General features: G+C 42.9%; 1 protein-coding gene and 1 long non-coding RNA gene across 9 annotated transcripts; one reads left to right on the forward strand and one right to left on the reverse strand.

The window, feature by feature from the left end:
• The first annotated feature begins 47,638 nt into the window (after positions 1 to 47,638).
• LOC137320965 (uncharacterized) lies at positions 47,639 to 51,299 on the forward strand. Its single transcript, XR_010962687.1, has 3 exons — positions 47,639 to 47,906; positions 49,904 to 49,935; positions 50,584 to 51,299. It is a non-coding gene; the product is annotated as an uncharacterized lncRNA (long non-coding RNA).
• A 1,859-nt stretch (positions 51,300 to 53,158) lies between these two features.
• sema6a (sema domain, transmembrane domain (TM), and cytoplasmic domain, (semaphorin) 6A) lies at positions 53,159 to 205,838 on the reverse strand. Of its 8 annotated transcripts, none has more exons than XM_067982996.1 (20): positions 205,761 to 205,838; positions 123,727 to 123,866; positions 123,269 to 123,386; positions 111,422 to 111,482; positions 109,480 to 109,542; positions 109,056 to 109,157; positions 99,458 to 99,551; positions 94,975 to 95,094; positions 92,279 to 92,367; positions 86,191 to 86,408; positions 85,268 to 85,399; positions 83,058 to 83,213; positions 81,802 to 81,975; positions 79,734 to 79,874; positions 78,888 to 78,965; positions 76,860 to 76,918; positions 75,779 to 75,799; positions 75,532 to 75,582; positions 73,306 to 73,467; positions 53,159 to 56,963 (listed from the first exon to the last, which is right to left on the reverse strand). In XM_067982996.1, the coding sequence occupies exons 2-20, from the start codon at positions 123,824 to 123,826 to the stop codon at positions 55,798 to 55,800; spliced, it is 3,105 nt and encodes a 1,034-aa protein (XP_067839097.1). In that variant the 5' UTR covers positions 123,827 to 123,866; positions 205,761 to 205,838; the 3' UTR covers positions 53,159 to 55,797. The 8 variants fall into 8 exon arrangements, with proteins under 8 accessions (XP_067839097.1, XP_067839098.1, XP_067839095.1 ...); XM_067982997.1 differs by lacking the exon at positions 205,761 to 205,838 and adding an exon at positions 160,124 to 160,612 and having other exon boundaries at positions 73,306 to 73,425; XM_067982994.1 differs by lacking the exon at positions 205,761 to 205,838 and adding an exon at positions 160,124 to 160,612.
• Positions 205,839 to 288,358: the final 82,520 nt, after the last annotated feature.

Here is a 288,358-nt window from a genome sequence, read left to right on the forward strand (position 1 = left end):
ACCATTGCAGTTAAGCTGAGATCTTCTTGGTTTACATGACTCAGCTGCATTCAGTGAACCATTAGTGGAGCTGTGGCTTAGTTTGTAATTAATGTCTTCAGTTCTGACTTGTGTCAGAAAGTTTGAACTATTGGAGTTGAGTATAGCAGAGCTTACCTGCTCCACCAGTCATCTGACATTATGTGCCCATGAAATAAAGGGGGTTAAAAGGAGAACAAATAATCAGAATTAGAGGGGATAGTCACTAAATTGCTGGAGAAACAATACTATTGATTGAATTAGTCCTGTTAATGCTCATCAGTCAGTATTGATTCTGTTTCACTGTGCAGTGAAAAAGAGGGATAGCATTGTTACTTACATCAGGAGTTAAGATTTTTGTGTCTCGTATTTGTAAATCGCTATTGCCTGTTTTTAAAAATACTTATTCCTATTGGTTTTAGAGTCCGATGCACAACTGTTGAAAAGGATTTAAATTGGTGAGAATATTTTTGAAGTGCCACAGTAAACAATCACTTGGGTTCTCAGAAGGTTACTGTAATAGTTTGAGAGCTCCTTCGTTAGCTTGGCTGCTGTTTCATCTTGATAAAATATCACTTTCTCCGTTTAATAGCCTAATGACATGTAAGACTTTGTGCTACAACATTCTTGGATTGTTCAAGCTATTTCCATGCAATAAAATAAGTTGTGAATGTGTATCTTTATCTTTAACAGTATCAAGATTGCAATTTTGAACATTAACCTGAAAACAAACACGTTTTCTGCGGGGGCTAGACCACTCTTGTACGATTATCATTAGTGAAAAACATAAGTGGATTTTTTTAAATGAAAAATTAATATTTATTGGAACACTTTGATTAGGTTTTCAGTGGCTTGCTGTTCTGTAACAGGAAAGGAGCAGGTTTGCTGTAACTTTGTGATAATTCATCATTATTTAAAGTGGAGTAAGGAGGCCTAGTAGCACAGCATGTTGTACATATCCACAACCATGTCTTTTATTCTCTACACAAACAAACTTCCTGATCTTAGGCCATGTGATATGGTTGTTCCACATTAGAACCAGTTGATCTTGAAGCAACAGATTGAAAAACTTCAGCATCAGCCATATCACTTCTATTACTAACCTGTTGATATGCTAAATTTCCTGGGAAAGTGGCCAAGTACTGCTATCAAATACCAAACTTGAAAGAGAGATATTGGTCATGATGGTCACCTATGTAGGTAGAAGATTATAACTGAACTATCACATATTCTTTCAAAAAGCTTCTGCTAAATTTAGGCCTAGTGGTGCAGAGATGAATGTTTTGTTCACAACTGTTCCAGTATGTTCAGTTAAGAGATACAAGAGTCTCAAGTAGGGACAAGAAGTGTAGCCACCACTCATCACTTCCAGGGTTCAGTCTGAAAGCTTAAAGTTGGCTTTCAAAGTTCTGACACCTGTTAACTCAAAGCAGGACAATTTCTTGCTGTGTGGAACTTGGCTCTAACTAATGTTATTTTTCAGTGAGACTGAGCCTCTCGTAGCTATCCTTGAACCCTGTTGAGGTTTTCTCCACCCAAATTCCAAATGGTTGGCTCATAATCAGTACAGTAATTCTCTGTTAACACCAAGGCCAGATTGTTAGTGAGCTATCCAAATACACATCCAGCTATGCTAGCATAAGGATATTGCCCTGAGGGTGAATAAAATGATAATGTCATTATCAGTTGATGCCTCTTGTTACAGCTACCTGAATAACATACATAATATGGTGTCTAAGTCGCAATCGCTGACATTGCACATTCATTGCAACCGTCATATCTAGATATATAATGTGCCAGGTAGTTGGCAAGGATACAATTTAAATAAACAGTGTGCTGTACTTTGCATATATACTACCCAAAATCTTTCCTGCTTTGCCTGAGGTCAGCAGTTTGTTGGAGTCTAGTAAGATGTTTTCCACATAGTAGTGTACAGATTAAAATCCTGCTACCACAAAAAAAATCCTGGTGTTATGTAGGACTAACGGATAACACTGCATATCTTCAGGCCTCATGTCAGTCCTAGCTGAACTATGTCATTTTAAACTTCACGCTCCCTGGAAATACAAGTCAGGGCTGACTTTAGGGGGGAATTTTAATCCCCGAGAACGGATGTGTTGGGGCAGGTGGGTAGTTAAAATAATTGATTTTTTTTTTGAGCGCAACTGTAACCCTGCTCCAAAGCACCCACTTCCGGGTTTAATGGAGTCACGTTTGGATGCGTGTGAGTAACCTGCTCGCCACAGTCGGGTCCCTAAATAGTGCAGGCGGGGGGTAATTCTAGGACCAATTAACGTCCTTTGAGACATTTATTAGGTCTTTTTAAATTGAATTTCACGAACCTTTAAATTTAACGCATCCAGTACGGCTCATGAACCTCGCCAGTGAAAAGGAGGCGAGAAGGGCTGTATCATGAGGTAAGTGTCATTATTGCATTGTTTGTGGGTCAGGAGGAGCAGGAGTGTTTCCTCCAGGCCCAACGCGATCAGACCCCCGCGATTGGATTAAAAGGGAAAGAAAAAGAGACAATCTTTCTTTCCCGCTCTTTATTTCGCTTTCACTACCTGATTTGACATTGAATTCAATAGTCTAACTTACATTTCTTTCTCAGTCCTTGCGCTGTTCGTTAACAGTGCTTCAATCTCATTGGTTAAGGAGACACACAGTTGTTTGCCCTCATCACGCAGATCCCAGATGCCCTGTAGAGGGCATCGTGCTGTTTCCATCTCCCATTTACAGCAACTTCCAGTGCAAAAGCTCATGAAAATTAAATGGGCAAAGGCAAGTCGAACTAATGGCAAGTACCGTTTGTTTGCCGGCTATAGTAAATTCTGACCCATTGTATCTAAAGCTAAGATTCTGGTTGCTAGAGCAACCAGAACTAATCCCACTGCCCATACTTTCCCTATATTTTCCTCCGCTTCACATATTTATCCAATTTTCTTTAAAAGGCACCATGGTTTCTATCTGAGCCATTCCCTGTGGGAAAGCATTCCGTGCTTCAACAGCCCTTGGCATGAAGAAATTTTTCCTAACCTCCTAACAAAGGTATGCTCTAGAAACCATGCACATACCTTCCTACTCTTCAAACCTAACAATAATAAAGGTTTCTCTTTCCTTTCCCTAACTCAAATTTAGCCCAATGGATCTCCTGCGGAATTGTTCACAGGAACTGGGGGGTATGGTTTTGATGTTTGCCGTGTTTCTGCTGCAGCCTAAACATTGAAATCATTTGCCCATCACTCTCATTTAGCAAATTTACTGCAGCAACATATCAAATGATCGACAAGGTAAAAATATTAGGTAATCAATTAGTGGTTTTCAAACTTTTCTTTGTGTGAGACCCCTGCAAATATTGACACACACCTCTTGTCCTAACTTCTAAAATTGCAAAATAGTATATACAGGCAGCTACATTTTGGACTTGATGGTGTTCTAACGAATCACTGGGATAGAGTTTCTGCTCTGGGCGCAATTGGGACTTTGCGCCCAAAATGCATCCAAAATTGCGATGGTTAAGTTACAGTTAAAGTTTCTGCTAAAGTGCATTTCTATGATCACAAATGTAAAATCATCCATGAACCACGCAATCAGGCGGCGTAATGAACGTAATTGTTTCTTTTTTGTCTTTTGCATTAAAAAAAATTCATTGATGAATTTAAGAGTGGTAACCTGGTGCAGTTTCATTAATACAGCTGAAAATGGGTTTATTACAAAAAAATAAGCATTTTTAATAAGAATGTACAGTCCTCCACCTGTGACTAACCTGATTTTAAATCACTGAAATGACTTTTTAAAAAAAAGTGCTATTCTGAACCATTTACTACTTTCATTGGTGTACACTGGACTGTTTCCTAGTAAATTAAATATTTTTTGATATGTTTAAAAACTTTTAAAACGTGCCTACTAATGCCTATGCACCTAAGAAAATGAGCTCACTGTGAAGACCCTTCCCTAACCAGTGTAATCGGCGAAATCTCGCAATGTCGACCTGGGGTGTGGGCAGGGTCTGATCCAAGCGAATTGAATCTTAACCTAGCGTAAAAGATTGAGGAAAACCCTAAAGTAAATGGTTTTGGCCGTAACTCACCTTTAAAATTCCCTGATCTTTTGCACTAGTTCAGCCAATTGCGCTGGACTCTGGGCGCAAAACTGGTTGCAACAAGCGGAAACTCTATCACAACATCTTTTTTCACGTCTTTGTATTTGTATTACTTCACATCAGGCAGCATCCTAGGGAGTCTGCACTGTACCCTCTCTATTGCCTCAACATAATTTCTATAGCATAGAACCGAAATTGCACACAGTACTCCAACTGTGGTCTTACATGGGTTTTATATAGATTCACCATTTAGTGAAAACTGAGATTATTTCCTCTTGTTGGGGAGTCAGTCAGTGTTGTGGTGGTGGATGGGGTGTGCTGGTTATCAATTTAAAATAGTCACTAAGAGTGAGGAACGAGGTTAGGAGAAATTTCTTTATGCCGAGGGTTGTTGGAGCACAAAGCTCGGGGAGTGGCTGAGGTAGAAACCATTGCGCCTTTTAAGGAAAATTGGATAAATATTTGAAGCAAAGAAAGGCATAGGGAGAGAATGTGGCAGTGGGATTAGTTCTGGTTGCTCGAGCAAAGGCTTGGCACAGACACGATGGGAAATGAAAATTGGACGTTTCTATAACGGGCAGCCATTCTACAATGCTGGCTTTACATCTCAGCAGCAAGTTCAAAATCTACCCCATTGAGTTCAATGGTCTCCTTCTGTACTGTAAATTTCTATGGTTTCATATGCCTGAACTTCCATCCCACCTTGAGTCTGAACTTTTCTCGCTCCATGTCTGAACTTCTCTCTAACCCTCCCCCATCTAAATCTCTCTCTCTCTCTCTCTCTCTCTCTCTCTCTCTCACATATCCCCACCCCACCCTAGAATCACAGAAAATAGGAGCAACAGTAGGCCATTCGACCCTTCGGGCCTGCTGCACCATTCAAAATGATCATGGCTGATCGTCTAATTCAGGGTACCTGTTCCTGCTTTTTTTCCCCATATCCCTTTAGCATTAAGAAATATATCTATCTCCTTCTTGAATATATTTAATGACTTGGCCTCTACTGCCTTCTGTGGTAGAGAATTCCACAGGTTCACCACGCTCTCAGTGAAGAAATTTCTCCTCATCTCTGATATAAATGGCATACCCTGTATCCTGAGACTGTGACCCCTGGTTATGGATTCCCCATCTATCGGGAACATCCTGCGTCTAGTCCCGTTAGAATTTTATATGTTTCGATGAGATCACCTCTATTCTTCTAAACTCTAGTGAATATAGGCTTAGTCGACCCAATCTCTCCTCATACGTCAGTCCTGCCATCCCAGGAATCAGTCTGGTAAACCTTCGTTGCACTCCCTCCATGGCAAGGACATCCTTCCTCAGATAAGGAGACCAAAACTGCACACAATATTCTAGATGTGGTCTCACCAAGGCCTTGTATAACTGCAGTGAGACATCCCTGTTCCTGTACTCAAATCCTCTTGCAATGAAGGCCAACATACCATTCGCCTTCCTAAATGCTTGCTGCACCTGAATGCTCGCTTTCAGCGACTAGTATACAAGGACACCCAGGTCTCGTTGCACCTCCCCTTTTCCCAATCTATCACCATTCAGATAATAATCTGTCTTTTTGTTTTTACAACCAAAGTGGATAACCTCACATTTATCCACGTTATACTGCATCTGCCATGTTCTTGCCCACTCACCCAACTTGTCTAAATCACATTGGAGCCTCTTTGCATCCTCCTCACAGCTCACATTCCACCCCAGCTTTGTGTCGTCTGAAAACTTGGAAATGTTACATTCAGTTCCCTCATCCAAATCATTGATATATATTGTGAATAGCTGGGGCCCAAGCACTGATCCCTGCGGTACCCCACGAGTCACTGCCTGCCACCCAGAAAAAGACCCGTTTGTTCCTACTCTTTGTTTCCTGTCTGTCAACCAATTCTCAATCCATGCCAATATATTCCCCCCAATCCCATGTGCTTTAATTTTACACACTAACTTCTTGTGTGGGGCCTTATCAAAAGCCTTCTGAAAATCCAAATACACCATATCCACTGGTTCGCCCCTATCTATTCTACTAGTTACATCCTCAAAAAACTCCAGTAGATTTGTTAAGCATGATTTCCCTTTCATAAACCCATGCTGACTTTGTCCAATCCCGTTAATGCCTTCCAAGTGTTCTGTTATCACATCCTTTATAATAGACTCTAGCATTTTCCCCACTACTGATGTTAGGCTAACTGGTCTGTAATTCCCTGCTTTTTCTCTCCCTCCTTTTTTAAATAGTAGGGTTACATTTGCCACCCTCCATTCTGTAGGAACTGTTCCAGAGTCTATAGAATTTTGGAAGATGACCACCAATGCATCCACTATTTCCAGGGCCACTTCCTTTAGTACTCTGGGATGTAGATTATCAGGCCCTGGGGATTTGTCAGCCTTTAGCCCCATTAATTTCCCTAGCACTTTTTTTTACTAATACTGATTTCCTTCAGTTCCTCCCTCTCAATAGACCCTTGGTTCCCTAACATTTCCGGGAGGTTATTTGTGTCCTCCTTTGTGAAGACAGAACCAAAGTATGTGTTTAATTGTTCTGCCATTTCTTTGTTCCCCATTATAATTTCCCCCATTTCTGACTGTAAGGGACCTACATTTGTCTTCACTGATCTTTTTCTCTTGACATATTTATAGAAGCTTTTACAGTCAGTTTCTATGTTCCCTGCTAGTTTACTCTCATACTCTCTTTTTCCCCTCTGAATCAATCTCTTTGTCCTCCTTTGTTGAATTCCGAACTGCTCCCAATCCTCGCGCTTGCCGCTTTTTCTAGCAATTTTATATGTCTCCTCTTTGGATCTAATACTATCCCTAATTTCTTTTGTAAGCCACGGTTGAGCCACCTTTCTTGTTTTATTTTTGCGCACCTTCTTTAAATATTAGCCATTGCCTATCCCTTTTGGTAAAGTTCCCCAATCTATCCTTGACAACTCACACCTCATACTTTCATAATTTCCTTTCCTGTTGTCTGAACTTGTTTTTTGCTCTTGCTCACCCATGTCTGATCACCAAAAAGTGCACAAGATCAATATTTCTTAAACACTGGCCAGGAATTTCTTCAAAGCCACCATAACTTTGCCAGAGGTGTGGCAGAAACCCCAATGACGTGCGTAAACAGGGTTTCTGCCACACTTCTAGCGGCAGAGTTGGAGCAGCTCCAAGGAACTTCCTGGGCAATAGATCTTTCTTAAATCCACCGGTACCAGTACAGGGAACACCCCCCAAGCCTAAACCTGCCCCGTGGGAATTCAAACTGGTTTTTAAAAAAGTTTAATAAGAGCAGCATGGGACAAATGTGCAATTTTTAGTTGGAAAATTCACAAAAAAATTGTGAATTTACTCCAGGATGCATCTCTGGAGCATTGGCTAGTTTGATACTTGTCTCTGGTGATGTCTTGGAAGGATCTAGAGCGTGTAAAACTTTAACATGTACCCATAGGAAGAGGCATTGCTGTGGTACAAGTTATTTGCAGATCAACTACCAGAAGACTGCATTGCTTGTGAAGCAGAGATGCGAAAGATAGGTGTCCTCCAGAAAGCCCTTCTCGGGTAAGGACTGGTGTGTATATAACTCATGAGGTAAAGTTGCACCTTTCTCCTTCCTCCAAATCTAGGAGTGCCTTTGAACCCCCCCCCACCCCGGCCCCAAGCAATTACCATCCAGCCCACTATGATTGATATAAGTAAAACAGCAGTTGGAAGCAAGACAGCTGTAAGAAACCCAGTTACAAATAAGAAACATAATTGCAATGAAAAAATATCAGGCCGAAACAGCAACAAAGATGCATGAACTGACAAAGCAAACTAAAACAACAAAAAAGTTGCCAACTAAAAATGTAAGTGTTATACTCACCTTTAAAAAGCCTTCTCTTACATGCCATTCACACACTGCAGCATCCATTTCAAATGGGCAAACAATGCTGCCGACCAGAAGTCAGATAAAAAGCAACAACTGCAGCAAGGAACCTATTTCTGGAATCTCAATGAGGCTTGCACTGGATGTTTTACCTGGCTACAAAATGCCTCCTTCTGTAAATTGGGTGTACTAGCCAGGGTGCCAAGTTTTGTGACCTGAGCTTAGTGAGGCTCAATAACTCCAGCAGAGCTACATAAAATTTGACCCTTATATGATTGATTACGTGATTCTGACATGAAAGTATTTAAAAGAAACATGGATTTTTCCATGGGAAAAGTGACCCACCCATGGCTAACTAAAGAAGCTAAGGATAGTATTAGATTAAAAGAAGATGCCTATAATGTTGCCAAGAAGAGTAGTAAGCCTGAGGATTGGGAGAATTTTAGAAACCAGCAAAGGATGACCAAAAAATTGATGATAAGAGAGAAAATAGAATATGAAAGTAAACTTGCAAGAAATATAAACATGGATTGTAAGAGCTTCTACGAGTGTGTAAAAAGGAAGAGAGTAGGAAAAATAAATGTTGGTCCCTTAGAGGTTGAGACGAGAAAAATTATAACGGGGAATCAGGAAATGGTAGATGCGTTAAACAAATATTTTGTACCTGTCTTCACAGTAGAAGACACAAAAAACATACCAGAAATAATGGGAAACCAAGGGTCTAATGAGAGTGAGGAACTTAAAGTAATTAATATCAGTAGAGAAAAAGATTTTGAGAAACTAATGAGACTAAAAGCCGATAAATCCCCTGGACCTGATGGCCTACATCTGAGAGTTCTAAAAGAGGAGGCTGCAGAGGTAGTGGATGCATTGGTTATGATCATCCAGAATTCCCTAGATTCTAGAACGGTCCCAGCGGATTGGAAGATAGAAAATGTGATGCCACTATTCAGGAAAGGAGGGAGGGAGAAAACAGGGAACTACAGGCCAGTTAGCCTGATATCAGTCGTTGGGAAAATGCTGGAATCCATTATTAAGGAAGTGGTAACAGGACACTTAGAAAATCATAATACGATTAGGCAGAGTTGACATGGTTTTATGAAAGGGAAATAGTGTTTGACAAATTTATTAGAGGTTTTTGAGGATTTAACTAGCAGGGTAGATAAAGGGGAACCAGTGGATGTAGTATATTTGGATTTTCAAAAGGCATTTGATAAGGTGCCACATAAAAGGTTGTTACACAACATAAGGGCTCATCGGGTTGGCATTAACATATCAGCATAGATAGAGGATTGGTTAACGGACAGAAAATAGAGAGCAGGGATAAACAGGTAATTTTCAGTTTGGCAGGCTGTAACTAGTGGGGTGCCACAGGGATCGGTGGTTGGGCCTCAGCTATTTACAATCTATATTAATGACTTAGATGAAGGGACTGAATATAATGTATCCAAGTTTGCTGACGATACAAAGCTAGGTGGGAAATTAAGCTGTGAGGAGGGCACAAAGAGACTGCAAAGGGATATAGACAGGTTAAGTGAGTGGGCAAGAAGGTGGCAGATGGAGTATAATGTGGGGAAATGTGAGGTTATTCACTTTGGTAGGAAGGATAGAAAAACAGAATATTTTTTAAATGGTGAAAAGCTATTAAATGTTGGCGTTCAGAGATACTTAGGTGTCCTCGTACAAGAAACACAGAAAGTTCGCATGCAGGTACAGCAAGGAATTTTGGAAAGCAAATGGCATGTTGGCCTTTATTGGAAGGGTGTTAGAGTACAAGAGTAAGGAAGTCTTACGACAATTGTATAGGGCTTTGGTGAGACCTCATCTGGAGTACTGCGTACAGTTTTAGTCTCCTTATCTAAGGAAGGATATACTTGCCTTTGAGGCAGTGCAACAAAGATTCACTGGATTAATTCCTGGGTTGAGAGTGTTGTCCAATGAGGAGAGGTTGAGTAGAATGGGCCGATACTCTCTGGAGTTTTGAAGAATGAGAGGTGATCTCATTGAAACATATAAGATCATGAGGGGGCTTGACAGGGTTGAGAGGCTGTTTCCCATGGCTGGAGAGTCTAGAATTGGGGGGCATAGTCGCAGGATGAGGGGTCAGCCATATAAGTCTGAGATGAGGAGGAATTTCTTCACTCAGAGGGTTGTGAATCTTTAGAATTCTCTGCCCCAGAGGGCTGTGGATGCTGAGTCATTGAATATATTCAAGGCTGAGATAGATAAATTTTTGGATTCTAAGGGAATCAAGGGATATGAGGATCAGACAGGAAAGTGGAGCTGAGGTCGATGATCAGCTATGATTTGATTGAATGGCGGAGCAGGCTCGACAGGCCGTGTGGCCTACCCCTGCTCCTATTTCTTATGTTCTTATGTTCTTTACACGCCAGAAACACATATCGAGAATTTGGGCACAAGAGTTCAGAGGGGTCCACAGGATATTCTGTCCATTAAAATTATTGATAGAAACCCTGCAGAGCCCACTGACTTCTGCATCCAAATTCCAAAAATATACCCTGGATGCATGAGGCCCTGTGCCAGGGTCACAAATTTGTAAAACCTGCCCTTTGCAAATTTAATGCTTGTTAACATTTTATTTTTAAAGTATTCAGACTTCCATTTTTTAATGAAATGCACAACTCTTGGTTGGTTGGTATTTTGTTTGTTGCTAACAAAATATGGGCAGAAATGCTTTCAAATTGTCTAGCTTTAAAAATAGAAGACAGCCTTGAACAAGGCTATTAAGCCCATCAAACTCTCCTTACCTGACCACATATAATCCCCCCAAACATATCCTCTCCTAAACACATTTAATGCCCTGCTGAAAATGTTCTGCAAAGTTTCTATCTGTTCCTTAAAGGTAAATCAACCAAAACTCTAAAGTATTTAACTAACCTTAATTCCTACATTGTATACCCCAAGACTGGTTATATTTTCACCGTTCCAGCAGCATAGGAATCATGTTCTGCTCAGTAGTTGATATCTAATGCACTTATTCTTATACATTCGCTTCCACTCATTCTCATATATTTACCAAGTCCTTTTAAAGCTTTTAATCAACACTGCATGACATCTCTATTTGGAACTGTGTTCTATGTATCATGACCCGGTGGTGGGGGGAGGGTGCGAAATTGCTTCTAACCTTAATCTTGCTTGAGGTTTTTAAGAGTTGGCTAATTGGTTATGGACATTAGATTGCCAGCTGACATTGATCCACTGCACTCTGAGGGATGTCTTTGAGATGTTAATTTTGCCAGTACACAAATCATTGCATGTAACAGGATGATGTTTGAGGTGAGAGAGATCTGGTGACATGTTCTTAAATGTTGCTCTGACATTATTAAGTAAACTCATTTATTGAATAGTTGATGTAAAGCTCAAGGCAAAGATTATATTAAGGACCTTATTTATACAGACATGGATATACTTTTAGTTGATGCAGTATTTGAAGTGCCTGTGTCTTGTTCCCTTACGTGTCCTTGCTGGTGGGCATCAGTTGCAAAATCCCTAGCAGCATGAAGCTACATTTAATTGTTGACCCTACATTAAAAATGATTGATCATAAGCTAACTTATTAATATAAATGCCATGAATAGATGTCATTTTCAAACATTTCCCACTAAAAGTGGCATATGTAGGAGTTCTAAAAAAAACTATAAGCTATATAAGTCTACATGTTATCACCACCCGTGTGCTACTTTGATACATTTCAGCAATTAATTTAATAAAACCAAATAATAGGTTCTTATTCTCAATGAGACTTCAGGATACAGGATTTCAGTATGGATATTCAAAATGTGCTACTACCTTCTCCTCCGTGAAATAAATAGCTTGATCTACTTGTTCTTACAGAGTTTAAAGGAGTAGATGGGCAGACTGTGGGAAGCATCATTGCCTTCTGTTAGCATCCACATGCATGCAGTTTCTAGCAAAGGTCACAAGATAGCAATAAGGAGCAGGGACCGTGGCTGATTTTTTTTTCCCTTCCCTAGCGCATGCTCGTTGAGGCCAATGGTGGCATCCCAACTGCCGCACTGATTGAGATCAGTTAACTCGGCATGGACCACGAACCAAGCCTGGGATCTACTGGTTTGTATGGCTTAATGCTACACTAATTTACCCACAAGGCAATTGGGGGAGAGCAGGCTACTCTATGGTGGTCTGCAACTTTCTTTCTTTGTGGATTACCTATTGCATGAATTGTGTCCTCTCATTTGTGTGTGTGGTAATGACAAGCTATGCTATCTCTAACTTGTGGAATTGGTTTATCCAAAATAGTTTACCTCTTATATTTTCCATCTTTTCTTATTATTCTTTTCTTATTATCCCATTACTTCTCCTTTTCCATTTACTGGGACAGCTGAGTTCATATTTCCTGTTGTCCATGTTTGGTTATATGCTCAATCCTGAAACCAGCTTCAAATTCCACATCCAGTCTATCACCAAAATCACCTGCTTTCAACTATGAAACTATCTGCATCTCCCCCTACCACATCACCACCACCACCAAAATCTTCATTTGTTAGAACTTCTTGACCTTGTTTCCATTACCAGGTATTTTTGTTTATTGGTGTTAAGAAAATATACATCAGTTTGCTATACCGCAGTTCTTAACACATGCCTAATGTTAGTATTGTTTTCAGGTCAAGACCTAACTCAACAGCCTCAATTCTTTAGTCATGTTTTATGATTTCTTTTTAAATGTGTCATATACACCTATATTATAACTTCAACTTGCATTTATATAGCACCTTTAACGTAGTAAAAACATCCTAAGGCGCTTCACAGGAGCGTCATCAGTCAAAATTTGACACCAAGACAGGTGACACGTAGGTTTTAAGGAGCGACTTAAAGGAGGAAAGAGAGGCAGAGAGGATTAGGGAGAGAATTCCAGAGCTTAGGGTCAAGCAGCTGAAGGCACGGCCACCAATGGTGCAGCGATGAAAATCAGGGATGCGCAAGAGGCCAGAATTGGAGGATCGCCAAAACCCCATTCATGTGAGTAAAAACAGAGTTTCCACTAAAGCTAAGTCTGCGGAGCGGAAAAAGCCCGAAGGAAATTCACCCCCATTGTACAATGTATAATTCCTCTAAGCATAAAATCCATATAGTTCCAACAACATCCGACACGTGCTTCCTTGCAACTCAGCTGAACATTTTAATGCTAAAAGTATTCAGAAGTTCAAAGAGGTATATATGTTTATGCTGAATTCAAGTTGCACCAATTCAAAGTTTGTTTGTTACTTGCTGTAATTCAAAGTTGATTTGTTCTTTTATTTTACTGTTGAACAATGGAGATCTAGAGGTGATCACAAAGAACTGAGTTGTAGAATGTCGTGGAAGTTCCTTTCTTGTGCTTGTAAGAGGGTAACATCATCATGTATGTGGATAATGGGGGTAATTTCAGGTGTTTCTGAAAAGATTTAAAGGGGCAAGCACACAAATCATCTATATGGAATTCCATTGGTCAGGGCTATGATCCATTCAATGTGGAGGAGACCTTTATTCAAAGCAAAAAACACCCAGCAATGTATCTTGTGACATTAAGGATAAGATTAAAAATTCACTCTATTATTGATTAGTCTTATGACCAAAGGCTGGCCAAGTTCCTATTTTGGCAAAAGCCACATTGTTCATAAAAGGCCTTTGATCCCGCACTAAAATGTTGCTCTTCACTCTGTGACACAAAGTTAATTAAAATATTTTTCTGACTTAACCCTCTAGCTTCTCTAGTCCCAATTCTTTGGCCTAGTCTTTGGTATTTCTGACAGTGCCGTTCATCAGCCAGATAAATAAGTACTCAGACGTTTAATTAGAAAATGGCATGAAATTGGAATTTTGTTTACCCCCGGGTGTAATATAGATGATAGGCTTTTCACGTTTCTAGAAGCATCTGCAAGCACTCGTAGTCATTAATTTCACGATGCCTCACTAGTAGGAAACCTGTCACGGTGTTCTCCAGCTGCACCTTGTTATTGCTCAAAAGCACTTAACGCAGTGCTCTTTCTATCAATCAGTACTGGTGTCTAAGACAATTCTGTTGCATTTTTTATGTCCATCCTGTGACTGTTATTACATTCTATTGAAGATGGAGCTCTCCAGCCCTTTAATTGTCTTATAGCCTTAATTTCATAAATGTTAATTTTGACAATTTACCCCCTAATTTCCATCAGTTCTTGGCACATCTACAAAGAAGAATATTCCAGCAGAATGAATTCCATGGTCAAAACAGATGATTAAAAAGTACAGAGTTTGTAAAAGAAAATATGAAAGGGAAGGAATAGTCTATCGGCAACTTCCAGTTAACATTTTCTCAGTAAATACCTAACATTCCATCTTTATCCTTTTCCTTAAGGTCTATAATTTATGATGTTAGAAAAGAATCCTTGGTATACATAATAAACAGTTATACTGGTAAAATGTAATCAAAATAAGATTTGTGAACAAAAGATTTCACCTGAAATAATTCTGTCTGCATGTGAGACATATTTTTCCAGCTATTTTTTTAAAATTTCTGTAGTTAAATGGCAGGAATGAATGATGTTATTGCAGAAACCAACCAGAGTATGTGTAGGATTTGAACCAAGCAATTAGATGGGAGATTAATCTACTTTAATGGGAATTTTGCCATAATGGAATCTAAACAAGATGGTGATCCAAGATTTCATTGCAATTTGTTTTCTAAGGGTCCAGGTAAGAAAAAATGGTAATAAGACAAATAGGGCCATACTTCAAAAAAATGTTAAAATGTCTAAAAATGTTAAAAAGACAGATCTAAAGGCACTGCATCTGAATGCACGAAGCATTTGTAATAAGGTAGACAAATTAACAGCGCAAATAGATGTAAATGGATACGATATAATTGTGATTACGGAGACATGGCTGCATGGTGACCAAGGCTGGGAGCTGAATATCCAAGGGTAGTTGATATTTAGGAAGGTCAGGCAAAAACGAAAAGGAGGTGGGGTGGCGTTGTTAGTAAAGGATGAAATCAGAGCAATAATGAGAAAGGATATTGGCTCAGAAAATCAAGATGTAGAATCAGTCTGGGTGGAGTTAAGAAGCACCAAGGGGCAGGAAACACTGGTGGGAGTTGTCTATAGGCTTCCAAACAGTAGTGGTAATATAGGGGACGGCATCAAACAGGAAATTAGAGATGCATGTAACAAGGGTACTGCAGTAATCATGGGTGACTTAAAACTACATAAAGACTGGCCAAACCAAATTAGCAATAATACTGTGGAGGATGAATTCCTGGAGTGTGTACGAGACTTTTTTTAGACCAGTATGTTGAGGAGCCAACTAGGGAACAGGCTATCCTAGATTGGGTATTGAGCAATGAGAAGGGGTTAATTAATAATCTTGTTGTGCGGGGTCCTTTAGGGAAGAGTGACCATAACATGATAGAATTCTTCATTAAGATGGAAAGTGAAGTAGTCCAAACCGAAACTAGGATCCTAAATCTAAACAAAGGAAACTACGAAGGTATGAGGAGTCAGTTGGCTATGATAGATTGGGAAGCTTCAGTAAAAGCATGATGGTGGATAGGCTAATGTTTAATGAACGAATGCATGAATTGCAACATTCCTTTCTGAAGCAAAAACACAAAAGGAAAAGCGGCCCAACCATGGCTAACAAAAGAAATTAAGGATTGTATTAGATCCAAAGAGGAGCCATATAAAGTTGCCAGAAAAAGTAGCAAGCCTGAGGATTGGAAGCAGTTTAGAATTCAGCAAAAAAGGACCAAGAGATTGATTAAGAGGGGAAAAATAGAGTATGAGAGTAAACTTGCAAGGAATATAAAAGTGGACTGTAAAAACTTCTATGTAAAAAGAAAAAGATTAGTGAAGACAAATGTGGGTCCCTTACAGTCAGAAACGAGAGAATTTATAATAGGGAACAAGGAAATAGCAGAGCAATTAAACAAATACTTTGGTTCTGTCTTCACAAAAGAGGACACAAATAACTTCCAAGAAATGCTAGGGGACCAAGGGACTAGTGAGAAGGAGGAATTAAAGGAAATTAGTATTAATAAAAAAAATACTGCTGGAGAAATTAATGGGACTGAAAGCCAATAAATCCCCAGGGCCTGATAATCTGCATCCCTGAGTACTAAAAGAGGTAGCCATGGAAATAGTGGATGCATTTGTTGTCATCTTCCAAAATTCTATAGATCATGGAACAGTTCCTGCAGTTTGGAGGGTGGCAAATGCAACCCCACTATTTAAAAAAGAAGGGAGAGAGAAAACAGGGAACCACAGACCGGTTAGCCTAACATCCGTAGTAGGGAAAATGCTAGAGTCTATTATAAAGGATGTGATAACAGGACACTTAGAAAATATCAACGGGATTAGACAAAGTCAACATGGATTTATGAAAGGGAAATCATGTTTGACAAACCTACTGGAGTTTTTTGAGGATGTAACTGGTAGAATGATAAGGGAGAACCAGTGGATGTGGTTTATTTGGATTTTCAGAAGGCCTTTGATGAAGTCCCACATAAGAGGTTAGTGTGCAAAATTAAAGCACATGGGATTGGGGGTAATATAGTGGCATGGATTGAAAATTGGTTAACAGACAAGAAACAGGGAGTAGGAATAAATGGGTCTTTTTCGGGGTGGAAGGCAGTGACTAGTGGGGTACCACAGGGATCAGTGCTTGGGCCCCAGCTATTCACAATATATATCAATGATTTGGATGAGGGAACCAAATGTAATATTTCCAAGTTTGCTGACGACACTAAACTAGTTGGGATCGTGAGATGTGAGGAGGATGCAAAGAGGCTTCAAGGCGATTTAGACAAGTTGAGTGAGTGGGCAAATACATGGCAGATGCAGTATAATGTGGATAAACGTGAAGTTATCCACTTCAGAAGGAAAAACAAAAAGGCAGATTATTATTTAAACGGTGGTAAATTGGGAAATGTTGATGTACAAAGGGACCTGGGTGACCTTGTAGACCAGTCACTGAAAGCAAACATGCAAGTGCAGCAAGCAGTTAGGAAGGCAAATGGTATGTTGGCCTTCATTGCAAGAGGATTTGAGTATGGAGCAAGGATGTCTTACTGCAGTTATACAGGGCCTTGGTGAGACCACACCTGGAGTATTGTGTGCAGTGTTGGTCTCCTTACCTAAGATAGGATGTACTTGCCATAGAGGGAGTGCAGCGAAGGTTCACCAGACTGATTCCTGGGATGGCAGGACTGTCGTATGAGGAGATATTGGGTCGACTTGGCCTGTATTCACTCGAGTTTAGAAGAATGAGAGGGGATCTCATTGAAACATATAAAATTCTGACAGGGCTAGACAGACTGGATGCAGGGAGAATGTTTCCCCTGGCTGGGGGGTCCAGAACGAGGGGTAACAGTCTCAGGATACAGGGTATGACATTTAGGACTGAGATGAGGAGAAATTTCTTCACTCTGAGGGTAGTGAGCCTATGGAATTCTCTACCACAGAAGGCTGTGGAGGCCAAGTCACTGAATATATTTAATAAGGAGCTAGATAGATTTCTAGACACAAAAGGCATCAAGGGGTTTGGGGGAGAGAGCGGGAATATGGTATTGAGATAGAGGATCAGCCATGATCATATTGAATGCGGAGCAGGCTCGAAGGGCCGAATGGCCTATTCCTGCTCCTATTTTCTATTCTTCATGTTTAAGTATTGTGCACATATAACAGTGTGGGCTTTAAGAACATAAGAAATAGGAACAGGAGTACATCATACAGCCCCATGAGCCTGCTCCGCCATTCAATCAGATCATGGCTGATCTTCGACCTCAACTCCACTTTCCCGCCCGATGCTCATATCCCTTGATTCCCTTAGCGTCCCAAAATTTATTGATCTCAGCCTTGAGGGGGAAGCACATGGAAAGTGATAAAGGAAATGGTAGTTCATGCTGTGGTTTATAAGGAAGGCCAGTGGTTACAAGATGTATTAACGGAAAACTGGTCTTTGACCTACAAGTATTAAATTACATTGTTTTAGTATTCTTATGGGAAGTTAATTCAGCAAAGAATCTTCATTGTGCCAACTCTTGCAACAATGGTTTAAACAGTAGTTTAAAAATGGTGCAGGAAAAAATGATTTATATTTTTTCTTCCTTCCGTGCCTCAAACTTTCCCCCCTCTTCTAGCTGGGATACAATTCTGCAGGTACCTACAACCCTCTAGTACATCAAACAAATAGCCATTTTTCACGCAGGAGCCTAGGCAGTTAATGTCAGGTGGATGTTCAATCATGGAGGGTATCACAGACAAGTCCACTCCTATTCTCACTTGATACTCACATGCTTTCCAACAAGCTACTGGTTTTTGGCTGATTTTCCCCACCCCTAGCTCAGGGACACTGAGACCAACTTGACACCCCAGTTGCTGAGATCATGATGTAGAGATGCCGTTGATGGACTGGGGTGGACAAATGTAAGGAATCTTACAACACCAGGTTATAGTCCAACAGTTTTATTTGAAAATCACAAGCTTTCGGAGGCTTTCTCCTTCGTCAGGTGAGTCAGTTAACTCAGCACACACCGGGCAGCAAACCAATGATTTTCTGGTCCAAGTGACTTAGTACTTTACCAACCTATGCCTTTACCCACTAGACCAGCTATGGGATTCTGTAGTGTGTTTTTTAGCATCTTAATTTACTTTTACTACCAAAGAAATGGCACTTTGATTGTAGCTTTTAATTTTGTCAATGTATTGAGAGAAAATCAGTTTTTTTTTTGGAATGTTAAGTCTCTTTCATAGCTTTAAAAAAATCCTTGGTACACTTAATAAACAGGTATACTGCTATTAATGTAATTAAAATGCAATTTGTGAACAAAGGGTCTCACCTGAAATACTTCTCCGCATGCGAGACATAACGGCCCAGAAATTGCTCCGAGCAGCAAAACAACAGTGCTCGCCGCACAATAGATTTATACTAACCCACTAACTTACCGCGCGGTCTTTACTGGGTGCACTTCCTCTAATAGAAAGTGGAGAAGAGCCCAGCGTTAGCTCCAGTGAAGCTAGGACCCATGGGAGAAGTGAGAGGATCACTCTCTCCCCTCGACCAATCAGATTGTAGTATTTTTGACGAGCCGTGACAAGTATCTGCAGTAAAAGTAAAATCCAGGAAATGAAAGGTACAACATTAAAATCTTTTATAAAAACAGTTATAGGCAGTGAAAAAAGAGAGGGTATGAAATAATCAAATTAAATACAAGAGACAGAAGGAAAAAGTAAAAAAAAATTTCTTTTTAATGACAAAAAACTATTAAAATAAGAAGTAATGAGACTCCACATTTTTATAAGTTAATTTTTAGTTGTTTGGCAGTCATTAAGACTTACCGCAATGTTAAAACTTAGTTTAGAGCTGGTATTTTTAAGCGTACCCACTTTGTGGCGATATGAGTTACTTTCTAGCTGGGCAGAAGAGCAAGTTGGCACTGGTCCAATGATTCCACTGATTCTAGCTGGCACTATCCCTTTAATTCAAAGCTGTCATATCGCTGGCGAACCAGAGGGAGCAAGTTCTGGATTTCGGGTTTCACTGAGCATGTGCGAACGCCGAAACTTGCTCTTCCATTTTGCCACTAACAACAGTGAGCGCTGTTGAGCTCACCGTTCTTTATTAAGTAATTTCCAGCCCAACATTTTTCCATTTTTTACTTTTCTCTAGTTCAATGTCAGAGATGTATGGTACTGTTGCAGAAACTCAAGATCTGTAAAATTATTTCCTGTATATTTTTTTAAAGGTTTTTATGGTGAACTTTTGTGCTCGCCACAGGGAGAGATATCAGTACTAAGTAATGGAATACTCTTTTGTTTTAGGCACACAGCGCCAGCAGCAAGGACACCCAAATCAGGTATAACTTGGTCAGATAATGAGAATGATAGTGCATTGACTTTGCAGTGACAATCTACCATTGACATGACTTCCAGAATGCCTTTTCCCGCACCTTCAAATAAATGACAAATCCTCAATCCAGTATCCATCCTACAAAATCATATCACATCAGATTTCATTGGCCTACATTACCATGCGAGTCTTAATCATCTGATTGAATAACTCAGCAGAACATAAGTGCAGCTTTTCCTATCACAGAATCATAGAATGATACAGCACAGAAGGAGGCCATTCAGTCCATCGTGCATGTGCTGGCTCTTTGAAAGTGCTATCCAATTAGTCCCACTTCCCTGCTGTTTCCCCATAGCCCTGCAAATATTTCCACTTCAAGTATTTATCCAATTCCCTTTTGAAAGATATTATTGAATCTGCTTGCACCACCCTTTCAGGCAGTGCACTCCAGATCATAACAACTTGCTGCATAAATAGATGTTTCCTCATGTCGCCTCTGGTGCTTTTGCCAATTACCTTATATCTGTGTCCTCTGGTTACCGACCCTTCTGACAATGAAACAGTTTCTCCTTATTTACTTTATCAAAACCCTTCATGATTTTGAACACCTTTATCAAATCACCTCTTAACCTTCTCTGCTCTGAAGAGAACAACCCCAGCTTCTCCAGTCTCTCCACGTAACTGAAGCCCCTCATCCCTGGTACCATTCTAGTAAATCTCTTCTGCACCCTCTCTAAGGCCTTGACATCCTTCCTAAAGTGTGGTACCCAGAATTGGATACAATACTCCAGCTGGGGCCTAACCAGTGTTTTATAAAGGTTTAGCATAATTTCCTTGCTTTTGTACTCTATGCATCTATTTCTAAAGCCCAGGATCCCATATGCCTTTTTAACAGCCTTCTCAACTTGTCCTGTGACCTTCAAAGACTTGCTTGAAGACACCCCAGGTCTCTCTGTTCCTGCAGCCCTTTAAAATTGTACCATTTAGTTTATATTGGCTCTCCTGATTCTTCCTAACAAAATGAATCACTTCACACTTCTCTGCAATACATTTCATCTGCCATGTGTCTGCCCATTTCAACAGTCTGTCTATGTCCTCCTGAAGTCTGTCACTATCCTCCTTACTGTTTACTACATTTCCGAGTTTCGTGTCATCTGCAAACTTTGAAATTATACCCTGTATATCCAAGTCCAGGTCATTAATATATATCAAGAAGAGCAGTGGGCCTAATACCAACCCCTGGGGAACACCACTGTATACTTCCCTCCAGTCTGAAAAACAACTGTTCACCACTACTCCCTGCTTTCTGTCCCTTGGCCAATTTCATATCAACGCAGCAACTGCCCCTTTAATCCCATGGGCTTCAATTTTGCCTTTTGAAAGTCCATACACAGCATCAACCACACTACCCTCATCGCCTCTATCCATTACTTCATCAAAGAACTCAATCAAGTTGGTCAAACACGATTTGCCTTTAACAAATCCGTGCTGGCTTTCATTTACCAACTCCTATTTTTCCAAGTGTCAATTCATTTTGTTGATGATTATTGTCTCTAAAAGCTTTCCTACCACCAACGTTAGGCTAACTGGCCTGTAGTTGCAGGGTTAATCCTGCTTTTTTGAACAGGGATGTAACATTTGCAATCCTCCAGTCTTCTGGCACCACTCTCATATCTAAGGAGGATTGGAAGATTGTGGCCAGAACCTCCGCAGTTTCCACCCTTATTTCCCTCAGCAACCTAGGATGCATCCCATCTGGACCGAGTGACTTTTCTACTTTGAGCGCTGCCAACCTTTTTAGTACTTCCTCTTTATTTTTATCATATCCAATTTCTCGACTGCCTTCTCCTTTACTGTGATATTGGCAGCATCTTCTTCTTTAGTAAAGACAGATACAAAGTATTCATTTAGTACCTCAGCCATGCCCTCTGCCTCCATAAGAAGATCTCCTTTTTGGTCCCTAATCAGCCCCATCCTTCCTTTGATTACACTTCTACTATTTACATGTTTATAAAACACTTTTGGGTTCCCTTTTATGTTTCCTGCTAATCTATTTTCGTATACTCTCTTTCCCCCTCTTATTTCCTTTCTCAGTTCACCCCTGTACTTTTTGTGTTTAGCTTGGTTCTCTACTGAATTATGAACCTGACATTTATCATAAGCCTCCTTTTTCTCTTTCATTTTAATCTCTATCTCTTTAATCTTCCGGGGAGCTCTAGCTTTGGATGCCCTCCCTTTCCCCCTCATAGGAATGTATCTAGTCTCTACCTGAACTATCTCCTCTTTGAAGGCCTCCCATTGCTCATTTACTGTTCAACCTGCCAATCTTTGATTCCAGTCTACCTGGGCCAGATCCCTGTTCAGCTCACTGAAATTAGCCCTCCTCCAGTTGAGTATTTTCACGTTTGATTGTTCCTTGTCCTTTTCCATAACTACACTAAACCTAATGATATCGTGATCATTGTTTCCCAAATGCTCTCCCACTGAAACATGCTCCACTTGCCCCACTTCATTCTCCAGAACTAGATCCAGCGCTGCTTCCTTCCTCATTGGGCTGGAAACCTACTGATCAAGAAAGTTCTCTTACACACATTTCAGGAATTCCTCCCGCTCTTTGCTCTTTACACTGTTACTTTCCCTGTCTATATTAGGATAATTGAAGTCCTCCATTATCACTATTCTAAAGTTCTTGTATCTCTCTGCAATTTGCCTGCAACTTTGCTCCTCTATCTCCTTCCCACTGTTTGGTGGCCTATAGTATACACTCAGTAGCATAATAGCTCCTCTATTGTTCTTTAATTCGAACCATATAGATTCTGTCTTTGACCCCTCAACAACATGATCCCTTTCTAGTGCTGTAACAGTATCTTTGATCAATACTACCACCCCCACCCCCCTCTCATATAGTCCTATATGACTATAATCTCCATGAATGCAGAGCATGACGTAAGTGCACATTCTCCTTTAATACAAGGAGCTCAAAAAAGTGACGATAGCCAATCTACTCTTTCTACACATCACATTTCCCCAGGGTAACTAAATGTGCCCTTCCTTCTCCTATTCTGCAGCTTCGCCTAGGTACAACTTGAAAACCAGTATTGTGAGAGATAGTTGGCTGCTCCTGTGGCACATAAGACTTATGGGACTGAAATGGCTCTCCTCTCATAGTGTCTTGCTGTTGGGAGGGAAATGCTGGTATCACTCTGTTAAAGTGGAGGAAAAAGTGAAGGAACGGGTTATAAGATTCTGCATGCAAGTAATTGCTGTTAGGGGAGAAGGCAACACATACCGTAAAATTTTGAGTTAGTGCTTCCCTTAACCACGGTACAGTGTAATGCGTGACTTATGCTGCTAGTCATTTTAGAAGGTGAATTGTGCTGTTGCCCAAGGAAGAAAAGGGACAGTGGCCTGTCTGTTACCTTGCCTGCCCTTATCAGGCCATTGAACTTTTCGGGCACCCGTTTGCAGTTCTTGGCATAGAATCATGGAAATTAACGGCACAGAAGGAGGCCATTCGGCCCATCGTGTCTGTACCGGGATGAAAGGGGTGCCACCCCCATCTCTGTCCACGTAGTTTATGAGACACTTTTCTCTGGTTTCCTCCCATGGGCATCCAGATGCCTTTCCTATGCTGCATCTCATCCAGGAGCATCTGTAGGTAGGGCCCATTGAAATTATGTACTCTTCTGCCCTCTAACAATGCCCTGCTCCCTTCTTTGGGTGCCTCTGCCAAAATGCTTCCATTACAACTAACTGACAGTCAACTCATTGTACCAAATATCCTCTAACTTACCTGCTGCTCCTTGAATCTGCTATTGCAATCTTCAGCCATTCTTGGCATTTTAAAAGCTGCCCTTCTTATTTCTAGCCCCTTCCCCCAGCACAATACTCCTGTGTTAAACAGGAGTTGAGCTACAGAGCCACCATATGAGATTTAAATGAGCTGAGCTTGCAGTTTACAGTGGACTTAGCATTGAACAGCCGATGTCCTGGCTCAGGAGTGCAATTGGCATAAAGGACCCCATGGAATTTTGGGGCTTCGGTATTATAAGCAATGGTTTTCCTAAACTTTAATTTTTACGTATTTTTTTTCAGATTCAAAGATTTGTTCCAAGTTAAATCCTGAATGATTCCAGTTGCATAAATTTGGGAAACAACTTTTTCCTGTTTCAATCATGTGAGAGAATAAGCAGAGAGACACAAATAGAAAGAAGAGTTGTTTATGTTTGGGAGCCAAAGGCAGTTGGAAATATTTTTCTACAGCAAAGCTTAAACTTGAAAGTCTTGTCTGCGCTCCAAATCCTTATGTAGAGTGGGAGTCCTGATGACATGATCCCTTCACATCTGCTGAACAAACCACGGTATTGTTTTGAGTTTCACACCCATAATTATCAACTCAACAGTTATAATAAAATGACCCAGTTTCATGAACTGGAGACAAATTAACCTTGGACGAAATATCTTTTTTCTCTGTAGAGTACAATATTTATTAATCTAGACACCTGCACAGATAGTTGCTATTTCTCTATCTGCTTGTTGGGGCGGTGGGGGATGGGGGGGAAGAGTTGGCAGCAGACAGATCAAGGGTAACCTTGTCAGCAACTTGTTAAACATGCAAAACTGGTAAAAGGTGAACACTTTTGCAGAACTATACAGACATTTTTTTTCTGTGAAAAGATCACAAGCTCAGTAGTTGCTTCAAGGCGGCTCACAATTAAGGGCAGATCACAAGACTTTATAATTACAATGCAACACGTACCTCAGTATATCTGATATCTGAGGTTCTCATTTGATGAAGGTCTAGAACAGAAAGTTGTGTAATTAATGTGTTAGCATTTTGATTCTGTTTGAGAGTTTAACAAGAAAATAAGCTTTGTAGTATATAATATTTGTATTTGTTTCAAAGTGCAATTTTAATGCCCATTTCTGCAGTTCTGCTTTGTATATCTAGGGGTGCATTTGCACTGTAACTGGTGGTTTGAATATTACCGGTGTGAAATGGTTTCACTTTGCACCAAAGCTGCAGATGTAATTGAGCCTTATTCCAGTGCAAAGGCCTGCCATAACACAAGAAAAAAGCAGAGCAAGACTCCATGGAGGAGGGAGTGTTGTTCCACTTTGATTTGGAGCTGGTTCAGGCCTTCACATCTGAGTTACACTCCAAGTTTAGTATCAGTATGAAGCAGTTTCAGCTCCTCACTGACGGGCGAATGCACTGTAACGCAATAGTTTTCCACTCTCTTCAAGGGATGAAGAACCTGTAAGGGGTTTCCTATAATTGCCATCATTTTCAAAGGATTCTTAGTCTCCCTATTACCTCCTCTGATATTGTGCTTTTGAAATAAAAATGATGAAAACTCATAACTGTTAAATATGTGCATTAATCTCCATTTTCCCCTACTCCCTCCTTTGCACTCCCGTGACAATAATGGATGGTCTTCAATCCTATTATTCTACAGTGGTCCCTGATTAAACAATTGTACTTCAGGGCATGGGGGAGTTGAGATAATTCCAACCTGACAGACAGCCAATAATATTTATCAGCCTCTGAGTAATTGTGCGACAATGATGCATAATCTCTTCTGTCTCTTTTCCTTCTCTCTCCTCGCTGTAGTACTTTTAAATAGTGGGATAATCCAAAGACAGTCACTTGTCAGCCAAAGTTTATATTTCAGTAACTGAAGCAATATTTCATAATCCTGATGCTCTGAAATTATAATGATACTTGCATTTGTATAGCATTTTATCACTTGAAATGCAGTGTCTGTTCTTATGTGGGCAAATTGCAGTGTGGATTTCAGAGCACTGGTAACTGCTCATGTACAATTGTTGCAAAGTTACAATCACAACTTTAATTTTCTTGCTGTGGACCTTCACTAATGCAGGGGCAGTAATCACATTGAAAGCATAAATGGTCAAGCTAGGAGTTCAGCCTCCTCTATTTGTGTTTGGCACTGACTGTTGCATTTTCAGGCACATATGGAGAAATTATCTTAGTGTCACCAGGGACACTAGTGCTGCCTTACTTATATTACAATGCTGACACTGAAGGCAAGACTGCTCCCCTTGATAACACTATGCAGTAGGAGGATCTTAACCCTCACATTAAACTGGATCTTCCTGTTAAATTGTCAACTGCTATCAATTCTCTCTCCAGGTATACTGAATTTATCTGGTAGCTTTCAAAACATAGGTGGTTTAGATGGAGTGTCCAAGAATTTGTCTTCAAGGGCCACATAGGTTCATGCCATGAAGCCTCGGGGTCACATATGGGGGTTTAAATTGGATAACTCCCGCAAACATGTGTTAAATTTGTGCTGCCTGCTGTTTTACATGATTGCTGCGTGCAGCCAACGCTAGCTAGACTGTTCATTGGCTGCACACATCAGCAGGGGGCCCGATATCGCGAGTGGTTAGCGCTATTAAAGGCAGCCTGCACCTCTTAAAGGGGAGGTGCACTGTGGCTGATGGAATTGGTGTTAGGAAGTGGATTGCTTTAGAAGACGTTTTGTGAAGATGTCACAACCTGCGAGAGAGCGTGCACCAAGGTTTTCTGATAATGCACTGGAGGCCTTGGTGCAAGAAGTGGAGAGAAGGAGGGACATCCTGTATCCAAAGGGGGGCAAGAAGCCCCCCAGACATTTGCTCAAGAGGCAGTGGGAGGAAGTAGTGGCAGAGGTCAATGCCAGGAACATAGCTCCAAGAACATGGATGTAGTGCAGGAAGAAGTTCAGTGATTTAACATGAATTGTCAAGTTAAGTGAGTTCAAGCTTCAAATGGCATATCCTACCCACTGCACCACTAGCCTCATCCACTGCTCAATTCACTACACCCCCATCACCCACCTACCAACAATCTCTATCAATCAGTACTCAACCCTTCAATTCACAGTGTTTACCTCACCCACACACATTTAGCACTGTTGCAAGCCTTACCCCTACAACTCACAGTTCACACACACTGGCAGCGATACAATCATGACAGACATCACCCAAACATCTTGCAGGACACTCACTAACACACTTCCCTCTTTGTTGTAGGAGAAGGTGGCGCATAACAGGAGGCAGCAACAAAAAACTGGAGGAGGACAAGCTCGACTGCATGTTTTAACCCCCATGGAGGAGTCAGTGCTGGCCATCATGGGAAGGGGCATCGCTGAGGCCATGGCCAATGGCGGCGCTGGAGGGATCGATGATGAGGGTCTCTGCATACCCAATCTTCCTTCTCTCTTCCCACTTCTCCCTCATCCCACAATCTTTTCTGACTCACAAGCTGCCTCTCCCCTCACCACAACCCAATCCTTGTTCCTTTATCATTTCAGATACCCAAGAACTGGAACCTTCCCAGTCAGAGGAAGAAGAGGAAGAATGAGTGATGATGAAGAGACACCGTCACTTGATCTTACACTCGCAGCCACCAGCTCAGATACTGACATTGCATGTACTTTAGAGGCTGGGATAGAGGAGGGATCTGCACGTGGTGAGACACCAGCAACAAGTGCGCAGGAACCAGAGCGGGGAGAACGGATACCGCAGGTGCCAGCTCGCCAGAGGGTGAGGCCACACACTAGTTCTGCTGCAGAGGATTCAGATGAGGACTTCGATGGTGCAGGCTGCAGGAGAAGGTTGATGGGCGTACACAACCAAATGCTTGGTGCACAGGAAAGCCTGCCAGAAAGCCTACGCACAATATCAAGGAGCATAGAGGAGTCCAGCTCCAATTTGGCACAGGGCTTTGAGCGAAGCTTGGAGCCCATTCTTTCCAACATAGAACTGGTGGTCACCTCCATCAGCACACCCGCAGAACCCACCATGATGCAGTGTCTGATGATGGATCTCACAGTTTCCAAGCTCAGACTGCTGCCTTGGAAGCTCAGACTGCTGCCATTGTGGCTCTGGATATCACTGTTGAAAGGGGCTTCCAGGGGTCACAGCAGTCCAACAATCTACTCTCCAGGATTGCAGAGGCGCCACCCCGGGAAAGTGGTTGTGTCTCTATGGAAGAGGATGACGGCATTCCTGCTCCCACCCCTGCCACTCTGCCATTGCCCTTGCTGTTATCTGTTGGCCAGCCAGGCCAGACTGATGCAGCCCAGGCAGAGATGGTGCAGCCTGAAGCCGAGCACTCTCAGCCCAGAGCTGCTCGAGGTCGTCCTCCAAGGCCATCTGCACACTCCTCTGTTGAAGGCCTTCCACTTCCCATGCTCCAGCCACTGGGGAAGCACCTCGTAGGAGCACTAGAAAAGGTAATGGCAAACGAAAGACAGGCACTAAGGGATTGCACAAGGGTGAATAGTTTTATTTTGTAGGCGTTATTTAATGAGTGAATTGAAATCTGGTTTTGAATTTGCATTTGGTGGCAGTTTTTCTGCAGTGAACTGAGGGAGGAACCAGGGTGTAATCATAAAGAGGACGATGGGTTGGGCAGTGAGAGAGGAAAGGTAAGGAGTGTGGGACTGTTGGTGAATGGGGAGGTGTAGTTGAACTCATGAATAATCTGATTATGTAGCGCCATGGCAGAAAGGGACAGTCTACATTGTAGCCTCCCCTTCCTCTTCCTCCACTTCTCCTTTTGCTCCTCAGGTTCTTGCCTGATAGGCGGTGGCAAGGGCTGTTCCCTCATAATGGCGAGATTGTGTAGCATGCAGCATATTACCACAAATCTCGATATCCACTCAGCCGAATACCGCAGGGTTCCACCAGAGCGGTCCAGACAGCGGAAGCGTTACTTGAGGACACTGATGGTGTGTTCTATAATGTTCCTTGTGGCAGCATGGCTCTCATTGCAGACCTGCTGTGCACATGTGCGTTGGTTCCTGAATCACGTCTATGGGGATAACCCTTGACGCCCAGTAGCCAGCCTTTGACTGGCTGTGCTGGTTCAAATACAGGTGGAACAGAGGACTGCCGCAGAATGAAAGAATCATGATAGAGGGCATTCACGTGTAACATACACTGCCTGTGGTCGCACATCAGCTGCATATTGAGGGAGTGGAATCCCTTTCTGTTGATGAATATGTCCGAGTTCAGATGAGGAGCATGCAAGGCAATGTGCATCCAGTCAGTGGCACCATGGGGAAGCCTGCAATCATTTTAAATCCTCTTGCTCGCTCCTCCTGCTTGTTTCTGGCAAAAGGTAATGAGATGAATGTGTTTCGTATTGTTTAGAGAGCCTCAATGACCTTCCCTATATTGCAGTGCACTTCAAACTATTGTTTATATCTCCAGTAGCAGCCTAAAAGGAGCCAAATGAATAAAAATTAAGAACCACAGACACTTTGACAACACAGGCAATACTGTCCTTGCCCTGATTTGTGGCTGCAGCAGTTGACAGATTTCACTCACGACCTCTTTTGTGAACCGAAGATAACTGATGCACTGGTCATCACTGAATTTGAGGTATAAGAATTGCTCCCTGACGATCCTCCATGGATATGGCCTCCTGCTGAGTGCCCTGCTCCTCCCTCTTCTAGCAGCTTGTCTTGCTCTGCGTGGCCTCTCTTCATTCTCCCAGTCATATTCAATTCCCAGGAGGAAGCTCTACCAGGCCACCCATGTCTGGAAGCAACTTCTTTCAGCACAATATTTTAAATGACACAAAAAGTCTGCGGCCAGCTAGTCTACTCCCTGTAGAGTATTGAAACTTTAGCTAAGTATAGGGAACCTCCAAAAATGTGTACAATTGCACCAGCAGCCAGAATAAATAATCCAGCAACTAACCTGTAAGAACATATGAACATAAGAAATAGGAGCAGGAGTAGGCCATCCGGCCCCTCGAGCCTGCTCCGCCATTCAACAAGATCATGGCTGATCTACATCAACGCCATTTTCCTGCACCATCACCATATCCCTTGATGCCTTTAATATCTAGAAATCTATCGATCTCTGTTTTGAATATACTCAATGACTGAGCCTCCACAGCCCTCTGGGGTAGAGAATTCCAAAGATTCACCACACTGTGAGTGAAGAAATTTCTCCTCATCTCAGTCCTAAATGGCCTACCCTTTATTCTGAGACTGTGACCCCTGGTTCTAGATTCCCCAGCCAGGGGAAACATCCTCCTTGCATCTACCTTGTCAAGCCCTGTAAGAATATTGTGTGTTTCAATGAGATCACCTCTCATTCTTCTAAACTCGAGAGAATACAGGCCTAGTCTACTCAATCTCTCCTCATACGACAATGCCGCCGTCCCAGGGATCAGTCTGGTGAACCTTCGTTGCACTCCCACTATGGTAAGTATTTCATGATTCCTTTAAATAACGCTGATGGAGGGGTCCTTCATGCCGTTTAATGTTGTGTTCAGCTGTGCGAGGTTAAGTCAGGGCGTTGGCTGGAGTGTGTAGTTGCAAAATAGCTGCAGTGCCTTCAAATCAACATTGCACACTGATTCGCGTCATGATTTCCCTGCACTGCATGCTGTCAGCGGTCGTGAGGCCGCAAACCTCTTTACCAAGATGGTGTCCTGCGCACTTCCCATCGGAAGTGTGCGTGCGCATCTCGGACCACATTTTGCGAGTCTTAGGTGGCTGCTTAAAAAACAGGCCCTACACGGCCCAATTTAACCCCCAGGATGTTTGAGTCGATGTTTCCATATATCTTAGGCTGCTGATACTAGCAGATCTTAGGATTTATCCACCAATAAGACAACAATCCTAACCACAGTCCTTTCCAGACCTTGAGGCTCATAAAATTCAAACAGGGTAAACCATCTATGTTTGAGATGTTTTGAGATTTCAAACTGTGCTGCCACAAAGTGGTGCTGGGTGGTGGGGTCTTGGCTTAAAAATGCTATTATTGAGTTAAACTTTACTCTCGCACAGGATAGCAGTGGTAGGACATATATATGGGGCCAGAAATTACTCACCTGAGGACGCCTCTCCATAATGGCGTCCTCTCCAACCACCAGCGAATCGATTGTGTAAGTTCACGAATGCACACATGCACAGTAAAACCCTGAAATCGCAAATTTGCTCCCATTGGTTCATCGGTGGTCACGAATTAAAGGGCCATCAACGCTACAATCAATAAAATTCGGAAACATTTGTAAATTTACCCACCTGCCCAACTGGAACGAAGATAACGCCACCAAAAGGTACGCTGGAAAATACCAGCCCTACGCTACTTTTTAAAGGCGCGGTGACTGTTAATGACAGTGAAACAACAACAAATTAAATTTTAAAAATGTAGAATGTCAAATTACTCTTATTTTAATATTTTTTGATCATTAAAAACATTTTTAAATTAAAAATGTTAATTTTTTTTTACTTTTAACTTCTGTAAGTTTCATTAAATTAAATCATTTGCTTGGCTTTTTATAATAAGGTACGTTAATTTTTTATTTACACTAACATGGACAAGTTCACTTTAAATGAATGAATTTTACTTGCCTGCTTGTGGGCGTGATTTCTCTTCTTGACAGATTTTGTGGGCGTGGCTTCCATTCCTACAGAGTCAATCTTTACGAAGGAAGGTGCGTTGATATCACAGCACTGAACTGAGAAAAAACTTAAAAGTGGAGCAAGTGGACGTCGGAGACCACGAGGTAAGTATTCTCGCTGCCTTTGTCCGCAGGATGTGCGGACAGCCTTGCCGTGCCAGTCGGAGCAAGTTCGGGCCCATTAGGTTTCAGATGAGCATCTGAACTAGTAAGCTGGAGACAATGATAGATAGATAGACTAGTCAAGCAACAGCCTGACATAGCCATACTTACAGAATCATATCTTTCAGCCAACGTCCCAGACTCTTCCATCACCATCCCTGGGTATGTCCTGTCCCACCGGCAGGACAGACCCACCAGAGGTGGCGGTACAGTGATATACAGTCAGGAGGGAGTGGCCCTGGGAGTCCTCAACATTGACTCTGGACCCCATGAAATCTCATGGCATCAGGTCAAACATGGGCAAGGAAACCTCCTGCTGATTACCACCTACCGTCCTCCCTCAGCTGATGAATCAGTCCTCCTCCATGTTGAACACCACTTGGAGGAAGCACTGAGGGTAGCAAGGGCACAAAATGTACTCTGGGTGGGGGACTTCAATGTCCATCACCAAGAGTGGCTCGGTAGCACCACTACTGACCGAGCTGGCCGAGTCCTGAAGGACATAGCTGCTAGACTGGGCCTGCGGCAGGTGGTGAGCGAACCAACACGAGGGAAAACTTACTTGACCTCGTCCTCACCAATCTACCTGTCGCAAATGCATCTGTCCATGACAGTATTGGTAGGAGTGACCACCGCACAGTCCTCGTGGAGATGAAGTCCCGTCTTCGCACTGAGGACACCATCCAACGTGTTGTGTGGCACTACCACCGTGCTAAATGGGATAGATTCAGAACAGATCTAGCAGCTCGAAACTGGGCATCCATGAGGCGCAGCAGAATTGTATTCCAGCACAATCTGTAACCTCATGGCCCGGCATATTCCTCACTCTACCATTACCAACAAGCCAGGGGATCAACCCTGGTTCAATGAGGAGTGTAGAAGAGCATGCCAGGAGCAGCACCAGGCGTACCGAAAAATGAGGTGCCAACCTGGTGAAGCTACAAGTCAGGACTAAACAGCGGAAGCAACATGCTATAGACAGAGCTAAGCGATTCCACAACCAACGGATCAGATCAAAGCTCTGCAGTCCTGCCACATCCAGTCGTGAATGGTGGTGGACAATTAAACAACTAACGGGAGGAGGCGGCTCTGCAAACATCCCCATTCTCAATGATGGCGGAGTCCAGCACGTGAGTGCAAAAGACAAGGCTGAAGCGTTTGCAACCATCTTCAGCCAGAAGTGCCGAGTGGATAATCCATCTCAGCCTCCTCCCGATATCCCCACCATCACGGAAGCCAGTCTTCGGCCAATTCGATTCACTCCACGTGATATCAAGAAACGGCTGAGTGCACTGGATACAGCAAAGGCTATGGGCCCCGACAACATCCCAGCTGTAGTGCTGAAGACTTGTGCTCCAGAACTAGCTGCGCCTCTAGCCAAGCTGTTCCAGTACAGCTACAACACTGGCATCCACCCGACAATGTGGAAAATTGCCCAGGTATGTCCTGTCCACAAAAAGCAGGACAAATCCAATCCGGCCAATTACCGCCCCATCAGTCTACTCTCAATCATCAGCAAAGTGATGGAAGGTGTCGTCGACAGTGCTATCAAGCGGCACTTACTCACCAATAACCTGCTCACCGATGCTCAGTTTGGGTTCCGCCAGGACCACTCGGCTCCAGACCTCATTACAGCCTTGGTCCAAACATGGACAAAAGAGCTGAATTCCAGAGGTGAGGTGAGAGTGACTGCCCTTGACATCAAGGCAGCATTTGACCGAGTGTGGCACCAAGGAGCCCAAGTAAAATTGAAGTCCATGGGAATCAGGGGGAAAACTCTCCAGTGGCTGGAGTCATACCTAGCACAAAGGAAGATGGTCGTGGTTGTTGGAGGCCAATCATCTCAGCCCCAGGGCATTGCTGCAGGAGTTCCTCAGGGCAGTGTCCTAGGCCCAACCATCTTCAGCTGCTTCATCAATGACCTTCCCTCCATCATAAGGTCAGAAATGGGGATGTTCGCTGATGACTGCACAGTGTTCAGTTCCATTCGCAACCCCTCAGATAATGAAGCAGTCCGAGCCTGCATGCAGCAAGACCTGGACAACATCCAGGCTTGGGCTTATAAGTGGCAAGTAACATTCGCGCCAGATAAGTGCCAGGCAATGACCATCTCCAACAAGAGAGAGTCTAACCACCTCCCCTTGACATTCAACGGCATTACCATTGCCGAATCCCCCACCATCAACATCCTGGGGGTCACCATTGACCAGAAACTTAACTGGACCAGCCATATAAATACTGTGGCTACGAGAGCAGGTCAGAGGCTGGGTATTCTGCGGCGAGTGACTCACCTCCTGACTCCCCAAAGCCTTTCCACCATCTACAAGGCACAAGTCAGGAGTGTGATGGAATACTCTCCACTTGCCTGGATGAGTGCAGCTCCAACAACACTCAAGAAGCTCGACACCATCCAAGATAAAGCAGCCCGCTTGATTGGCACCCCATCCACCACCCTAAACATTCACTCCCTTCACCACCGGCGCACTGTGGCTGCAGTGTGCACCATCCACAGGATGCACTGCAGCAACTCGCCAAGGCTTCTTCGACAGCACCTCCCAAACCCGCGACCTCTACCACCTCGAAGGACAAGGGCAGCAGGCGCATGGGAACAACACCACCTGCACGTTCCCCTCCAAGTCACACACCATCCCGACTTGGAAATATATCGCCGTTCCTTCATTGTCGCTGGGTCAAAATCCTGGAACTCCCTTCCTAACAGCACAGTGGGAGAACCGTCACCACACGGACTGCAGCGGTTCAAGAAGGCGGCTCACCAGCACCTTCTCGAGGGCAATTAGGGATGGGCAATAAATGCCGGCCTTGCCAGCGACGCCCACATCCCGTGAACGAATAAAAAAAAAATAAAAAAAATTTGACATTTCAGTGATCATTGACACTCATTGCTGCTGCATCAGCTTTATTCATTTGAACTCAGCAGGGTTCATTACCAAGTTAGGCTGCTGGGGCGCTAATTTGGTCCGTGTAGCGCCCATTGTTTTGGCGCTACATGGCCTGTCCGACATCCAAGATGTTGTTTCCATTGTGACGTGTGGCAGACGCCATCTTGGAATAGGAGTTAGCGCAGGCGCAGATAACGAACGCTGGAATCATGTAAAGTAGGGAGAAAATGGCTTCAATCAGTGTGCAGCGCTGGTTTAAAGTGATAGACACCATTTTGGGACTTAATGCTCAACTCAACGCACAGTCTTAACCCCAACCATCTGAACGTGTCTTAGAGTGCGTGGAGGACCCCCCACCAGCGCTATTTAAAGGGACCATGCAGGATTTGGTGGCTAGATTATTGCTTCTGGCTGCCGAGACATTTGTAACTGTTTTTGGAGGTCTCCTAGACTTGAATACTAGGACGCGGGGACATAGCCTAACATTTAGAGCTAGGATGTGCAGGAGTGAAGTGAGGAAATGCTTCTACACGCAAAGCATGGGAGACGTTTGGAACGCTGTTCTACAGACGGCAGTTGATGCCAGCTCACTTGTGAATGTTAAATCTGAGATTGATAGATTTCTGTGAACTAAGGGTATTAAGGGATATGGGGCTAAGGTATATGGAGTGAGGTCGCAGGTCCACCATGATCTCATTGAAGGGTGGAACAGACTCGAGGGTCTAAATGCCATTGCCACTTGCTGCCGCCTGATATGCGCCACCTTCTCCTGCAAGAAAGTGGGACATGTGTCTGGGTGATGTGCCTGTCATGGTTGAATAGCTGCTAGTGTGTGTGGCCTGTGAGTTGTGGGTGGGCAGCTTGAAACAGTGGTAATGTGTAAGGGTGAGAGGAAGCATCTGGTTGGAAGAGTTGAGTACTGATGGAAAGAGTGAGTTTGTTGGTATGTGGGTGATGGGGGGGTGTAGTGCATGGAGCAGTTGGTAGGAGATGCCACTTGACAGTTGACCTCACTCACCTTGACCACTCATGTCAAAGCATTGAACTTCTTCCTGCACTGAATCCATGTTCATGATGCTGTGCACCTGGCATTGACTTCGTCCCTCGCTGCCTCCCACTGCCTTCTGGATATATGTCTGGAGGGCCTCTTGCGCTCCCCACCCCCCCTCCCCCCTGCGGATATAGGATGTCCCTCCTTCTGTCCACCTCTTGCACCAAGGTCTCTAGTACATCAGCAGAGAACCTTGGTGCATGCACTCTCGCTGGCCTGGTACCAACTCAGATCAGCAGATTGATGAGGTCTGGTGTGCAGTTTGGAGGATGTAGGATTTAGTAGTGCGCAACCTTTATTCAATGTTTTAACAAAACTCATCAGTGTGTAAACATTGGGATGGAACCTACATCTGTGTTTTACGTGTGCGATGTCTGATTTCCATTCAGACTACGTGCAGACAGTAGACTCTTATTTTCAGCAAGTAATAGGTACCAGCTACCTATAAGAGATTTCTAAGAAACATTCTCCCTTTAAGAGATTGAGCTCCCCTGGTGGTGGAAAGTGCAAATTGCACTGATTCCACATGCAAGGCCTGGAAAGGAATGCTGATTGCAGGTGAGTCCTCGGGTGGGCCGAAACTTGGGTCCTGCCTGCGCAGGGACCATTGGGCGCGAGGTAATAGCACATTACGCTACCTAAGCCCAAAAACGGCCCCTATCCAATTTTCCCCCCTAGATTCCATTCTTGTGGGGTGTAGTCAGTTTGACTAAAAGCTGATACGATTCAGGCTTTTAAGAAAAAGAGTTACATAGGCGAGAGGCTATCAGGCAACAAAGAGCTGCCAGAACGATGGAATACAGGAAGGAATATTTAGAAAATTAGCTTTAAGTCACGCAAAAGAACCCACTGAAGTAGGGTAGCATTGCATATTCATTATTTTTATATTATTCTAGGATGTCGTATTGATGGAGATAAGTAAATCCCACCGTAACTGTGGTTCTGCATGTTAACCTTACATAGAATTACTTAAAATGTATAGCACAGAAACAGGCCATTCAGCCCAACTGGTCCATGTCAGTGTTTATGCTCCACACGAGCCTCCTGCCTCCCTACTTCATCTAAACCTATCAGCCTGATGGGAAATAAGGTCTCGTCTCACCCGATGTTTACTCAGTCCACCTTCGGAGAGATTGAAGAAAAACACATGAATATTCAGTCCAGATTATAGCGGATGCTACTATTACATCCCAGATTATATTTTCCTACAAATAGATACAGGCATTTGTGAGCTCAGATCACTTAAAGGAGCGACTGACACCAAGAAGGCATCTATGACAGACCCGAATTTGTAACACAGTGAATTAGAAATGTTACAGCAAATGGGATTGTGTTGCCTGAGCTTTGTGAGGAGGATTGCCAGGACTCCGAGGTTGCAGGATGGACACTCTTGGTTTAAATTAGAAAAATTTATAAAAGGTAAATTTTGGTTATTGTAATCTGTAACTAAAGAAATATGAAAATATAGAGCCTTTCTGTGTTCATAACATTCTCAGTAAACTCAAAACATTGCTGTTGCATTTTTATTTTATGTTGATTCTCTCACTGGAATATAGCAGCCATTTTGGGTTAACACCTCTGGTAAAACAACAGACAAAGGAATTTGATACAAATATTAGTATCATAAGCTATTATGACATAGTATCATTTCCAAGTTATTGAGAACTTGATCAAACCGTTTCTTAGTACCAAATTGTATTCACTAAAGTGGACACTGTCAGTACAGGCAGAATTTAAACCAACAGCCTGATGAAAGGAAATAAGTTGTCAAACTTATTGAAAATCTAATGATAGCTTTTTATATTACTGAGGTGACAAGTATACATTTATGGGCAAACAGATAAATGGTACTTCCCAATTAAAAAGATGTTTTTCCTTGCTGTGGCACCATGACTCAGGTGGGAATCTAATAGCTATAGATGCCAATTCCTGACCCTGAATAAAGAGCTCAGGAAATCAATGGACAATGTGGAAACAACCTGCTTGCACCATGGCCCCAAGGAAAGTGGCCAGAAATCTGTCAAATCCCCCAGGTCCTTGGCTGGGACCCAAGAAACCTTGATCCAGCTCCCCCAACCCCCATCACTTTGTCCAAGGCCCACTCCTGCCCTCAAACCTGTTAGGCACGAGCACTCCAAAACTCCTCCAACAGCTCTGTACAAGAAGAGCTGAATCTCAGTCACCCTTTCACGCAAGCTGGCAACATCAGTGAGCACTGCTACAGCTAATCTGCTGGCATCTGGCCATTTAAACTTGCTGCTGGAAATACTGGTAATGTTCTTGGTGGGGTCGGCAGGAGCGCTGTCTGAAGCACTAACTCCCTAACCATAGCTGTACCCTGTACCAAACTATAACCCAGAAAGGGAGCCTCCCATTTAAGATTGAGTACTAGCACTGAAATGTGCTCACGTCAGAGGATATGACCAGCAGCCCAGGGAACCCCTTCAAAATGAAACCCATGAATTATTCCTTCATGAATACCAGGGGCCCTGTCTGACGAGGCACCCCCATACCCAAAGGAAAGGAGTTCAATGGCTGCTCCCAGCAAATGTAACTGCTTCTGCCAGAGACAGCATAGAACCCTAACACAAGGCCCTGCAGTCCAACTCAAAAAGTGCATCCCACTCCACCATGGACTACCCATACTCCACTCTGATGACTTGAACCAAAGCCCCCCTTCCTTGCAACCAGCCAGCATCAGCACTCATGATTCCCAATGTTCACACTAGGAATCACAGCAGCACAAAGCCCAATGCCACCCGCAGATGACCAAGTCCTAACATTTCCAAGCACACCAAACCCCGAGACAAGCTGAACCAACACAACATGGTCCCCACCACAGAAAACACCCAGGACCAAAATACAGTACCAACAGAAGATGTCCTGTACCTAAGGGCAGAAGTCAGGAAACTCCACATGATCTTCCTGACAGCCATCCTGGCAATGAACTAGAGCTCGTCAAGTTCTGCAACACAAACTCCCAACCAGAACAGAAAACCATGGAACTGAAGACTTGGGTCCTCGAAGATGATAACATAATGGCAATATTGATCTACTAGAGAGTGACCAGGAGAAAGCAATAAGAATGGACCTTAACAACTAGGTACATAGCAATAACATCCAGTATTCCAGAAGGCCTGCAGAGGAGTAGACCAATCCCTTTCATTCAAGAGACCCTCTGATCCCTTCTAGATCTGAATAAGCAGGTGGAGTTGATGCTGGATTGTGCCCACAGAATGCTAGCCTAATGCACACAAGCCCACGATGCCTTAAGGTAGTTGTAGTTTGAGTCGCTAACTTGCTGACCAAAGAGATGACAATATTCCAAGCCAAGGACTAAGGTGAAATATGCTTCCAAGGCCAATGCATCTCAATCTTCTCAGTTCTGCTCTCTGAGCTCTAGAAAGCAACACCATAGCATTTCCACTGCCCAGGGACCATCACCCCCCCACCATCCTACAAACACATGACAAACCCAAGAGGGAGCATCCAGGATCCTCCATCCCACCTCCTCCAGTTTGATGCAGAGACTCCAACAATCCCATAGTGTGGCGAAGTACAACTCTTCCCACAAAAAACGTGATGATGAAAAATTTGTGGGATTGCTTATACCAATCAGAGTGAGTAATGTATGGACTCGAGGTGGAAGTTGAGGGGTACCAGGTGGTCTGAAGTCCTTTCATGCTAACCTCACACACCTCAGACCATCTCACAAGGTCAGATAGAAACTACAAACTAATAATCCCTCTAAGTGCCCCACAAAGAGCTGTAACCCTATCCAGTATGCACATAGGAACCTTGATATCACCAATCCAGCAATCCCCCAGGAATTTGCCAAATTACCCCAACTCCCAAACACACAGTTCCCAACATGCCCACAGCCATAACAACAATCTTAAATGTGCAAATGTATTCTGTGTACCAGGTGACAAAACTGTACAGTGACTTTACAAAAATATGTATGCTTTTTTCTTTAAAAAAATCCTCAGTACCCGAGGTTATAAATTTCAGGTCTGCCTTAGGTATATTCTTGGGTCCAGGCCACTCCTGCGCCTCAAGTTTAGGAGTATGCCTGTACTGTCCAATATCTAATTATACAAAGCCCTTTGTGATCTGAACTGGATATCATGTCTTTCGCATATACCCTCACATGCACATTTCCAATTATTCAGCAGGTGGATTAAAAACACTTTAGTGAGACAATGCCAGATATGAATTGTTAAGCTACTTTATTTTACAGACAGCATGTGAATGTTCAGAAGAGCAACAGTTATAATCAAAACTCATTACTTCATTTGACTTCAAACCCCACATGAAGAAAAGTAATAAACCACTCCACCCTATCCTATGTTAGTGGTTAACCTAATTTTCCTGGTTAGCTTTCTGGTTCTGATCAGCTCTGAGCTTAAGATGAGCAATTTTTCCCTCACTAAGCCAAGCTTCCTTCCCAGTCCTAATTGGACTGGTTTAGCCTATGTGTTTCTTGCTTTGTTTTGTCTAGGAAGTCAGAGGGCTTGGCTTCTGAATGCTCCCTTGTCCAGATGTTGGTTAGTAAAACTGCCGATTACACCAGCACTGTCCTCCCCACAGTAGACACCTGCCAGACAACCCCCTGCTGAGCTTATGGCAAAGCGAAGATTTCGACATAATGTGCAAATACAGGCTGGAATCCTCTGAATGTGTTAACAGCTTATCTATTCGTCTCAATCTGATAAAGATAATGTTTTCGATAGCTAGCCTATTCTTTCCAACAGAACCCATTCTGGCCCCCTAATATTCAAATGACTCCAGCCGTTTCCTTGGTTTAAAATAATATGTAACGCTTTGTACATTAAAATCTTAGAATATTGGATTTGACTTCATATGGAGACTATATCACAGCTTGAACCAAAGAAAACTTCCTGGACAGAATAGACAGCAATCCAAAACACAACACGCGAGAATCTGGTTTTACTTGAAGAAATATTACAGGCAATTGTTTGTTTTTGTAAAGTCTGACATTTGACATCAGTAGTGAAGATGTTAAGAACTCTATTAGACCAGTAGCATCTGTTCTCAAGAGGGGTCAGGATACCCAGGCCTGTCTGGGTAATATCCTCACTGCAGCATAGATTTTACATGCTTTATCATTTCTTCACTGAAGCACTCAATCTCCATCCTTCTCTGCTGCTCTGGATAATGTAAAGATTGGAACATGATGCCATATGAGGAAAATTCTGTTCCGTACATCCCATTAACTCCAGAAACTTATCAGAACAGAGAACATGTTTATACAAATGGAAACATTCTTGTCGGTTTTGATCACAAAACCCCTTTACTTAATCCAAGTAGATAAGAAACTGGCTCGTGGTGCTCTGACAGCTGCATTTATACATCAATATGAATTGACACACCTTCAAAAGTGTCTTAAAGATGAATTATTTATAAGGATCAGATATTGTATCATTGATATAGAATATACTACACTCGTCTTACCTAATGGCATCCCAGGATTTAGTGATGACCAATAAATGAGAGTCTTAACAGGTCTGCCTGGCCCCTCATTAGCAGCGAAAAATATTTTTACAATGTCTGAGTAATTGTTTTGCTGAGCTCCAGAAGCTGGTTTAAGATGACGCCTATTGATTTATTTAAACAAGCTCCCAGGGGAAAATGTGTGTAATGTTTATTTGTAGCAAATTACTGCACATTTAATTGGGTTTCACGAAACCTATGCAGAAGGTTTTGAGTACCAGATGTAATCATTAGGGCACACCGTGTTTCACGCGGTTTTATGGTACTACTTTAAATCTGTTGAAAATGCTATGCAGTATGTGGGGCTTTAAATCAGTGTAACTGTTGTACTGATATAAACATCTGCACAGCAGGTAGTTATGGTTCTAAACTCATGCAGCATGAATGTATGTATGTTAAAATCACCAGGAGAAAGTATTGATGATTTTAGAATGATGGCTTAGTGGAACAATTCCACAAGTTTGAAGAAGTGTATAGGTTTACATTTAATTCACAGGGGGCTCATGACGCACTTTCATGATGCACAAACCCAAGCAGATCTTAAATATTTTATTCCATTTAGTAGATTAAGGATGTCTGAATGTCATCCCTTCTGGCTTGTGCTAAACTTTCTTGTGTGCGGAGTCATTTCAATGTGTGCAAAATTCCCTTTTAATTAGATCACAAGATAAATATAGATGAGGAAGGCTATTCACCCCATCTTAGTTTATCCATCTAGAAAAAGATGGTCCCTCATCACAGAATCCAACTGCCTCTTAAGGTGCTTTTATACAATATGAATGCAGTCAACACAAGGTGACCCAGTCTCTCTCCATCACCTGCATTCCATAGTGTAAACAAGCCTGGCTAGATACCTGCATCACAGACCCATGAAACTGGGGTAGTGTAGTGATTATGTTACTGAACTAGTAATTCAGAGGCCTGTACTTGAAAATATGAATTCAAATCCTACCACAACAGTGTGAGAATTTGAATTCAGTTTAAAAAAATTGGAAATACAAAGCTGATATTAGTAAAAGTGACCATAAAGTTATCTGATTGATGTAAAACCCAACTAGTTCATTAATACCCTTTGGAGAAATAAACCTGCTCTCCTTCCCTGAACTGGCCCATATATGACTCCAATCTCACACCAACATGGTTGATTCTTAAGTGGCCTAGCAGGCTACTCAGTTGTATCAGGACAACTAGGGGTGGGCAATAAATGCTGGGCCTTGTCAATAATGCCCACATCCTGAGAATTAACATTTTAATAAGGGAGGGGATTTAGCAATATAAACACAGAACCAATCCATTACATTTGCTTTCTGTGGGGCTCTGTATAAAAACAAAGCTCAGTGCACTTACAGAGACCATCTCCCCAGTGCAAATTTTTAAAAAGTGCCAAAACTACATAGCATTTAAGAAAAAAGTGCCTTCACCACCTTTCCAAATGTAGTCATGATGTGGAGATGCCGGTGATGGACTGGGGTTGACAATTGTAAACAATTTTACAACACCAAGTTATAGTCCAGCAATTTTATTTTAAATTCACAAGCTTTCGGAGATTTTCTCCTTCCTCAGGCAAATGTTTCAAGAGCTCCTTGAAGCCTACGCATTTATACATATTGAACAATACATGGTGTTTACAGACTGCCCCTGCAACTGCCCGTTGCCAAGGCAATCACCGTGTTCAGACAGAGAGGTGTCACCTGCAGAACCCCCGAATACACATTCAACAAAAAAACAAACAGGGAAAAAAAACAGAGAAAAAAAAACACAGAGAGAGGCAGAAACATCCGGAAGGCAGAGAGAGCCAGCAAATGACCCATTATATTAAAAACAGATAACATTTGTTCGCTGGTGGGGTAACATGTAGTGTGACATGAACCGGGATCTTGGGTTCATGTCACGCTACACGTTACCCCACCAGCGAACAAATGTTATCTGTTTTTAATATAATGGGTCATTTGCTGGCTCTCTCTGCCTTCCGGATGTTTCTGCCTCTCTCTGTGTTTTTTTTTCTCTGTTTTTTTTCCCTGTTTGTTTTTTTGTTGAATGTGTATTCGGGGGTTCTGCAGGTGACACCTCTCTGTCTGAACACGGTGATTGCCTTGGCAACGGGCAGTTGCAGGGGCAGTCTGTAAACACCATGTATTGTTCAATATGTATAAATGCGTAGGCTTCAAGGAGCTCTTGAAACATTTGCCTGAGGAAGGAGAAAATCTCCGAAAGCTTGTGAATTTAAAATAAAATTGCTGGACTATAACTTGGTGTTGTAAAATTGTTTACAATTTCCAAATGTAGATCACTATTTGTGTGATGAGACATATCCTGGCATTAGTCCTCTTTATGACTCTCACTTTTCTGAATCATGCTCTTCTTTCATGTTCTATATCAAGTAGTTTTTCTGTACTATTTACAAACGTCATACTCCTCCACATGATCCCGTCGCAGTTACCTTAGGGGCAATTTTAACTCCTAGGCGGTAAGCTAGCAGCATACGTGGAATGTCCACCCAGGCGGCTCGGTCCATTTTAACATCCCACTGGCCAGCTACCCACCCAAAACAGGCAACCAGAGGCAGCTTGCCAGCTTTGGGCCTACAAAGACTGGGTGGCTCTGAGGCTGGCAGGCGGTGGGGGGGGAGTTGGCGGGGCTTTGTGGGTAGGAAATAGGGCAAACCCAAGTTAGCTGCGTCCCAAATTTTCTTTGTGCGGCCTGGGGCAGCACTTCTGCTCTTTCTAGCCCCACAAAGACAAGTTTTACACTTAGCGTACGGGACCTCCGCTGGATATCAGCCAGGTTTTACTGAGTGGAGCAACCGCAACAGGCACCCTACTCAGTAGGCAGTTAAAATAGCCACAGGGCCCTATCTAAGTGATAAGACCCCAATGTACATATATTTATGAGGCTCCCACCTGATTAAGTAGTGGCGTTAAAATAGCCGCGGGGTGGGAAACGAACAATAAGCGTACCACTTGCATTCTAACTCCAGTTCCCGCTGGGTGGAACAGGAGTTAAAATTCTCCCTCTTGGTTCAAGGATGACGAGCCTAAATTTCTTCAGTCTTCATAAAGTAATTTTTTTAAAAATTTATTCATGGGATGTGGGCGTCGCTGGCGAGGCCGGCATTTATTGCCCATCCCTAATTGCCCTTGAGAAGGTGGTGGTGAGCCCCATTCTTGAACCGCTGCAGTCTGTGTGCTGAACGTACTCTAGCAATGCTGTTAGGTAGGAGTTCCAGGATTTTGACCTAGCAACGATGAAGAAACGGCGATATATTTCCAATTCAGGATGGTGTGTGATTTGGAGGGCACCGTGCAGGTGGTGGTGTTCCCATGCGCCTGCTGCTCTTGTCCTTCTAGGTGGTACAGGTTGCAGGTTTGGGAGGTGCTGTCAAAGAAGCCTTGGCGAGTTGCTGCAGTACATCCTGTGGATGGTACACGCTGCAGCCACAGTGCACCGGTGGCGGAGGGAATGAATGTTTAAGGTGGTGGATGGGGTGCCAATCAAGTGGACTGCTTTGTCCTGGATGGTGTCGAACTTCTTGAGTGTTGTTGGAACTGCACTCATCCAGGCAAGTGAAGAGTATTCCATCACACCCCTGACTTGTGCCTTGTAGATGGTGGAAAGGCTTTGGGGAGTTAGGAGATGAGTTACTCGGCGCAGAATACCCAGCCTTTGACCTGCTGTTGTAGCCAAAGTGTTTATGTGGCTGGTCCAGTTAAGATTCTGGTCAATGGTGACCCCCAGGATGTTGATGTGGGGGATTTGGCAATGTCAAGTGGAAGTGGTTAGTCTCTCTCTTGTTGGAGATGGTCATTGCCTGGCACTTGTATGGTGCGTATGTTACTTGCCACTTATCAGCCCAAGTCTGAATATTGTCCAGGTGTTGCTGCATGTGGGCACGGACTGCTTCATTATCTGAGGGATTGTGAATGGAGCTGAACACTGTGCAATCATCAGCAAACATCCCCACTTCTGCCCTTATGATGGAGGGAAGGTCATTGATGAAACAGCTGAAGATGGTTGGGCCAAGGACACTGCTCTGAGGAACTCCTGCAGTGATGTCCTGGGGCTGAGATGATTGGCCTCCAACAGCCACTACCACCTTCCTTTGTGTTAGGTATGGCTCCAGCCAATGGAGAATTTTCCCCCTAATTCCCATTGACTTCAATTTTACTAGGACCCCTTGATGCCACATTCGGTCAAATGCTGCCTTGATGTCAAGGGCAGTCACTCTCACCTCTGGAATTCAGCTCTTTTGTCTATGTTTGGACCAAGGCTGTAATGAGGTCTGGAGCTGAGTGGTCCTGGCAGAACCCAAACTGAGCATCGGTGAGCAGGTTATTGGTGAGTAAATGCCGCTTGATAGCATTGTCGACGACATCTTCCATCACTTTGCTGATGATTGAGAGTAGACTGATGGTGCGGTAATTGGCCGGATTGGATTTGTCCTGCTTTTTGTGGACAAGCATACCTGGGCAATTTTCCACTTTGTCGGGTAGATGCCAATGTTGTAGCTGTACTGGAACAGCTTGGCTAGTAGTTCTGGAGCACAAGTCTTCAGCACTACAGCCGGGATGTTGTCGAGGCCCATAGCCTTTGCTGTATCCAGTGCACTCAGACATTTCTTCTTACAACGTGGAGTGAATCGAATTGGCTGAAGGCTGGCTTCTGTGATGGTGGGGACCTCAGGAGGAGGCCGAGATGGATCATCCACTCAGCATTTCTGGCTGAAGATGGTTGCAAACGCTTCAGCCTTGTCTTTTGCACTCACATGTTGGGCTCTGCTATCATTGAGGTTGGGGATGTTTACAGAGCCTCCTCCTCCCGTTAGTTGTTTAATTGTCCACCATCATTCACAACTGGATGTGGCAGGACTGCAGAGCTTTGATCTGATCCGTTGGTTGTGGGATCGCTTAGCTCTGTCTTTAGCATGTTGCTTCCGCTGTTTAGCATGCATGTAGTCCTGTGTTGTAGCTTCACCAGATTGGCACCTCATTTTTAGGTACGCCTGGTGCTACTCCTGGTATGGTCTTCTACACCCGTCATTGAAGTAGGGTTGAACCTCTGGCTTGTTGGTAATGGTAGAGTGAGGGATATGTCAGGCCATGAGGTTACAGATTGTGCTGGAATACAATTCTGTTGCTGCTGATGGCCCACAGTGCCTCATGGATGATCAGTTTTGAACTGCTAGATCTGTTCTGAATCTATCCCATTTAGCACGGTGGTAGTGCCACACAACACAATGGACGGTGTCCTCAGTGTGAAGACGGGACTTCGTCTCCAAAAGGACTGTGCGGTGCTCACTCCGACCAATACTGTCATGGACAGATGCATCTGTGGCAGGTAGATTGGTGAGGACGGCGTCAAGTAGGTTTTTCCCTTGTGTTGGTTCTCTCATCACCTGCCACAGGCCCAGTCTGGCAGCTATGTCCTTCAGGACTTGGCCAGCTCGGTCAGTGGTGGTGCTATCGAGCCACTCTTGGTGATGGACATTGAAGTCTCCCATCCAAAGTACATTCTGTGCCCTTGCTACCCTCAGTGTTTCCTCCAAGTGATGCTCAACATGGAGGAGGACTGATTGATCAGCTGAAGGAGGGCAGTAGGTGGTAATCAGCAGGTTTCCTTGCCCATGATTGACCTGATGCCATGAGATTTCATGGGGTCCAGATTCAATTTTGAGGACTCCCAGGGCCACTCCCTCCTGACTGTATATCATTGTACCGCCACCTCTGGTGGGTCTGTCCTGCCGGTGGGACAGGATATACCCAGGGATGGTGATGGAGGAATCTGGGACGTTGGCTGAAAGGTATAATTCTGTGAGTATGGCTATGTCAGGTTGTTGCTTGACTGGTCTGTGGGACAGTTTTCCCAATTTTGGCACAAGTTGTTAGTGAGGAGGACTGTGCAGGGTTGACTGGGCTTGGTTTGCCTTTGTCGTGCCCAGTGCCGGTTTTATTCTTATTATGACTTTTGTAGGCCATTTCAGAGGGCAGTTAAGAATCAACCACATTACTGTGGGTCTGGTGTTACACATAGGCCAGACCGGGTAAGGACGACAGGTTTCCTTCCCTAAAGAACATTAGTGAACCAGATGGGTTTTTACAACAATCCAGTAGTTTCATGGTCACCATTACTAATGCTAGCTTTTTAATCCAGATTTTTTATTTAATTAACTGAATTTAAATTCCCCAGCTGCCGTGGCAGGATTTGAACTCATGTCTCCAGATTATTATTCTGGGCCGTCTGGATAACTAGTCCATTAACATAACCACTATGCTACCGTACCCAGTACTGATGAATATTATAAATATTCAACAAAATGATTTAAATTCTGCTCCAAGTTTCTGAATGATAAATTTTGGTGTCCGGTCTATTTAGAATTGCTACAATTTTGACTTTAAACTTAGGGCCTTTGGGGACTTAAATCATAACTCTCGAGATGAAGGGTTTTATACCATTAAGGCAGCCAACAAGTTGGGTTTAATTTGCTTATGGGCAAAGTAATTTGATGGAGAAATTTAGCAGCACACTTTGTGCATCATTTCCACCAGCTGGGTCTCCTCACCAGAAGTCCGGTGAGGTTTGTTCATGTATGCAGGTTTTGTTTGACAGAAAAGACATTCAGTGAAATACACCAAACTAAGACTTGTAAGCTGCTTAAAATGTCTAACTTGTGCTCTGCAATAGTGTGTTTCACTAAGTGAACTTTCACAGTAGGTTATTTTATATTGTTTTTTTTATCTTTCAGATCTTTTGTTAATCTTGTCCATTTTTAAGAGTCTCTCTTCTCCCTTCCCTCCCGCACTAGCCACAGAGTGAATGCTAGCTCAGTTGAAGTATTTGAAAAGAAATGGAATCATTCTGGATTCTGCAGTGACGAGAGTGATATGGGTTTGGAATAGTTTATAAGGATGAAAAATAGATTGGATCCTAATACAGTGCTTGGATAACAGTGAGCCGGAAGGGCTAGATAGCCTGTTTCCATTTTGCGATCTGGTTCATAAATCTTATTTTGAAACAATATACAGGTAAAGGGATTATAAACAGAAAATCTACTTTATAAGATTCTCAATAGCTTTCTGTGCTATAAACTTCTACGGTTTTATCCACTATTATAGCCCAATATTTGTCTTGCCTCCACTTAACAATATTACTCTTCATTTATAATAATATTTTCCAATCTAAAGTATAAGTTTATTATCATACATTTCTCAATATTAGATTCTAGTTACTACATTTGGTGGACATCTAAATTTTATCCCTTTCATGTGCATATCCTACATTACAACACAACTTTATTAGCATTGGAAAATCTACTTTTAATAGGTTCATCAATATTACTTAGAAATACTATGAACCGCAGAGGTCCTTAGGCTTGCAGAATGGATAGCAAGCTGGCTACAAAACAGAAAACAGAAAGTAGGGGTTAAGGGTAGTTACTCAGATTGCCAAAAGATGAGAAGTGGTGTTCCACAAGGATTGGTGCTGGGACCACTGTTGTTCACCATTTACATAAACGATTTGGACTCGGAAATCTGAAGTACAATTTCAAAATTTGCAAATGACACCAAATTGGGGGGTATAGTTAATACCGAGGAGGACTGCGACAAAATACAGGAAGACATTAATAAACTTGCGGAATAGGCATGTAATTGGCAAATGAATTTCAATATAGATAAGTGTGAGGTATTACATTTTGATAGGAAGAATAAGGGGGCACCATACACTGCTTGGATAATAAGAGTCTAAATGGGGTAGAGGAGCAGAGGGATCTGGGGGTACAGATACACAAATCACGAAAAGTAGTGACGCAGGTTATTAAGGCCTTAAAAAAAGCAAACCAAAAACTGGGATTCTTTTCTAGAGAAATAGAATTGAAAAGCAGAGAAGTTATGTTAAACTTGTATAGAACCTTGGTTAGACCACACCTGAACAGTTCTGGTCTCCATATTATAAAAAGGCACTGGAGAAGGTGCAAAGATTTACTAGGATGATACCTGAATTGAGAGGTTATACCTATCAGGAAAGATTGAGCAGGCTAGGGCTTTTTTCTCTAGAAAAGACGGAGGAGTGACCTGATAGAGGTCTTTAAGATTATGAAAGGGTTTGATGGGGTAGATGTGGAGAAGATGTTTCCACTTGTGGGGGAGACCAAAACTAGGGGCCATAAATATAAGATAGTCACTAATAAATCCAATAGGGAATTCAGGAGAAACTTGTTTACCCAAAGAGTGGTTAGAATGTGGAACTTTCTACCACAAGGAGTAGTTGAGGCGACTAGCAGAAATACATTTAAGGGGAAGCTAGATAAACACATGAGGGAGAAAGGAATAGAAGGATATGCAGATAGGGTTGATGAAATAGGGAGAGAGGAAGTTTGCGTGGAGCATAAACATCGGCATGGACCTGTTGGGCTGAATGGCCTGTTTCTGTGCTGTACGTTCTGTGTAATTCTATGTAGGACTGATCCCAGGGCATTCGAGATGCTGCCCAATTAGAACTACTGCCATTGATCATCACCCTTTCCTATTATTGTTTCTGTTTTATCACAAGGCTTGCGAGGCTCATTAACAAATGACTTCTAAAAGTCAAAGATATGCAGCATTGACAATATTACTAATTATGTTATATCCTCAAAGAATTCCAATAAATTCATTAAAAATGACCTGCCATTCATAAATCCATATTGCTTTAAAATTATTGGCATTGCTTTTGAATTGCTCTTTTGTAATAGATTAGCTTTCCTATTCCTTTATAATAGACTAATATCTTTTCAACTGTAGATGTTGGGCTAAATGCCCTATAACTCCCAGGATTGGGCTTCAGATGTTTTTTTAATTAGAATATTTCCAGCTTTCTGGTGATATACCTATGTTTAACAAACTTCAAAAAAGTTTCTCCCACTTCTATTCTTATTTCCTTCAGTATGCCTGGGTTCATTCCATTTACTCCTGTTGCTCTGTGAATATTCATTCCTTTTAAATGGCCATTTTGTTACTAATCTCTATTTTCTTTGTGAACTCAGAGGCATCACCTGCCCATCTTACTACTGCAAAGGTAATTCCATCATTCTCTGATCATTGAGCAGCCTCACTTGTTTTGTATTCTCCATTCTGGATTATGAATTTTTACATTGCTTTTGGTTTTAAGTTTATAGTTTCACACATTTCTATCTCCCTATTTTTCATTTTTAAAAAATTGTATTTTTTATTTATATATTTTAACTTCCCTTTTTGGATTCAGGTTTAACTGTTAATCTTCTTGCTATAAAATAGATCGAGTACATGTAATCAGTACCCTTTTCAACATATCTTCAAATATACACTAAAAATCTTGTGCATTTCTGTGCTTCCTGTCCACAACTTTCACTTCTTGTTATCACGATTTTGTCACACTTTTATGTCAGCACTTAACATTGAAATACCTTCATTAAAGGTTTTACTTCACGGCCTCAGCCTCTCTCAAAAGCCTAGGGTTCAACTGGATATTATTACCTCACAGCAGTTAGAGAGGTCTTTCAGCCACATCTGTGCATTTTGAGTGCTGTTTGCATTAGGGTTGCCAACCCTCCAGGATTGTCCTGGAGCTTCCACAAATTAAAGATTAAACTCTCGGACACTGTTACAGGCAACCTGGGAGAAAATCATAGGGGCATTAAAAATAATTGTGTGTTTTGTTCATTTCCCTTGAATACTTGTTTATTAGCTATGAAAATATTGCCATGAGGATGGACATCCCAGGCAACCAATGGAGGGAGCATGGGCGTGGGATGAAACCTCCAGGAATACGTCCAACCAGAGTTGGCAACTGTAGTCTGCATGAACTTCCCAGCATGCAATACGTGCATCAACGAGCTCTGAAGAAGTATAGAAGGGCGTATCTTATGAGGATTTGAGAGTCGTTTTAGTTTCTCTCAAAGCTTTTTAGAAAAAGCAAAGCTTAAAGTGTCAAAGCTTCATTTAAGTATAACAAAGAACAGCTGTAAACAGGAACATGTGCGATCATAGTTTCTTTGTTGACAGAAAAGAAAACAAAGAAATTATTTGTGGATAATGGATTGCTGTTCATCATAGTTGAAAATTCAGTTAAAAAATCTCCTCTGACCCATTTTTGAGGCTTATGGATGTACAAAAACAATATAAATGACAAACTTTTGAGTGTTTTATGAGGTCATTTTTGTTTATGGAAAGTTATGCTTATTAAAGACAGTATCAATTGGAAAACTCAGTGCACTCTATTTTCTGTTTCTGCGCTCCTGGTGAGTGCTGAGATGCAGATCAGGAAATTGTACATGCAGCTTTTGATATTCTGCCCATTCATTTTAAACAGAAAATTTACACATAAAAACTTTAAGGCAAGAACATAAAAACAGGAATGGGGTATCTTGAGGGTGTAAAAGTGACTGTGGAGGAGAAGACTGATGGACAGGAACCTGGTGGGAAGTTGGAGCCCAACGGTTCAAAAAGGGTCTTCAGTTTCTTGTGTCCCATTCTCCTAATCCACCCGCCCATCCCCACAAGGATGTTATACCCTTAATACTTCTAAAACCCAGCCATACCCAGTACTGCCATACCGCCCACCTCGTGCTCCAAACCCCCTCCTTAGTCTTGCTGGACCCTGGATGCACCTCCCCAGAAATATTCCCTCTCAGATCCCAGGACCCAGGGGAGTGGGATTAATTGGATAACTCTTTCAAAGAGTCAGCACAGGCATGATGGGCCAAATGGCCTTCTGTGCTGTATGCTTCTATGACCCCAACTCCATGCTCACACACCTTTAGACCTCATTTCCAGAGCTCCAAGAACCACATTAATGCTCACAGACCCCAAGACCTCCTTTCCCAATGCTCCTTGGATCCCAAATCCCAGGATTAGCTCCAGTGTTCCTAGAGCCTTCCACTCCATTGTTCTCTGCATCCTACGACCTCTTCCATTAGACCCTCCTTAATACTGCTAAACCCTGAGACGCCATCATAATACTGTCAGACACTGGGCGCTTCCCCAATGCCAATTAGTTATTGTCCCTGGTTCTACTACTTGATATAATAACCCTATTCTTGTAACGTCTCCAACTCACCATGAGCAATGCTACAGGAGATCAGATAGCGTCTTTAAAAGCATTCTACTTTCGATTGTGATGTTTTTTCCATCGAGTAATTTTTCTTCCCCAATGTTGTCTCTCTTTTCTTTACATAGAGTGATCAGCAACTGGATCAGATTGCCAGGGAGGGTGGTTGAGGACGGGACTCCAGACTAATTTAAGAAACAGCTACTTGTGGCAATGGGAAGGTGGTGGATTTGGTATTCTGGAAGGACGAGATCAAATAGGCCTGCTTCATCTAAACCCTTGTGACCTTAAATGCTTTCATACAAACCGTATATTATATTTCAAAATTAGTAGATGACCCACTGGTCCTCCAGATAACCTGAATTGACAGAGCCGTAATGACCATGTCTGTCACTGACAATGGTCTGGGTGCAGAGGAGTAGGAACAAGGTATTGCAGTCTGTTCAGCACATCCACATTCCACATGGTGTCTCTTGTACTAGTTGTGTACTCAACTTGTAGATTATTGATGGCAGAAACACAATATTAGTAATTCCACCTCCAACTCCAATTGATGCATGCCACTCCTTTAAGGCAGTGTATATTTCATCAAAGGAAAACAAGATGAAATGTATTACCACATGCTGCAGTGAACATGTAGTCCTGTTTATAAGTATACAAAACCGGTATTGAAGTTACTCGAATGAACCTTGCTGATATGAATAAAACAATATTGGGGGAAGGAGGAGGGATGAAAGGGCCTTAAGAGAGCTAGAACTCTTGTCTGTTTACCTTGGATTTAGGTTTGATTCCAGCTCAGGCTTACAGAATAGCTGCAAATAGTGCAATATATAACTCCCCACAATTCAACACAAATTGGTAATTTTACTCAGAAGTCACAAAGATAAAGGAACCGTTGTGAGAAATGGAAAAATTCACAGTAGTGCAGTACTGTGTGAACTTTTGAGGTCGTGTTTAAGGCATATCATTGTTCCTGTTTAAAGGATTTTACTCTGCATCTGGATCAAAGTGCTCAAAGTTGATACAGGAAAGGCAAAATGGTGCAGAATGGAGCATTGTTCTATCATCTCACACAGTAATTCAATGTAAATGGGTTACAGATGTGTTGTAACAGATTAAGTGCACTCCAAACATGAAATCAATCAGAAGTTAATGTTACATTCTAGTAACCTTCAGGGCTCTGGAAGAATCACGACACTCAAACCAATAAAACTACAGCAGAACAGTCTGTTTTATTACATTATGTAATAATTAAAGAGTTTTTTTTACAACATACATTTGAGTTGTGAATTGGATGTTAGGGATGTGGAGCTGAGGGAAAGAGATTGTGTCAACATCACAATATTTTACATATTACACAACCAGTATTTGACTGTTGTATCTAAGAGTGTATATCAAGGGTGAGCTTCAAAGGCACGCATAGGGGCAAAGAGGGGTCCACAAAGACACTGCCAGAAAAGAAAAGGCAGCAAACAGCATTCTACTATTCATTTATCTCACGGCATTACATTTTGAATCAAATCAATGCTTGTGAATACCATATTGGCCTTTCAATATGAACTTATCAGGGCTCTTTTTGCATAAAAAGTATTGTGATGAATTTCTCAAGTTAAATCCTAAGAACGTATTAAAATTGCACTCCAAGTTAACTTATAAACAATCACACAGCATGAACATAAAGAAGGCATGAAAACAGCAAACATATCATTTGCCTGAAACATACAGAGTTAAATTTTAAAAAACTGTCTTGAAGGAATGCATCAACACTAGCCAACATAATGAAGTAATGCAAATGGAGGACACAGAAGTAGAATGTGTATGCACCCTTGTTACACACTTTGGTCTAGTTCCTTCTGGAATTATCTAGCTACCATTCTAAACACTAGCCAACTTGCAAGTAAGTGTCCAATTGAGGAAAAGAAAACTGCAAAAGCAAGTAAGTACAAAAATAAAAAAGAAAAGAAAATTCATACAGCTCAATAGATAAAAACCTTATTTCTACAACATGTTGACAATTATTTAACAGATAAAAACACTCTATTCAGCGTGCATGACAAACTGAAAAATGTAAAACAAAAACAATAATTAGAAACAGTTGTGCCAAAAGGTTTTCACTATCCTTCTGGCTACACTTATTATAGCAGTGTTACACCAGCAGGAACCCGCCTGCTTTAAGACTGCCTTGCCAATTCACTAACATTTACAATGTAGGTTTTGTGGTGCCTTCAACTGAGGCACTAGCCAATTGGATAATTTATCACATCATAGCGATTGCCCACCTGTCACAAGTAAAAACATTATTAAAGCACATCCGTCTTTCTGAATTAGCCAGTGGGAATACATCATATTACAGTGCTGAAAGAAAGTAAAAATGAAAGGAAACACACCCAGAGAAATGTGGATGAGTTTCAAATTTTCTGCAATTTACAGGTTTTCGGGAGGGCAAGATTGGCACAACAATAGGATGATCAATCAAATGTGATAGAGCCCAGATTTCTCTAGGAATTGAGGAATCAGAACGTATATATTCTTTCAGAGAGCATTCGTTCCAAATGGGCAGAAAATATTCAGCAGAAATATGCTTTTTTAAAAAGGGGGGAAATGTTTGCAGATTACTACCTAGAACTGTACACAATTGATGTTGTAAGGCACAAATTTACACATGGAAGAAAAGAAGCTTGTCACACAGATGTATTCCCAGTTAGAACCAGCATGATAGAAGTATGATTTATGTATGGTAACAGCTTGCCTTTCAGCATGCTCCATCTATTGCTATCATTTGCTGTGCCACGTGCAAAATTGAGTTGGCTAGCACATGATGTGCCAGTGCCTGCATTGCAAATATCAATTACTGACAAAACCAACAGGACTATTAAATCCTCATACCTCCTCTTCATAATAGATGGTGACTCCACCTGTGTGCATGGTATCAGAGTTCCTTTCCCTCCCTCTCCTAGTCCTCAGGGGAACAAACCTGGACATTTTCATTGATGCACTCCCCCATTCAGTTTGCCATGGACCATGAAATGAACCTGTCACAATAAAATAAATATCCCCCTTTTCTTCTCCCCTCCCCAAGCACTTCGATAACCCTGTCAGCAGCTGAGTAGAAACACTGAGCTCAGTTTTCCACCTCCATATTGTTAGTGGACGGTTACTTTAAAAAAGCATTGAATGTCTCCAGTTAATTGACTTGACTTAAATAATTACAAACATTACATTTTAGACTTTCTGATTTTTTTTTAAAGAGATATCCATAAATTCATTTGAAGGAGTCAGTCATATTTTGAAATAGCACTTAAATAATAAATACCAGGAGCTATTAGTGTTAATAGTCACATTAATCATTACAAGAAGGACAATAGCAGAGATGTAGGCCAAAGCCTTGCCTAAATGGCAGATATCTGCTGTGACCAAGCGGATGTAACACTGAGAGGCATTTCACAGTATCTGCAAACAGTAAACTTCAGCTATTGTTAAGCCTGAGTCAACTTCTTCAGTGCTTTGTTTTTAAAACTCATCTCCCTAGAGAGTAATATGTTGTAGAGTCAAGGAGACATTACACGTTTGCCACAGTTTTGTGCTTTTGGCTCATCATTCCATCATCCTGTTCGTGTGCATCAATCATTAACCCCCTCAGACAGAAGTCCAACAGCTGCTAACCCCACCTTTCAAATGCTGAGTTCAGTAGCTGTAGCAGTCGTAAGAAAATATTCCACTTTTCCCAGGGAGAAGGGATAAACATCCTCAGCTTAACAACAGCTTTTTTAAAAAAACACAAAACTAGTGTTGCAGTTGCAAAACACTGACTCAGAAAGCAGGGTCCATATCATTTTCTACCTCCCACTGTGATTATGTACACGTATCATTTGGCTTGATGGAAGCTGAAAGGGGAACAAATGTGGGTTTTGGTGGAACATCTGGTTTTATGGAGGGTGTGCGTTTGACCCCCGATCTTGGCAGAGAGTTGTATGGTGCAGTGATGCTAGATCTCCTAGATACGGTTACAGCTTGTGTCTGAGACTGACCTGCATTCACTAGCATAGAGTCTACTCTTTGTGGTGCAGGAGGGGGATTCTCTCCTCTGTTAAAACTCTGGTTCCTTGAAAGGTGAGAGGAATTGGAAGAGTTAGTATTGTGGTTTCTTTTGAATGCGGATGTTTGAGGATTTCTTTGCAATGAATTGCTGGGATAGTTTCTCTTATATTCAATTGCATAAGAAGGAGAAGGAACATCCAGTCGCTTGCCCAGAGCATTCTGAGGCAACCCAGAATTGGTGGATCCAAGCGAGGCTTCTCTCTGAGGAACTTTAGGTGGCACGTGATCTAGGTTTGCAACTAATCCATGACAGGGACTTTTCATACTTCTATATTCCAGTGTGGCATTCTGATCTTCAATAGTAATTTGCGCCATTTCTGATCTATCTCCATATTCATGCTGGAAACTCTGCTGAGTGGTTGGGAGGACCACAACACTTGGAATGTGGTTGGGAGAAGCATGGAGAGGAAGATCCATGGGGATCACTGGCGATCCCATGGAAGCCAGATCTTTCGTGCAGGCATTGATTAGATTCTGGTTCCTTTCCCACTGGCTGCTCCCACGGCTGAGCTTTCGTTTCTGCTGCAAGGTTGGTGTTGACTCTGGAGTGGGAAGAGCTGTCAGGTCCAAATGATGCTGGTCAGCTTTTATCAGCATCTTAGTTGTGCCATTTGGCGTTACTATTTTACCATTATGCATCAGAGGAGTCAGCAGAGCTTCAGGTTTTGGTTCCTTTGTTTGAGCATCAAACAGACCACCGAGTTTTGTGACACTGGCCATGGAACCCCTGCGAGAACGAGGCAAGTCTTTCTCTTTCCTTTGGCCTACATTAATGTCTCTGCGCCGGTGATCACATATGCAGTAAACGATTATTCCTGAGAAAACTGCCCCCATGACAAAGGCGAGAATAACTGCAATAGCCAAAAGGGTGACTGGAACAAGCTGATCGTGACCTTTGAGGTAACTTTCACGGATTACTCCTGAAATATTAGATAGTAGACAGAATTTAGTTTACAGGAAAGCCATTTCTATTCTCTTATAAACATAAACGCCATCATTAACTTCAAAATATACACTATGATTTTGTAACCTATGAATCAAAGCATTGTCTTCACCTTCTAGGATAACTGCTGACTGTAAAATAATGAGTTTCAATATGACAGACATACATACCATACTAAATGACTACTTTCCAATCCATCAAAGCCAAGTATTTGATAGGGCAATGAAAAACCTCCAATGTCCTAGAAAGCTTTTTATGCAATTGAGTAAAGTACACAGAACAGAATTTTTTTAAAAATCTGAATAGAATGGTGACCAGCTCCGTGTTGACATGACCCATGGTGGTATAGTCAAACAGCATTGGCATTATTCTACAGACCAGGAAAGCCCAGATCCAAGTCCTAGTATGTGCTGAGTTAGCAGATCACAACTGGGGCAACAGTAGAGATGTTACAATTGGCTTTGTTGCTCCTGGACTTGTGAAGGAGAAGAAATAAATCCACTAGAGATTCATCACTGATAGCTATTTAATGACTTGTGCTGTAAAGTGGGTGTGGACCTGGACAGGATGGGCTTGGCTGCTATGACCCCAATTGAATCAGAGTGTCTACTGACACCACTGTGTCAGCCAATCAGTTGGAGGCGGGCCAGGACTTACAGCAGACAAAGTTTATTTACTCAGCAAACAGAGTCCATTTAAAAAGAGTCTCTACCAACTGGAGGAAACAGAACTCGTGACCGAAATTACAGCAACTCCTCCCGATAAAAGGAGGGTAATTTCTCCAGCAAAATGCAATGAGTGCAAATTACATGCATAAAATCAGTCCCAGTCACTTATAGCAGTGCGGGCTCCAGGCATGATTTTTTAAAATTCAATTGTGGGATGTGGGCGTCGCTGGCAAGGCCAGCATTTATTGCCCATCCCTAATTGCCCCTGAGAAGGTGGTGGTGAGCCGCCTTCTTGAATCGCTGCAGTCTGTGTGGTGAAGGTTCTCCCACAGTGCTGTTAGGAAGGGAGCTCCAGGATTTTGACCCAGCGACGATGAAGGATCGGCGATATATTTCCAAGTCGGGATGGTGTGTGACTTGGAGGGGAACGTGCAGGTGGGGTTGTTCCCATGTGCCTGCTGCCCTTGTCCGTCTAGGTGGTAGAGGTCGCGGGTTTGGGAGGTGCTGTCGAAGAAGCCTTGGCGAGTTGCTGCAGTGCATCCTGTGGATGGTACACACTGCAGCCACGGTGATGTCAGGCTGTTGTTTGACTCATCTGTGGGACAGCTCTCCCAATTTTGGCACAAGTCCCCAGATGTTAGTGAGGAGGACTTTGCAGGTCAACTGGGATTGGTTTGCCTTTGTCGTGTCTGGTGCCTAATGGTCCGATGCCAGGTGGTCCGTCCGGTTTTATTCTTATTATGACTTTTTGTAGTGAGATTGTACAACTAAGTGGCTTGCTAGGCCATTTCAGAGGTCGATTAAGGATCAACCACATTGCTGTGGGTCTGGAGTCACATATACGCTAGACCGGGTAAGGACGGCAGGTTTCCTTCCCTAAAGGACACTGGTGAACCAGATGGGTTTTCACGACAATCTGGTAGTTTCATGGCCACTGACGGGGGAATTCCCCAATCATCTCCATCCTGGCCGGGAATAGTTATGTCACTATATGCAGCCCAATTGAAGAGCCAGTTGATACTCACTGTCTAGGCTCACACCTGAAGTTGGGTCACTTGGATAATGTGTCGGATAACCACTTATATTTGTGGAACCAATAGTTTAGTATGAATCGTCCCTTCAGGAAAGGAAGACAGAAACTCTGTCCTTCTCCATCGACCACTGGCTGCTTTGTTGCAGAGAGACTCAGCTTATAACATTGCAATTTCACAGTGTGCAGAGAAAATACAATTCAATGACAACCAGAGCTTCTGATCCCACATCTGCCTACTTCCAATTCTGGAGTATTACCTCACTTCCACTGAAACCGTCATCCAAGTTTTGTTACTTCAAGGTTAATTTCTCCAGTGCTCTCCTTGCTAGCCTCCTAAGTTCTACCCTACACAAATTCCCAACTCATCCAGATTTAAGTGGCCCATACCCTATTCCACACACCTGTCCTCATTAATGCCCACTGACTCCCTGTACTTCCATGTATCGATTTCAAAATCTTTACCCTGGTCTTTTCATCTCTCTGTGGCCTTATCACACCCTAGCGCTACAATTTTCTCTTGTCCCATGTCTCTTTTTGTAACCTCAACTCCAACTATTGTATACTGTACATTGCTCTTGCTGTCTCTTCCCTCTATTAGTGACATATCCTTCAGTAACTACCCTCTGACCACTGGAACCCTCTTCCTAAACCGCTTTGCCTTGCTGCCTCATTCCCAACTTTTAAAAGCCTCAAAACATTCGCTCAGGCCATGCCTTGTCTCCTCTCCCTAACTTATTTCCTACTTCCTGATTAATATCCACTAATCACCTTGTAAATTGCCTTGGAGCATTTAGTTGGAGATGCTTTCCAGAGGACAAGATTCTAGTGACAATATACTGCTGCAATATTTTGATGTGCAAAGTGAATTAGTGTAGTTACGAAAAACAGCAAACATGTAGGTGCACCATGATAAGGATTGTGCCAGTGAGGGATAGACTCAGTCATCTAATCTGGCAGTGTTCCACAAGCAGCCTGTCGGCCAAATCCAGCCTACGCTTCTCACATTAAACACACAAAGCTGGTTTCAACAACAGTTAGTTGGAAGCGTTAATTGGCTTTGTACAATTAAGATGAAAAGGGGTGGAACTGCTCAGAACTGTGACCCTTTAAATTTCCTGGGGCTGGGGGACTAGAAAAGACTGCTCCCCAATTGGTGGACTTAGCCCAATTAGGGAGTAGCGCAGTCTTTTTGCACTAATCAATCCTCCAGGAAGTGTAAAGAGGTAAATCTTCCCAGTTTTCAAGCTTCAGAGGAGGGAGAGTTTTAGGGGGAAAGTGAGGCCGGGATGGGGGAAGAGTGAGAGAAGAATGGCAGTCAGGATAGAGAGAGGGGAGAAACTGGTGACAAAAGGAAAGGCCTTGAATGTCGTGTGTTTGGGAGTATCTGGTTTTTTTGTGTGTATTGGAGATCTGGGGTTTTTCTGTGTATAGGGGAGTCTGATCTCTTCTATTTATGGGCGGTCTTAGTTTATGGGGATTTTAATTTTTGTTTTTGGAATTTTGCATGCATCAGGACTTGCATTTCTGTAAAATCATGCTGCTCATTCATTGGAATTGGAGTGAATATCTGGCCCCAAGGTCCAAAAGATTGGAGATCCCTGATCTAAGCCACAAAGTTGTTTGTCACAGCATGGCAACCTGAGATCAGCAATCATTGTCAATTCAAAATATTTAAATCCAAATGTCTACCATTGTCAACTTCTTTCAATGGAATGTACCATTAATGTTATGGACTGATTCCTGTTCAGGTCATTTGTGCAACTCATCCTGTCAAACAGTTCATGTGAACAGAGGGAAGCAATATAATTTTTGCAATAAAGGTATAGTTTCAGGGTTCTCAACTGTTGAATAAAGGAGTCATAAGAATGTTAAAACAATGTTTTTAAGTGAGGAATTTATCCTTTCTTTAAGCAACACCACAGTTGGAGCTTGGAAAACTGGATGTCTTTAAGGTTTTCACAACAAGCATATTTTGTAATGCGAATTACATTAAAATTAATGCTGACTAACACAAAATGGAATTAGAGTATTATATGAAAACCACTGAATGCGTTTCAATTTAGACATTAGTAAATAATTGTTCATAATTTTTAAAGGGGGTATGAATATTCAGTGTGAGGTACTCATCTCCATTTTACATGTCTGCAACCTAGCTTGTGTTTACATGGTGTTGAATAATTTCCATGAACTATGGTAATGTCGATCCTGAATTGCATTGCAAGATGCCTTTTTTTTAAAAAGGAAACATTAGTAAAAATAAACTTTCTCTGCTAGTGTTTCAGGCCACACCCCAACTGGCAGTGAAGATGGGCAGGTGACCTCCTCCCAATTCCAATAGCCAAATGTGGAAAAACATCTTGAAGTTAACCAGAAATTCTTAGTAAATGCTTGTTTTTTAAAGAAGGTATTATGGGCACTCCGTTTAATGGCTTGTGTAACTGCACCACTTTTTTTCAAACCAACCTCTTACCTTTAAAAAGTATCTACTGCCATGGGCTCCTCTGCGGGCAAGATGGGCTCTGCCATTCAGCTATGGTCAACTAACTCAGCACAAAATGGGGGATGAACCTCGGACCTTCCTGGCCTGTATGGCTCAGCTGGCCACTGGCTTGACCAGCTGAGCCATCAGGGCAGCTAAAGTTACAGCTTTAATCTGCAGAGCTCCCCATCTCAGCCACGTTAATGCAGGAATGTATGAATTAGAGGCTAGGCACTTCCCCAAAAATGAAGGGAGGGAAATAAGAGTATTCTTTGAGTTGCTTTCCCACCTCCAAGCACGGAATTTCATATAGCTTTGGAAGAGGCTTGAGAGGAGGTCAGTGCCCATCTTTGTAGCCAGTTACTGAGTTGCCTTGGAAGAATAGTAGAGAAAAGTACAAAAATCACCTACATTTATATAGTGCCTTTCACATGGGAAAAACTTCCCAAGACATTTCACAGTCAGCTAGGCTCGAGTGAATTAGAGAAGGTTGTTGAAGATATAAACAAAGTTTGAGATTTTAAGGAGGCTTTTTGAAGAAGGACAAGGATGAAGCAAGGAGGAAGGATTTGGGAGAGAGTTCGAGGTATGAAGGCTCTACGACCAGTGGTAGAGCACAGGAGAGGGCCAGGAATGCACTGTAGACTAGAGTTGGATGAGCGGATGGTATGAGTAAGCATGGAGAGAGGGAGGAGATAAACAGTGAGGGAATTTGTAGATGAGCGTGAGCAATTGTGATGTTGATGTATTGAGGGACAGAAAGCCAGTGAGGGCCAGCAAAGATTGAGGCAATAGGTAAACAGGATTTTGTTTAGGGTAGGATGGGTGCATTGGAGATATGGATAAGTTGGAGCCTACGATAGTAGAGCTCAGGAAGTCAGCAAAAAAAGCAGAGCCTGGAGAAGGCAAAGGCACGAATGAGGGTTTGAGAGGCAGTGAGCTTAAGTTGGATCTCAACCCCTTCATCCAGTCTGTCACTAAATACCTCCACATCTGAAATATGAGTTGGATATGGAGTTTGAAATGTAGCCAGGATACTGAGGTTGTACACAGTTTGGTTTAGGGAAACAAATTGTCCTTTAGAAGGTAAATATCTTTTCCTTTAAATTATTTTGCAATGCAGTTGCAGAGTCAGGATCATACTTCAATTATACTGTGTAAACACAAACTAGGCCATGGGATTAGTTGCAACAAGGAATATTCCAATGTGTGTGGACCTCCCAATGAGGATATTCATATAGAAAAGTGTGATTAGTAGTAGATGTTTCTTTTTGGTACATGACTTGTTCTTGCAGGTCTTGTGACGGACTGACCCGCAAGTGACTTGTTTGTACTTCATTGCTGTTTAAGAAATTCTGCAACCCACAAAGAGCTGAAGAATAGACAATTATAGGGTCTGGATATGCCTGCAGTTATCTGGTAACCTTTGTGGTTCAGGGTTTTACTGCTTAATTGTTAATTGGTTTTGGGTGGATTAAATGATGGGACTTCTGGCTTCATACAAGTATTATCATGGAATTCTGAAATGAAGCAACATTCTTACTTCAATTTGCAATTGGACAAAATCAGTATTTGTGAATGTGGCAGTTAAAAATTAATATTTATAATTTAAAATGAATGTTGGTCTCCACTGCTATTCCTCTAAGACAATCAATTAACAAATTTTCACACTGTGGAATTCTGTGGGGACAAATTTCAATTTTCGGCACAAAATGGGCGCCACGATCCAAACCTACACCCAGAGATGTTGGCGAGAGGCCGGAGCCAAATTGGACATTTGGCCTCATTTTAATTAAGCTGGTGAGATGTGGACACCAATCGGACATCCTGATACAGCTCGCTGGTCGGGGCCATAAGAATTTCAGTCGGCTCCGACGCCGAGCCAACCCTCAGGTTGTTGAGAGGAGGAGCGGAGATAACGAAGTGGAGGGGGGCGAACCCTGGCCAGTAGCGGCCCGCAGTATTTTTTGTGGAGCCAGGAGGAGCACTCCTGCTCCTCCTGACTCCACAGAAATTAATCTATAAAGAAAGTTTTCTTACCTTTTGGGGGCAGCCACCAGTGGTCCCTGTAAGGACCACTGGGTAAGCTGCTGAAGTCCCAGAACAATTGGGCAGAGCAGGCATGGTGCAAGCTCCGCCCATTTGATAACCAATTTTCCATTGGGGTAGTACAATTGGAGGAAGTTAAAAAGCAGAACCTCAAAAGGAAGTAATCGCTGGATTACTCCCAATGTCACGCACTAATGAGTATAGGAATAGTAGAATAATTCAGGTTAATGTGTGGCTGGAGAAATGGTGCTGGGGGGAGGTCTTCAGATTCCTGGGGCACTGGGACCGGTTCTGGGCAGGACGGGATGCACCTCCACAGAGCTGGTACCAAAGTCCTTGCAGGGAGGTTAACTAGTGCTATGGGGGAGGGTTTAAACTAATTTGGCAGGAGGATGGGCACCAGAATGAAACATTAGAAAGGAGAAACACAGAGGAGTAGGAGAGACAAATAGTACTTCAGTAAAGAATAGTTCAGAAGTAGGAGAGATCAAACAGGCAAGGCTATCTAAGATGAGATTGGAGTGCATGTGCGTAAACACACGTAGCCTGGTCAATAAGGTTGGTGAGCTGCAGGCTCAAGTCGCCACATGGGACTATGATACAATGGCAATAACAGAGATCAAAGAAGGGGAGGATTGGGTACTTAATATTCCTGGCTACAAAGGTATTCAGGAAAGATAGGGAAGGAAAGAAAGGATGGGGGATGGCAGGATTGATTAAAGAAACTATTATAGCACTGGAAAGGAATGATGTAGTTGAGGGGTCAAAGACAGAATCTATTTGGTTAGAATTAAGGAACAATAGAGGAGCTATTACTCCACTGGATGTATATTACAGGCCACCAAATAGTGGGAAGAAGATGAAGGAGCAAATTTGCAAGCAAATTAGAGAAAGATGAAAGAACTATAGAATAGTGATAATGGGGGACTTCAATTATCCCAATATAGACTGAGATAGTAACAGTGTAAAGGGCAAAGAGGGGGAGGAATTCCTGAAATGTTTACAAGAGAACTTTCTTGGTCAGTGTGTTTCCAGCCCAATGAGGAAGGAAGCAGTGCTGGATCTAGTTCCGGGGAATGAAGTGGGGGAGGTGGAGCATGTTTCACTGGGGATTATTTGAGGACACCAAGTTATAGTCCAACAAATTTATTTTAAATTCCACAAGCTTTCGGAGGCTTCCTCTTTCGTCAGGTGAACGGTGTGGAAAATTTCCACACCGTTCACCTGACGAAGGAGGAAGCCTCCGAAAGCTTGTGGAATTTAAAATAAATTTGTTGGACTATAACTTGGTGTTGTAAAATTGTTTACAATTGTCAACCCCAGTCCATCACCGGCATCTCCACATCATGATTATTTGAGGAACAGTGATCATAATATCATTAGGTTTAGAATAGTTATGGAAAAGGGCAACAAACAATCAAATGTGAAAATACTTAACTGGAGGAGGGCTAATTTTAGTAAGTTAAAAAGGGATCTTGCCCAGGTGGATTGGAATCATAAATTGGTAGGCAAAAGAGAAATTGAACAAGGGAGGCCTTCAAGGAGGAGATGGTTCGGGTACAGAGTAGACACATTCCCCCGAGGGGGAAAGGAAGGACACCCAAATGGGGGATGGCAGGATTGATTAAAGAAACTATTATAGCACTGGAAAGGGATGATGGATGATTAAAGATATAGAGATTAATGTGAAACAGAAAAAGGAGGCTTACGACAAGTATAAGGTTCATAATACAGTAGAGAACCAGGCTGAATACAGAGGAGATCTAAAAAGGGGTAAGAGGGGCAAAGAGAGAGTATGAGAATAGATTAGTGGCTAACATAAAAGGGAACCCAAAAGTCTTCTATAAACATATAAATAGTAAAAGAGTAGTCAAAAGAAGGGTGGGGGCAATTAGGGGCCAGAAAGATCATCTTGTGGAGGCAGAGGGCATGGCTGAAGTACTAAATGAATACTTCAAATTGGTCTTCACTAGAGAAGAGGATGCTGCCAATGTAGCAGTAAAGGAGGAGGTAGAAGCAATATTGGATAGGATAAAAATAAAAAGGAAGGACGTAAAAGGTTGGCAGTACTCAAAGTAGAAAAGTCACCCGGTCCAGGTGGGATGCATCCTACGTTGCTGAGGGAAGAAAGGGAAGAAAGGGTAGAAATTGCAGATGCTCTGGCCACAATCTTCCAATCCTCCTTTGTTATGGGGATGGTGCCAAAGGACTGGAGGATTGCAAATGTTGCAACCCTGTTCAAAAAAGGGGAGAGGGATAAACCCGGCAATTATAGGTCAGTCAGTCTAACGTCAATGGTGGGGAAACTCTTAGAGGCAATAATCCGGAACAAAATTATTTGGCACTTGGAAAAGTATGGGCTAATAAATGAAAGTCAGTCTGGATTTTGAAAGGGAAATTGTGTTTGACTAACTGGATTGAGTTCTTTGATGAAGTAACGGAGAGACGTGATGAGGGTAGTGTGATTGATGTTGTGTATATGGACTTTCAAAAGGCATTTGATAAAGTACCACATAATAGACTTGTAAGCAAAATTAAAGCCCGTGGGATTAAAGGTACAGTGGCCGCGTGGATACAAAATTGACTAAGGGACAGAAAGCAGAGAGTAGTGATGAACAGTTGTTTTTCAAATTGGAGGGAAGTATACAGTGGTGTTCCCCAGGAGTTGATATTTGGACCATTGCTCCTTTTGATATATATTAACAACCTGGACTTAGGTGTATACAAATATTTTGTATCTGTCTTCACAGTAGAAGACACAAAAAACATACTGGAAATAATGGGGAACCAGGGGTCTAATGAGAGTGAGGAACTTAAAGTAATTAAGATTAGCAAAGAAAAAGTACTGGAGAAATTAATGGAACTAAAAGTCGACAAATCCCCTGGACCTGATGGTCTACATGCTAGGGTTTTACAACAGGTGGCTGCAGAGATAGTGGATGCATTGGTTGTGATCTTCCAGAATTTCTTAGATTCTAGAATGGTCCCCGTGGATTGGAAGGTAGCAAATGCAACCCTGCTATTCAAGAAAGGAGGGAAAGAGATAACAGGGAATTATAGTTGTAAACAATTTTACAACACCAAGTTATAGTCCAGCAATTTTATTTTAAATTCACAAGCTTTCGGAGACTTCCTCCTTCCTCAGGTAAATGTTTCAGCCTGAAACATTTACCTGAGGAAGGAGGAAGTCTCCGAAAGCTTGTGAATTTAAAATAAAATTGCTGGACTATAACTTGGTGTTGTAAAATTGTTTACAATTGTCAACCCCAGTCCATCACCGGCATCTCCACATCAGGGAATTATAGGCCAGTTAGCCTGACATCAATAGTAGGGAAAATGCTAGAATCTATTGTTAAGGACGTAGTAACAGGGCACTTAGAAAATCATAATATGATTAGGCAGAGTCAACACAATTTTATGAAAGGGCATAACTTCAAAGTTTGCAGATGACATGGAACTCGAAATGTAGCAAACAATGTGGACGATAGTAGCAGACTTCAGAAGGACATAGATAGACTGCTGAAATGGGCAGACACAAGGCAGATGAAATTTAACGCAGAGTAGTGTGAAGTGATACATTTTGGCAGGAAGAATGAGGAGAGCCAATATACACTAAATGTTACAATTTTAAAGGGGGTGCAGGAACAGAGAGACCTGGGGTTGTATGTACACAATTTCAGATGGTTGTTAAAATAGCATATGGGATCCTGGGCTTTATTAATAGATGTAAGGAATCTTACAACACCAGGTTATAGTCCAACAAATTTATTTTAAAATCACAAGCTTTCGGAGATTATCCCCTTCGTCAGGTGAATGAGTGAAAAGGTTCTCAAATCGCATATCTTATACTAGGCTGGGACAGCATCACACCAATCAAAAGGGGGAAAAAAAGTTATGTTTTTAATATTCTCTCTCTCTCTCTCTGCCATTTGGGTTTCTTTCTGTCTGTCTGTGTAATTGACACAATGTATATCCAGTGTACTGGGACGTGCTGTTCTCCGTGACTGGCCTGTTTGAATAACAATGACACCTTTTGATTGGTGTGATGCTGTCCCAGCCTAGTATAAGAAATGCGATTTGAGAACCTTTTCACTCATTCACCTGACGAAGGGGATAATCTCCGAAAGCTTGTGATTTTAAAATAAAATTGTTGGACTATAACCTGGTGTTGTAAGATTCCTTACATTTGTCCACCCCAGTCCATCACCGGCATCTCCACATCATCTTTATTAATAGAGGCATAGAGTACAAAAGCAAGGAAGTTAAGCTAAACCTTTATAAAACACTGGTTACGCCTCAGCTGGAGCATTGTGTTCAATTCTGGGCACCACACTTTAGGAAGGATGTCAAGGCCTTAGAGAGGGTGCAGAAGAGATTTACGAGAACAGTACCAGGGATGAGGGACTTCAGTTATGTGGAGAGACTGGAGAAGCTGGGGTTGTTCTCCTTAGAACAGAGAAGATTAAGGGGAGGTTTGATAGAGGTGTTCAAAATCATGAATGGTTTTGATAGAGTAAATAAGGAGAAACTGTTTCCAGTGGCAGATGGCAGAGGACACAGATTTAAGGTGAATGGCAAAAGAATCAGAGGCGACATGAGGAAACATTTTTTTATGCAGAGAGTTGTAATAATCTGGAATGCGCTGCCTGAAAGGGTGGTGGAAGCAGATTCAATAACTTTCAAAAGGGATTTAGATAAATATTCAAAGGGAAAGAATTTACAGGGGGAAAAAGCAGGGGAATGGGACTAATTGGATAGCTCTTTCAAAGAGCCGGCACAGGCACAATGGGCCCAATGGCCTCCTTCTGTGCTGTAACATACTATGATCGGCATTAAGGCCCTGATTTGCATATGCAAGGTGTATACATGCCTGTTTCAGGCAGGCGTCCTACACAACGAGAAGTCGCTGGCTTCTAATTTGGCAGCTGACACACTGCCGGGGAATATCGTGCATGGGAGATTGTAACCCAAAATTCTTCCCCCTTACGCTGGTCTATTGTCCAAAAAACAGGCACGACGATGTTCAATTTCTCCTCAAGACGTGAACTAACGTTTCCTCCACCCTTACAGCTAAAATTCAAACTCGTACAATTAATTCATCTGTAATTTACAGTTTGCTGAAGTATTATCTAATAACTGCTAGTTTTATTTAATCAAAATCTGCAATCCATTAAACACCAACTTGTTAGATGATGAACAGGATGATGTTGATTATACTGAGTGAAGGTCGAACAGATCTGGAGAAATATGGCCCTGCTCCACCTTGGTGTCAGCCACCGAGCAGAGATTATTTGTCAGGCATTAAGTCACAATTTTTAAAACAACACAGTACAAGAAAAGGCACTTAGCAGAGTAAATTACTTCCTGAGGAGGCAGGAAGCCAGGTTACCCCCTGTCATACTGCTAATATAGACTGGGTGCCACCCTATATACATCCGCATAGTTTCCATTTACTTATTCCAAATATTCCATATTGCAAATAAAATAAATCAAAGCAGAAAAGCAGAGTTGTCACTCTAGTGTTTCCTAGCAAATTACATTTGAATCATAGATAAACACATTGACTCATGAAGCAGTGCTCTTGTGACAACCTGTAATAATTGTAATGAATAATCCAAGACTATAAAACAATAATGCACTTGAGTTACACTTCTTCACATTAATGGAGGCTGACAGCCTTGACTAATATTTGTCACCTTAAGTTGTACACAAAATGATTTAGCATGTGGCTTAAACAACACACAAATCCAGTGAACAGAAATGTATTAAATTTGACAGTTGTAAGGTTAAAAACCCCAAATAGATCAAAAAGGCCTCTTACTTTACAGTTTGCTGAATACAACATAAGAGAGGACAAACAAATTTTGGCAAGGTGTCCTGCAAAAAAACATTTCTGTCACGCAGCAACAGTCCAGACTGTAAACTGTACACTAGACCTTTGTTTGTGAGAGCACAGCCCTCAATCTTGAGGCCAGAGAGGTTTTAATCTTTGCCCAGACTTCAGCCTCTCTTTTCACCAGCCTCCTAATCAGTGAGGAGATATTAACATCAGGCACAAGATGATGGAACGTCTGTGGCAAGAAGCACAGTTTCTCATGTCTGCCTCAATAATAAAGTACAAATGGCTTAGTAATGCAGTCCCGAATGCAGATATGACAGAATTCAAACTGTAATAAGATGAAAATACTATAGTACTTTGCAGTTGGGAAGTTTATCTGGAAACTTTATGATTATGAAGGGACATATAGATAAAAATTGCACGTGTGAAAGAAATTCTCTAGAGTTAATGTGGCAAACCAGCAATTCTGAGCCATTGCCTGTATGAGCTATAATATTCGTATTATCTAGACAGAGACTATACAGGCTCCAAACATCTGGCAACTAAGATAAGAGGGGAGAAAAGAGGGGCTATCCTTGACTCAGGCAATTGAGAGATATCAGAAACTACTAAACAAAGTTCACAAGGACATGCAGACATAAATCACAAGGAGGAAAGACGGAAGGGTCAACTTTTAAAGGAAAAAAGGAGAGCTGGTTTTATGTTCTACAGTACTGTTGAGAGATTTTTTCCTCCTCTATTTCTGTTGTTAGTAATGAATCATACTACATCCTGTAAGGCCTTGGAACATTTCATACAAGGAGATGAAATGTTCAGTGGGAGGGAGGTCCTCAATACAATGGCAGCAGAAGGGAAGGTTAGACTGGAGGGTGAAATTCATTTTTCGCTAAGGTGAGTCATACAGTTAGTTTACCACACAAAAATACAGCAGAAGAAAGCATACTCTGAAAGATTTTTATGTAAACAAAAATGTCCAGCCAATGTGGTTGTATTTGAAGAAATAAAAGCGATTGATATTTTGTAGCCGCTTTGAAAAAGTTCCAGAGTATATTTAATATAAGAAGCCGTTGCACACACACAATATCTCACCCACATGAATTGGCCTGTCAGCTCATTCCATAAATCTTGCAAGAAGAGGAATCTGTTTTCTTTAAAAATATCACAACTCAAAAGAGGCTGATCATGTGGGTGCGACATCTCCAAGGAGCCAATGTGTAACATAGACAGCAAGTGGTCAAAAAGAGTAATATTTAGCAAAACAGCTGAGGCGCAGACACAACAGTGGATACAGCACGTGCTCATTTTTTAAAAAATTGTGACAGGAAGCAAATCAGCAAAGTAAGAAACGTGAAGTTCTAACACTGAAGAACCCCATGCAGCAGTGTGCAAAATAAACTGAACAGAATTCTTAAGTGCCAACAGAAAAATCACACCACAATAACAATAAAAAATAAACTAAGAAACAAACATACCAACCCATTTTCCAATAAAACCATCAAATGCAGTCGACACCAAGCCTTACAGATAATTTAGTGTATTAAAAGCACACCCGCACACCAGAATGTCAGATCCATGCAGTCACCTCTGCTACCATTGTTGTTCACAAGGAGGTAAACTGCTTCCAGCTCTTGTCAGTACTAATCATAATGACGCCCCACAGTGCACCAAAAATTAAAATGACCTTGTTAGGTGCTAATAAGGCTTTTGGGTCACTGCCATTCTCTGTAATAATAACAACTGAGCATAAAGAGAATTAAAATCAAGTGAACACAAAGCTTTGAGAGGAAATCCAGTTGGATTAGGGCCAGTTCATAGTGAGGCCTGTCTGTGGGTCAACTTTGTCTCCCTTCATAATGAAGACACTTTTATTATGCAAATTTTCTTCTATTTCCACCCCCACTGAAGGCAATCTTACTGAGTTTTAGCCCAAATGGCCACTTTTCATGTATAAGCCAAGATATCAAGTGTCAGTAAGGAATAATCCATGGAGGGCATCAAAGAGCAGCCAAATCCTTTTCCCACCCAAGGTCCACACACATGCACTTTACACAGCGGATAGTAATCAAGAGCCGAGCCAATTTTTGCCCTCCTTAGCCCAGGGGCGCCGGGGTCAATCGAAGCATCCCAAGTGTTGCCCTGACTGAGATCGGTTACTGCTGTATAGACCAGGAATCAAACCCGGGACTTCCTGGTCAGGTAGGCAACTAGGGATCTTCTTTCTCTCTCTTTCCTTCTCTCGATCAATGCTCACTCCCCCTTTTACTCATCCTTCTTATTGTGCATCAGTTTTACTCTTTTTTTGAGGCAGTCCCTGTGCCAACTCACTAAAGCAGACACGTGCAGATACTGGTCTAGCCATCCCTACAAGCTATTATTTATAGCTTTTAAGCTTTGCCTTTCCTATTGTACATGTGCTAAAATGACTAACAGCTGTCTAAATCAATACCAAAACTCTGCATTGTGTTACTTACCCTGAGGTTAGTTTCAAACTAACTAACTAGTTCAGGCCTCATTATAATCCAGAAGGACATTTTTTATTTCATTGGGCCAGAAATCGCGCAGAGCTGGCGAGACAACGCTCACAGCAGCTCCTGCGAATTTAATTAACGAAAATACGTATTGCGGGCTCTGTGTCGTCCAATTGCTTGAATTTGAACTTTAAACAAAATGTGCACTATCAACCCAGCCTCTGAGCAGCGTGAGTTGCCGTGTGGCTGGAAACTTCTGTGAGCAGAAGACACGCCCACAAAATCTGTCAGGAAGAGAAGTCACGCCCACTGATTCAGGCTGCATTGCTCAAGCAGGCGAGCAGACTTCATTCATTTAAAGTTAGCATTCTGTATGTCATTGTAAATAAAAAGTTGTTTTTTTTTATATAATAAAAAGCCAAAGAAATAACTGAATTAAATTAAAGAAATAGAGGAGAAAAGTAAAAATAAAATTATTTTTAATGACCAAAAACTATTAAAATAAGGAGTAATATGAGACTCCACATTTTTAAAAAATAATTTTTAGTTGTTTGGCAATCATTAAGACTAACCGCGCTGTTAAAACTTAATTAGATTTGGTATTTTTAAGCATACCTGTTTTGTGACGTAATTAGTTACTTTTCAGCTGGGCTGATAAGCAAGTTGCCGCTTTTTCAATGATTTTTCTGATTGCAGCATGCAATCAGAAAAATCAGGCCCTTTAATTCGAAGCTGTCATATCGCTGGCGAACCATTAGGAGTGAGTTCACGATTTCCGCGTTTTGCTGTACATGTTCAAACGCGGGAACTTGCTCCTTCAGTTCACCACCAAAAACAGAGAGTGCTGTTGAGCCCCTCTGTTAATCTGGGAGCAATTTCTGGCCCAATATGATTTAAAGATGCTTGGTTTAATTCACTTTTATCACCACTCTGTTTATGCTCAATTTGAACATTTTGATGAAACCACAAGATTATTACAGGCACATAATTAGTTTTAATGTGTATCGCAGACTATTTCTAAGTAATGTAATAAATAGTCCTATCACAAAAAAATTGTGCTTTTTAAAGAAACAAGTGTGCTTGTCAAGGTGCTGAGCGTCAGCACTAAGGAATGCAACACTTATCCTACTTTGGTCACCCAGGGTCAATATCAAGTGCTGCCAGGTCAAATATGGGATAACTGCTGTATGAATGTGAATGTTTTCATTTCCTAGGTTAGCCATCCTTGGGAAAGGGTGGGGAGCAAAGAAGAAAAAAAAAATCAGAAGTGCACGTCACTCCAGTCCGTGCATGTTCAACAGCCTAGAAACAAGTGACCTGCCCTTAGCTGTAAAATGGCATATTTTGGGGTGGGGGGGGGGAGGCAAGAGGGAAAGGAGAACTGGGAACAAATTTAAAAAACAATATTTTTTAAAAGTTCAGTAAATTTCCATTTCCTTTTTAAAATATTTTAATAGTTGACTGAAAATGCCAGATCATGAATAAGCAGGTTTAATAAAAGGAAAAGCCAGATGAAATATTTGTCAGTGGAAACATTAAGGGTGCTAAACCTTTACTGATAAGAGTTCTGGGATATATGAAAGTGATTTATAAAATACTGTTCTTGAAAAGAAACGATCTTATGCATGAACTGCCCGGTTATAATACTTGGAAGTGACACCAAGAGCCAATTAAATCCCTATATTGTTTTTTAAAATGAGATGCCAATTGGTTAAATCCAGCTGGAAGCAGCTACACTGCCATTTACCCCCACCACAGGAAATAAGTGCTTCCAAGGCCTTACCGTTGGTATCATGGTGATTGTGTGGAGGATGGGCCATGTACGGGTCTATGTTTTCTGAGGACGCAACAACATTCTTCCGATCCAGCATCCGCCCATGGGCATCATAAACCTCCTTAATTGCTGTAGGAGGGGTGGTGGTGGAAAAGGCAGAACTGAAGTGGCCTGTCATTATTGTAAACACAGTCACGGTCATTCTATTCTACTCAGACTAAGAATCTGAACTTTTTATTAAGTCAGGAAAAAAGAAACATCTGCTCTAGCACAACTTAATTGTCTTTTTATTTTACATTAAATAAACTCAATCTTCTTTTCCTCTGCAATCTGCAATGAAATACACAGGCAAAAGTGACAACTTATACCCAGCCCACGGCACATCACATCTGTGTGACAGAAGCTCTGAGTAACTATGACAGCAAAAAAGTTCTCTGCAAGAGACTGATGAAGTTTGGGGGGGGGGGGGGGAGGGGGAGGGGGAGGTCGTGGGGGGTTTCGGGAGGTCGTGGGGTTACTTTAGGGATTGTTAACTATGATTTTGCCACAGGATTGTCCTTCAGTCTGTAGGACCTAATCATTAAAAAGGATTAATTTTGCTTGACGCTACAGGCTGAAAGATCTCTCTGACAGGAGCATTTCATTACTCACCATCAACTGTGACAGGAAGTATTGCTTTAGCAGCTGACATTAATAGTGCAACCCGAGGGTGTGTTTATATTACAGACAGAAATAAATCAGGGTGGGGGGGGGGGGGGGAGAAACAGCCGGCACTGTTAATGCCTCATTTTACAGAAGAAAACTATTTCCAGGGCAATAAATGACTGGAACACTGCACATCTGGTTAAAAGACAATTGTTTAAAATGTCATCTTAATACCAGCGCACGATAATTATCTGTAATGATATATTGCACAATACAACATTTAAGCAAGCATAAATTCTACTTTGTCACAGCATAAAACTATCACTTGAGGTCAAGGGCGATATGGTTATCTATTATAGTTACCCTGCCTTTAACACTGTTGCTTAATATTTTCCCCTCCTAGAATTTAATTCTCCAACATTATATGAGAATTTGTCTGTAGTTGACTTCTCTCCATCCTCTTTCACCCCCTCCAATTATATAAAATAAAAGGTTCGCAAAGCCCAAGATATTCACAAAGGGAGACTTATAAAATACAACCGGCTGATTTGCATCTACGCAGAAACTTGTATACAATCTAAAGGATGCTCCAGAAATGAAAAGAATAGGTAAGAAAGCCATATGGTATTGAAATTGTCACGCCCTGAACTTCTTTGATGAGCAAATGCGTATGATCTTGAGCCCTACTGATCAGGGAAGTCCAGGTACAATCCTTGTCGTATGCTGAGTTAATGTATATCGGCTATAATTTGCCTTATTGCCATTGGTATGGGGAGGGTAGAAGATCAAAGAAAAGAAGGCAAGATTCCTGCTCCTGATAACTATTCAGCAACCCCTCCTAGACAGTACAATGTGTGTGAATGTCAGGGGAGGACAGGATTGGATTGTCTTTGCTGTACTCCATGAATGAACACCTTGTCAACTGTCTCGATTCACACGTGAAGGATGGGCGTTTGAGTTGGAATCAAAGCCTAGCAAGAATCTGTGCTTTCAGGAGAGGTGGGAGGAGAAAAAAGGAAGAAACGATTGGACGAAGGAGGTGTAACGAAGCTTAGTCCCTTAATATATCTCAATCTCTACTGCAATGAAAAAAACAAAACTCATGGCTTCACTTCTAATTCTTCCACTCATTTCTGGAACAATCCGAATGTAAGACCTTTCCCACGACTCTCTTTGTGTTAAGTTTTTACTTAGACAAATCTCTGTTTAAGGCTCAAATATTTTCCAAAGTTTGGGAGTGGAGTCACACAGAAGGAAGGGTTCAGAATTGTGGAATACAGGAAATCAGATAATCAGCAGGTCTATAAATGTATGTAGTGTATTAGACATAATGGTCCTGTTTATCTTCAATCAAGGACAGCTACTATGATTGGGCACTGCTATTGCTCTAATCATCAAAACCTTGGGCCATATATCATGCTAGTGTCTACAAAAGGCTAATTAGAAATGTTGAATACGAAAGACAGATAAATAAACCAGGTAAAGAACAGCTAAATGATCTACATTGGTAGATGGATTGATTTAAGGTTAAAATAAGTGCATACTAGAGTAAAGTAAAGTCAATAAAACTGGGTTAAAAAAAACACTGACCATGTATTGTATCACGAGACAGTTCATGACCTTGTGGAGTGGTTGAAAAGTCTAAGAAGAAAACAATGGTGGAAATGAAAAAAAAATGATACTTCAAAAGAAGGAAGGGGAATAAAGGATAACAGTAATAAAACATCTTGAATGTGAATACCAATGAAAAAATGTAGTTGGGAGTTGGGATAGGTGCATCATTAATTGAATGCTTATGCCACCAATTGATCAAACAGTAGAATCACGGCAGGCTTACCATTCAGTGCCACAAAGGAGTCTGCAAAAAAGGAAAAAGTATAAAAATGGCAATTTCTACACATTAAGCTGATCCAGGGATACATAATATTTGCTAACAGTTTGTGAGGATTCTTTTCCAAATTAAAAGCTGTGGAATTATTAGATAGGATCTTCAAAGAAATTTATGAATAGTATTGTGTTACAAGAGGCATTTAAAAAACAACAGGGAATATAACAATTCAGAACTAGCAACGGGAAGAGGCAACACCATTGTACTAAATGCAAAGAGGACTTTGCTTATAGTCTACTCCATATATAACATGCCTTTCTGAAACTGCACCATCCCCATTCATTTCAACATGAGCCATTCTGCTCAGTGAATAGTAATAATCTTATTGTAAAGTCTAAGATATTGTCATCTATTTCGACTCTCATTATTGTAAATGTTAATCCTTTATCTACATTCCAGAGACTGGTTAGACAAATATCAGAGTCTGAGGATTACAAAAGAAGGGAATTCTTTCTACATCAAGTACTCTGCCATACCTAGATATTTAGAAAAAATGGAAAAAATATCTCCCATTTGCTACAAGAATTTTAATCATTTTTTCTGGGATAGACTATTTATAGTGAAGATATTCCCAAACTATCTCCTTTAATCTGGCATAATATTTACAATAATAGGAAAGATTAACATTATTTCTGCACTTTTTTTGCCATGTGTATTTTACTTTTACTCTTAGGTTTACCCTTCAGACAAATGTTTAATAAATTGCAAAAAATGGGTTATTCCCTTGAAGGAGTGCTCTTATTCAGAATTAACAATACGCTTTCCTGTGTTGTCCATGGATGGCAAAGCCAGCAGTTAAATGTGTACTTGGCACCCAATGATAATGTGGCAAGTGCCAATTACTAGGCTTGTGTAGATGAGTGAGCCATAGATCTTCAAAGATTGCAACTTGCACATCAAGATATTTCTCTTATTGTGCTTTCACACCATTAGAAATCATCTGTAGCATAAACACTAGCCTTTTGAAATAATATTGCTGCTGGGACATCAAAAAAGTATTTTAACCCAAGAAAAATACAGGTTTGCTCACTTTGGCAGTCTCCCAGACCATCTGTGTTGCCATGCTCGATGTCTTGCTCAAATGCCGATCTACATAAAAGGGAGAGGCACATCCAATGGTTACGAACAGTAAAATGATACATATTAGCACATGAAGCTCTGAAATGTAGAGCTCACCTAATGGTTCGATGGGATTGACACAGTCCAGCATGGAGCACCTACAGACCAGAAAAATCCCAGGGGCGAATACTGATCTTTGCTTGTTGACTAATCTCAGCTGATGCAGAGGTAAGAGTAGAATTCTTCTCCCAGCCTCTAGGCTAGAGAGGAGAGGGAGGAAAAAAGCAGATCGGACCCCTGCTTGTGATTGGACCTTAATGGCCTCCTACCTCCTAGCATTGAAGTGGGGTTAGCAAGGGGATGCATTGATACAATGCTGCATTATAGATTTATACCACATCTGTGACTCATACAGCCCTTAAATAAAAAATGCAACATCGCTGGCTAGGATCAGTGTGCGTGATCACTTCACTAGAGTTTGTTGGGCATTGGCTCATCTCCAGAGTAGACTATGAACAGCGATTTCTACAACCTAAATACTAGAACCTGCCACAACTTCCACAATAATAATAGAAAATACACCAATGTCATAGAGAGCAGGAAAAATATTCAACCAGGATGACCCATTCAAGCTTTGGATTGTGGTCAAGGCTATAACAGGGCCACTGATGTGTGGTTTTCATGGGAAAATGGTTAGAATTGGGAAACATGACAGAAAAATCCTGGAATCTCAGATAATAAAAATGAAATTGGACTTATTTAGTCATCGGAAACCAGTGGCCCCAGTTATGTGGGATATTTTCTGTAAGCTGAATCCCTATTGTATCTTTTCCACAGCCCATTATTCTGAAAATTTGGCTGCACAGCGCCTCCTAAGCCTGTAATGTGGCGGGCTGGAATTGCACGGTCATTACGAACCGGAAGTGCGCCATCCGCCATATTGGTAAAGGCGTGCAGTGCCTACCTGAAACAGGCGATAGGCTCTTTGTTTATGCGAGCTGCTTGTTGCTCCTGGCAGCTCGCCAGCTCAATGTACATGAGGCCTGAGGCCCAATATCGGGCTTTACCATTCAGGTGCAGGGACCGGTGCCTGCGCCACCCGTGCGCCCAAAAATGGGTGCGCCTGAATTTCTAGGCCTATATGTTGTACTTCTCCCCTTCTAATATGAGGTTGAGAAGTATAATCCATTTAGAATAAAAGATTGCTGATTTTACAATAGCATTGAATAGAGAGAATAAGGAATGGGACACTTGCTGCTGCACCTCACTGTTTCAAGATACTGGGGCTTTTACGACACATTTACATATTAACATGCAAAAATTTGCCCCTCATTTGATTCTGCATAGTTGGGGCAATTCCGTGGTCAGATGTGGATTTGTGCCTGTGAGCTGCCACTCTGCCAAGCTTCCGATTTCAACTGTATTCTAAATAGAGCTCGTGCGCTTCCCCACTGATGGATGCAAAAAGCAGGCAGCAAATTGCCACCGGACTACCTCCTAGCAACTGTTTCAGCAGCAGCTGTGCTATGACCTGGCACTATGTGTCTTACCTACCCTGCTGCTGCAGGTGGTGTGTAGCCTGAGGAAAACTGAGGAGATAAAGGAAAAACTGGGGGAAGAAAGGATATGCGCCCACAATAAACAAACAAAAACACAATTTTTTTTTATTGGTCTATATTACTATAAACAAATGTATGCTATAATTTTAACAAAATCATCGCCTCTTCAGTTTGAGTTCTAACCTCAAGACCACCAAGAAGTGAGTTTCCCATTAGAATAAAAGAGGGCAACCAGCCAATTTGCCTGCTATTAGCAGATGACATTCAACACTCCAGAGAACTCTGGGGAACATGCAACAAACAATTTAGCAGTATTCACTTTGACAGTGAACATTTGCCAAAAAGGCTCGGCCCTTGTGCTTGTTTTGGTCACCCTCACTGTTACTTGCTTAACTTCTCAGGTCACAGATTCACCTCTTTATTTAAAAGGCACCACTTACTTAGTTGCAGATGACAGCTGCGCACATGATCCCTCTTTCAGCCAACCACAGTAGGGGTCACGAGAAGCAACACAAGTCCTGGGGAAAAGACAAAAAAACTTCTAATGCATATTCTGGACGTCATCCATGTAAATCATGAAAGAGAAATACTGCCACACCACCCTCCACCATTCCCAAATCACTTCACTAAGATTTGTTTTACCTGGCCTTCATACCGCTTCAAAAGTTAATGGTCTGCAAAATGCTGTTGAAAATTAATTTTTATATACAATTTTTATAAAACACTGGTTCCGCCACAGCTGGAGTATTGTGTTAGGAAAGATGCGAAGGTTTTAGACAGGGTGCAGAAGAGGTTTACTAGAATGATTCCAGCGATGAGGGACTTTAGTTATATGGATAGATTGGAGAAGCTGGGGTTGTTCTCCTTTGAACAGAGATGGTTGCAAGGAGATTTGATAGAGGATTCAAGATCATGAGGGGTTTAGACAAAATAGATAGAGAGAAACCGTTCCCATTGGCAGAAGGGTCAAGAACCAAAGGACATAGATTTAAGGTGATTGGCAAAAGAACCACATGAGGAAAATCTTTCTTACACAGCAAGTGGTTAGAATTTGGAATGCACTGCCGGGGTGGGTGATGGAGGCAGATTCAATCATGGCCTTCAAAAAGGAACTGGATAAGTACTTGAAGGGAAAAAATTTGCAGGGCTACGGGGATAGGTCGGGGGAGTGGGACTAGCTGGATTGCTCTTGCATAGAGCCGGCACGGACTTGATGGGCCGAATGGCCTCCTTCTAGGCCACCTTTCTATGATTCTAAATGTGCCTGTGGAACACCCTCAACTCACTTTTTACACTTGCTGTGACGTTCACATCGAGCAAGTGGCACCCTCACAACACAAGTGGAGAACGCCACAAAGAGAGAGTTGCTGGGCTTATCGAGCTGCAGACCCACAATTCTTCTGTCTTCCACACCATCAATGCTGCACCTAACACAAAAGGGCAAAAGTTACATTAGGAGAGTTACACCCTACACACAGAGATTGTGATTTAATATATCATTCATCAATCTACTTTTTCACAAAATATCTCTGAAGTAGCTTTGTTCTAATGAGGGCGAAGTGTTACAAGCATTCGTAAGCACACAGTTACGTTTATCTACGGAAGTATTCCAGGGTATAAAACTTGATTTGCCACAATTTTTTCCCCTTCTCTCTCGAAGTACACACTTAGGAGTGATGTGCACAATTCTGGTCTCCGTGTTATAAGAGAAGGTGCAAAAAAGTTTCACAAGGATGATACCAGAACTGAGCGGATCTACTTATCAGGAAAGACTTAACAGGCTGGGGCTCTTTTCTCTAGAAAGAGGTCTTTAAGATAATGAAGGGTTTGATCGGTTGACATAGAGAAAATGTTTCCACTTGTGGGGGAGTCCAAAACTAGATGTCATAAATGTAAGATAGTCACTAATAAATCCAATAGGGAATTCAGGAGAGACTTCTTTACCCAAAAAGTGGTAAGAATGTGGAACGTGCTATCACAAGGAGTAGTTGAGACAAATAGCTAAGATGCATTTAAGGGGAAACTAGATAAGCACATGAAGGAGAAAGGAATAGAAGGGAATGCTGTTAGGGTTTGATGAAGAGGGGTGGGAGAAGGCTCTTGTGGAGCATAAACGTCGGCATAGATCAGTTGGGCCGAGTGGCCTATTTCTGTGCTGTAGACTCGATGTAACTCAATAATGTGTGCTTGATTACATTTCCATAGGTGTCAGCGGCTCTCCAGTTCCCTGCCCTATGGGACTATTCAGTCACGTGTTTGCCTGGACAATGAGTGTCACTGCCTATTCCAGCTCAGGAGGGAATCACAGCTAAGCCTGATCCTATCTTCACCCAATATTCACACTCATACACGTTCCACCAGAAGCAGGACTCTTGGCCGATGGTCACCTGCCAAGTCAAAAATTGCTGAGGTCAACTGTAACCTATGGTCTCATCTGGGATCAGTTACCTTAGCACTGATCAGGGACTGAACTTGGGATCTTATTGATCTGTATAGCTGAGCACCACACCAGGCAAAATGGTCCCAGTCAATGAGGAAATGATGTGTAAAACTTCAAAACATTTTTCTCAATTTGATACAACAGTTAAGGTAGAGTAGTGTTTGATTTCTTGTTTTGATTATAAAAACAATCTCTGTCTTTTGCAATTTAGTACTGATGTGACCATCTATCCTATTTTGATTCAAAGACCAAAGCCCCGATTTTAGCTCAGGGCATGAGTTCAGCAAGGGGGTGGCAGGGCGGGCACCGAACTTGCATGGCCCTGCTGGTTGTGAGGCCCGAACCATTTTACCTGCCGGGCCTCATCTTCATCTCGCTGGTGAGTCCCCTGCCCCGATCAGTCACTGGCCAGCGGACAGGAGTGGGATGGCAGGCGGCAGGCGGCTGCTGCGAGAGACTCACGGGAACGGTCGCCGGCAACTAGGTAAATGCGCTGGCGGGTTTGGTGGCAATCGCAGTCTGGGGGAAGTTAGGAAGCTTGGGCTCTTCCCAGCCCACAAGGAAACAAAAAATAAATAAATTCGCTTCTCGGCCCGCTCCTGCTTGGTGCCAGATTTTACTGAAGAGGCCGACTCTGAGCACCAAATGCGCGACTGCACATCAAAATCGCATCGGGGTCCTATTTACGTCATAGGACTCCGACTTTTGCATATTTATGAGTCCCTCTCCGGCCTGCGGAGAGGGCCTCAGATGCTGCCCAAAATGCACCCGTTAAAATGGTGCAGCGCGAATAAGGTGAGTACCACGCTGCGCCAATCTTAACCGCCTCGCACATCCTGCTCGCGTCGGGCGCAGGGTTTTAACATCGGTATCTTTCTGCTGAAATCGCAACTGTGAAATAACAATGCACCTACTTTTCTACATTGTAGATATTAATCTCCTCCAGGAAGATGCTGTCAATGATGGTGTCTGTGTTTGCCTTGGCCAGAAACTTTAAGATGATTCCTTTTTCTGACCCTAGAAACACCACAGTGTAATTCTGGTAGGGCCCAGCAGCATTGTCCACAGCAATTTTGGTTAATCGATACCTATTAAAAAAAAGCAAATGAGCAGGTTTCATTTAGTTTATTATAAAACCCAGCTATATTGGGAATCTAATAGAACTGGACATAAAGAGGGAACTATTTTAGAAAGGTACACTTCAATACCGTCCCAAAAGAGAACCAAACGACCGTCGACCTACCCAGAATGCATTCGAAAAAGGATAAGCAATGGCAGGCTCCAGATGGTGAAACCAAAGTGCAATGGATTTCTTCACAATGTAACAGAGGGCTTTTGCTTATATGTAAACTATCAAGTTCACTCTTTTAACCAGAGTTCGTTCCCATTTAACAGTATATGCAGACTGCTTCATGAACAGACAAGCTCTCTTTTGTTCACCTACACTGGCACACCAACAGAACTTAAAAAGAAAGCTTTTCTTTAAAAATTCTAAATACATCTATACCAAGGGCTGCATTGTTCAACTCATGAAATATGATTTTTATACAACTGTTCTTTTCAATATATGTGCATAACAGTGCGCTCACTGTTTAAACTCTTAACAGCTGTGCTGACTTCAACCGAACGCTACAGAAAATCACACACTAAACAAACATTTCCCCAGCAACCACACTGCTACCAATGAACAGGAGCTCGCACAAACCAATTGAAACCAGTATCTGTGCTCACAGCCAGAACAACAGAACCCCATTTTTAAAAAAAATTATAAACTGTAAGCATCAGAAACGTATAGCAGATCAATCAGCTTATGTATGGAAAGAGAAAGACAGGTTAATGTTTCACATGAGCCCCTTCATAATGTTAACCCCTTTTTCTTTAAGATGCTGCCTGTTCTTTTTCTGTTTTTAAATTTCAGATTTCCAGCACCTGCAGTTTTACTATTTTTGCTCTGAAAGCTGTCATTTCTTTTATGATTGCATGACATCACCATAATCCACAACAAATCTATTCATTTAGTACATTTAAAATCAATCAAAAAACTGCAGACAATATAAAATTGTTCTCTAGCTCTGAAACGTTTTTTTTTCTTTGGGAATAATGCCAGAACAGGCTTACAAAAAGGGATGATAGTACTTCAAATTAAGACCAAACAAAGGGGACCACTAACCTGACCATCGTCCTCAAAAACCACGGCCTATTGTCAATTGAAGGTACAGCTTCGTCCAGGAGAGGATGCATTTTAATGAAGTTGAGGGTATCATCTGGGAATCCATTAGAGGTCCCGTATCTTTCCAGTAATACTGAACCTGCACAACAGCCAGGCCTGTGCAAGAGAACAAAGATGAGGATTGTTAGAGGGAAAAAGCAGCTAGAAGCACCAGCTTTGAAAAATTGGTGCTTGGAAAACTTTTGAGGATTATGGTTACATTCTCAGCTGAGGTGGCAAAGGAAGTTAAACACTGCGTCTTGCCCATTAAACTATTGATGCACTTCCTTTGGGTGTTTTAATTTTTCAATGGGACTTGAAGACTGCTTTCTTCTATAGCACTTGGATCCCTACCAACTGCTCAGCTAATCCACACTGGGGTGGCTGTGCTGCAAAATAAAACATACAGCCCAGGGATTTTCTCATGAACAGTCATAGAATTTCCATCCACTACGTAAACCATGTTCTTCTTTTTTAAGTATTTTATCCATGCTCCAGTTTCTAGCATTAATTATCAAATAAACTGGATTGTTCCCATTGTGAATCATACTGGTGTCCTTTTTTATATATGAAGTTGAAAAGGAAGCATCTGATTCCTTGACAAACACTGTGGGACACTACTGCACAAACACAGTGCAATTGTATCAATCCCTTTCTCTGCTATTCAACAGGAGGCATTAACCTTTTTTGAGTTAAATAGGGTAACACCTCTGTTAAAATAGCAGAGAGGAATTTCAGACAAATGCACTGAGCATTTGCACACAAGTTTCCCAGTGTACTTTTACAGCCTAATTACCACTCAGGTGTATTTAGGGGTTTCTGTACTTCAGATATACAGCAAATCGGAACTGGCTAATATACTTTGTATTGTCAAAATGCTACTAACACTCTCAAAATGTTGTTCTGCCGTGCTTAAAGAAGGTGTCCTGGCCAATATTTATCCCTCAATCAACATCACTAAAAACAGATAATCTGGTCATTTATCTCATTATTGTTTGTGGGATCTTGCTGTGCGCAAATTGGCTGCCACGTTTTCTATATTACAACAGTGACTAAACGTCAAAAATATTTCAATGGCTGAAAAGCGCCTTGGCACACCCTAAGGTCATGAAAGGCGCTATATAAATGCAAGTTCTTTCTGTTCTTTATACTGTTACAGATGTAATGGTAGGCGTTACTAGGAGTCTGGTGGTAGTGCAGTGAACCTGGATCGAACCTTCGTTTTGGCTCCCATTCTTTCACATGGGCAGGGTTCTACAATTTTCAGCCGTTAGCAGATACAGTACTGCACAACAGCCAAGAACCTCATTTCAAGCAAGAAGACAAATTGGAAGAACCAGGTTCACACTTTCGATCAATAGTCTATGGAGCAGTATCAACAGGGGCCATAGAGCCTACAATCTGGCCTATCTCAGCTAAAAAGCAGCATTGACAAGTGGAAATAACAAATCTTTTTATACACAATTTTAATTCATATTGTTACAGGTCAAAGATCCAGGGAAATTTTATCTCTCTGTACTCTTGGTTTTCTTTTATGCTGGAAAAATGTATGGAGAAAAAAAGCTGTCGTACTTATGCAGCAATGCGCTAATCAAATGCTGTGTAGGAATGTCCTCAAATTTAACTTTGCAAATCAGATCAATCTGGCCAATGTGGGCCAGTCATTAATGGAATAAACAGACTCAAGTCACAAGAGCAACTGAGTTCTGCATATAAACAGAGTCCATGAAAGTTGATCATTTGTACTTTGATTGGTGCAGGAGTCCAATGGAAAAGAACCCAGATAAAATTAACTATCTATAAACCTTGGTTCAAGTAACAAAGCTGTGAACTAATCTGCAGACCCTTTCTTTAAATTTCATGTCGTGTCTTTTGCATGATAAAATGTTGTCCTTTAAACTATTTTAAGGTAAGGGTGGGGCCATGTTAGTTCAAAAATTGTGTTGCGGGGGGTGGAATTGTGAATACGTTGCTTACTGAATTAAGGACAAAATCTTGTATCCTTTCTTCAAACCACATACTTACTATCATCTCATCTATTCATTCTAGTGGAAAATGAGAAAACTTTCAGGGTCACTGCCAAGAGGCTTTTATACTATAATGTTTGAACATTTCTGGCTGCTTTTTAAAAAGAATTCTTTGAAAAGATTTTTGAAAGACAGCCGGCGTACCTTGGTTTAGGAATTCGGTCTTCAGGGACTGGGGTCCATGTGGAATCAGAGGACTTCTGCTCTTTGAATCGACCGGTAAAAACAATGGCAATGTCCCCCATATCGTATGCACAGACTGCTGAGCCAGGGATGCTGCAATGTGACATTTACCAGAAAAGCACTGTTCACTTAAGAGCCATGCAGCAAATCAATCCTTAACACATTCTCCAAAGTTGGCTTCCTGTTCTACTAACAAACTACTCAATAATGAGCTTTCACACAGCATGAGGGTTTTCTTTCCCTCCCCCCAACCTACCACCCCCGTGAACACAGCCCCATGCAGAGGACATTGGAGTATGGTACTAGTACATACACTGTGACAAGCTATGCTAGTCCCACAAACTTTTCCAGCCTTTTCAGCTTTTAGTTTACCCTTGCTTCAGTCAGAAAATAACGACCAATTAATCAACAGAAAAAAATTAACAAGATAAACTACTGCTAGTTCTATGAACAAAATAAAACAAAGCAGCAATAAAAAGGCTAAACATTACAGATTCTAGTCACGCTCGGAAAGAGATGCTGTGCTTTTGTTCATTGTAGCAGCTAATGCAACCCAGGAAAAAGCCTCGGAGATATAACACTATCGACATATTCATAAATATTAGCCATTTCGTAGAGTGAAAATGCAAGTGCATGCAATTAAATTTTCATTTAAAATAACAAGTCCCTAAAAGGAAAGAAATTGCACATAATTATCATGTGTGTTCCGGAAATTTTATTATGGAACCCCAGCAAAATTACTTTTGACCTCCACTTAATAGCAGCCATCAGCTGACAGAGTGTTCTGCGATGGTAGTTTAAACAAGCAATGTGATTTCAAGAATAGGCTGTTCATTCTAATATTTTTAGTCTTGTCTCTCAAAGGCTCTCTACAACACATTTACCTGTTATAAGGGGTAGAAAACGTTGCTAGAATGACATCACGGCCGTTAATATGGACAACATCCGTCACTGACTGCAGGATGTTGAAGTAAAAATGTGAGTCCCCTGGTACAGAACAGTTGAGACGAGCCTTCACGAAGGATGTCCATTGCTTCTCCAATACTCTTTGAGAACCTCCCATGTCATTCTTACAGACTCGGGCAACTCTCGGGAAAAGCACCTGAAGGAATATACGCAAGAGTTTTAAAATCCCTTCAGCTCCTAAGCAACCATTTTAGAACCTCGCTACACTGTTCCCCCCCCCAACCCCCCAACCCTACTTAAAACTGAAGTCTATACAATAACAATGTTATACAAATTGAATCAGGTCTCCAGTAGAACAGCATGATTACATGAATGTGCTTAGCCAGAGAGTGCCTTATATGAGTTCAGCCCCTGAGGTCTCCCGGATATTGAATTAACAATTTCTGTTACTGCTATCTGAAGGAAGTGATAACTGAAGATTAGTTACTTTTCCTGGCTTTTCTATTTAATTAACACATGCATGTAGGCTCCCTTCCCCCCACCCTAATTCCAATCAGCTGGCAGAGGCCTCGGAATGAGTTGATTACCCCCCTTCACAGTTGGGAAATAGAGCAAGGACACATATCATGTGGAGAAAATGAGTCATTAATAAGGAATGTTTTTTAAAATAAGACAGGAAGTAATATACAACTTGAAGTTAAGATCCCTGTAGTTAATACCGAGTGATTAATGGGCTGTGCCAGATACTGTGGCTTTATAGCAAAGTCCAAACATTATTCAGGTTAGTCACTTAATGAAAAATGCAGGTCTACCACCACACGTAACAGTTGAGACAACATACTGTAATATCACAATGAAAATGAATTTAACTTTAGGTCGGTACTTTGTTCAAAGAGCAAAAATTGAACTTTGTGTCACTTTTCCATCATTCTGTTTGTTTTGACTCTGACCAATTCTAAAGCTCACAGGAGTAGTGCTGCAGAGCATTCATTAACAGAGACACTGGAGATTATCTAATGTTTTAATAGGGAAAGCAAAATTGTGGATGGGTACTGGGAAGGAAGAGGGAACACCGTTTATATTAAAAGTACACCCAGCTTTTATAGAAGAAAATGACAAACTCATCTGAAGTTTAACCTTTTTTGTTGAAAATGTCATATTTTCCTGCCAACCCTGAGTGGTGTGTGTCTCTCTCTCTCTCTCTTTCTCCACTAGACTGCTTCAGTGACATTATTTATAGGAAGCATCCTGGAATGGCTCAATTGAAAGCAGCAAAGAGGGACAATTTCAAAACAGCCTGAAAACTGCTTTGGAGCCACCCAGCCTGGAAAATGTAAGTTTCCAACCTGTAGTGTGGTTTAGTGAGGTCAGGTGGCTCCAGAGCAGCCCTTGGGCCTTATGGAATGGTGCTCCACACTGTATATGATGGAGCCCCTCTGCAACATTCCCCATAACTGATCTCACTGAAGTAGACTAGCAGTGAAGGAGAACGTACTTGAGACTTCTTGCTAGCAAGGAAAACCAGTGTTTTCAAAAAAAAAGTTAAATAAATTTCAGGTGAGTTTATCGTTTTCTTCAACCATACACTAAGTAACAGAAAGGGTAGACAAGGATAATGAAGTAAATGTAATATATTTGGATTTTTAAGAGACCTTCAATAAGGTACCACATAGTAGACTCATGACTAAGGTCAGAGCATATGGAGTCAGGGGACAAGTAGTAGAATGGATAGCAAGTTGGCTACAGAACAGAAAACAGAGTAGGGGTTACTCAGACTGCCAAAAGGTGAGAAGTGGTGTTCCACAAGGATCGGTGCTGGGACCACTGTTGTTGACTATTTACATAAACAATTTGGACTTGGGAATCGGAAGTACAATTTCAAAATTTGCGGATGACGCCAAATTGGGGGGTATAGTTAATACTGAGGAGGACTGCGACAAAATACAGGAAGACATTAATAAACTTGTAGAATGGGCGTGTATTGGCAAATGAATTTCAATATAGATAAGTGTGAGGTATTACATTTTGGTAGAAAGAATAAGGGGGCCACATACTATTTGGATAATAAGAGTCTAAATGGGTAAGAGGAGCAGAGGGATCTGGAGGTACAGATACACAAATCACTAAAAGTAGTGACGCAGGTTAATAAGGCCATAAAAAGCAAACCAAGCACTAGGGTTCATTTCTAGAGGGATAGAATTGAAAAACAGAGAAATTATGTTAAAAAGTGTATTGAACCTTGGTTAGACCACACCTGGAGTACTGTGCACATTTCTAGTCTCCATATTATAAAAGGGATATAGAGGCACTGGAGAAGGTGCAAAAAAGATTTACTAGAAAAGAGAAGACTGAGGGGTGACCTGATAGAGTTCTTTAAGATTATGAAAGGGTTTGATAGGGTAGACGTAAAGGGAGACCAGATATAGGGGCCATAAATATAAGATAGTCATTAATAAATCCAATACGAAATACAGGAGAAACTTCTTTACCCAGAGAATGGTTAGAATGTGGAACTCGCTACCACAAGGAGTAGTTGAGGCAAATAGCATAGATGCATTTAAGGGGAAGCTAGATAAAGACATGAGGGAGAAAGGAATAGAAGGATATGCTGATAGGGTTAGATGAAGTTGGGAGAGAGGAGCATCAACACCGGCATGGGCCTATTGGGCCAAATGGCTTGTTTCTGTGCTGTACATTCTATGTAATTCTAACCAGCAAAAAGAAAACCATATTTTTTTTAATTGGAAAAAGAAAAAAAACGTAATAAGTTGTCAATTGGGAAAAGTTAATTCCTGCTCCTATGTAGGGTAGGATGAAACGCCTCACACACAAAGTTATTTTTTGTAAACATAAACTCCATCTAAGAATACCAGATGCCATTTGTATTTTTGTTTCAACAGTGACTACACTTCAAAAGTACTTCATAGGCTGTAAAGCACTTTGGGACATCCAGAGGTTGTGAAAGGCACTATATAAATGCAAGTTCTTTCTTTTACCTTGGTAAAAATCTAAGTGTGCATTTATTATACTAGTGATTCAGTTTTAATGTAGAACAAAAAACATACGCTATAAGCTTTTTTCCCCATAGTGGCTTATTTTCTGCTCTTCCATAGTTTACATTCCCCTACACTGGCAGGTTAACTTTGAAGTAAACGTAAGTCCTTCACATGGCATCGTATAGTTCTTACAGGCCCCGGTAATATTTTAAAATGAGTTGTAGTGGAGTGCACAAAAATCTTCTCTGGATTCTAGAATTAAATCCAGAATTCTTTCATTGATGATTAAAGGCCAATCTTGTCTTGCCAACTCAGCCTTGTTCATGAAAATGTAACCACACAGATTATCCCAGTGTCATCCCCTCATTTGGATATCTCAGCTTCATAGGGAAGGTGGTGAAGGTGAAGAAATCCCCACTGATGGGTCAGTGTGCCACCTGGTATGGTAATGAGTCATACAGACAAGGTTTGAATTTCTGGTATGCCTGGAGTAAGCTGATCTCCATCAGGGCAGTAGTAGGGGTATTGTTCCAGTTCAGGGTGCTGGTCCCAATTCCCTGTGAAGAATAGCTACTTGGATGGGATATTGGTAACTGCTAGTACCTACGAAATCTTGCCCAAGAATCAGGAGGAGAATACAATTGGAATAGGGTGGGGTCATCTTCTCCAGTTTGGGTTTAGGCATAATGCAGAATCATCATGGGGAGCACCTTTTTTTAAAAGAATGGATTTAAATTCTGTTGTTACAAATAATACTAATATTCAATCCTAATGCAATACTGTGTTAACTGTGCCTCACCTATATATTTCTGATTTTGTATGGGAATTCAAAGATGTTTTCATGCTTTGGGTAGCACAGGGTTAACATATAACAAAATATACTGATGTGGATATAAGCATCAGACATAGTACAGTGAGCATGGCATTCTCTTAACTTGTCTCTAATGAATTAGAAGTTCTTACTGCCCTTTCTCAGGGCAAAAACTAATGATGTTTTTGTGTTCAGTAATGTCATCCCTTGCTTTAATGAACGTAGAAGTTGTACATCATCATCCTTTCATTTGCCCATTAATTATATTACAAATCTGTTCCTTTGAGTTTCATATTTACATACAAGAAAAACAAGTCTTCAAGTTACTCAATCCACTGTTTTTTTGAGAGCTGACAAAAATTAACAGTTTCAATAAAAGAAGGAACCGCCTTCTGCTTCATTACAGAGGCCCACGAGGGCTGATGCTGCAACTCCTCAAGGCTGGCATTTTAGTACAACCATTTAAATCCCTTTGGAGCTCCATAAACAGTAATTGCCTTGTTTCAAATGATGGAAACTCATTTCCAAGTAGATTGCTTAGCTTTCAATATGTGTCCTCCCCAACCCAAACCCTGCCCACCATGTACGATTTGACAAATAAACACACTGAGAAACAAAAGCAATATCACATTCGCAATCTCAGTGACCCTCTTTGCCTGCGCTGGATTTTTGCTGTTACCATCACTTCCTAAATAAATACACAAGCTATTACATTCTTGTGTTATTGTACTTTGTCCTCTGCTCACCGTCAGTGTTCTTCCTGTTTATTCAGAAGCTTTGCACGCCTGTCAGCATATTTCAATACAATACTCTTCTGTGATATGGTAATATTATTTTAGGACTCTTGGGAATAAATGAGGTCTTCCCTTTCAGTTATTTGGGCACTGGTGCATAGCTATTAATTACTAGCCAGTGACACTGCCTCGCTGTACAAACTACCAATTGTTCTTTTGTCATCTTTGTGAATTAGTTAGAAGCTCCTTTTTAACAACAATTATTTTTGTTTTTTAAAAATGCACTAAGCTTTGCTCAGTGGTAGCACTCTTGCGTCCTGAGTCAGAAGGTTGTGGGTTCAGGCCTTGCTCCAGAATTTGTAGCATATAACCTAGGCTGACACTTCAATGTAGTACTGAGGCAGTGCTGCATTGCTGGAAATGCCGTCTTTCCGATGAGACATTAAATTGAGGCCCCGTCTGCCTGTTCAGATGGATGTAAAATATCCCATGACACTATTTGAAGAAGAGCAGGGGAGTTCTCCCAGTGCTCTGGCCAGCATTTATCCCTCAACCAGCACCACCAAAAACAGATTAACTGGTCATTTACCTCATTGCTGTTTGTGGGACCTTGCTGTGTGAAAATAGTCTGCTACATTTGCCTCAAATCAACAGTGACTACACTTCAAAAGTAGTTGATTGGTTGTGAAGCACTTTGGGATGCTCTAACAGCATGAAAGGCAATATATAAATGCAAGTTATTTCTTTAAAATACTTTAAATGTAAACAATACAATTCTATGCAGCACGAGGAATGCACCATTTTCTATAAAGAATGCTTTCACAAAGTCCTTATAAAGGGTGAGCCTATAATTTATTTGGGGATTGTATAAAGCATCTCAAGAACGACAATATAAAGTGAATACAGGATATTTAGAATTGTGATGTCAGAGCTTCCTGTGGGTAAAAACAATACCTTCTGTACTAAGTCCTCCAAATTTGTAAGTTGTAGATTTAATTGCCAGTCTGCTGATTGGGACAGGAGTCAGGGAGGCTTCAGCACACTTGGGTTGAGAAAGAGGAAAAAAAATGATAGCCAAGATTTCTGTTCCTGATCACTATTAAGTGACTCCTGCTGGACATAGGGGTCAGATTGGGCTCAGCTCTGATACCCTCCATGATTACATCACCTGCTGACACTATTCACGCTCACACACCAAAGGTAACCACTTAGCCCACGGAGCTATACCCGAACAAGAGTCAGCATCTTCAGCAGAGATGGGGAAATGGAAGATTATCAGATCAATACATGTATAGTAACAGTCCCCTTTTAGGGATGAACCTTTGTGAGCTGTACAGATGCCATGCCAGGTAGACTGGTGATTGATAAAAAGAATATTTTATATACTTCTCTGTTGGTTAAAAAAAACATAAACAAACAGCAGTCATGATACATCAAGAGAGTCTTACAATGGGTAAGACTACGAAAGATCTATGCCTTTTACTGATCATAATCCCGAGCAATTCAAGTAAGTTTTGATTCTTACCTTTCCCATGGTGTTGTACTCTACAGCTATTTCTCGAAAGAAGAAGTAGATATAATCACCGTAATCCACAGCCTGGACAAAATAAGGTTCTGTAACAGAATAAGGTAGCACAGATTAAATACTTCAGCTATAAACATAGTTCAAACACCGAGTCTGATAGCGTGACAGGTTACACAGGAGAAACAAATGTCTCTATTTAATACTCACACACAGCCCTATTTAAACTGTGCATGTGGTACACAGAGGGCCCGATTTTACCAGGGGTGCGGGTTCCCGGCGGATGGGCAAGCGGGCGCGTTAGTGAAATTAGTGGGTTTCCCGTGCGATCGCAGCAGGCAACGCACTAATTGGATCCACTTACCTGGTCCTCCGGGTTCCCCGCTGTTGATCTGCGCGTCGGGCGGGCTGCGCATGCGCAGTAAGATCTGTCAGCTGGAGGCGCTCTATTTAAAGGGGCAGTCCTCCACTGACAGATGCTGCAAGAAATAGCAAAGATGACTGCATGGAGCAGCCCAGGGGGACGGCTGCTCCCAGTTTAATGATCCCTCACCCCAGGTATCAATACATGGGGTGAGGAGGAGGGGGAGGACAGAGATCTTCCACCCGGCGGGCGGGAGGAAGCGGCCTGCCTCTGCCACCAGGAAGGCCTGGCTCGAGGTGGCAGAGGGGGTCACCCGCGCCACCAACATATCGCCCACCTGCACACAGTGCAGGAGGCGGTCCAATGACCTCAGTAGGTCAGCCACAGTGAGTACACATAGTCTTTCCCCTACACTCCGTCTGCAACATCACTGCCCCCACTCCACATCTCCTTCAGCACTGCCAACACTACTCTGTCACATCACCCCTCATACCCACTCAAACCCCATCCTCATCTTACCTCCACCTACTCACCTCGCGAGTACTCACACCGCCACTAACACGTGACCCAATCCTTATACAATCTCATGGCTCTATCCCATACTCACCCTCTCATGCATCTCTCTCACGGCCAGCCTCACTCAACCTGCCACCACCTGTGCTGCAGCCACAGGGCATGCATCACATGTGTGCAGTAGGCAGCGTAAGGCAAACGTGTCGTGAGCATGAAGGGGATGCACAAGGGTGTTTGAGGGTTTGTCATGGTTCTTACTTATATTGAATTAAAGAACAACTCACATCACACATTCTATTGGCTCCACTACTGCCATGTCTTTGCGAATCCTGTCCGGTTTGTGCAATAATGCCCGCTCCTGGGTATCACTATGAGGACCCACCACTGATGCCACCCATTGTGTCACTACAGAGTGGGTGTAGGTGTATTTGCAGGGCTCTTCTGCGCAGACGACTGAGAGACATCGGGGATGTCCACGGTGGCACCCTGGAAGGATGCGGAGGAGAAGTTCGGGAGGGCAGTGGTGACTTTGACAGCGACAGGTAGGAAGATGGTGCACGGGCCAGCCAGGAGCAGCTCGGCATGAAAGAGGCTGCAGATGTCCACGGCTACATGTCGAGTGACTCTGAGCCTCCATGTGCACTGCTGCTCAGAGAGGTCCAGGAGGCTGCGCCTCGGTCTGTGGACCCTGTGGCGAGGGTAGTGCCCTCTGCGACGCATCTCTCTCTGCGGTAGCCCTCCCTCCTGCTGTACAGGTGGATGTGTCACAGCATTCTGTTGTGGAGCTCCACGTGTCAGAGGTGGACTGCGTGGATGGCGAGGCTGGTGATGCTGTTCGCCCTCCGAGGAGGTCATGATTGCAGCTACGGCGGCCCCCATCCGCAAGATGTACATCTGAGGGGGTCCGCAAGGTAGGTACATGTCTCCGGACCCCGGGGTAAGTGTGCAGGTTGGTGACTTTGACCATCAGGAGGAGGGTGGTGGAGGCCAAACTTTGTCCCAAGTGACAGAGTGGCCTCCTGCAATGAGTGAGGGTCTCCCCCCCAACCTGTCAAATGGACCTTTGCAGCTGCCACAGGCTGACAGCTGCAACACGTCCATTCCAGCTGGGAGTGTTTCCCCCAGTACGGGAAACAGTCCCATGTTGCTCAAAAATCACACACAGTCCCTTAATCAGGTCAGTTAATGACCTGAAATAGCAAAATAAATACTGTCAAGTGGCATCCCGCTGGCTTTAATTGCCTGCGGGATTCCCACCAGCGGGGACTGCGCGCGCATGCCGGCGCGTCAGCGGGGAACCCGGAAGTGGGCGGGATCGAGGCGCGATCCGGTCCCGCTCCTGGATTTCGCAATTGTCGAGGCCCCCCCGCCGAGAACGCACCCGAGAGCGGGTGCTAAAATCGGGCCCAGAGTGTGGGATGACAGCCCTAGAATAACTGACGGAGTTAGTTCCCGTTCCTACAGGTGCAGAGCTTGGCAGTTAATGTCAGATGATACCGTGTGTGCAATATCATCACCATCTTCTGCAAGTGCTTTTGTGCTAAAGAATGGATTTTAAAAAATCAAATCTGTAAGATGGGTATATGAAAAACATTCCACAAGGAGCTCTGACCTGTGGAGTATTTCTATATCCCATGACATCCGGAGGTGTGCCTTACTAATATTCAGTGACACCAATTGGAGTTCACACAAATCAAACCACAAAAGATAAAACTCTGCCTTGTTCAAAGAAAATAAAAACCACAAGAAGTTAGAAGTTAGAGATAATGACTTTTTGGAATCTTGACAACACAGTCATCAAACACCATCTCTGTTTACTCACCTTTCAACCATTTTGAGTCATGCTTTACTGTCCGCAGTGTTGGACTTTCGCCAAGGCTCCGATAAATAACAGCATCAATTGCAAGGAAGTCTGTTACAGTTGCTGAATAAAGCTTACCTTCTGGAAAAAGTCCAAAAAAGAGACATTCTGCATTAGCCAATTTAATTTTGATGGGAAATATGTTGCAAGAACTTTAGAATTCACTCAAATCAAACCACGAAAGATAAAACTGGAAAAGGACACCAGTTACTTCACTGAATCACAGTTGTTTCATATACATCTCAAGTATGTTGTCCAGGCAATAGTCAACTTTGATCAACAGGTTAGGCCACAGATAAGCTCTACTTTATTCATCTAAGGTGGCAGTCACACTACCAATTAATAGTGCCTGCAAATCAACAGTGACTACTAACCAATTAGCCTCAAAAGAAGCAACAATACTGTTACCATACAGATATCCCAAGAATGCCAGGACGTAAGGTAAGTGTTACAAGTTTTAAATCTGATTTTAATATTTTTTCAGGTACAACGGTAATCCTGTAAGCAGCCTGAACTTCTTACATTCAGGAGTATGCCAGTATTGCCCAATATCAAATTATATGATGCCATAATCTAGGGGTGTAATAATGGGACCCCCTTCTGCTCTGAACTGGATAGTGTATGAGTAACAGATCTAATCAAATTTCACCTTGATTCAACTAACTATAGAACCCCCCTCAAAAGCAAGAAAAATAATAAAAAATGCACATTATCACCATTAGCAAGTTTGCTTAACTTTTCGTGGTCAACTTTCTGATTCTGACCAGCTCTGGACTAGAGATGAGTGAGTTTCCCCTCACTAGGCCAGACGTCCTCTCCAGTTATCTGGCTGGCTGCCTGTCCCATATCTTTTTTTCTGCACTCTTGAGTATTTACACAAAATGGAAGGGTGGGGCATCAGACTCCTTCCCCATCCAGGGATTCACTAGTAGGTCTATCAACCAAACCGAATAGCCCCTCTTCCAACAGCAGACATCTCATGCTGGGCTAACACAATTAGAAACCCTTCCCCTCCCCCCTCAATAGGTGTGGATGTTCACAAAATTTCTAATTTTCATTGTCTAAAGCCTTGTGATTCGTCTGAACCCTATTCTAGATTGTCCAGCTCTGCTATTATGTAAATTTAACTTCTTTCTAGCTACATTTAACTTAATAGTAGCATTTTTAACATAAATTACACCATAGAATCATAGAATGGTTACAGCACAGAAGAAGACCATTCAGCCCGTCGAGCCTGTGCCAGCTCTCTGCAAGAGCAATCCAGCTATTCCCACTCCCTCGCCCTTTCCCTATAGCCCTGCAATTTTTTTTGCTTCAAATACTTGTCCAATTCCCTTTTGAAAGCCACAATCGAGTCTGCCTCCACCACTCCCCCAGGCAGTGCGTTCCAGATCATAACCACTCGCTGTGTAAAAAGGTTTTTCCTCATGTCGCCCTTCTTTCACCAATCACCTTAAATCTACGTCCTCTGGTTCACAACCCTTCCGCCAATGGGAACAGTTTCTCTCTTCTACTCTGTCTAGTCCCTTCATGATGTCTGTCAAATCTCCTCTCAAACTTATCTGCTCTTAAGGAGAACAACTCCAGCTTCTCCAGTCTATCCACGTAACTGAAGTCCTTCACCCCTGGAACCATTCTAGTAAATCTTTTCTGCATCCTCTCTAAGGCCTTCACATCCTTCCTAAAGTGCGGTGTCCAGAATTGGACACAATACTTCAGCTGTGGCCGAACCAGTGTTTTATAAAGGTTCATCATAACCTCTTTGCTTTTGTACTCTATGCCTCTATTTATAAAGCCCAGGATCCTGTATTCCTTTTTAGCCGATTTCTCAAACTGTCCTACCACCTTCAACGATTTGTGCACATATACCCCCAGGTCTCTCTGTTCCTGCACCCCCTTTAGAATTGAACCCTTTAGTTTATAATTCCTCTCCTCATTCTTCCTACCAAAATGTATCAATTCACACTTCTCTGCGTTAAATTTCATCTGCCACGTGTCCGCCCATTCCACCAGCCTGTCTATATCCTCTTGAAGTCTATCACTATCCTCCTCACTGTTCACTACACTTCCAAGTTTTGTGTCATCTGCACATTTTGAAATTGTGCCCTGTACACCCAAGTCCAAGTCATTAATATATATCAAAAACAGCAGTGGTCCGAGTACCGACCCGTGGGGAACCACTGTATACCTTCCTCCAGTCCGATAAACAACCATTCACCACCACTCTCTGTTTCCTGCCACTTAGCCAATTTTGTGTCCATGCTGCCACTGCCCCTTTTATTCCATAGGCTTCAACTTTGATGACAGGCCTATTATGTGGCACTTTATCAAACACCTTTTGGAAGTGCATACACACCACATCAACCACATTGCCCTCATCAACCCCCTCTTTCACCTCACCAAAAAAACTCAAGTTAGTTAAACACGATTTGCCTTTAACAATGCCGTGCTGGCTTTCATTAATTAATCCATACTTGTCCAAGTAACTGTTAATTTTGTCCCAGATTATTGTTTCCAAAAGTTTCCCCACCACTTATGTTAAACTGACTGGCCTGTAGTTACTGAGTTTATCTTTACACCCTTTTTTAAACAAGGGTGTCACATTTGCAATTCTCCAGTCCACTGGCACCACTCCCGTATCTAAGTACCTCTGCAATTTCCACCGTTACTTCCCTCAGCAACCTCGGATTAATCCCATCTGAACTGGGTGACTTATCTGCTTTAAGTGCAGCCAGCCTTTCTAGTACCTCCACTTCATCAATTTTTTGCCCATCCAGTATCTCAACTATCTCTTGTTTTACTGTGACTTTGGCAGTATCTTCTAAAGTCCCCCCATGGTGGCGAAGTCAAAAATCCCAAAATGTTGAGTCAGTAAAGGTCACAAGAAAAACAACGTTAGATAGAAATACAAAATTGTAGTGGTTGTTGGAGGCCAATCAACTCAGCCCCAGGACATCACTGCAGGAGTTCCTCAGGGCAGTGTCCTAGATCCAATCATTTTCAGCTGCTTCATCAATGACCTTCCCTCCATCATAAGGTCAGAAATGGGGATGTTCACTGATGATTGCACAGTGTTCAGTTCCATTCGCAACTCCTCAGATAATGAAGCAGTCCGTGCCCGCATGCAGCAAGACCTGGACAACATCCAGGCTTAGGCTGATAAGTGGCAAGTAACATTCACACCAGACAAGTGCCAGGCAATGACCATCTCCAAAAAGAGAGAGTCTAACCACTTCCCCTTGACATTCAACGGCATTACCATCGCCGAATCCCCCACTATCAACATCCTGGGGGTCACCATTGACCAGAAACTTAACTGGACCAGCCACATAAATACTGTGGCTACATGAGCAGGTCAGAGGCTGGGCATTCTGTGGCGAGTGATCCACCTCCTGACTCCCCAAAGCCTTTCCACCAACCACAAGGCACAAGTCAGGAGTGTGATGGAATACTCTCCACTTGCCTGGATGAGTGCAGCTCCAACAACACTCAAGAAGCTCGACACCATCCAGGACAAATCAGCCCGCTTGATTGGCGCTCACATCCCATGAGTGAATTAAAAAAAAGCTCCCCCCATGGTGGCAAAGTCAGAAATCCCAAAATGTTGAGTCAGTAAAGGTCACAAGAAAAACAATGTTAGATAGAAATACAAAATGTTATGCCCTTCAATCCATGGATGTAAACAACAACTTGCATTTATATTGAACTCTGAATATAAATAATTTCCAAAGGCGTTTCACAGATGAGTATCTGGAAAAGGTGGGGGAGGGGGTGGGGGGAGAGAAGATATAGGGTTTGAAGTGGTTGCAGATACAGTGGAGTGAGACAGATTTAAAGATGAGAATGAGAATTTTGAATTTTAGGTGTTGGGGTCAGGTAACCAGTGCTCCGTTAAACCCAGAAGTGGGCACATTGTAGCCGGGTTATGATCAAGCTCGAAAAATCAATTATTTTAACTAACCACCCACCCCAACCCACCCTTTCTTCGGGGTTTAAATTACCCCTCTTTAGCATGGGATAGGATACAAATGGCAAAGGTTTGGATAAGCTGGAGTTTAATTGGTGGGGAGGCGGGGGGGGGGTCAGCAAGGAGAGCACTGGAGTAATAAAATTTGGCAATGGGTTGATGGTTTGCTGTATAATAAAGGCTGGAATATTCTGTTTAAATCTAAAGGTGTCTTCCGCTTTGACCCCCAGTGATTGATATAATGACCAATATTTGCCATTTCCCATTGTGAATCTTCATAATTACGTGCTGTTATAGTGGTGACAGTGTGTTACTGGGACACTGCACTGCTTCAGATTCAGAAAATACTCCATTCTTTCTGTAAGATGTATATTTCATGGGGAAAAAAATCTAAAATATAAATGCTTTTTGACTGAATATTTTAATGAATTATATTGTGTCCATTGAACCCATCACAGAGTCTAGATAAATGCTTACCAGCAAAAAGTGCAACATTTGCATGTTTTGGATCATAAGGGCACCTTGCCATTCCACTGATGTTGTCGTCTCCAAGGACGTCCAGGGTGTCCAACTGAAACAGACAGGGAAAATTCATGAGCAAGTTCTTGAGCAAGTGGCCAGTAATATTATTTAAGAACAGTATCATTAACTTTTCACAATACATTGTACTAACTAAGGGAATCAACCACTGAAATGGCCTCCATCTCAGTTTAAGACAATATATAAAGGAGTGATTCCGCAATCCACTGCTCTCAGTGGGAAGTGAAACACAGGGAGCACATCACGGGAAAATATGGTGCATGGCCTTTGATTTTCCCATCATTAAAATTAACAGATAGAAAAATGGAGGCTGTGCACCCACAATGTTGCCAAGATCCACTTCCTATGAACACTGTTCCACAATAGAAACAATGTGGATCTTGGAATGACCCTTACAGACTTCTCACATCACTCATTTTATACAGTTGAAGGAAAGAATTAATTTAACAACAGAAAATTTTAGACCTAACACAACAGCAATGGAAGAAATAAGATATTAAGATATTTGTAGCATATGAATGAATATCAAAACTGGAAAATATTGAATTAGAATAACAGCAATATATGAATAGTTCAGGAACTGTGATTCCCCAAATGAGTTCACAAAGAAGGGAGGACTTTAGAGAGTGATCCAACACAGTGTGCTCATCTACAAACATAATAAAAGGCTTGAGATCAGGCTCATTGACCACACTCTTTTTGGAGGAAATTGTGCAAACTACAGGGAGTGGGGAAGAGTTTTACTAATCCAAAAATAAGTAAAATTACTTTAAAAAGCTAGTAATTTGCCCTAATATATTGCATAGATTGTGTCTTTAAAGCAGCCTGTGAGATTGTGCTTTTCTTGCTTTAACAGTTGGGTTATGGTAGGAAAGAATATTATCTGGAAGTGTGGCCAACATTCAAAAATGCTTCTATTTCTACTGATCTTCCACCAGTAGCTGGAATATTCTATCCACCATTGCTCTCTTTGTAGCTTTTGAAATGTACTTTTTTTCCCTTAAAATTACTGGTGCCTATAACTTTCCCAGTGGTTTATGAATAAATGTTCTGTTCATGTCATATTAAACCATATAAATTAGGAAGGTCCCAGGTTTGATGCCTGAGCTGTGGTGAGTTAGGTGACTTCAGCTGGTGCAACAGTAGAACTGCTACAATTGACGTCTGTACCTCTGGGCAGGGGAGAAAATCAGCCATGGTTTTTGCTTCAATCCTATCCAGTGACCCCTGTTGGGGCCTGGTCTGTCATGCTCTCACCGATCAAAATAGCCTGTTGGCACTCATTGGCTAGGTTCACACATAAAGAATGGCCACTTGGGGTGAAGTACTATATCTGTGGAACCTTGTTCCAACAAGAAGCCTCAACCAGCACCACCAAAAACAGATTATCTTGTCATTCATCTCATTGTCATTAGTGGGATCTTGCTGTGTGCAAATTGGCTGCCACTGTTTCACTAGATTACAACAGTGACTACACTTCAAAAGTACGTAATTGGCTGTGAAAATTTGGATGTGCTGAGGTGGAAGGTGCTATATAAAATGCAAGTCCTTTCTTATAATTTCATTTTGAAAATATGGGTATATGGAAAGAGTTAATATGGGATTAAGTTAATTAGCATACCAAAGTGTTTAAATATTCCAATTCCTATACAGTTCTTACTCATGTAAAAAGTATTTTTTTCTCCATAATGTCCCTCGTGGTCAACTATAAACTTGGTTATGTATCTTGCTGCCCTTATGTAAGTGAGAATACAGACAAGTTACGAAAGAGCAGGCAGATACAATTACAGTCTGTTGGCAACTCTGAGACATTTCTAAGATATTAGTAATGGTGGAAAACAAAAATAAGTATTAGAACATGCATTACAGGTACATTATAGACCAATGAGCTTTTGCCAGGGTCTGCACTATTCCCATATGTGGAATGGTAAATCAACAGGTGTGGTAATCAATATCCCTCACACATTAGACATGAAGCAGATGGACAAAGCATTAAAAAAATGGATAACTGTCAGTAGCAAACTGGTCCCAAATCGTTGTGACGCTGAAAATGTGCAGTCTACTGGAGTCATTTTTGTGACAAGTTTCTAAACTCCAATACGTCTGTTGAAGATAAAGCAATGTTTGAAAGGAAAATGTTGGGATGAAATTGGATCGGAATCACCAGGAACAGGGCAGTTAGTGCGGGAGGCTCGTCTGAAGAGCAGTTGTACTGACTTTCATTCCACTAGATCAGGTAACTCTGATTAATGTGAAACCAGCCTGTCTGTGAAACAGAAAACCCATTTGAGTATACTGAAAACAAAATTCAAGCCAAGTTGAAGAGACCATGTGCTGGAGCTGCTTCCAGGTATTAAGACTCAACAGCTGGTAAACCAATGAGATTAAAAAGATTGTCTGTTGCTCTCTTGATCTGAAGATGACATTGACTGCAGATGTCTCTTTTTCTGAGGTAATCTTGGGAAATTAAACCAGCAATGGTAATTGAATTACCATGGCTTCACTCCAGGTATCTCTGCAACATTGCTACGCTTCTGTACGGTTAGATTCTGCAGTTTGAGCTCCATAGAGTGCAGCAATGTCAAGTCTGCAAGCTGACATTTTGACCCCGATTTTAGAATGGAGGCAAGATGGCAGCGGGTTGGGGGGGGGGGGGGTGAATGGGCACGTGGGTAATCCAAGTAATAAAATATGCCCGTTTTGCAAGTGAATTGGTGCCACTGAACATGGCTTCCGGGTTTGCTGTCCAAAAGCTGTGCACTGGGTGGACTGTGCACAGATACTCTCACCTTGGTGGGTCCTAGTAGTCAGTTAGTTGGATTGGCACCTGGTGAGTTGCCACACACATGTGAGCACGAGCAGACACTGGTGCACCCGGACTGGAGCAGCTCTATTTAAAGGGCCATTGCTCCAGAGGCTTTTGCTGCAGGAAAGACCAGAAAACACGCAATATGGAGCAATACAGGGGCAAGGCTGTTCCGAGATTTAGCGATGCCTCACTGCAGCAGCTACTGGATGGGGTGAGAGGGGGAGGGATCTCTTTTACCCGGTGGATGGGAGGAAGTGCCCTGCCTCTGCCACCAAGAAGGCCTGGCACAAGGTGGCAGACGAGGTGACCAGCAGCAGCAACATCTCCCGTACCTGGATACAATGCAGGAAGCGTTTCAATGACCTAACTAGGTCAGCCAAAGTGAATACACTTATTGATTCTCCTACATTCTATGTTTCACATCACCACCCCGCCCCCCCAACTCATTCTGCACTGCCAAGACTACTCCATCACATCACTCCTCACACCCACTTAAGGCTCATCCTCAACTTACCTGCAGTTCCTCAGCATTTCTTCACTTCCCCATTAGTCACCCCACCACTACCACTCACCCCAATCCTCATCCAAGGAGATGTCTCTGTCTCAAACTCACCCTCTGATGTAACACTTTCACGGTCAGCCTCACCCAAAGCCATGCATTCATTGGTTGACCACTTCACCATCACTCATTCACATGTCTGTTCTTTGTCCCCTTCTAGAAGAGAGCGCAAAATGCACGAGAGAGGGCGAGGACTGGAGGGGGGCCACAACAAATGGTGGTCCTCACAGAGGCAGAGAAGGAGGCCCTGGAGATCAGCCGCACCCTCGAGTTCCTGTCCGTCGGGGACGCCAAGACTGGCACCCCACAAACGTCTGGTGACACAACTTTAACATTCATCACATACAAAATGAATTGAAGTTAACAATGCTTGCCATCTTCAACACTTCAGTATGCTCATCGCAACATGACACATCTGTGATGATGCTTAATATTGCCTTCTGTTCTCTTACAGGCGCTTCAACGACCGCAGTAACGGCAGAGGGCGATTCCTCAGAGGACCTGCCGGTCTCTGAGGGTGCACCGTCACATCATAGTGAGCCATCCACCAGCACAGATACTCTCACCTTGGTGGGTCCTAGTAGTCAGTTAGTTGGATTGGCACCTGGTGAGTTGCCACACACATGTGAGCACGAGCAGACACTGGCGGCAGGGGCAGCTGTGGAGAGTCCGCGTCGGTGGGCGCACTCCTCTCCAGGCTCTGCTCAGCTGGACGCAGATGTTGAACCCTGGGGGCCATCCTTTAAAAGGAGAATGATTGAGGGACAGCAGCACATTTGCGAGGTACTGGAACAGGTGCCACGCGCACTCTCCACAATAGCGCACAGAATGGAGGCGTCCAACCTCCTCGTGTGTGTGCGTGAGCTGCTGTTGCATGCTTTGTTTTTCTTTCCTCTGAATTAAATGAAGTGCTTTTCACTTTATCAAGAATTACAGCCACGAATAATCCCATTAGTTATATTGGACCAAACTTGTATATTCGGACACCTATTGCAGTGATGTGGGATATGGGAAGAGACCTTGTAACTTGTATTGTCTAATGTTCTGAAGTACTTTTTTCTGAACGTAAGTCTTTTGAAGTGCAGACGCATGAGTGGAATGGCGGCACAGGTACATGAGGGAATCTTTGAGATAGTGTCGCAGGGACGTGAGCAACTGTCTGAGATAGTGTCGCAAGTAAGTGCGGGAATGTCTGCGATGGAGAGAAGGCTAGCCTCCACTGAGCTTCAAGCACGGCTCACAAATTAGTCCATTCAGACCCAAACGATGGTCGTTCGGACTCAGGGTGAACAACATTCTGCCACCTTAAATAGACAGACAGATACTTTGCAGCTGGGCTTCCAAGGTATCACACATGTCCTTCAAACTGTTGTCCAGCAGGGTGGTAGGAGTGATGTGGGCCTGGTCCAGGAGAGAGATGATGGTGAAAGGGGACATGGAGGTGTGGACACCACTCAAAGCGCTCCCACCTCTCACCCGTTGCCTGCCTCTCAACCAGTACCCGCAAGGCAGCCTCCTCTTCGGGTGGCCGAGTCTGCCCCTGCAGAGGTGCAGGTGGAGCAGTCTTTGGAGGGTCCCTCATGGGCTCCAAAACTCAGAGGGCATATTCATGACTGGCTTTTGTGATAGGGCCCTTTCATGTGCTTCACCGTGAACAGCGACACTTGATGCCTCCCATTGGGTCACTTTACAGTGGGTGTATGTGTTGTAGGCCTGTTTTGTGCAGGGAGGGGTGGGGGGGCGGGGGTGCTGGTGTGGGTGCTGTTTTATCCAGGTGGTGTGAGGACTGGACTCTTCACACTGTCTGATGTTAGGAGAACCGTTCACATATCAGTGACTCCCTAGCCTCACGAGCAGCCAGGTGAGCTGCTAGTCTGCCCATGGGTTCCTCCTCCTCCTCCTCCTCAATGTAGATGGCAGATGTGGATGGGGCCTCCTCAAGTGGCACCCCTCTCAGTTGTGCCATGTTGTGCAGGGCACAACACACGACTATAATGCGTCCCACTCTGTCTGGTGTTTATTGAAGCGCTCCCCCAGAACGATCAAGGGACCTAAATCTTGAGCAGCCCTATAGCATGCTCAATTGTAGACCCGGTGGTGATGTTGCTCGGTGATGGGGTTCCTCAGAGGTGTCATGAGCCATGTTTGCAGGGAGTATCCCTCATCCCCGAGGAGCCAGCCTTTAAGGGTGTTCGGTGCGTGGAAGAGGGGCGGGATGTTGGATTCCCTCAGAATGAAGGAATCGTGGCAGCCGCCAGGGAATCTGGCGCACACGTGAAGGAATCTTTTGAGGTGGTCACAAACGAGCTGAGTGTTGATGGAGTGATACCCCTTCCTGTTGATGAACAGTCCTGGCTCGTGTGGAGGTGCTCGTATTGCTATATGGGTGCAACTGACTGCACCCTGCACCCATGGGAAGCCAGCCACAGAGTGGATTCCCACTGCCCTCTCCGTCTGGCTAAAGTCGTCCATGGGGAAGTTGACGTACTGCAAGGCCCTGCGAAACAAGCCGTCGGTGACCTGCCTTATGCACTTGTGTGCAGACGACTGAGAGACCCTGGCGATTTCCCCGGTGGCACCCTGGAACGATCCGGAGGCGTAGAAGTTGAGGGCTGTGGTGGCTTTAACTGTGATGGGTAATGAGATGCCACTCGGCCCGGTCTGGAGCTGCTTGGGCATGAAGAAGGCTGCAGATGCCGGCGACCACCTGCTGACTCACTCTGAGCCTCTGTATGCACTACTCCTCAGAGAGGTCCAGGAAGCTGAGCCTCGGTTTGTAGACCCTATGGCGAGGGTAGTGCCTCCTTCGATGTCGCTCTCTCTGTTGTTGCCCTCTGTGCTTTTGTGCAGGTGCCTGTGGTGCAGCGTTGTGTTGTGGAGCTGCAAGTGGCGGAGGTGCACGCTGTGCCTGGCGAGGATGGTGATGTTGCTCGTCCTCGGATGTAGTGGTGAATGCAGCCATGGCGCCCTCCTTGCTGATGGTGTCAGTTTGAGGGGATCCGAAAAGTTGGTAAATATGTGTGAACAGAAGAATTCTGAGTGGAAACCAAGAATTTTCAGTGAAAACACAAAGATCTCCCAGCCAAAAGTTTGTCTGAAAGAACAGAGTGCTCTGCTGCAATAACTCACCTTTTATCCCCATCTGTCAAACAAGCATTTGAATGTCCAACTGGCTGCTGGCTGAAACACATCTCTTGCAACATGGTGTATTTCCCACAGCACGGGAAACACGCTGAGGATGTTTGAAAATCAGACCTCTGCCTCAAAGTGCATAAAATTAAGTACTTCAAGTACTTCAACTCTCTAAATAACTCTCTTAAGTATCATCCCACCGGCTTTAATTGCCGATGGGATTTCCGTATTCGGGAGACGCGCGCGCACCCAGATGCGTCAGTGGGGAACCCGGAAGTCTGCGGGTTGGAGCCCGGTTCCAAACCCGCTCGGGATTTCCTCGATTTTCAGAGCCCCCCTGCCCCCAACGCACCCGCTACTTCATTCTAAAAATCGGAGCTTTTCTATTCCTTGGAGACATGTGCCACAGATCAACGGCAGAGCTGAGCGTCGCACTGGGTCAGTGATGTACCAACGCAAGCCCTGCACGATAGTTCCCCCTCCCCAGATAACTTCCTATAACCATACTAGTCTCATCATGATTGCAAGATGTTTTGCCAAGTGCAGCTCTCAAGCAATGCAGGAAGAAAAGGGCCACATTTGACAGTTTCTTTTCCCTCCCACCTGACCTGGCAAATTCTCCTCTATGGGAAGTCTGAATCAGTATTATTTGAGATTGGGGTTTGACTTTAGGCTTCCTCATCTCGGGTCCAACACTCTAGCATGTTAGCTGTCCATGGGCTGACTTCAGCTTTAACTACAAGGTATATTTTACTCCATTCATTAATGTGAGTGGAAAAATTGGTGGAAACTCTTTTGTACTTTCATTGATTTTTTTGCTCATGGTGCAACGCGAAGGATTACATTATTAGTCTCATCATAAACCAGGTTCACAATTGTTTCTGGCAGAGGAAGAAATGAACGTAAACTGTTAAAGAGCTGCAGTGAAGGCCTTTTCCTTTAGGACAACCAAGGATCTAATCACATGCTTAATTAGTTCAATTTTAACTTGTTTCCAAGAAACTTGAACAGGAAGCTCATGTTACACTAGAATAGGTAAACAAGGCGCTTAACATTACCTACTGCCTTAATCAGGATCATTGATCAGCCATTATGAAGTTAGGGTTTTCCATTACACCAAATGAACACAAAAAGCATGGATCCTGGTGTATATTGTGTGAAGATTTTAAAGAAAAGCTCGCTATTGTAATTATTCCTGCATCAACAACCTTTTGGTTAACATAAGAATGTCGCTGTTTGCTCCATTTTTTCCTATCTGTTCTCTTTGTTAATGGTTACAGTATCCAGTTAGCATCACTCATGGCTATACTCATTGGTCTACACCTCAGGCTCGTCAGATCACTGGGATCCTATTGGAAAACAATCCTTACAAAAATTCCCAAAACTTTGACATTGAACCATGTTCTTATTTACACTCCCACCACATAAAGTTGAATGTTTTAAAAAGAAAGCTTGATTTTTTTAAAGTGTGAAGGAAAGCATTGAATCCAGGTGGAAGAATCAACTGTTCAGAATGTATTCTCTCTCCAGTTTCCATATTGCTAAATGGCAGCAGCTGCACAAACACTTAAGTAATCCGTGCCTCTAGAAATCATGTCAAAGGAGATCCTTCTAATTTCATACCTGATGGTAGCCCTACACTTTCTCCAGAATATCCACATTCCTTTGGGAAATCAATCAGGGAAAAATATTACAGGGATCAAAATTTGGTGAAGGTCATATGTACTCAAAAACTGGAGATTCTATCTGGAAAATGTTCTTCAAAGCCACTTAATGCAAAATCTTGCTTCTACCAGGTATAGTCAAATATAAGATGTAGTCAGTCTTTTTGACATCAGCTCACCTTCTACAAAGGGCACATATTTTGTGGTACTTTTAAACCTTCTTGTCCTAAATTATTTTGTATCTCCTTAGATCATTCTCATGGACGAATCTCAACTCCTCAAATCTTTGAGAGTGTCTACCGTTGCCTCAAGATCTAGGTAAGCTTTTGATAGCATCCCTGACAGAATAAACAGCAAATCTTGTTTGGTAATTCCTTTTAAGTGCTGGACTGTCTTATGCCTCCATAATGATCTCCTTTTTTAAATACACACACTGCAAATTTCCTCATGGATCCTCCTAATTGGCTGCCATAACTTTGATGGAAAGCACGGATAGATCCATTAACAGGGTCTCCGCTGATCTTCCGCTGAAGTTACTGTGGCTGATTGGGAGAACCTCTGAGGGAGTTCCCGGTGTATGTTAGACTTCATCTCTTGACAAACTAAATTTTCAAATATATACAGAATTTGTGACTGGTTCAGTTTGTATTTGATCATTCCTTTTCGAATTTGAGTGGCTATTCATTCAAAATTCCAGGAAGTACCAATAACTCTCTATCACTGCAATCAAGTATATCACAGGCACAAAATGACAAATTGACCACCTTGCTCTAATGGAACCTGGATGAGAATTACAACCTTCAAACTATCTCTGGCACTTTTATACCTCCTCCATTCATTTATGACACCATTAATATTGTGTTCGACAGTACTCTCACTTTGTATAGTTCTCAAAAACTTGTGCGAGTTTGGATTGATTACTTTGTTACTAACATCCCCTCACCACTGCCATCCTGTCACTCCATGGCACAAGGCCTGGATGGAATCACTTAAATACTGCATCTTTTAGTTGGTACCTGGAGAGACCTGTATTAAAGACACTATAAATAAGCTGCAACCCTGCTAAAAATTTCAGGCAATACATTGTCCCTTTTAAACACTACACAAACCAAAGCTGTAAATCTTGGACAGCGTATGAGTTCAGCTTGATTTGGATCCGTTTTATTGTCATGTTTTGTATGATCAAAAGACTTCTATGTACAGTATGTAGTATTCTTCGAAACAAATTATTCAGGCAACATACAACTGATTTTAAAAAGTGAAATTCGAACAATGAATCACAGTAAGGTTATGATCACCTGATGTTGTCACCAAGCATATTAATGAGAATGCTGATTTATCCTGCTCAGAAAGGCATTTCAAGAAACATACCTTATAGTTTCTGCACGATGGGTTGAAAGCATTTGTCCCACAGACAAATAAGGTGTCATCATTTCTTTTCAGAAGCAACTTAATGAAATTGTGACATTCATCCTAAACCAGCAAAAAAGATCTCAATGTTATAGTCATCTTACAATATAGGTATGTTTCATTACACAATTATTATTGTAAGCCGTGCCTCAAAACCTTATATCTATGCACAGCTGAACAGCAAGATGTTATTTTCCTCCTCCAAGGATTCACGATTGTAACGAATAAAGCCATCAACAGGGAAAACCATTAGGAGGTAACTGATAAAGCCAATGAATCACATTAATGACAGAATCAGAGGTCGATCAGCGATCATGTTATACGATAACAGACACAGAGAATCTGCACTGAAGTGGCATCTATTAGGGAAATAGTGCTCACTTACCTTATGCTTTCCTTTCATCCTGCATATGTCTATGTCAGCTTGTTTAGATCGCCATGTTAACTTCTATGATGAGGAAAAGAACCAGCTCGTTAAAACCAGGTAGTGTCTTACGCATCTTATTTGTTATCAATAAAGAATACATAGCGTCGTATTCAACTTTATACCTGCTGTGTTAGAAAGGTAGCATGGTACTTTTAACATACAGCAATATGTAAAGACACAGCCAAATGGCTTTTTTTAGTACTAACTGACAGTCTATGTTGACTCATGGTTAACAATGTGGTTTGACATTGCTATAGATGACTAAATTACTACACAATATTCTATCGTAGTGAGATTTAATTTCCACTGGATTATTTGTTTTACAAACAATGCAAAATAATCTGAAGGTGAGAGACTTAAATTTTGTGCAAACTAAATGTTTACTTAACTGAACAAATGTGAAATAAATATGGCTGTGCCTTATAAACAAAGAATTACAAAGAATGTACAGCACAGAAACAGGCCATTCAGCCCAACAGGTCCATGCCGGTGTTTATGCTCCATGTGAGCCTCCTCCCACACTTCTTGATCTACCTTATCAACATAGCCTTCCATTTCCTTCTCCCTCATGTGTCTATCTAGCTTCCCTTTAAATGCATCTATTATGCTAGTCACCTCAATTACTCTGTGTGGTAGCAAGTTCCACATTCTAACCACTCTGGGTGAAGAAGTTTCTCCTGAATTTCCTATTGGATTTATTAGTGACTATCTTATATTTATGGCCCCTAGTTCTGGTCACCCCTGCAAGTGGAAAAATCTTCTCTACGTCTACCCTATCAAACCCTTTCATAATCTTAAAGACTTCTATCAGGTCACCCCTCAGTCTTCTCTTATCTAGAGGAAAGAGCCTCAGCCTGCTCAATCTTTCCTGATAGGTATAACCTCTCATTTCTGGTATCATCCTAGTAAACCTTTTTTGCACCTTCTCCAGTGCCTCTTTTTCATTTTTATAGTGTGGAGACCAGAATTGATTGCAGTTCTCCAAGTGTGGTCTGCGGTCTAACCAAGGTTCTGCACAAATTTAGCACAACTTCTCTGCTTTTCAATTCTATCCCTTTAGAAATGATCCCTAGTGCTTGGTTTGCTTTTTTTATGGTCTTATTAATCTGCGTTTCTACTTTTAGTGATTTGTATATCTGTACCCTTAAATCCCTCTGCTCCTCTACCCCATTTAGACTCTTATTTTCCAAGCAGTATGTGGCCTCCTTATTCTTCCTACCAAAATGTACCACCTCACACTTATCTATATTGAAATTCATTTGCTAATTACACACCCATTCTGTAAGTTTGTTAATGTCTTCTTGTATTTTGTCACAGTCCTCCTCAGTATTAACTATACCCCCCAAACTTGGTGTCCTCTGCAAATTTTGAGATTGTACTTCCGATTCCCGAGTCCAAATCGTTTATGAAAAGGTGAACAACAGTGGTCCCAGCACCGATCCTTGTGGAACACCACTTCCCACATTTTGCCAGTTTGAATAACTACCTTTAACCCCCCACTCTCCGTTTTCGGTTTTGTAGCCAGCTTGCTATCCATTCTGCTAATTATCCCCTGACTCCACATACTCCATGTAAACAGAGCATTAAGTGCTGGGATACATGGGGTCAGTCCAACTCAGTCCAATTTGCAAATGCATAGCTTGTTTGCCAAGATGTGTTCCACTCGAATAAAGTCTTCCCATAATGGCAGCTAATGGGACTGGTGCTTTGAAATTTAATGTCTGGATTTATCTAAAACTTGCTTATACTAAAGATTTTAGTTGTCTCCGTCTAGCCCACACTTTACTAGCAGTTGTTTTAATTTACAGTAGTCGAGTCTTATCTGGGTTCTGCATATGGGGCCTCATGTTTAAACTGTGACAGCGTAGTCACAGAAACAAAGAAAACACACGCTACTTACTTTGTTAAAATTAATCTGCTCTGTGAAGGATGTATCCATTTCAACAGTGTAAATATGGTCTCTATAAATAGAACAAAGAATCTACATGTTCATTTCAGGCTTTAACCACAGTCTGCAGAATCTTATCGCACTAAACAGACAGCAAGTCAGGAGGAGCAAATCATTCCATTTTAAATGCTCCACAACATAATAATACAACTATTACAAATGGATTAGAAAAGACTTTAGTCAATGGATTATTCATAAAAAAAGCAAATTGATTTCCCAATAGCTCAGTTTACCCAGTGAGTAGTTGAGCCATACAGAACTTGAGGGAGCCTAGATTTGATCCCTGATCTGTGCTGGAGGTTCCTGGTCCTGCTCGCAGCCCAGCAATCCCTGTCAGATGTGCACGTGTGGCTATCAGATGAGGGTAGGATCAGTTTCTGCTGTAATACCCCCATCCCCCTGCTCTCCCCATGGTCAAAATGCCTGCCACTGCTTACCATCCAGGCTCACAAATGAATAATGAGCATATGGGGTGAGGTAGTTAAGGGCACCCATAATGTGTAAAACCCTATCACAGCAAGGATTCACGCCTTCAGAAGAGGACGGTAAAAAAACATTGATAAGAAAATTTTCTTTTAACAAAAAATTAAATGTTAAAACAATTTCATATTTATGACAATAAATGCATCAATTGTGAACCATAAAGTGTGCAGTTTCTTATACTCCCATTTTATAAGTAAAATAACAATTAAAGATCTTTGTGGTCATTAATGGTTTCATTGAAGCTGTGTGTCTTTCATCTCATTAGTGTCAGATTTACAGCAGAATTTCAGTTTTACGATGTGTTCCGCATTTCTTTCCAACCACTTTTTCCAATCTACAACGAGTGGAAACAAGCGATCTGTATGTTCTTAACAAGCAAATTAAAAACTCTAAATACCGTTGGAAAGTTCCTGAAGGTTTTGATATTAACCTCTAAAGGTTAAACACAGCCTCTGCTGATAAGATCATTTCTACCAACGTAATAGTAGAAAAGGAGAGTCAGTGTACAGCTGTACATCATATAGAGAACGGCCAGAGATGCAATTTCTAGCACCTACAACACAACGACTCTTTCCAATACAGAACACTGACAAGTACAATTAGATCTCCATAAAGTAATTGTATATGGAGAGGTGGACATAGGACACCAATCTGAAAGGAAGACCAACAGCGAATTTGAAACCCTTGGCTGGGCATTTTTAAAATTCACCCTTGCATATACCCTTAACTTGAAACCTTTCCCGAGGTGGTATCATCTGACTTTAAGCAATAAACAAAACACTGTTTATACTTGACAAGGACATGCTCAAAGTGGCACGTTTCTTTATTCTAAATGTTAAAATTAAATTGCAACAACCACAATCGCAAAACATTTTAAATCATGCTTTGAGCCTAATGCATTTCATCCACTCATTCAAAACTAAACACAGACAAGTGGTCCATTGTGTTTGTTAAATTTTCCTTTATGAAATGTCAAATTGCTTACATATTGCTGAGAACTGCACTTTCTTTACAAATACCCACCAATCTTCCTACAGGGGAAAACCATTAGCACATCAGGTGCAGGGCTATTTTTAAATTCTTCTGCATACATTCCCACTGTGAGAGCAGAATAGGCAGCAGGTTTGCCTGGGAGGGGAAAATGTAGTTATCTGGAGCAATTCAACACATTTCCTTACTTTCTTTTTGGGTGTCATTAAATATGTGTAAACTCTTGACTGATAAATGTATTTCACACAGGATGGTTACAATTTAGAAATGCAGTTGGTTTCAGGCACAGAGTAGCACACGGTAATTTGTTGCTCTCTCATCGTCCCCTCTGTACAGTACTGTGGCAGACCTATTCAATATATAGCCAATTAATAAAATGGTCAGTTCTATGTAGCACAGGCAATTAATTAAATGTGTAATCTCAACAAAAATAGACCTTTATTACTGTTACATGGAACTATTAATGGAAAATGCTTAAAAGGGCACCATCTTCACGAGACAGGTTTTTTTACAAAGCAATAAAAAGGTTTGTTATATATACACATGATGATGAGAATAAGATCAAAAAGACCTGGTTCTGCTATCAGCCAGGGCAGTGACAAGGCTGCTAAAATTGCTGGCAGCATCCTTGGGCCGGGGTGGGGGAGGGCGCAGGGTGCAGGAGAAAGAGAAAATTGCTAGGATTCCTATCCCTGCTCACAAATGAAGAATTCCCACTTAAATGAGATACTGGAAGGGAACCAGTACTCATAGAATGGTACCTCAGCCAGTCCCTTCAGTGGAGGTGGGAAGGGGAAAATAGGCAGAGTGGATCATGTCACTGGTTTGTGATTTCATGTTAGAAGAAAATGACACATGGCTCTTCTCTCCAAAAGGCAAACCAAACAAACACTTTATTTTTCATCAAAAACTTTGTAGATGAAACACAAATAAACTTCAAAAGATAACTCAAAGCCCGCCTGTGCTTTTAAAACTGATAATTGAAGAAGATTAACCTGCTTCTTTATATGTTCCAATAAGCAGTCCACAGGAGATTAAGGCAAATTTGATTTCCTTTCATTTGTGCACTGCCATTATATACCTGCTATTGGTATTCTCAGGTAACTAAAATCACAGAACTTAAAAAGATACTGGGGTAGATTTTAATGTCAAGCCAGGAAGGGAGCGGGGTGGAAGATTTCCGGGTGTGAAACCCAGAAGGTAAGTGGGCTGGTCGCAATTTCGGGCCAATCAACGCTTCCGGGTTTCGTGCCCAGCAGCCAGCCTGATTGGGGGGCAGAGGAACAGATCGAAGGGCAGAGGAACAGATCGAATGGCAGAGGAATAGATCGAAGGGCAGAGGAACAGATCGAAGAGCAGAGGAATAGATCGAAGAGCAGAGGAACAGATCGAAGGGCAGAGGAACAGATCGAAGGGCAGAGGAACAGATCGAAGAGCAGAGGAATAGATCGAAGGGCAGAGGAATAGATCGAAGGGCAGAGGAATAGATCGAAGGGCAGAGGACCAGATCGAAGGGCAGAGGACCAGATCGAAGGGCAGAGGAACAGATCGAAGGGCAGAAGATCAGATCGAAGGGCAGAGGAACAGATCGAAGGGCAGAGGACCAGATCGAAGGGCAGAGGAACAGATCGAAGGGCAGAGGAATAGATCGAAGGGCAGAGGAATAGATCGAAGGGCAGAGGACCAGATCGAAGGGCAGAGGACCAGATCGAAGAGCAGAGGAATAGATCGAAGGGCAGAGGAATAGATCGAAGGGCAGAGGACCAGATCGAAGGGCAGAGGAACAGATCGAAGAGCAGAGGAATAGATCGAAGGGCAGAGGAATAGATCGAAGAGCAGAGGAATAGATCGAAGGGCAGAGGAATAGATCGAAGGGCAGAGGAATAGATCGAAGGGCAGAGGACCAGATCGAAGGGCAGAGGACCAGATCGAAGGGCAGAGGAACAGATCGAAGGGCAGAGGAACAGATCGAAGAGCAGAGGAATAGATCGAAGAGCAGAGGAACAGATCGAAGGGCCGAGGAACAGATCGAAGGGCAGAAGATCAGATCGAAGGGCAGAGGAACAGATCGAAGGGCAGAGGACCAGATCGAAGGGCAGAGGAACAGATCGAAGAGCAGAGGAATAGATCGAAGGGCAGAGGAATAGATCGAAGGGCAGAGGAACAGATCGAAGGGCAGAGGAACAGATCGAAGGACAGAGGAATAGATCGAAGGGCAGAGGAATAGATCGAAGGGCAGAGGAATAGATCGAAGGGCAGAGGACCAGATCGAAGGGCAGAGGAACCGATCGAAGGGCAGAGGAACCGATCGAAGGGCAGAGGAATAGATCGAAGGGCAGAGGAATAGATCGAAGAGCAGAGGAATAGATCGAAGGGCAGAAGATCAGATCGAAGGGCAGAGGAATAGATCGAAGGGCAGAGGAATAGATCGAAGGGCAGAGGAACAGATCGAAGGGCAGAGGAATAGATCGAAGGGCAGAGGAACAGATCGAAGGGCAGAGGAATAGATCGAAGGGCAGAGGAACAGATCGAAGGGCAGAGGAATAGATCGAAGAGCAGAGGAATAGATCGAAGGGCAGAGGACCAGATCGAAGGGCAGAAGAACCGATCGAAGGGCAGAGGAATAGATCGAAGGGCAGAGGAATAGATCGAAGAGCAGAGGAATAGATCGAAGGGCAGAAGATCAGATCGAAGGGCAGAGGAATAGATCGAAGGGCAGAGGAATAGATCGAAGGGCAGAGGAATAGATCGAAGGGCAGAGGAATAGATCGAAGGGCAGAGGACCAGATCGAAGGGCAGAGGAATAGATCGAAGGGCAGAGGAATAGATCGAAGGGCAGAGGAATAGATCGAAGGGCAGAGGAATAGATCGAAGGGCAGAGGAATAGATCGAAGGGCAGAGGAATAGATCGAAGAGCAGAGGACCAGATCGAAGGGCAGAGGAATAGATCGAAGAGCAGAGGTCCAGATCGAAGGGCAGAAGATCAGATCGAAGGGCAGAGGAACAGATCGAAGGGCAGAGGAACAGATCGAAGGGCAGAGGAACAGATCGAAGAGCAGAGGAATAGATCGAAGGGCAGAGGACCAGATCGAAGGGCAGAGGACCAGATCGAAGGGTAGAGGAATAGATCGAAGGGCAGAGGAATAGATCGAAGGGCAGAGGACCAGATCGAAGGGCAGAGGACCAGATCGAAGGGCAGAGGAATAGATCGAAGAGCAGAGGAATAGATCGAAGGGCAGAGGAATAGATCGAAGGGCAGAGGAATAGATCGAAGGGCAGAGGAATAGATCGAAGGGCAGAGGAACAGATCGAAGGGCAGAGGAACAGATCGAAGGGCAGAGGAATAGATCGAAGGGCAGAGGAACAGATCGAAGGGCAGAGGATCAGATCGAAGGGCAGAGGAACCGATCGAAGGGCAGAGGAATAGATCGAAGGGCAGAGGAATAGATCGAAGGGCAGAGGAATAGATCGAAGGGCAGAGGAACAGATCGAAGGGCAGAGGACCAGATCGAAGAGCAGAGGAATAGATCGAAGGGCAGAGGAATAGATCGAAGGGCAGAGGAACAGATCGAAGGGCAGAGGAATAGATCGAAGGGCAGAGGAATAGATCGAAGGGCAGAGGAATAGATCGAAGGGCAGAGGAACAGATCGAAGGGCAGAGGAATAGATCGAAGAGCAGAGGACCAGATCGAAGGGCAGAGGAATAGATCGAAGGGCAGAGGAATAGATCGAAGGGCAGAGGAATAGATCGAAGGGCAGAGGAATAGATCGAAGGGCAGAAGATCAGATCGAAGGGCAGAGTAATAGATCGAAGGGCAGAAGATCAGATCGAAGGGCAGAGGAACAGATCGAAGGGCAGAGGACCAGATCGAAGGGCAGAGGAATAGATCGAAGGGCAGAGGAACAGATCGAAGGGCAGAGGACCAGATCGAAGGGCAGAGGAACAGATCGAAGGGCAGAGGAACAGATCGAAGGGCAGAGGAATAGATCGAAGAGCAGAGGAATAGATCGAAGAGCAGAGGAATAGATCGAAGGGCAGAGGACCAGATCGAAGGGCAGAGGACCAGATCGAAGGGCAGAGGACCAGATCGAAGGGCAGAGGATCAGATCGAAGGGCAGAGGAACAGATCGAAGGGCAGAGGACCAGATCGAAGGGCAGAGGAATAGATCGAAGGGCAGAGGAATAGATCGAAGGGCAGAGGATCAGATCGAAGGGCAGAGGACCAGATCGAAGGGCAGAGGAATAGATCGAAGGGCAGAGGAATAGATCGAAGGGCAGAGGAATAGATCGAAGGGCAGAGGACCAGATCGAAGGGCAGAGGAACAGATCGAAGAGCAGAGGAATAGATCGAAGGGCAGAGGAATAGATCGAAGGGCAGAGGAACAGATCGAAGGGCAGAGGAATAGATCGAAGGGCAGAGGAACAGATCGAAGGGCAGAGGAATAGATCGAAGGGCAGAGGAACAGATCGAAGGGCAGAGGAATAGATCGAAGAGCAGAGGAATAGATCGAAGGGCAGAGGAATAGATCGAAGGGCAGAGGACCAGATCGAAGGGCAGAGGAACCGATCGAAGGGCAGAGGAACCGATCGAAGGGCAGAGGAATAGATCGAAGGGCAGAGGAATAGATCGAAGAGCAGAGGAATAGATCGAAGGGCAGAAGATCAGATCGAAGGGCAGAGGAATAGATCGAAGGGCAGAGGAATAGATCGAAGGGCAGAGGAACAGATCGAAGGGCAGAGGAATAGATCGAAGGGCAGAGGAACAGATCGAAGGGCAGAGGAATAGATCGAAGGGCAGAGGAACAGATCGAAGGGCAGAGGAATAGATCGAAGAGCAGAGGAATAGATCGAAGGGCAGAGGACCAGATCGAAGGGCAGAAGAACCGATCGAAGGGCAGAGGAATAGATCGAAGGGCAGAGGAATAGATCGAAGAGCAGAGGAATAGATCGAAGGGCAGAAGATCAGATCGAAGGGCAGAGGAATAGATCGAAGGGCAGAGGAATAGATCGAAGGGCAGAGGAATAGATCGAAGGGCAGAGGAATAGATCGAAGGGCAGAGGACCAGATCGAAGGGCAGAGGAATAGATCGAAGGGCAGAGGAATAGATCGAAGGGCAGAGGAATAGATCGAAGGGCAGAGGAATAGATCGAAGGGCAGAGGAATAGATCGAAGGGCAGAGGAATAGATCGAAGAGCAGAGGACCAGATCGAAGGGCAGAGGAATAGATCGAAGAGCAGAGGTCCAGATCGAAGGGCAGAAGATCAGATCGAAGGGCAGAGGAACAGATCGAAGGGCAGAGGAACAGATCGAAGGGCAGAGGAACAGATCGAAGGGCAGAGGAACAGATCGAAGAGCAGAGGAATAGATCGAAGGGCAGAGGACCAGATCGAAGGGCAGAGGACCAGATCGAAGGGTAGAGGAATAGATCGAAGGGCAGAGGAATAGATCGAAGGGCAGAGGACCAGATCGAAGGGCAGAGGACCAGATCGAAGGGCAGAGGAATAGATCGAAGAGCAGAGGAATAGATCGAAGGGCAGAGGAATAGATCGAAGGGCAGAGGAATAGATCGAAGGGCAGAGGAATAGATCGAAGGGCAGAGGAACAGATCGAAGGGCAGAGGAACAGATCGAAGGGCAGAGGAATAGATCGAAGGGCAGAGGAACAGATCGAAGGGCAGAGGATCAGATCGAAGGGCAGAGGAACCGATCGAAGGGCAGAGGAATAGATCGAAGGGCAGAGGAATAGATCGAAGGGCAGAGGAATAGATCGAAGGGCAGAGGAACAGATCGAAGGGCAGAGGACCAGATCGAAGAGCAGAGGAATAGATCGAAGGGCAGAGGAATAGATCGAAGGGCAGAGGAACAGATCGAAGGGCAGAGGAATAGATCGAAGGGCAGAGGAATAGATCGAAGGGCAGAGGAATAGATCGAAGGGCAGAGGAACAGATCGAAGGGCAGAGGAATAGATCGAAGAGCAGAGGACCAGATCGAAGGGCAGAGGAATAGATCGAAGGGCAGAGGAATAGATCGAAGGGCAGAGGAATAGATCGAAGGGCAGAGGAATAGATCGAAGGGCAGAAGATCAGATCGAAGGGCAGAGTAATAGATCGAAGGGCAGAAGATCAGATCGAAGGGCAGAGGAACAGATCGAAGGGCAGAGGACCAGATCGAAGGGCAGAGGAATAGATCGAAGGGCAGAGGAACAGATCGAAGGGCAGAGGACCAGATCGAAGGGCAGAGGAACAGATCGAAGGGCAGAGGAACAGATCGAAGGGCAGAGGAATAGATCGAAGAGCAGAGGAATAGATCGAAGAGCAGAGGAATAGATCGAAGGGCAGAGGACCAGATCGAAGGGCAGAGGACCAGATCGAAGGGCAGAGGACCAGATCGAAGGGCAGAGGATCAGATCGAAGGGCAGAGGAACAGATCGAAGGGCAGAGGACCAGATCGAAGGGCAGAGGAATAGATCGAACGGCAGAGGAATAGATCGAAGGGCAGAGGATCAGATCGAAGGGCAGAGGACCAGATCGAAGGGCAGAGGAATAGATCGAAGGGCAGAGGAATAGATCGAAGGGCAGAGGAATAGATCGAAGGGCAGAGGACCAGATCGAAGGGCAGAGGAACAGATCGAAGAGCAGAGGAATAGATCGAAGGGCAGAGGAATAGATCGAAGGGCAGAGGACCAGATCGAAGGGCAGAGGACCAGATCGAAGGGCAGAGGAATAGATCGAAGGGCAGAGGAATAGATCGAAGGGCAGAAGATCAGATCGAAGGGCAGAGGAACAGATCGAAGGGCAGAGGACCAGATCGAAGGGCAGAGGAATAGATCGAAGGGCAGAAGATCAGATCGAAGGGCAGAGGAACAGATCGAAGGGCAGAGGACCAGATCGAAGAGCAGAGGAATAGATCGAAGGGCAGAGGAATAGATCGAAGGGCAGAGGAATAGATCGAAGGGCAGAGGACCAGATCGAAGAGCAGAGGAATAGATCGAAGGGCAGAGGAATAGATCGAAGGGCAGAGGGATAGATCGAAGGGCAGAGGACCAGATCGAAGGGCAGAGGACCAGATCGAAGGGCAGTGGATCAGATCGAAGGGCAGAGGACCAGATCGAAGGGCAGAGGAACAGATCGAAGGGCAGAGGAACAGATCGAAGGGCAGAGGAACAGATCGAAGAGCAGAGGAATAGATCGAAGGGCAGAGGAATAGATCGAAGAGCAGAGGAATAGATCGAAGGGCAGAGGACCAGATCGAAGGGCAGAGGAACAGATCGAAGGGCAGAGGAACAGATCGAAGGGCAGAGGAACAGATCGAAGGGCAGAGGAACAGATCGAAGGGCAGAGGAATAGATCGAAGAGCAGAGGACCAGATCGAAGGGCAGAGGAATAGATCGAAGGGCAGAGGAACCAATCGAAGGGCAGAGGAACAGATCGAAGGGCAGAGGAACAGATCGAAGGGCAGAGGAACAGATCGAAGGGCAGAGGACCAGATCGAAGGGCAGAGGAACAGATCGAAGGGCAGAGGAACAGATCGAAGGGCAGAGGACCAGATCGAAGGGCAGAAGATCAGATCGAAGGGCAGAGGACCAGATCGAAGGGCAGAGGAACAGATCGAAGGGCAGAGGAACAGATCGAAGGGCAGAGGAACAGATCGAAGGGCAGAGGAATAGATCGAAGGGCAGAGGAATAGATCGAAGGGCAGAGGACCAGATCGAAGGGCAGAGGAACAGATCGAATGGCAGAGGAATAGATCGAAGGGCAGAGGAATAGATCGAAGGGCAGAGGATCAGATCGAAGGGCAGAGGAACAGATCGAAGGGCAGAGGAATAGATCGAAGGGCAGAGGAATAGATCGAAGGGCAGAGAAACAGATCGAAGGGCAGAGGACCAGATCGAAGGGCAGAGGACCAGATCGAAGGGCAGAGGAACAGATCGAAGAGCAGAGGAACTGATCGAAGGGCAGAGGAATAGATCGAAGGGCAGAGGACCAGATCGAAGGGCAGAGGAACAGATCGAAGGGCAGAGGAACCGATCGAAGGGCAGAGGAACCGATCGAAGGGCAGAGGAACCGATCGAAGGGCAGAGGAATAGATCGAAGGGCAGAGGAACCGATCGAAGGGCAGAGGAATAGATTAGGGGGCTGGGAAGAAGAGCGGAGATGGCTGGAGGTCAGATGAAGAGTCAAGAGGTAGGTGGGGATCCACCATGGGGGGGGGTGTCCACCATCGGGGGGCGGGGTCCTGTTGGCCAAGTGAGCTTGTTGGGCCTGGATGAATCGCCCCTGCTCCTCCGGACCCAAAAGCAGTGCATTAAAGGCACTCACCTCATCGATCCAGCCCTTCCCGCCTGCTTTCACCTGACGTGAATGGGAAACGATGGGAAATCCAAACAGGTAAGGTTAAATTTGTTTTATTATTCCAATACACAAAATATTAAATATCTCAAGTATCTCAATGGGTACATTTCCCTTTTAAGTATCGGCCCACCGGCTTTAAGTGGGGGCGGGATTTCCTGGTGTCTGCTCCCCACATGCAGACAAACTTGCCTGGGTTAAATCCAGAAGTGGGCATGTTGGGGAGCTGGGATGTGGTCCCACTTTAAAAACGGAGTACTTTTACTCCCTACCCGCCCTCAACCCACCCATTCCTGGGGGTTAAAATTTACCCCACTAACTTCATAAATGTTTGTTTGGAAAGCATGGTTTGCCAACACAGTGCAATGCTGTAAATTATGCTGACCAGCATCAAGAAGTCACGTGTGGGTGGCATCATTGTGATGAAAGTGAGATGGCTTACTTTCCTCCTAGAACAAAATGAAAGCTTGCTCCTTTTTTCATGATGACAGTGCCCATTTTAAGTTTTGTAGAAAACACTTATCATCTCCATAAGATGGTTTCCCTTAAATCTACCTTTACTAAAAATTAAGAAAACCAAACAGATATTAACTTTAATATAAAAAAAATTAAAACACCTTTTCATACTATTACAGAATGGTGCATAAACCTGGTTACCATCCTGCCGAGAGAAAGATGAATTACTTGTCTTCTTTCCTTCCATTTTCTTTTTAATATTCTTTTTAGCTGTCCAACACTAATTGAGTTATGGGATCTCCCACAGTCCAAATAACTTTTCTTTTCCAGTCTCCAGCTTCAAAATTGAATTTAGCTTCCATAGTTTTATCTCAGGCAATAAATTAATGCCATTGTGCAAAAATAATCTTCTAAGACCTACTCTAACATGTACAGTACATACTCCCCCGTCATCTGTGTAAGTTTACAAATTGCATTTCATCCTTATTTAAAGGCCAATGTCTTTATGAAACTTGAATTTTCGTTTCGGGGGGAAGGAGTACAACATGATGGCATCCCATGCAGTGATACAATTACATGGTTCATGGCATCACCTGGGGTTGTGAACAAATGGGGGGAAAAAACACTTTCATGAAAATAGTGATTATTTATCTCAGATTGCAATCTCATTTCTTACAAAGGCAAACTGAAAAATTTGTCTAGACATGCATTTTTATATTCCGATTTGTAATGGTAGCAGGCTACTGACTGATATGTATATATTAATATTTTAGATCACAAGCTTTGGAATAAAAACAATCAACACTCATTGCGGGTAATTTTGACTTTGTGCGATAGCGTAAAATGGGCGATAGCTAATCGGCCGCCCAGTTTACATCGCTCCCGATTTTTAGTTCCATTGACTTCAATAGAAATAAAAATCGGGAGAGATGTAAAACGGGCTGCCAATTTGCTAACACCTGCTTTATGCTATCGCACAAAGTTAAAAGTACCCCTACTGTCCTTTATTACAAATATAGGGATAACAAGCAGCTATTCAAAGTTCAACATCCTGTCAGCAACACTTAGCTTTGGCGGCATCTATAATCCAGAGGGTGTTCAGGTGACCTTGTGTCAGACCTCTGCCAATACTAATCTGTATGGAGTTGAGGTGCAGATCAGCCACGATCTAATTGAATGACAGAACAGGCTCGAGGGGCTGAATGGCCTTCTCCTGTTCCTATGTATGCGTGTGTGTATATATATATATATATATATATATGAAACAACACTGTAATGTGCCTGCTGAGATCAAAGACTTATCCTGTAAGGTATAACAGGTGCAAAACCATTTCCTACTACTGCACGGCATAGTGCTAGTACAAACCCACTGTCTATAACTGCCAACCAAGAGCTGTGCTTAAAGCATTCTCTTTATATAACATAAGCAGCTAGAGCCACTTTCTTTGAATTGGGAGACTTCAGAACATTGGTCAGTAATTCAAGCCCAAGAGTTTGACAAGTTAATGAAATAATACTGACCTAGCAGCAATGTAGAGTGTTCGATTCATTTTCACAATCAGCTGGATGTCCAGCTTGTGTCTTTGTGTGTTATTGCGTCCTGGTTTGTGACCCAAAAATATCGGATATTGTTTTGTATCTGTTAAGGGAGAAAGAATGTAACCACATTAACCCAATCAGTCTGAATTACAATTCCCACACTCAGCCCATCACTCTTTGTACCCCAAGGCAGTGAAGTAATATCACAGCAGATTTCACAAGCACTCATTCCTGTAATCCTTGTTACAAGTCAGCAGGGACACTAATTCCATCACAAGGTAAAAATTCTTACTTGGGAGGAAATTACATTTTTTTACACTGTGCTGTGTTAGAGGCATTTAACTAGCTCCAGACAGATGCATCATTTTTCAAAGTTCTCTCATTTATTTTTTGGGTCTACACTTAAGTCAGCAAATTACAACATTTATTTCATAACTTACAGTTGCCATGTGCAATACTGATAGGCTCAGAGTCTTCGGGGAAACCAGCCCCAGCAAAATGTAGTAGCGAAAAATATAGCAACAAGGCCTCAGACTTCATAGTAGCACAGCTAGCTTGCGTCTTATATTTTCACTTAAGCCTGAAGAAAAAGGGGAAAAAAGCAGATGTCAGCTTTGTGTCCATTGGTAGGTTTTAATATTACTGTGAAAGACTCGCAACAACAAATAATAGTATTTTGCACTCTCCATACATACATCCATTGTTCAGATATTAATGGAGATATATATATATTTAGAGAGAGAGAGAGTGAAAGAGAAAGTGAGAGAAAAAGAGATAATGCTGAGCCTGTGTTCCAAAATTCAAGTAGATATCTGGGAAAAGAAATCCCAACTGTTTTAAAAGCATAGAAACTGGGAAAATGTTTGCCCTTGAATGCCAAATGCTTTTCAGATGCACACAGTTGTTTTTATATCAAACAATTCACACTACTGCAAAATAAACCAAACAAGAATGAGTAAGAAAAAATGAGAATGGAGTAAGATGGACTAGAGGCTTCAAACCTAGTGCCATTGTTTTGCTGGTGCCAGCTAACCAGCCCTGAAGAAAGCTTAATGAAACACTCTTTTGTACCAACTTTTAATTACCAAATCAGAAACAGTATTTAATTTATATTCTTCTGGGCCCTGTAAGGTAGCATAACCTGCACATACCTAAAACCAACACTGCAACGTATTCAACAATTAATTCATTATGTATTCAAATCTTGAGCAATGGTGTGAACAGCGCAGTCCAGAATGATGTCTGCATATGAACTTACCTCTCTGCCTTGGGATGACTATAGAGTCAGCACAAGAGACTGTCCAAATGTTACTCTGGCAGAGACTGTAACCTCCATGGTTTGATAATAAAAGGTGCTAACGAGGCAGTGACGTCTGATGTCACTGCAATTCCATTATCTTAAAGCAACATAGGTAAGTACGGCTCAATAGCTGTCATTTAAGCTGAGTTCATTGCAAGAATTATTGTAAAGAGGGCAGATCTGATACTTATTGCAAATGACACCCATAGTAGACCTCAGTCCAGCAGAGTCAGTGGTTAATAATGTAAACAAGGCCTCCTGAATTCATTACATACCCCGTTTAGAGTTGCAAAAGGACATCAGGATTTGCACGCCAATTTAATCAAATCTGACCTTGACTTGGAATGCTGCATGATCTAACCTCTGTGACCCTACCAAAACTGAGTTGGCACAGATCCACCTTAGGCCCTGCTCTCACTCCCAAATCTGCTCTGATTCCTGGTGAATCCTGGTCACTAAGAAGGTGCTTGAGCTCCTCTCTCAAATCCCACAAATATGCAAACACACTCTCTGCCTCCAATGACTGCTCCTGCCCTCACACATAGATAGCTTGTCTCCTGCTTAATGATGTCTCCCCTTCTTATCATGGCCCTGTACAGGGAGCACAAGAGGAAATATGGATTTATAAAGAATTAAACAGGACAAAATAGTAGGTGCATGTAGATAGCGCTCGTGTGTGCCCGTATTTTTGAAATATTGCATTTTTAATTCTGTATTTCTTTTGCTGCTCCCCATGCAGCAGGCAAATGAAACAGGGGAATGATTACAGTGCATGGAGCTGATAGCAAGAATTGTCAGGAAAGCGGTGGCCATTTTCTCATAGAATCATTGAAATTTACGGCACAGAAAGAGGCCATTCAGCCCATCGTGTCCGTGCCGGCCGAAAAACAGCCATCCAGCTTAATCCCACTTTCCAGCTCTTGGTCCGTAGCCTTGTAGCTTGCGGCACTTCAAGTGCATATCCAAGTACTTTTTTAAATGTGATGAGGGTTTCTGCCTCTACCACCCTTTCAGTCAGTGAGTTCCAGACCCCCACCACCCTCTGGGTGAAAACATTTTTCCTCAACTCCCCTCTAATCCTTCCACCAATTACTTTAAATCTATGCCCCCTGGCTTTTGACCTCTCTGCTAAGGGAAATAGGTATTTCCTATCCACTCTATCTAGGCTCCTCATAATTTTATACGCCACAGTAGATCTCCCCTCAGCCTCCTCTGTTCCAAAGAAAACAACCCCAGCCTATCCAATCTTTCCTCATGGCTAAAATTCTCCAGTCCTGGCAACATCCTCGTAAATCTCCTCTGTACCCTCTCCAGTGCAATCATATTGTTCCTGTAATGTGGTGACCAGAACGGTATGCAGTATTCTAGCTGTGGCCTAACTAATGTTTTATACAGCTGAAGCATAACCTCCCTGCTCTTATATTCTGTGCCTCGGCTATTAAAGGAAAGTATCCCGTATGCCTTCTTAACCACCTTATCTACCTGTCCTGCCACCTTCAGAGATCTGTGAACATGCACTCCAAGGTCCCTCTGTTCCTCTAGATTTGTCAGTATCCTACCATTTATTGTGTACTCCCTTGCCTTGTTTGCCCTCCCCAAATGCATTACCTCACACTTAGCACCAGCTGGCTCCAACAACCCAGCTATTTAAGGGGCAATCTCCCAAAGCTGGCAGATATACAAATAACAGACTCTTATGCAAATTCCTCTGAATCCACTTAGCATTAGTATATCAATGGAGTATCAATATTTCAACGCAGATCATTTTCAAACCTGAATTAAGAAAAACTGAGTGGGAGAAAGCTCCAAAAGTGTGTGTTTTTGTTTAAATGAAGCTGCTCCCTAGGTAGCATGGTGTTCTGTGCCCCAGACTACTATGTCATGCAGTTGGAATTTTGCATCCATTGGGAGTTCTCAATGTCAGCTATGCCATCTGGGAAGAAACTGACAAAGGCGACAAGGAATAAGGCAAGCCTGAGCAATGAAAGGTGCTTTCCTGGAAGGGTGGAAGGATTATTCCAGGCCACACTTGCATGCTTCTTAGAGCCGTGTTGAAAGCAGCATAGGCAAACTTCTGGATGGAGATGCTGAGTCAGAAATTGGTTTGTGCTCTGAGGAGATCCAAAAAGACAAGAAATCAAAATCATCCCAAGATTTGGATACCAAATTTTCGTGAGCTCATAGAACAGGGCAACTCCTGACTTTATTATTTCCTGATTTTAAAAAAATGAATAAAGTGTACAGATAAAGGGAATGTGGTGGATATTTAAAAGGCTTTTGATAAAATACCAAATTAAAAGCTTGTTATGGAAAAGGCTAAGGGAAAGATCTAAGAGAAGTTTTCAAAACTATGAAATGATTTGAAGGTAAATAGTGAAAGATTATTTCCATTGGTTGGTGAATTGGTAACAAATGGGTATAGACTGAAGATTAACACTAGAAGATTAAAGGGGAAAGTAGGAAGGAATGTTTTCATACAGAGGGATATTGGGCCATGGAATGCTTTATCACAAGAGGCTACCGAGATAAAGACTATAAAATTATTTAGAAGAAAATCAGATAGGTATTTGAAAAGGAAGAATATAAAAAGGATATAGGCAAAGGATGGGAAATAGGAATATAGATATAGAAATAGATAGATTCTAGTTAAAGAACTAACACCAGCACAAGTGCGACGGGCCAAATGAGCTCCTTCTGTCCAATAATTTTTATAATTCTATGAATGAATCCTAAATGAATATTTCACATCGGTATTTACGGTTGAGAAAGGCATGGATGTTAGGGAACTTGGGGAAATAAATAGTGTTGTCTTGAGGAGTGTACATATTACAGAGAGGGAGGTGCTGGAAGTCTTAACACGCACCAAGGTAGATAAATCTCCAGGACCTGATGAAATGTATCCCAGGACATTATGGGAGGTTAGGGAGGAAATTGCGGGTCCCCTAGCAGAGATATTTGAATCATCGACAGCTACAGGTGAGGTGCCTGAAGATTGGAGGGTAGCAAATGTTGTGCCTTTGTTTAAGAAGGGCGGCAGGGAAAAGCCTGGGAACTACAGACCGGTGAGCCTGACATCTGAAGTGGGTAAGTTGTTAGAGGGTATTCTGAGAGACAGGATCTACAGGCATTTGGAGAGGCAGGGACTAATTAGGAACAGTCAGCATGGTTTTGAGAGGAAAATCATGTCTCACGAATTTGATTGAGTTTTTTGAAGGGGTAACCAAGAAGATAGATGAGGGCTGTGCAGTAGACGTGGTCTACATGGACTTTAGCAAAGCCTTTGACAAGGTACCGCATGGTAGGTTGTTACATAAGGTTAAATCTCACATGATCCAAGGTGAGGTAGCCAATTGGATACAAAATTGGATTGACGACAGAAGACAGAGGGTGGTTGTAGAGGGTTGTGTTTCAAACTGGAGGCCTGTGACCAGCGGTGTGCCTCAGGGATCGGTGCTGGGTCCGCTGTTATTTGTTATTTATATTAATGATTTGGATGAGAATTTAGGAGGCATGGTTAGTAAGTTTGCAGATGACACCAAGATTGGTGGCATTGTGGACAGTGAAGAAGGTTATCTAGGATTGCAACGGGATCTTGATAAATTGGGCCAGTGGGCCGATGACTGGCAGATGGAGTTTAATTTAGATAAATGTGAGGTGATGCATTTTGGTAGATCGAATCGGGCCAGGACCTACTCCGTTAATGGTAGGGCGTTGGGGAGAGTTATAGAACAAAGAGATCTAGGAGTACAGGTTCATAGCTCCTTGAAAGTGGAGTCACAGGTGGATAGGGTGGTGAAGAAGGCATTCAGCATGCTTGGTTTCATTGGTCAGAACAATGAATACAGGAGTTGGGATGTCTTATTGAAGTTGTACAAGACATTAGTAAGGCCACACTTGGAATACTGTGTACAGTTCTGGTCACCCTATTATAGAAAGGATATTATTAAACTAGAAAGATTGCAGAAAAGATTTATTAGGATGCTACCAGGACTTGATGGTTTGACTTATAGGGAGAGGTTGGATAGGCTGAGACTTTTTTCCCTGGAGTGTAGGAGGTTTAGTGGTGATCTTATAGAAGTCTATAAAATAATGAGGGGCATAGATAAGGTAGATAGTCAAAATCTTTTCCCAAATGTAGGGGAGTCTATAACGAGGGGGCATAGATTTAAGGTGAGAGGGGAGAGATACAAAAGGGTCCAGAGGGGCAATTTTTTCACTCAAAGGGTGGTGAGTGTCTGGAACGAGCTGCCAGAGGCAGTAGTAGAGGCGGGTACAATTTTGTCTTTTAAAAAGCATTTGGACAGTTACATGGGTAAGATGAGTATAGAAGGATATGGGCCAAGTGCAGGCAATTGGGACTAGCTTAGTGGTATAAACTGGGCGACATGGACATGTTGGGCCGAAGGGCCTGCTTCCATGTTGTAAACTTCTATGATTCTATGAATCTAGCTCCTCCATACACACATTTGAACTACTTGTATTGAGAGCAATCGTTATACTAACATTAACAAATTTTATACCACATTATTAATACTGAAAATAGTAATGACACATGGTTACACTCTGAAGCACAAACACTGAATTAATTAATACAAATATAATTAGTATGTTTATGAGTTTGTTTATACTTAAAACTAGAGACTTGCACATAAAAAAGGATCAGAAAGATCAAATACTGATAAGGCCTTTTTATACTGCAGCCAGGGTCTTGAGAGTAGCCTAAGAGTACCACTGCCCTGAATTATACTGCAGGTGTGCTACTGATTTCCCTCCGAACTGATGGCAAAGTGCATTTAGAGAGGGGATTGACAAGCGCAGTGAGGCCACAACAAATTAGTCACTCTGCATATGCAACATTATTGAGTTATGATAATGATGCACTAAAATTCCATGTGTTCTTCAGCTTGTCGTCATGAGGAAAGAAAGAAAGAACTTGCACTTATATAGCATTTTCATGACCTCAAGCACTTTACAGTCATATCCTTAGATCTTTTTGAAATAGCGTATAGTCACTGTTGTAATGTAGGAAACGCAACCCACCAATTTGCGCAAAGCAAGGTCTCACAAACAGAAATGAGATAAATAACATGTTTTATTTATATTGGTTGAGGGATTAATATTGGCCAGGACACTGGGAGAACTACCCTGCTCTTCTTTGAATAGTTCCATGGGGATTTTTTATATCCAGCTGAGAAGACAGCTTGGTTTAACATCTCAACATTGTATTACTCCCTCAATAATGCACTGAAGTATCAGCATAGATTATGTGCTCAAGTGGGTCTTTTGCTGTCCATCATTTTCATATGTTTGTAAGTCTCTGGAGTGAGGCTTGAACCCACGACCTTCTGACTCAAAGGTGAGAGCGCTACCACTGAGCCACGACTGGACATCCATTACATCACAAGGGGCCTTCTGAAAATCCCTGCAAGTTGCACTGCTGCTAGTTCAGTGCTTTAGTGGCCAGAGATAGACTGACAGCAAGCACTGAGACACAGTGAAAAATGGTCTTCCTCACCACCAGTCTAATAAAATCTGGTAGTCTTATGTTCACCTGCGGGAGGCCCGGGTTACGGGAACTTGATGACTGAAGATCAACATAAAGTAGTCATAGTTGACTTGTGCAAGCGCTGTACACTATCAGGCTGGATAAATGTATTTATATCCTTAGAGCTGCTGTTACATGACAGGACATGGTGCAATTCAGTTTAAAGAAGTAATCAGGTAAATAATAAACATTCCATCACACCTTATATTGGAATAGGGATAAGGAACAAAGGAGTGTTTTAGGCTGTTCAAGGTCTCCTAATATTACCATTCACTGATTGTTAAGATTCAAATTGTGATGCATTACTGTCACTAGGCTTATTTAGCATAATGGTAGCAATGCATAATGAAAAAAAATGTTCTTTAATGTCATACCAATATGCTTCTCAATGTTGTCACTAGGCTTATGTAGCAGATTGCTAGCAATATGTTATAGGAACCACATAAGCCAGTACTCTTTAACATTGTATAATACTCTGAATTAAACATCTTAAATTACTCCCACCACTTATTACCAGTGGTAGTCCTGTAACATCAGTAATTCACCTTAATGTTCTATAGTGCAAAATCCTTTTCCAGGCACAAACAAAGTTTGACAGGATGAAAATCAATCTATAACATTGTACTGTTTGGTACTTTTCAGAGTACACATGCCTAAATGCTAAGAAAATTTCACATGCTCAAATTACACTTTATTGAAATCCTTGTGACAACACTGATGAGCTTGTTCAAAAAAAATGGAGTTTTTTACTATGTATTTAGAGCTACTGTCTCAGCCATAAGTAGATTATTCTCAATGTACAACCTGTTAATGCACTTGTCCATTTTGATACAACAACTAACTAGAGCAGCATTCACTACAGCAGAAAAGATTAAGGGAGTACAGGGGTTTGGATGGGCATTGAAAGATTATTTCTGCTGGTCAATGAATTGCTAACAAATGGGCATAAATTTAAGATGAATATTAACAGCATAAAGAGCTAATTTAAAAGAATGTTTTCCTTCACAAGTAATTATTGGGATCTGCCACACCACAAGCGACTACTGGAACTGAGTCAATCACAGTGTTTAAGGAAGTATTAGACATGAAGAGGAAAAATATTTTTTTAAAGTACAAGGAAAGAGAAGAGAAATGGGATTAGGTTAGATAGCTTCATTGTAGAGCTAGCACTGACATAGCAGGATGGGCTGAATTACCTCCTTCTGTGCTAAAATTTCTAAATAGCAATTGCCTCAGTTTGGATACGTGAATGATTATCTTATCCAATTTTGTAATCGTCCTTCATTTAATAGAGCATTGTATTAATTACAAATGAATTCTACACTCAAAAACTTAATTATTAACTGTAATATATTATACTCCACTGTTATTTCTTAGTTTAATTAGTTAAAAGCTAAGACTATCTTCCTGGTTACAGTCAGTATTAAATGGGCGACATAATATTTGCTTTCCTCTGATGAAACTTGCTTGATCCCCAGGCCTTTTTTTAAAATCACTGCTTGAGTACAGAATCATTACTAGAAAATTAAAAAAGAAATTCTAAACTTTTAATTAGTAATATTTCTAATATTAGATGGATTATGGCATCTAAAACAATTATTCCCACTGCTTTTTAAAAAGTTTTTAAGGTGAATCCTTTGACAGTATCAGCACCATTATGTAGAGGCATGTAATCAGTTTCCACATGTATGCTACAACACTGACTTTCCTATTTCACCTCCAGCCTTGACTCCATGACCATCTCCTATTGTCAAATGCTTTGCCTGACCACGTTGCGAATGAGCCAGAGCTTCCTACAAATGAATACTGGGAAGACTGAAGACATCTTCAGGATAAACCCAGCAACTACAGGCCAGTTAGTTTAACCTCGGTGGTGGGGAAACTTTTAGAATCGATAATCCAGGACAGAATTAGCAGTCACTTGTGGTTGATGTGATGTATATGGACTTTCAAAAGACGTTTCATAAAGTGCCGCATGATAGGCTTGTCATCAAGATTGAAGCCCATGGAATAAAGGGGGCAGTAGCAGCATGGATACAAAATTGGCTAAGCAACTGGAAACAGAGAGTAGTAGTGAACGGTTGTTTTTCGGATTGGAGGGAGGTGTACAGTGGTGTTCCCCAGGGATCAGTACTAGGACCATTGCTTTTCTTGATATATATTAATGACTTGGACTCGGGTGTATAGGGCACAATTTCCAAATTTAAACTTGACACAAAACTTGGAAGTGTAGTGAACAGTGAGGAGGATAGACTTCAAGAGGTTATTGGCAGACTGGTAGAATGGGCAGACACATGGCAGATGAAATTTAACGGAGAAAAATGCGAAGTGAAACATTTCAGTAAGAAGAACGAGGAGAGGCAATATAAACTAGAGGGCACAATTCCAAAAAGGGCACAGGAACAGAAAGATCTGGCGGTATATGTGCACAAATCGTTGAAAGTGGCAGGGCAGGTTGAGAAAGCGGTTAAAAAAGCATACGGGATCCTGGGCTTTATAAATAGAGGCAAAGAGTACAAAAGCAAGGAAGTCATGATGAAACTTTATAAAACACTGGTTCGACCACAACTGGAGAATTGTGTCCAGTTCTGGGAACCGCACTTTAGAAAAGATGTGAAGGCCTTAGAGAGGGTGCATAAAAGATTTACTAGAATGAGTCCAGGGATGAGGGACTTTAGTTATGTGGATAGACTGGAGAAGCTGGGGTTGTTCTCCTTGGAACAGAGAAGGTTGAGAGGAGGTTTGATAGAGGTATTTAAAATCATGAAGAGTCTAGACAGAATAGATAGAGAGAAACTGTTCCTATTGGCGGAAGGTTCAACAACCAGAAGACATAGACTTAAGGTGTTTGGCAAAAGAACCAATTGCGACATGAGGAAAAACTTTTTTACGCAGCGAGTGGTCAGGATCTGGAATGCACTCCCTGAGGTGGTGGTGGAGACAGATTCAATCGTGGCTTTCAAAAGGAAACTGAATAAGTACTTGAAAGGAAAAAATTTGCAGGGCTCCAGGGATAGGGTGGGGGAGTGGGACTAGCTGAATTGGTCTTGCATAGAGCCGGCACGGACTCGATGGGCCGAATGGCCTTTTTCCAAGCTGTAACGATTCTATGATTCTATCTTATTAGACCCCTGCCAAAACCTCTGTACCTGTGCCTGATGCCATCCTCTTTCCAATTGCTTGCTCAAGCTGGAGCAAACTTCTGTGTTCTGCTCATCGCTGAGCTGAGTTTCAAACTCTATATTCTATCCATCAATGACACTGTTTATTTCCTCTGCCGCCCTCATCTCACCTGCAGTATCACAAACTCTTGTCCGCACTTTTGTTACCTCCAGACTCGAATTTTCCAATGCCCTCCTCACCAGCCTACTGAGCTCCGCCAGAAATAAACTGTAACTCATCCAAAACTTTTCTGCCTGCATCCCATCTTGCACTAAGTCCTGCTCGCCCATCACTTCTGTTCCCACCAATCACCCAAAATTATTGAATTCAAAATCCTCATCCTCATTTACAAATCAGTCCACAGCCTCACTCCATCCCTATCTCTTCAACCTCCTCCAGCCCTTTTGCCGGTGTTCTTCGATCCTTCAACTCTGGCCTCCTGTGCATCCCTACCTCTCCCTACTCCACCACTGGTGGCAGAACCTTCAGTAGTATCGGGCCTACTCTGTTGTCTGCCTAAACCCACCTCCGCCTTGCCACTTCTTTTCAAATGTGCTTTTCGTCATCTCTCCTCTACTCTTCTACTATTGTTCAGTGTCTGTTTCTCCTCTGTAAAATGCCTTGGGACATTTACTACGTAAAAAGGTGTTACATAATTGCAAGTTGTTATATACACTCAAACAGCAGTAATTACACTGAGACAGCTAACAGGAGAGAGCTTTACACTCAGTTTCTCCCCACATGTGCGTCAGATATCATCTCTCCTTTTGAGGTGCCTAAGCATCAAAATGAACATCCATCATAAATCATTTCATAAGGTGAAATAGATTGTTATTACTCTATTTCCACTTTATCTCACCCCAACCCCACCCTCTTCCCGTCCAATTATGTTAACAACCCTGTATTCTCTTTTCAAGTATCTCTGCAGCTCCTATGTAATTCCTCTCCTCATCCTATACTCACAGGATCCATCTTCTTTCAAACCTTCTCAGCAAGTAAACCCCTTGCTGTATTTAAAGGGAAGTGGAAGGAAGGTTGCTGCTAGTCCTCCTCCTATGTTGTAACTCCAACTTTAAATTGCCCCCAAAAAAGTGTTAAAATATGGCTTTCAGTGCAAGGACAGTAGGAAATACTGTTAGCAGCTTGAGAAAAGTGAAGGGGAAAAAATAATCTGCAGAAGGAGCTTAAGTGCCTATCACTTGTGCAAGAGCAGCTGAAGTTAATGGAGGGAGTAGGGCTGAAACAGACCTCAAAGGAGATGCCACAGAATAAGTTACACAACAGAGGCAGAGGTCACTGTCTAGACTTCACAGTTAAGAATTACACCCATTAAAATTCCACTGTCATATGTGGTATTTTAAACCTTTATTCCACAGTGTGATTATGGTTTAACAGTCCTCTAAAAGTGTGATGGAGTCTATTACTTCTCCCCTCCCCATAATTTACAGCCCTGAAGTCATTGACTTATGCAAAGGTAAAGTTCTACAGGTGAAGCCAGCCCTGGATTACGTCATCCAACTGGCTATTCTTCATGTTCAAGTGTAGACAGCGAATGGTGATGGGCAATTAACTATGGGGGCATCACAATCAAACTTGATGTTGTCCTAATCCAACAGTTACACACACACGTATTTTTCAGCAGGAGCTACAGAATAATGATCGATTGCAGAAACTCTGATCCAGAGATACAGAAGACAACTAAAGTTCCAGAACAGAGATTGGCTAACAGCATAAACCATGGAGAGAAGCTGGGACCTACCTGTCCTGTTTGGTTCAATTCTCATTTAACAACCAAGCATTCAATTATGTAGTTCTAAACCAGCGCTCAAGACTGTTTATACCAGTATTTATAGCCGTCCCATTTCAAGCTGCTGCAAGTACCAGGCAGAATAACTTCATGTTGCTTCCACTGATTCACTCTTCACTTTATACTGATAATCCACCGGCAGTGAAACTGGTATAGGGTCCAGAGCGTTGGGCTTTTACACTTGTTTTGAATTGTATAAGCTACTCTTCAGTGTTTATACATGTGCAAACAGAGCTAACACCTCTCCTCTCAATATAAGCAAGCACTGTACCAATCTGTCACCACACGAACCATTCAAAAGCAGCAAGAAAAACAAAACCAATCACACAAGAGTTAATCCTCAAAAGAACTATATTACACAGACAAAGCCTTCTTTGTCACCATCTTTTGGCTGGATGAGGCTTTCTACACAGTATGTTCTTATCTCAATCTTTTCAGAAAGTTCAAAGAATTTGAAACAAATTAAGTCAAAGCAGATGACAGCTGCACTTTGGCAATTATTAAAATGTTTTTTAGAAAGTGAATCTTTAAAGAATTAAAAAAGCAATCATTTATAGTTTGATCTCCGACATTTTTGAATTACACCATCAGTGGTGCAGAGATGTTTTCCTCTTTAACATAACAGTAAGCTTCAGAGAGATCTTTTGTTAGAAATGATAAGCTAGTGCAGTTGAGAGGGAAATCTGACAGGGTCTAATGTCCTATCTGGAGGGTAAAAGCATTACAATACAATACTGTAAACCTGTCACACACATCAGCATCATCCACTGGGCCAGCATTGCTCCAGGGGTTAGCACAACTTTGAAGCACAAATGAATGTTTAAATTGAACCAACCCTCTCCTGACCTACACAAGGCTTTTAATAACTACGCCCTAAATAGGAAACCGTCTGTTATGGCATGGTCTGTTAGATTGAAGTCCAATATCCCTGCTGTACCAGAGAGGCTCAGAGAGCCAATCAATTCTGTTTGTAACCTTTACTGCAAATGGTCCCCTGGGATCTCACAGGACACCTGTTCAGTTCTGCCTGCATTAGTAAACAGGCTGAGGCAGACAGACGACCATGAAGAAACTAAGTGTCAAGGATCCTCCTGCTTTACCTGTCTTAGCACATTTCTTCCTACTTCTACCATTTTCTTATTTCTTACCAATCACTGTCTATTCTCTACTTCAAGGGCACAGAATGATCATTTCAAAAAAATTTCCAAGATGTAAAGTCAATAGTGGTGCTGGGAATGGATATTTTGTACCCACGAGTTCTCCCGCCTCAATTTTCCTCTCTCAAAATCTTCCTTGGCCAGTAGGATGGGATATCCTACCTCACCAACATCGTCACAGATGTTATGCTCCTTTGTTAACTTCATTCCCCCCAATTAACAATGGGACTCCTTCCCACAGACAACCCATGCCAAGCTCAGGAATCAAGCAGACATTTCCCAGCAAATTTTCTATTGCTGAAACTAGCAGGGATGTGTGGAAACAGTTCCTTTGCCTGCTTACTTCCCAACAAATTTCATTTTGAGATTTACCTTGTGGTCAAAATGTACAAAGAACTCTTTAAATGCAAACAAGAATGAGACTTGTTGAAAAAAAATCAGTCCTCCTGCACTGGAAGGTACACCTGCTCAATTCAGTTCAAGAGACCTCACAGAACATAGGCCCCAAGGGTGTCCCTGCGATCTGCGTGGACTTCTTGTGTTTTTCATTAATATATAAATTATTTGCACGCAGGTACAAAGAAGAATGATAGTGAAGTCAGATATAGGTAGATAGTTCCTGTTGGAAAACTAGTACCAGTACAGCTGCAATGGGCTGAATGGCCTCCTTCAGAGCTGTCATTTCAATGGTGAGCGGAATGGACAGAAGATGCAAGTTAATGTGGAGAAATGGATATAGTACATAGTGGGAAAAATAATAATGAAAGGGAATATAACCTAAAATGGTGAGGTTCTCAGAGTGGAAAAGGAAAAAGAAAAAACTGTAGTCACTGTTGTTATGTAAGCAAATGTAGAAGCCAATTTGCATTCAGCAAGGTCTGATAAATAACAAGATAAATGACTCACTAATCTGTTTTGCTGTTGGTTTTCCAGGCATCAGGAAAAGTCCCTGCTCTTCGTCAAAAAAGTGGCATGGGATCATTTATAGCTACCTGAACAGGCAAACACGGCCTCCATTTAAAATCACATCTGGAAGACAGCACCTCTGGCAATGCAGCACACCGTCATTACCCCCGTCAGCATAGAGCATATGCTCAAGTCCTGGAGTGAGACTTGAAAAAAAATCTAAAGGTGTAGATACATTACTCTTTAAAAGGTGGGAGTGTAGGTAAAAGAGGCCACAAAAGTGTGGCTGGAGTCATACCTAGCACAAAGGAAGATGGTAGTGGTTGTTGGAGGCCAATCATCTCAGCCCCAGGACATTGCTGCAGGAGTTCCTCAGGGCAGTGTCCTAGGCCCAACCATCTTCAGCTGCTTCATCAATGACCTTCCCTCCATCATAAGGTCAGAAATGGGGATGTTCGCTGATGATTGCAGTGTTCAGTTCCATTCGCAACCCCTCAAATAATGAAGCAGTCCAAGCCCGCATGCAGCAAGACCTGGACAACATCCAGGCTTGGGCTCATAAGTGGCAAGTAACATTCGTGCCAGATAAGTGCCAGGCAATGACCATCTCCAACAAGAGAGAGTCTAACCACCTCCCCTTGACATTCAACGGCATTACCATCGCCGAATCCCCCACCATCAACATCCTGGGGGTCACCATTGACCAGAAACTTAACTGGACCAGCCATATAAATACTGTGGCTACGAGAGCAGATCAGAGGCTGGGTATTCTGCGGCAAGTGACTCACCTCCTGACTCCCCAAAGCCTTTCCACCATCTACAAGGCACAAGTCAGGAGTGTAATGGAATACTCTCCACTTGCTTGGATGAGTGCAGCTCCAACAACACTCAAAAAGCTCGACACCATCCAAGATAAAGCAGCCCGCTTGATTGGCACCCCATCCACCACCCTAAACATTCACTCCCTTCACCACCGGCGCACTGGGCTGCAGTGTGTACCATCCACAGGATGCACTGCAGCAACTCGCCAAGGCTTCTTCGACAGCACCTCCCAAACCCGCGACCTCTACCACTTAGAAGGACAAGAGCAGCAGGTGCATGGGAACAACACCACCTGCACGTTCCCCTCCAAGTCACACACCATCCCGACTTGGAAATATATCGCCGTTCCTTCATCGTTGCTGGGTCAAAATCCTGGAACTCCCTTCCTAACAGCACTGTGGGAGAACCGTCACCACATGGACTGCAGCAGTTCAAGAAGGCGGCTCACCACCACCTTCTCAAGGGCAATTAGGGATGGGCAATAAATGCCGGCCTCGCCAGCAACGCCCACATCCCATGAACAAATTTTTAAAAAAGGCAAATGGAATTCTGAGTTTTATACCTGGGGCATTGAATTTAAAAGAAAGGAAAGTATGTTACATTTATAAAAGACATTAGTTAGGGCTGTTGGGATTGATTTTGTGCGGTTCTGGACATTCCATTATAGGAAGATTGTTAGAGTCATGGAAAGGATACACCAAAGATTCACTAGAATGACACCAGGAATGAGAAGTTATTGTTATGAGGAAATGCTTGAAAAACTGAAGCTTTTTCACTGGAACAATTAAGTTTAAATGCTGATTGGAAAATCAGTAGCAAGGTGGTATGGACTCAGAATCGCAAGAAGAATGAATGGGGAAGATAGAAAAAAAATTTCCCACATGCAGAGTTATTAGACCATGGAATGCTTTGTCACAAGTGGCTATTGAGACGGAGACTATATAATCATCTCACAAGGGAATTGGATCAGTATTTGAAAAAGAAGAATATAAAAAGGTTATGGGGAAAGGGCAGGGAAATAGAATTAGAGTAGAATTCTGCAGTTGAACAACTTGCACTAGCACAGGCATGATGGGACAAATAGTCTCTTTTCTTCTGTGTTGTATTTTCTATGATTCTGTTCTATAGGCCAGGGAAAATAAAAAGTAATATAATTTAAAAAGGGCATTGCCTTTAACAAAAAGTGTTTGGCAATACTTTTAGTTAAGGGAGGGAGATGTACATTCTTTCATCATGACATCATCACACATAGTTGATGCATTTCAATGTTATTCCATTCTGTGTTTGTAAGTTAAAAAATTGTCAAAAGAAAGCGCAAAGGGAATTTGCTCATTGATTAGAATTTTTCATTTAATTTCTAAGTAGGTTGAACATTAAGAGCAAGAGCACTGCTAATTCCAGTATGAACTGAAAGAGTCATTAAAAAGCACAAACACTGTGGAGCGATCTAAAATAAGGGACTTTACATTTGTAAAACAGTTCAACTCTGCCTCAGTCATTTAAGATGTGGAGATGCCGGTGATGGATTTTCCAACAACGTTCACCTGAGGAAGGAGGAAGCCTCCGAAAGCTTGTGAATTTAAAATAAAATTGCTGGACTATAACTTGGTGTTGTAAAATTGTTTACAATCAGTCATTTAACAGGAATATGCTGTTTTTACAGATTTAAGACCTCACGTAAGGGCCAGAGCCACCAGAAGGATGACTTATTATAAAGCGTTTTATCATTGCATCCCATTTTGAGAAAGCAACCTGCATGCATCATAGTTCTGTTTCACTATTTCAAGTGGGGAACCAGTCTCCTAAGGTGTGTTGGGCTTTAGTACAAAAAAACAGGACCGGCTTCCCGTAGAAACTGGCAGCCATATTCTACTAGATCTTCAAGGACACTGGTTCCTTGAACCTGGTCTGGTTTACACTGTTCAGTAGACCGTCAGAAGAAGATCTTCTGTACATCTGTACTCCTGTACCGTTATAGTGTTGCACTGTGCAAGAGCAGAATAACCAAAGGAGCAATGTGTTAGCTGTGGGATAACAGAACAATCCAAGGCAACCTCTAAACAACATTAGCTTTACCATAATGCTGTCCGGAGTCCGGCATAGGAACATAGGAACAGGAGTAGGCCATTCAGCCCCTCGTGCCTTCTCCGCCATTTGATAAGATCATGGCTGATCTGTGATCTAACTCCATATACCTGCCTTTGGCCCATATCCCTTAATACCTTTGGTTGCCAAAAAGCTATCTATCTCAGATTTAAATTTAGCAATTGAGCTAGTATCAATTGCCATTTGCGGAAGAGAGTTCCAAATTTCTACAACCCTTTGTGTGTAGAAATGTTTTCTAATCTCGCTCCTGAAAGGTCTGGCTCTAATTTTTAGACTGTGCCCCCTACTCCTAGAATCCCCAACCAGCGGAAATAGTTTCTCTCTATCCACCCTATCTGTTCCCCTTAATATCTTATAAACTTCGATCAGATCACCCCTTAACCTTCGAAACTCCAGAGAATACAACCCCAATTTGTGTAATCTCTCCTCGTAACTTAACCCATGAAGTCCGGGTATCATTCTAGTAAACCTACGCTGCACTCCCTCCAAGGCCAATATGTCCTTCCGTAGGTGCGATGCCCAGAACTGCTCACAGTACTCCAGGTGCAGTCTAACCATGGTTTTGTATAGCTGCAGCATAACTTCTGCCGCCTTGTACTCTAGTCCTCTAGATAAAAGGGCCAGCATTCCATTAGCCTTCTTGATGATTTTCTGCACATGTTCATGACACTTCAATGATCTATGTACCTGAACCCCAAGGTCCCTTTGGACATCCACTGTTTTTAACTTTTTACCATTTAGAAAGTACCCTGTTCTATCCTTTTTTGATCCAAAGTGGATGACCTCACATTTGTCTACATTGAATTCCATTTGCCACAGTTTTGCCCATTCACCTAATCTATCAATATTGCTTTGTAATTTTATGTTTTCATCTACACTGCTTACAATCCCACCAATCTTTGTGTCATCGGCAAACTTAGATATGAGACTTTCTATGCCTTCATCTAAGTCGTTAATAAATATTGTGAATAATTGAGGCCCCAAGACAGATCCCTGCGGGACTCCACTAGTCACATCCTGCCAATGTGAGTACCTTCCCATTATCCCAACTCTCTGTCGCCTTTCGCTCAGCCAACTTCCTAACTAAGTCCGTACTTTTCCCTCGATTCCATGGACATATTTCCCTAATCTACAATATGTGGTATATTCCTAAAGTACTGCTTTTCAGACTGAATCAGGGATATGCCAACACACATTGCTGTGTATCCATAATAAAAGCCTCAGCAGCCTGTAGGAAACAGTGCTGACATTATGTCCTCATTACTGAAACATGGCATTTCTGGACTGTCTGCAATTCATTATCATAATTGCAACTGACCTGGTTTTTGCTACACTGAGGAGTGGAGTAATGCCACCCATGGAACACAAGAATTCTGATCTGATCTTCTGTTCTCTACTTGTGCACTCAGCATTATCACCATGATCTCCATGAAACTGCATTGTTAGAGTGCACCAGGAAAACACATCACAGTAATTCCATATAAACATATACCTGATCCATGCACAGAATCAAAATGCACCAACCCATCTCCTAGTCCCTCTCATCATGTCAAATTTCTGATCCAGCCAAGTATTTAAATATATTAATCCCCCTGAACAGAAATGTTTTTTCACAATTAATTGCGTTTTGTGATTTTTCACACTGAGGACTGTCAGTGCAGCAATTCAAATAATTAAGTGTTTAAAGATCAGGTTTGAGAGATATGTGTTTAATTCATATGTGTTTGCAACAATTACACAAATCAATGTACTAATACTGAAAAATGGACTTTTATTTGAAAGGTAGTACCTACAAATCTGCCCAAAGATGACTTGTTTGATCGGTATTTATGAGCCGTCTGTACATTCATATTTGATGTCAGTTTCTAACAAATTAAACATTTTATAACAATTTTACGCACTAACCATATTTATTACAGTCAGAAAGAACCTTTTGGAATGAATCATTTATGCTATCTTAGTTGACTTAAACTTTGTCACACTCTCCATTCCAATTATTTAAAGAGGTAAACGTGAAGTATTTGAGGATTGTGGTGATCTTTCTTGTATTTATATTTCAGCTCAGTCACAGAAGCTGATACGTTCCCTTCTCACACAGCACAGCTATAAATTTCCATAAACAGCTAAATACAAAGAACCCATGACGTACATCCCTTACAAACCTGAATGTTAATGTCTTCTACTTGAGAAAAGGTTGACTTCTAAAATTCAGAATCCTTGATAATCTACCATAGTTTTACACAGAAAGCAAAATACTGCAGATGTTGGATCTCTGAAAGCAAAAACTGAAAAGTAAATGTTTTGTTAAAATAAACTTCAAAAAGCGAAAATAAAGAAACAGAAAAGGCTGGACATACTCAGGAGGTTATGCAGTATCTATGACTACTAACTAGTCGATCAGCCAATGTTTCACATCTAAGACCCTCTGAAGAAGGGTCTTAGACCTGAAACATCGACCGACTGACTTCTATTTCTCCACAGATGCTGCCTGACCTGCTAAGTATTTCTAGTTTTTCTGTATTTGTTTATAATTTTACACTGTTCTGTCAAATTTGTTTTACTTAATCCATAGGACTTGCTTCTGGTAGTTGTAGATTTTATTTATTTATTGCAGAACAAGTGAATTCATTTAAGACATATCATGGATTGGTTGTGCCAGTCACCAAGCTTTGAATGCAAACTTTCCAGAAAAAAGCAAAGTTACAAAAAGTCCATTAATGTTACAGGGAAAACGTTCTTTTCCCGACCAGATGGCAGTGGGTCAATCCCCAGGGTTGCCCGTCATTCCAATTTGCCTGCTGTAGTTGGGACAAGCATTGGCAGCTGTTGGTCAGACTAGCAGGTGAAGAACATACAGAGACTGACTAGTCCCACCAAAAATGTGGTTGTTGTCAAGAGGATGATAAAACAGAACTGGTAGCAGTTGAGTGGGGGGAGGGTCCATTGCCTGGACAAAGCCACTCTTCTCCTAAAAGAGCCTGCATAGAGAAAGAAGCTTTGAATCCAAAAATTTCAACTTTGAAAATGTCATTTGCAGGTCAGAGTTTTTATTCAAGAAATTTGCTGGATTTCACCAGACATTAGTAGTTTGGCCAATTCAAAACTCTAGTCCGGTTTTCAAATAAGGAGATAAAGTTGGCCATTTCCACCAGTAATTTTCTCTTGTTAAAAAACATTGTTTGAGAGTCTTCAACATCTCTAAAAATGGCATACAAAACTATAATGTCTTCAAATAGTGACTATCTATCTATATAAAATATCTATATTGTAAAGTTACACATATAAAACAATTTGCGAACCATTGTAAGTACAATATTTACTGAGGTGTATCATTACATTGCAGTGCCTATACAGATAAACTGTGGCAATAAATGGGAATATCAGAGGGATATAATCCAGGCTGAAACTGACAAACCAGATGGGGCCATCAAATAAGCCACGGGTGCTCAGCTTGATTCAGCAGCGTCTGTATGACCTGCTCCACACCAGACTGGCGTGATCACATAAAATTCAGTGTACTGTGACAAGCCTCTAGCACAGTAATGAGAATATACTCAAGCAAAAGCCAGCTTTTTAAAAAAAAAACATTAAACAGCACTGAATCCAGCAAAGAGCCTGACAAGAATCAATCAAAAGTTCTTAACCGTTAAAGCAGTCAACAACACTCACAGGAGATTGTCAGCCATGACTTATTCTGGCCATTCAAAGTAACCTAACTGGAAAAAAGGGCGCTTCTTTCATGGCTTCATTCTAGTTATTGGGCTCATGTATCGACTTGGTTAATAGCTATAGCAATACCTTAACAGCTGTTGAATGCCGTGTTGTAGAAAGCATGACAGCAGCCCTTCACATGGTTCTCTGGTTTGAAATATGTCCCTCAAGCCATCACCAGAATAACAGGCAGGCTTCCAACAGCACTGTTACCAAATATCAGCAGCAGTTAACAGCTTGGGCCAGTCTACCAACCCCATCATGGCAGTAAATTCTCCATGTACTTCCAGTCCTGAAGGCACAAAGAACATAAGCCCTCTTGTCCCCGGCTTCAGATCACGCAAACCTCTGTGATGGGAACTTATTCAAAATGATGACGTTGTGCAACTTGCATGGACTGCACCCAATCAAAGTTCATCATGATCTCAATGAAGACAGTGAGTGAGAGAGTGTGCCAACATACTGTTGCTGAAACTGTAATAAAATACTGAATAACTTTTTATTTCTCTCTCTGGCATGAGGACAAGCATTGTAACTGATCCAGTTTATAGCCACAACACTACTCAATGAATGGAACAGGCTACCAAAACCATTTGCATTCACAAATGCTGTTACAGAAAAGTTCTGTTGATATTTACTATGAGGCAACATGAGACACAAATTTGAGGTCTTCCAGGTGGTAAATAAGCATGGAAATAGTAAGAAATCATCATGGTAAACTTGGAAGAGACAAGAACCTTTCCCCATCTTGCCAGTCTCATTTCACAAAAGTTAAAAGACAGGTTTCCAAAATCCATACTGTGCATTTCAAAATCAGTTTGACTGCTTAAGAAAAATGAACATTGTTTGCAATGAACAAAATAACAAAGTATTTGGCAAGATTTGGGTTTGGGGGAGACTAAAAAGCTAGAACAGCCGTGCATGGTTTTTTTTGCACAAATCATGCATTTAGAATTGAATGATATCACATTGTGTGTTTGTAAACAAAAATGAGAAAAGGATTTGTCCTTTCATGTTCCTTGGAAATGTCAGCTTGGCTTCAAGCCCCACTCCAAAATTTGAGCACAGAATCTAGACTAGCACTAGCACAGTAATGAGGGAATGCTGCACCGCTGGAGGGATCATCTTTCAGATGAAACTCAGATCCTGTCCGCCTGTTCAGCTGGACTCAAAAGATCCCATTGCACTATTCGAAGAGCAGCTTGTTCGCCCAGTGTGCAGGGCGACTTTCCTCTCTTGTCCAACACCATAAAAAAACACCCAGGGCACAGGTCTTTTACCTCATTCGCTGTTTGAGACCTTGCTGCTGTATTTACCTACATAAGTGGCTGCATTTCAATAAATTTCAATAAATAATTTACTGGTTGTAAAGCACTTTTGAGACGTCCTGGCACTTTATCAGATCACATGCTTGTAAATGAATGAAAAAAGGACAGTCAACCTCTTTCATGATGGTATCTCTTTAACTGATATTTTGTACAGGAGCTCCAGTAATTAGAATTTCAATTCTGATCTGTCAATCTTATGACTGGAGAGAGAAACCAAAAGAGAAAACAAAATCTACTGGCGCTTAATTTGTAACATTATTTTTTAGTTATCAACAGCAGAAATACTTGAATTCATGGCCATCTAGTAACTACACTAAGTACAGCGCTATAAATAAAGTCAGGTAGAACTTACACATGAATGAGTATCTAGGTCACGAATACCTAACACTTCAGAATTAAAGCCTTTTCTTTACTCAGCTGGAGGCCTCTGATAGGTGGGGGAGGGGTTGCAATAGATGCACTTTAATATAGACTACCTGCACGGTAGTCAGCGCGGTGTACCCCCTTGTTGGTTTATCCTTTACTGTTCTGGTCTTCCACATCTGTGACAACCTTAAACTTACAAAATGCACTTAGCTGTCAGGCAGATGTGCTAATTATTAATGGTAAAGTCAAGTAGGAGTCCTACAGAGATGCATAATATGTTACTGTGACTGACAATGGTACTGTCTTTCAGACGTTTGGTATTGTTCCTATCGTAAACCGATCGAGGCAACTGCAAGTTGTCTAGTTACAATCTTGCTTGTTACAAACAAGTGATCGGGGCTCCAAAGAAAATACAAAGAACAGACGTTTTAAAGAGCCCGTAAAAAAAGTCCACGCGCACTCTCTTTCGAGGGTCGCTTCGTTTGGTATGTATTGTAGTGTATTGTAAATTTTGTATTCACGTTACAAAAAATATTGCACATCCAAATCCAGTTCCCAATCTAGAAATCGATATTACTACAACGCAATTCAGTCTCTCATTGCATAGTGGCTTTAATGATTTAACAGGGTTCCAAATTAGTTGCCTTGCTAGCAACAGCCTTAAGTGTTAATAGATGTTTTCGAAACATGTTGCATCAACTGAAAGCAGATGAACCTCTAAACCTGTACTTATCTCAAGCAACTCAGACTTTTGTATACACCTTAACCGATATTAAATTTTGTATTAACAGCAGATACAAGAAGTCAATCTAGTTTGATCCAGAAGGGTAGAATCCTCAGTTATAGGCTGCATTTCCCCAAGAGCAGGTAGAGTTGGGACCAAGATGGTTTAATGTTTACATTGTCTTTTCCCCGATTCGATTCGTGTGGTAACCAGTACAGGGTTAAACAAACTGTCGGATGCAAGGACCGACAGAATGTTTGGTTGAGTAATCTGTTGAAGCTCAGTATCCATCGGTACAAGTTTATTTTAGTCCAGATAAAGACCAGAGTAAATGAGAGCACACAAAATTAAACGTGTTAACTCGGGATTTTGCAGCAATAGTGTAAATGGGACTGTTGATCGATTTATCACAGTTCTGTTCTTCTCTCCCCTCCTCCCGTGGGTACTTCGTCAGTTTCAAATCAGTTTCACAAGTTCAAATAGTGCTCCAATGACTTTAAAGTATAGATAATATTTAGAATTGGAAACCTTTTAAAATCAACTCCGAAGAACTTGGGAAAAAAGGCTGACGAAATAAATCTAGAAATGTCAACAAAAACCCTGTAATCGTTTTTTAAAACACAAGAAAGGGATAGTACAGCTGTCAATTTTTCCTCCACCACCCTCCGAGTTGCAGCTTCACCAGATGAAGCCGATTCAAATTAATATAAATAGTATTTGAAAAAAGAGACACAGCTTAGGTCATTTTGTCGGTTTAACTGTTGTTGACACCATCCCAGCCACTGTGATTTTTAATGAGGCAATCCTGTAAAGGATGCTTTTTGTGGACAGTGAAAGGGGATGGGGACGCAGTGGAGCTGAAGCGTGCACTGAGTATCCTGGTTGTTTTACTGTTTGGACTATACTGATGAATGAAGAGTATCAAGGTTTACGAAACATAATTATTTATTTAGTTTCCTTATTGTGAAAAAACAATGTGTAAACCGGATTAAGGTGACGTACTGTCGTTCTTATTTCGGATGACAAGCAGGCCTAAAACACACACAGTTGTTTTTGTCCCCTCCGTTCTCAATAATTAATCAGTGAACCACTCACATCAGCTATTTTTTTGTTCTTGGTGTCTAACTGCGACCTTCCGCCGCTGCCTTCAGTCTTGGGCGGTTTGGGACTTTCGTGCTATTCACGTTCAGAAAAAGCCTCCCAGCAAAGCAGCAAACAAAGGAAGCGGCAGCGCCCAGTGCTGCAAACCAAGCACGTTTACCGCCTCTAACGAGTGCTGCCTTCCCAGAGAGGCCCTCCCATTGCAAATGCTATCACATTCCATCCAGCACTGCACCGAGAGTGACAACTTGGACCAGATGAAACATATTGAAAGATGGTGTTGGTTTGTAAGCAATCAAAAATTAACATATGAAAAGGGCCTTCAGAAACATTTCCTACTCAAATAAATTCTGCTCAGCACACAGGCGCCTTGAGAAAACAACGACTGGGTTTCAGCGATGCGGCAGAATGTGGTGTAAAGCGGAATAAGACTATTATTATGTGAAACACTTATTAGCCGTTACGAGTTGCGACCTGAGGATCGCCCATCTAGGGTGTGGGCAACTCAGAAATACCCCCTCCTCCCGGGAATAGTTCACAGAGCTTAAGTGTAGATAGTGTGAGTAGGATAAAGAGCCCATACAGGACATGGCACGGGTGGCGAGGTGTTACACTAGAGTCCGTCCTTTCATGAGTTTGGAAGACCTTAGAATCCTCAAATCTTACAACACTGTATGAGTTCTGCAAGCCTGTGGAGGCTGGGGTTGGGGTTCAGTTTTAGATGGGTAGTACTTTCTCTTCCCTCCTCAACGCCAATTATTCAAGAACCACCGACCCGTTGTATTACAGAATTGCTTCCATTTGTGTTTATGAATCGCAATGCGGTGTAATTTGCCCAGTTATGCTGTAGGGTAGATTCCGGAGCACCAATGGCAACTGAAATAACTGCATGTGTGTAGTGATTAATAAATCGTGAGCAAGACTTTCACATTCAGGTCTTAGACATTTTGTTGCCAGCATTATGGAAGCTGTATTGTTGTCCTGAATCGGTAAGGTGAACACTTGCCAGCCTATAACCGTGTAAAGGAGGACATTTGCAGCCAGCGGCAACGTGAATCCGCTCCTGCATCGAAAAACCAACCTTTGAAGTATTTAAGGGGCAGCTATATAAGCCTGAGGGAGAAAGGAATCGAAGGATATGCTGATAGGGTGAGATAAAGTAGGGCTCGTGTGGAGCATAAACACCAACACAGACCAGTTGGGCCGAATGGCCTGTTTCTGTGCCGTATATTCGATGTAATTCTATGAAATGGTATTCTGGAGGTACCAGAACCGCCGCCTCGTTTACATTGCAGAGCTGCTGCTGGCGGTAATGACGAAGCATCCCAGCAAATGATTTTTTAAATTTTTCACCAGTGTGATGTGATTTCCTTCAGGCAATGACAATACGAATAGTACCCAAGTAAAGCTGCTTTGATGTTGGCCTTGTTTTTAATTTGGATCCTGGGAGGCGGGCACTTGGTGAGCTTGCTCCCGTTTTTTACGCTGTTAAATGACTCATAGACGTGGCAGATCTCTAAGGCAGATCTCTAAGCTTGCTGTTCGGATAAGGGGACCTGGTTTAGTCATGTCAATTGCTGGTAACCAGTGTTGGTAGATACCGGACTGACTCCTAGAAGCCGAATTGAAACAGGGCAGATATAAAAGCTTAAATCCTTCACAAAAAAACTAATTTATTAACTTGTAGCTATGGGAGCTACTTCCTGTCCTATACACATATGGCTTCCTAAACAGGTATTTTAACTTATCCTCAAACATATTTACATGATAACCACACGTGTGATAAATAATTAATTAAGCAATGGAAATCCCAGATTATACTTTGATCAATATCTGTTTACATAATCTTAATATCCAATTAGGATGCCAAAAGGCACTTTAGAATGGAGACACAAGGAGGATCTACGTGACCCAGAAGACATCAGACCAAAAACATCTCATATTACACTGGTCACTGTAAATGTGGACACATTAATCCATAGTAACCAATTCATCCAGTAACTATGCTGTGAGCCCCAAGTTCAATGTCTGGTATAAATGACTCAACTGATCTCAGCCAGCAAGGTGATCAGGAAGAGATAGTTATCCTCTGTGTGTACCTGACTGAAGTGGTCATCTAGCGTTCCCACTCTAGATAACTATCCAGTGACATCTGCTGAAAGTGCACCTGGACATCAAGTGGACAGGGTCAGGCTTGGTTGTACTGCCAATGTAGTCAAATAGCTTGCCATTTGACTCACCATTAATGCTCACACACGAGCAATGGACACCTGAGCAAGGTATCAGAGGGCAACTGGTGCCTCTAGTACAATATTCCAGCAAGGAGTTAACAATTTCATGAGAAGAAGAGAAAGATTTTTTAAAAATATTGCAGCAACTGATTGTGCAGAGCTACATTGCTTCTAGTCCACAAACATAAAGCAAGTCTACGAGTATTTCCCTAGTTACAGCAGGGGGAGGTTTCCTCTGTGCATCAATTGTAGCAAAATCAAAAGCATTTACAAAGAACACTTTACAATTTTGCTACAGCTAGCGCACAAAGGAAATCTCCCAGTATCCACATTCAGATGGCTGTATCAACAGAAAGTGAAATTTTGCACAAAACATAAATAAAGCTTTGACAACCAATGCAGACTGTATCAAGTTGAGTATAAGGTAAAGCAGACTTCAAGCAGTCACTTCATGTTTCATATTTCCTTACACTGCTAACATTTGGTCTGTCTCTACACTTTCCAGCTATAAAAACCTGTCTTCTGCCAGGGTAATTAAAGGATGCTTTGTGAGCTGGCTCTCGGGATGCCTTTAGATCCCAAGTGGTTCTAGGAATAAAGGTTAGAAGTTTTGATTAATTTAAAATTCAAGTCATACTCAGCCTCACTCCTCAGAAATTCAGATTACCTGATGTGCAAATCCTGACACTCCACCCAACAAAAACGCAGCCAGTGCACAAAGGGCTAGTGAGAAGAGCCTTTCTAGAGAAAATCATCGCAAAATAGTACCAGCTTCAAGACTACAAAGGATGTAGTTGATAGATTTCTCCCACCCCCAGACACGACACAACCACTGAAACCACAACACTGTACCAACATTAGAAGCCTGAGAAATATGGAAGTACACAAGCAAGCATTTCGTGCTTCAGTGGCAATATGGTGGGTGTCCTTTATGTGAACAATAGACCAAAAATGGCTAACTGCCCCAGTGCACATGCATGAGGGGCTGCTATCAATGGATTAAGGGACACATCTATCTTAATCTAAATCCTCTCTAACGTTTGAATTTTTCTGAGTAAGTCCAATTCAGATTGATTACTAATCAAAATTCAGATCAGCACTTAAAACCAAAATCCACTATAGCAGGGGTAAAACGTCACCTCAGAAACCACAGATTATGTGCAGATTGGATTATTAATTACAGGTTCCTCTCGCCTCTTCACTAACTTTTGTGTCACTCAGTAATTGATGGATTTATGATGGAGTGGAGGTTCTAGCTCCTAGCAACCATGACAACCTTTTAACTCTATAATTGCCACACTTCAGAGGCTGCACCAATTCTCCCGATGAACTTGCTTCAATCTAGTCAGATTGTGGATCTGACATATTTCCAGAGGTCAGGCAGAGAGAATTAGTGTCATCTCCAACTCGTAAAGCAGAATGATTTTAATGAACACAGGGATACTTGTCTGTAATATTAGATGCTGACACCTAGGACATAGATTTTCTGATTGGTGTTAACTCATTCATTTTAAACTGCTGTTATAACACTGATCAGAAAATGTAGGGTCCAGTGTCTGGATGAAGCAATCAAATTGTGCTTATCATAGCATTGTGGATGTTGCAAATCGGAAATGAGCTGAAGCCTAGCTGAGACAGATGGACTAGATCTGAACTTTTAAAAATGTAAACGTAAATGTCAGGACCAACTTACATGTACCAACAAAAGCATATCCTGAAAGAATCAAAATAAATCCTACGATTTCAATGCTGGACATTTTCAAATTATCAAAAGGCAATTGTTTTATTTTTCTGTTCCCTGCAAGTTCTTACCTTTCTTAAAACTCCATGGGGTCCATCCCAATTTGTTTCGCCCAGCGTTAATGCGGCCGGGCGACCAAAGCACCTGTTTGTTTCAGGTGACAGGCCCCTTTTAATATGCAAATAGGATGCCTAGGATCCTGACTGCCATTTTAGGTTGAAAGTGGTCGGAGTGTGCGTCAAACTCACTTCGATCAGTTCCACGGGCGATAAGAGCCGAAGAGGCACAATAAAGGTAAGTTTTAAATTATTTTTGTAGGAGTCGGAGGAGCAGATTGCTTTTCCAGTCCCCACAAAAATAATCTGGGCCGCTGCCACCCTGGAACCCACCTTCATGATCACAACCACCTTCCCCCCCCCCCACCACCACACTTATCTTGCTGGTGGCTGGGGCAGCCCGATATTGGCTAGCATAATCTGGCAAGTTGCATCAGGACCCCAATGGGGGTGAAATTGGTCTTTGGTGAAAGCGCAAAATTGGTGATAACAAATCGGCAGCCCATTTTGAAAAGAAGTTGGAATAACTGGACTCCTCTGATAGTTTCATGGAGAGTCACTGCATGGTGTGCTACTGAGCAATAGAGATCAGGACTGTCCCATGTTCAGAACCTGATATGTGTTTAATTACCTGATCTAGTCAAAGTGGTGATTGTAGTGCTTCAACTGGCATCGGTCTGTTGGCAGCAGCAAGGAAGGGTGGGGGGGGAGAGTAAATTCAGCCAAGGTTCCACACAAGATCATCAACATGCTGGCAAGTCCTCATGTGTGGCCAATAGGCGAGAGTGTGATTGGTGTCAGCTGTGATGGCTCCCCCGTCCCCCAACATTCATTGTCTGGGATCACACATCAATAGCCCTTTGGGCAAAGTATAAGAGGGCTGATGATGCCTGTGGAATTCTAGCCAGCAAAGGTAGAATGGGAAGAAAATTGGGAGGATGAGGCAAGAATGGAAATATTAGAAATCAAACTTGGTCGACTATTCCAATACTTTCCTGGCTGGCCTCCCATCTTCCATCCTCCATAAACTTGAGCTCATCCAAAACTCTGCTGCCCATATCCTAACTCGCACCAAGTCCCGTTCTCCCATCACTCCTGTGCTCGCTGACCTACATCGGCTCCCGGTCCGGGAACACTTCAATTTTAAAATTCTCATCCTTGTTTTCAAATCCCTCCATGGCCTCACCCCTCCCTATCTCTGTAACCTCCTCCAGCTCTACAACCCTCCGAGATCTCTGCTCCTCTAATTTTTGCCTCTTCGCATCCCCGATTTTAATTGCTCCACCATTGGTTGCCGTGCCTTAAGCTCTGGAATTCCCTCCCTAACCCTCTCCACCTCTCTACCTCTCTCCTCCTTTAAGACGCTCCTTAAAACCTACCTCTTTGACCAAGCTTTTGGTCACCTGTCCTAATATCTCCTTATGTGCTCGATGTCAAATTTTGTTTAATAATGCTCCTATGAAGCGCCTTGGGATGTCTTACTACGTTAAAGGTGCTATATAAATGCATGTTTTTGTTGTACGATAACCATTTTCAGGCAACATGCATTTTGGTAAGTGCTAATATTTAAAGAAATGATAACAAATAATGTTCATGATTGGAGTCAGGTTCATATCAGTCCTTTCAAAGTATCAAGTGTTCATTGATAATACTGCATTTACCTTTATATAGCACCTTTCACAGTGAAACTATCAGAGTTTTTTGAGGGTGTAACTAGCAGGGTAGATAAGGGGGAACCAGTGGATGTAGTATATTTGTGTTTTCATAAGGCATTCGATAAAGTGCCACACAACAGGTTGATACACAAGATTAGTGCTCATGTGATTGGGGGTAATTTATTAGCATGGATTGAGGATTAGTTAGCGGACAGAAAACAGAGAGTAGGAGTAAACAGGTCATTTTCAGGTTGCAGGTTGTGACTAGTGGGGTGCCGCAAGGATCGGTGCTTGGGCCTCAGCTGTTTACAATAGATATCAATGACTTAGATGAGGAGTGTATCTCCTTGTAATGTATCCAAGTTTGCTGACAATACAAAGCTAGGTGAGAAAGTAAGCTGTGAGGAGGATGCAAAGATGTTGCAAAGGGACCGGTTAAGTGAGTGGGCGAGAAGGTAGTAAATGGAGCATAATGTGGAGAAATGTGAAATTATCCACTTTGGTAGGAAGAATAGAATATTTTTTAAAAGGTGAGAGACTAAGAAATGTTAGTATTCAGAGGGATTTGGGTGTCCTTGCACACGAATCACTGAAAGTTAACATGCAGCAACAGCAAGCAATTAGGAAGGTAAATGGAATGTTAGCCTTTATTGCAAGGGGGTTGTAATGTAAGGGTAAGGAGGTCTTGCTGCAATTATATAGGGCTCTGGTGAGACCACACCTGGAATACTGTGTACAGTTTTGGTCTCCTTACCTAAGGAAGGATATACTTACCTTAGAGGGGGTGCAACAAAGGTTCACTAGATTGATTCCTGGGTTGAGAGGGTTGTCCTATGAGGAGATTGAGTAAAATGGGCCTATATTCTCTGGAGTTTATAAGAATGAGAGGTGATCTCATTGAAACGTATAAAATTCTTAGAGGGCTTGACATGGTAGATACTGAGTGGCTGTTTCCCCGGGCTGGAGAGTCTAGAACTAGGGGTCATAGTCTCAAGATAAGAGGTCGGCCATTTCGGACCGAGATGAGAAAAAATGTCTTCACCCAGAGGGTTATGAATCTTTGGAATTCTCTACCCCAGGGAGCTGTGGATGCTCAGTGGTTGAGTCTACTCAAGATTGAGACTGACAGATTTTTGGACACTTAGGGAATCAAGGGATATGGGGAGAGGGCAAGAAAGTAGGGTTGAGGTAGAGGATCAGCCATGATCTGATTGAATGGTTGCAGGCTCAAGGGGCCGTATAGCCTACTCCTGCTCCTACTTCTTATGTTCCTATGATACATTGTACAACAAATTACTTTTCTGAATTTCAGTGATTTAGGTAGGAAAACACGACAGCCATTCTGCAGCTCGTGTACAACAAATTTCTAGTTATTGTTGTGGAATCTATCAACATTTCTAGTTTTTTAATCTAAAAAGTTAGGAATCGACATCTTCAACATCTGTTATAGCACTGTGCGTTTCAGAGCCAAGTTGCCTTCCAGCACCTGTAGTACATAGGCTCAAACATTAGAGGGCAGTGTGTCCGCTAGCAGAGTCTCACCAAAGTGTTACAATCCCTTCCCCCTCTATTCGTTTACTGCTTCCAATTCTCAAGGTCTACCTTTTATTAACAGCTACAAGTGTAACTAGCATTTGTCTGACATCTTTATTGTGAATAGCACCAATTGAGAAATTTCCTGTTTCACTAGTAACCTGCAAACCATTAAAACACATCCTTGACAGGTGTACTCTTTACAGCGATCTGGGGTATTATGTTTTTGCAGAAAGCTATAAAGCATTGTCTTTATAATTAAGAGAACCTACTCCAATATTTATACTGCACAGCATTCTGTCAAGTTTGCAATTTTTAACCAGAACTGTACTGATTAGGCAGACATATAAGACAGAGCAGACTACTGAAGATTCAACGCTGTACTGCCTAATGTCTGTTCTCTTTCCCCTGTGCCCAAAGGCATTAGATTCTTGTACCAGTACAGATTCACGGGTGCCAGTTATCCTGTGGCCATTAATCACATGCACACCCTGACACCAAGCATTGGTATGGTTTTTGAACAAGGGAGGCATCACAACTGAGCCCAATCCAGTTGTTTAAAAGAATATAGGTGATATAACTAAATGCAGCCAATGGCAACAATAACAAGGGAATAGTCGATAAATGGGTGGCCACTAAGATCAGTTGTTAGCAGCTTTTTTACTTGTCTTTTTTTAAAAATTCAGCCAAGTGAATCCATTAATAAAACTGCATTACATAGACAGGTTCTTATTCTGATTTCGTTTAAGCACGGTGAAGTTCAGATTACCTGGGTTAATCAAAATGGAAGATACTCAAGTAGCAATCCAATAACAGAAGTATAAACTTCCTTTTAAAGTTAGGATTTTCATGGCAAAGTAAAAGTGTAGTAGTTCAGAAGACAGAATTTAGTTTGAACAATGCAAAGCCCATACAGTTTTCTTAATAAATTACGGTCATATATTAAGACTCCAAACTATTCCTTGTGACTTACAGGATCAGTGGCAGGTATATGTCTTGCTTTCATACACCCAAAGCCATGGTGAGTTTATCCAGTGCGTGGCTGAGCCATACACACCTGGAAGATGTGAAGGTTAATCCCTCGTTGATGCTAAGTTAACTGATCTCAGATGAGGTGGTAGTAGGGGTGCTACAATTGGCTTCAATGCCCCCAAGTTAGGAAGAGGAAAATCTGAAAGGGTTCCATGTGTATGGTCATGGGGTAAGGACTGGATTGGGCTCAGTTGTAATGCCTCCATGGTGAAAAATCATGCCAATGCTTGGTATCAGGGTGATTAATGGCCATAGGGTAACCGGCACCTGTGAATCTGTACTGGTACAAGAATCCAATGTCTTTGGGCACATGGGGAAAAAGAAAGAGAACAGCCATTAGGCAGTACAGCATTGAATCTTCCGTAGTCTGCTCTGTCTGATATGTCTGCCTAATCAGTACAGTTCTGGTTAAAAATTGCAAAGTTGACAGAATGCTACACAGTATAAATGCTGGAGTAGGGTCTCTTAATTATAAAGACAATGTTTTCATAAAGATTGATTTTATAATTTGTAGGAAAACTAGTGATTTTTCTTTCAGCTATACAATGCTACCAACGTTGTGTGACCTATATTTTACACCTACTGTGCTGGACAGGAACTACATTAGTTACAGCATTTGCAATCCCAACTCAAGTGCATAACACTTAAAAAAATGTGTTTAAAGATTTCTTTTGCCGTGACTTTGCAGCAGCTCACACACAGATGGGGTGAATTCTTTCATCTTGCTAGTGAATTGAATATGTGATTAAAATTCTCACTCAGTGGGATGTTAAAAAGCTTTGCTCTGTTGCTGAGGATTCTGCCTGTTGATGTTTAGTAAATCTGATTTAGTGATGCTTGCATTTGATTAAAAGTGATCTAGTGCCAAAATTTAACATTTAACAAATGAACAAAGTGCAGACAGAGTCACAGAAGCTTTGACTAAATCTCATCCTGCTTGGAAGAGAAGCCAAAAGCAAACTTATTCAAAGACAGGGCACATAATAGGGTAAATTAATCACACTGCCGCTTGTCAAAGAAACGAAGTTCTAATATTAGACCATATGCTGCAATGTCATCCTATTTTGTTATTACTAGTAAATGAAGCATCAAAGAAAAAAACCTCAACAAAACAGAACATATGTTGACATTAGCCATTCATTTTCACACATGCAGTCCTGTTTTCAGAGATGGTGCAATCAGATTTTCCTGCCATCTCTCGGCTGAGGAACCAGTTTTTGCAGCCGTACTGAAATGTTTACAGATGGCACATTCTCCAGTGCTGTATTTCAGGAGAGGGGGCTAGGGAATGGGGTGCAATACCGACACTCAGCAGTGCTCTTGCAATGTTATGTAACAAGCAAACAAAACTAACAAGTTTCCTGTAACTAATAATTAAAAGGGAAGGCACTTTCCACTGAAGATGTTAAGGCCGGGGTGGGGGTGCGGTGGCGGAGAATCCCACAGGAAAGCACGGAGGAAAGCTGTTTCTCAAAACAATGTAAAATATCACAGACGTCAAGTTCTTCGTAAAAAAGATTTATTTTTTAAAAGTACCCGTGAAGCACATAGAAATTTTAAAAACCTGTATCACCTGTATTTAACAAGTCATAAGAAAGTCAAACAGTCTGAAGGTAAAGCTGATGGCTTCAGACACCTCATTCACTGCAGCAAAGTGTCACTGCAAGGATCAGAACACAGATCTGAAAAAAGTGCCTTACAGCCAAGTGCAGAATAAAGCAATGATGTATCCAGCAATCATTAATTAAGCTTAGCAAACAGTTGTAAGCTTCAAATGAAGAAAGCATTCAATACAACTATCAGCTACACAAAAGCCCAACTTACTTTTTGATGATACAGCAGCAATGTTTTGGCTGCCCTGCTACATTCCAACAAGAGCTCAAGTCTATGTAATGCAGGCTCACGAGCATTAGACAATCAGATTTGTGTAAGCAACCCTTATGAGCATAACCAACCTTTGATCCAGTAATGTTTCACTCATATCGGATCACAACATTACAGTTTCTCTCCAAGCAGATCACAATGAAAGGATTACAAGGACACATTTTATTACACCACTGCAACCCAATACATTAGCACGATGCTCGGGTTGGTGAACACATTTCTCTGTTAGGTAATGTGATATCTCAAGCAGCACAGTGCAAGAGCCCCACGACCAGAGGGTCCCATCTTTGAATCCTTGTCTCGACTGACATTTGAACTCGGCTAGCCTTATTGATTGCGCCAATTCCTGGTCAGGCCACCAGATGGAGCACTGGACAAAAAGAGAGCAAGGGAGGGAAATCTGGTACGACCAGTGAGCCCCATCCTTTCGGCAGAGCATGGGGAGGGGACTGGGTGCTGACGGCAGCTCATACTGTCACACAATCCTTTTCTGAAGGAGGAATCATGATTCCCGGATCAGCATTGTGACAAGAATGTAAACGTGTAGAAAATATAAACACCCTCTCATGTACACAAACATCAACATACTCATACACACCTACGTTGCTCTGCTTAGCAAAATTAGACAGTCTGTCACTCAGTAGTGGCCTATGGAAAAGCCACAGAATACAGTTTGATCAAAAAGCTGGGTTAAAACACTTCTAAGTGCCAGACACATTCATATGGAATATCTGTTTCCGGCATAAGGTTGCAATGAGAATACAGAGCATCTGCTAATGAATAATCATGAAATCATGACTGCCATTTGCAAATGCTCAATGCTGACTGGAAAGACCATCATTTGACTTTAGGTGTGTCATTTGATAAATAAAAAGCTTTTGCTGCCCAAACTAACCATTACCCGTAACATTTAGCAAATGAGAATCAAGGCTCTGTACCCAAAGTTCACATAAGAAGCAGGAACAGAAGGAGCTAGGCTTCCTGAAGCACTGAAGCTTTTTTTTAAAAAAAAAGTTCCATATTGCTGCCAGAAAGGCTGGTGAGCATGTGGCCCTACTGTATTTCGAGCCATTCCCAAGACACTAAAACACTATCAGAGGCTTTGAAACTATGGAAACTGAATAAGTAAGTAGCTTCCATGATTAATAGATGAAGATCCCTAGCTGAGCCATAACTCAAGACTGTAGGATTCACACGCACACAAAGCCAATTTGAAAGTGCAGATTTTCCTCATTCAGTGATTGAAAGCTTTTTTGTGGTTCAACAGTCCCGACCACTATATCCATTTAACCTTCCCCTACGCAAAAAGATAAAGCTGTGCTCGACTGTACAAACAACAATCAGGGATATATACCAGCTCAGGTCAATTTAATTCTGACACCAGTTCTGTGAAGGATGGGAGCTGGTCTCTGGAGATTACTTCCATTCCAGTCAAGGTATCCCGCCTGCCACACACACTTAAAATGCAGATTTCACCAACCTATTGCATAATGAATATCTCTTAAAACGTGGTTCATCTCCTCTTCCCAACAGATAGGCGATGGAAGCCAAAGAAGCATTCCATCCTCCCCCCACCACGCTGCATTAAATTTGCTCGGTGCCTGTGATGTTATTCCAAATCGCATTTTCTCTGCTAAAGCAGCTGTTGGACACTAACCCCTGGCCTGACCCCATGCTCCACGCTTCAGATCACCCACCCCCCAACTCCGAGAAGGACACTCCCGGACTCCTGTCATGCAGGACGCGTAGAACAAGTCCTACACATTGCACAGCAGCTGGGCAACCAAACTTCTCTCTCTCCTTCCCCCTCACACAGGGGACCCTCCTCTGTTTCCAGGTGTTTAATGTACCAACTAGACTGCTGTCAAACCAGACAATAAAACACCACGTGGGGAATTTGCAGACTTACGGTCTCGTTTTTGTAGATTACTTTCAACTGATTTGTTTTTAATATTGGTCGGAGGAAAATCTCTTTTATACAGCGTAGCAAAGAGGGTCGCTGCAGCCCCTTCCCCGAGCCAGTTGTAAATCAGCACTCCACACAAAACACAAATCTGAACGCTTGCTCTACGAAACCCTGGATCCTCAGAAATTCCGTCCGTCCAAAGCTCTTTGTAAATACACTCCGGCTGCTGACTAGTTCCACTAAGTCTTTACGAGAAGGAAAGCTTCTTTGTACGCCCCAGCGTTTAAAGCAACACACAACTGTTAAAAGCGAGCGAAAATGAAAGAATTTTGAATGCAACTTTAGCAAATGATAAAAGCCATCATCGGAACACCTTTATAAATATGTGCAGATGGTGTGGTTTGTGCACGATCGTTATCTGCGAGATAGAAAATGGATTTATTTTGAGGCGTCTAAAATTAAAACCCGACTCAACATTTAACAAAAAAAAAGAAATCCAGAAGCGATATTTAATACCAGCAGACAGTTAGCACCAATCCTCAGGAGCCTAATGCAATGAGCTAAGAAATAGAATCCAAACACCCAGTTCTAGCCGCGGCTACATTCAAGCGACTCCCTGTAGATATGATCACTGTCGAGGGTGAACAATTAGCAGAATAAATATCAAAGACACATGCAAAAAAAAAACAAAGAACCTGTTCTCGCCACTTACAGAAAAAAATGCAAACCCCTGTTTCACCAGAATAAACAGAAAAGCACTCTACCTTCTGGGTTTGCAAAGGCAAACGAGGGAGTCGAACCAGCGGCACCGATGTCTCATTAGTAATCCATTTAAGACTATCTCTGGCCAACTTGACCCACACACAGTGGTTGTCAGCCCCTATGAGGGCAACACATGTGCCTTGTCTTGACAAGGGGGAGTGTAACACGGCCGTCCCCCAACCAGCCCAACAGCATGTGGAACTTTTGCTGCTCAAGAAACCTTTTTCACGAAAATCCACCAGAAATCCACTCAGGAAACCCTCGCCGATCGGACACGGCTGTCAAGGCGGGGGGAGACTTGGCTCAAGTAATAGGCGCTCTGTTCTCCTACAACCGGCCGTGTAACGTTGTAAGCCTACAGCCCCTGTCCGGTGTCCTGTCACAGCAGGCAGACACGGCGTTGGCTACACGAGCTCCCAGTCATCTTATTTGAAGATCTGCAGGGCGAGCAGCCTGTCTTACGAGCGAGTGCCCCAGTACTACCCCCATCCTTGCCTTCAAACTCCAGCTGTCACTGGCTATCCGCTTTGGAAGAGACGGGACTTAAAACCTGGACTGGATCTTTTTCATGGAACGGATCTGGCGCCTTTACACGCACCGCTCGCTGCATTCCAGTCGCATCCAAATCAGATTCAAGATACATCCGCTAAACATTTATGCAGGCATTTTAAGAATTAAGTTCCCACTTCATGCCAAGCGAATAAACAGAGACCCTTGATAGTCCGTACACCCACTGACATTTTGAGAATGACTCCTTGCTTGGGTTTAGTTTAAGAGCCAATCCATTTTGAATGCTCAGGACCACAGAGATATATCCTATTAATTTGCTGCTAACAGTTTCAAGGTGTCCTTAAATAATTATAAAAAGCTTCTTATTTAACTTTTTGATTTATTAAAAACAAAGCTTTTGTCTTTTCATTCACTCCAGAGAACAGAAACACATTCACATGTATTCCCAGTTCCAATCTCCCCTTTCTTTCAATTTGATTTACATGTTTGTCCAGTACTGGTTGAGCAAAAAATTCCTCCAACTAAATATTGGAAAGACCGAAGCCATTGTCTTCGGTTCCTAGCCACCGACTCCATCCCTCTCCCTGGCCACTGTCTGAGGCCAAACCAGACCGTTCGCAACCTTGGCATCCTATTTGACCCTGAGATGAGCTTCTGACCACATATTTGCTCCATCACCACCTACTTCCACCTCCGTAACATCACGCTGAACCAGACCGTTTCCAACCTTGCATTCCTATTTGATCCTGAAATGAGCTTCCGACCACATATCCTCATCCTTGATTTCAAATCCCTCAGGGCCTCGCCCTTCCCTATCCCTGTAACCTCATCCAGCCCTACAACCCTCTGCGATCTGTGTGCTCCTCCATTTCTTGCCTCTTGCACATCCCCGATTTTAATTGCTGCAGAATTGGCGGCTGTGCCTTCAGCTACCTAGGCCCTAAGCTCTGGAATTCCCTCCCTAAACCTCTCCCCCTCCCTACTTCTCTCTCCTCCTTTAAGACGCTCCTTAAAACCTACCCCTTTGACCAAGCTTTTGGTCCCCTGTCCTAATATCTCCTTATGTGACTTGGTGGGAAAAAAACTTGCAGGGCCACGGGGAAAGAGCGGGGGAATGGGACTAACTGGATTGCACTTACAAAGAGCTGGCACGGGCTCAATGGGCCGAATGGCCTCCTTCTCTGCTGTAACCATTCTATGATTCAATTCTATGTGTCAAATTTTGTTTGATAATGCTCCTGTGAAGTGCCTTGGGACATTTTACTACGTTAAAGGCGCTATATAAATGTAAGTTGTTGTTATTGTTATTGTTGTTGTTGTGCTACCTGAGCTTTTTTCAATTGCTGAACTAAAATTAAAACTTTATACTGGTGTCCAGACAGAACAACTCTTCTGTAAAATGAAAAGAAAAAAGCTGCAAATGTTGGAAATCTGAAATAAAAACAGAAAACGCTGAAAATATACAGCGGGTTGGTCAGCATCTGTATGTAGAAAAAGAGGTTATTAACTGGTTTGTGTCTGTTTTTGTTTTAATTGATATTTTGGGTGTATAACTCTTCATTAGAACTGAAGACTAAAACATAAACAAGCATTTCAGTAAGGTTTAAAGATTAGCGAGGGGGAAGGGGAGGATCAACAGATAGGCTGAAGTCAGAAAGGTGGTAAATTAGTGAATGACCTGCAAACTGCAAACTGCTAGTAAGAACGGGATATGACGCTCGACTCATCGATCGACAGTTCCGACGGGCCACAGCAAAAAATCGCATAGACCTCCTCAGGAGACTAACACGGGACGCAACCAACAGAGTACCCTTTGTCGTCCAGTACTTCCCCGGAGCGGAGAAACTACGCCATGTTCTCCGCAGCCTTCAACATGTCATCAATGAGGACAAACACCTCGCTATGGCCATCCCCACACCTCCACTACTCGCCTTTAAACAGCCACCCAACCTCAAACAGACCATCGTTCGCAGCAAACTACCTAGCTTTCAAGAGAACAGCGTCCACGACGCCACACAACCCTGCCACGGTAACCTCTGCAAGACATGCCAGATCATCGACACAGATACCACCATCACACGAGAGGACACCACCCACCAGGTGCATGGTTCATACTCCTGTGACTCAGCCAACGTTGTCTACCTCATACGTTGCAGGAAAGGATGCCCCAGAGCATGGTACATTGGCGAGACCATGCAGACGCTGCGACAACGGATGAACGGACACCGCGCAACAATCGCCAAACAGGAGGGTTCCCTCCCAGTCGGGGAACACTTCAGCAGTCATGGACATTCATCCACCGACCTTCGGGTAAGCGTACTCCAAGGCGGCCTTCGAGACACACGACAACGCAAAATCGTCGAGCAGAAATTGATAGCCAAGTTCCGCACCCATGAGGACGGCCTCAACCGGGATCTTGGGTTCATGTCACGCTACACGTTACCCCACCAGCGAACAAATGTTATCTGTTTTTAATATAATGGGTCATTTGCTGGCTCTCTCTGCCTTCCGGATGTTTCTGCCTCTCTCTGTGTTTTTTTTTCTCTGTTTTTTTTTCCCTGTTTGTTTTTTTATTGAATGTGTATTCGGAGGTTCTGCAGGTAACACCTCTCTGTCTGAACACGGTGATTGCCTTGGCAACGGGCAGTTGCAGGGGCAGTCTGTAAACACCATTTATTATTGTTCAATATGTATAAATGCGTAGGCTTCAAGGAGATCTTGAAACATTTGCCTGAGGAAGGAGAAAATCTCCGAAAGCTTGTGAATTTAAAATAAAATTGCTGGACTATAACTTGGTGTTGTAAAATTGTTTACAATTGCTTGATAAAAGACTGCGAGGTGATCCACAGACATAAAAAAGACAAAAGAATGTGCAAATAGTGGAAGGTGAACAGACAAGGAGGAGGCACAAACAAAAGGAAAATAAAATTGAAAAAAATAAAGAGAGCAAAAAAGGCAAATTGCAAATTCAGCAGATCCAAAATTAAATTCTTATGTAAAGTTTTACTTTGACACCATTTACAATGAAGAGGAGTCCTTCTTTTTACATGCACAATGTTTTTTAACAGCCTCGCCTTCCTGTTCACATTCATTCTCTGCAAACCAATTATACTGGTACCTGCTGCTCATCTGTTACAAATCGCTGCCGGTACCTCACCTGGTTTTTCCATTGTAGCACAAAGCAGGATAGCTGGCAAAGTTATTGGCTGCAGAAATATACCTCAATATGCCCCAAAACATTACTAATAAAGACCACTTAAAAAGATCACATTCTTAAAATTGTGTGCATCTGTTTGCCCCCCAAATAATTCATTTGACCTCCCTGGATCTCTTCATCTGTTAAATACTGGAGTTACATTCTCATTGTCATTTGATACTTCATTTGGGGCAGTTTAAAAATGTCAAGAATACAAATAAATCCTATCCATATACAGATACCAAACAATGCATTACCAGCTTCCTTTCAGAAATTTCAGGGATTTCTATTACTTTCAATAGGAATCCATAGCTCTTTTTGTTTGCTTTGAGTAGGAGTGAAACATTCAATGTATATACATGCAATAAATAATAAATATTTGCATAGAAGACATAATTCAATTATGCATATACGTGGGTAACTACATAACGAAGAATGCATACATGCATTCATTATGCTTCAATACTTGCTGACAAAAATCAGTGCAGATCAGAACCTCTCAGCTCCTCAAGTCCTGCTGCTAATGATTCTGTCCATTGCAAATTGTAGGCAGAAATTCTCACTTACAGCATGAATTGGGGAGCAAAGGAGTGTCTGGAATTAGTTCCTTTAGCAGCAGGACTCAGGCAGCAGTGGCACAGGAGGGAGAGAGAAAATGAATGGCAATGAGGAGAAGAAAGAAGGGGAGAATGGATGGCAATGAAAGGTAAAGAGAAAGGGGTAGAACCTGGAGCACTCCCTCAGTACTGCATTGAAGTGTCAACCTAGATTATATGCTCAAATCTCTGGAGTGGGGCTTGAACACACGACTTTCTGACTCAGAGGCAAGAGTACCACAAGAGGGGATGGAGTGCCTTTGTGAACTGGGGTAGGGGGTTTGGATGTCGAGAGCGACTGTTGAGGTAACTTTAGGGAAAGTTATGTTTTAGCTGGTCGGTTGAAAATCCAAACGCCACTTTGATTTTCCTTTTGTAAAATTAATAGTCTCATAAATTTTGTTATATAAAAGTGTTTAAAAAGAACTCAAATGTATCATTTTTAAAGTAAAAATTCAAAATTTGCTGCCCCTGTATTTACCTAGAAATGCACCACTGATTTTGTACCTTCAGCATTTGGATTTCCCTTTCAAGCTTTCACTTCCTTATGTTTGTTTTCCTTCAGTACAAGTGAAGGAATGTTGGATATACCTACAGTTTAACTTACAGAGCTCATGTAAACTATTTGTTTCCACATGTCATAGGCTTACTATCAGGGCCATTGTTGAATTGTTGGCTTTTTGGAGACTGTATTAGCTCTTTGAAGCTATTGAAACTTTGAAGCTACCAACTAGAAGGACAAGGGCAGCAGGCACATGGGAACAACACCACCTGCACGTTCCCCTCCTAGTCACACACCATCCCGACTTGGAAATATATCGCTGTTCCTTCATCATCGCTGGGTCATAATCCTGGAACTCCCTACCTAACAGCATTGTGGGAGAACCTTCACCACACGGACTGCAGCGGTTCAAGAAGGCGGCTCACCACCACCTTCTCAAGGGCAATTAGGGATGGGCAATAAATGCCGGCCTTGCCAGTGATGCCCACATCCCATGAACGAATAAAAAAAAAGCTATTGGTCAACTTTTCTAGGTTGGCCTGTATGGGGATGACATTGAAGATATTCTGGTTTTAAAATGGCAATTCTGTGGGCTGAGCTGTTTTTTCCTTTGGTCACATCAGTGCCATGCCTGATTTCACTATACTAAATCTATGTGGTCATATAAATGGAGCTGCTGAGTTTTTTTTTCAGACATTATCCCTTTAATTTTCTCTTTCTTTCCTTAGGCAATGGCTCACGCTGGGATGTAGTTCTGTGGGTGCCTTGCCCAAGTGTTCATTTTTACATCGCTTTTTCACTGGTACTGTTTAATTTGAATTCCAGGCAGCTGGCATCTGTGAGCTGGCACCCAGCATTTACATTGTTAAATCTGGCTCCCTCATCCCAGCTGCAGAATTACAGACCCATAAAAAACTGGACCTATGAGTCTGCTGAATTAACTTGCAGGGCTATGGGGAAAGAGCAGGGGAATGGGACTAACTGGATTGCTTTTACAAAGAGCTGGCATGGGCTCGATGGGCTGAATGGCCTCCTTCTGTGCTGTAACTATTCTATGATTTTATTCTATGATTCTATTCTATTCTATTCTAAGCTGGATTTAGTAATTCAAGGATGATGGTCTCCTGGAATCTGAACTAAAACAGCAGCAGTATAAAAGTGGCTTTAATCTGTGATAATAGACAGCGCATGTCAGCAGGCTTGGCAGGACAGCCCAGCTCACTTACTTCTTTGCCCACTGTCCACTGATATGCACTTTGCAGCAGGGGCATCACTGGACTGATTTCCCCCTCCCTAGCCTAAGGATTCTGCAATGATTGTAGTGTCCCTATTGCCACCTTGGCTAAAAACAGCCAACTCAGCATAGAGCAGGAATGATCTAATCTAAATGGCTTTAATTCCACCCTGTTCAGTTTCTTCAACAACAGAACAATCAGAGGTAGGAGATGCCCCAGTTATGCTAGTGGGGTCAATCCACTGACTAGTTGCTCATTCGTTATTTTTGCAAAGGTGAAATTAAGGCAGGGCAACTCCTAATGTGGGTGCAGAACACACACTCTGAGTAGAGGTACTAAGAGAGAAAAAGGGGAGATCTGATGGGTGCTGTCAACCCTGCTCCCATGGTATAGTGGCATTTGTTCAAATCAGACCAGGCATGAACTCACTGACGAGGTGGGTATAGTTTTGCACTGGCACATATTAGAGTGCATTAATGAGACCGAATGGACCACATTTTGAAGGTCAGATTTCATGCAATTTCAGATCTGATTGATCTCTAAAGCACAGTATAACCAATGTTAGCATCAGTATAGTTTAGCAATGACAATTTACACAGGAGACTTTAAAAAACAGGCCACATTTACAAAATGGTACAGACGCTAATGTAAAAACACGGCTTGTAATGTTTCAAGGCATCATTCTATGCTTCAGGGAATAGAGTTTGAAAAAAGGAATCTGACTAAAATAATTACAGTTTAATAAACAAATCATAGAACTCTGCCAATGATTAAGGTGGGTTTGAAATAATAAGTAAACAGCAGAGTATAGATTTGGCATTGTACAAAGTAAAGGAAGATCTTAGAGAGCTTAACATATTCAAAGGATGAAGAAAAAATTACAAAAAATGACACATGACTGTTTATATTGTACAAAAGGAGTTCTGTTTGTATTGGCTACTTGTAATCTGCATGTCACCCTGTTAACATTGTGCAGTAGGTTCTGAAGTAGTGGCAGAACCACAAAATCAAGGGTGCATGTGCATGCAGAGTTGTTACAAAGACACAATCATAACTTTCATTTTCTGGCCAAGCATCTGCCCCAAAGTCACAGGTAAGATTCACACCGGCCAGCAATGTGAAAACCTAGGCTCAATACTTCTGAGGCAATAAAAGTTGTCCGCTAGTAGGAACAGTAAGTTGTGTAGATGGGAGCAGGAAGTTACAAAGGACAGAGACAGATTAAGTGAGTGGGCAAAACTGTGGCAGGTGGAGTTCAATGTGGGGAATTGTGAGGTCATCCACTTTGGATCCAAGAAAGACAAGACGGTGAGAGTCAAGAAATTGTGGAGGAGGAAAGGGATTTGGGTGTCCAGGTACATAAATCATTAAAAGCTAGTGCACAGGTAGAAAAAGTAACCAAAAAGGCTAATGGAATGTCAGCCTTTATCTCAATGGGGCTAGAATACAAAAGGGGAAGAAGTAATGCTTCAGTTGTACAGATCCTTGAGCAGACCTCTTGTGGAGTTCTGTGTTCAGTTCTGGGCACCAAATCTCAGGAAGGATATATTGGCCTTGGAAGAGGTACAGTGCAGATTCACCAGAATTATACCGGGGATTAATGGGTTAAATTAAGAAGGCAGATTGCATAAACTTGCCTTTATTCCTTTGAGTTTAGAAGATTAAGGGGTGATCTAATTGAGGTGTTTGAAGTGATAAAAGGACTCGATATTGTAGATGTAGAGAAGCTATTTCCTCTGGTGGGGGAATCCAGAACAAATGGCCACAATCTTAAAATTAGAGCTAGGCCAGTGAGAAGTGAAATCAGGAAGCACCTTTTCACACAAGGGGTAGTGGAAGTGTGGAATTCTCTCCCCAAAAAGGCTGTGGATGCTGGGTCAACTGGAATTTTCAAGACTGAGATCGATCAAATTTTGTTAGGTAAGGGTATCAAGGGATATGGATCAAAGGCTGGTAAATGGAGTTCAGGTTCAGATCAACCATGATCTAATTGAATGGTGGAACAGGCTCAAGGAGCTGAATAGCCAACTCCTGTTCCTATGTTCCTAGCAGTATCCAGTGTCATTGATGGCAGCCATTTATATTTGTCATTAGGAGTGCTGTGCTTCTGGCAACATGAGGAAAAAACATCTCTTGAGGTGGTCACTCTGTGCTGCCAGAAACTGGTGATGCCTTATATTACAGCGTTACCGCCGAAGTCACCAGCAGTGTTGTAATATAAATGCAGCATTGGATTTTCAAATGGTACTGAACAAAGGACTGAGCAACAGATTCTCTGCAAAACATTTTGAAATGGTAAAATCAGTGTTTCTCTTTCATCCTGAATGCACGTTACTCTTTGACTTGATTGATGTTTCCCCCTGACAAATACAAATCACAACATTTCACAATAGCTGCTTTTAAGGCTGCTTAAATCTAGGAAAAATATATTTAATTGTACGAGCAGTTCTGTGATAAAATAATCTGTATGTTCTTAGTACTTCAGCCCTTTGGGGGCTGCACTCAAAATCCAGCCTTTAACAACGGGACATTATGTGGGACTTCATTCTCGTGGGTCAGTTGGTGAATTCTTGGGCCCTGAAATTCCAATTCCCATGATCTGCTGCCAGAAGTGTTGTGGGGCAAGACTTACGCCTGCTCAACGGGCCCGACACTGACCTTGGCAGAATTTACGGGGTCAGCTCATTACAATATTGATGCCTGGGACAAAGACACGAGTCCCACCATCAATTGGTGCACTGCGCCTGGGATGCTTGGAAAATATGTGAAGGGGCGGGGGATTGCGAGGAAGTCCTTGTGAGGACATAGCTGCAGCATTTAAAGCTGGACTGCACTTGAAGCAAAACCAACATGCAGGAAAATAAAGACATGGCTCTAACAGGAGCAAGGATAGAATGACAGGCAGTTTCTTCTTACTGAAAATTGACATAGGGAGGGGGGAATGCAACAATGGGAATGGGAGGCTTATCAGTTCCATGTGGAAGGAAGCGGTACAGGTGGCAACTTCCCAACCCCTAGAATGAAGTTTAATGACTCCACAAGGTCAGTAAAGGCAAGTGTAATGGCTGCAAGCTGTTATTAATGTACATTTTGAATCTTTCAGACAGTAGACCTATATTTATCCTGAAATTGCATTCACTAATCTAAGGGTATCATCCTGTGCACTAAACAATCTGTAGTGACACCTGCACAAGGAAGATTTCAATGAAATGGATACAGCATCTTGCATTGCCTATTGAAACCTTTGGGAGTTTTGTAAGAGAAGTGATGAGAATTCTCAGATAGTTGTCAAATTCAACAGCGTGTTCTGACAATAACAAGCATTCTTTTCTCATGCAGGAAAAGATTGCATACAATTTTCAAGAAGGACAGATTACAGAAAGAATGGAGACGTGGGAGGGCCTAAACCCACAGATGGTTTGTACTGATTAAATAATAATGGTCAAAGATCAGAAATGGTTTCTCTTTTTTTTTGAGGCTCATACTTTGAGGAGACCCTTGAGCATAATAGGAAGGAAAAAATGGGTTTCAGGAAACTCATTGCATTTCTCATTCTTTTTATCTCCACAGAAGCTGGAAGCAAGAAAGACGCTGCAGAGAGAGAGATGGAACCAATGCCAGAACCTTCAACTTCCAGTAGTGCCTGTGGAACTTGCCCCACTCCGCAATGAGCCCTGTCACTTGCACTCACCAGCCCAGGTAAGTTAACTCAGGGTGATACAGATAATCCAGATGAGAATTTTAAAAAAAATTGACATAAAGTGATTCACTACTCACAAGGACGCCAGAGGATGGAGGTATTGGAGGTAGAATTGATATACCTGTGGGGGAGTGGGCGCGGAGGACATTACGGGGGTGCCATGGAGGACATGAGGTGGGGGGGGCCTTTGCAAAGATCAGGTAAGGGGTCCACCATCAGGGGGATTGGCTGATCACTGTGGGGGGGGAATCCACCATCTGGGGATGGGGGGGAGCGGAGGTCGGCTGACCGTAGGGGTTCAATCGTGCCAGGTGAGCTTGTTGGACCTGGACAAAGCACTCCTGCTCCTCCTGGCCCACAAGCAGTGCAACAAATGCAACTCATGGATCTGGCCCTTCTCGCCTGCTTTCACCTGAAGTGATGGGAAACCCGTGTAGGTACGGTTAAATTCATTTTACCTTTTTAAATACACAAAACATTAAGTGCCTCGACTATTGCAACGAGGTAAATTGCCCCTTTAATAATCCGCCCGCCATCATTAAGTGTGGACGGGAATTCTGGGTTTTGGATGCGCATGTGCATCCAAACACGCCTGGGTTAAACCTAGAAGTGGGCTTGTTGGAGCGGGGTTGCAGACCCACTTCAAAAAACGATAATTTTTACCTCCCTCCCGCCCCCAACCCACCTGCTCTTTGGGGTTCAGTTAGCTGATCTCAGTTGGTATGGTGACTGAGGTGCTACAGTTACCTCAGCACCTCACATCTAGGATGGAAAAGAATTGTCTAGGATTCCTACACCCGATCGCTACTCAGTGACCCTGATTGAAAGCATGTTTGTGTAGATGCCAAATATGGACGAGATTAGGCTTGGCTATGACATTCTAATCCCTGCCATGATCAACTTGCCAACACTTGCAGTCTGGGCTGACACATGTAATCATACCCCAGCAAGAGTCTGCACCTTCAGGACAAGGTGAGAGATAATTGATGGGATTAAAAAATGCTAAATTAATTTTAAAATACATTCTTTGGCAGATTAAATTGAAATAATAAACACAAAAATAGCAAATCTTTTATCTTCTTTAAATGAAACATTCCATTAACAACTCTGAACACTTTATTTCAACTTTTTAACAAAGAACATCCAATTGTACTTTAGGAACCTATCAATGCCAGACTAAATAGAAGTCTTAACAAGTAATTATGGGCAGCAATAGATTAGGAATTACTGATGGAAATGAGCCTTTTATTCATTGCTGCATAACACTGCAGGGCACCATGACCCTGTGAAAAATGATAAAACATTTGGTTAATAGTTAACAGTTTTCTATTAAGTCTGCAGGTGACACTTTGCATCACTTCCAGGAGAGACTCTGTTAAAGTTAAAAATGACCAGTCAAACTGGAAGATATCCTCAATGGAGCCATAATGATACAGCATTCCTGTAAAAGAGGATAAACTTCCCACTCTATGATTCCCACAGTTGAGCTGAATATTATTGACAAAGCTTGAGATGGGAGAAATCTTTACATCTGAAGCAATGTTCTTCAAAGACCACTGAGTCAGCCATTAAAAGCTTTAAAAAGATGACATCATCAGCCCACACTGCACTATCTCTAATTTCCCATTCCTGGTGGTAATGACGATAATGAATTATCTTTTGAAGTTTTAGACCGCCAAAGGGTCCACCCACAAACCTCTCTAAATGAAAAACAGGAGATTGCATGTGTTTGGGCCATCAAGCATGTGATATTCTCTTTATTCTGTAGTCTTGGTTTTGGTGTGTCTTTCAGGTTAGGGAGTTGTTTAATGGATTGTGTTTAAAGTATGAAGTCAAACTGGCTTGTATCATTGTTTCATGGGGGGCTAGAAGCATGGACGTCAGCTTGGTTTGATTAGCATTGTACACTTGTGGCTGTGTTTGGTTGGGTGTTGATTCACAGTGTGATACCATCTTGTAGTGAAATAACATGGCATATTCTTAAAATAACAATAATTACAGAATAAATAGTATTTCTCTCTGCTCCAAATTGAACCTCATAAACATCCATCAAAAAGAATAATTTTTACTTTTTTTATTCTCAACATGCTTTGTAAGATAAACCTTCCAAATCTCTAGTCCTCCATAACATGCGTTGTATGCTATACCACTAACCAGGCAGGGCTCAGGTCCAATCCTTGGTCTTTACTGAGTTAGTTGATCTTAGTTAAGGCAGTAATGATGGGTACTCGAACTGGAGAAAAGCAACCCCATTTCTGTAATGATCACCACCAGAAATCTGTGTGTGGATATCGGACATGATTAGGCTTGGTTGTGATGCCTGCCCCTCCCCCAGTCAAATAGCCAGCCTACACTAATTGCCTGGGCTTACACAGTGAAGAACGGGTATTTGGATAAACGACCATGGACTACCAGTGCTTGTGGAGCACTGTCCCTAGGTAAGGAGAGAAAATTGGAAAATAAACAAAACTATTCCAAATCCTTTTGAAGTTGTGTTTATTACAAATTCACAGTGATTGTTATTTGCCCTTGCATTCCTATCTGTTCTGTTGCTAGCTATATTCTGCTGTATAATTGAGCAGACTAAATGGAACTTGACTCAAATGTAAGGACTTGCACAACACCAGGTTATAGTCCAACATAGTCCAACAGGAGCTGACGAAGGAGGAAAGCTCCGAAAGCATGTGATTTAAAATAAAACTGTTGGACTATAACCTGATGTTGTGCAAGTCCTTACATTTGTCCACCCCAGTCCATCACCTGCATCTCCACATCAGAACTTTACTCAGCATTTGACCACGCTTGATGGTGACACTGGGTGACAGCACCGATATCCCTCACCTGGAAAAAAGTAATGCTGTCTGATATTCAACAATTGCTGATATAATATACATTAGGATAAATGTGATGATTTAATACTCCCAGTGCAGAGCTTCACATGATGGGGGTATATATCAGGAATTTGAGCATTGAGGTCAGTGCACCTGATTTGTAGGCACATGATTTTCAGTCCATTAATGAACAAAAAGTCATGCAGGCTGCCCTTTGTGTGCACTGAAGCTCTGCTGTTGAAGTTCTGTGCTGGAACAGTAAATCTTAAAATTTACCCTCATCACAGATAGCTCTGTTAGACACAGAGAAACCATGTATAAAATCCCTTTATAAGGCCCCTCCTGAACCCACTCCCACTTTGTGCTATTTGTTTGGCTCCCAAAGGCAGCAATAATATTTATAATTTACAGAAATTTAGGTCCAATTACTGGATATTGGAATACAAATGTACCAGACAAAAGCCAAACTGGGGAATGTTGTGACTCGTCATTACTTAAATAAACAAGACTTTAATAATATATAAGTTTGAAAAAAAGAACACATACTAGGAAATTGAAAGAGGTCCTTGTTTTCTCCTTGAAAGTTCTGTAGTGAAGGATTAAGTGGGACAGAAATTTATCAAACTCTCCTCCCATAATCCCTCAAGCTGTCAACCCAAAGATATCACATGCAAACAGAAATAGTGATAGTGGCTCACTCTCAGGGTCTTCCAGGGCACTCGTGGGCCTCAATTATCTGTGACACTTTTAAAATACTGTTTGCATTGTTTGCAAAAATCACACATTGATTTATTTTCTCACATAAAACTGTTCTATTTGGATATTTAATAGGCAGCAAGGCCCACTTAAAACTCCATCAATACTGACTTCTCAGTATCTCTATGCGTGCTACTCCTAGTAATTTCTTCACTGTTTCCATGTGATAACATGGAAGAATTACTGGTGTGCCCCGTTGTAAGTGGGAAGATTTGGTGTAGTTCTTTTTAGTTGAAGAACTGTAATAATTAGAGCACCAGGAAAGAGGAGAGTGAGAGTAAGCATCTTGAAACAGCCTCATCTGCTGCTTATTTACAACACCCGTTCATGTGGAAAGGAAATTACAGCTTGCCACACAAGTGAAATGGTCTCCTTGATTGTCTTTTTCCTCTAACTATGTGAAATGCTGAGACACAACCCCTCAGGAACCCAGTGTAGCTTACAAGCCTCATGATTACACTGCCTTCTCCTCAAATCCTGCCCCACCCCCCCGCAAACGTTTTCCTTCTTTTTTTAAGTACCTTGGTACTAGGGAGAAGTGCCATATTTACAGAACTAATCTCAATTAGCCAGTTCTGACGAAAGGTCATCGACCTGAAACATTGGGCTCGATTTTTGGACGTCCGAGCGGGTGGGTTCGTGGCAGGGGGGGGCTCCGAAAATTGGGGATTCCTGGGGCGGGTCTGGAGCCCGGCTCCAACCCGCTCACGTCCGGGTTCCCCAGTGACGAGCTTAGATGCAATTAAAGCCAGCAGGATCCCACTTAAGGCAATTAATGTGATAGTTCAGGTCGTTAGCTGACCTGATTTGTAGGATATTTTCGGAGGGGTGGGATTTTCATCTAAATTGAGAGTGTTTCCCCTACTGGGGGAAACACTCCAAGTTGAAATGGACGTGTTGCAGCCACCAGCCTGTGGGAGCTGCAAAGGTCCATTTGACAGGTAAGGGGGAGACCCTCACTCATTGCAGGAGGCCACTCTGTCACTTTGGACAAAGTTTGGCCTCCACCACCCTCCTCCTAACAATAAAATTCACAAACTTGCAACCTCAACCCCAGTGTGCAGATACATTTACCTACCCTGCGGACCCCCTCAAACATACATCTTCCGGATGGGGGCCGCCGTAGCTGCAGTCATGACCTCCTCGGAGGACAAACAGCATCACCAGCCTCGCCGGCCACGCCGTCCACCTCTGACACGTGGAGCTCCACAACACAGTGCTGTGACACATCCACCTGCACAGCAGGAGGGAGGGCAACCGCAGAGAGAGATGCATCGCAGAAGGCACTACCCTCGCCACAGGGTCCACAGACCGAGGCTCAGCTTCCTGGATCTCTCTGAGCAGCAGTGCACACGGAGGCTCAGAGTCACTCAACATGTAGTAGTACACATCTGCAGCCTCTTTTATGCTGAGCTGCTCCCGGCTGGCCCGAGCATCATCTTCTTACCTGTCGCTGTCAAAGTCACCACAGCCCTCAATAACCTCTCCTTCACATCCTTCCAGTGTGCCACTGGGGACATCGCCGGCGTCTCTCAGTTGTCTGCACAAAAGAGCCCTGCAAATACACCTACACCCACTCTGCAGTGACACAATGGGTGGTATCAGTTGTGGGTCTTCATGGTGATCCTCAGGAAAGGGCATTATTGCACAAACCAGATAAGATTTGCAAAGACATGGCATTAGTGGTGACAATATAATATGTAATGTGAGTCGATCAGAAATCAAATATAAGTAAAAACCATGACAAACCCTCAAACACCCTTGTGCATCCCCTTCATGCTCGCGACATGTTTGCCTTACGCTTCCTACTACACATGGCTGATCTTCTATCTCAACTCCACTTTCCTGCCCTATCCCTGTATCTCTCAGTGTCCAAATATTCATCGATCTCAGTCTTGAATATACTCAATGACTGAGCATCCACAGCCCTCTGGGGTAGAGAATTCCAAAGATTCACAATCCTCTGAGTAAAGAAATTTTTCCTCATCTTGGTCCTAAATGCCTGACCCCTTATCTTGAGACTATGCCCCCTGATTCTAGACTTTCCAGCCAGGGGAAACAGCCTCTCAGCATTTAACCTGTCAAGTCCTCTAAGAATTTTATACGTTTCAGTGGGATCACCTCTCATTCTTCTAAGCTCCAGAGAGTATAGGCCCATTCTACTCAATCTCTCCTCATAGGATAACCCTCTTATCCCAGGAATCGATCTATCGAGTGATATCAGGTGCCAGCAGGCTACCTAACAGCGAAAGGTATCACAGCCAAGGCTAATCCTGTCCTCGCCTAATATCCACATACATGAACACGCAGCAGTAGTTGCTGGTTTCTAATTTCCCCTTCTCTAACCTGGGAATCACACCCAAGCCCGAATCTGTCCTCACCCTATGACCACATACATGCACTTTCCAGCAGGAATCACTGTCGAGCAATTAAGAGCATTATTCCTGATTGCTTTCTTCCCCCCCTTTTACTAGGCCAGGGAAGTGAGGTCACTTGTAACACCCTGACTGCCATCCTGGCTGACAACAGCTAACTGAACAGAGACTGCTGGTCAAATTTAGGACCTTGCAGGTCTGTATATTCAGTATTTACACACTCAATCATTGGGGAAAGTATCATTCATTTTGAACAAACACATTAGAGGCGTTCCACTTTATAATCCTCAGATTGCTTGTCACAGAATCACTTGTGAACAATGGTAATCAGTTTCTTGTTTTCTTTAGTGAGGTAAGGGTTAAACATTATTTCTAAAATATTATCTTTCCCTTGATTCCAGGTAAGTATTAAGGTCAAACCTTTATGGTCATCCAAGGAATCGTTGTCATCAATGTTAGAGATAAGAAAAATAAAACAAAGGCAATGATAAAACTTCACTAATTGTAAGTTGCATGTTCTTCAGGATAACTGTGCAAAAATATTAGGTAAAACAAAGCCCTCATTATTATTCAGTGGGAATAGTAATTAAAGTTAATCTTTGACTTAAATATAATGGAAATATATGGAGTTTCTTTATCTCAGTGATTCCTTAGACCCACTGCATCATGTGTCCATCTTGGCTTGGTGATATTACTCTCACCTCTGAGTCAGCAAGATATGGGTTCGAGCCCCACCCCAGAGACTTGAGCACATACAGCAGGTTGGCACTTCAATGCAGTTCTGAGGGAGTGCTGCACTCTTGGTTTTTCAGATGAGACATTAAACTGAGGCCCTCTCCGCCCTCGTAGGTGGATGTAAAAGATCCCATGGCATTATTTCGAAGAGGAGCAGGGGACGACTCCGGGGTTCCTGACCAACATTTATCCTTCAATTAGCACTTAATAAAACAGGTGACCTGGTTATCTATTTCATTGCCATTTGTGGGATCTTGCTGTGTGCAAATTGGCTGCTGCGTTGCCTACATTACAGCAGTGACTACACTTCAAAAGTGCTTCATTAGCTGTAAAACACTTTGGGACAGCCTGAGGTTGTGAAATGTGCTATATAAATGCACATTCTTTCTTTCTACCATGTATTTGTAAATAGATGAGGAAAGACTTGTCAAACACTGTTTCAAGTTAACGTGCTGAACAAACAACATTACAAAAATGCTTCAAGCCCTGCTCCAGCTTTCCACCGATCAACCATAAAGTTCTAACATTGATTTATTTATTGTTGCAGGTAAAGAATAATGAATTGGCTACGTTTCAGTTCGTTAGTTCAGCAAAAATTCCACTGTATTCAGTTCCAGAAATGGATTACTAAAAGTCCATCCCTCACTACTGCTATTAAATGTGCTTATATTAGGTGTACCAATATAAAACACATTGAGATATTTCATCTACACCCTAAGCTTTAACACAGCATTCTCCCTCCCCGTCACACCAGGTCAAATGGGATCTTGAATCCATATTTAGGTATTGAACTTAAAGGATTGTGTTAGATTAAAACAAATCTGGTGGTTTCTTAATTTTGAACTGAGGTAAGAAAAAGCTAGACAGAACTGTGTTGTCTAATTATTTAAGATATGGGTTATCAGCATTAAGGAAGACCTTCAGTATGAAAAGCTAATGTTGGTGCTGATATGGATTTTCAAATTCAGTATAATGTAATGATATGTTTAGAAATTAGTACCAGGGTTAATTCTGCAACCAGTTATTAAGACATGGGAACAGGCGTAGGTCATTCAGCGCCTCAAGCCTGTTCTGCCATTAAGTTAGATCATACCTGATCTGTATCTCAACTCCATTTACTTGTCTCTTCTCTATATCCCTTGATACCTTTACCTGACAAAAATCTATCAATCTCAATTTTACGAATTTCAATTGACCCAGCATCTACAGCCTTTTGGGGGAGACAATTCCCTATTTTCACTACCCTACATGTGAAAAAGTACTTCCTGATTTCACTCCTAAATGGCCTAGCTTTAATTTTCAGAATATGTCCCCTTGTTTTGGATTCCCATTAGAGGAAATAGTTTCTCTAAATCTACCCTAACGAGTCCTTTTAACATTTTAAACCCCTCAATTAAATCACACCTCAACCATTTAAACAAATACAAACCAAATTTATGCAATCTGTCCTCATAATTCAACCTTTTAAACTCTTTGGGCTCGATTTTACAATGGTGGCGGGTTGGCAGCGGTGGGGGGCGCGGTGAAGGTGGGGGGCGCGGTGAAGGTGGGGGGCGCGGTGAAGGTGGGGGGCGCGGTGAAGGTGGGGGGCGCGGTGAAGGTGGGGGGCGCGGTGAAGGTGGGGGGCGCGGTGAAGGTGGGGGGCGCGGTGAAGGTGGGGGGCGCGGTGAAGGTGGGAGGCGCGGTGAAGGTGGGCGTGGCAAATCCGCATGAATAAAACTTACCGTTTCCGACGCGATCACATGCTGATTGATGATGATTAACGTCCTCTCCGGGTTTTGCACCCAGCAGCCAGCTTGATTGACAGGCAGACTGCCGTCAAGAGCTGCAACGCAAGGCGGGGGGGTGGGGGGGGCGGTGCGGGGGTGGTAAGAAAGAAAGAGAGTGAGACTTCATCCGGAAGTTTTGGGAAGTTCCAGAACGGAAGATCGGGGGGCAGAGTGGAAGATTGTGGGGGGGGGGGGGGGGGCGGGGAGAAGAATGTAGTAAAATGTTCCAAGGCGCTTTGCAGGAGCATTATCAAACAAAATTTCACACCAAGCCAAATAAGGAGGTTTTAGAACAGGTGACCAAAAGCTTGGTCAAAGAGGTAGGTTTTAAAGAGTGTCTTAAAGGAGGAGAGCGAGGTAGAAAGGTGAAGAGGTTTAGGGAGGGAATTCCAGAACTTAGGGCCTAGGCAGCTGAAGGCACGGCAGCCAATGGTGCAGCGATTAAAATTGGGAATGCACAGGAGGCAAGAATTGGAGGAGTGCAGAGATCTCAAAGGGTTGTAGGGCTGGAGGAGGTTACAGAAATAGGGAGGGGCGAGGCCATGGAGGGATTTGAAAACAAGGATAAGAATTTTAAAATTGAGGCGTTCCCGGATTGGGAGCCAATGGAAACATTGCTTCCTTCTCTTTGTATTCCAACCCCTTGAGGTAAAGGTCAACATTCCATGGGCCTTTTTGATTACTTTTGTACCTGTGCACTAGCTTCTAGTGACTTGTGCACCTGGGCACATCAATCCCTTTGCTGTTCCACAGCTCCTAGTCTTTCACCATGAAGAAAATATTCAAATTTGTCTTTCTTGGATCCAAAGTGGATGACCTCACTTTTCCACGCATTGTACTCCATCAGCCACAGTTTCACCTACTCACTATGTCCCTTTGCAACTTTGTGCTCCCATCTACACAGTTTACTGTGCCTCCTAACTGAGTATCAACTGCATACTTGTATATACAACTCTTTATTCCTTCATCCAGGCCATTAATATATATGGTGAAAAGCTGAAGCTTGGGAAACACCACTTGTCACATCCTGCCAATCAGAGTACATTCCCTTTATCACTACTCCTCTACCTCCCAACCAATTACCAATCCATGTCACAAGATTACCTCCAATTCTGTACTCTTTCATTTTTGCTAATGGTCCCTTGCGTAGAACCTTATCAAAAGTTTTCTGGAAGCCCATGTAGACAACATTCCCCTTTCCAACATGTTAGTGACCTCCTCAAATAATTCAACTAGATTAGTCAGACATGACTCAGTGTCAAATACATCAAAATCAGATTGAGATAAAATTTTATCTTTTGTTAAGTAGCATTTTTGGTCTGATCTTCACAAATTCATGCTGACACTTTTTGATCAGCACATAGGTGTCCAAATGCTTAGTCACTTTGGCCTAATTTTTAACCCAGAAGAATGGGTGGGTTAGGGGTGGGGTGGTGGGGGAGGGGAGGGGGGGGAGGCAGTAAAAATTATATAGGTTTGGAGCAGGAATGAATCCTGTCTCCAACCCACCAAATAACGCGTTTCACCCAGACTCATCTGGGTGCATGCGCGCTTCAGAAACCCAGAAGTCCCGGTGGCAATTAAAGCCAGCGGGATGACATTTAAAGGGGCAATTAAGATAGTTGAAGTAGTTAATTGAATTAAATTTTGTGGATTGAGGCAGACATATGATTTTAACTCTACCTGAACGTGTCTCCCATGGTCTCTGAAACACACCATGGAAACGGAGGCAAGTTGCAGCCGGCAGCCATTTGGACATTTAAACCAGTGATTGACACATGAATAGAAGGTGAGTTCTTGCAGCAGGGCAATCAGTTCTCTCAGACCAACCTATGGCTGGGAGTTCTTTGTGTTTAGACTGAGATTTCTTTGTTCACACTCAGAACTCCTGTGTTCAGGCATATTTACCTATATTTTGGACCCCCTTAAACTGACAACATCAGGATGGGGGGCGCAATGGATTTATTCAACAGTACATCTGAGGAGAAGGCACATCACCACCCGCGGCAGGCACAGCGTGCCGTTCTGGGAGTTGCAGCTCCACAAGACAGAGGTGCACCACAAGGACCTGCAGAAGAGCAGAGAGGGGAACAACGGAGGGGCCGACGTCACAGGAGGCACTACCCTCGTGAGAAGGACTACAGATAGAGACTGAGCTTCCTAGACCTCTCTGAGGAGCAGTGCCTACGAAGGCTCAGATTGAGTCGCCAGGTGGTCACAGACATCTGCATCCTCCTTCACGCAGAGCTGCTCCCGACTGGGTCTGGTGGGTACGCATTGCCCATCACAGTTAAAGTCACCACTGCCCTCAATTTCTTCACCTCCGGATCCTTCCAGGGCATCACCGGTGATACCAGGATCTCTTGCCGGGATCTTTGCACATAAGTCTGTACGACAGGTCACAGATGGCTTGTTTGCCAGGGCATCCCACTACGTCAACGTCCCCATTGACGACATCAGCCAGACTGAGAGGGCAGTGGTTTTCCACTCTCTGGCTGGCTTCCCACAGGTACAGGATGCAATTGATTGCACACATGTAGCAATCTGAGCACCTCCACATGAGCCAGGACTGTTCATCAACCATCAATGCGCAGCTGGTTAGCAACCACGGGAGAGGTTTCTGCAGGTGTGTGCCAAATTCCCTGGCAGTAGCCATGATTCCTTCATTCTGCGCGAATCCAACATCCTGGCCCTCTTCCATGCACAAAACTGAGTTAAGGGCTGACTCCTTGGAGATAAGGGATACCCCTGCAGATGTGGCTCATGACAACTCTGAGAAACCCCACCAGCGAGGCACAGCTGCAGTAAAACGACAGTCACATCACGACCAGGCCTGTCATTGAGCAAGCCATAGATACGCTAAAGATGCACTTCAGATGCCTGGATCGATCTGGGGGAGCCCTTCAGTACTCACCGCCGAGGGTCTGTAGAATAATAGTTGTGTGTTGCATTCTGCACAACAGTGCTCAACAGAGAGGGTTACAGGTGGATGAGGTCCCATGCACTCAAGAAGCAGCCGCACCCACCATCAACATTGAAGAAGAGGAGGAGGAGGAGGAGCAGGACAATGGGCGAGCCATCGGCAGTGCAGCGTCTCACCTGGCTGCTCGTCATGCCAGGGAGTCATTCATATTTGATAGATTCTCATAGGGAGATCTGCAAAGTGACTAGAGTCAAGCACTCTGACCACCTGTAACGACCACCAACACCACTGCCCTCCCCCCCACAGGTTGCACAAAACTGTCCCGCAACTACACATACATCCATTGTAAACGCACCCAATGGGTGGGATCCAGTCTCACCATTCACGATGAAGAACATGAAAAGGTGCTTCCACAAAAGGGACTCAAGAATGAGCAAGACGTGGCAGTGGTGGTGAGAATTATAATATTTAATGTGAATTTAACAAAAACCAAATATACATGAAAAACATGACAGTCTGTCAGACATCCTTGTGCATACCCTTGGTGATTACAAAACCTTCGACTTCCTCTTCCTACAGCTTCTACGTGGTGCATCCTCTGTAGCTGCAGCAGAAGTAGTGACACGTTGTTCAGATTCATGCCCAGATGGCTTAGATGCTTTTGGCCTATGACCTCTGGGTTTTGGAGCCAGTGAGGGCCCCTCCATAGACTGCTCCACCCGTACCTGTCCAGGGGCAGACTCGACCATTTGAAGACGAGGCAGCATTGCGGGTACTGGTTGGGGTGGGGGGCAACAGGTGAGACGTAGGAGCGCTTTGAGTGGCGTCTCCACTTCCATGTCCCCTTTCACCATCATCCCTCTCCTGCGCCAGGGCCACATCGCTCCTGCTACTCTGCTGGACAACAACTTGGAGCAGATCTGTGGTGCATTCTAAGGCCACGGCTAAAGTATCTGTCTGCCTGTTTAAGGCGGCAGACATGTTGGCATCCAAAGTCCGCACGGCCGTCGTCAGGGCCTGAATGGACTCATTTGTGATCCATGCTTGAAGCTCAATGGAGGCTTCCATTCTCTCCATCGCAGACATTTCCGCACTTACCTGCACCACCAGTCCACTAATGCTGAAGGTGGACTCCTCCATCCTCTCCGCTATTGTGGAGACTGAGCGTGGCAAGTCTTCCAATATGTCGCAAAGGTCCGTCTGTACCTCTATCATTCTCCTTTTCAAGGATGGCCTCCGGGGTTCAGCATCTGTGTCCAGCTGAGCAGAGCTTGGAGAGGAGTGCGCCTACTGACGCAGACTCTCCACCACTGCCCCTGCCATCAGTATCTGCTCGTGCTCACTTGTGAGTGGTGAATCACCAGGTGACAACCCAACTACCTCTCTAATAGGACCCACCGAGGTGTGAGTGTCTGCACTGTTGGATGACTCACTAAGATGTGACGGTGCGCCCTCAGAGGCAGGGAGCTCCTCTGAGGAATTGTCCTCGTCCACGTCTTCAGTCCGTGACACCCTTGGAAGAGAACATACAGCAATATTAAGAATCATCTCAGAAGTAATGTTGTGATGAGCATACTGAGGTGTACAACAGGTCAATTATTGATAATATCAATCCATGTGAGGGATGTTAAAGTTCTGTCACCAGATGTTTGCGGGGTGCCAGTCTCGGCATCCCCGATGGCTTGGCATCCACCGTACGGCTTATCTCCAAGGCTTCCTCCTCCACCTCTGTGAAGGCCACTATTTGTATTGGCCCCTCTCCAGTTCTTGCCCTCTCCCTTGCATTTTGCGCTCTCTTCTACAAGGGAAGAAAGTACAGATGTGTGAGTGAGTGAGGGTGAAGAGGTCACCCGATGGATGCATTGCTTTGGGTCAGGGTGACAATGAAGCAGATGCATCAAAGAGTGACTATCAGACAGATTGCTCACATTACATCAGGATTGGGGTGAGTGGGAGAGGTGGGTACACAAATGAGGCGGTGGGGGGGGGGGTTAAAAAGTGTACAGAAAGTGAAGGCAACTTGACACTGAGCCTTAAGAGGAGTGATGTGATGGAGTAGGCTTCGCAGGGCAGTGTGAGGGAGGGTAATGTTCACCACAGAATGCAGGTGAATCAGTAACTGTAATCACTTTTCCTGACCTGGTTAGGTCATTAAATCGCTTCTTGCAATGCAGCTATGACCGGGGCACCGCGCTCCTGCTGCTTACCTGGTCTGCTACCTGCAGCTACACCTTATTTGTGGCAGAACTAGGTTTCTTCCTCCTGTCCGGTGGGTATAGCACCACCCTCCTGATTCTGACAACACCCAGTAGTGTCTCCAGGATGGTGTCTGAGAACCTGGGTGCAGGCTTTGCTCTAGGGATTTCCATAATCATTTTTCCTGCTTTCTCCTTCAAAATGCATTGTTGGAATGGCCCTTTAAATAGTGGGCTTTAAATGTGTCATGTGGGTGCGCAGTACTCCCGCTGCGCAGATTGAGGACGCGAAACCCAGAAGTTCAGTTAAGTGGCTTCAATTGAGTTGCGTTCGCTTGGGAACACGCATGAAATTTTTTTCTGGGTTTCCCACCCGCTTATTGACCTCCTCGTTGAGGTCCCGCCTCTTTATTAAAATGTAGGCCTTTGTCTCTGATGGTCGATCCATGTAACTTCCTCACAATGTTAAATGACAAGTCTGTAGTCACCTGGTTTTCCTTTCCCTCCCTTCAGTGAGATATCATCACTTGTTAATTAATTGTACGGTGTGCACTAGCCATTGATAACACTATGACACCCACCCCTGGCAAAAACAATAACAGCAAAGAGTCAATGCATTTAGAAGAGGAGAAAGGAAGAAAACGGATGGAAAAATAAGAGGAAATGCAAGGGAATTTTCAGTTTGTTTGATGGATGTAAATCATTCAACTTTACTCTTATGGGTTGTAGAGTAATCTGGACTCCCTGCTGAATTTGCTGCCTTTAATCTCTCTCAGGTTTTCACTGTTATCCACATTATTCCTATCTTTTAGCATATCACCAGGCTCCTTTCTATGTCTATACTGTAAATTTCATCTGGCACCGCAATATGTAACAATTAAAGAAATTATTGCAGCCTGTTGCACAAACAATTGTATTTTTGATCATTGACAGTGTTATGTCCAAAGTATTCAAATCTCTGAAAGGTATCTAGGAGTATTCATAGTTAACATTATATGGCAACAGTGCATATAATACTTGGATAGATTAGGGTGGCCAGCAGCTCTCTCAGCAGAAAGGAGAAAACTTGAATTCATTGTTCAGTATTTAGTGACCTGCCTGGTACTGCACAATTCTCTTTCTTTCTCTCTGTTTCAGCAGTTTGATAGAATCTCAGAGACGAGCCATCGCTGGCTGATTTTTAACAGGAAACAAGCACAATAAAGGCACTGAAGATTAATGTGAGAAGTATGTGTCTCTGTATGGGAGCATCAACAACATGACATGAAAAACGATATTGTCTCCAATCACTTGTTATTGCCACGTTATTTTCAATACTGAATGTCTGGCAGATTTTTCATACTTCCTGAGAAGGGCAAAGTAAATGTATTTGGATCTCTCATCAACAGTCAGTGACTGTTCTATCACAGATTTAATGGCTTAAGACTGGTGACAATTCAGCATCATTTTTATGCATTTAAGAGGGTAGAGTGCAAAATGCTCGGTAGGTATTGGGCTATGCTGCCTAAGGAAGTGTTTCATCAGTCCTGCAACAGATATGGAATGCAAAGCACTGACGTAAGAGAAGCACAAAGGAACCTGTCCAAGTGATTAAAGTCAGGCATTTGAGGGCCTCTGTGAATTACAAATGCAAGAGCCGTGTTTACTCTCTGCGCATGTAACAGTGACCATTGTATCGCCAGGCAGCTGGCCAGCTACACGTATACTGCCAAAGGTACTTCAGCATGAGTCAACACATTAGATGAGATGAGTAAGGAAAGCATATTAGAAAAGGGAAGTAGTTAAACAATAAGGAGATAAAATAACTGCGCACATTCCATTTAATCTGTTGCTACATGTACAAAGTTCAGAGAATAACATTGTGCAAGTGTTGTCTAAAACTTTATTCTGAGCCATTTATTCTTTCTTAAGAAGCATTTAGTCATCAGGCTAAAGTTTGATAAAGTTTGATAAAGGCTGATGGTTCAGTGACTAAGTATACCAGTTGGTGTGGATTGTGCCATACAGACCAGGGAAGTCTCAAGTTTTATTCCTGGTCTGTGCTGACCTCAATCAGGACAGCGATGGGCACATTACATTTGGTCTCTGTGGCCCTGGAAAGGGAAGGGAGAATTGTTGAGGCTTCCCACTTCTAACTACAATCCAGTAACCCCTGCTTGATGTCAGGTAAGGGCAGGATCAAGCTGAACAAAGTGAAATAAGGACTAAACAACTGATATTAAATTAATAAACTAAACCTTTTTTGCCATGTTTCTCCTTTTCTCCCATGAAGGCACTTACTTGGGCTGGGGTATGGATCCACAGCCAATACCTGACCATTCTTTATATGTGAGCCTAGACATTTCCCTGCTGGATTCCCACTGACAAATGAATGCCTGCCAGCATCACTGAGGAACATTGGCTTATGCTGCAGCATTGTAGGCTTTGGTAGAGACAGAGGCCTTGGGCCAGATTGGAGGGTGAGGAGGTCTTAACTAGCCCCCTCCCTCCTCTTGTGGACATCAGGGCCATTACTGCTGCTGCCTTGGGCCTAACCTCACCTTCCATCAGGAAGACCCCAGGAACAGTAGTAAGAGGACCGGATGGCAGAGAAATAGTTTGGGAGGCCAGGCCCCATAGCCCCTTCCTCCGACATTTACACATGGCAGGTGGGGAAGTGGCAGCTGGTGGTGGCCCTGGCATGGCTGACGGGAGAGGCACTTAGCCAAGGGTGGGAACGCAGTGCCTGGATTTACTGCCCAGTCTTGCCTCTTTTTCTGCCACTATGCTACCTGACAGCGGAGGAAAAGCCAACTCTGAATATTAGCAGGCTATTTGACTGTTGAAGTCCAAATTTGTCTGGCTCACATCCACACACACTTTCCAAATGAGAAACTGGAATCTGAACTTTTACCCTCCCATTCCAGGTATACCGAGACCAACTGCAGTTCCTGAACCACTGCCCAGGTTCAGATCAGCTATCTCAGCAAAGATCAGAGATCGAATCTGGGACCTTCTGATAGGTATCAGTCCTGCATCATATATTTACCCATTCAGCCTTCAAGATAGCTCATTAAATATTTGTACATTAGAAGAATGATGTAATCATTTTGAAACAACAGGTTAGAAACACTGCCATGAACGACAGGCAAAATTGTCAGCTCCCTCACCTGTACTGCACATTGAGTGTTTAGCAGACATTTTTTAGTTTAAGAAAGAAGAATCATCATTTGTCATATCTGTCTGACAATGACGTATTTTGGTCAGATTTACATCACTGCGCTTGTGTTTCTAAATAAATGCAAACAAATAAAAGGTGCCAGTTTTCTTCCTGTCACCCTTCCCATTTTCTCTCCTTGACCCCTGAAGGCATTGACTCTGTGGTGCTGGGGCATGGCTCCACAGGTACTGGCTGTCCATCAGTATCTCATCCAAGTGGCCATTCTTCCTTTATGAACTTAGACACTGAATATTAGCAGACTATTCAACTGTGTGGGCATCATAGCCAACTCTTACCCTGTCCTGCCTGACATCCATATGTTTTGTTCACCTAGTAGGTGACGCCATACAGCAATTAGGAGCGAAAACCTAAGCTGATTTTCCCTGTCCTAAGCCAGAGGCACTGAGGCCAATTGTAGCATCTGGCATTGTGGGTGAGATCAGTCTACTCCACACAGACCTGTGATTGAGTCTGGGACCTTCCTGGTCTGTATAGCTCATCCCTGGGAAGTGAGTTTACCAACTGAGCCATCCTGGGAGCCTTGCCAAACAATTCAATTTTTATGTAGACATTATCCTTTTAATCACTATTTTCTAGCCCTAAAATAATGGCAATTTTGACTGAATTGCATTTATTTTTCTAGTCAAGCTTTTATATATGACTTCAATTAATTCATGTCAAGTTTATTGCATCATTAGCTCTTAGCAGAAGCATTAGAATTTAATGCACATTATAAAACAATACTGCAAATTCAAAAACTGAATGCAATTATAAGACATGCTTTTCTCATTTTAATGTTATTTCATTGAATCCATGATGGCTGGTTATAAACAATAAAGCTATCCATTATGTAAAACTATTAATAGCCAGATAGACACATTGTTTTAAAGTTTGATAGAAAGTAGACATGGACATCAATCTAAATACCATCCTTTGATACCTCCAAAAAAGCAAGATTCTGATAGGGCTATGTTGTATTTAGCACTTAACAACCAAATAATGATATTTAATATTGCACCTAACTCACCACATAAGCATTAACAACTGTAGACAATTAACTATTGAGAATGAAATGATTGCTGGAAATCCCAATGATAGCTTTCTGTTTCATGCCACTAAGCACTTCACCTGAGTATAACAAAAGGAACATGCCTACTGAATTTACATGGAGCACCCTCCTCATCTGACAGATACTAACAGCTGCCCTGACACTCCTTGCCAATACCCATTCAACCACAAGATTTGCACACATTCAATGCAAGCACAGCTAAAGCTGTCTATAAAAAATGCTAAATATAGGTTTTTTAAAAATTGTGGTGTCTGATCTTTATTACTTGTTCCTCTAACAGAGGATTTTGATTGTGTAGCCATTAAAAGATCACAAACTGGTTAGTGATTATAAAATTAATCTTTTCTTATCAAGATGAACATAATTTTTTGATATTTATAGCTTCCTATCACAGCAAGGGCCAACAATCAGATTATTCAAATTGAATTTATAATAACTACAAAGCACCAGCTAGTCAGTCAGATTTATGTTGGTGCAAATCTGTTTATAATGAATGGGATTAAATGTGCATTTAATCCCATAAATGTTCAAGGTCTTAGCACAGTGAAAGTCCAATGCTCGATCTTTCACTTAGCTGATTGGTCAATGGAGCTATTGTTGATGTCACAGAGCTATCACTGACAACTGTGAAGATGAATACAGCACACGGGTTACAGTTTTTCAGCAATGGCAACTAATGCTTTCTTCACTGCTGGCAGCTCCATTGCTCTTCACTGGCAGTAACTGCTGCTTTCCTTTGGTACTAACTACACCGTTGCGCTCTGGTTGCAGCATAGTTGGTCACATTCCATTCCATGTTTTGTGATGGATGGAGCCAGCTAGGTTATTGATACCAGAAAATGTTTAGAGTAGGATGTGAGCTAGCATGTGCCAGAGAATGATGGTTTAATGAACAAATGCATAATATAACTTAGGCTGCTTTCAGCAGAAATGCATTCTATATCGTTTTTCAGTGCAGTTACTGTGCAGTTATTCACTGGTAGCCACTATCCTGTCATTCCCTATATCACTATCCTGTCATTCCCTATATCACTATCTTGTCATTACCTGTATCACTGTCATGTCATTGCCAATATCACTATACTAGCATTCATTGTATCACAATCCTCTCTCCAAATCCTCCCTCAGTGCTCTGGCTATGCCTGCACTATTTTCTTCTCACCAAGCCCTTGCCTCAAGTTTTCCAGACCCAGCTCTCTTTTTTCCCAGGCCATCCCGGAGTGCTCCAATTCGAGCTTTGCTCTTCCCACCCACTGAGCCCTACTGCAAGTACTCCCATCTCATTCTTTTGTACTTGTCACCAGAAAAGGTAGGTAGCATAGAGTATGCTGACGAGCCTATAGTTCCATGTCTCTGGGCTTCCATACATTGATTCCTATTAGAAGCTTTATATGGAAATCAACTATCTGACAATTGATTCAGTGAGGCCAATCTCAAGAAAAGTATCAAGTGTTGTAAGGTTCAGTTGGGGATCCATTACTGAAGAATAATATAATCTATGGGAAGATTGGATCTTCCCCTTAGGTTTAATGGTTCTGATTTTGTCATGTTCTAGAATAGAATAGTATGTACAATATTGAGATTGGTAACCATTAAATGTGATAGTCTAAGTAAGATATTTAATAATGCTTGTTAAATACTGAAGCATAATTTTCCGATGAAGAGAAATGGAAGGAGTAATTGTTAAGTACTAGAGGTTCATTTATATAACTGTGACACGAGTGATATCATTTATCTATTTACTTAATCCATTTTTCTAACTCTGGAATGCAATAGGCAATACATTTCTTTCTTTCTCTACCTGTAATGGGTGAGGAGCACACTATTTATTTATGGACTCAATTTATTGAAATGTTTTTTAAAATCTGAAAGCATCATCGCAGGAGATCCATTTGTTTACATTAAAATCTCCATGTTATTTACATAAATAACTATTATTTACACTCATAAGCATCCACCATTTACATTAACAACTTTCCATCATTTACATATGTAACTATTATTTACATTAATAAATGCATGTTTTTTGACATTATTAATTCTGCTGTTAATGAGCAGGAGATTTGCATCAGATAAAAATGAGCAGCTGTGGTGAAAGGGGGGCTTCTCCCTCAGTAATTCGGGGGGTTGACTCTTTAGAAATATAAGATTTAAGAGGTTTTGGCAGCAAGGCTTCCAATAGAAGCCTTTTTCCTTTTAGCACGCCACCATCTGTGATTGTTTTGTCTGACGTTTCACTCACAATATTCTGAGCCACTTCAGAGACTGAGATTTGAAGCTGGTTTTCATTCTTTTGAAGATGGCAGTCTGGCCCTGAATGAAATGAAATTTGCCGCTGTTCCAGAGTATATGCTGTGTGTGTCTGAGGACAAATAGTACTGTAGTCCTCAAAGGGAAAAAAGAGTCCCTTTTAAAATCTAAATCTTCAGAACAGAAATTTGAAATCCAGCAAATGAATAAAAATATTATTTTCTTATTTTTTGATCTCCTAATATTGCTGATTGTTGCTGGGATATAGTTCCATTACCTCACCAATCTTAGTGGCCCTCTTGTTACACTGGCTGAGATGAAAATATAATTTTAAGGTCATTTTATGTACAAGGGACAGGACAACACTCTTTCAAGGTTCAAATGTTGATGGAATTGACAAATCACTTAGGACACCTTTATATTGCAGGGTTGACTCCTATGGCAACAGCACAGCTGATAGCCACCTGCAGTATAAGTGGTCTGATGTGCTGCATTGGAGGCAGTAGACATCTCTTGCAACATAGGAACATAGGAACAGGAGTAGGCCATTCAGCCCCTCGTGCCTGCTCCGCCATTTGATAAGATCATGGCTGATCTGTGATCTAACTCCATATACCCGCCTTTGGCCCATATCCCTTAATACCTTTGGTTGCCAAAAAGCTATCTATCTCAGATTTAAATTTAGCAATTGAGCTAGTATCAATTGCCGTTTCCGGAAGAGAGTTCCAAACTTCTACCACCCTTTGTGTGTAGAAATGTTTTCTAATCTTGCTCCTGAAATGTCTGGCTCTAATTTTTAGACTGTGCCCCCTACTCCTAGAATCCCCAACCAGCGGAAATAGTTTCTCTCTATCCACCCTATCCGTTCCCCTTAATATCTTATAAACTTCGATCAGATCACCCCTTAACCTTTGAAACTCCAGAGAATACAACCCCAATTTGTGTAATCTCTCCTCGTAACTTAACCCTTGAAGTCCGGGTATCATTCTAGTAAACCTACGCTGCACTCCCTCCAAGGCCAATATGTCCTTCCGAAGGTGCGGTGCCCAGAACTGCTCACAGTACTCCAGGTGCGGTCTAACAAAGGTTTTGTATAGCTGCAGCATAACTTCTGCCCCCTGTACTCCAGTCCTCTAGATATAAAGGTCAGCATTCCATTAGCCTTATTGATGATTTTCTGCACATGTTCATGACACTTCAATGATCTATGTACCTGAACCCCTAGGTCCCTTTGGACATCCACTGTTTTTAACTTTTTACCATTTAGAAAGTACCCTGTTCTATCCTTTTTTGATCCAAAGTGGATGACCTCACATTTGTCTACAATGAATTCCATTTGCCACAGTTTTGCCCATTCACCTATTCTATCAATATCGCTTTGTAATTTTATGTTTTCATCCACACTGCTTACAATGCCACCAATCTTTGTGTCATCAGCAAACTTAGATATGAGACTTTCTATGCCTTCATCTAAGTCATTAATAAATGGTTTTCCTTCCTGCCTCTGACTGAAAGTGCAGTTGGTGACAGCAATAAATGGTTTGCGCCGATGCCATTTGCTAATTTGCGTCCAGCTGCACAGGCCCGGGATGCAATTTCAGTATTACTGATTCGTACGTAAGAATATAAGAAATACAGGCCTTCCCCCTGACAGCAGGGAAGGTTCTGTGGCCAAAACAAGAAAGTGGCTAACTGCGCATCAAAGTTGTGTTTGCTACTTCAGGTAGCCCTGCAGGTTTAGTGTCTGTGCAGTTCTATGTTGTTGCCGAATCCGTCTTGCCATATAAACAGGGCACATTCATCAAAATGGAAACTGGCATGATTACTGAGCCACTTCCAAAAAAAGGGCATTTTGTTCATCTTTGTTCCTTTGTTAGTAGCAAAACTAGACAGCCTCTCCGCTATCTCACTGGGTAACTGCATCACCCAGTGTGTGGTACGGAGCCAACAGACCAGAGAATTACCAGATTCAATCCCCAATTTGTGCTGAGTTAGTTATAGCCTTGATCCAAACATGGACAAAAGAGCTGAATTCCAGAGGTGAGGTGAGAGTGACTGCCCTTGACATCAAGGCAGCATTTGACCGAGTGTGGCACCAAGGAGCCCTAGTAAAATTGAAATCAATGGGAATCAGGGGGAAAACTCTCCAGTGGCTGGAGTCATACCTAACACAAAGGAAGATGGTAGTGGTTGTTGGAGACCAATCATCTCAGCCCCAGGACATCACTGCAGGAGTTCCTCAGGGCAGTGTCCTAGGCCCAACCATCTTCAGCTGCTTCAACAATGAACTTCTCTCCATCATAAGGTCAGAAGTGGGGATGTTGGCTGATGATTGCACAATGTGCAGTTCCATTCGCAACCCCTCAGATAGTGAAGCAGTCCGTGCCCGCATGCAGCAAGACCTGGACAACATCCAGGTTTGGGCTGATAAGTGGCAAGTAACATTCGTGCCAGACAAGTGCCAGGCAATGACCATCTCCAACAAGAGAGAGTCTAACCACCTGCCCTTGACATTCAACGGCATTACCATCGCCGAATCCCCCACCATCAACATCCTAGGGTTTACCATTGACCAGAAACTTAACTGGACCAGCCATATAAATACTGTGGCTACAAGAGCAGGTCAGAGGCTGGGTGTTCTGTGCGATTGACCCACCTCCTGACTCCCAAAGCCTTTCCAGCATCTACAAGGCATAGGTCAGGATTGTGATGGAATACTCTCCACTTGCCTGGATGAGTGCAGCTCAAACAACATTCAAGAAGCTCGACACCATCCAGGACAAAGCAGCCCACTTGATTGGCACCCCATCCACCACCTTAAGCATTCACTTCCTCCACCACCGGCGCACTGTGGCTGCAGTGTGTACCATCCACAGGATGCACTGCAGCAACTCGCCAAGGCTTCTTTGAAAGCACCTCCCAAACCCGCGACTTCTACCACCTAGAAGGACAGGGGCAGCAGGCGCATGGGAACAACACCACCTGCACGTTCCCCTCCAAGTCACACACCATCCCGAGTTGGAAATATATCGCTGTTCCTTCATTGTCACTGGGTCTAAATCCTGGAACTCCCCACCTAACAGCACTGTGGGAGAACCTTCACCGCATGGACTGCAGCAGTTCAAGAAGGCAGCTCACCACCACCTTCTCAAGGGCAATTAGGGATGGGCAATAAATGCTGGACTTGCCAGTGACGCTCACATCCCATGAATGAATTTAAAAAAAGTTGATGTGTCGTAGGCAGCATTTAGGGCACTACAAGTGGATTCAGCAGATTTAGGATAGAAAGGAGAACAATAAGCCAGGGTGCTGGATAGTGCATGCGGGGAACAGAATTAGACCTGCCTATTGCCCATTGAATACTCTACCAATACGCTCACGTGTAAATTTTCATTTTTACCACATGGGTGATGATCTGGCGGAGCTAATTGGCCACCTGTTGGTGAATGTGTATCGTTTTCATTCCACCCAAAATCAAAGATTAGTCTCTGCTCACACAAGATGAATGGTCTCTTTGGCAAGACACCACAGCATTGATGATGACCATGAAATTGCATTCCAGTATGTGTCAGTGATTTCCAGGAGACGACGAGAGAAAATTGGGAAAACTAATGGAGCTGGTGAGGATTTAGGGATTTAAATGTTTATTCCCAAAGTAATTATCAATTAAGTCATGATATAAGGGGAGATTCCATGGGCTCGATTTTCCCGGGAAATTGTATTGGAGGCGGGGAGGCTCTGAAAATCAGGGAAATCCCTTTCAGGTTCGGAAGCTGGCTCCAACCCGCCGACTTGGGCGTCCCGAATCCGGAAGTCCCACCGGCAATTAAAGCCGGCAGGATGATAGTTAAAGAGCCAAATGTACCTCATTGAGATACTTACGGCACTTTACTTGTGACATATTAGGTAGTTGGAACGATTTTTAACTTACCTGGGCGGCTTGCCCACCGCTTCTGCTTCATGCCTGGTGATCAGGCAAAAAGAAACAAAATAAATTTAATAAAAAACCATTGCACAAAGTTAAAACACAAAATCAACCTACCTTTCCACCCTGCTCCGATGCCCGATGTCTCCATCTCCAATCTTCCCCTCTTATTCACCCTTTCCCCCCCGATCTCCTCCTCTTCACCCCTGATCTTCCACTCTCCCCTCCGATCTTCCCCTCTCCCCTTGATCTTCCCCTCTCACCCCCCCCATCTTCCCCTCACACCCCCTGATCTTCCACTCCCCCCCACCCCGATCTTCCACTCTCCCCCCCACCCCGATCTTCCACTCTCCCCTCCACCCCGATCTTCCACTCTCCCCTCCACCCCGATCTTCCACTCTCCCCTCCACCCCGATCTTCCACTCTCCCCCCCACCCCGATCTTCCACTCTCCCCCCCACCCCGATCTTCCACTCTCCCCTCCACCCCGATCTTCCACTCTCCCCCCCACCCCGATCTTCCACTCTCCCCTCCACCCCGATCTTCCACTCTCCCCCCCACCCCGATCTTCCACTCTCCCCCCCACCCCGATCTTCCACTCTCCCCCCCACCCCGATCTTCCACTCTCCCCTCCACCCCGATCTTCCACTCTCCCCCCCACCCCGATCTTCCACTCTCCCCTCCACCCCGATCTTCCACTCTCCCCCCCACCCCGATCTTCCACTCTCCCCTCCACCCCGATCTTCCACTCTCCCCCCCACCCCGATCTTCCACTCTCCCCTCCACCCCGATCTTCCACTCTCCCCCCCACCCCGATCTTCCACTCTCCCCCCCCACCCCGATCTTCCACTCTCCCCTCCACCCCGATCTTCCACTCTCCCCCCCACCCCGATCTTCCACTCTCCCCTCCACCCCAATCTTCCACTCTCCCCTCCACCCCGATCTTCCACTCTCCCCCCCACCCCGATCTTCCGTTCCAGCACCGGATGACGTCTTGCTCTCTCTCTTTCCCTCTACCCCCCTCACGTTGCAGCTCCTGACTGCAGCCAGCCTGTCAATCAGGCTGGCTGCCGAGCACGAAACCCGGAGAGCACATTAATCACCATCAATCACGATGCGATTGCTTCGGAAACGTTAAGTTTTGTTTATGTGGGTTTGCCACGTGCACCTTCACCCACCCCCCCCACCGCTGCCAACCTGCCACCTGCCCCATGATCCTTCTCCCAGTGGGGAAGCAAGGAGCCTGGATCAGAGGCAGGCCTACAGAATTGTTACCCTGATTTTCCGATCCAAACATTTCTGCAGGTTTGGCTCCCTCCTGGCAGAGTGTGATCACAGAAACGCCATGATATTACAATCACATTGTGGGATCACAGAAACGCCATGATATTACAATCACATTGTGGGATCACAGAATCACCTCCATATTACAATCACAGTGTGGAATCACAGAATCACCTCCATATTACAATCACAGTGTGGGATCACAGAATCACCTCCATATTACAATCACAGTGTGGAATCACAGAATCACCTCCATATTACAATCACAGTGTGCAATCACAAAAACAAAACCATATTACAATCACAGTTTGGAATCACAGAATCACCTCCATATTACAATCACAGTGAGGGATCAAATAAACAAGTCCATATTACAATCAGGGTATGGGATCACAGAAATACCGTCAGATGATAATCACAGTGTGGGATCACAGAATCACCTCCATATTACAATCACAGTGTGAACTTTGGCTGTACAAGTGGTTCTGTGACCAATCTTTAGTTCTGCCTTGTGTCCTTTGCTGCTAAAACTCTTGAAATCTGGGTTTCTTTATTTTTGTATATCTTGTTGTTTAAAGCATTCACTTTTCAGGTTCAATTAAAAGCATTTCCTGTTGTTTCCAAAAGGAGGCAGATATCTCTTTTTTTTCACCAATTTTCTGCACTCAGTACCTCTCCTGAAGGTAATAATGCCTTGCTAGGGTATTGTTCCATAGGCTCCAGTATCTTGGCCAAATATTTATGTGTGAACTTTGACGGTGAATATGAACAGGAAAGCCCAATCCTGTCCTCCCCTGGTGAATAAATACACTTCTATCTGGAGTCGTTGAATAATTGGCTAAATTTCCTCTCCCTAACCTATGGCATAGATTTTCAACTTCACTGCCTGGGCAGTGATCTGGTGGGGTAGATCGCACAGTCTTTGCAGAACATGCCTGATTTTCACTCCTTGATTTCAATAGAACGAAAATCAGGCAAATTGTGTAAAGAGTGTGTAATCAACCCCGCCAGATTACTGACCGGGCAGTGGAGACGGAAATCTACTCCCATGAGAGAGCAATTGTAGCACCACTTCCAGTGCCCCAGCAGAGATTAGCAGGGATTAAATCTAGGATCTGACCTGGACTGCGTGGTTTAGCTAGTCACTGATTAAACTCCAAGTGGAGCAGGGACAGACATCTTCAATTAAATAGTGGAGGAGGGTGCAAGAGCTAAGATCTGCTCTGAGTCTCTCAGAGGATGATATGGTTGAGGATTTGCAGACTCTTGTTTTTTTAAGCCTTTAGGCACATATTACACAGAGCAGGTGCAAGTGTGTGTAACCATAGAATTACATAGAATGTACAGCACAGAAACAGGCCATTCGGCCCAACAGGTCCATGCCGATGTTTATGCTCCACATGAGCCTCCTCCTTGCCTACTTCATCTAACACTATCCTTCTAACCAGAACAGAAAAACAAAATATTATACCAATTCTTTTAGCAAAAATACCTGACAATTTTCACATTGTTACACCGGACAGATTTTCTAAGCTCTTCTCACTTCACCAACAATTGGTTGAGATTTATTTTAATGCTTGTGCTAATCTTAGAAGAACTAATGTTACAGTAGCGTATTCCTTTAGTACTCCAACACTGCGGTACTAAGTGTCATTGGGCCCATTACACAGAGTAGGTCAACAGGGGGTCTTTTAACTTTTACACCAGCACTTCCTGAAAATGATTGCAATTTACTTCCTGTAAATAAGAACTTTTCCGTTTTAGTTAGACAAAGTATGAATTATAACCTGGATATCAGCTTGGTGCTGGCACATTGTGTGTGCATGGAATTGGAATAGTCAGCATCAGTGACACTCTATATTGCTTTGCTTTGGACGACACAGTACAGCAGTTCTCAACTCCCTTTTGCAAAACAAGCAATTTTCTTGACCCTCTTTCCCCATAAATGTAAGGTATCTGTGACTAACAAAATGATTTAAAAAAAGTTACCCTGCTCCCTGAGGCACTCTCCAATCCCCTTTAGGTACTCCTCCCTATCATTCTGCTCTCTCCTACTAAGGTGATCCTGGCTGTTACTCTTCCCCGAGAGGCACTGTTCAATTCTCCTCCAGTGCTCCTCCATGTTGCTTTGCTTCTAGAAGCGCTGGTGTTCCCAGATCTCTGATAGCTCCATGCTGCAGCTCCTGTCTCCCTAATGAATCCTCAGTGACATTCTGGCTCCTCCCCCACCTGAAACGATCAATCAGGGTCTTTGCCACACATCAGAAGACAGAATTCCTGATCTAGCAAAAATTATTGTGAAATCGCAAATCCTCACTAGTAGGGTGCAGCAGAAAGTCCACAGTTGGAACAAGTGAGAGCTCCAGCTGAGATAGAATTCAGATTCAGTAAATAATTGAGTTTTCAAACCTTTAAATCAGGTTCCAAGCCTTGTGTAAAAGTTTCTTGAATTACTTATGATTTTGATCTACAACCGTACAAGTACAGCTTGCAAACTAGTATATTCATGTGAAAAAGCAGTGCCAACAAGGTTTATTTTCAATATTTTATTACCTATTAAGATATTACTGACCTAAACCATTCAATTGTAGATGAAATAGAACCAAATTGAATGATTTATAATATCTCATACCCCGTGTGAACCTGAACCTGAAGCTATTAGTTAAATTGAAGAATTAAAGTGTAGCTTCCCAATTAGCTTGTGGGTAAAGTCACTGCTCATTGTGACCTAAGGGTGGGCCTACCAGGAGTTCCCAGGTTTGTCCTGTGGCACTGAGCTACCTGTGGCAGCAGTTGTGGCAGTGCCACTGGCCTCAGTGCCCCTGGATTAGGGAAGGAAAAAAATTAGACAGAATCCTTCTTTGGAGAATAGAGGAAAGCCATTGTATGAGATCTGAAGATATAACTACACAGAGGAGCTGTGAACTGGTACATTCCAGGAACTGAGCTGTTTTACACTTTCAACTTCAAGTCACTAATTCCAATTGGATGGAGCAATTGCTTATTTTGCAGAAATTAAAGCAGGTGCAGACCAAACACTTTTAAAAATCCAAATGACCTAAGACATTTTTGGGGAGAAATTCAACGTGGTTGTGCCCGTTTTTTGGGCGTAAAATCAACTTTTGGGGGAACCAATTTTGGGTGGCGATCTCCCGTGCCCAATCTCCCCCCAGAATTATGCCGGCTGACAAATTGGAAGGGGGTGACTTCTAGGTGTGCAGGGCGTCCACCTGAAACAGGCATTAGGCATTTGAAAATCGGGGTCCTAATGCCAGTTGTAGGATCCCGATTGAAATGAGTCTGTGAATGGGCGAAGCTTGCATTGTGCATACCCCACATAGTTACTCCAGGTCCTGAGGAGCCTAACCAGTGGCCCTTAAAGGGATCATTGGAAGCCACTCAAAGAACAACCAGCAAACAGCCCCCTCTGCTTCGATTTCCCCCCCCTCCCACCCCCCTAGAAACCACCCTTGGCCGCAATTTCTAAGACCTCAACTGGCGAGCTGCATTGAGATGCTTGATTGGCGTATGCAGCTCGCCTGTTTTGTTCAAATAAGGCTTGATAGCAAATTTGGCTGGGGCATCTCGGCAACGTCTTTGGGAGTGTGTTCAGATCGTATCACCCATTTACGACAGAGACTGGCGTGATGTGAATTTCTCCTGCTTTATCTCACTCAATGGTAAAATCCTTAATGTTTGACCAGAATGCTTGAATTTCAATGTTTTCACTTTAGATGAGGTCTGTTGAGAACCTATTTTACTGCAGTCAGCAGAAATACGCAGAAAATGCTTTGAAACATAATATTTGTTCACCACATATTGTACAGAGTTCATTTTTGGACAGTTTTTCGCCTCTCGTGTAATTGGTTTTTATAAACTACTGAATTATTTTAGGCTGCAGTTAATAATTGTATGGTGCATTTTAATATGAAAAACACATCTTGAGTGTCTCACTTATAATATTAAAAATGTACTGCTGCACAACTTTGCCAATTGAAGCTTTACATTAATAGCATACAAATCAAAGATTACAATGAAAGAGCAAAAAGAAAACTTTTCTAGGTTTGTCGGTTTAGGGTTGAGTTGTTTCATTGAGGGTTAAAAAATTAGCTCACAGTTTCTCTTAAATTCCAGGTGGCCTCCATTTTTCCTCCCACATTATCCCTCAGATGCCATCACTGAGATTAGCTGAGCTTCTGCTCAACCTCCCACACACACACACACACACACACACACAATCACACACACTTTCCATGAACACTGCATGTCATCATGCCGAGCCCTCTTTCATACCAAGACAATAGCGACCGTAACTAAATGCTGCCATATGTCCTGAACTCTTCGATCCCATTGTCCTTCAGGTTGTATTCAGTATTCTTACTAAAGGCTTTGGTCGATGTACTTACCTCTGTCCAGCTGAGAGAGACAGTAGAGGAAACATTAAAAAAAAGCCCCCAGTCAATCCCCATTCTAGTGATCAGAAAAGCCACATCTGTTGTATTGTTACTGTACAGTAGTCCCGGTCTAAAGGTATTGTCAGCCTCTTCTTTTGGTTATGGATTTCATTCAGAAATGTGCTACAATCATTACTGACTAAACCCAAAGTCTTTGGTAGAACAAAAATGACTGAATTCCCAATGAAGCCATCTGACTAGTGGCTTTAAGTATTTATAATTTCTAAGTAATTATTACAAACATTAATAACTTTGAATGCTTTATCCTTTAACCAGAAGCATCTGTCACCATTGACCACAAAAGTGTCCTGTGACTCTGCTTTAAAAAAGCTGGTATTGCATTGTAAGCAAATCACAATTTTATGAAGAAATTGTTTCAAGTGTGGAAGAATGTTTTTTCTGTTGCTAATTTTGTCCCCTCTTTCTTTACTGAAGAAGTTGATTTCTTGCTGCGATGTAGTTCCATAAGGATCAGGCACCCTCTAGTACTTCATGCTACTACCTATTTTTCATGTGTGAACCCTTAGCAATCAATCTCAGTAGGTTATTTAAGCTAAAAGTGAAAGAGGCATCACATCTGAACATTTTCCATCCTCACCCATGTCCACACATATCCATTTCGGGAGGAGTCTGATTCCTATCCATTCACACCTGCTGGAAAGTGTTTGGGAGTCATTTTAATCTAACCCGTCTAACAGGAAACTAACAGGATTGGACCAGCTGCCCGTTTTACACCCTGTCCCATTTACTTTCCACTGAGGTCAATGGAAAGTAAAATCAGGCGGGAGTTAAAACAATCAGCTGATCGGATCCCGTTAACTTCCCGCTGGGCGGATTAGATTAAAATTATCCGTGTGTGTTTGCACACGTGCACACATATGTGGTTGAATGTTGAATATGGACAACATTGGACTTCAATGAGTTGCTCTCCATGGCCCCGATATTACCAGGGAGAAAGGATGGCAGCGGGGGGCGGGGGCGACTGGACGTGTGGGTAACCCACCCAGTGATAGTGTCGTGGGTAATTGCGGTATCTGCTAGCCTCCATCGAGCTTCAAGCACGGCTCACCAATGAGTCCATTGAGGCCCTGACAACGGCCCTTTGGACTCAGATTGAGCAACATTCTGCCGCCTTAAACAGGCAGGCAGATACACTAGCACTGGCCTTACAAGGCTTCACACATGTCCTCCAAACTGTTATCCAGCAGGGTGGTAGGAGTGATGTGGGCTTGGCACAGGAAAGGGATGATGGTGAAAGGGGACATGGAAGTGGGGACACCACTCAAAGCGTTCCCACGTCTCACCCATTGCCCCCCTCTCAACCAGTACCCGCAATGCTGTCTCCTCTCCAGGTGGTCGAGTCTGCCCCTGCGCAGGTGCAGGTGGAGCAGTCTTTGGAGGGGCCCTCACGGGCACTGAAACCCAGAGGGCATCCGCCCAAAGCATCTAATCGGTCAGGGCATGACCAAGAGCAACCTGCTACTACCTCTGCTGCAGCCATAGGGGAAGCACCACGTAGGAGTAGTCGGAAGCGTAAGTCAAAGGTTTTGTGAGCACAAAGGGGATGTAGAAGGGTGTTTGGCGGTTTGTCATGTTTTTTATTTATATTTGATTTTTGTTAATGGCACATTAAATATTATTATTGTCACCACTACTGCCAAGTATTGGCCATTCTTGACTGGCTTGTGTAATAAGTCCCTTTCATGAGATTCACCATGAGCACCCACACTTGATACCACCCATTGGGTCACCCTACAGTGGGTGTATGTGTAGTTGCACGACTATTTTGTGCAGGTGCCTGTGGCACAGCACTGTGTTGTGGAGCTCCACGTAGCGGAGGTGGACGGCGTGCCTGGCAAGGCCGGTGATGTTGCTTGTCCTCGGATGAAGTGATGAATGCAGCTATGGCCCTCACCCCATCCTGATGGTGTGAGTTTGAGGGGGTCCGCAAAGTAGGTAAATGTGTTTGCACAGCAGAGCTTAGGGTATAAATTAATAATTTTGAGTGGAAAGACAAAGGTGTTGCAGCCAAATCTTTGTCTGAAGTGACGGAGTGCCCTGCTGCAATAAATGAGGTTTTCCCCCTGACTGTCAAATAATCCTTTGCATCTCCCACTGGCTGCTGGCTGAAACACGTCTGCTCCAACAGGGAGTGTTTCCCACAGCACGGGAAACACGCTGAGGATCCTTCAAAATTGCACCCCTGCCAAAATCTCCTGTCAATGAGGTCTGTCAAGTACCTCAACTAGCTAAATAACGATCTAAATTATCATCCCGCCGACTTTAATTGCCAGTGGGAGTCCCGCATGCGGGAGCTGTGCGCGCGCCCGAACGCATCACTGGGGAACCCGGAAGTGAGCGGGTTGGAGCCAGGCTCCGAACCCGCTCCGGGATTCCGCCATTTTCGGAGCCCCCCACCCCCAACACACCCGCTTGGCCATCCGAAAATTGGCCCCCATGTGTTGAACAACCGGCCAATGCGCTCGCTCCCTAGACTTACACTGGGAGAATTGCACTTGAGTGGGATATCTGAGTTTTGTTGGCTTCTTAGGATTTGAACTCCAGCATAGCAGTACTTTCAGGAGAGGAGGGGAGAAGATTTTGGGGTGGGGGGGGGGTGGGTGGAGATTATATTAAACTGATTTTTTTCAAACTACTTCCCCCCAAACAAACATATTGGGGGAAATGTTTCCTTTGTGTCCTGTATCTAACAAAATTGTAAACCCGGTCTTTTATAAAGAGCTTTACAATTTCATTACACAGAATGCACTGAGGAAATCTTCATCCAGTGTGTTTACCTGCCCTTTTTCCGATCAACACTATTTTATTTGGCATGCTTCTGCAGGTTTTGTGGACCCTGTCGCTGGCATTAGTACGTAGCACTTTCAGGAAATTAAAAAAAAATTCTTCCCTCCCCTCACAGCCCAAAGTAAAACATTTTTAATGGTGCTGATTGGTCTGGGGTTTATTTAGTTACAGAGTCCTGAAGAGAATTTGAAGCTAAAGTTGGTGTGCAAATTCTGGACTGCTTTTCCCACCACAGGTAATTGGGTTCCAGGACACTTCACTGCACAGATGGTCGAAGCTCTCCGTAACACAACATTTCGATAGATTTTTTTTGTCGCTTTCAAGATAAATGGGTCTTGAAAGTGAAATTTCCTCACAAAGGAAGCACGTTTCGCAAACTTTTTCAGAATTCGCAAAAAGACAGCTCATTGCTGGAGGAGATCGTCCGGTTGAATGCGTTGGCTTGAAGGCAAAGTCCTGTCAGCCACTTGCATTAATAATCAAAAAGGTGTGTAACTGAAACCAAGTGGTGCAGTAAAAAAATTATCAAGGCTCAACTCTGTGCTTTCTGTTTACAAACAGTAGTTTCCCCAGTGAAACCACTCAGCAAAAAAAAACCATAAATATTGTTGGCTGTGTCGACAACCAACAAATTATTTGCTGCCTAAGTGTTAGCAAAAATGTTCGAACATATTCCAATGGATGGGTAAGAGAGTGTTTTAACGGAATGAACTTTTTTTAGGTCATGGTCTTCAGAATTTTGAAATTATAGTATTTATATCAAATTCAGTGGAGGAATAATCCAAATAGTGCTAATTAATCAATAAAATAATATATTCTGCAAGTATAAAGCAAATTGTTCTGTTCTTGTCTCAAACCTTATGACTTCACTTTCAGGAAAGACTGTTACTGTAGTGAAAGTACTAAACGTACTAAACAGAACAGATTAATAAATGTTCACAAGATAAATAGACGAGGAAATCCATTCAAATTGTCTTAGCTAGTCTCTCTAGAAAAATGTAGTCACCCCCATCAACCATCCAACTGTCTCTTAAATAACATAAAGGTTTTTTTCCACTATCCTAGCCAGAAGTCCATCCTAAGTGTTAATCACTCTATGTGTGAAGACAAATTTACTGACATTGGTCCTAAATTTTCATCAGTTTGAACCTGTGTCCCTTATTTTACTTTCATAACAACCACAAATTAGTGTTCTGGATTTACTTTTTCTATACCATTTAATATATTGTATAGCTTTATAATCTCCCCTATCAGTCACCTCTTCACAAGACTGAAGAGCCTAAATTTCTCCAGTCTTTCCTCATACTTCAAAGCTCCGACACCAGAAGTCAGCCTTGTGGCTCTTCTATATATCAACTCCAGGGTTGGAATATTTCTCCTGAGTCTTGATGAGCAAAACGGTTAACAGTCACTTTCTTTTTGAGATGTAGTCTTCTCACCTGCCAACGGATCCCTCGAATGACTTCCTCATTCAAAGGTATTTGATCGAAGAAACAGCAATCATTTACTATCTTAGCAGCCATTTTATTTTAACTCAGCGCTCAACTCGAGAGCACACTGACATTCCTCTTTAATGATTTTTCCTACTTGTCACTGTTGCATTGTAAGCCAGCTATTCCCATTTCATTTTTCACAGTGCATAATGCACTTATTCAAAATGAGAAATCTGCACGATTCATTACAATGAGAGAACTCTGTGTAATGATAACTTAAACATCTCCACTGAAATCTATCTGAGCCTGCACCTGTTAGTCACGCACAGCAGGACTGTCCATCAGCCAGGCTGATGGCCTCAATTTCAGGAGAGAAATTACCATCCCACCAGGATATGGTAAATTAGAAAATTCTACCAGTGTTTGCTCAGCAGGTCCACCTTGCACATATTGTATGTCTCTCAGATGATTAATGACAGAAAGCAGTGCTCAAGTATCTTCAGAAACTACAAGATAAACAAAAGATTTAACTCTTTTATTTCTAATATTGAGTGAATACATTGCTGCCTGATAATAATGAAAAAGTACCTAAAGCAACTCCGGCAGCTCAGTTTTGCCACAGAGGAAGAAGGATGCAAAGGCCATTTGTGAATCTACAGCCGGTAAACCTCACATCACCTGGTATAAATAGCATGGGTTTCTTTACAATCACACCTCTGAAGCAAAATCTCCCACCTCTGACTCTGGTGCAGCTTCAGGTTGTGAATCGGAGCTTTCATAAATAACCACCCTGCAAATCTTCTACTGGTTTTAACCAAATATGTCACAGCATGCTGCAAGTAGTTAATTTAATATCTCCTGGAGCACACTCTGCTGGGTCAGAGTTAGGCCCCAAAATGAATCATAGAATCATAGAAAGGTTACAGCATGGAAGGAGGCCATTCAGCCCATTGAGTCCGCGCTGGCTCTAAGCAAGAGCAATCCAGCTAGTCCCACTCCCCCGCCTTTTCCCCGTAACCCTGCAAAGTTTTTCCTTTCAGGAATCCTGAGGGACTGCATTCACCTCAGCTCACCTGACCTAAACCAAGTACAACCCTTGTGAGAAACTATACAAATGGGGCATAGGAAAAATATGGTCATCCCAGATAACGTTTTCTTTCTCCCTGTCATTTTATTTTTGAAGTGCAATGTATTTTTAGATTGAATAATGGAACCTGCTTATGGCATATGAGCATTTTAGTGAAAAGCAGAATAATGTTGAGAAAGCACCAAAGAAAAAGAGAGTGAAATCTTTTCCAAGAAATCTTACCTACTGTTGTTTTCTTTAAGATTTTATCAGATCCTACGAGACAGCAAATATCCTGCACGATTTACAATGGGTCCAAAATAATTATAGGGACTACTTTGAAAACAATCAGATTATCCCACTGGATATTCTGCTAGTTATTTTAGTTTGACTAAAATCTGTCGTACAGCAATACGTTGAACGGTACACTTTAAAAAACACAGCCAATGTTGGGGATCATAAACACAGAGTCACATTACAACACCTAACTCACAATGCTTTTTGATAAACACTGGATATATAGCTCAACTTCCCCAGAACAAGTGGTTTGAAATCATTTCTAGTCTATTTTAAACTTTTAAAATTTAGATTCTGTTAAAATAATAAAAGATAATTTTTATCCAGAGATGCAGCTGCTAATACTTTCTCCAAAACAATATTCTTTTCCAGTTTGGTTACATCATTGCACACATCACAACATCATTATGTTTCCTTACTTCACTTTATTTTTGATTTTGTCTTTTTATATATATATTTATATATATGTGCCAAGTTTGATCTTAAAAAAACATGATTTGTTTCAGGTATATGTTACAGAAAATGAACATACCTTATTTTCTTGTCCTAAAAGCCTTACGTTGAACCCAGTTCAACAATGTAGCAGTCTACTATTCCTGATAGTAACCCACTGACTTACTGATGAAAGATTGACCACGTGCTGGAATATACAAAGGAACTACGCACAGGATGGGTGACATGGGGAGGGCTCTTCATACGGCCAATGGTTCCACAGGATTCTATGTACGTTCTGTGCATTATTAAAGGAAAATTAGGTGCTATCAGCTGAAATCAGCCATCCTGGAAAAGGAAGCATGGAATTTGCAGCAGGAAGGGATCTCCCATCCTGCGGAAGAATGATTAGGATCAGCTCTGCATGTAACAGCTTCCCAAATTTGCCAAGTTTTCTCAATTTAGAAATGGTGAGAAGCAGTTACTGGTAAGCAGTGTACTGTATACCAAACATATTAAGCAGTGTTATTAATTAACTTAATGTTTGAAAAATAATTATATATTGTAACACAGGTGTATGTTAATATCTTAGAATCAGTTTCGTTTTAAGGATTTTGCTTTCCTGTACCTTATTGTTTGAACTGTTCAAAATAAGTTTTGAGGCAAGGGTTGGTCATGTGAAGTGCTTATTTTTAATGTAGGTGATGTTGACAATGAAGGTTATCTTTTTAACTAAAAGTGTGACTGCCTTTACTTTGATTTAATCTCACCCCTATGTCCAATTCCCTTGGGATCTTCTTGCAGATTCCTATGGACCGGATTCTTCTCTAGTTTCAAGAGGTTAGAAGGCTGATAGGCTAAACAATAGTCTTTATCCTAAATGTTAAAATATTCAAACCAAACTTACTCTCCAGGGTTACCTCCGATGGCAATAGCAGCATCTGTGTCAACCCTGGAAACCAAACAGAACAACACTAATCAAACACACCAAACTTACAAATTGGGAAAGGTTTTTATGTGGTGCTACTGACCACTTAGTACTGACAAATATGAACTGCTGCTGCCTGTGGCACTCAGAATGGATCTGCTATTTTGGCTCTGGCCATGGCCAGGCTGACCTCTCTTGACATGACTATTGTGGGTAGACCCTGAAAGCCAGAGTAGAAGCAAAGGGCTGAGACCAGGCATGGAGGCATTTCTGTGCTGAGATTGGAAGGAGAGGTGTTCCTGGACTGAGGATGGGAGTGGAGTTATTCCTGGGCATCAAGATGTGAGCAGAGGCACAGGCCCCAAGATGCTTTTGCTCATCTCAAACCCTTGGCCTTTTTGCTGCCAGTTGCCAGATAACTGAAAAGTGACCATGTTGCATCCGGGCATCAGCTAGGACCTTGTATCCTGTTCCAGGTCACATTTCGTCCAACTACTCCATGGGTGCCCCATTCTCCACTTGACTGCTCCACTCTCTCATGTCCAGGGATACTCATGAGCAATGCCAAGGGAGTTTTAGCAGTATTTGAGTCATTTGGATGCATCATACGATCACAGTGAAACATCCTGAATTTGTAATAAAAAGGCAACACGCAACAATTGTTTGAATCAGATGGGTAGCTCTGCAAGGACAAATCAATGATTATCAGTTGTAGCATACTCTGTGAGATGAAAGGAAACACTTCTAATTATTTTTCACCAAGTGATTTACGACGCCCAGTTTGTGCTTCCTATAATACAATGGGAAAGTAAACATGCTTGGAAAAAGCAGCTTTCATCATATCCTGGACACTTTGGTTCATACGTTTGCACTAATGGATTATTTCTCAATGCTGAGTGCAAACTCAGAGCACTGGAAAAGAAGCTTCTTTTGGGCTCTTCCTCTGTCAGGACTGCAGTAGCAATTCTGTATCAAAAATATATTAGAAAATCTAGCAAAATAATTTTTACTATATTTATTTACAACTAATTGCAGTTCTTCCACTTCTCTCCTGAAGGTGCTGATTCATGTCAGAATATAGTTCCATATATGCCAGTAAGGTTCAGTACCTCATCCAAGTAGCACTCTTTATGTGTGAGTCTTGACAGTAAGTAACACAAGGGTTTTGATTCGGTCAGGGGGTTAGGAGTGGTGGGGGGAGCGGTTGGGGGAAACGATCATTCCTGAGCCCAATCCTATTCTCACCTGATATCCACACATATTTGTAATGTAAACAGGGTTCAGTGGTGTCAGTCGCTCCTGTAAGTGGTCTGAGTGTCTTAGTTTTATGGGAGTTGACTCACACTTGTACAGTAGCCTTACCCAAGGATGTAACAGTAGTGCTTCTTTATTACCCGGATCGGATAGTCGTGTGTACTTCACATGTGTACCACTACAATTTCTCCAAGGGTAGACCGAGTGAACATTTGGTGAGACGAGACTTAACTCAAATTGTTAAACTGCTTTATTTCACAGCATATGAACATAAAGAGAACCAGTTATAATCAAAACTCACTTATTCAACTCAACTTCATTTTGCTTCTTGTACCTAAAGAAAATAACGACCTTGCCACGCCATTCTATATTGGTGGACTGTCTTACTCTTATTTTCAGATATATTTTACTTTCTGTAAAACTACTGGCTATAAACTCAATCCTTCAATTTTTGATCTTGAGCCCTGGACAGAACCTAATCTTCCTGCCGTCTGTTATTTTTCTCCAATCATTCTGCCTCCCATGTCAGTTCTTAATCTGTCTCTTTTTATCTCCCTCTATTCACAGGCAGATATTTCCGTCGCAGCCGGGGCTAAGAAGCACCAATTTCATGGTGCTATCTCCTGCACCCCAAGGGCACCTGAAATACATCCAACTCCACGTTGGGTTGGTTGATTTTTCAAGTGCCCCTGGCGGACGCCTACAACAGGCGTAAGGCCCCTTACATATGTAAATGAGGGTATTGACACATATATGTATATTAAAAAGGACAGGATTTCATCTGGTACCTCTGACCTCTGAGTGCCAATGGTGGCAAAAATAACCAGCTGCTGTCGGTGAGATTTAGATCCAGTCCTCATTATGGGGGTGATTTTAAACCCCAAGAACGGGTGGGTTGGGGGCAGGAGGGAGTTGAAAATAGTTACTTTTTGGGTCGTGACTGCAACCCGGCTTTATTTCCGGGTTTAATGTCGGCGTGTAAAAGTACAGGCTTCTCACTGGGAATGCAAAGTTCGAAAATTTTGCGGTTGCGACCCAAAAAAACAACTATTTTCAACTCCCACTCGCCCCCAACCCACCCGTTCTTGGGGTTTAAAATCACCCCCAATGGCTCTGGCTGACTCTAACAGATCAATACATGTAAGGCATGCACTTTCTAACAAGGACCACTGGATAGTGATCAGGAGCAGAAACCCAAGCTGAGTTAGTTTTCCTTCCCTAATTCAGGGGTGCTGAGACCAGTTGTAGAGGCCCTCCAGCCCCTCCCCAGCTGAGATCTGCACCACTGCCAAAATGATAGAAAATTATATCGCTGAGCATCACAAGACAGAAAACAAAATGTTTTATGTTTTGAAAGCTGTAAAGAAGGACATTCAGCACTCAAAGATAAAACCAGTTCCAAAGAGTCTTGACAACACAGCAGGATCCTATTCCCAAAGGTTCTGTTCATCAATATTATGGTGAATTTGACAAATTGAGATTCTATCAACTAGCAACCGTTAAGTACCTTTTCTTAAGCAGAGAGATAATTAATTAGATTACTGAAATGACATTCAATGGAAAGTGCTTCAAAGCAGAAAATGATCAGAGGAAAGTCATTAAGGGAATAGCTGGTAAACATTTTTTTTTGGTTTCCACTGTGGGTTTGATGTGGATGGTATTTCTCAGCTCTGGTTGGATCTCCTTGAACATTGTTACCGCAGAGAGCAGAGTTACATCTCCTCCTTCCAATATGTGCAAGTCATTAAGAACAGCTGGCAAAGTAATTGGCATATTAATCTGCACACATTTTAAACACTGCCCAGATTTTCATCTGTTCACTTAGATAACACTTTGGCAAAGTATCCTCACAAACAATGGCTGCAGATATGTGCTTCTCTGAAATTGAGGTTTGTAGTAAAGGTTTTTGTATCAGATTTTCATTTAATAAAGGTGAATACACTGTGCTACTAGATGAAGCACTTTTGAGTTATTCAGCATCCCATCAGTTGGGATATGGAGTCAGGTGACAGTAAACAGGAGCAGACCAGTTTCACAAAAAACAGTCCAAGATCCAAACAGGTCATCCCACCCTCCTGGATGAAGGAAGACTGTGACAGTAATAGAAGGTTAAATAGGGGAAAAGTCAAAGAAAACAGAACTGTGGCTAAATGCATCACAAGATGTGAAACTAACCCAGCGACCAGGAAGCTCCTAATTTGATCTCTGACCTGCGCTGAATTATATGATCTCGGCCTGGTGTCCCCAGGCCAAGAATGGAAAAGTCAAACAGAGTTCCTGCTCCCAATCACTATCTGGGAGCACCTGCTGGAAAAATGTGGATATTTGCTGAACACAAGATCCGACTCAGTTGTGATAATGTACACGGTCAAATAGTCTGACAACACTCACTGCCGGGGCTCCTATATGAGGATTGTCTACTTGGCAAAATGCCAGATGGCTGTGACGCCTCAGCAGGAGTCACGTAAGTCAATGAAGGGAGAAAAGAGGAAAAAAAAATTGAGGGATAACCAGACGACCAGCTGTCCCATCACCAAACAAACAATTTTCACAAGGTTCTGTGTTTGGCTATCAGAGTTACAGGGGTGGTATAAGGTACATAGAATCATAGAAATTTATGGCACAGAAGAAGGCCATTCAGCCAATCATGTCTGTGCCGGCCAGAAAGGAGCTATCCAGCCTAATCCCACTTTCCAACTCTTGGTCTGTAGCCTTGTAGGTTATGGAACTTCAACTGCACATCCAAGTACTTTTTAAATACGATGAGGGTTTCTGCCTCTACCACCCTCTCAGGCAGTGAGTTCCAGACCCCCACCACCCTCTGGGTGAAAAAATTTCTTCTCCGCTCCCCTCTAATCCTTCTACCAATCACTTTAAATCTATGCCCTCTGGTTATTGACCTCCCTGCTAAGGGAAATAGGTTCTTCTATCCACTCTATCTAGGCCCCTCATAATTCTATACACCTCAATTAAATCTCCCCTCAGCCTCCTCTGTTCCAAAGAAAACAACCCCAGCCTGTCCAATCTTTCCTCATAGCTAAAATTCTCCAGTCCTGGCAACATCCTTGTAAATCTCCTCTGTACCCTCTCTAGTGCAATCACATCTTTCCCATAATGTGGTGACCAGAACTGTACGCAGTACTCTAGCTGCAGCCAAACTAGTGGTTTATATAGCTGTAGCATAACCTCTCTGCTCTTATATTCTATGCCTCGGCTAATAAAGGAAAGTATTCCATATGCCTTCTTAACTATCTTATCTACTTGTCCTGCTACCTTCAGAGATCTGTGGACATGCACTCCAAGGTCCCTCTGTTCCTCTACACTTCTCAGTATCCTACCATTTATTGTGTACTCCCTTGCCTTGTTTGCCCTCCCCAAATGCATTGCCTCACACTTCCCTGGATTTAATTCCATTTGCCACTTTTCTGCCCACCTGACCAGTCCATTGATATCTTCCTGCAGTCCACAGCTTTCCTCCTCACTATCAACCACACGGCCAAATTTTTGTATCATTTGCAAACTTCTTCACCATACCCCTTACATTTAAGTCTAAATCATTGATATATACCTCAAAAAGCAAAGGACCTAGTACCGAGCCCTGCGGAACCCCACAGGATACAGCCTACCAGTCACAAAAACACCCGTCGACCATTACCCTTTGCTTCCTGCCACTGAGCCAATTTTGGATCCAATTTGCCACTTTCCCTTGGATCCCAGGGGCTTTTACTTTTCTGACCAGTCTGCCATGTGGGACCTTGTCAAAAGCCTTGCTAAAATGCACATAGACTACATCAAACGTGCTATTCTCATCGACCCTCCTGGTTACCTCCTCAAAAAATTCAATCAAGTTCGTCAAACACGACCTTCCCTTAACAAATCCATGCTGACTGTCCTTGGTTAATCCATGCCTTTCTAAGTGACGGTTTATCCTGTTCCTAAATTTTTTTCCAATAATTTGGCCACCACCGAGGCTAGGCTGACTGGTCTGTAATTACTCGATCTATCCCTTTCTCCCTTTTTAAACAATGATACAACGTTAGCAGTCCTCCAGTCCTCCAGCACCAAGCCTGTAGCCAGGGAAGATTGGAAAATGATGGTCAGAGCCTTCGTTATTTCCTCTCTTGCTTCTCTTAGCAGCCTGGGATACATTTCATCTGGGCCAGCAATTTATCTACTTTCAAAGATTCTAATCCCCTTAATATTTCCTCCCTCACTATGTTTATCTCATCCAATATTTCATACTCCTCCTCCTGAACTACAATGTCTGAATCGTCCCCCTCTTTTGTGAAGATAGACGCAAAGTATTCATTAAGAACCATACCCACGCCTTCCACCTCCACACATAGGATATCTTTTTGGTCTCTAATAGGCCCTACTTTTTCTTTAGTTATCCTCTTGCTCTTTATGTATTTATAAAAAATCTTTGGGTTTTCCTTGATTTTATTTGCCAATATTTTTTCATACCCTCTCTTTGCTTTCCTAATTTCCTTTTTACATAGATTTTCTTTGTTTGTGCAAATGCAGTATGACAATCTTAATTCATTACCTCACATCGCTCCCACCCCAAGAACCATCAGTGATAGATCTGTAACCACCAATATTTCACCCTTGAACACAGCTTACATAACTCAAAATGCAATTTCTAGGGTCCTCAAGTTTGGAAAGAGAAATACTATACTTTTTTATAGTTCAAGTAAACATAGTGGCTTTGAAAATCTACAAGGCCATTTACACCGTTGTTGACCCCTGGAGGTGGCACTTCCGCCCACCGATCCTCTCCAGCACTGACCTCACCATAAATCATGAGGTCATCTAACTTGCATAGCCATTAGCATTGGCTGAGTTCAACTCCTGTGTAGGCTGAGGAGTAGTAAGTAAGTAGTGAACATTTTGACAAACTAAGGTAACTGTCAGGTATGTAATCGATGGGTCATAATGTTTAAATCATGTCTACAAATGGAGGACTTGGCAGAGGCCCCCAAAGAAGGGAGCAAGATACTGGAAGGAAGCAGAAACAGAGCCCACAATTTTAATCGGGGTGACCTTCAGACACTCCTGGATGAGAGGCAGCAAAGAAGAGAAAGACTGCTGAGTGCCTAGGGCAGGAAGCTGAAAAAATGTCTTGTGTGCCATGTGAAGGGAGAGGGCAGTGGCACTAAATACCACCTCTCTCACCCCCAGAAAAGCAGACTAGTGTCGCAAAAAGATAAATGACTTGATGGGGCAGGCAAGGTAACAGACCGTCTACCCTGTCTTTTATTCCTTGGCACCATGGGCACCAGTACAGGTTTCACCCTTTAAAATGAATAACTACGCAAGTCACCCTTCACACTGCACTGTGGTTAACAAGTTCACTAACTCTGGATCTTACTGCATATATGTTGCCATCTCCTCTAACAGCAATTACTAACAAGCCTTAAAAACCCTTCCTCTACTTTAACAGGGTGATACCAGCACATCTATTACAGCAGCCGCTTGATGCCACCTGGAAGATAGCCCTTATATGCCACCCTTCACCTAATTCACTCAATCTTGTCATGAAAGCATTACTTATACACTTCTTTTAACATGTTGTTAATTACCCTTAGTGTAATGGGAATGCAAGGCATGGGTTTTGGGCCCGTCAACACTTTCATCCTCATTTTAATATATGATACAGAGCTCCCATCAGCACCAGCAAATTCACACATGGAAGACCCCAGGCCGCGTTGGACATTACAGCACTGCCATTGTGGCGGAAATGCTGTGAAAAGAGTTGCCATCTGAGAATCCATTTCCAGAAATTGCAGGTATGCTGATTTTAAGCTCAAAACTTACGAAAAATGGTGAGTATTTTCAGGGCCAGCATCAATATCTCACAAATTCACCACTTGTGAAATTGTGTTCCTTCAGCCTGTGATTTTCTGTCCATCAATTTTAATGGGGTCTGTGATTTTGCATTATTTTATCTCATATTTTGAACCAGTTGATCTCCCATGGCTTTGTTCCTGGAGAGTTAGTGGATATATTCTTTTACAAATAACTTGGTTAATATAGGTGAGGTGGTTATTGGGGGAGTGGGTTATTTGGTTTGGAAAGTTAAGCAATGTATAGGAAGTTGCCTTGAACTTAGGTTGCTGAGGAAAGTAAGGGTGGAAATTGCAGAGGTGATGGCCATAATCTTCCAATCCTCCTTAGAAATGGGGGTGATGCCAGAGGACTGGAGAAATGCAAATGTTACAACCTTGTTCAAAAAAAGGTGTAAAGATAAACCCGGCAATTATAGGCCAGTCACTTGGACAATTAATAGTCACTTGGACAAGTGTGGATTAATAAAGGAAAGCCAGCGTGGATTTGTTAAACGCAAATGGTGTCTAACTAACTTGATTGAGTTTTTTGATGAGGTAACAGAGAAGTTTGATGAGGGCAATGTGGTTGATGTGTATATGGACTTTCAAAAGGCATTTGATAAAGTGCCACATAATGGGCTTGTCAGCAAAATTGAAGTCCGTGAAATAAAAGGGACATGGATACGAAATTGGCTAAGTGACAGGAAACAGAGAGTAGTGGTAACAGGGCACGTAGAACATCATAAAATAATTAGGCAGAGTCAACATGGTTCCATGAAAGGGAAATCGAGTTTGACAAATTTATTAGAGTTTTTCAGAAACATAGAAATATAGAAAATAGGAGTAGGCCATTCGGCCCTTCGAGCCTGCTCTGCCATTCAATATGATCATGGCTGATCCTCTATCTCAATACCATATTCCCGCTCTCTCCCCATACCCCTTGATGCCTTTTGTGTCTAGAAATCTATCTAGCTCCTTCTTAAATATATTTAGTGACTTGGCCTCCACGGCCTTCTGTGGTAGAGAATTCCACAGGTTCACCACCCTCTGAGTGAAGAAATTTCTCCCCATCTCAGTCCTAAATGTCCTACCCTGTATCCTGAGACTGTGACCCCTCGTTCTGGACCCCCCAGCCAGGGGAAACATTCTCCCTGCATCCAGTCTGTCTAGCCCTGTCAGAATTTTATATGTTTCAATGAGATCCCCTCTCATTCTTCTAAACTTGAGTGAATACAGGCCGAGTTGACCCAATCTCTCCTCATATGACAGTCCTGCCATCCCAGGGATCAGTCTGGTGAACCTTCGCCGCACTCCCTCTATGGCAAGTATATCCTTTCTTAGGTAAGGAGACCAAAACTAAACACAATACTCCAGGTGTGGTTTCACCAAGGCCCTGTATAACTGCAGTAAGACATCCTTGCTCCTATACTCAAATCCTCTTGCAATGAAGGCCAACATACCATTTGCCTTTCTAACTGCTTGCTGCACCTACATGTTTGCTCTCAGTGACTGGTGTACAAGGACACCCAGGTCCCTTTGTACATCAACATTCCCCAATCTATCACCATTTAAATAATACTCTGCCTTTCTGTTTTTCCTTCCGAAGTGGATAACTTCACATTTATCCACGTTATACTGCATCTGCCATGTATTTACCCACTCACTCAACTTGTCTAAATCGCCTTGAAGCCTCTTTGCATCCTCCTCAGAACTCACAATCCCACCTAGTTTTGTGTCGTCAGCAAATTTGGAAATATTACATTTGGTTCCCTCATCCAAATCATTGATATATATTGTGAATAGCTGGGGCCCAAGCACTGATCCCTGCGGTACCCCACTAGTCACTGCCTGCCACTCCGAAAAAGACCCATTTATTCCTACTCCCTGTTTCCTGTCTGTTAACCAATTTTCAATCCATGCCACTACATTACCACCAATCCCATGTTCTTTAATTTTGCACACTATCCTCTTATGTGGGACTTTATCAAAGGCCTTCTGAAAATCCAAATAAACCACATCCACTGGTTCTCCCTTAACTATTCTACCAGTTACACCCTTGTTACATTGTTGGCAGCTCCAACAACACTCAAGAAGCTTGACACCATCCAGGACAAAGCAGCCCACTTGATTGGCACCCCATCCATCACCTTAAACATTCACACCCTTCACCACCGGCGCACCATGGCTGCAGTGTGTACCCTCCACAGGATGCACTGCAGTAACTCGCCAAGGCTTCTTCGACAGCACTTCCCAAACCCACGACCTCTACCACCTAGAAGGACAAGGGCAGCAGGCACATGGGAGCAACACCACCTGCATGTTCCCCTCCAAGTCACACACCATCCTGACTTGGAAATGTATCGCCGTTCCTTCATCGTTGCTGGGTCAAAATCCTGGAACTCCCTTCCTAACAGCATGTGGGAAAACCTTCACCACAGATTGCAACGGTTCAAGAAGGCGGCTCACCACCACCTTCTCAAGGGCAATTAGGGATGGGCAATAAATGCTGGCCTCGCCAGCGACGCCCACATCCCATGAACGAATAAAAAAAAACTCCAGTAGGTTTGTCAAACATGATTTCCCTTTCATAAATCCATGTTGACTTTGTCTAATCCCGTTGATATTTTCTAAGTGTCCTGTTATCACATCCTTTATAATAGACTCCAGCATTTTCCCTACTACCGATGTTAGGCTAACCGGTCTATAGTTCACTGTTTTCTCTCTCCCTCCTTTTTTAAATAGTGGGGTTACATTTGCCACCCTCCAATTTGCAGGAACTGTTCCATAATCTATAGAATTTTGGAAGATGATAACTAATGCATCCATTATTTCCATGGCTGCCTCTTTTAGTACTTTTGAGGATGCAACTAGCAGCGTAGATAAAGGGGAACCATTGGATGTAGTATATTTGGATTTTCAGAAGGCATTCGATAAGGTGCCACATAAAAGGTTGTTACCCAAGATAAGGGCTCATGGGGATGGGGGTAACATATTAGCATGGATAGAGGATTGGTTAACAGACAGAAAACAGAATAGGGATAATAGGGTCATTTTCAGGTTGGCAGGCTGTAACTAGTGGGGTGCCGCAAGGATCGGTGCTTGGGCCTCAGCTACTTACAATCTATATTAATGGCTTGGATGAAGGGACCGAGTGTAATGTATCCAACTTTACTGATGATGCAAAGCTAGGTGGGAAAGTAAGCTGTGAGGAGGACAAAACAGTTTGCAAAGGGATATAGACCGATTAAGTGAGTGGGCAAGAAGGTGGCAGATGGAGTATAATGTGGGGAAATGTGAGGTTATTCACTTTGGTAGGAAAAGTAGAAAAACTGAATATTTTTTAAATGGTGAGAAACTATAAATTTTGGTGTCCAGAGAGACTTGGGTGTCCTGGTACAAGAATGGATGAGCTCAAGTTTATGGATGTTAGAAGGTCAACCAGGAGAGCACTGGAATAATCAAGTCTAGAGGTAACAAAGGCATGGATGAGGGTTTCGGCAGCAGATGAGCTGAGGCAGGTGCGGAGATGGGCGATATCACGGAGGTGGAATTAGGCAGTCTTGGTGATGGAGCGGATATATGGTCGGAAGCTCAACTCAGAGTCAAATAGGATGACAAGGTTGCAAACGGTCTGGTTCAGCCAGGCAGAGGGTTGGAGTCGATGGCTAAGGAATGGAGTTTGTGGCAGGGATCAAACAGCACATCCCAGCATAAGTGCATCTGAGGCATCTCCCACCAGAAGAGGCTGCATAGTGCAGCGTATGTAGAAACAAAGTGAGGCAGCCTCTGTAGCTCCCTTTATTAGGGGCCTCTTTAATATTTTTTTGAAAAAATATCCCCTTCATCTTCAAGGGTCTAGGTCCCGATTCAAGCTTGGGCACCCTGTTACCCACTCCCCCCCACCAGTGGGGCTAACTTGCACCAGAATGTTTGCTGGTATATCTTTACTCCTTGCTGTGTTGGTCTCTAATGTTAGGCAGGGTCCACTGTAGGCTGAGGTCACAGCTGCCCAAGTAAGGGGCATTCAGAGGTTCCGGCCCTCACTAGGCCCTATAGGAACTCCTGTCCAAGGTCATGACCCAGTGCATCTGGATCCCAGCGGAGTTTGCTGACATTTCAATGGGAGTCCATCAGCAATTGTGGCTCCAAGATTTTCAGTAATATTGATTATTAATCTCAAAATTGGAAATAATATTGTTCTGGGCAGGACAGAATTTCATATCCCCTAGATAAGTAAGTAATTTAGCTCGATATTAATAAAACAAGTCAATAGGTTTTTTCTATTGTGTAATTCCCACATCTGCACCTGGATCTGTTCATGGTTTTATTAAGTTAGAAATTTGGCTGGGGGACTTGTTAGTCCCATTTCTATGATAACGGCACAAACCAAATTATTATGTAAAATGAAGATAGCTGATTTTACAGTTGAATGAAAATGGAATTTTCTGCACAATTGTACATTAAGGATTAATCTAAATTCAAAAAGGAATGATTTTAGTTTGACCTTTAAATTAAAACTCTTGCCTCGTAAATCCTGGATTTTGATTACATTTTGGGACCTGAGTCTGAATACGTTTGTGAACTGTATCCAGGCGAATGACTCATATGGAACTGTCTGTGCTGGATTTCAGGTCCTTTGCTGGCCAGAAGGTATTTTGGTTTTATAGTCTAGCTTATTCTTAATTATTTTCATGGGGTTTGAACATAATTAACTAAATTTGTTTTTCTAAATATGAATTTGACTCATCCTTGGCCATTACTACATGCAGTTGCTAGTTGCTAGTTTCAGGATGAACTGCAACCATAACTGTTCTACTTTAATGTTTGCAATGTTGCCATTCGGACAATCTGGGGGTAATTTTGACTATTGGCGACAATGGAAAACGGGCGATATCGGATTGTCTACCTTTATACATTTCTCCAGATTTTTGTTTCCATTGACGTCACAGAGGTGTACAACAGCTGGCTGATCTGATATTGCCCGTTTTACAGTATCACCTACAGTTAAAATTACTCCCTCTGTGTTTTTCCTGACATCGCAAAACTACATGATGTAAGCTTTCACTGCTGGGGGTTATAATGCTGTTTGTTCTTCTCTAAAGCCTGGGATTAAATTGAGCATAGAAATGTGGGATGGCTAAAGTAAAAGGACATTAGTTAGGGGGTGAAGATTTTCTGGGCTCTTCTGCTTCACTGTCACAACTTCTGTGGAAACCCTGTTTACGCGTGTAAGTGGGGTATCCACCGAAGTTACGGAGTGGGAGAAGCCCCAAGTCTAAGCCTAAGGGACGATTTTAACCCTGCCCACCTGCAAAGTTAGGCGGGCAGTTAAAATTGCCCGTAGGACTTACCCATTGAGGTCCTGCTGTCATTCCTGCTGGTTCCGATTATAATCTGCTGTTCTGAGCATGCAAGAGGGAAGCCTGCCAGAAACTTAAAAGTCTTGGATGGACTTGGGCTTTACAAAGAGTTAAGAGTTGCCAGGAGAAAAGAAGTGCTTGATGCAAAAAAGGAAATCAAACTTTTTGGAGGCACCTTTAGTATGGATAAGTGTCCATTGAGGCAGACACTAGAGAATTGAATAAGTATTTGAAAAGGAAGAATATAAAAGGATATTGGGAAATGACAGGCAAATGGGATTACAGTACATAGCTGCAGTTTAAGAGCGAGCACTGGCACATGTGAGATGGGCCAAATGGTCTTCTTTTGTGTTGTGATTTCTCAATCTCATTTGGAGCAATAGGGGAAGTGAAAGTATACAATTCTCTAGTGTCTGCCTCAATAGATACTTATCCATATCAAAGGTGCCTCCAACTCAACCTGGGTTACCCACTTACATTCTGGGAGTGAGATTGACAAAGGACCAAACGCAGAACACATCCTTGCTTTTCCCCTCTCATTTTGTCCCTTTTCCTCTATTCCTGTCTTGAAGGTGCTGACTTCTACTGATGTATGATTCCAAGGCTGCTGCCTGCCCTCTGCTACCTTTGATAAGTGGCAATTCTATATGTGTAACCCTAGATAGCGAGTGTTGGCAGGCTATTCGACAGTTGGGTGGGGTGAATCACAACTGAGCCCAAACCTGTTCTCACCCAATGTCCACACCTATGCACTTTCTTGGAGTATCAGTGAATATTCATCAGGAAGGAGTACCTGAGTTGATTTTTGATCACTATGGCCTACAGATACTGAGGACAATGGTACATCCAATCACCACCCTGAGGTTAGCTAATTCAGCACAGGCTGGAGGTCAAACCAAGGAAGACTGAAATTGTACAAGCCACCATCCATATATTTATCACAATATGATATTTCATACTTTCTTACAGCAATGTACACCACACATCTGAAATAAGAACCAGGTAGTGCTATATTTAGCAGTTGCATGTTTCCTAATTACTATTTTAAGAACCAGTTTCATCATATTCAGCACGATCATTTCCAATTTCCTGTCTTCACAGCAGCTACTGTCCTCTTTGAAAAAAATTGTCATCTTTTATTCATTCGTCTGCTTTTCATTCAGTATTTTTAATGTATTGTTTTTCATCTTTTATTTTGTTTTATCTTTCTACAGAGCTGACTACTTGCTGTGAAGACAGGAAAGTGGAAATGTAATGCTGAATACAATGAAACCAGTTCTTCTAACGGCTCTATCTGTTTCTTATTTCAGAGGTGTGGTGTGGATTGCTACAAGAAAATATGAAATCTCGTATTGTGATAAATACATGGAAGGTAGCTTGTTGAATTTCAGCAATGTTGGCAAAATATAGACATTAAGAGCTACTCATATACCTGGGTTCAGGGACAAAGACTATAAGAGCTTTAGCCAAGGAATTTTCAGAGCCAGCAACTCCTTTTTAAAAGCAGCTCTAAAACAGACTCATCTGCTTGCATTTTGAGGTGGCGCCTCTTTTGATTCTAACTGAAATTACCATTGGCTCTGGAAGGCAAATAGAAGATTACTGAATGAGACCTAACATGTTAAAACACATCGTTGGAAGCATGTCCCTCTCTACATTTGGAATTGATGCCACCTGGCAGTCTCATTCCATTTTGCCTCTAACAAGTGACAAGAAAATTATGACTGGAAGGGTAAATAAGCAATCACATACGGTGTTGGAACAGCATACAATTTCTTAGCAATAATCACCAGGTCATCCCAGTAATACAAGTCAGACCCAAACAGTGGAAGTGATTAACTTGAAAGTGGTGGGACAATTGATTTTGGAGCCAAAGCTGGCTCATGTGTGGATTTCTTTGCTCACCAGTTAGCTGAGGCTTGATTTGGCATTGTTGCAACTTCCAGGGGCAGTACATCATAAAACAACAGTAGTAATGGTTGCACTTTAGGTATTGTTGTCTTTATATTGGCTAATGACAATACGTTGGGATGGTAAGATTAGCCAGGAAATTCTCACAGCTAAATATTGTAGATAGGACAGTGTAAATGAAAGAATTTGGGACATATTTTCCTATTCTTGTCCCTGGGTGTATTGGATTAGCTGATGCAGTGCAAAGAGGAAAATCGCAGGGAGGGCGCACTCCTGTAACCCGATATTCTGCCCAGGTGCAGGAACAGGAAAATCTGCCCCACTGTCTTTTTCAGCCCTCAGAAACATTCTCAGCTTTTTGAAGTAGAAATGATTCTGCACTTGACTTGTTCTGTACCTTTCACTTTGCTTCAACAGCTTCAGTCAATCAGGTGGCAAAGTACATAGTATAAAGTTCCTCAAAGTATTCAATGTGTAGGCTCCCCTGGTGAATCACTGAGGCAGAAATTGCTCGGAGCAGCAAACCAACACTGCTCGCCGCTCCATAGATTTATACTAACCCACTAACTTATCGCGGTATTTACTGGGTACACTTCCTCTAATAGGAAGCAGAGAAGAGCCCATTGTTAGCGCCAGTGAATCTAGCACCCATGGGAGAAGCGAAAGGATCACTCTCTCCCCTCGATCAATCAGATTGCAGCATTTTTGATCCGCTGCGATACTGTCTCTGCAGGCTTCCAATGTGAAAACCAGGAAGTGAAAGGTACGACATTAAAATCATTGTAAAAGGTTGATACAGCAAAAAAAAGAGGAAAAAAAGAAATAATTGAATTAAATAAAAGGGACATAAGGGAAAAGTAAAAAAAAATGTAATTTTTTAATTTTTAAAATAAAAAAAATTTAATGACCAAAAACTATTAAAATAAGAAGTAATGAGACTCTACGTTTTTAAAAGTTAATTTTTAGTTGTTTGGCAGTCATTAATACTGACCGCGCTGTTAAAACTTAGTTTAAACCTGATATTTTTAAGTGTACCTGTTTTGTGGTGATATTAGTTACTTAACAGTAAAAAGTTAAAATTAAAGGCGCTACATTTGAATGCACAAGATAGATGAATTAATGGCACAGAGATAAATGGGTTTGATCTAGTAGCCATTACTGAGACGCGGTTGCAGGGTGACCAAAGTTGGGAACTAAATATTCCAGGGTACTGGACTTTTAGAAAAGATAGGCAAAATGGAAAAGGAGTGGGGGTAGCCCTGATAATAAAGGATGAGATAAAGACAGTAGAGAGAAAGGATCTTAGCTCAGAAAATTAAGATATAGAATCAGTATGGGTGGAGCTAAGAAATAACAAGGGGCAGAAAAACAATGGTGGGAGTAGTTTACAGGCCCCCTAACAGTGGTTATAGTGTTGGACAGAGTATAAATCAGGAAATTAGAGGAGAATGTAACAAGGGTAATGCAATAATCATGGGGGACTTTAATCTTCATATAGACTGGGCAAACCAAATTGGCAAAAGTAGTTTGGAGGACAAGTTCATGGAATGCATTCGAGACAGTTTCCGAGAACAATACATCATGGAAGCAACCAGGGAACAGGCTATTTTAGATCTAGTATTGTGTAATGAGATAGGGTTAACTTATAGTTAAGGATCCTCTGGGGAAGAGTGATCATAATACGATAGAATTTCATATTGAGTTTGAGAGTGACGTAGTTAAGCCTGAAACTAAGGTCTTAAATTTAACCATAGCCAATTACATAGATATGAGGGGTGAGTTGGCTAAGGTAGATTGGGAAATTAGATTAAAAGATATGATGGTAGATAAGCAATGGAGAACATTTAAATAAATAATTCATAATTCTCAATAAATATACATTCCCTTGAGGAATAAAATTTACACAGGAAAAGTGATCCATCCATGGCTAACTAAAGAAGTTAAGGATAGTATTAGATTAAAAGAGTATGCTTACAATGTTGCCAAAAAGAACAGTGAGCCTGAGGATTTTAGAAATCAGCAAAGGATGACCAAGAAATCGATAAAGAGGGAGAAAATTGAATATGAGAGTAAACTAGCAAGAAATATAAAAACCGATTGTAAGAGTTTCTACAAGTATGTAAAAAGGAAGAGAGTAGCAAAAGTAAACATGGGTCCCTTAGGGGCAGAGACAGGAGAAATTATAATGAGGAATAAGGAAATGGCAGAGACATTAAACAAATATTTTGTATCTGTTTTCACAGTAGAAGACACAAAAAAATATCAGAAATAGTGGGGAACCAAGGGTCTAATGAGTGTGAGGAACTTAAAGTAACTAAGATTAGTAAAGAAAAAGTATTGGAGAAATTAACAGGACTAAAAACCGATAATTCCCCTGGACCTGATGGCTAACATCCAAGGGTTTTAAAACAGGTAGCTGCAGAAATAGTGGATGCATTGGTTTTGATCTTGCAGAATTCCCTAGATTCTAGAATGGTCCCTGTGGATTGGAAGTTAGCAAATATAACCCTGCTATCCAAGAAAGGAGGGAAAGAGAAAACAGGGAACTATAAGCCAATTAGCCTGACATCAGGGAAAATGCGAGAATCTATTATTAAGGACGTAGTAACAGGACACTTAGAGAATCATAATATGATTAGGCAGAGTCAACACGGTTTTATGAAAGGGAAATCGTGTTTGACAAATCTATTAGAGTTTTTTGAGGATGTAACTAGCACGCTAGATAATGGGGAACCAGTCGATGTATTTTATTTGGATTTTCAAAAGGCATTTGATAAGGTGCCACACAAGAGGTTGTCACACAAGATTAGAGTTCATGAGATTGGGGGTAATATATTAACATGGATAGAGGATTGGTTAATGGACAGAAAATAGAGGGTAGGAATAAATGGGTCATTTTTGGGATGGCAGGTTGTAACTAGTGGGGTGCCACAAGGATCGGTGCTTGGGCCTCAGCTGTTTACAATATATATCAGTGACTTAGATGAGGGGACCGAGTGTAATGTATCTAAGTTTGCTGACGATACAACGCTAGGTGGGAAAGTAAGCTGTGAGGAGGATGCAAAGAGGCTGCAAAGGGATATAGACATGTTAAGTGAATGGGCGAGAAGGTGGCGGATGGAGTATAATATGGGAAATGTGAAATTATCCACTTTGGTAGGAAGAATAGAAAAGCAGAATATTTTTTAAAAGATGAGACACTATGAGAGATATTGGTATTCAGAGGGATTTGGATGTCCTCGTACATGAATCACAGAAAGTTAACACACAGGTACAGCAAGCAACCAGGAAGGCAAATAATATGTTAGCCTTTATTGCAAGGGGATTGGAGTATAAGAGTAAGGAGGTCTTGCTGCAATTATATAGTGTTTTGGTGACACGACACCTGGAGTACTGTGTACAGCTTTGGTCTCCTTACCTAAGGAAGGCCAGATTTGCCTTAGAGGTGGTGCAACGAAGGTTCACTAGATTGATTCCTGGGATGAGAGGGTTGTCCTATGAGGAGAGATTGAGTAGAATGGGCCTAAAGTCTCTGGAATTTAGAAGAATGAGAAGTGACCTCATTGAAACGTATAAAATTCTTAGAGGGCTTGACATGGTAGATGTTGAGAGCTGTTTACCTTGGCTGGAAAGTCTGAAAAAAGGAGTCACAGTCTCAAGATAAGGGGTTGGCCATTTAGGACCAAGATGAGGAAAAATTTCTTCGCTCAGAGGGCTGTGAACCTTTGGAATTCTCTACCCCAGAGGGCTATGGATGCTCAGTCATTGAGTATATTCAATATTGAGATCGATAGATTTTTGGACACTAAGGGAATCAAGGGATATGGGGATCAGGCAGGAAAGTGGAGTTGAGGTAAAGAATCAGCCATGATCTTAGAATCATAGAACCACAGAAAACATACAGCACAGAAGGGGGCCATTCGGCCCATCGTGTCCGCGCCGGCTTGAAGAACAACCAGGTGTCCATTCTAATCCCACCTTCCAGCACCCGGTCCGTAGCCCTGCAGCTTACAGTGCTTTAGGTGCAGGTCCAGTTACTTTGTAAAAGAGTTGAGGGTCCCTGCCTCTACCACCAATTCGGGCAGAGAATTCCATATACCCACTACCCTCTGGGTTAAAAAGTTTTTCCTCATGTCCCCTCTAATCCTTCCGCCAATCAGCTTAAATCTATGACCTCTAGTTCTTGAACTCTCTGCTAGGGGAAACAGGGACTTCCTGTCTACTCTATCTGGGCCCCTCATAATTTTGTACACCTCAATCAAGTCACCCCTCAGCCTCCTCTGCTCCAAGGAAAGCAACCCCAGCCTATCCAATCTCTCCTCGTAGCTGCATTTTCAAGCCCTGGCAACATTCTTTTAAATCTTCTCTGCACTCTTTGCAGAGCAATTACGTCCTTCCTGTAATGTGGTGACCAGAACTGTGCACAATATTCCAGCTGTGGCCTTACCAGCCTTTTATACAGTTCCATCATTACATCCCTGCTTTTGTATTCTGTACCTCAGCTAATAACGGAGAGCATTCTGTATGTCTTCTTCACAACCTTATTTACCTGTACTGCCACCTTCAGGGACCTGTGCACATGCACTCCAAGGTCTCTCACTTCCTCTACCCCCCCTCAATATATTCCCGTTTTCTGCGTATTCCCTTTTACTGTTTGCCCTCCCTAAGTGCATTACCTCACACTTCTCTGGGTTAAACTCCATTTGCCACTTTTCCGCCCACTCTACCAACCCATTGATATCTTCTTGGAGTCTACAGCTATCCTCTTCACTATCAACTACATGGCCAATTTTTGTGTCGTCTGCAAATTTGCCAATCATGCCCCCTACATTCAAGACCAAATCATTAATATATACCACAAACAGCAAGGGACCCAACACTGAGCCATGTGACACACCACTGGAAACGGATTTCCATTCGCAAAAGACATCCATCGACTTTTACCCTTTGTTTCCTGTTACTGAGCCAATTTTGGATCCAATTCACCACATTTCCCTGTATCCCATGGGCTTTTATCTTTCTGACCAGTCTGCCATGTGGGACCATGTCAAATGCCTTACTAAAATCCATGTAGACAACATCCACTACACTACCCTCATCAATCCTCCTTGTCACTTCCTCAAAGAATTTAATCAGATTTGTAAGGCATGACCTTCCCTGAACAAATCCATGCTGACTATCCCTGATTAAACCATGCCTTTCCAAGTGATGGTTTATCCTATCTCTCAGTATTGATTCTAATAGTTTGCCCACCACCGGGGTAAGACTGACTGGCCTATAATTGTTCAGCCTTTCCCTCATACCCTTTTTAAACAATGGTACTACATTTGCAGTCTTGTTGAATGGTGGAGCAGGCTCGAGGGCCGTATAGCTTACTTCTTCTCCTGTGTTTTATGTTCTTATGTTTCCAGCTGGGCAGCTGAGCAAGTTGGCGCTTTTTCAGTGATTTCACTGTTGCAGCCAGCGATGTACCTTTAGCTCAAAGCTGTCATATCGCGGGCGAACCAGTAGGAACAAGTTCCAGATTTCCGTGTTTCACTGCGCATTTGGGAATGCCGGAACTTGCTGCTACATTTCGCCACTAACAATGGAGAGAGCTGTTTCGGTCACCGTTATTTTGCAAGCAATTTCTGCCCCTATGTTTTATTACATCCAAATAATGCTCCCCCTCCAAATTGCTTATAACTTGTCTCTCTTCAGTACTATTTTTTGTATAGTCTTGCCCTCTGAAAGTTGAGAGTGTTTTAATGTACTGAATGTTTTTCATGAGACAGTATTTTTTAAGAAAATTCATAATGCAATTTTTAAAACCCAGCCATGTTTTGGATTCTATGTAAGCACTGCCACCCATTGTGTTGAAGCAAGAAAATAAATGATTGAAGAAGAGGCAATGTATTACTATTAAATATATTTTAATAAAACCAAACATTTTTGTCCTGTGCCCCAATGCATCATATTTTGTGTGGTTGTGCTACTTTATAATGTTACGTCTACATGCAGAAACTTGTGAGTAAATCAGGATTTTCTCAAATCTCATTGACCCATCATGCCCAAGTATTATGCACTCCACAACTGGCTCACCAAATGTTTCAACATTTATAACAGATAAGTGACTATTTAGTTGCTTAAGCAGTGTTAAATAATCCTGATTAGAGATATGTCATGATTAACCATTTCTTTGTCGTGCCTGATGGTGAAATCATGTTATAGAATGATAGAATGTTACAGCACAGAAACAGGCTATTTGAGCAAGTCTGTGCTGTTTTTTTACTCCACATGTTCCACTTAATCTAATTCCACTCTTCTGTTTCCTCCCCATGTCCCTTGATACTCCACTTGTTCTAGGAACTATCTCGTTCCCTTTTAAAATAATTAGGGGCTGTGTTTCAGCAGAATTCCATATTCTAACCAACCTCTGTCGAACGATTTTTTTCTAAACTCCCCTTTACTTTTTGTGATTTGTTTTTCAATTTGTGCCCTCTTTCACCATCTCACTGACCAATGAAACCAATCTATCATTATTTACCTTATCATAACAATTCATAACATGAAGACCTCAATCAGGCCACCCTTCAACCTTCTGAGCTACAGTGAAAAAAACCCTAAATTCTCAAGTCTCTCTTCATAGCTGAGTGGACCAAAATTAAATTGCTGTGAAACACCACTCACCACAATTTCCTAGTCTGAGAAACTTCCCTTTACCCCGAACTTTTCCTTTCTGCCCTCCAGCCATCTCTCTATCCACATGGCTACATCTGGATGAAACTTTTTGATAGTTTTCCCAAACCTAGTTCTGATTGGGGCAACTTTCCATGCAATGACACCGATAGATGAATGGTCCATTTTCATTTTCTACCCACAATGCACCAATAAAATTAGCAAACAGAGAAAAATATAGCTCCTTTATCCAGAATAGGAAAGAGGTTTCTAAAGGATCATAGAGTCATACAGCACAGATAGAGGCCCTTCGGCCCATCGTGTCCGCGCCGGCCATCAAGCCCTGTCTAATCTAATCCCATATTCCAGCATTTGGTCCGTAGCCTTGTATGCTATGGCATTTCAAGTGCTCATCCAAATGCTTCTTGAATGTTGTGAGGGTTCCTGCCTCCACAACCCTTTCAGGCAGTGAGTTCCAGACTCCAACCACCCTCTGGGTGAAAAAGTTCTTTCTCAAATCCCCTCTAAACCTCCCGCCTTTTACCTTGAATCTATGCCCCCTTGTTATAGAACCCTCAACAATCCACAAAAAGCAGGACAAATCCAATCCGGTCAATTACCACCCCATCAGTCAACTCTCAATCATCAGCAAAGTGATGGAAAGTGTCGTCGACAGTGCTATCAAGCGGCACTTACTCACCAATAACCTGCTCACCGATGCTCAGTTTGGGTTCCGCCAGGACCACTCGGCTCCAGACCTCATTACAGCCTTGGTCCAAACATGGACAAAAGAGCTGAATTCCAGAGGTGAGGTGAGAGTGACTGCCCTTGACATCAAGGCAGCATTTGACCGAGTGTGGCACCCAAGGAGCCCTAGTAAAATTGAAGTCAATGGGAATCAAGGGGAAAACTCTCCAGTGGCTGGAGTCATACCTAGCACAAAGGAAGATGGTAGTGGTTGTTGGAGGCCAATCATCTCAGCCCCAGGACATTGCTGCAGGAGTTCCTCAGGGCAGTGTCCTAGGCCCAACCATCTTCAGCTGCTTCATCAATGACCTACCCTCCATCATAAGGTCAGAAATGGGGACGTTCGCTGATGATTGCACATTTTTAAGTTCCATTCGCAACCCCTCAAATAATGAAGCAGTCCGAGCCCGCATGCAGCAAGACCTGGACAACATCCAGTCTTGGGCTCATAAGTGGCAAGTAACATTCGCGCCAGACAAGTGCGAGGCAATGACCATCTCCAACAAGAGAGAGTCTAACCACCTCCCCTTGACATTCAACGGCATTACCATCGCTGAATCCCCCACCATCAACATCCTGGGGGTCACCATTGACCAGAAACTTAACTGGACCAGCCATATGAATACTGTGGCTACAAGAGCAGGTCAGAGGCTGGGTATTCTGTGGCGAGTGACTCACCTCCTGACTCCCCAAAGCCTTTCCACCATCTACAAGGCACAAGTCAGGAGTGTGATGGAATACTCTCCACTTGCCTGGATGAATGCAGCTCCAACAACTCTCAAGAAGCTCAACACCATCCAGGACAAAGCAGCCCGCTTGATTGGCACCCCATCATTCACTCCCTTCACCACCGGCGCACTGTGGCTGCAGTGTGTACCATCCACAGGATGCACTGCAGCAACTCGCCAAGGCTTCTTCGACAGCACCTCCCAAACCCACGACCTCTACCACCTAGAAGAACAAGGGCAGCAGATACATGGGAACAACACAACCTGCACGTTCCCCTCCAAGTCACACACCATCCCGACTTGGAAATATATCGCCGTTCCTCCATCGTCGCTGGGTCAAAATCCTGGAACTCCCTTCCTAACAGCACTGTGGGAGAACCTTCACCACACGGATTGCAGCGGTTCAAGAAGGCGGCTCACCACCACCTTCTCAAGGGCAATTAGGGATGGGCAATAAATGCCGGCCTCGCCAGCGATGCCCACATCCCATGAATGAATAAAAAAAAATCTGATTTATTATGATCAAAATTTGAGGGAATCATTTCTTTAACTTCCAGCTATCAGATTGCATGATTACTTTTATTTCTTTCACTTCCAACGCTAAAATGGCGGCGGCAGTATGTAAACTTGCCAAAAGTCAATGTAAACTGACAATTACACCTTGATTCATTGCTACTTAATAGTGTATACTAGGCAGAATGGACTGATACCAACATCAGCACTAATGGCAGCACTAATAGTGGTTATCAGATTGTGCTGCTGTGGTTGAACTGAAATCCATTTTCATCATTTGAGGTAAACAAAGGCTCCATTTAATTAAATGGAAGTAGGTTGCTTGCATGAAACTGCTCATTAAAATTTACATGTCCCTTTGTTCTCCCTTTCACATACATACACACGCAATTTGTTAAAATTCAGACCAAGTTTTTCTTCTTCTGCTAAAGGGTTTGCCAAAATGTTCGGAATTTCCAAGTTTACATAATGAGTCCTTTAAGTTTTTACAGTGTTTTTCTTAATCAGTTTCCATTTCTACTGTTGGCTTTGTTTCCTCTTAACAATTCCTAAATCTTTTTCATCAACTCAGAAAAGGTTGTGTCCTTTTGCCAAGATCTTATATTGAAATTTACAAAATAACTGTTACAATACATTTTGCAGCTTGAATGAAAACCTTTACTTAAAATCTATACTGCATCCTGGTGAGTGGGACACATAAAGTATTTCATGAGTGAATGACTTTAGAGGTCATGAGCAAACAAGTTATGACTGAATAATGCAGCTTCCTCGGAAATCTAAGCCCCCATTTTCACTCTGCCCACCTGACGGGAACAGTATGGGCGAGGGGGCAAAATAGCGGCGGGGTGCTGCGTTCCTACCAGCGTAAATAGCTCTAGCTGCAGATTAAAGTGGTAGCAGCTGTGTTAAACTGAGTTGTGCTAGTAGGTTTATTTTTGTGGTTAGGGTTTGTGCTGGTTCAGCCTTGTATTCCATTTGTGTTATTAAACTGTGTCTGCAACCTCAGACATGGCATTAAACCACACGTGCAAAAATCTCCTTTTTTTAGGATTATGTAACAGGATTTCCCATAGCATATTTCAAAAACAGATAACATTCGACAAGTTCCAACCACCTGTATAAACATATCAAGCATTTTATTGAGAAGGTGAGTATGCTCTGGATGTCAACCTAAATTTTCCAAGTCTGCAGCAGTGGCAAGATATCTTGCACGCTGCTGTGGCATTGGAAAATTGACCTCATAATCTTGACCCATACAAATGTGATCTTGCACTTACACAGATACTCTACTCAGGGCAAATGGAGGTTCTGCCCCAAAGGGGTCAAACCCAGACACTGAAACCCTAGGCTGGGACTCAGTGTACCCAGGTCCTGGTCAACTTTCTGGTCCCTCCATTGCATTCCTGGTACATTTAAGCTGGGAGTGTGTCCAAACTCCTTGCAGACTTTCAGGGCCATTAAGTCTTCACTAAATGGAATTTAACCCAGCCTTAGCAACACAGCCTACAATGTGTAGAATAAAGTATGATAGATACAAAAGCTTAAATATAACTATGCCACAACCTAGTAAAATTGAAGTCAATGGGAATCAGGGGGAAAACTCTCCAGTGGCTGGAGTCATACCTAGCACAAAGGAAGATGGTAGTGGTTGTTGGAGGCCAATCATCTCCGCCCCAGGGCATTGCTGCAGGAGTTCCTCAGGGCAGTGTCCTAGGCCCAACCATCTTCAGCTGCTTCATCAATGACCTTCCCTCCATCATAAGGTCAGAAATGGGAATGTTCGCTGATGACTGCACAGTGTTCAGTTCCATTCGCAACCCCTCAGATAATGAAGCAGTCCGAGCCTGCATGCAGCAAGACCTGGACAACATCCAGGCTTGGGCTGATAAGTGGCAAGTAACATTCGCGCCAGATAAGTGCCAGGCAATGACCATCTCCAACAAGAGAGAGTCTAACCACCTCCCCTTGACATTCAACGGCATTACCATCACCGAATCCCCCACCATCAACATCCTGGGGGTCACCATTGACCAGAAACTTAACTGGACCAGCCATATAAATACTGTGGCTACAAGAGCAGGTCAGAGGCTGGGTATTCTGCGGCGAGTGACTCACCTCCTGACTCCCCAAAGCCTTTCCACCATCTACAAGGCACAAGTCAGGAGTGTGATGGAATACTCTCCACTTGCCTGGATGAGTGCAGCTCCAACAACACTCAAGAAGCTCGACACCATCCAAGATAAAGCAGCCCGCTTGATTGGCACCCCATCCACCACCCTAAACATTCACTCCCTTCACCACCGGCGCACTGTGGCTGCAGTGTGCACCATCCACAGGATGCACTGCAGCAACTCGCCAAGGCTTCTTCGACAGCACCTCCCAAACCCGCGACCTCTACCACCTAGAAGGACAAGGGCAGCAGGCGCATGGGAACAACAACACCTGCACGTTCCCCTCCAAGTCACACACCATCCCGACTTGGAAATATATCGCCGTTCCTTCATTGTCGCTGGGTCAAAATCCTGGAACTCCCTTCCTAACAGCACAGTGGGAGAACCGTCACCACACGGACTGCAGCGGTTCAAGAAGGCGGCTCACCACCACCTTCTCGAGGGCAATTAGGGATGGGCAATAAATGCCGGCCTCGCCAGCGACGCCCACATCCCGTGAACGAATAAAGAAAAAAAAACCTGGGTTCTGTATTTGAATCTGCATAGGTGCAGCTGTGCAGTTGTACTGCTGACTCTCAGTGGAGCTGTGCTATGGCCACAGAATTGGATCTTTTGTGCATGTCAAGTGAAAGCAAGTATTAGTTTACAATTATTTTAGTTTAAAAGCTAATGGTTTTTAGTGAGTGATATGTTGAAACAGCAAGTGCCACAGGGAAAGTAGCAAGCAGTATAGAAGCACCAAATAGCTCAGGGAAATGCAGAGGTTAAAATTGTAGGAGAAAAGGGAATACTGCATGAATCTGAAAGCAGTCTATACAGGCCTTTGTTCGAATTGGTTCCAACATGAGACCTGTCCCTCAAGCAGATCTTATTTTTAACAGCATTAATTTAGTACTCATAAATCAGTCACAGTTTATTGCAGCTCGGAACCTGAATCTCAGTCAGTATCAGATCTAATCTGACTTTTATAACACAACATATCTATAATAATAATTTTCCTTCCAAAGAGATCCAGAAAATGAATCCGGAGTCACGACTTTTATTTATTTCTCAATCATCACCTTCATCCAGATGACCTCTCTACCCAGCTCTTCCTTTCTTTGAAGGGCATTACCCTTGTGGAAATATGTTTGCACATTGTAATTTTAAGAGCAATGTGCATTTAAATCTTTTCTTTCTGCTACTGATTATCAACCATGTAGTAGGCTTAATTATTTCTTTTAAGTCATCAAAGCCACAGGGAGTAATTTTAACTTTGGGCGATGGCATGAAATGGGCAATATCGGATTGGCCACCCATTATACACCTCACCCGATGGGCAGACTGTATTATGGACTTCCGACCCATTATATACCTCGCCCGATGGACAGACTGTATTATGGACGTCCAACCCATTACACACCTTGCCCGATGGACAGACTGTATTATGGGCATCCGACCCATTACACACCTTGCTCGACAGGCAGACTGTATTATAGAATCATAGAAGTTTACAACATGGAAACAGGCCCTTCGGCCCAACATGTCCATGTCGCCCAGTTTATACCACTAAGCTAGTCCCAATTGCCTGCACTTGGCCCATATCCCTCTATACCCATCTTACCCATGTAACTGTCCAAATGCTTTTTAAAAGACAAAATTGTACCCGCCTCTACTACTGCCTCTGGCAGCTCGTTACAGACACTCACCACCCTTTGAGTGAAAAAATTGCCCCTCTGGACCCTTTTGTATCTCTCCCCTTAAATCTATGCCCCCTTGTTATAGACTCCCCTACATTGGGGAAAAGATTTTGACTATCTACCTTATCTATGCCCCTCATTATTTTATAGACTTCTATAAGATCACCCCTACGTCCAGAAGATGAATGCAGTATACCCTACACTTCGCTGGGACTAAGGCTATTCAGTTGTCTACAATTTTATCTCTTTGCTATGGGATTAATTTTAACTTACACCTTGCCCGATGGACAGAGTGTATTATGGGCATCCGACCCATTACACACCTTGCCCGATGGACAGACTGTATTATGGGCATCCGACCCATTACACACCTTGCCCGATGGACAGACTGTATTATGGGCCTGATGGACAGACTGTATTATGGGCGTCCGACCTGTTACACACCTCACCTGATGGACAGACTATATCATGGACGTCTGTACCGATATCGCCCGTTTTATGTATCATTGTAAGTTAAAATTAGTCCCATAGCAAAGAGATAAAATTGTAAACAACTGAATAGCCTTAGTCCCAGCGAAGTGTAGGGTATACTGCATTCGTCTTCTGGACGTAGGGGTGATCTTATAGAAGTTGATAAAATAATGAGGGGCATAGATAAGGTAGATAGTCAAAATCTTTTCCCAAAGGTAAGGGAGTCTATAACGAGGGGGCATAAATTTAAGGTGAGAGGGGAGAGATACAAAAGGGTCCAGAGGGGCAATTTTTTCACTCAAAGGGTGGTGAGTGTCTGTAACGAGCTGCCAGAGGCAGTAGTAGAGGCGGGTACAATTTTGTCTTTTAAAAAGCATTTGGACAGTTACATGGGTAAGATGGGTAGAGAGGGATATGGGCCAAGTGCAGGCAATTGGGATTAGCTTAGTGGTATAAACTGGGCGACATGGACATGTTGGGCCGAAGGGCCTGTTTCCATGTTGTAAACTTCTATGATTCTATGATTCTATGAATAGCCTTAGTCCCAACGAAGTGTAGGGTTATACTGCATTTGTCTTCTCATGGTGACCCTCATATATCTTCCTGTTCCTTAGGAGCAGGTGACATATTGACTAAGTGGCTGAAAGTCAAAAAAATGCCAAAAATGACCAATTGTGACCAGTGTGCAATAAATGCTCTGGGTAAAATGCCACTGTCTCTTTCAGTTGCTCATACCAGCTGCTGCGGCTAAGTTTTATGACACAGGAGTTGTTCTCATTATTGGGGGCTGAGTCAGTCACATGCTACAATGAATCTGGTATGTGACAATCATCTGGTTTAAAAACAATTTGCAAGATGAAAGTGAGGGTTGTTTTGATTCTCCTTTTGCAAAATGGGGTCACGCAGTGAAGATCAAGAAGTTAAAGGCCAACTCCAGCTCAACCATTTTCTAGCCTGTATCGACAGCCCTGAACCTACTAATTATCTGCTGTGGTACATGGTCAGTTTGAGAAAATATTTTCTCAGTCACAAATTAATTTCTTGAATGTATGTTCACTGTTTTATTACATGCTCATGTTCACATTTTATTGAGGAAATGGCTTACTTTGCTTGTAGCAAAACAAAACTTTAAGTACATACATGCAAACAGACTAAAATCTAGGGTTTGAAAGCGCAATTAAAATCTATTAAATGACCACATCAGTAGTAAAGAGTATTTAAGGTTTTGTTGTAACAATGAAAACTAAAATCTGTCACCAGGTTCTTCAGATAGGCGTTTGCAACTTCCTGCATTGTTTTCACCTCAAGTTTCAATTTCCAGTCCATGGACGGACAGAGAAAGTCATTGTTATGAGAAAAAGTCTTACTTTACTCAGTATGTGACAGCCAACTTATTCAAAGTAAAACCCTATAAAGACAAATACTATCCTGGCAACTTGACTATTTTAAAGCAATAATTTTAATAGTTGTTTTCCCACACTTTTCTGATTTCCTTACTGTGGTATATTACATTCGTACAGCCAAAGGGCAGGCAGACAGCATGATCCCAGAGTTCTGCAAATGGTGCTCTGTACCTGTCCACTATTACTTATGTAGAAATGAAAATATTAATGTAATTTAAATAACTGGTTGGTAGGTTTTACAAATGTAGCTGTTCATTACGACCTAGAACAGTCTGAATTATCTTTCACCTATGAATCTATAATCTAAACACCTAATCTACAGAGATTTACAACATTATATTTGCTCTGCCTGGACTATGGGGGTAATTTCAATCTAATCCACCAGGTGGGAAAGGGGAGGGTTCCGGTCCGCCACCCATTTTACACCCCACCTGATTTTACTCTCCTTTGACTTCAATGCAGTGTAAAATTGGGTGGGGTATAAAACAGGCAGCCGACCCAATCCCTATGGTGCTCATGTTAACTTTTGGTGATATTGGATCAGTTGGCCATTATATACCTCTCCTGATTTCCATTTCTTTTGAAGTCAATAAAGTATAACAAAGTTTAACGGATTGGACGTTTTACACTATCGCCAAAAGTCAAAATTACCTCCTATATTTCAAAACTCATAATCTGCTCAACAATTTAGACTTGTTAGCAAAATTAAAGCCCATGCGATTAAAGACCCTGTCGAAGGGACAGAAAACAGAGAGTAGTGGTGAACGGTTGTTTTTCAGACTGGAGGGAAGTATACAGTGGTTTTCCTCAGGGGTCAGTATTAGGACCACTGCTCTTTTTGATATATATTAATCATCTGGATTTGGGTATAGAGGGTTTAATTTCAAAGTTTGCAGATGACATGAAACTTGGAAAGTAGTAAACAATGTAAAGGATAGTAGACAGACTGGTGAAATGGGCAGAAACATGGCAGATGAAATTTAATGCAGAGAAGTGTGAAGTGATGCATTTTGGTAGGAAGAATGAGGAGAGGCAACATTAACTAAATGGTACAATTTTAAAGGGGGTGCAGGAACAGAGAGACCTGGGAGTGTACATACACAAATCTTTGAAGGTGGCAGGACAAGTTGAGGACGCTATTAAAAAAGCAAACAGGATCCTGGGCTTTATAAATAGAGGCATAAAGTGTAATAACTTGGATAGCCAGGTGGTGAAGGATAGAATACTAGAGCCTGGTCTTCAGTTGCTTCCAAGCCTTTATTTACAGAGATCAACATTACCCTCCACACCCCAGATAAGCTCTTACATAAATGGATACAAGAGAGTCCCCAATTGAATCATGCCACCTGAATACAATTAACATTAATTGATATAAATCATATGGATACAATTAACATACAGTACAAAAGCAAGGAAGTTATCATAAACATTTATAAAACACTGAATCGGCCTCAGATGGAATATTGTGTTCAATTCTGGGCACCACACTTTAAGAAGGATGTCAAGGCCTTAGAGAGGGTGCAGAAGAGATTTACTAGAATGGTACCAGTGATGAGGGACTTCAGATGTGTGGAGAGATTGGAGAAGCTGGGGTTGTTCTCCTTAGAGCAGAGAAGGTTAAGGGGAGACTTGATAGAGGTGTTCAAAATTATGAACGGTTTTGGCAGAGTAAATAAGGAGAAATTGTTTCCAGTGGCAGAAGAATCGGTAACCAGAGGACATAAATTTAAGGTGAATGGAAAAAGAGCCAGAGGCGACATGAGGAAATACATTTTTATGCAGCAAGTTGTAATGATCTGGAATGCACTGCCTGAAAGGGTGGTGGAAGCAGATTCAATAGTAACTTTCAAAAGGGAATTGGATAAATAGAATCATAGAATCATAGAAAAGTTACAGCACGGAAGGAGGCCATTTGGCCCATTGAGTCTGTGCCGTCTCTATGCAAGAGCAATCTAGCTAGTCCCACTCCCCCGCCCTTTCCCTGTAGCCCCACAAATTTTTTCCTTTCAAGTACTTATCCATTTCCCTTTTGAAAGCCATGATTGAATCGGCCTCCTTCACCCCCTCGGGCAGTGCATTCCAGATCCTAATCACTCGCTGTGTAAAAAAGTTTTTCCTCATGTCACCTTTGGTTCTTTTGCCAATCACCTTAAATCTATGTCCTCTGGTCCTTGACCCTTCCGCCAATGGGAACAGTTTCTCTCTATCTACTCTGTCTAGACCCTTCATGATTTTGAATACCTCTATCAAATCTCCTCGCAACCTTCTCTGATCCAAGGAGAACCCCAACTTCTCAAGTCTATCCACGTAACTAAAGTTCTTCATCCCTGGAATCATTCTAGTAAATCTCTTCTGCACCCTCTCTAAGGCCTCCACATCTTTACTGAAGTGCGGTGCCCAGAAATGGACAATTCTCCAGTTGTGGCCGAACCAGTGCTTTATAAAGGTTCATCATGACTTCCATACTTTTGTACTCTATGCCTCTATTTATAAAGCCCAGGATCCCGTATGCTTTTTTAACTCAACCTGCCCTGCCACCTTCAACGATTTGTGCACATATATCCCCAGATCTCTCTGTTCCTGAAGCCCTTTATGAGTTGTGCCCTCTAGTATATATTGCCTCTCTTGTTCTTCCTACTGAAATGTATCACTTTGCATTTTTCTGTGTTAAATTTCATTGGCCATGTGTCTGCCCACGCCACCAGCCTGTCTATATCCTCTTGATGCCGATCACTATCCTCCTCACTGTTTACTACCCTTCCAAGTTTTGTGTCATCTGCAAATTTTGAAATTGTGTCCAGTGCACCCAAGTCCAAGTCATTAATATTTATCAAGAAAAGCACTGGTCCCAGCACTGACCCCTGGGGAACACTACTGTACACCTCTCTCCAGTCCGAAAAACAACCGTTCACCACAACTCGGTTTCCTGTCCCTTAGCCAATTCTGTATCCATGTTGCTACTGCCCCCTTTATTCCATGGGCTGCAATCTTGGTGACAAGCCTACCATGCAGCACTTTATCAAACACCTTTTGAAAGTCCATATACACCACATCCACTGCATTGCCCTCATATACCCTCTCTGTCACCTCATCAAAAAACTCTATCTGGTTAGTCAAACACGATTTGCCTTTAACAAATCCATGCTGGCTTTCCCTAACCAATCCACCTTTGTCCAAGTGACTGTTAATTCTAACCCGGATTATCGTTTCTAAAAGTTTACCCACCACCGAGGTTAAACTGACTAGCCTGTAGTTGCTGCGTTTATCCTTACATCCTTTTTTGAACAAGGGTGTAACATTTGCAATTCTCCAGTCCCCTGGCACCATCCCCATATCTACGGATGTTTGGAAGATTATGGTCAGTACCTCCGCAATTTCCACCCTTACTTCCCTCAGCAACATAAGATGCATCCCATCCGGACCGGGTGACTTATCTACTTTAAGTATAGCTAGCCTTTGAAGTACCTCTTCTTTATCAATTTTTAGCCCATCCGGTATCTCGACTATATCTTCCTTTACTGAGACTCTGAAAGCATCTTCTGGGGATATTGTCATTGACAATGGGGAAATGTCGGACATGTTGAACAATTACTTTGAGTCAGTATTTACAGTAGAAAAAGAGGATAGCATGCCAGAAATCCCAAGAAAACTAATATTGAATCGGGGACAGGGACTCGATAAAATTAACATAAGTAAATCAACAGTAATGAAGAAAATAATAGCACTAAAGAGTGACAAATCCCCAGGACCGGATGGTTTCCATCCCAGGGTTTTAAAGGAAGTAGGTGAGCAGATTGCAGATGCCCTAACTATAATCTTTCAAAATTCTCTAGATTCAGGAACTGTCCCTCTAGATTGGAAAATTGCATGTCATTCCGCTTTTTAAGAAAGGAGAGGGAAACCGGAGAATTATAGACCAGTTAGCCTAACATCTGTTGTGGGGAAATTGCTGGAGTCTATAATTAAGGATAGGATGACTGAACACCTCGAGAATTTTCAGTTAATCAGAGAGAGCCAGCATGGATTTGTGAAAGGTAGGTCGTGCCTGACAAACCTGATTGAATTTTTTGAAGCGGTGACTGAAGTAGTGGACAGGGGAATGTCAATGGATGTTATTTATATGGACTTCCAGAAGGCATTTGATAAGGTCCCACATAAGAGACTGTTAGCTAAGTTAGAAGCCCATGGAGTCGACGGAAAAGTACGGACTTGGTTAGGAAATTGGCTGAGCGAAAGGCGACAGAGAGTAGGGACAATGGCTAAGTATTCACATTGGCAGGATGTGACTAGTGGAGTCCCGCAGGGATCTGTCTTGGGGCCTCAATTACTCACAATATTTATTAACGACTTAGATGAAGGCATAGAAAGTCTCATATCTAAGTTTGCCGATGACACAAAGATTGGTGGCATTGTAAGCAGCGTAGATGAAAACATAAAATTACAAAGCGATATTGATAGATTAGGTGAATGGGCAAAATTGTGGCAAATGGAATTCAATGTAGACAAATGTGAGGTCATCCACTTTGGATCAAAAAAGAATAGAACAGGGTACTTTCTAAATGGTAAAAAGTTAAAAACAGTGGATGTCCAAAGGGACTTAGGGGTTCAGGTACATAGATCATTGAAGTATCATGAACAGGTGCAGAAAATAATCAATAAGGCTAATGGAATGCTGACCTTTATATCTAGAGGACTAGAGTACAAGGGGGCAGAAGTTATGCTGCAGCTATACAAAACCCTGGTTAGACCGCACCTGGAGTACTGTGAGCAGTTCTGGGCACCGCACCTTCGGAAGGACATTTTGGCCTTGGAGGGAGTGCAGCGTAGGTTTACTAGAATGATACCCGGACTTCAAGGGTTAAGTTACGAGGAGAGATTACACAAATTGGAGTTGTATTCTCTAGAGTTTAGAAGGTTAAGGAGTGATCTGATCGAAGTTTATAAGATATTAAGGGGAACGGATAGAGAGAAACTATTTCCGCTGGTTGGGGATTCTAGGAGTAGGGGGCACAGTCTAAAAATTAGAGCCAGACCTTTCAGGAGCGAGATTAGAAAACATTTCTACACACAAAGGGTGGTAGAAGTTTGGAACTCTCTTCCAAAAATGGCAATTGATACTAGCTCAATTGCTAAATTTAAATCTGAGATAGATAGCTTTTTGGCAACCAAAGGTATTAAGGGATATGGGCCAAAGGCAGGTATATGGAGCTAGATCACAGATCAGCCATGATCTTATCAAATGGCGGAGCAGGCATGAGGGGCTGAATGGCCTACTCCTTTTCCTATGTTCTTCCTTGATAAAGACAAATGCAGAGTACTCATTTAGTACCTCAGCCATCCCCTCTGCCTCCATGAGTAGATCTCCTTAATGGCCCCTAATCTGCCCCACCCCTCCTCTTACTACCCGTTAACTGTTTACATGCCTGTAGAAGATTTTTGAATTCCATTTTATGTTGGACGCAAGTCTATTCTCATACTCTCCCTTTGCCCCTCTTATTTCCTTTTTCACTTCCCCTCTGAACTTTCTATATTCTGCTTGGTTCTCACTTGTGTTATCAACCTGACATCTATCATAAGCCCCTTTTTTCCATTTCATCCTACTCACTATCTCTTTTGTCATCCAGGGAACTCTGGTTTTAGTTGCCCTACCTTTCTGCCTCATGGGAATGTGCCTAGACTGTACCCAAACCATCTCCTCTTTAAAGGCCGCCCACTGTTCAATTATAGTTTTGCCTGCCAATCTTTGATTCCAATTTACCCGGGCCAGATCTGTTCTCATCCCATTGAAATTGGCCTCCTCCAATTGAGTATTTTTACTTCAGAGTGGTCCATGTCCTTTTCCATAGCTATTCTAAACCTTATGATACTTGAAGGGAAAATAATTACAGGGCTATCGGGAAAGAGCAGGGGAATGGGACTAATTGGATAGCTCTTTCAAAGAGCTACCACAGGCATGATGGACTGAATGGCCTCCCCCTGTGCTGTACCTGCTATCATACTATGAATTTCCTTTAACATATTCTAGCTTTCACAAAACACCCTGGAGTTAACTTAAGACAGTGCAAATTAAACATCTCAAAATAAAATTTACTTCTATGGAAATAAGATTGCGCACTGTTCATATATACCTCTCTGTGGTTTTAGAATACATTTATTGTTGTATCTTTAACCGCCTACTTTAGAGATGCTGTGGAAGTCTGATTTTACTTCTGATAAATTTAACGAATATAAGCCAACAGCGGGGACACTGGGGGTGAAATTCTACTTCGGCAGTAGCGCAACATGGACGATCGCAGCCCATTTTACATCCAGCATGATTTTCTTTTCCATTGTCACTCCAAGGACTTGAGAACTGAATCTAGGCTGACACTCCAGTGCAGTACTGAGGTGGTGCCGTCTTTCAGATGAGACGTTAAACCGAGGCCCTTTCTGCCCTCTCAGGTGGACCTAATCGCACTATTTCAAAGACGTGCAGAGGAGTTCTCCCCAGTGTATTGGCCAATATTTATCCCTCAACCAACACCTAAAAAGATTACATGGTCATTAACACATTGCCGTTAGTGGGACCTTTTTGTGAGCAAATTGGATGCTGCATTTCCTACATTGCAACAGTGCCTATACTTCAAAAAGTACTTCATTGGCTGTAAAGCACTTTGGGACATCCTGAGGTCATGAAAGGTACGATATAACTGCAAGTCTTTCTTTTTGTTGTCAATGGAAACTCGGAGGTTACACTGTTGCAAAGGTTAGGAGGGGTGCTGTGACGTAAAGGGGGAATGACTGCATATCTTCTTGAAAGAACTTGAAAATAGGTTTTAAAAAGATCTCCTCAGAGATGGTGCAGTAAGTGCTTTTTGATTGGTTTCCTTTAGCACTGTAGGGATGTAAATAAATATAAGCGCAGTTAGAAAAATAATTACATCTCTTCATGTAATATGTGGGAGCAGCTCTTTAACTTTACACACCCTGGCCTTGAAATTCGATCGCGCCCGAAAATGGGTGCGCAGGTGTTGGGGCAAGCACTGTGCATGCCTGTTCACATGTTCCCAGACAGCACGCTAAATTTGTGACCGGACCTCATTAAAATGATTCAGGCGTGTAGCCAGCGCTACCCACACTCTTCATTGGCTGCTAGCCTATTTTTGGGCTTGGCATAAATTGGGCATCTCTGATGCCATTTAAAGGCAGACAGTACACCTTAAAGGGGAGAGCACTCTGACTGCAGACAGGTGGAAATGCTTGTAAGGAGAGAAATGGCTGTATGACCTGCAGATTGGACCCTCAGGTTCTCCAATGCTGCTTTGGAGACCTTGGTCCAGGCAGTGGACAGGAGGAGGGAGATCCTGCTCCCCCCAGGGGTCAGAATGGCCTCCAGGCAACACTTTCACTGCCAGTGGAAAGAGGTCGCTGAGAAGGTCAATGCCAGGCACCTAGCTCCAAGCACATGGCAGCAATACTGGAAGAAACTCAATGACCTCATCAGAGATGTCTCTGCTCACACCTCCTTCCGCACACATACTGGCACAACATGTACTTTAGGTCACATACCAGCTATGCTTCTGAGGCCTCAGACCTTGACTTCCATGGCCCAGGCTACCGAAGAATGCTGATGTACATACTCCACGAAATGTTAGGTGCACTAGGCAGCCTGCAAGCGAACTTGTACACAATGTTGCAGAGCATGGAGAAGTACAGCTCCGACCTGTGTCAAAGCTTCATGCAGAGCATGGAGATCATTCCGTCCAACATGGACTGAGCGGCCAGCTCCATGAACATGACAATGGCGCCCACCATGATGGAGCCTCTGCTGACAGCTCTGACACCTTCCATAACCTGCAGTTATCACTTGACAGTTGACAGGATGACAGCATACCTGCTCCCCCTCCACCCACTCTGCCATTGCCCTTGTTAGTGCCGTGCTGCCAACTGGGCCAGACTACCCCAGCCCACTCTGAGATGCTGCAGTCTGCAGCCTGGCCCTCAAGGCCCGGAGCTGCTCAAGGTCACCCACCACAACCATCTGAAGCTGGAGCTGTGGGATGGCCAACTGAAAGCCTGCAGGCATTGTGGCTCTAGTACTTTCTGTTTCTGGAGAGATTTTTGTACATTGCAAATGACTGGCTTCCTTCTTCTTTTTTAAGTTTGACACAGAAATCTGCATTAAATAATGTGTGACATCTGAAGCATGATAAACAGGATGCACATACATAATGTATTTAAATCATATTATCGTTAGAAAGATGTTGCTTTTAGTGTTACTTACAGAATCACAAAAATCAGGCTTCAATCTGAACAATTTGATGTAAATCAATTGAAGTAGCCTTATACATTCTATATAAACACACACAATAATACACAGACAGAATTACAACTGAGCATGAAGGACCACAGACAGGTTGAAAGAGGGCCACTTATGAATGATACTGATTGAAGTGCAGTCTAGTCCTAAAGCCCGAAATATAAATTGTGAAAAATGTGATTATCCATGTCACCCATCCTGTGCGTAGTTCCTTTGTATATTCCAGCACGTGGTCAATCTTTCATCAGTAAGTCAGTGGGTTACTATCAGGAATAGTAGACTGCTACATTATTGAACTGGGTTCAACGTAAGGCTTTTAGGACAAGAAAATAAGGTATGTTCATTTTCCGTAACATTTACCTGAAACAAATCATATTTTTTTAAGATCAAACTTGGCATATATATATAAATATATATATAAAAAGATAAAATCAAAAATAAAGTGAAGTAAGGAAACATAATGATGTTGTGATGTGTGCAATGATGTAACCAAACTGGAAAAGAATATTGTTTTGGAGAAAGTATTAGCAGTTGCATCTCTGGATAAAAATTATTTCATATTATTTTAACAGAATCCAAATTTTAAAAGTTTAAAATAGACTGGAAATGATTTCAAACCACTTGTTCTGGGGAAGTTGAGCTGTATATCCAGTGTTTATCAAAAAGCATTGTGAGTTAGGTGTTGTAATGTGATTGTGTGTTTATGATCCCCAACATTGGCTGTGTTTTTTAAAGTGTACCGTTCAACGTATTGCTGTACGACAGATTTTAGTCAAACTAAAATAACTAGCAGAATATCCAGTGGGATAATCTGATTGTTTTCAAAGTAGTCCCTATAATTATTTTGGACCCATTGTAAATCGTGCAGGATATTTGCTGTCTCATAGGATCTGATAAAATCTTAAAGAAAACAACAGTACGTAAGATTTCTTGGAAAAGATTTCACTCTCTTTTTCTTTGGTGCTTTCTCAACATTATTCTGCTTTTCACTAAAATGCTCATATGCCATAAGCAGGTTCCATTATTCAATCTAAAAATACATTGCACTTCAAAAATAAAATGACAGGGAGAAAGAAAACGTTATCTGGGATGACCATATCTTTCCTATGCCCCATTTGTGTAGCTTCCCACAGGGGTTGTACTTGGTTTGGGTCAGGTGAGCCGAGGTGAATGCAGTCCCTCAGGATTCCTGAAAGGAAAAAAAGTGTAGGGTTACGGGGAAAGGGCGGGGAAGTGGGACTAACTGGATTGCTCTTGCGTAGAGCCGGCACGGACTCGATGGGCCAAATGGCCTCCTTCCATGCTGTAACCTTTCTATGCCCAGATTCATAGACTTCTCTATCTTATGTTATACTGTACTGAGCTGCAAGGGAGCATGAACATACAATAAAGTTATGTTTCACTTCATTCATCTCTTACATCGATTACCTTTACATCGGAAACTAACCGTTGCAATTTATTTAGACTACAATGGGTAGTGGTGCATCAATTGATTGTGCTACTAGCAATAGTTAAACATCAATTAGTTCCAGTGAAAATCATGAATGAAGTATGTTTATTACCATCTCAAAGGACCACATCAGCTGACATTGCCAACAGGTCATATGGACTAATGTTGAAGAGCTTCACTCATGGCTGAAAGTAAGTATATCTTCAACCATTTGTCTGTAATTCTCAAGTTCTGCATCATCTAGGAATGGAGATATTGATTTAGTTGGATGAATAACAATGGCAGTTTTGAACAAACACGGATATCCTCGATGATTTTTTTTCTCACAAAGACAGTATTACAATGAAGAACAGACAAGACTGTGAGGAATAATAAATGTTTCACGAAAATATTACCAAAGCCACTCAGCAATCTGTGCATCAATATAGTTTGTATTTATAGTTGATCTTTATGTTTTACTTTAAAAGTTTTGAATACTTACCTATGTGCGATATAAACAAATGACATAATAAAGAGCTGAAGGATATAATCCATATCCCACTTGTTGTGCAGACCATAAATTAATTGGCCCTTTGTTACTCGTGATTTATCAGGTCAGTTCACTATAGAATAGTATACCTCTACCACCGAGAAGGACAAGGACAGCAGGTACATGGGAACAACACCACCTGCACGTTCCCCTCCAAATCACACACCATCCCAACTTGGAAATCATCGCCGTTCCTTCATCGTCGCTGGGTCAAAATCCTGGAACTCCCTTCCTAACAGCACTGTGGGAGAACCTTCACCACACGGACTGCAGCGGTTCAAGAAGGGGGCTCATCGCCACCTTCTCAAGGGCAATTAGGGATGGGCAATAAATGCCGGCCTCGCCAGTGACGCCCACATCCCATGAATGAATATTTAAAAAAGTACCATCATACCCTGAACTTCCGGTGAATTTATGGTGGCGAAGTGGGAGCAGCTCCAAGGAAATTCCTAGCCATAACCTTCGAGGTGAATAAAATGTTATTTTTGAGTTATTAATTTTAAAGTATCTCTTTAAGTATAATTTGGCCTGACTACTAATTTTGACCCTGATTTCTCATGTGCAGAACATGCATTCTGAAAACAAATATGTTTTTCTCGTTGATACACCACCATAACAAGTGTTACTGGGCATCACTCTGCTCTGCCAACACCAACCACTACTCCAGGATCATCCTGAGTGCAAAGGTAACCCATAGCTTCTTTTCTCCACTATCAACCATCACCGTAAACCCTCCTTCCCTGTTTCCTCCACCTTCACCTCTAACATGTGCGAAGAGCTCATGGACTTCTTTGTTACCAAGTTAGAGACCATCTGTTCAGCTGCCTTTGTTGTTTCCCGCCTTCCCCTTGCCCACCAAGGCAAATCTCGTGCAGGCTCCCCTGCCCAAACGACGAACAATTGACTCTCTCTAATATCTTTCCAATCTACCCTATGCCCTCTCCACGCTCACCTCATTCTCTTGACCCCATTCCCCAAAACTGCTGACCATACAACCTACTTTTCTGGCCTGTATGCTAGATGACATTCCAAATAGTTCCCATTCCTCAGGTACTGTCCCCTCCCTTTCAAAACTGTTGCCATCACCCCCAACTCAAAAAACTCAACCTCAACACCTCTATCCTTGCATACTACCACCTCATTCCAACTTCCCTTTCCTCTCAAAGGTTTTGTTGCTTCCCAGATTCATGCCCATCTCTCCCACAATTCCATGTTTCAATCTCTCCAATCAAGTTTCCAACCACCACGGCATTGAAACAGCCCTAATTAAAACAGGAATGACCTTCTCTTTGACTGTGATTGTGATGAATTATCCCTTTTCATCCTCCTCAACATCTCTGTAGCCTTTGACATGGTCAACGTTACCAATCTCCTCCAATGCCTCTCCTCCATTTTCCAGATTGTTCAGAATGCCCTGCTAGGTTCTACCCTTGCCTATCAGATTGTAGTCAGAGTATCTCTACCAGTGGCTTCTTTTCCTGTTCCTACACTGTTACCTCCAGAACCCCCAAGGATTTATCCTTGGCCCCCTCATGCTGCCCCTTGGTAACATCATCCGCAGACAGGAGTTCAGCTTCTACATGTACACTGACATCATCTAGCTGTACCTCTTCACCCCCTCTCTCAACCCCTCCACTTGTCTGACATCCAGACCTGAATGAGCTGTAAGTTTCTTCAATTAAACATTGGGAAGACCAAAGCCAGTGAGGTGAGAGTGACTGCCCTTGACATCAAGGCAGCATTTGACTGAGTGTGGCACCAAGAAGCCCTAGTAAAATTGAAGTCAATGGGAAACAGGGGGAAAACTCTCCAGTGGCTAGAGTCATACCTAGCACAAAGGAAGATGGTAATGGTTGTTGGAGGCCAATCATCTCAGTCCCAGGCCATTGCTCCTGGAGTTCCTCAGGGCAGTGTCCTAGGCCCAACCATCTTCAGCTGCTTCATCACAAGGTCAGAAATGGGGATGTTCGCTGATGATTGCACAGTGTTCAGTTCCATTCGCAACCCCTCAGATAATGAAGCAGTCCGTGCCCACATGCAGCAAGACCTGAACAACATCCAGGCTTGGGCTGATAAGTGGCAAGTACCATTCGCGCCAGACAAGTGCCAGGCAATGACCATCTCCAACAAGAGAGAGTCTAACCGTCTCCCCTTGACATTCAATGGCATCACCATCGCTGAATCCCCCACCATCAACATCCTGGGGGTCACCATTGACCAGAAACTTAACTGGACCAGCCACATAAATACTGTGGCTACAAGAGCAGGTCAGAGGCTGGGTATTCTGCAGCGAGTGACTCACCTCCTTACTCCCCAAAGCCTTTCCACCATCTACAAGGCACAAGTCAGGAGTGTGATGGAATACTCTCCACTTGCCTGGATGAGTGCAGCTCCAACAACACTCAAGAAGCTCAACACCATCCAGGACGAAGCAGCCCGCTTGATTGGCACCCCATCAAGTGTGCACCATCCACAGGATGCACTGCAGCAACTCGCCAAGGCTTCTTCAACAGCACCTTCCAAACCCGTGACCTCTACCACCTAGAAGGACAAGAGCAACAGGCACGTGGGAACAACACCACCTGCACGTTCCCCTCCAAGTCACACACCAACCCGACTTGGAAATATATCGCCGTTCCTTCATCGTCGCTGGGTCAAAATCCTGGAACCCCCTACCTAACAGCACAGTGGGAGTACCTTCACCACACGGACTGCAGCGGTTCAAGAAGGCGGCTCACTACCACCTTCTCAAGGGCAATTAGGGATGGGTAATAAATGCTGGCCTCGCCAACGACGTCCACATCCCATGAACAAGTTAAAAAAAAATCACCTTTAATCCCTATCACAAACTCCGTACCCTTGTCACCGGAACCAAACTCTTTCCTGGCACTGTCTCAGGCTGAACCAGACTGTTAGCAGCCTTGGTGTCCTATCTGACCCCAAGCTGAACTTCCAATCCAATTTCCACCTCTGTAACATTGCTTGCCTCTGCCCCTGCCTCAGCCCATCTGCCGCCGAAACCCTCATACGTACCTTTATCACCTCCAGACTCAACTATTACGATGCTCTCCTGTCTGGCCTCCTATCCTTAACTCTCCATAAACATGAGCTGATCCAAAATTCTGCTGCTTGCCTTCTATCCTGCACCAAGTCCCGCTCACCCTTCACTCCCGTGCGCACTGAACTACATTGGATCCTGGTCCTCCAATGCCTCAAATTTAAAATGGTCACCCTGGTGTTTAAATGATTTTGTAGCTTCATTCCTCCTTTATCTCTGCAACCTTCTCCAGCCTTACAACCCTCCAAGAACTCAATGTTCCTCCAACTCTGGGCTATTGTGCATCTGTGCCTTCAGCTGTCTAGGCCCTAAGCTCTGGAATTCCCTTCCTCAACTTATCTACTTCTTCATCTTCTCCCCAGATGGAATATAATGTGGAAAAACAGAAATGCAGAGTATTTTTTAAATGGTAAGAAATTTGTAAATGTTAATGTTCAAAGGGACCTGAGCGTCCCTGTACACGAGTCACTGAAAGCTAACATGCAGGTGCAGCAAGCAAATAGAAAGGCAAATGGTATGTTGGCCTTTATTACAAGAGGATTTGAGTACAGGAGTAAAGATGTCTTACTGCAATTATATAGGGCCTTGGTAAGACAGCACCTCCAGGAGTATTGTGTACAATTTTGGTCTCCTTACCTAAGAAAGGATATAGTTGCCATCGAGGGAGTACAACGAAGGTTCACTCGACTGATTCCTGGGATGGGGGGATTGTCATATGAGGAGAGATTGAGTAGACTAGGCCTGTATTCTCTTGAGTTTAGAAGAATGAGAGGTGATCTCATTGAAACATACAAAATTCTTACAGGGCTCGACAGGGTAGATGCAAGGAGGATGTTTCCCTTGGCTGGGGAATCTAGAACCAGGGGTCACAATCTCAGAATAAAGGGGTAGGCCATTTAGGACTGAGATGAGGAGAAATTTCTTCATTCAGAGGGCGGTGAATCTTTGGATTTCTTTACCCCAGAGGGCTGTGGAAGCTCAGTCATTGAGTACATTCAAAACAGAGATTGATAGATTTCTAGATATTAAAGGCATCAAGGGATATGGGGATGGTGCAGGAATATGGCGTTGAGATAGAAGATCAGCCATGATCTTGTGGAATGGCGAAGCAGGCTCAAGGGGCCAGATGGCCTACTCCTGCTCCTATTTCTTATGTTTTACGTTCATATGTTCCTCCTTTAAGAATCTCCTTAAAACCCATCTCTTTGACCAAGCTTTTGGTCTCCCCCTCCTAATATCTCCTACTTGAGCTCAGCATCTCCTTTTTTTTTTGAGTACGTCTGTGTGAAGTGCCTTGGGATGCCTATGCCAAAGGGGATATATAAATGCAAGTTTTGTTGTTGTTGTTGATACATATATCACTTCTCAGGGCTGATTTTCAAATGGATGGATGGAAAATGTGGGCAATGTCTCCTGATTTCCTGATACGCCCCCCTCCCGATAGGCAAGGCTCTGCACCTGGAATGCACACAAGGAAAATTATTTAAGGAACAGCTAGACAATTTTGCGGTTTGGTTCCTGACGCACTTACTGTCCATTAAAAAAAATTGTTTATAGCTTTATTTAATTTGGTCAAGATTTGAAAAGTCTCTAGGTCAGATACCAGTTTCTTATAAACCACATATTTAAAGGGGTTTTGTTGTTATGGTTATAGGTCTTGTAAGCCACTATGCTATGTTTGCACACAAAGGCAGGGACAAAGGTGCAATTCAAGAGCCAATTGCGATATTGTGTCGCTGACTGCATCTGGTGCTAAATATTATTTAATTTCAAATAATTGTTTTCTTTCCCCAATTCCATCACCTGATACGATCTCTAATGAAGGCAGTGACTCATGCTTAGGTTTGGCTCTCCAGTACCAGTATTAGTGGCTTATCTTCCCACACAAGCATGCACAATAAATATTGGCAGGAGATCTGACATTTGAGAGTACAATAGCAAGCCTGACCCTATCCTTACCTGTGTACTGTCCAGTAGGGATCACTGGATGCTGCTCAGGAGTAGGAACCCTCTTTGCTATTTTCCTTCCTTAGTCCAGGATGCCAAAATCATTTTATTGACACCCCTGCTACTCGGCTGAGATTAGTTAATAGCATAAGTCAGGAATCAAACCTAGGACCTTCTAATTTGTATGGCCCAATACTCCACAACATTTAGTCACTGAGCCTTTTATTATAGTTTAAATTAAAGCTCAGACTTTTTAAAATGTTAAACTTCACAATGCCTTTCTGCAACATAATTTTTTTTCTCTTCAGGAGCCATCACAACAGCATTACAGTGGAGTATTTGGATTCTCCGGGAATTTGGTACATTCTTCCCTCAATCTTCACTCCTCCTTTTCGACAGGTGATGACTCATACCCATGGTACAGCTTCCAGTACAGTTGGAATTGCTGATTCTTTATATGGAAGCCTGGGCAGTGGTTTTTGGCAGGCTATGTGAGCATGGGGGGCATCGCGGCCATTCCCGTTTCTGTTGTTACTCAACACACATTTGCACTTTTGCAGGAATATTCATGGAGTAACAATCTGGACTGAGAATCTTGGCTTATATCCACTTTCTCCTGGGCCATGGTCCATTTCTCTGCTGCTTCTGGACCTTATAGTGACCTCCAACGTATACGCCATTTTCTACAGAGACTGTATTATCTACTGGGTCATCTCAATTCTAGTATCTGGCCTGCTCCTGCATCCTCAGTCTTCTGCTACTCTGCTGGGAAATTTTCACTCTACACTGATTTGGCTCGGACCTTTTCCTGCTGGTTCCCATTCTGCTCTGGATTCTGCTCCACTCTGCCGCTTTCAGCATGACTCCCTCTTGGTTAAACCCACAGCTTCCCTCTGTGACTCTATTGGCAATTTCTGAAGGGCCCGTAGAAGCACTCGTCACTGCCTCCATATGAGCAGCAACCCGTGGAATCTGCCAGTGGATCAACAATCATCACCCCTCTCCGCATCTCTCTCTAGAACGTCCGTTCACTTCCGAACAAAAACCTTGACAAAAACTTGGCTCACGGACGATGACACTTTGTCCCTTCCCACCTGGCTATACCTTCTACCTCCTGCTGCACCCAAATCAGTGCAATGGTGGTGTGGCCCATATCACCAAATCTCACCCTGGTCTATCGCCCTAACCGTCTGACACCTTCTCCTCCTTTGAGCACCTCACCTCTGTTCCATTCTTCTCGCCTCTCCTGTAAAATCCTCGTTCTCTACTGTTCTTCCAAGCACAACCCCAAGCTCCTTTTCTGTCTTAGACTCTGCACCGAGCGGCTTCTCATCATAATAACATTAGGAACAGGAGTATGCAATTCAGCTTCTCGGGCCTGGTCCGCCATTCAATTAGATTATGGTTGATCTGCACCTCCATTCCATCTTCCCACCTTTGCTCCACATCACTTGATACCCTTACCTAACAAAAATCTATCTATCTGTGAAAGCTCCAATTGACCCAGCATCCACAGACTTTTGGGGGAGAATTTCTACTACGCTTTGTGTGAAAAAGTGCTTCCTGATTTCACTTCTCAATGGCCTAGAACAAATTTTAAGATTATGTTCCATTGTTCTTGATTCCCGCATCAGAGGAAATTGTTTCTCTGTATCTACTTTATCAAATACTTCTAATATTTTAAACACCTCGATCAGATCACCCCACAATCCTCTATACTTAAGGGAATACAATCCAAGTTTATGGAAGCTGTCCTCATAATTTAATCCTCTAAGCCCTGGTATTTGATAGGGTAGATACAGAGAAACAATTTCCTCTGATGCGGGAATCAAGAACAATGGAACATAATCTTAAAATTCTCCCCCAAAAGTCTGGTGAATCTGCGCTGCGTCCCCTCCAAGGCCAATATATCCTTCCTGAGGTGCGGTGCCCAAAACTTAACGCAGTACTCTAGATGGGATCTGACCAAAGCTCTATACAACTGAAGTCCCCATGAAATCACTACAGAAATCACTAAAAGCTAGTGGGCAGTTACAAAACATAATTAAAAAAAACTAATGAAATGTTAACCTTCATCTCAAGGTGGCTGGAATCAAAGGGGTGGAAGTTATGCTACATTTTTATAAAGCTCTGGTTAGACTGCATCTGGAGTATTGTGTTCAGTTCTGGGCACGGCACCTTTTGGAAGGATATATTGGCCTTAGAAGGGGTGCAGCACAGAATAACCAGAATGACACCGCAGCTAAATGGGTTAAATTGTGAGGACAGACAGGCTTGTATTCCCCTCAAGTATAGAAGTTAAGGGGTGATATAATTGAGGTGCTTAAGATGATTAAATGATTTGATAGGGTAGATAGAGAGAAACTATTTCCACTGATGGGTGAGACCAAAACAAGGGGGAATAACCTTAAAATTAGTTTGGCCATTCAGGGGTGATGTCAGGAAGCTCTTCTTCACACATAGAGTAGTGGAAATCTGGAACACTCGCCCTCAAAAAGCTGTTGAGGCTGCACCAATTGAAAATGTCAAAACTGAGATTGATTGATTTTTGTTAGGCAAGGGTAATAAGGGTTACGGAACCAAGGCGGGTAAATGGAATGAAGATACAGATCAGTGATGATCCAATTGATGGCGGAACAGGCTCAAGGAGCTGAATGGCCTACTCCTGTTCCTATGTTCCTTCCTATGTGCAGTCTTCACACTTCAGACTCTACACTTTACAGATGCAAAACAATGGCAACTTGAAACTGACAAAGTACCTTCCAATCTACAAAGTTCCCTGACCAAACAAGAATTAAACTCAGGATGACCTTGGGTTGTGCTTACCAACAGAAATAAGACTTTTTAGGGATTAAAGCGAAGGCTAGCTTAAACACGACTCCATTTTATCAGCAGAACAAAGCATTGTATATTGCTTCATATAAAACTCTGACCATTATAAAACAGCATTTCATTTGATTTACCAGGAGCAACACCATGGGAAATCTACTAGTAATTTTTTAAAAAATTAAATGTGTGGAAGCAGCAGCAGTGTAGAGAAGATAACAGAAAAGTAATTACTGAAGCAAAATTTACCGTTGACATTTGGAGCCAGATTACTGTATTGCGCTGTACCTAAATTTTAACTTAATATATTCATAGCAGATTGTAACTTCCTATCTCACTCTGTTTATCATGCAATAAATGAAGCAGAAACTATATTACAATTATATTTTTATATCATTGAATTGTGTTTTCTAAATTCTCTATCAGGATTTATTCCAGTAGCCTTGTCTGTATAGGATAAGGCTATAGACCTGTCAAATCAGTTTCCTGAGTCTATCGCATTTGAATAAATTACACCGTTATCAAGATTGCAAATGACGTAAAACGCCATTTTGAGCTGTAAATGCTATGGTGCTATAAAGGCTGCAGTAATGACTAAGAGAAGACATTTACAGTGTATGGTGATGAATCACTGTTAGTATAATGTACGTGGTAGCTCTATTTCTGCAATTTGATTAAATTCGCAAGTTTATTCATGGAAAATGTGACGTCAGTTGACACAGTTATCACCTATAAGATGTTAATGGGAGAACCTAGAGGGAATTTGTTAAAGGAGTCTATATTGAAGTGGTATAGAGTTGATAATTAAATTTATTCCTTATGATAAGGAAATAAACATTTTACCAGACCCACATTATAGCATATTCAGACTATATCAATGCTTGAAGGCAGACTAACTTACATGTTTCTTTTAATAAACAGGAACTGTTTGTGGTGCAGTTTGTACAATGCTATGGGAAATGGAGGGTAAATTCAGCAATCCTGCACTCACAGCAGGGTGTCTCATTTTACAGGAGCGTAGGTCACAGACAGGGCTACAACACTAGCACTGATTCTCCAATCCTCAATCCCATTAAGTTAGGATACATGCTGAAAGCACAGGACTACGAAATAAATTCTATATTGCGTAAAGATACAACCTTCCAGGTTATTACAAATTAACATTTAATGAAGCAGGACACAGCGTCTCCTTAAAGTACATGGGTTCTTTATTAAAGCCTATGTTGAAATATTAAAAATCCTGAGGTAGATTTTATTGCCTAAATTATGTTACTCCCCTCTTTTCAAATTGACTATTCCACTGAACGTTGTCATGGGTTAAGGAGATAATTCAAAAAGCTTGGTTTATATTCAAGATACATAATCAGTAGAGAAGCCCATAGAGAACAAGAAGAACAACATAAACTTGGCAATAAATCTGTAGGCAATTCAAGACTTTAAACCTCTGAACATTCTACAATTAATGATTGATTAATTCTGTCTAAATTTTAGAAAGTTCGTACTTTAAACACTGACTCAACGGCCCCGATATTACCAGGAGGCGGGATGGCAGCGGGGGTGGGGCAACTGGGCGCGTGGGTAACCCGCCCAGTAAAATCCGTCCGTTCCCCACGCGATCGCGAGTAAATTGAAGGCACTTACCGTGGCTTCCGGGTTTCCTGTCGTCAATCTGCGCAGCGGGCGGACTGCGCACCCGCATCACAGGCTGTCAGCTGGAGGAGCCCTATTTAAAGGCGCAGTCCTCCAATGCTGCTCCTAGAGCAAACAACCAAAGCTATAGAATGGAGCAGACCAGGGGAAAGGCTGCCCCCAGATTTACTGATGCCTCACTCCAGGTCCTACTGGATGGGGTGAGGAGGAGGAGGGATATTTTCTACCCGGCGGATGGGAGGAAATGGCCTGCCTCTGCCACCAAGAAGACACTCCGTCTTCCACATCACCTCCCCCACCCCACACTCCTTCTGCACTGCCAACACTACTCTATCACATCACTCCTCACACCCACTCAAACCTCATCCTCAACTTACCTGCACTTACTCACCTCCCCAGTACACATCCCACAACTACCACTCAACCCAATCCTCATACAATGTTATGGCTCTGTCTCATACTCACCCTCTGATGCATCTCTTTCACGGTCAGCCTCACCCAAACCAATGCATACAGCGGTTGGCCACGTCACCATCCCTCACTCACGCCTCTCTACTTTCTCCCCTTATAGGAGGAGAGCCCAGAATGCACAGGAGAGGGCGAGGACCGGAGCGGGTCTGCAACATCTGGTCGTCCTCACAGACGCGGAGCAGGAGGCTCTGGAACTAAGCCGCACCCTCGAGTGCCTGTCCATTGGGGACGCCGAGACTGGCACCCGACAAACAGCTGGTGACAGAACTTTAACATTCAGCACTCACAATAGCAAATGATGTTAACATGCCTTGCCATCTTCAGCACGTCAACATCCATCATCCTGCTTAATATTGCCTTCTGTTCTCTTACAGAGCCTTTAGCAACCGCCGTGATGGTGGAGGGCGATTCCTCAGAGGACCTGCCGGCCTCTGAGGGGGGCACCTTCACATCTGAGCGAGCCATCCACCAGCGCAGGTACACACACCTCGGTAGGTCCCAGTCCTCAGTTAGTTGGGGTTGCACATGGTGAATCACCACACATGAGCAGGAGCAGACCCTGGTGGCAGGGGCAGCTATGGCGAGTCCGCGTCGGTGGGAGCACTCTTCTCCGGGCTCTGATCAGCTGGACACAGATGCTGAACCCTGGGGGCCATCCTTTAAAAGGAGAATGATCGAGGGGCAGCAGATTTGTGAGGTGCTGGAACAAGTGCCACCCGCACTCTCCACAATCGCGCAGAGGATGGAGGAGTCCAACTCCTGCATGAGTGGAATGGTGGCACAGGTACAGGAGGGAATCTCTGAGATACTGTCACAGGGACGTTAGGGAATCTCTGAGATAGTGTCACCGGTACGTGCGGGAATGTCTGCGATGGAGGGAAGGCTAGCCTCCATGGAGCTTCAAGCACCGCTCACCAATGAGTCCATTCAGGCCCTGACAACGGCCCTTCGGACTCAAGGTGAGCAACATTCTGCCACCTTAAACAGGCAGGCGGATACTCTGGCACTGGCCTTACAAGGCTTCACACATGTCCTCCAAACTGTCGTCAAGCAGAGTGGTAGGAATGGTGTGGGCCTGGCCCAGGGGAGAGAAGATGGCAAAAGAGGACATGGAAGTGGGGATGCCACTCAAAGCGCCCGCCGTCTCACCCATTGCCCCCCTCTCAACCAGTACCCGCAATGCTGCCTCATCTCCAGGTGGCCGAGTCTGCCCTTGTACAGGGGCAGGTGGAGCAGTCTTTGGAGGGGCCCTGAAGGGCACCAAAACCCAGAGGGCGTAGGCCCAAAGCATCTAATCTGTCAGGTCATGACCAAGAGCAACCTGCCACTACCTCTGCTGCAGCCACAGGGGAGGCACCATGTAGGAGTACTCGTAAGCGTAAGGCGAAGGTTTTGTGAACACAAAGGGGATGTAGAAGGGTGTTTGATGGTTTGTCATGTTTTTTATTTATATTTGATTTTTGATAATGACACATTAAATATTATTATTGTCACCACTACTGCCACGTCTTGGCCATTCTTGACTGGCTTCTGTAATAAGCCCCTTTCATGAGGTTCACCATGAACACCCAGACTTGACGCCACCCATTGGGTCACTCTACAGTGGGTGAACGTGTAGTTGCACAACTATTTTGTGCAGGGGGCGGGGGCTGCGATGGGGGGGTTGGTGGTGTGGCTGCTGCTCTGTCCAGGTGGTGAGGACTGGACTCTTCACACTGTCTGATGTTAGGAGAACCGTTCACATATCATTGACTCCCTGGCCTCACGAGCAGCCAGTTGAGCTGCTGTTCTGCCCATGGGTTGCTCCTCCTCCTCTGCCTCCTCCTCGTCCTCCTCCTCCTCCTCAATGTGGGTGGCAGATGTGGATGGGGTCTCCGCCAGCGTCACCCCTCTCTGTTGTGCCTTGTTGTGCAGGGCATAACAGACGACTATAATGCGTCACACTCTGTCTGGTGCGTATTGAAGCGCTCCCCCAGAACGATCAAGGCACCTGAAGCGCATCTTGAGCAGCCCTATAGCCTGCTCAATTGTAGACCTGATAGCGATGTGGCTGTTGTTATATCGACGTTGTTGCTCGGTGGTGGGGTTCCTCAGAGGTGTCATGAGTCATGTGTGCAGTGGGTATCCCTTGTCCCCGAGGAGCCAGCCCTTGTGGGTGTTGGGTGAGTGGAAGAGGGGCGGGATGTTGGACTCCCGGTGGATGAAGGAATCGTGGCAGCTGCCAGGGTATCTGGCGCACACGTGAAGGAATCTCTTGCGCTTTTCACAGACGAGCTGAGTATTGGTGGAGTGATAGCCCTTCCTGTTGATGAACAATCCTGGCTCGTGTGGAGGTGCTCGTATTGCTATATTGGTGCAATCGATTACATCCTGCACCCGTGGGAAGCCAGCCACAGCATGGAATCCCACTGCCCCCTCCGTCTGGCTGAGGTCATCCATGGGGAAGTTGATATAGTGCGAGGCCCTGCGAAACAAGCCATCGGTGACCTGCCTTATGCACTTGTGTGCAGATGACGGAGAGACCCTGGTGGTGTCCCCAGTGGCACCCTGGAACGATCTAGAGGCGAAGAAGTTGAAGGCAGTGGTGACTTTGACAGCAACAGGCAAGACGATGCTGCTTGGGCCAGCCGGGAGCAGCTCGGCATGGAGGCTGCAGATGTCCGCGACTACCTGGTGACTGACTCTGAGCCTCCATATGCACTGCTCCTCAGAGAGGTCCAGGAAGCTGAGCCTCAGTCTGTAGACCCTCTGGCGAGGGTAGTGCCTCCTGTGACATGGCTCTGTCTGTTGTTGTCCTCCGTGCTGTTGTGCAGGTGCCTGTGGCGCAGCACTGTGTTGTGGAACTCCACGTGGCGGAGGTGGACGGCGTGCCTGGTGAGGCTGGTGATGTTGCTTGTCCTCGGATGAAGTGATGAATGCAGTTATGGCGTCCCCCATCCTGATGGTGTGAGTTTGAGGGGGTCCGCAAAGTAGGTAAATGTGTTTGCACAGCAGAGTTTAGGGTATAAATTAATAATTTTGAGTGGAAAGTCACAGGTGTTGCAGCCAAAACGTTGTTTGAAGTGACAGAGTGCCCTGCTGCAATAAATGAGGTTTTCCCCCCACCTGTCAAATAATCCTTTGCATCTCCCACCGGCTGCTGGCTGAAACACGTCTGCTCCAACAAGGAGTGTTTCCCACAGTACGGGAAACACGCTGAGGATCCTTCAAAATTGCACCCCTGCCAAAATCTCCACTCAATGAGGTCTGTCAAGTACCTCAACTATCTACCTATCTAAAGCAGTATCCCGCCGGCTTTAATTGCCGGTGGGAGTCCCGCATTCGGGAGCTGCGTGCGCACCCGAACACGTCAATGGGGAACCCAGAAGTCAGCAGGTTGGAGCCGGGCTCCGAACCCACTCCGGGATTCTGCCATTTTAGGAGCCCCCTCGCCCCCAACGCAACCGCTCGGCCATCCGAAAATCAGCCCCAATGTGTATCTGGACCCAAACAGACACGTCAAGTGTCAGCATTTAGCAGGAATAATCACTTTGCTTTCAAAATATGACCCATTTTGATGTAAGTAACTCTTTAAAATAAATTTGCTTCCTTGCATGTAAATAGGTTTGCAATATGCGTTGCTCTTGCTGATCATAAATAATAATCCTAACATTTCCCCAGTGTTCACAGCTCTGTCCAAGATATTGCACTGACATGAGGAATGGGCTTTGTAATTCTTTTTTTTGCAATTTTCTTGCCTATTCTCCTGAAGGTGCTGACTCTTGCTAGGATACAATTCCATTGGCACCAGTACCCTTCCAATACCTTACACAAAGAGCCATTCTTCATGTGTAAGCCTAGACACTGAGTGCTTTCAGGCTAATTGACCGCGGAAGGGATCATAGTCAAGATAGTCTTCACCTGATGTTCAATGTATGCTATTTCTAGTAGGGATCACTGGATAAGAATCAGGAGCAAGAACCCAATTTGACTTTTCCCCTCCCTGGCCCAGGAGCATTGAGGCAAACCATAGTGTGCCAACGGCTGCCCTGCCTGACATCAGCATGTACTTGGAATTCAGCTGGGACTTTCTGGACTGTATAGCTCTGTTTGGACCAGGCACTTTCATTATCTACTCTGCCATTGGGGGTGCTCAAACTTTCTCCTTTAAGAGAATCACAAAAATTAATGAAAAAAAACCAGTAGTAAATAAGAAAGATTTCCATTCATTCAGCTGAGTTAACTTATTACAAGTCATTCCTGTCCTGTTCCACTTTACAGTTGTCTGAATTACACAGTATTTTATTGCTGGTGACCGACTTTAACTAAAGCACCAGAAGATACAATATTGATCGCCCATTTTACAGGGAGTTGGACAGATGTCTATAGACATGATACCATATTGCATTCACCCGTGTTCATGCCGGCAGGAACATAGAAAATTTATACAATGAAGAGGCAATCCTGCTTTGTATTTTGTAGTTTTCAGTAAGCCTAAAGAATGGAAAATACTTCACTGGAAGTAATGCAGATTTCTTCAGTGGTGAGTTGTCATGCACACGTTACTGGTAAGGAGTTCCTGATATTTGCTGTCTTCCCAGTAAGGACTCAAATCCCCATTTATCAGTTGTCTAACAACCAACCAGTAACTATCGTCCTTGGGGAGAAGATAAGCAGAGTCTCTTTGGGGTCAGGTTAGCTCCAATATGGCCACGCTTACTGATTGGTGATTGGTACCAATTCAGGAAATTAGAGATGCATGTAACAAGGGTACTACAGTAATCATGGGTGACTTCAATCTGCATATAGACTGACCAAACCAAATTAGCAATAATACTGTGGAGGATGAATGCTTGGAGTGTGTACGAGATGGTTCTTTAGACCAGTACTTTGAGGAGCCAACCAGGGAACAGGCTATCCTAGATTGGGTATTGTGCAATGAGAACGTGTTAATTGGTAATCTTGTTGTGCGGGGTCTTTTAGGGAAGAGTGACCATAACATGATAGAATTCTTCATTAAGATGGAAAGTGAAGTAGTCCAATCCGAAACTAGGGTCCTAAATCTAAACAAAGGAAACTACGAAGGTATGAGGAGTGAGTTGGCTATGATAGATTGGGAAGCTTCATTAAAAGGCATGACGGTGGATAGGCAATGGCTAACATTTACGGAAAGAATGCATGAATTGCAACAATTATACATTCCTTTCTGGCGCAAAAACACAGTAGGAAATGTGGCCCAACCATGGCTAACAAAAGATATTAAGGATAGTATTAGATCCAAAGAGGAGTCATAGAAAGTTGCCAGAAAAAGTAGCAAGCCTGAGGATTGGGAGCAGTTTAGAATTCAGCAAAAAAGGACCAAGGGATTGATTAAGAGGAGAAAAATAGAGTATGAGAGTAAACTTTCAAGGAACATAAAAGTGGACTGTTAAAACTTCTACAAGTATGTAAAAAGAAAAAGATTAGTGAAGACAAATGTAGGTCCCTTACAGTCAGAAAGGGGAGAATTTATAATGGGGAACAGGGAAATGGCACAGCAATTAAACACTTTGGTTCTGTCTTCACAAAAGAGGACACAAATAAATTCCCAGAAATGCTAGGGAACCAAGGGACTAGTGAGAAAGAGGAATTAAAGGAAATTAGTATTAGTAAAAAAAATAGTGCTGGAGAAATTAATGGGACTGAAAGCCGATAAATCCCCAGGGCCTGATAATCTGCATCCCAGAGTACTAAAAGAGGTAGCCATGGAAGTAATGGAAGCATTAGTTGTCATCTTCCAAAATTCTATAGATTATGGAACAGTTCCTGCAGATTGGAGGGTGGCAAATGTAATCCCACTATTTAAAAAAGGAGGGAGAGAGACAACAGGGAACTATAGACCGGTTAGCCTAACATCAGTAGTAGGGAAAATGCTAGAGTCTATAATAAAGGATGTGATAGCAGGAAACTTAGAAAATATCAACGGGTTTAGACAAAGTCAAAATGGATTTATGAAAGGAAAATCACGTTTGACAAACCTACTGGAGTTTTTTGAGGATGTAACTGTTGAGGATGTAACTGTAAGGGAGAACCAGTGGATTTTCAGAAGGCCTTTGATAAAGTCCCACATAAGAGGTTAGTGTGCAAAATTAAAGCACATGGGATTGGGGGTAATATAGTGGCATGGATTGAAAATTGGTTAACAGACAGGAAACTGAGAGTAGGAATTAATGGTTCTTTTTCAGGGTGGCAGGCAGTGACTAGTGGGGTACTGCAGGGATCAGTGCTTGGGCCCCAGCTATTCACAATATATATCAATGATTTGGATGAGGGAACCAAATGTAATATTTCCAAATTTGTTGATGACACAAAACTAGGTGGGATCGTGACTTGTGAGGAGGATGCAAAGAGGCTTCAAGGCGATTTAGACAAGTTGAGTGAGTGGGTAAATACATGGCAGATGCAGTATAATGTGGATAAATGTGAAGTTATCCACTTCGGAAGGAAAAACAGAAAGGCAGAGTATTATTTAAATGGTGATAGATTGGGGAATGTTGATGTACAAAGGGACCTGGGTGTCCTTGTACACCAGTCACTGAAAGCAAACATGCAGGTGCAGCAAGCAGTTAGGATGGCAAATGGTATATTGGCCTTCATTGTAAGAGGATTTGAGTACAGGAGCAAGGATGTCTTACTGCAGTTATACAGGGCCTTTGTGAGACCACACCTGGAGTATTGTGTTTAGTTTTGGTCTCCTTACCTAAGAAAGGATATACTTGCCATTGAGGGAGTGCAGCGAAGGTTCACCAGACTGATCCCTGGAATGGCAGGACTGTCGAATGAGGAGAGATTGGGTTGACTCGGCCTGTATTCACTCGAGTTTAGAAGAATAAGAGGGGATCTCATTGAAACATATAAAATTCTGACAGGGCTAGACAGACTGGATACAGGGAGGATGTTTCCCCTGGCTGCGGGGTCCAGAACGAGGGGTCACAGTCTCAGGATACGGGGTAGGACATTTAAGACTGAGATGAGGAGAAATTTCTTCACTCAGAGGGTGGTGAACCTGTGGAATTCTCTACCTCAGAAGGCTGAGGAGGCCAAGTCACTGAATATATACAAGAAGGAGCTAGATAGATTTCTAGATACAAAAGGCATCACGGGGTATGGGGAGAGAGCGGGAATATGGTATTGAGATAGAGGATCAGCCATGATCATATTGAATGGCGGAGGAGGCTCAAAGGGCCGAACGGCCTACTCCTGCTCCTATTTTCTATGTTTCTATGTAATCCTTTGTGGCAAATTTGGCAATCCAATACCTGAGCCAGGCAGGTTCAAATTACTCCAGGGAACTGGTGAATGATTGGCCGGCTAGGCTCTCTCAGTAACGGGATCTAAAATGATAGACGTGTCACTGGGGATTGGGATTCTTCCCACTCAGTTCCAGATGATCCTGCAAATCAATGCCCTAATGGGATGCTTATCTCGGGTTTGGCTAAAAGGGTGGCCCTATAGGTAGACAATGTCTATGCTATGTTGGTAAATAGATATTTTACCTGTGTTAATTTCTGAGCAGCTTTCAGGACTTCTACCTGCTCTCCCTGACCTGTTTTCCAAGCCTGGCCGAATTAAAGGTGCATGGCGGGATTTCCAATACACAGAGGGAGCCTGCCGTTGCCAGTCAAAGAAATCCAGAGGAGGAGGAGCAACTTTTAAAGGGGACAGAGGCACCTCAAAGATTTTAGCCACTACTTTAGGCATCTGAGCCATCAATGAAGTTCTACTGAGAGTTGTAGGGCTGGAAGAGGTAGAGAGATAGGGAAAGGTGTAGGGAGGTAGAGTGGAACCAGACGAGGGCAGTCCCACAGAGCTGGACAACAGAGGAGAGGCATGGATGATGGTGTAGTGGTGTCAAAGGCTGCAGAGAGGTCAAGAAGGATGACAAGATATCGTGCTCTACGGTCACAGTCACAGAGGATGTCATTTGGGCATGGATTAGGGCCATTTCAGTCCTGTGGCAGGGCCAGATTGGAGAGGTTCAAATATGGAGTCTCGGGAAAGATGGGCATGGATTCTGGAGGCAACAAGACGTTCAACGATTTTGTAGAGGATATGGAGGTTGGAGCCATTTGTAAGGTCAGAGGCGTTAAGGGTGATTGCTTATGAGGCGGCATATTTGAAAGATATGGGGACTGTACCTGAGGAGAGGAAACCATTTACAATATCAGCTGGCATGTTGGCTAGGAGGGAAGCTGGATGGTCAGCAGTTTAGTGGGAATAGGGTCGAGGGCACAGGAGGTGGGTCTCATGGATAAGATGAGCTCCAAGAGGGCATATGGGGAGATAGGAGTGAAACTAGAGATAGATAAGGGCTCAGGGCTAGCACAGAGGTAACCTTAGAGGAAGCTTGGCTTGATAGACAAGGAGAAGGGAGGGATGCGAAAGTGGCAGCTGAACGAATGGTCTGAATCTTAGTGATAAAGAAGTCCATGAGCTCTTCAAACTTATTGTTGGAGGTGAGGGTGGAGGGGGCGGGGAGAGGGGGTTTAAGGAAATGGTTGATAATGGAGAAAAGAAGTTGGGGTTATCTTTGCATTCCAGGATGATCCTGGAATAGTCAGCAGTTTTGGCAGAGGAGAACAGGACCCAATAATGCATGATGTGGTCCAGCCAAATCTGGCCAGGAATGGCTAAACCAGTTGTGTGCCACATACACTGAAGTCTGTGCCCCCCCACCCCCCACCCCGGATTTAGGAGAGTGAAAATTTACTGTTGTTATTTAATAGACACAGTTCTTCGCCAGTGTTGAGTCTAATATGTGATTGGATTAGAGGTTTAAGTGGTTGAAATAAAAGCAATGTCTGGAATTTCATTTGCATGTTGTTAATCAAATATTCCAAATCTTTGTGATGAGTGTTAATTAGGTTTTTCCATAAAAATACAAAGCTTGTCTAGGATGATTGTTTCAGTAAATCTTGCTTAACCCCCTGCTGTTGCTATAATAGACTCACTCTTATCACATCAATTAGCTCATTGTCAAAGATGGGTAGGAAGGGCCTCCCTAGCGGCTCAATGGGTAAATGCACTTGCCTGTAATTTCTGTGGTGGGGGTGGGGGTGGGGGTGGGGGTGGGGGTGGGGGTGGGGGTGGGGGGGGTTCCCAATCTACTGCCATAACTATGGCAGATCATCACCGAAACCCCTGGGGAAACAGCGTAAACAACTAAAAATGGCCGTATCTGCTGTTTCTCCTTGGATTTACACTGATCTTATATTGAAGTTATGACAGAAGATTGGGAGAACCCTCCCATTGTATTGCTCAGCCAAGCGGACCCAGGAAGATCCCCGGTTTCATTTCTAGTCTGTGCTGTATTGGTTGATCTTAGCAGCAGTAGGGAGCTGTCTCTGCCTCTCCCAAAAAAATAAACCAGTATTCCTGCTTCTCATCGCTGTCCAGTGACTTCTCCAGGTTCAGACTAGACTCAGCTGTGATGGTCCAAAGGTGAAATAATCTGCCAACACTCACCAGGGTGCAATACTGAATAGTTATTTTATTCCAGTGAAACATATCTAGCATAAGTGACCATCTTCAGAAGAAAAGGGGAGAAAACAAAAAATGTGAGTTCAACACTTCTGTTCTTGAAAGGGCATGTGCTACCAATTGGGTTCAATGTAAGGGGATACATTTCTGTGGGAGTTCTCCTGACTGCTGTGCAGAAACCCTGGAAAAATGGTGTCAACACTGTGTTGACCCATGTACTTTTAATGGTACTTGCTCAATACGATTTCCTTGGGCAGGGGTTGTTGCAAAGGGTTGAGACATTGTAGAACATACCGAGGCCTAGCGACAGCATGAAAATTTCTCTATTTTGGCTGCGAGAGTACTATGTGAAATGATTTGGAACAGCCTCAATTCAGCTGTTGGTGGGTATAAGTTCACAGAATTGCTACGTGTTATCACTACATCGACTAGCCCAATAGGAGTAACTGGTTTGGGAAGTGGAAGATGCATTTCTGAGTTTGGGTTGGAGCAGAGCAGAGCAGAGGGCACAGTGCCCCATGGGTGCCCAGTTTTGGGTTGCTAGATCTGTCCTTATTCTGTCCCACTTAGCATGATGGAGGACGTCCTCACCGAGGCTAAGAGTCTTTGTCTTCACAAAGACTGTGTGGTAGTCACTTCCATCAATGAAGATAAATGTTGGATGGGTGTCAAATCAAAGGGCAGTGGCTCCCTATGTCAGGAGTTCTTGCTCTACTGGTTCCGCTGGGACCTGGCTTATCAGTGGAGGCCAGTGAGTTAATGTGTACCATTCTCCACATGGGCTGATGTGGGCCCCACCAATTGGGTCCAGGCAACAGAAGCTGCCTAGAACCTGAAAAAATGGTGCAATTTTTTTTTAAAAAGGCACATAGCCCCTCTAACACAGGGAGTCAAGGAGGACATGGTTCTGGTACATGCACCCGTATTGCCGCTTGTGCCCATCTGCCCCATGCTAATTAGATGCCCTCCCATTGACCTTGCACATTCTGGCAGGGTCATCACTGGAGGGCATTGTGGGCACAATCTCAACTGAACAGTTGCGGTCATTTCGTGAGGAATTTTGGCTGCAATAATTATGTAAATAATGTCAAAACACATCATTGCATCACTTGCACATGATATCATTGCAATGAAAATGAAATACAGCTTTCTGGCTCTTCTCCTTGCTCAAATAATAAAAAGGCTATGGTCAAAGTTTATTTCATGAAGGTAGTGCCCCTTTAGAACAGAGGACACACTATCTCGACCTTGATCACTGAACAGATTTACATTACACTCATGACATGCATCATGGTTGTTGAAATCAGATTACTTAAAGTATTGCATACAACAAAGTTGATAATATGAAGGTGGCAGAAAAGGTGATGTTTTGTTTGGTTCAATTGATCAACCAAAGAGAGGTTATTAGAGACATAGGTGCCTTGATTCTATAACCCCATCTGTACCACAACTGTTAATCAGTATATGTTACAAATTTGTAGTTGATACATCTAAGGTAAATAGCAGAGCATAAATGGTGTGGTGCTATTTACCCTGATTGTACATTGGAATAAAAATTCCCATCTCTTGACCTTGCTATGGTTCCAAGTAAGAGGTTGGCATAAAGAACCCAATGCAACTCCCCTTTTGGTTTCAACCGAGAAAATGTCAGTGTACCCATTGCAGAGTTAAGCTAACACTTCGATGCACAGTGACCTGATGATAATCCCTGGGAGATTTTTAATCTTTCAAATCATCATGAATTACATATAATTTCTGTGGAAATAAAAATAAAAATGAGGAATTTGTCATTTATTTGCCATTTCACCCAGACTATTTCTTCCAATTCTTATCTTCATAAATCTGTCTCACTCACAGAAGCTCTGTTCCTTTTCTTAAACACTTTCATATTATGTCTTGTTCTTTGCTCTTTTTCTTTCTGACTCTGTGGACAGAAACCGGGAGGGGGGGGGGGTGCAGTTAATATGGCGCGGGAGGCTTACCTGCTGGCCTCTCACCCCGATCCTGTGACTGCAATTTTAAATTGCAGGCACCAAGGACACCTACTCAAAGGTCATCGGGACTTGACTGCAATCTTAACCTCAGGCCTGCGTGGGGAAGCCTTTGTGGCTTCTCCGAGAGACCAAATCTGTCAGTAACAGGAGCCATTAAGGTAAGTTTCTTTTAAAAAATTGTTTCCTTGTGGGCCAGGAGGAGCAGCCATAAGGGCATCCCATAAAGTTCATCGCAAGATCAGGTCCTGGTGCATTTGGTTCCTGGTCTAGTTTTTGGTCTTTGAGTTATGGCAGGAGTATGCTGGAATGGCCACTGATTTTCGCGGCCCAGTGTTTTTTTATTGGCGGTGTGTACCTTTTTTAAAATATGGATGCCCCATGAGATTTTTAGACTTCTTTTGGGGTAAGAGTTGCCCTATCAATATTTTGTGCTTTGTTTCTTCATTTATTTTTAAACTTATTTTCCTGGGTATCCCTGGAAGTTTTTTGGTATTTTTTTTTGCTGCTTTCCCATGGCTTTTTAAGAATGCAGGAGGAAATCATGTCTTTGGTACGACGCATCTGATTAATGTGCTTTTATGCATACGCTTGACACTGCATCGAGTTTCAGGAGAGTTATGTCTGTGTGCTGCTCTCCATCCTTACATTTGACATGGAGATCCATTCTCCATAGGCATGCTGCTATTATAGGGACCCAGAGAAAGCAAATGTACAGGATTGGCGAGCAGAGTGTGATGTTGAATGTAACACCAGCTGGATATTGCGCATTCAGCAACTTGCTTTTCTCAACAGTTTTTTAGTGCACTGTGAAAGAGAGCATATCCAGTCACTTTACAGCTATATATTTTCGATGGAATTGGGTGACAGATTTTAAAATGTTTACTGTATTCAGCCTCTGAGTCTTCCATGCACTGCTAAACAAAAATTCACCAGTTTAGCCAGCCACCAATTAACACCTCTATGTCTCACCTCAATTAATGACACAGACAGACAGGCTGGTTTTTGAAACATAATGCTAAGACAGAGTCATGATGTGGAGATGCCGGTGATGGACTGGGGTTGACAATTGTGAACAATTTTACAACACCAAGTTATAGTCCAGCAATTTTATTTTAAATTCACAAGCTTTCGGAGGCTTCCTCCTTCCTCAGGTAAATGAGGAAGGAGGAAGCCTCCGAAAGCTTGTGAATTTAAAATAAAATTGCTGGACTATAACTTGGTGTTGTAAAATTGTTTAAGACAGAGTCAGGCAGCAAAGGCTGCAAGAAGGTTGAAGCACAGGAGAGAATGGTCAGAAATTATTTCGATTAAGTCAAGCAAGACGACGCACTGACACGGAGAAGTGAGCTGTATTCTTTATTTTATATTATTATTCAAAAATAAGTTGCACAAATTGAATTCATTGAATCTGATCCTAACTGCTGGAAAACCTCAAGGAAATAGTGGAGACCTGTAGCTGGGTCTTCCCCATTTCCTTGGGGTTTCTGCCGGTTATGGCTGGTAGAACGCCTGTGGAATTTCAGGCCATTTTGACTGAAGAAGAATTAAATTTGATGACTTGTTTATTCAAATTAATGTTTTCAAGGGTACTCTATTTATTTCAGAAATACAAACTTTGTTATTTAAGCTGTTGTTTAACAAAAGGTCTCTGCACACGCACATTTGAGTTCAGTAGAGTATCAAGGGGAATTCTCTTCATGTAAAACTATTTGATAAACTTTTTTGGGGGGAAAGAAAAGGAGAAGCACCAGGTGTGGCAAACATCAAGAAAGGTCTTTGGCTAGACTGGTGGAGTTGTGAATGTAAAGTTCAAAATTTACTTAATTAGCCATGAAGCACTTCGAGACGTCCTGAGGATGTGAAAGGTACTATATAAATGCAAGTTTGTTCTTTCTTTCATTGCAGTACCACAAGTTACATTCACGATTTTGAAGCAAGTCTCCAAGCCCAAAATTGGGCATACAGGCCAGGAATTTTCTCGGAGCATGTAAATAGGAGTTCTGCTGCAATCCTGGGGAAGTTACGGCGGTGGAGTGGGAACAGCTTCGAGGAAATTCCTGGCCATACATTTCCCTGCCGCTGCTCAATCCACCTCACAATATAAGCAGCGCAGATATGGCACAACATAAAGAAGCACATAGAATGGAACTCATTTCATTTTAGCATACAAGGGATATTTAATACTTGGAGAGTTTCTCCGTGAATCTACTTAAGAATCAAGTGGAAACACTTCCTAGGATTAGACACAAGCTTCTCTTAATGGCTCATTGAGGCCCAACAAACTGTGCAGACATCCATTTGCCATATGTAAAGCCTTAGCCCTGGGCTTCAGCGGACCACTCAAATCACGATGGCCAAAAGCGATCTGTTTAAACAATGTGTTTTCAGCAATGAGCATTGAATTAGTTTAGTTTTTCTAACTGATGCTTCATTGGACCGTGGAAGCCAAAATCACAGACTCTTATTTGTTAAAGTCTGCAACCTGACCCTCAGGGCAAGAGCAAGACGACCCGAGCAATGGTCCTTTTAAAGCACTGATCAACTGCTTGATGTAAACCTGAGGCCACTGCTGAGGGAAATGTTGCTCCATTAGCAAATGGAAGTTTACATGACATTAAGTAACTGATTGAAATGGCTTAATGCTGTTTATAGAAACTGATTTTTAACAGACAAGCGAGCCTCTTGTATTACATTATTAAAACAAGCCTACAGGAGGGGGTGGGGGGGTGGATGAATGGAGAGGAATAAAGACTGCACAGTCATTGCTAGCCTGGCAACTCAAGTAATACAGAAATGGATTCCCGATCAGAGGGCCCAGATTTAAATGTCGTTTGTTCTTATTTATCTTTTTAGGTGAGAATTAACAGATCTTGAGTGAGATGATAGCTGAAGTACTTTACAACAGCAGTATGTTTGGGGGTGGGGGGAGGGGGGAGGGTGGTTGGGGGGCGAGTTACTTCGCAAAAATAGACATCATACTGATATAGCTAAGAATAATATTGACTTGGAGAAGTTCTGGCCATCCGGTCTTCCCAGCTGGAGGAGGAACATAGAAGTGGAATGCAGTACAGCAGACGAGCAGAGGTAACTACAAAAAGAAGGCACATGGTAAGAAACCCTGTTTTCTCAGGAGATCAAATAGAGTTCAGATGATTGTGATCCCTACCCTCTCCATGTTTACACTCAGTGATGGACTGAATTACTTCATGCACTGAACAACATTAAAGTTTTTTTGTGCCATAAAATTTACCGGCCTTGGCTTTCCCCAGGACATGTGTATGTGTGTACCAGGCAACAATGATAGGTTGCCAACCCTCCAGGATTGAGCGGAGTCTCCAGGAGTTAAAGATTAATCTCCAGGACACTGTTGCGAGCAACCCGGGAGAAAAAATCATAGGGGCGTTGAAAGAATAGTGTGTTTTTCATTTTCTTTGAACATTTTTTGTTTATTAGTTATAAAATTATTGGAGATGCGAAAAAAAGGCTGTTTGACTGGACAGGGCAGTTGGAGGCAGGAGGTCATGTGATGAAACCACCAGGAATACCTCAAACCAGAGTTGGCAACCCTACCAGAAGACCCAATTATGAGATTACAGGTTGTGTCCTTCAATTCACCGGATTATCCTCAATTCCACATTTCAGTATGTAACTGTAATTCAATTATTTCTTTGAACGACAGAATGAATGACTGCCTTGATGAAGATAATGGTCGTATTCTTGTGTTTGAAAATGACTCCATTTTAACCTTGGCTGGAAACAGTGCTGATGTGGAGATGCCAGTGATGGACTGGGGTTGACAATTGTAAACAATTTTACAACACCAAGTTATAGTCCAGCAATTTTATTTTAAATTCACAAGCTTTCGGAGACTTCCTCCTTCCTCAGGTAAATGTTCAGGATAGTGTGAGGTGAAATCTTTTTCATAAGGGTCCCTTCAACCGTGTCAGGATACTCTCAGTTGAGTTTTGTGAGAAAGTGAGATCATCTGCCCACATCAGATCACATTAGCCTGACAGACATTTCTGGAATTATTTTCAATGAAAATTCAGCCATTTTTGAGCACTTTGAATGGAAGATTTTCAATGTTCTAGAGTGAATGCAGTAAGATTCAGCTGCAGCATACACCTTGTGGTATAAACCCCAGGGCTTCCACAATGGCTCACTGGTTATACACAGTGAGTGTCTGAGCTATACGACAAGGAAAGCCCCAAGTTTGACCTCTGGTCTATGGTGCGTTAGCTGATCTCAGCCGGAATGGTGGTGGTTGCTTTACAATTTGCCTGAGTGCTCCAGGGTTAAGGAGGAGAAAATTGACCAGAGTACCTGCTCCTTATCCAGCAATATATGGAAATACCTAGGCGTAGACATGAAGGGCTCAATTTTGAAATGGTGTTGGATTGGCAGCTGGGTGCGTGTGTGGGGGGGGGTGGGGGTGGTGGTGAAGATGCGCGTGGCAAACCCAAATAGACAAAACTTACCGTTTTTGATGCGCTCGCATCATAATTGATGGTGATTAACGTGCTCTCCGGGTTTCGCGCCTGGCAGCCAGCCTGATTGACAGGCCGGCTACCATCAGGAGCTGCTACGTGAGAGGGGGTGAGAGAAAGAGAGAGAGAGAGAGACGTCATCCGGCGCTGGAACGGAAGATCGGGTGGGGGGGGGGGGGGTAGAAGGAAGAGTGGAAGATCGGGGGGAAAGAAGGGAAGATCGGGGGAAAGAAGGGAAGATCGCGGGGAAAGAAGGGAAGATCGCGGGGAAAGAAGGGAAGATCGGGGGGGAAGAAGGGGAAGATCGGGGGGAAGAAGGGGAAGATCGGGGGGGAAGAAGGGGAAGATCGGGGGGGAAGAAGGGGAAGATCGGGGGGGAAGAAGGGGAAGATCGGGGGGGATGAAGGGGAAGATCGGGGGGAAGAAGGGGAAGATCGGGGGGGAAGAAGGGGAAGATCTGGGGGGAAGAAGGGGAAGATCGGGGGGGAAGAAGGGGAAGATCGGGGGGGAAGAAGGGGAAGATCGGGGGGGAAGAAGGGGAAGATCGGGGGGGAAGAAGGGGAAGATCGGGGGGGAAGAAGGGGAAGATCGGGGGGGAAGAAGGGGAAGATCGGGGGTACACCAGGGGGTGAAGAGGGGGAGAATGGGGGGGGTCATCGGTGGGTGAAGAGGGGGGCATCAGGAGGGGTGAAGAGGGGGAGATCGGGGGGACATCGGGGGGGGGTTGACGAGGGGGAGATTGGCAAGGGAGACATCGAACATCGGAGCAGGGTGGAAAGGTAGGTTGATTTTATGTTTTAACTTCGTGCAATGGTTTTTTATGTCATTTATTTAGTTTCTTTTTGCCTGATCTGGTCCTTCACACCAGGCGTGAATCAGAAGCTGTGGGAAAGCCGCCCAGGTAAATTAAAAATTGTTCTAACTACCTACTATATCACAAGTAAAGTGCCTTAAGTATCTCAATGAGGTACATTTGGTTCTTTGACTATCATCCCGCCAGTTTTAATTGCTGGTGGGACTTTCCGGATTCGGGATGCCTGCGCGCACACAGGTCTGTCCTGGGGAACTCGGAAGTCGGCGGGTTGGAGTTGGGCTCCGAACCCAAATGGGATTTCCCCTATTTTCGGAGCCCCCCCATCCTTAACGCACCCACAATTTCCCGGGAAAATTGAGCCCCAAGTGAGGATAGGATTGGGATTGGTTGTGATGCTTTCCATGGTGGAATAGCCTGCCAACACACACTATTTTTCTCACATATGAATAATGATCACTTGATTGAGATACCAGAGGATGACCCTGCCTGTGGAACCATATCCCAGCAAGGAGTCAATACTTTCAGGAGGAGAAAAAGTTGGTGAGGAGACCCCATCCCCCGATACTAGCGTCATACTGGTAATAAGAGAGAGAAACAAAAATATCATGCATGCTGGATGTGGGCCTCATATTGATTTGATGTCCATAATTAGCATGACGTAAAGTGGGCCTGGTATGAGACTGAGATCTGTGCCACCTACGTCCAGGCTCAAGTGCGGTGACATCAGTTCATTCACTCTGGCACCTAAGCAAGTGAATTCTTAGATCTGGGGTCTTCCAGGTCAGCCACAACTTGTATCCACAGAGTGAGCGGCATTGTAGACATTCTAACCATAAGAGTAAATGCATTCCCTAGCTTTAAGTCATTATGAAGGGGAAGGGGAGAACAGTTCTTATTTATTTAACAGAAGCTAGAGCATGATTTCTACTTGCAATTTTAATGCAAATAAAATGCAAATTAAGGGTATCTGCGGCAGCATAGCTGTTGTATAAAGAGCACTAGGGAGATCAACAGAAAACCAAGGAAAAAAAAGAAAGCAAAATAATAAAACGTAGCACATACAAAATTAATTAGTCCAGCAATGATTCAGAATATTGTCCTGACATAGCTATTCAGTCTCTAATTACATATGGTACATTGAAAATTACAAATTATGTGCTGCATATATTTGAATTCAATTCACTTAATTGCAGGATCATCAACTATCTATTTTATTGTTACTTACTACTGATGTGGTACATCACCAATTATATTGTGAGTCTGCAATAATCCTTTGTCTCTCACAGAAAGACTCTTCCAATGAAGTGAGAGGGTCCATGCCACTGACTGGACTTAAGTTCTGAGTACAAGTTCAATTTAAAAACATGTTTACTTTATTTTGTAAGCCTTCAAGTTAATTACAGCCAATGTTATGCCTCAAGTCAATTTATAAACTAAGTATGATAAACTATAAAGGAACTTGTGAAATTTGTTCCAGGGATGGACAATTTTCAACTGAAGTCAGCAAAATAAGATGGTATTAAAATAATTCCTTCATCCAAAACAGTTTAATGTGAGGACATTTGCATTCAAATTACAAACACATTTCCTCATGTTATATGGAACAAACATTGTGATAGATACAACATTATAGTGCACTTTAACTAACTTATAAAGGTCAATCTATATCGGGAAGAACTGTTATTAAGGGCACACTTACAAAGGCTACATCCTCTGTTGACCTGGCCTTCCACTCTCCTCAAGTAGTTAGCCTGATAGGAGGAGAAGGCAAAAAAGTTGAAGAAGGAGATGACCATGACTGTCACTGGCAGTACAGTCCCTACGGTGCAGGTTGGCTGGAGGTATCCTTGAAGCTAATGACACACATCTTCAACTAACTCCATGCTGACCAGGAGCCTGTGGAACTCCCAGGTAGATTTGCCAGAGCCTTCTGATATGATTGATGGATAGGGCCAATCTGGCCCTGATGCCTGCTGATATCTCTCTCGCACGCATTCTTGAATTTAGCAACAACAACAACTCGCATTTATATAGCACCTTTAACATAGTAAAATGTCCCAAGGAGCTTGTAGCAATCATAAGATATTGTATTTGGGGTGCTTCAAAATTAACACTCACCATTAATTGATTTGCCAACCAGCAAAAAATGTTTCATTCAGATGCCTTGTTGCTCCCTGAGCTTGTGAGGACGTTTGTATTGTAGGAAAGCATTTTTCATGTTCCCTCTTTTTTTTGGGTCTTGCTGTTCCTAGCTTCTTATTTAGAAAATACTCTGATCTATCTTTCTTAGGTCCAAAGTGGATGACCTCATTCTCTTCTTAAGTGTCATCCTTGGCTCAGTGGTAATACTCTCACCTGAGTCAGATGGTTGTGCATTCAAATTTGAGTATATAATCTAGGCTGACACTTCAGTGCAGTAATGAGGGATTGCTGCACTGTTGGAGGTGTCATCTTTTGGATGAGACATTAAACCAAGGCCCAGTCTGTCCTCTAAGTTGGATGTAAAAATCTCATGGCACTATTTGAAGAAGAGCAGGGGGGTTCTCCCAGTGTTCTGTCTAATATTTATCCTTCAACCTATCATTAAATACAGGTTATCTGGCCTTCTACTTCATTGTTGTTTGTGGTACCTTGCTGTGCACAAATTGACTATATGGATCTAAAACCATTTTTCTCATCCCTTAACACCTGTTCCACTCCTTGTGTTCCTGTGTTGTGCTATTGATAGGACTATGGTGCTAAAATTGCATGGTTTTGCTCCTGGTGTGGTGCCTTACTCAGCCTGAGTGTGGGATAGAGACAGGGCAATAACACTATAACCAAGATTCTCAGACCCATGTTAGCCATTAGCCTCACAATTTTGGCCCTGATATGTTTTTCACTGAGTGGATTTATTCTTGAAGCTCTGTTGACACAAGAGGGCCTGATATATTGCACAGAATTGTCCTTAGGCCAAAAATTGCAAGGCTCCATTGGTAGCATGAGGCCTTGCAGTGGGTGATTGTGGATTAGGACTTTGAGTGTGCACCTGAGTCACTGTGTGCTGCAATTCACAGCAGGAAAAAAGTGGTACAAAGGGAGGCTGTGGCTTGGGTCAGCCTCCTTACAAGAGAAGTAATGATAATGAGGTCCCACACTGAGAAAGGCATTTAGTTTCATTTTGTTCCCTGTGTTAGGGTATTTTAAACAATTTTACAACACCAAGTTATAGTCCAACGATTTTATTTTAAATCTACAAGCTTTCGGAGGCTTCCTCCTTTCTCAGGTAAATGTGAAGGAGGAAGCCTCCGAAAGCTTGTAGATTTCAAATAAAATCGTTGGACTATAACTTGGTGTTGTAAAATTGTTTACAATTGTCAACCCCAGTCCATCACCGGCATCTCCACATCAAGGGCATTTTAATGCAGAGACTGCAATTTTTGCATATATCCTTTTTTTAAACCAACCTTTCGTATAGTATTGTTAATTCTTTGAATTAGTTGGAAAACAGGCAGTGGGAGCCTATTATGGTTAGTGGGAGAGGCGAGTTTTGCAATTTGCAGTGAGGCCAATACTCCTTCAATGTTGACACTGGTATACCTGCTTCAGAGGCAGGTGCAATCCAAAATTACTAACATTGCAATTTTAGGGCTCTATAGTCTTTGTCAAACAGTTCAATGAAATACAATTGCCCCCCTGCTACCCCAACTTCATAAAGTTTCAGAGGCTATGAAAAAATAAACTGTATGCAAAATATATAATTCTAGTTATTGACAAATTATTTATCAGTGTTCTTTATTTAAATACCTTCCAACTTTTAAAAGGTAGCATCAAGGAGTGAATCGTAGTCATTTAATGCTATAAAATCCTATTTAATGCATACAAGTTCAACCTTAACTCTGAAATATTTGAGCAGAGGTGTCCCATCAAGGCCCCAGTCAAGCAAACCTCCTACAACAGAGTACAATGAACATTGAACACCCTGATCATTTGTTGGGTCATCCCTGTACCTCAACCAAATGGCCATTCTTCATGTCTGAGTCCAGACACTGAATGCCAACAGCTGTATTACCATGGAGGGCATTTAGCTGAGCCTGATCTCATCCTTGTCCGACATCCATGCACATGCACACATTGCATGAGTCACTGGATAGTAATCAAGAGCAGGGACAATGGCTGATCTTTCACCTTGCACAGGGACAATGAGGCCACCTGTAACTTCCCTACCGCTACCAGGTCAGATTAACTAATTCAGCGCAGCCTGAGGATTGAACCTGAGCCCTTTCTATTCTGTATAGCTCAGTTCCATAGCAGGTAGCGCAATTATAAAACTGAGCCATGGGGAAAGCATGCAATTTAATTTCAATTATATGTACAGTGACATGGTTATGTTACATCACTTGGGAATTTGGCTGGACACAGCTGGGAGAGAAGGTTGGCTCTGTCGTTCACCATGCTGGCCAGAAACCAGCAACCTTCCTCCTCGTAACTTGAGTCCTTTGAGAGTTTCTGGGAACTGTGGGGGCAGCATCCAGTTCCACTGTGACTGATGTGCTACTTCACGCAGAGTGTGAGCCAGTGGAGGCTCTTTTGAGTGATGTTCCCTGTCGAAGTTCAGCAATTTGTGGTAAATGAAGGTCTTGTAAAATAATTACTTTTTGCATTATCACTCCTTTCTTGTTTCCTTGTTAAATTTGTTACCTGTTCGTATAATGGTCTGCACAACTACTGCTCGATTTTACAGCTTTTAAAGAATGTGCATTATTCATCGGCAATTTTTTTTACAATTTATTTATCCTACAAACACACAAAAAAAGGCAAGAAAAGGCCCTCAGGCCCATTAACGTACACCCTACCCATTAGATAGTGCAACCTTATGCACCACCCTTCTCAATCACTAACAATGCTAACTTTTTTTTATTAATTCATGGGATGTGGGCGTCACTGGCGAGGCTGGCATTTATTGCCCATCCCTAATTGACCTCGAGAAGGTGGTGGTGAGCCGCCTTCTTGAACCGTGGTGAAGGTTCTCCCACAGTGCTGTTAGGAAAGGAGTTCCAGGATTTTGACCCAACGACGATGAAGGAACGGCGATTTATTTCCAAGTCGGGATGGCGTGTGACTTGGAGGGGAACGTGCAGGTGGTGTTGTTCCCATGTGCCTGCTGCTCTTGTCCTTCTAGGTGGTAGAGGTCGCGGGTTTGGGAATTGCTGTCGAAGAAGCCTTGGCGAGTTGCTGCAGTGCATCCTGTGGATGGTACACACCGCAGCCACTGTGCGCCGGTGGTGAAGGGAGTGAACGTTTAGGGTGGTGGATGGGGTGCCAATCAAGCGGGCTACTTTGTCCTGGATGGTGTCGAGCTTCTTGAGTGTTGTTGGAGCTGTACTCATCCAGGCAAGTGGAGAGTATTCTATCACACTCCTGGTTTGTGCCTTGTAGATGGTGAAAAGGCTTTGGGGAGTCAGGAGGTGAGTCACTTTCAGAGGCAATAAAACAGACCAAAAACCAGTGACCAGTTTCAGGAAACACTCTGGGAAATTCCTCCCGACACCCTAAAGGAATCAAGCAAACTCCAGGGGATCGATATTGACTTTTTGGTGACCGACCAGCAGAGTGCACTGGCTGGCCACCTGTTCCGGTAGTGAAGCGGTCCTGGCCTCATTTAAATTTGGCAGGCGAGCTGTGGGACGCCAATCAGGTGTCCTAATGCAGATTTGTCAGGAAGAGATCCCAAGATTGGGCTGGGAAGGACACCAGCAAAGTAAGTTGCGAGGCGGGTGGGTCGTGATTGTGGAGAGTGGGGGACCTGGAACGGCAGCAGCCCAGATTATTTTTATGGGCCCACAAAAATAATGCGACACTTACTTTTGGTGGGCTTCTGTTGCCTGTGGAACTGGTCAGAGCGTGCACGGAGCACACTTTATTTGTACTACTCTTCAGTAGCACTGTCTGCCAAAAATGAGCCCATTACTCTCTGGTGCACTGATTCCCTGGGTTGGCTACTTCACATATTCTCCACCCTCTGTGTGAAGAAGCTAAGGTAGATTTTCCCTTATTGGTGCCTGCTGAATGCTCAAGAGGTGCAGTGTACCTGAAGTGAGCTGTGCCTGATAGAGGAGAGGATCCTATGATTTTCCTGTCTAGAGCCATTTGCATGGCCTGAGTGCAATCTGGATGTAGGCCTACTCCTTAGCTGGGCCTCACACTGGAAAGCAGGGCTAGAAACAAAAGTGCAGATATGCTCCTGGTCACAAGCATCAGGGCCTTTTGGGTGCTGCTGAAAAGCCCAAAGTCTAACGATTATCTGGAGGGTAAGGGGTGGAAACATTAAGGTTCATACTTGCCTGCCTCTGATTGTCATCTTTTGCTGTCCCTAGCATCCTCGCAGACCTTCCAGCTTACTAGGAGCTCTTGCACAAGGTTTCTGAGGCAACCCTTTGCCCCAACAGTCCCACTAAGAGAAAAGCGAGGCGAGAGGTTCATTAAAGTAGTAATGCTGCACTTGCGCCTACTCCAGGCACAGGTCCAGTCGTGTAAATTTTTAGAAGCCTCAGGAATTCCCAGGAGAGGGCAATTGGTTGGAGACTTGATGTAATGGGGCTCTGCCTCTTTTTTTGCCTGTACTGCACCTGGAAAGTCAGCATTCCCCAGGTGCAATGAAGTGGAAAATCCACTCTGTTATATTATAACTATATGGTCGCCTCCTGTGTACCTCATGGGTCATTTCTCGATATCCATCTTCTTTACCGTCTACATACAGAAGGACAGGACAGAAGGACAGACTTGCATTTATATAGCGCCTTTCACGACCTCAGGACTTACTTTTGAAGTGTAGTCACTGTTGTAAATGTAGGAAACGTGGCAGCCAATTTCTGCTCAGCAAGGTCCCACAAACAACAATGTGATAATGACCAGATAATCTGTTTTGGTGATGTTGGTTGAGGGATAAATATTGGCCAGGACACCGGGGAGAACTCCCCTGCTCTTCTTCGAAACAGCGCCATGTGATCTTTTACGTCCACCTGAGAGGGCAGACGGGGCCTCGGTTTAACGCCTCAACCAAAAGACGGTACCTTCGACAGTGCAGCACTCTATCAGTACTGCTCTGGAGTGTCAGCCTCGGTTATGTGCACAACTCTTGAGTGCAACATTATTGAAAAGTACGGGATCAACTTCTACAAGTATTCTGATGCCATCCAACTTATCTCACTGCCTCCTCCATTGACCCAATGATTGTTGCCACACTGTCAAATTGCCAACCTCAAGCTGAGTCAGAAAATTCTGGTCAATCCTGAACTCAGCTTCATCCAAACGTCTGCTGGATTAAAAAATCACTATCTTCCACCTTTGCAATACTGCCTGCTTTCACCCTTGTCTATGTCTTCATTATCTCAAGGCTTAACTTCTCCAATTCCCTCCTAGTTGGTTTCACTGGATTAAACCATCTCTACACAAGCTTCAGCACATCAAAAATACCACAGCTTGTGTCCTTACACACACTAAGTCTTGCACTCCCATCACCGCCGTCTTCTCCAAGCTGCACCAGCTCCCGGAGCCACACCACCTTAGTGATCTCTTCCTTCCTCTGTCCCCACAAGCACTCTCCACTCTTTTATCATGAGTCCTCTCCTTGTCCCATGCTCTGATCACTCTACATTTGGCAACCTGCTCTCCTTAATGCTCTACTCAGTTCTCTTTGCCTTGCCACTTCCCTGTTTGTTGTCTTCATCCAAGCCTTTGGTTCTCCATTCTAGTCTCTCCACTTCCCCCGTTCTCCATGATTGGTGTCTACTATTCCCTTTTCCTCCTTATTGTAAAACACTTTGAGACTTTTTCCTGCACATGGGAAGCACCAAATTAATGTAAGCTGTTGTTAACTCATCTGAAGGGTATGTTCCCAATTGCCTTGTACATACTCATATAAAGATAAAAGAAAGATCAGCTTTGGCTGAGCATGTTGTAATCAAAGAACAATTACAATCATTTATAAAATAACATGCATTGCAGATAAAAAAGGAAAACTGCAAATCCTGGAAATCTGAAATGAAACAGAAAATGCTGGAAATACAGAACATGATTTGAAAAGATTGGTTAATATTTCAGGTATGAGCCCAGATCAGACTTGGTCAATAGTGTTGATGGGTTGCTTGAAACCTTAGCTTATTTTTCTCTTTCAGATTCTGATTGATTGGTTGTGCAATTCCAGTATGTTATGTTTTTATTTATTTATTAAAAATAAGTCAATTAATGTTAGTCAGTGTCCAATCTGTCTTACAGTTTTGCACATAAAATCTCATTGTTAGCAACAAACTTCTGTTGGAAAGAGGGATTAATTATTGGAGGATATAATTTTCCTGCAGCTATCAGTTAATACTAGATTTATTTAGTATTGTAGGTTACCTAGTGTGAGAGTAAATTCAGATTCGAAACAGCACTTCACGAATGACAAGCTGTTGGTTGATGTGGCCAATGAGTTCTTGTTTATTTCCTCATTGTGTTGAGTGATCTATAGTGTAACTGCAATGCCGTCATACTACAATAAATTTTGTTCAGTGTTAAGGTCTCCTAAACCCAGCCAAAATACAAGGTGGAACAAAGTTCCTCTTTCTACTTGGCTGCAATTTTGTATTAGTTGAGGGTCTTCAGCAACTGCTCAAACACAAATTGAAGAGAGTAACTTATTTGGACTGGATTTCAGAGCACAAATTTCCCTTGTCCTCAAAGATTCCTGTTGCTTGTACTAATACCTGATGCAAAGTCCCCTGCTTTCAGCTGTAAATCAAGCCTCAGAGCATGTGTTGGGCAGGTAATTTAATACTATTACTGACCTGGGGCAGACCTCACTGTAAGCCCTAGGGGCTCACATTCAATTCAGGTCATCTCAACTTGAACTGAATATGACCCCCACCCCCACAACAAAATTAATAGGGGATGCTGCTTTGACCCAAGCGGAAGGCCATCAGGGTTGGGAGTATAAACAGAGCTTATTGAAGCAGGTGTGACCTAAGAAAGTGGAACAGATGATTGGCATTAGAGCCTGTGCCTTGTTGCTCTAATTTGGGCCATGCTGTAAAATAAGCAGGGGTGGTCTCAAAAGTCATTCAGTAAAGTTCTTGCCACCAGTTTTCCCTTAATTTACAGGTCATTTGTATAGGTCAAGTCATTACTATAGGTCAGTTCATTTACATAATTTGATGAAGTTTCTAATATATAGTGCATGACTTGTCAGGAGTACCATGTGGGTCAGGGCCAAGAATTCAGCTCAAACCAGGAATTGAATCCTCTGGCCTGTGTGACCCATTTACATGCTGCCTTTATCAATTTGCTATTTGTTGAATTAGTGGTGTTTAGTTGCATTGGTGAAGTGTCTTATTTTTGGTTGCTAGAGAGGTAAATTCGAATCATTTGAACTTTCCATTGCATAGTTTACCATGTTGCTGTTAGTAAGTTAAGCAGGAACAGATTTGAAAATTGCACACTAACTAAATGCAGTAGCCAGTTCCCATCAAAAATGTGTCCATCTACCCACCATTGCAAATATAGGGCCCAATGTGTATGGAGTCAGAGCGAGAACCTTTGAGGGCCCCTCTTACTATACAATATGAAAGCCCCTGCATCCAGTTTCTTGCTAGCTGGTTGGAAAAGAAATTGAATCGGTAGCCATCTGCCCCATTCATTACACACCACTGGTACCATATCAATTCTCGTGTGTGCCTGGGAATTGTTCCTTTATGTTGTAGGTTATGCCACTTTTCTATGATCACCACTGGGAACTGTACTCAATATAGATCTCACTGACCTGAAAAGGATCCAATCTATTGACAGTTTGCTATATCTTAGTTCTAAATCAGAGTATTCACCAAGGCTGGTTTTAAATTCTAGTTTGATGCAGGCGTTGTGGGAACTGCTGGGCAGCAGCAAAGAACATAATAAGAAAATAAGAAATAGGAGCAGGAGTAAGCCATTCAGCCTGCTCCGCCATTCAATAAGATCATGGCTGATCTACCTCAAGTCCACTTTCCTGCCCTATTTCCATATCCCTTGATTCCCTTAGTGTCCAAATATCCATCGATTTCATTCTTGAATCTACTCAACAACTGAGCATCCACAGCCCTTTGGGGTAGAGAATTCCAAAGATTCATGACCCTTTAAGTGAAGAAATTCCTCCTCATCTCGGTCCTAAATGGCCGCTCTTATCTTGAGATTATAATCTCTAGTTCCAGATTCTGCAGTCAGGGGAAACAGCCTCTCAGCATCTACCCTGTCGAGCCCTCTAAGAATTTTATGTTTCAATGAGATCACCTCTCATTCTTCTAAACTCCAGAGTACATAGGCCCATTCTACTAAACCCATCCTCATAGGACAACCCTCTCATCCCAGGAATCAATCTAGTGAACCTTCATTGCACCACCTCTAATGCAAGTATATCCTTCCTTAGGTAAGGAGACCAAAACTGTACACAGTACTCCAGGTGTGGTCTCACCAGAGCCCTAAATAATTGCAGCAAGACTGCTTTACTCTTATACTCCAATCCCCTTGCAATAAAGGCTAATATACCATTTGCCTTCCTAATTGCTTGCTGTACATGCATGTTAATTTTCTGTGATTCATGTACAAGGACACCCAAATCCCTCTGACTACCAACATTTCTTAGTCTCTCACCTTTTAAAAAATTCTGCTTTTCTATTCTTCCTACCAAAGTGGATAATTTCGCATTTCCCCACAATATACTCCATCTGCCACCTTCTCGCCACTCACTTAACCTCACTATATCCCTTTGTAGCCTCTTTGCATATTCCTCACAGCTTACTTTCCCACCTAGCTTTGTATCGTCAGCAAACTTGGCTATATTGCACTCGGTCCCCTCATCTAAGTCATTGACGTAGATTGTAAATAGCTGAGGCCCAAGCACTGATCCTTGTGGCACCCCACTAGTTACAACCTGCTAACCCGAAAATGACCCGTTTATTCCTACTCTCTGTTTTCTGTCCGTTAACCAATGCTCAATCCATGCTAATATATTACCTCCAATCCCATGAGCCCTAATCTTGTGTTAACAACCTTTTGTTTGGCACCTTATTGAATGCCTTTTGAAAATCCAAATATACCACATCCACTGGTTCCCACTTATCTACTCTGCTAATCACACCCTCAAAAAACTCTAATAGATTTGTCAAACACGATTTCCCTTTCATAAAACCGTGTTGACTCTGCCCAATCATATTTTGATTTTCTAAGTGCCCTGTTACTATGTCCTTAATAATAGATTCTTGCATTTTCCCTACTACTGATGTCAGGCTAACTGGCTTATAGTTCCTTGTTTTCTTTCTCCCTCCCTTCTTGAAAAGCAGGGTTATATTTGCTACCTTCCAATCCACGGGGACCATTCTAGAATCCAGGGAATGGAAGCAGGGCATTGTTACAATGCAGTAAGGGTAGTGAAAGGTAGTAAAAAAAAATTAGAAACCGTAAATAAAAATGTTAAGTTTGCATTGCTGAGGAACAAATAAAAGTTAATTTGTTTGTTTCTGCTCAAACAAGCTATGGTTATTCTGGGGCTGTTTATGTCAGTGTAGGTGATTTTCTGTAAGCAGTCCACAATATGGTTGGCACTGTTGTAAATCCTATCCTAATTAGAAATGTTTTTTATTGACAAATAACACAAATAATAATTCTTGGATGGCCACCAGGGAAATTCAGACAGCTTAAAACCAACAGATTTGACCTTTGGTGGTTTGGAAGATCCACATTAAAGTCAAGCATTTGGCCCAAATGTTCAGTAGCAACTTTTGGCACTTGTTCAGCACACTCCCATCTGTTCTATGTTGGAAATAGTGTGTTGTGTGTGGATTGTGGAGACAGAAACTCTGGAATGCTTTGATAAGAAATAAACAGTTCCATTTATATAGTGCCTTATCACGTCTCTCAGAGATGTCTCAAATCACCAAATGTCCCGTGAGTTTACGATTCTGCCTCTGGGATAAGAGAGCTAGTTTTAGCAGTGTAAATAAAGGGAGCTGATGCACAGATGCCACTCTCCGGCGAATCAACTAAGTAAGTGCCAATGTAAAAGCACCTTCAAACAATGAATTACATTGAAGTGCAATATTAGTCTTGGCTCAGTGGTAACACTATTGCCTCTGAGTATGAAGTTCATGGGTTCAAGCCTCACTTGAGCCTAGACTTGAGCACATAACCTAGGCTAGCACTTCTGTGCAGTACTGCAGGAGTGCTGCACCAGCAGAACTGCTGTATTTTGGGTGGGACATTAAACTGAGGCCCTGTTCTTCCCTCTCAGGTGGAGCAGGGGAGTTTTCCGGGTTTCCTGGCCAATATTTATCCCTCAACCAACAGCTAAAACAGATGATGATTTGGTCACATATTTCTTTGCTGTTTGTAGGAGCTTGCTGTGAACAAATTGGCTGCCATGTTTCCTACATTACAACAGTGGCTACAACTCAAAAGTAATTAATTGGCTGTGAAGTTCTTTGGGACATACTGAGGTCCTGAAAAGCGCTATGTAAATGCAAGTCTTTTTTTCTTTATTGAAATGCAGTGACTATTGTTATGTATGCAAACATGATAGATCTTGCCATGTGCAATATGGCTAACAAAACAACAATGAGATGAATGACCAGTTAATCTGATTTTGGTGGTGTTGGTTGAGGGGGAATATTTTCCCCATATATCAGCAGAACTCCCTGCTCTCTTTAAATAATGCCGTGGGATCTTCAATATCCACTGAAGAGGCACAGATTTTTTTCTGGATGATCGAGCAAGGATAGGTGGAATAGCATTCCTATCTAGTGATCTTGTGAGCACTGGATGTTAAAGTGAGATGATGTCACTTGTGTCTTTAGAAATAATGCCATGTATTACTGAGGACCCAGTTCTCATCGTGGGTTTGTCAAATTGACTTCCTCTCCTTTTCCTTCCTTTCCCAATGTTTTCATCCCTTTTAGGTCACTGAATAAAAGGTTCGATAGTAAGATTTGGATCGGTAATATAAGATCAGAAGGAAAGCCTTAAGGGTCTTGCCTTTATTGCTGGAAAGGATTGAACCATTTAACTCGACAACTCCCACACAGACAAAGCAAGTTCAACAAAAGAGAGAGACAAACAATGCAATTCACACACAGGTGGATAAGCATACACTTCTCCATTACTTCTTTAGGTGATATCATTATGCTCTAAACAATTAGCTAGATACAATCGAGTTAAACGATAAAAAGGAGGAAGTGTGAAAAGAAAAGGAGAATGAATTGAATACAAGTTTGTTGTTACACCGAAATATTGGAATAAATCAAAGCTTAAGTGAGTGTGGATGAATTACCAGAGACAATGTGCAGATTTCTCTACATGTAACAGATGTAACTCATTTAAATAACTGTTATGTTAAGTGGTGGATCAATGAATTGAAGAAGACATTTATTGATTATGTTGTAGATAATCAAATTAGATAGTCTAAACTAATGTTATTTGATACCTTCCCTTCTGTAAATGCTTTAGTTGACATTCCTGTTATTTTTTGCTTGCATTCCTCTGTTGTGCTTCAGGTGAACCTTATTATAATTAATGGACCTATACTTCTAGCGTTCTTTGTGAAATTCAGCTCCCTTCCTGTCATACACCATGTGGCGGGGGGGCGGGGGGGGGAACCGGGGGGGGGCGGGGGGGGAACCGGGGGGGGGGGGCGGGGGGGGGAACCAGGGGGGCGGGGGGGGGACGGGGGGAGGGGGGGGGACGGGGGGAGGGGGGGGGGGAGGGAAGAGTAACATCTGCACTCATCTGGCTTCATCACCATTCATAGAAGTTACATCCAATCCTCCCCCCCTCCCCCAACAACAAAAAATCGCATAGACCTCCTCAGGAGACTAACACGGGACGCAACCAACAGAGTACCCTTTGTCGTCCAGTACTTCCCCGGAGCGGAGAAACTACGCCATGTTCTCCGCAGCCTTCAACATGTCATCAATGAGGACAAACACCTCGCTATGGCCATCCCCACACCTCCACTACTCGCCTTTAAACAGCCACCCAACCTCAAACAGACCATCGTTCGCAGCAAACTACCTAGCTTTCAAGAGAACAGCGTCCACGACGCCACACAACCCTGCCACGGTAACCTCTGCAAGACATGCCAGATCATCGACACAGATACCACCATCACACGAGATGACACCACCCACCAGGTGCATGGTTCATACTCCTGTGACTCAGCCAACGTTGTCTACCTCATACGTTGCAGGAAAGGATGCCCCAGAGCATGGTACATTGGCGAGACCATGCAGACGCTGCGACAACGGATGAACGGACACCGCGCAACAATCGCCAAACAGGAGGGTTCCCTCCCAGTCGGGGAACACTTCAGCAGTCATGGACATTCATCCACCGACCTTCGGGTAAGCGTACTCCAAGGCGGCCTTTGAGACACACGACAACGCAAAATCGTCGAGCAGAAATTGATAGCCAAGTTCCGCACCCATGAGGACGGCCTCAACCGGGATCTTGGGTTCATGTCACGCTACACGTTACCCCACCAGCGAACAAATGTTATCTGTTTTTAATATAATGGGTCATTTGCTGGCTCTCTCTGCCTTCCGGATGTTTCTGCCTCTCTCTGTGTTTTTTTTTTCTCTGTTTTTTTTCCCTGTTTGTTTTTTTGTTGAATGTGTATTCGGGGGTTCTGCAGGTAACACCTCTCTGTCTGAACACGGTGATTGCCTTGGCAACGGGCAGTTGCAGGGGCAGTCTGTAAACACCATGTATTGTTCAATATGTATAAATGCGTAGGCTTCAAGGAGATCTTGAAACATTTGCCTGAGGAAGGAGAAAATCTCCGAAAGCTTGTGAATTTAAAATAAAATTGCTGGACTATAACTTGGTGTTGTAAAATTGTTTACAATTGTCAACCCCAGTCCATCACCGGCATCTCCACATCAAATTAAGTAAACATTCCTCTTGAGCTTCCGCAGACAAAGCCAGCTACATTCCACTCCTACAGGTGCCCAAGGCCTGCAGTAACAATTTTCCTCCTTCCCCCCAGGGAGCCCACCAATTTTTTTCAAGTGGGGCTGACCCCCGAAGTCAGCCTGGTCAGCGACAGGACAAACAGGCCAGTGGCACAAAACCCACCCCACTGACTGTCCATCAGGTCTCCGCCAAACTGGAAAATGCTGGCAAGCATGTTGGCACATGCACACATTTAAAAATATATATTTTTTTAACAGCACATTTTCTTGCCAGTACATTCATACAGGAGGCAGATGCAGGCAAGGGTGCACAAAACTAAATTTAATTGTGGTTGGACAAAGTAGGATGGCTCAAGACAGCCAGAGACAGTTGTTGAGCAGAATAGAATTTTAATTTTAAGCAGAGAAAGAACCTCAAGTAGTACAGAGAGGGTAAGAGCAACCTGTGCCCAGACAGAATGGAAAGGGTCGGGACTGTCATTCCTGTCAAAAATTAAATGCACATCTTTCAAGTTAGAACTTTCCTTAAAGTCAAAATTTCCTTTGTGAGTGATTGGTGATCTTTGGGACTCACCTGTCAATTGAATCGCTGACCCACTAGCTCCTAAATATGCTGCCTATGTGATTTAGCTTGGTGGTCCCTTTAATTTTTATACTGTTCCATCCCTGCACCTGGTCTTCTGTAACTATTCAGACTCTTGACTTGTTGATCCCTCATCCATCACTTTCATCTCTGCTATCAACCAAGAGATTCTCAAAATGTCCACCATTCTGGAAATTGGTCTCTCTTACATGGGTGACAAGATGTCTAAGTCAATACATTCTACTCTTTAATTAATAATAATGCAGAACCTCAGACAACCACAGGCACCATATGAAAGAATATTGAATTTTTTTTACTTCATCAGGATGCACCATGTTTAAGAACTGTTCATTATCCCTGTTTTCTGGGGTATATTGCATATAATTTTTAAATAGCTGATTTTTAAATATTACTTTAAATTTTATTGTAATGTTTATCGGGTAAGTTCAAAAATACAATATTATTTTGTTTTAAATATGGTCTTATGATCT

This window comes from Heptranchias perlo, chromosome 4 (genome assembly GCF_035084215.1).
Source record: "Heptranchias perlo isolate sHepPer1 chromosome 4, sHepPer1.hap1, whole genome shotgun sequence".
Lineage (NCBI taxonomy): Eukaryota > Metazoa > Chordata > Chondrichthyes > Hexanchiformes > Hexanchidae > Heptranchias > Heptranchias perlo.

What these genes read in the sequence shown, in the direction of transcription:
- sema6a (XM_067982996.1), bottom strand. Translation starts at nt 123,826, where the DNA reads ATGAAGTCTGAGGCCTTGTTGCTATATTTTTCGCTACTACATTTTGCT. An exon ending in GACCGAATTCCTAAACCAAG is followed by an intron (nt 83,214 to 85,267) that starts GTACGCCGGCTG and finishes TCTCTTGCACAG; the next exon opens with GCCTGGCTGTTGTGCAGGTT. An exon ending in GTCTCGTGATACAATACATG is followed by an intron (nt 73,468 to 75,531) that starts GTCAGTGTTTTT and finishes CAATAATGACAG; the next exon opens with GCCACTTCAGTTCTGCCTTT.